At 35.9% G+C, this 288,358-nt stretch overlaps 1 protein-coding gene, 1 non-coding gene and 1 pseudogene across 2 annotated transcripts; 2 read left to right on the top strand and 1 right to left on the bottom strand.

Moving 5' to 3' along the window:
• Positions 1–68,223: 68,223 nt before the first annotated feature.
• On the bottom strand, positions 68,224–252,439 carry FAT4 (FAT atypical cadherin 4). The gene is made up of 17 exons (XM_068543414.1): positions 246,452–252,439; positions 173,580–173,711; positions 154,846–155,107; positions 152,624–152,974; positions 145,577–146,499; positions 144,766–144,940; positions 118,756–118,936; positions 111,244–111,494; positions 104,835–109,184; positions 95,324–95,428; positions 90,894–91,201; positions 84,807–84,892; positions 83,434–83,613; positions 79,772–79,896; positions 77,877–78,094; positions 73,581–73,842; positions 68,224–71,005 (listed from the first exon to the last, which is right to left on the bottom strand). Exons 1-17 carry the CDS (start codon positions 251,624–251,626, stop codon positions 69,141–69,143), a joined length of 14,949 nt encoding a protein of 4,982 aa, XP_068399515.1. The 5' UTR covers positions 251,627–252,439; the 3' UTR covers positions 68,224–69,140.
• On the top strand, positions 157,483–157,587 carry LOC137764519 (U6 spliceosomal RNA). The gene has a single exon (XR_011074020.1). It is a non-coding gene; the product is annotated as a U6 spliceosomal RNA (small nuclear RNA).
• Positions 252,440–275,123: 22,684 nt separating the features above from the next.
• Positions 275,124–275,826, top strand: LOC137763542 (AKT-interacting protein pseudogene; annotated as a pseudogene).
• The last annotated feature ends 12,532 nt before the right edge of the window (positions 275,827–288,358 follow it).

Here is a 288,358-nt window from a genome sequence, read left to right as displayed (position 1 = left end):
ACATGTGTAGTCTCCCCCATTATCAACATCACTCGCCAGAACAGAACGGTACATTCGTTACCAAAGATGAACCTACATTGACACATCATCATCGCCCAAAGTCCATGGTTTACCTTAGGGCTTACTCTCGGTGCAATCTGTGGGCTTGGAAAAATATATAATGACATGTATCCTTCAGTACTATGCTGAAAATGAGTGGTGAGGATACACATTCTTGCCTTGCACCTGATCTTAGTGTGGAAGTTTCGAGTTTCTCACCACTAAGTATGATGTTAGCTGTAGGTCTTTTGTAGATAGACTTTATCAAGTTGAGAAAGATTCCCCCAATTCCTATTTTACTGAGAATCTTTATCATGAAGGGGTGTTGGATTTCTTTTTAATTAATTAATTTTATTTTTGGCTGCGTTGGGTCTTTGCTGCTGCGCGCTGGCTTTCTCTAGTTGCAGCGAGCGGGGACTACTCTTCCTTGCGGTGCGTGGGCTTCTCATTGCAGTGGCTTCTCTTGTTGCAGATCATGGGCTCTAGGCACGCAGGCTTCAGTAGTTGTGGCACGCGGGCTTCAGTAGTTGTGGCTCATGGGCTCTAGAGCACAGGCTCAGTAGTTGTGGCACATGGGTTTAGTTGCTCCGTGGTATGTGCGATCTTCCTGGACCAGGGCTTGAACCCATGTCCCCTGCATTGGCAGGCAGATTCTTAACCACTGCGCCACCAGGGAAGTCCAGGGGTGTTGGATTTTGTCAAATTCTTTCTTGGCATCTATTGGTATAATCATGTGATTTTTCTTTTTTAGTCTGTTGATGTCATAAGTTACATTTATTGATTTTCGAATGTTGAAACAGCCTTGCATACTTGGGATAAATTCCACTTGGTCATGTTATATTTTTAGATTTGATTTACTAATATTTTGTTGAGCATTTTGGGATCCATGTTCATGAGAAATATTGTTCTGTAGTTGTCTTGTGATGTCTTTGTCTGAATTTGGTATTAAGGTAATACTGGCCTCATAGAATGAATTAAGAAGTATTCTCTCTGCTTTTAACCTCTGAAAGAGATTGTAGTGAGCTGGTATACATTTTTCTTAAATATTTGGTAGAATTCACCAGTGAACTCATCTGAATTTGGTGCTTTCTGTTTTAGAAGTTTACTAATTATCAATCTGATTTTTTTAATAGAGAGAGGCCTATTCAGACTATTTTTTTTTCTTTTCTGATGCGAGATTAGGCAGATTGTGTCTTTCAAGGAATTAGTCCATTTCATCTAGATTGTCAAATTTGTGGGCATAGAGTTATTCATAGTATTCCACTTTTATCCTTTTAATGCCCATAGGATCTGTAGTGGTGTCCATTTTTCACTCTGATATTAGTAATTTGTGCCCTCGTTCTTTTTTTCTTAGTCACCCTGGCCAGAGGCTTATTGATTTATTGATTTTTCAAAGAACCACTTTCTGGTTTCATTGATTTTCTCTATGATTTCCTATTCTCAATTTCATTGATTTCTGTTCTAATTATTCTTACTTTTCATTTGCTTAGTTTGGATTTAATTTACTCTTCTGTTCCCAGTTTTCCAAGGTGGAAACTTAGATGATTAATTTTAGACCTTTCTTCTTTTCTAATACTAGCCCCTCCCCTCCTCAATTTCACTTTCCATGGTTTCAGTTACCTGATGTCAACAATGATCAGAAAATATTAAGTGGGAAATTCCAGAAATAGACAATTCAAAAATTTTAAATTCTGAGTAGTGTGGAGAAATCTCGAACTTTTCCACGCTGCCCCGCTCCGTCCCGCCCAGGATGTGAATCACCCCATTGTCCAGCATATCCCACCCCTTAGTCACTTAGTAGCCTTTTCAGCTGTCCAGGTATCACAGTGCTTGTGTTCAAGTAACCTTTGTTTTACTTTCTAAAGGCCCCAAAGTGCAAGAGTAATAATGCTAGCAACTCATATATGCCAAGAGAAGCCATAAAGTGCTTCCTTTAAGTGAAAAGGTGAAAGTTCTCAACTTAATTAGGAGAGGGGAAAAAAAATCATATGCGAAGTTGCTATGATCTCCAGTAAGAACGGATCTTCTGTCCATGAAACTGTGAAGAAGGAGAAAGAAATTTGTGCTAGTATTGCTGTTGCACCTCAAACCCCAAAAATTACAACCACGGTGCATGGTAAGTGCTTAGTTAAAGTGGAAAAAGCATTAAATTTGTACAATAAGATATTTTAAGAGTGAGAGAGAAAGAGAGAGGCCACATTTGCATAACTTTTATCACAGTACATTGTTATAATTGTTCTATTTTATTATTATAATATTATTTATTATTATAGCTGTTGTTAATCTTTTACTGTGCCCAAATTATAAATTAACTTTTGTCATAGACATGTGTATATAGAAAAATTATAGTATGTATAGGATTTGGTACTATACACAGTTTCACACATCCACTGGGGGATCCAAGAGGAACAAATCCCCCACAAACAAGGAGGGACTACCGTGAATGCATTCAGTGCTACAAATTTCCCTCCTAAGCACTGCTTTCATTGCATTCCACAAATTTTGATAAGTAGTATTTTCATTCTCATTTAGTTCAAAATATTTTTATATTTCTCTTGAGATTTCTTCTTTGACCTATGTGTTATTTAGAAGTGTGTTGCTTATTCTCCACATATTTGGGGATTTTCCAGTTATCTTTCTGTCATTGATTTCTACTTTAATTCCATTGTGATCTGAGAGCAGACATTGTCTGATTTCTGTTCCTTTCAATTTGTTAGAGTGTGTTTTATGTCCCAGAATGTGGTCTATCTTGGCAAATATTCCATGTCAACTTGAGAAAAAAGTGTAATTCCCTGTTGTTGGATGAAGTAGTCTATAGATGTTAATTCTATTCAGTTGCTTGATAGTGTTGTTATGTTCAGCTATATCCTTACTGATTTTCTGCCTGCTAGGTATGTCCATTTCTGAGAGAGTGGTGTTGAAGTCTCCAACTATGATAGTGAATTTGTCTATTTCTCCTTGCAAGTCCATCAGTTTTTGCCACATGTAGTTTGATGCTCTGTTGTTAGGTACACACACATTAAGAATTATTATGCCTTCTTGGTGAATTGCACCTTTATCACTATGTAATGCTCTTATTTATCCCTTATAGCTTTCCTAAGTGAAGTCTGCTCTCTCTGCAATTAATTTGGCTACTCTTGGTTTCTTTTTATTAGTGTTAGCGTGGTATATTTTTCTCTATCCATTTACTTTTTTTATAGAAATATAATTTTATGATTATTTGTCAGTTCATAGATCAGATATTAAAACAGTTAGCAGGAAAATATATTATGGCTTCATATAAGAAAGATTTTTAAAGATTGACAAAACTTACTCCACTCAAACAATTTCTATCCATTTACTTTTAATCTATATGTCTTACTATATAAAGTGGGCTTTGTGTAGACAACATGTAGTTGTGCCTTGTTTTTGATCCACTGTGACAATCTCTGCCTTTTAGTTGGTGCATTTAGACCATTGATGTTCAAAGCAGTTATTGATATAATCAGATTAATGGCTATCATATTCATTACTGTTTTCTATTTGTTGCCCTTGTTCTTTGTTCCACTTTTTATTTTTGCCTTCCACTCTTTATCTGCTTTTTATGGTTTTAAATGAGAATTTCATGTTTCCCTTTTTTCTATTTTCTTTGCATATCAATTGTGCTTTTTTTTTAGATAAATTATATGTTTATTCATTCAGATATTAGAAACCATTAAAACTCCTTTACCTCTATTTATCAAAGGATTCTCCCCTCTCTTTTTTTTTTTGTTTTTTTGGGTTTCTTTCCACTCCCTTAATATGTTTAGTATTTATCACTTTAAAATATGGAAATTCTCTTGTATAACCCCAGGACCATCGTCACAACTAACAAAATTATCAAACACAGCCTTCTTGTCACATAATACCCAGTCCATACTCAGATTTCCCCAATTGTTTCAGAAATTCTTTTTACAGTTAGTTTGTTGAATCAGATCCAAACAAGTTCCACACATTGCATTTGGTTGTTACAACTATTAAGTCTCTTTTAATTGACAGCAGTGTCCTAAAAAAAATAAAATAAAATAGAGTATAAGACACACAAAAAAATATCAGTTCTACTTTAAAAAAAAACTTATTTTTAGTAGTTGCCCTGGAGTTTGCAATACACATTTACAGCTAATCCAAGTCCACTTCTAAATAACACTATGCCACTTCACGGGGATTATGAGTACCTTATAACATGAAGCCAATCCTTGGGACTTCCCTGGTGGCGCAGTGGATAAGAATCCGCCTGCCAATGCAGGGGACATGGGTTCGAGCCCTGGTCCTGGAAGATCCCACGTGCCGCGGAGCAACTAAGCCGGTGTGCCAGACCTACCGAGCCTGTGCTCTAGAGCCCGTGAGCCACAACCACTGAGCCTGCGGGCCGCAACTACTGAAGCCTGCATGCCTGGAGCCCATGCTCCGCAACAAGAGAAGCCAACCCAAGGAGAAGCCCGACGAAGAGTGGCCCCCGCTTACCACAAGTAGAGAAAGCCTGCGCAGCAGCAAAGATGCAATGCAGCCAAAATAAATAAATTAATTAGAAAAATTAAATCTTAAAAAAAAAAAGAAAGTAATCCTTATTCCTCCCTCCCATCCCTGGTATCATTGCTGTCATTCATCTCACTTATATATATAAACATAGCTATACCTATGATATATACAAAAGCATGCATAATTGAATAAATTTTTTTACTAGTTGTTAGGACCACGTAGTGACTTCCAACCTCTTTGCAAATAGAACTAGAAACTGAAAGTCTGTCACAAAACAAAAATGTACGTCACAGTTTTGAGGACACACATTTCTATGGCCTAATACTTTGAAAGACAAGAACGGTTATGGCTAACAAATTTCTTCAACTAGTTTTTCTAATATCTTTATCTACCTATCTCTATCATCTATTTATCTATCTAATAATAGACAGAAATAAATAATAATAGAAATAAAGCCATGAGCCTGTAATAAAGTCTCATATTTGATATCTCTTCACAAATGCCACCACATCAGAAAAGCCTCTTCTAACTACCTTATCTAAAAGAATTTGCACCCTGCCCCATAGTTTCTATCCCCTTACTAAACTCTATTCTCAGAACAATTATCACTGACATTATAATTTTTTATTTGCCTACTTATTAGTTACTTATTATCTGTCTCACTGACAAAATATTAAATGCCATGAAAGCAGGAAATTGCTCTAAGTTATCCATCACCATATTTGATCCTCTGGAACTATAGTGGTAAATGGTCCATTCTCAATAAATATCAATCGATAAATATTTTTGTATCAATGAAAGATGAAAATAATTTATTCCCAGAAAACTACCATCCTATTTTATTTCTTCTACTTCTCTTTTTCCTCCTCTACTCATTCTCCGTCTTGTCATTATCATCTGTATAAATTCATGCACTGGCAGCAAGTACTATTAGGGTTTATTGGCCTTTTATATTTTTTTCTAGTCAAAATAAAAATGCTGGCTTTTGCCATGTAGCTCAATTAACTTATTAACACAAAGCAGTTAAAATAACATAAGAATATTGGATAAGTAGGGAGAAATTAATTATTTTACCCACTATCCATTGAAGTGGAAACATGAAAGATGAGATAGGAAATACAGAAGCTAAATTTTCTTTTGCACGATGTAATATAATGTTTTAATTCAAGTTCCTACTGAGGTTCTAAAGGTAAATTCAGACTACTCCAATAAATTATTCAGACCTTTAAACAGCTTGGCTTTTTTGGATATGTATCCAGTCTTTTAAATTTCCTCTCCTCTGTGCTTTTTTCAAATGGTGTCTGAATGGATTGGGGGACAGGTCTACTTTACCTTGTGTGTCTAGGAAGAATTAGGTCCTCAGATCTATGACAATATGATTTTTTTAAAATTTTTTTTTTTGATGTGGACTATTTTTAAAGTCTTTATTGAATTTGTTACAATATTGCTTCTGTTTTATGTTTTGGTTTTTTGGCTGCGAGGCATGTGGGATCTTAGGTCCCCAACCAGGGATCAAACCAGCACCCCTTGCATTGGAATGTGAAGTCTTAACCACTGGACTGCCAGGGAAGTCCCTGACAATATGTTTTTATATATATTCTGACTCCTTTGAACTTCATAGAAATATCCCCGTACACCTGTTAGCTTTGCTTCTTATTGGCATCAAAGGATATGTAGCTACTGATAGAAAATAGTAAACATACATTGGGACTCTTACTTCCCTACCTCCATGCAGATCTTCTCAAAAAAATATTCACATCACAGTCTTTCCCAGTTGCTTGTGTCAAAAATTATGTTTCCTACCACCAGAATCTAAGTTCCATGGTTAGGAGAAGATTGATTTGTTTACTGCTATAGTCCCAATTTTTAGAACAATGAGTGCCATGCAGTGGGTAGCCAATAAATATTTAATGAATGAATTTATCTCCACTCCCAGATTGGTTAGAACTCAGTAGTTACCCCTGTTGACTTTACCGCATCTTGATTCTGGATGGAATTACCTCCTGTTCCTGAGGTTTTGATGTGCTTCAGCTTTGCTGCTTTGTACCTTCATTACAGTATCATTTCACTCCAGATGTTCTATCCTCCCTGGTAGACTCACCAGTCCAGCACTGTCAACTATTACTCCAAGACTTGTGTGGACTTTTGACATTTCCATGCCACTCAAGAGTGTGTGGGCTTCCCTGGTGGCTCAATGGTTATTTATCCGCCTGCCAATGCAGGGGACACAGGTTCGAGCCGTAGTCCAGGAAGATCCCACATGCCGCGGAGCAACGAAGCCTATGCGCTACACCTACTGAACCTGCACTCTAGAGCCCGGGAGCCACAACTACTGAAGCCCACGTGCCTAGAGCCCATGCTCCACAACAAGAGAAGCCACCGCAATGAGAAGCCCGCGCACTGTAATGAAGAGTAACCCCGGCTCACCGCAACTAGAGAAAGCCCACACGCGGCAACGAAGACCCAACATAGCCAAAACTGAATAAATAAAATAAATAAATTAAAACAAGAAAAGAGTGTGTGTATATGTAGGGGTTGGAGTTTGGGAGGTTAGGGAATAATCATATGTTCTCCATCTGCTCAACCTTGTCAACTAATAATTTTACTCAAATTTTCCTATACCAGTTAATAAACAGAGAATCCTGCAAGGCAGACTCCTCCAAGAGTCCCAGATGGGAAACCCTGCTTTTCACTCACTCCTCGGCCTTTCCCAGTCTCAGCTCTAGGACTGCAGACTGCGAATGAGATGCCACACAGGAGTCCAATTCTGTGGTTCACGTTCTTATCCCCTCTCTGCCCTTCCTCCATTTCGGTGCCCTTTTTCTCCCTATAATTCCCTTGGACTGGACATTTGGATTTTTGTGTATTCCTTCATATCAAAATCTGAGTTCTCTCTCATGTAGTAGGATTCTTTCCCTGCTTTTGATATGCTAAATAGAATACAAGTAATATTAAAACACCATTATCTTTTCAATGAAACCTGGAAACTCTTTTCATTTTATGGACTCTAGAAAGTCATTTTGAGACACCAAGCTGATCATTGACACCCTTCTCCCTTCCCACGTGAGACCATTCTACTTTTCTGAGCAAATAAAATGCTTAGATCAGCCTTGATAATCAAAGGTCATGAGAAGATATCAATCAAGAAGAAAAGGAAGTATATTTTTATTCTTAACTGTTATCCCCATTATGTGTATTTAATTGGAGTATAAAAATTCTAACCAATACTCTCTTTTCTTGCTTATTTTATGAAGTTTATGCACCTGACATTCATACAGATTAATGAGCTGAAGAACAATCTCAGATGATGACTGCAAAAATACAATCAGGATGAAAAGTACAAATTTAAATCCTTTGCAAACTAGAAAATTAATATTTATCTAGTATGTCTTTCATTTCAGTAAATGTATATGTGGTATAAAATGCCTAATAAAATGTTCTCACTAACGTGATAGAATAGGATCCTTCAAACTTTGATGTTGTAAGTCTTCTTGCTGTATCACTAAGCAACTTCTTGTAAAACCAACCATCTTTGCTTCTATTGTGTCTTAACAACTGACACACTCGTATTGCCCTTATCTCCCCCAACATCTCAATCTCGCTGTCTTTACTCATCTCCTTTTTGTCTCAAGGGGAGAAAAAATGGCCTTCTGTCTCCAGTTAGTCTTTGCAGTGGAGTTCTGGATTCGATTACCTCTCATCTCTTCTAGCCCTTGGATCCTTCTCTTTCTTGAATACTTCTCCGTCTTTACCGTCTCTTTCCTGACCTTGTACACCCATCTTTGACTGGACTGTTTGGTCATGGCATCATTCCCATCATTCTCCATTTGGCGGGACTACTTTTCCTGACATTATTCCCTTTCTCTCTGAATTTTCACTGACCACCATATCAAAAGAGCTGTCTGCATTGCTGACAGCTCAAACATCAAATCGCTTCTTAGATTTGTGTTGGTGTCTCTGCTCCACCTCTTTACTCAGTGCAGGCATTCAGATGCACTTGTTCTTCAAAGTTGTGTCATAAATTGTTTGGAGAGCCAATAAAGAACACAGGAGCACAGGCTTCTTCAAGAGAACAAGGCTAGGACTTCTGTACTTGTATAAGTCTCCCAGGTGGTTCTAAGACACATCAAAATTTAAGAACCATTGCTCTGGTGATTTTTAGGATCACAACTTCATAGTCTCCAGAGTAAGTCATTTTTTTTTGGCCACTCAACCCTCAGAACTGTCTCTCCCTTCTTCCCTTCTCTTATAGAAGACTATCCTGAATCTGACATCATTTGGGCAGTCTTACCCCCAATAGAATCTCAGGAAATGTTTGTTGAAAGTGTGTAAACAAAGGTTTTATGAAAAACCTGGTCTTTAGTCCGCTTTTTTCTAACTCAAATTCCATTTCCTTTAGAAAGTAGCTTAAAGTTATTACTTTTTCAGACCAACAGCCCAGATTTTGCTTTTCAGCTCTACAAGCAAATCATTTAAAATAAAAATCCAAATACGAATACAGTTCTTTTCCCTACCAGGCCATGTTCATATTGGCATTTAGGAATAGGAACTTAAATGATGACAAATTTGCCTAAGGAAATTTTATTTAATATAATTTTGTAAGGCTTTATTGCTACTTTGCTGGTTACTGGATGGAGAATGCAGCATGTGGCTCTGATTCACAAATTACGTTTCTAATTCAAGGGCACATTCAACCAATGAAGTACAGTTTTTAGTTTAAATTTCAGAACATATTGAAATATTTGATAGAAAATTGAGTTTTGGGGGCCTATGGCTCTGTTCCCCTCAGAGGATCCTAATTGAAGCCAAGTTCTAATGAAGCTAATAAAAATTTAGTAGATTGACAGTTGAATGCAAGAATACATTTGTTGCCAACTTACTAAAGTTAATCTGTTCCATATGTAAAAACAGCATATGAGGCTATTCTTCTCTTTGACTCATGTTATTTTAGCTTTAATACCTACCTTTAGGATCCAAGGAGTCTTACAAGACTATCTTCCCTGCAATTACTGGTGATAATCTACACATGGATTTCCATGGCTGTGCAGGGCTGCCTGTGTGTGTATTTGAGGCTTCCTGTGTATGCGAACACACACCTATATATTCATACACACATACTCCCATTAACAGATCACATGCATGTAAGTCTAAATGTAGCAAAGTTCTATCAGCGTTAGGCTGAGATGTTGAAGCCTACAAAAATCAGAAGATTCAGAAGTTAGGTTCTCACAGCAGCTTGAAACTAGCACTGGTGTCATGTGCTGTGACGGGGTTTTTCCATTACACAATCAGATAACCTTGTATAATGTGACATAAATATTAGGCAGATCTTCACTTTGCAAACACACATTTACTGTGTCATGTTGTATAACAGGCTTCCATAATGTGGACGATACTAAAAATGAAAGTTCTTGTCTTGGTTTTAGACATTATGTGTAAATATTTTGCTTATGAGACATGTATTAATTTTGAAGGTATAACAACATACAGAATTGCTCTTTAAAAGACAGTATTTTGTTTTAACAATGTATTGCTAATATCAACAAAAAGAACAAACATTGAAAGAGTAATTATCACAAATGATAAATGAAGCATACAGTTGGTAGTTATAAGATAAGCAATATCTCTTTGCTCATAAAAAGTGTTATTTTTAGTTTATAATCTTATAAAAAGTTAGATACTTGGTCATACAATAAGGCAAAGGAAAAGATTTTAAAAGGGGATAAAAATGAATGTAAAGTCTTAGACATAAGCTTATTAAAATTCTTATTCTTTATATATCAAAATGCATATTTTAAATAAATGACAAACAACATTTTATTGTTTCACACATATTTTATAATAAAAATACAAATATTCACAAAAATATGAAATACCCGTCGAATCTAACTATTTAAATGTCTTCTAGATTGTCATCAAGTTGCATAAGAAAAAACTGCAGTGAAATGGAGTTTGCATTTTTGGTTGTTTATTGTCTGAAGATTAAATCGTAGTATAGAAAGCTGCTCGAATCATTAACCCTCAATTTAAAGTAATTTAATTAAATATAATAACAATTATACACCAAACAATATACAATATTGGCTACTTGGCTATGGATTCACAGCAAGTAGGAGGGAACTCCATCTTAAGTCCCACCGTCTTCTCATAGTCTAACAAATTTGGTCTTTAAATCATTCATTGACTCAGTGAATGGCCATTAGGAGTTCTCTGTGTCAGATACTCTGCTAGACCAGGAGATTCTGGGATGAGTTAAATAGATGTGGGCACTTCTTCTCAATATTTTCTGCATAGCAAAGAGTACAGACATTCAAAATGTCATTTTGCATGTTTGAAGACATATCTTTTTCTACTGTTCACATTAGAATCTGTAATAACAGCTTATATTTGTTGAAATTTTGTCCCAAGAATCACTTTGAGAATTTTACATGTACTAATTTGTCTATTCCTCACAATGATACAGCGGGGTAGGTAATATCATTCACATATTATAGAGGAAGAAACTGAGGAACAGAGGTCTACTGTAGAATGCATAAGGTCACAAAAAAGTTATATGGGGTTAATTTACATGCAACACATAGAAATAAAATTCTGTGTATAAAGAAACCATAAAGTTGCAAAATAATAATAGCACTAATATTCAAAATATGTATCATAAAACTAGTATTGGCTTTTTGACTGTTAAAGAGTCACAGGGACTTCCCTGGCGGTCCAGTGGACTTGGTGCTTTCACTGCCATGGCCCCGGGTTCAATCTGTGGTCAGGAAATAGGATCCTGCAAGCCACACGGCATGGCTAAAAAAAAAAAAAAAAAGATTCACAAAAAATCATTTTAAAAAAGGGTTAAATGTTCCCATTTAGAATAGTCTCTAAGGTACATAAAATACAATTTTTAAATGAAAACCACAAAAATTATACTCTCTAAATTTGAATGTTTAAGATTTGCATTCTGTAATAACTGAAAACTAGTTTTTACAGCTTTTTTTGTTATAACTAATGGTGTATGATCATCAATCTCCAGATTTATCCTGGTAGATTTAAGGTAAAAATAATAAATTATTCTTTATCAGGCATTATCTGCTGTGAAATATTACACAAGAAAATCATGTTTTAAATGCGACTCGGTTTTCCCCACAACGAATTTCCTTCATATACTCCTGACAGTCACTTAATTACTCTTTGTTATTCAAATTTATATTTCATTTCACAAATAATATGATATTGAATTGTAATTTTTTTCTGGTACTGCACACCATGTAAACAAAAATGCAACAAATTTCTATTCTTGAAAACCATTAGCATAAAAGAAAGACAGTTTTTAATTTTTTAAATTTATTTTTCTAATAATTTTAATTTTTTAATGTGTTTTCCAAATTAATTTATGCATATCAATAAAATTATTTTGTCCATTTCTTCCAGGTTGTCCATTTTATTGACATAGAGTTGCTTGTAGTAATCTCTCATGATCGTTTGTATTTCTGCAGTGTCAGTTGTTACTTCTCCTTTTTCATTTCTAATTCTATTGATTTGAGTCTTCTCCCTTTTTTTCACGATGAGTCTGGCTAATGGCTTGTCAATTTTGTTTATCTTCTCAAAGAACCAGCTTTTAGTTTTGTTGACCTTTGCTATCGTTTCCTTCATTTCTTTTTCATTTATTTCTGATCTGATCTTTGTGATTTCTTTCCTTCTGCTAACTTTGGGTTTTTTTTTTTTTCTTCTTTCTCTAATTGCTTTAGGTGCAAGGTTAGGTTGTTTATTTGAGATGTTTCCTGTTTCTTAAGGTAGGATTGTATTGCTATAAACTTCCCTCTTAGAACTGCTCTTGCTGCATCCCATAGGTTTTGGGTCATCGTGTCTCCATTGTCATTTGTTTCTAGGTACTTTTTGATTTCCCCTTTGATTTCTTCAGTGATCACTTGGTTATTAAGTAGTGTATTGTTTAGCCTCCATGTGTTTGTATTTTTTACAGATCTTTTCCTGTAATTGATATCTAGTCTCATAGTGTTATGGTCAGAAAAGATACTTGATACAATTTCAATTTTCTTAAATTTACCAAGGCTTGATTTGTGACCCAAGATATGATCTATCCTCGAGAATGTTCCATGAGCACTTGAGAAAAATGTGTATTCTGTTGTTTTTGGGTGGAATGTCCTACAAATATCAATTAAGTCCATCATGTTTAATGTATCATTTAAAGCTTGTGTTTCCTTATTTATTTTCATTTTGGATGATCTGTCCATTGGTGAAAGTGGGGTGTTAAAGTCCCCTACTATGATTGTGTTACTGTCGATTTCCCCTTTTATGGCTGTTAGTATTTGCCTTATGTATTGAGGTGCTCCTATGTTGGGTGCATAAATATTTACAATTGTTATATCTTCTTCTTGGATCGATCCTTTGATCATTATGTAGTGTCCTTCTTTGTCTCTTGTAATAGTCTTTATTTTAAAGTCTATTTTGTCTGATATGAGAATTGCTACTCCAGCTTTCTTTTGATTTCCATTTGCATGGAATATCTTTTTCCATCCCCTCACTTTCAGTCTGTATGTGTCCCTAGGTCTGAAGTGTGTCTCTTGTAGACAGCATATATATGGGTCTTGATTTTGTATCCATTCAGCCAGTCTGTGTCTTTTGGTGGGAGCATTTAATCCATTTACATTTAAGGTAATTATCGATATGTATGTTCCTATTCCCATTTTCTTAAATGTTTTGGGTTTGTTATTGTAGGTGTTTTCCTTCTCTTGTGTTTCTTGCCTAGAGAAGTTCCTTTAGCATTTGTTGTAAAGCTGGGTTGGTGGTGCTGAACTCTCTCAGCCTTTGCTTGTCTGTAAAGATTTTAATTTCTCCATCAAATCTGAATGAGATCATTGCTGGGTAGAGTAATCTTGGTTGTAGGTTTTTCTCCTTCATCTCTTTAAATATGTCCTGCCACTCCCTTCTGGCTTGCAGAGTTTCTGCTGAAAGATCAGCTGTTAACCTTATGGGGATTCCCTTGTGTGTTATTTGTTGTTTTTCCCTTGCTGCTTTTAATATTTTTTCTTTGTATTTGATTTTTGATAGTTTGATAAATATGTGTCTTGGCGTCTTTCTCCTTGGATTTATCGTGTATGGGCTCTCTTCACTTCATGGACTTGATTGACTATTTCCTTTCCTATATTAGGGAAGTTTTCAACTACAATATCTCTTTAAATATTTTCTCAGTCCCTTTCTTTTTCTCTTCTTCTTCTGGGACCCCTCTAATTCGAATGTTGATGCCTTTAATGTTGTCTCAGAGGTCTCTGAGATTCTCCTAAATTCTTTTCATTCTTTTTTCTTTATTCTGCTCTGTACTAATTATTTCCACTATTTTATCTTCCAGGTCACTTATCCATTCTCCTGCCTCATTTATTCTGCTATTGATTCCTTCTAGAGAATTTTTAATTTCATTTATTGTGTTGTTCATCATTGTCTGTTTGCCCTTTAGTTCTTCTAGGTTCTTGGTAAACGTTTCTTGTATTTTCTCCATTTTATTTCCAAGTTTTTGGATCATCTTTACTATCATTACTCTGAATTCTTTTTCAGGTAGACTGCCTATTTCCTCTTCATTTGTTTGGTCTGGTGGGTTTTTACCTTGCTCCTTCATCGGCTGTGTGTTTCTCTGTCTTCTCATTTTGCTTAACTTACTGTGTTTGGGGTCTCCTTTTTGCAGGCTGCAGGTTTGTAGTTCCCGTTGTTTTTGGTGTTGGCCCCCAGTGGCTAAGGTTGCTTCAGTGGGTTTTGTAGGCTTCCTAGTGGAGGAGACTTGTGCCTGTGTTCTGGTGGATGAGGCTGGATCTTGTCTCTGTGATGGGCAAGACTGAGTCCGGTGCTGTGTTTTGTGGTGTCTGTGACCTTATTATGATTCTAATGGGTGGTGTTGTGTTCACGTCTTGCTAGTTGTGTGGCATAGGGTGTCCATCACTGTAGCTTGCTGGTCGTTGAGTGGAGCTGGGTCTTAGCGCTGAAATGGAGGTCTCTGGGAGAGCTTTTTCTGTTTGATATGATGTGGAGCTGGGAGGTCTCTGGTGGACCAATGCCCTGAACTCGGCTCTCCTGCCTCAGAGGCACAGGCCTGACACCTGGCTGGAGCACAAAGACCCTGTCAGCCACCCAGCTCAGAAGAAGAAGGCAGAAAAAGAAAGAAAGAAAGAAAGAAAGAAAGAAAGAAAGAAAGAAAGAAAGAAAGAAAGAAAGAAAGAAAGAAAGAAAGAAAGAAAGAAAGAGAGAGAGAGAGAAAGAAAGAAAGAAAGGAAGAAAGGAGGGAGGGAGGGAGGAAGGAAGGAAGGAAGGAAAGAAAGAAAGAGAGAGATAGATAGAAAAAGAGAAAGAGAGAAGAAAGAAAGAAAGAAATAATATATAAAGAAATAAAGTTATTAAAATAAAAATTAAAAATTAAAAAATTAAAAAGTTATGAAAGAAAGAAAAAATGAAAAGAGCAACCAAACCAAAAAACAAATCCACCAATGATAACAAGCGCTAAAAACCATATTTAAAAAAAAAAAAAAAAAGGCTGACAGAACCCCAGGACAAATGGTAAAAGCAACGCTTTATAGACAAAATTATACAAAGAAGCATACACGTACACACTCACAAAAAGAGAAAAAGGAAAAAACGTATATATACCTAGATATAAAAAAAATGGAAGACAGCAACCAAATCAATAAACAAATCTACCAATGATAAAAAACTCTAAATACTAAACTAAGATAAACATAAAACCAAAAGAAATTAGATGCAGAAAGCAAACCCAAGTCTACAGTTCCTCCCAAAGTCCACCACCTCAATTTATTGATGATTCCTTGTCTATTCAGTTATTCCAGAGATGCATGGTACATCAGGTTGATTGTGGAGATTTAATCCGCTGCTCCTGAGGCTGCTGGGAGAAATTTCCTTTTCTCTTCTTTGTTCGCACAGCTCCCGGGGTTCAGCTTTGGATTTGGACCCGCCTCTGCGTGTAGGTCGCTGGAGGGCATCTGTTCCCTGCCCAGACAGGATGGGGTTAAAGGAGAAGCTGATTAGGGGGTTCTGGCTCACTCCGGCCGGGGGGAGGGAGGGGTACGGAATGTGGGGCGAGCCTGTGGCGGCAGAGGCTGGAGTGACGTTGCACCAGCCTGAGGCGTGCCGTGCGTTCTCCCGGGTAAGTTGTCCCTGGATCACGGGACCCTGGCAGTGGTGGGCTACACAGGCTCCCGGGAGGGGAGGTGTGGAGAGTGACCTGTGCTTGCTCACAGGCTTCTTGGTGGCGGCAGCAGCAGCCTTAGCGTCCCATGCCCGTCTCTGGGGTCCGCGCTGGCAGCCGCAGCTCATGCCTGTCTCTGGGGCTCCTTTAAGCTGCGCTCTGAATGCCCTCTCCTCGCACACCAGGAAACAAAGGGGCAAGAAAAAGTATCTTGCCTCTTAGGCAGCTCCAGACTTTTTCCTGGACTCCCTCCCGGCTAGCCGTAGTGCACTAGCCCCCTTCAGGCTGTGTTCACGCAGCCAACCCCAGTCCTCTCCCTGCAATCCGACCAAAGCCCGAGCCTCAGCTCCCAGCCCCCGCCTGCCCCGGCCGGTGAGCAGACAAGCCTCTCGGGCTGGTGAGTGCTGGTCGGCACCGATCCTCTGTGCGGGAATCTCTCCGCTTTGCCCTCCGCACCCCTGTGGCTGCGCTCTCCTCCGTGGCTCCGAAGCTTCCCCCTCCGCCCCCCGCAGTCTCCACCCACGAAGGGGCTTCCTAGTGTGTGGAAACCTTTCCTCCTTCACAGATCCCTCCCACTGGTGCAGGTCCCGTCCCTATTCTTTGTCTCTGTTTTTTCTTTTTTCTTTTGCTCTACCCATGTACGTGGGGAGTTTCTTGCCTTTTGGGAGGTCTGAGGTCTTCTGCCAGTGTTCAGTAGGTGTTCTGTAGGAGTTGTTCCACATGTAGATGTATTTCTGATGTATTTGTGGGGAGGAAGTTGATCTCCACGTCTTACTCCTACACCATCTTGAAGGTCTCCCCCAAAAGACAGTTTTTAAATAGATTTTTATAAACATAACATATAACCAAGTTCTGTGAAACTATGAGTAAAAAAATCTTTTTCATGGATGGAAAATTAAACTGTATGAAACAAGGACTAGAAACAAACAAAACTTGTCTTGAGATGTATTCCTCAAATATCTCCCATACTTGGATACCGAATCTGGTTTTATTTGAGATTTTTATAACTAATCTGGAAGAAAGAGGCCTCCATAAAATCTGCACATCTGTAGAAGGGACATTTCCAAATATTTAAATGCATATCAATGTAAAGAAATTATAGATTTTGACCAATGAGTGATTCCTGTAGCTATGCTCTGCCCTTTCACTTGTCAGTGCATGTTTCTAGCTAACAAAATTGCTATAAAATAAGATGGCAATATGACAAATTATATATTTTAAATATTTATTAAATATTATTATTTAATAACAATTATTAATTATTAAATAATATTTATCAACTGTGTATTGTGTACAACATGCTATTCTACATTACATTAAGATAATACAAAAAAAATGAGACACAATCTTTAACCGTAAGAAGTATGTGATCTAAATGGGTAATATCACTAGAAAAGAGAGGACCGTAATGTTACAAGCAGTTTTAAAACTGTGATCAGGACTTTCAAGACTTCAGAGAAAATGCCTCAATATGTGTCTATTAAAAACTACACATCTATAGTGGCTATTGGAAAAAGTAGGGAGGTGTGAAGGAGAGGAGAGGATGCTATAGGGACACTACCCGTACTTCAACACAAATGATCAGACAGTTAAGTGAAAACTGATGCAGTACTTTGATGGTTGATTAAAAGTAGAAGGCAGATTTGGAACGCTACAGTTGGGTTGTTTGAACCCCAAAATACTACAAATAAAGGGGAGTATAGTGAGTATACTACTACTGCTATTAATAGCAATAATAATAATAATAGTAATTACTATTATTACATAACTAAAAAGTGTCAGTAAATGCTTACATAGTCCTTACTGTAACAGGAAAATAATTGTAAGCTTCTTGAATGTCAGGGCTAGTGGGTTTGTGTTTAAATCAATAAAATTGGCCAGATGTTAGGGCATTTTGAACAGAGAACTATGAGGTTCACTTAAGAAAAGATTGATCTATAAGATTTGAATAACATAAATTAAAATTGGGGCAAAGTAGGAGAGAGACTAGTTAGGCATTTCTTGCGGTAAATAATCATCTGTCTTAAAGAGATTGTTGACTGTCACAATAAAACGATGTAATATATGTGAGAAACACTGGAATTTGTAATATCTGACAGTAAATTAGATGTGGGAACATGTAAGCAAAGAGAGGATTCTTTCCTTACTCTGAGTTTTCTTGCCTGAGATGTGGGAAAGATGGAGTCAGGATAGAGCAGATTCTGGAGGGAACATAATTCTTTTAGGTTCACTTTTGAAAACTAAAATGTTAGTAATGCTTAAAGCTATAGCAGTAGATGGTTCCATGAGGGAGATAATTTAGATAGCAAAACAAGGAAAGATAAAAACTTGACCAATGCCCCGCTTCAGGGTCTAAGAGAGAAACAAAAGACAAGGGTTATGGAGAGCAGATGAGCGCTTAGAAGAATTCAGCTAAGATTGATTTTGACTTTTGAAAGAGCAAATTCATTTGCTAGAGGGAAAAGTCATTATAAGGCAATAGAAATAATATGTGTTTCCCAAACATTCAGAAGTGCCTGTATGCTCTGAAACCCAAACTTCTTCAATATTTTAGGACTTCATTATGTGGACTTAAAAATACATATCTATATTAATCTACAATCAGTCTCAAGTATTACACAAGCATGACGACTTTAAATTTCCTAAAACTGTCTACCTATAAGGTATCTGTGAAATAGCTATCCTCAACATCTTGTTTAAATGAGCTTTATAAAGTTCATTAAAAATATAAAACACTGTCTCTGGTTCATCATCTTTTGTTTCTTCCTTTTAACTTACTTTTAAATTGTACAGTTAACAAGGTCTCCTTCATAACAGTAATTAAAATCTTGTTTATTTCATTGATGTATCTGTTTGCTTGTTTGTCTCTCTCCCCCACTAGAATATAGAACCTGTGAGACAGAGAAATGTGTATGCCTTATTGCAACTCCCAAGCCTAGCTGAGTACATGGCATCTAGTAGGTGCCTATGAATTATCTTTTATTGAAAGAATAAAGTCTCTGAATATGTAAATAAATATGTAAAATAAAATTTCTGCTCTGAAAAATAATCAATTGCTGCTCACAATGTAAAAAACTGAAATAAATGGAATTGTAAAGTCCTTGAAATTGAATTTCTGCTTCTCTTATCTCAAAAGTATCAAACTTGGAATTAACTTTTAACTAAAAGACAAACTTACAATTTCATAAAGGAAAAACAGTAAAGTAAAAAAGAGAGAAAAGTACTAAGTGGTATTATGAGCTCTTGATAAACTGCCGGATTAATCTCTTCTGGTCACACACACAACTTCTGAGGCTTTCTTTTGCTTGGAAAAGGTGATGCATTAGAACAACACACTGATTATAGAGTGGGAAATTCGGGAAGGAAGTCAGTCATATTTTTCAAAGCTGGTGACACTAACTTATTTCCATTTTCAATCAGAGGGTGAGATTTTCACACTCCCATAATCCTGTTCTTTAAAAATGCATTTAGCATTTTGCATTTAGAAGAGTAGAATGTTGGAACCAAGCACCCCTCTGTGCTTTTTTGGTCTTCTAACCAAAGAAGTGGGCAAATTAAGGGTCCAGCTTTTGGTGGTGTACTATGTACTGTTCCATTTCTCTCCTCCCTTTCAGAGAATTATGCTTAAGTGATTTGCTACACTTTGCGATGAACACTAACGCTTACTTTGTTTTATGCATTTATTTAACAAATCTTATCTTCACTATACCTCGAAGGCTAAGAAATAGAAGGCTTGTATTTCTGGCTTTTTACCTTTGCTCTTCATCATCAGATCCCTGAAGCTTGCAAGTCTTTTATTTAGTCCTTTCTTTTATCAGGATATTTGAAAGGGCAGGTGTGTTATACCCCAACACACCCACACTGCTCCGGCTTCCTGTGTGGCTCTGGCAGCCCAGTTTCCTCCTTCAACAAACTTCTTCCATCTCGCCCTGGCAGTGGGTGGCACCATAGCTTAGAAGACTGGACTGTGCCTTCCACCACCTTAATTAATAATCTGCAATAAGTATAATGACTAAGTCTATATGAGGGATTTTTGCCCTCTCTGTCTTATTCATTTATAATTATCTATGTTACTACCAAAATTTCAAACCTAACTCTTCTTTCACCGTTATTTTTAAAAATATAACTTTCCCTCATTCTGTCTTTTTCCTGAAATGACAGGTATAAATTTACTGTTTAATGTAGATAATTTTCTCCAAGTTTCTTACTAGCTTGCGTTTCCTTCCACCAGCAGAGTGGAGTAACCAAGTGCTCAGAAGCATAAAAGTGATCACTGTTGTACACCTGAAACCAATATAACATTGTAAGTCAACCATAATTCAACAAAAAAAATAAAAGTGATCACAGCAGGCAGGAAAGTATGGAAACCAGAGGCTGAAATTTTTCAGATATAGTGTTTTTACAAATTCATGACTCTCAACATTTGAAGTTTCATTGTTTTCATTAAGAACAAATATACACATATCAGATGTAACATGGGTATTTTAAATTATGTGCTAATAGCTGTGATAAATTATCAGAATATATCCATTTATTGACTGGGTGTTTAAAAGAAAAAATATACGAAAACCCACATGTTATTTAAAGGTTTCCTGATCATTCAGTCATAATGAATATGACTGAAGATAAAATGAGAACAATTATCCTTAGTGATGAGGATAATTTTATATTTAATACTGCAGATTTCTGAAGAGTTAACCACAAAACATAACCCTTGCATAGGTTTCTTACCTCTCAGCTCACAGACTCCACAGAAGTAATTTAAATTTTGATGCAGACCTTTTTGCACTGTACAAAATGTCAAAATAAGGAATTAATGTTCCACATTAGCTCTATCAATTGCTTTAGTTTGCTGATAGAATTAAATCCCCAGGCTTGAGCTATACCCATAAACTGGCATATGAGCCAGAACAAATAAAATTAACATATAGATACAGGATCATTCAAATTAAAATTTAAAATCCTGGAATGGAGAAAGAGAATCTTCAAAATTATTAAACAACATTTAGAACTTCCTTATGCTGTAGTAAATTATCAGTGTATAAGTTAGGTTTGTACAAAGTTCCAAGCATTTTATAAATGGATTATAATTATACATCGCTTTATCAACAAAACAATTCCATGAAGTAGGTTTTATGATTAATACCATTTTTCAGAGAATAAAACTGAGGAACAGGGAAGTTCAATAACTTGTCCAATGTTATTAATCCACAAAGCGGTAATCCCAGAAACTGAACATAGAGAACTTGACTCCAAAGCCCCAAATCAACCATGGTGTTCTTCACACTGCCTCTAGGTTATATGTTTCCCTCCCCTGAACCACACACACACACACACACACACACACACACACACTCAGTTTTTTTAAAAAACATTTTTGCCACTATACTTCCTGCTATATTATACATTGTATTTTTATCTTCCCAGTAGCACTATAAAATAAGTATTATTTTCTTCCCATTTTACAATTAAAAACCTAAAATTTAGAAAGATTAATTAATTTGTCTAGAATCACAGAATAGAGAGCCCAGAAATAAACCCATGCATAATATATGGTCAATTAATTTATGACAAAGGAACCAAGAACATACAATGGGGAAAGATAATCTCTTTGATAAACGGTGTTGGGAAAACTGGACAGCCACCTGCAAAAGAATGAAACTGGATCACTATCTCACTCCATACACAAAAATCAACTCAGAATGGATTAAAGACTTGAACGTAAGACCTGAAACCATAAATCTCCTAGATGAAAACAGAGGTGGTACCCTCCTTGGCATAGGTCTTGGCCACGATTTTTTGAATCTGACACCCAAATCAAAGGCAACAAAAGCAAAAATAAACGTGGGAATACATTAAACTAAAAAGCTTCTGCACAACAAAGGAAATTATCCACAAAATAAAAAGGAAACCTACTGAATGGGAAAAAATAATTACAAATCATATGTTTGATAAGGAGTTAATACCCAAAATACATGAAGAAGTCACGTAACTCAACAGCAAAAATCCCACAAACAATCCCATTAAAAAATGGTCAGAAGATCTGAATAGACGTTTTTCCAAAGAAGACATACAGATGGCCAATAGGCACATGAAAAGATGCTCAATATCATCAGTTGTTAGGGAAATGCAAATCAAAACCATAAGGAGAGGGCTTCCCTGGTGGTGCAGTGGTTGAGAATCCGCCTGCCAATGCAGGGGACACGGGTTCGAGCCCTGGTCCGGGAAGATCCCACATGCCGCGGAGCAACTAGGCCCGTGAGCCACAATTACTGAGCCTGCGCATCTGGAGCCTGTGCTCCGCAACAAGAGAGGCCACGGTAGTGAGAGGCCCGCGCACCGCGATGAAGACTGGCCCCCACTTGCCGCAGCTAGAGAAAGCCCTCGCACAGAAACGAAGACCCAACACAGCCATAAATAAATAAACTAATTAAAAAAAAAAAACCATAAGGAGATATCACCTCATACATGTTAAAATGACTATCACCAGAAAGATAAGAAACAACAAGCGTTGGCAAGGATGTGGAGAAAAGGGAACACTTGTGCACTATTGGTGGGAATGTAAATTAGTGCAGCCAAGATGCAAAACAATTTGGAGGTTCCTCAAAAAATTAAAACTAAAACTACCACATGACTCAGCAAATTCCACATCTGGGTATTTATCAGCAAAAAATGAAAGCACTAATTCAAAATGACATTTGCACTCCCATATCCCCATGTTCATTGCAACGTCATTTACAAAATCCAAGATATAGAAACAACCTGAGTTCATCAGCAGATAAATGGATAACAATGGGATTTTATTCAGCCGTAAGAAGGAATGAAATCGTGCCATTTAAGACAACATGAATGGACATCAAGGTCATTATGGTAAGTGAAATAGTCAAACGGGGAAAGGCAAATACCATATGCTCTCTTTTACATGTGAAATCTAAAAACAAAACCAAAAACAAGCTCATAAACACAGAGAACAGATTGGTGGTTGCCAGAGGTGGAGGATGGGGTGGGGAGGTGGGAGAAACTGGTGAAGGGGGTCAAAAGGCACAAAAAAAAGTAAATAAATAAATAGCCCTAACATTTAGAAGGGCCAATTAACTTGTCTACAGTCACTAGGTGAATAAGCAACTGAGTCAGGGTCTGAACCCAGCAATTTCTGACTCCAAAGCCTGGCTTTTTGCTCCATGCCATTGTTTCATTCCTAACCAAACTCTCAGGATGTCTCTGAATATTTGTAAATGAAAGTCTATACAGGACTCTACCTAAGGGATTTCAAAAACGAGAATGCCAAAATATAATTGTATAATTCTAATCCATTCTGTCTCAGTTGCTTGTGACTGTTTTAACAAATTACCAAAAACTTTGAGTCTCAAGACAACATAACTTTGTCCTGTCAGGGTTCTGGAGGCCAGAGAACCAAAATCAAGGTGTTGGCAGGGTTGCATTTCCTCTGAAAGCTCTAGGAGAGAATCCTTTCCTTGCCTCTTCCAGCTTCTGGTGTCCGTCTGCCTTCCTTGACTTCTGGCTTCATTGCTCCAATCTTCAAGGCCAGCATCTTCAAATCTCTCTCTCTCTCTGTTCTGTCTTCATATTGTTTACTCCTCTGGGTATAGTAAAATCACCCTGTATCCTCCTCTTATAAGGATACATTTGATTGCGTTTAGTGCCCACTTGGATAATCAAGGGTAATCTCATCATCTCAAAATCCTTAATCACATCTGCCAAGAGTCTCTTTGGTCACATAAAGCAACATTCACAGGATCCAAGAATTAGGAAGTGAATTCTTTTTCAGCCATCACATATTCCAATTCAAATTTATTAATATTTTAGCCATAGTTACCATATTTTTTGGACTCCAGGAAAAGAGCAAGCTTACTTCTTTGCAAGACTAATCCTAACGTCTGTACTAGTGATCTCATTTCCTCTGGTTTCACCCCAGGACCTTGTCCCATCCATTATGCTTTTATTCATATGTATCAATTTCTCCTTCCACATTGGTGCCTTTCCTTAAAGCCTAATATCATGTGTCAATCTCTCCTGCCTCATTTTCCAAATACATATATGATGGATTAAAGAGGGGTGCTAATTCCTTTACAAATCTCCCACCCCCAACACATACACACACACACACACACAAACATGCACACACACCTTTAATCTGGGTAAGCTCTATGACTACCCTCACCAGTGAAAAATGATGAAATGACACCGTGCCAGAGTCCAGGCTCAGGTCTTTACAGACTGGCAGCTTTTATGTCTGCCTCTGGAAATTTTCCCTCCAGGAGTCCTCATCCACCATGTAAGAAGTCTGACTATCTTGACAACCGTTCTTGGGGTCCACGCATTATAACATGGTTAATAGTCCAAGCTGAGCCTATCTTTCCCGTCCTCTTTGACAAAGCGTGAGGCATGTGAGTGAAGCTGCTCTGATTCCTCTAGACTGGCCCATCCACCAGCTGGATACTATTGAGTGGCCTCAATCAATACCACATGGAGGAGAAGATTTGGCCAGATGATTCCTGCTTGAATTTCTGCCCCACAAAATCATGAGATAAAATAAAATTTTTAGAGTTTTAAGTGTCTAATTTTGGAGGTAATTTGTTGTGCAACAAGAGATGGAATTTGGAATCTGGAAATAACACTGACTTCCGGACCACGTGGTAAGCAAAGTTGGATGGCCCTAGAGGAGATTCTTAATAAAATCTGGAGGCATCTCAATGAGATTTTTGGTGAGGGCTGAGAGAACAGAGAAGAATTTGCAGTCGGTAGTTAGAGAAAATGATACCTTCGTAATGTGTAGCAGAAAATTTGGCAATAATGTGGAAAATAAAAAGGGTACCTAATCAACTTACCGATCTCGCTCTGGAGATTTTCAAGCAGAAGGTAAAAGGTGCCAGTCACTTCTCTTAGTTCCTATAAGAAAATATGAAAGGCAGACATGAACTAAAGAAGGACCTGCTCACTTTTGAGCATAGTATACAGGAAATATAAAGGAGCAAAGTCTTCCTGGGTTGGAAAACCAATCTGTTTCTTATCCACATTCTCTTCCAGCAAAACATTTTTAAAGAAAAAAAAAAATGGCGTCAGGATAAATATCAAATCCAGCATGGAGCTGAAAGATTCTTTGTTAAGACCGCAGAAAGATCTGTGGCAGTGCAACACACTTTCAGCTAGTCAAAAGCCAAAGGGATTATTTTATTAATCTTCTCTTCTAAGACAGAAAGCTTCTAAGAATCCTAAAGACATTGTCTCACAGATACCTTACACAGGGTCTTTCACAAGATTGAAAGGGTCTATCTATCTAATCTAGTGACCTGATAATATTCATTGAAAACCTGTAATGTTTTTAAGAGAATTATATCATCAGAAGCAACAATAGCTTAGACTAAAAGGGACAGAGAAAGTACAAAATGAAAAGAGATCTTATGCCTCCCTAGTTTCCAAACAGGCATAGAAGACCGTGTGGTTGCAAACACGTGCCAAGAAGGATAATTCAGAGGACAAAACCAAGAGCCAATAGGATAGAATTAAGAGCCACAGAAAATATTCCCAGGAAGCAGGATTCAGAACTAATCAAGGATCTGGTGACATTTTCCAGGCTGAATCTCAGAGTTTCTGTGAAACAGTGGCTGCTATGTGCCGAAGGATTTTTTTTTCCCTTTTTGAATAGGAATGCCTATTGTGGTTCTCCTGTCTCGTTCTTATCACTATGTAGTAGGTTTTTTGGTGAGAAGGGGAGAAACGGTGTAGAAAACTTATCAATTGAGTTTACACAATTTTAGAGTGAGAAGAACCATACTCATGAAATGATACCGAAGGAACATCACAACACCTGGATCTAACTTAGGTAATAAGATACAGAACTTTGAGCTAATAATGTTGTATTAGAATGAAACTTTAAGGATGTTGGGATGGAGTGAATGTATATTTTTAGGGGAAGGATGCCAGAATATAATCAACATGTGTCTAGAGAGAGAACCATGGTGAATTAAAGACGGCCAAGCATTCTTTAAGATTTCTGTCATCAAGAGATGGGGCTTACTTCCTCTTCCTTTGACTGTAGGAGGACTCTCTGAGTACTTTGACCAACAGAATAAGCCAGAAGTGAGACTGTGCTAGATTTTTGTCTCAGTCCTTATGACACTAGCAGCATATATTTCCTATCCTTTAAAGGCTTGCCTTTAGATCCCAGTTACCATGCTATGAGAAGGTGAAGCCACACAGAAACACTGAGTAAAGGCACCCCAGTAGACAGCCCTGAGTTCGTCTTGGATATTCAGCCCAGCTGAGCCTTCAGATGATTTCTTCCCCAGCCACTAATTGACTGTAATCCCTTGAGAGACTCCAAGTAAGAACCACCTGTCTGCTCCTAGTCAAACCTCAGTACCATGAGAAATAATTACAAATTCTAGTTTTATGCCACTGTGGTTTGTGAGGTATATAACACAGCAGTAAACAAATGGAAAAATGAACTATCTTCTTTTATTGCTGTCCAACAATTTCCATAGACTCTGCAAAATTGTGTGTCATTTTTGCTAGAAGTAGTTGTGCAGCCATGAGCTGTATTTTGCAGATCTTTTGGGATTCAGGGATGTCCATGATATGATTTTAACTATCTGAATGTGAGCAGAAGCATATTACCTACCCAATCCATGATGTCTCTAAGTTTAATTCTTGCTTGGAATAGCTCAATATCATTTTTTTCCCATAAAACATTCATTTTTTAGGATCAATTGAAATCTCACCCCCTTCTAGAAGACCCATTCTCCCACACATGCAGACTCTTATCACCTCTTCTACTTCATTGGAATCAGTACTTCTATCTCTGTGTTCCCAACACACTTTAAAATCATTATTTTTATTTACCTCATTAAAAATAGTTGAATGAATTTCCTCATTCATTACTGTTTTAGTCTGTTCAGGCTACTGCAACAAAGCACCACCGACTGGCTGGCTTATAAACAACAGAAATTTATTTCTCACAGTTCTGGAGTCTGGAAGACCAAGATGGGCATGCCAGCGTGCTCAGATGAGTGCTTAACTCGTACACTGACATTGCAAAAGGGGCTAGGGAGCTCCGTGAGAGCTCTTCTATGAGATCACTAATCCCACTCCTGACCTACTAACACCTGGAGCCTCACCTACTAACACCATTGCCTTTGGAGGTTAGGATGTCAACATGAATTAGGATTTCACCACTGCCTTTGGAGGTTAGGATTTCAATAGGTTAGGGTGGGGGGACACAAACATTCAGATCATAGCAAACCTGTTAACATCTTGACATGAAGGAACTATAATTCTAGTACTTACCAATGCCAGATACATACTGAATATTTTATGTTGAATAGAAGATGAATACATTAATTAGCTACAGTCTTCATTTAAATTCCTTAGAATCTATTAAGTTTAAAAAGGCAAATTTTGGATACTATATTCTATCTCTTTTGCTCAAATAAGTAAAAACTTTTAAGGACTACCTTGATGTTTCCTTTATAAAATGAGGTCTGAAACAAATTTATACATTATCACTTTGGATAGATTAAGTGAAAGAGATGAAAAAAAAGTATTGAGAAATTTACTTGAAAATAAATTCACTTTATCTCCCTTCTAAAAAATTTTCACCAAAATTGCAAAACATTTAAAACCATACCAAGAAACCTGGTAAATTATTATACTGGAATTCTATTGTTATTTCAGCCATACTGCTATCAGTTTAGGATTTTTTTAAAAATTAAGGTTTTAATACTAACTGTCAGAAAAAAAAAGTATCTCCATCTTATTACTATAACTTTGGCTGAATAAATTTCTTTAAAGCTAGTTATGTCCTCTCTTCATACACTTTGAGAATGATCAGTGTAATTTTAGATAGAAAACAAAGACAGTTTCAAGTCTGAAGGAAATTGTGTATTTTATATTTTATCATAGAGTAATATTCATCAGCATGTGTACTTAAAGTTTCCATAATAGGAAACATACACTAGTTCAAAATGTCTTGTCTTCCTTAAAGCCATACATGAATAGCATATATATGGAGAAAAATCAGTACTGTTAGGATAATAACTTCACATGAGAGACAAAATTTGTTTCATCTCTTTGGTACCTTATGATGCTTTACTATTTGACTGTATCTTGGAATGTGGATACAGATTATCTTTGTTTTGCAGGAAAGTAGACTGCTAGAGCTTTAGACCTTTCAGTTTGAATGTTATCCTGTATTGTTTCAAGTTAACTCTTGGGACCAAAACAAGGAAGGAAGATCTTGTCAGCACTATGAACTTGAAGTTGGATAAGAGAAAACAGTTTCAAAAAACTCTTTGCATTTTCTCTTTACAAAGTTGTAGAAGTTTCTTTACATTCCAACCTTTTTATATTTGAGGAAAACAATATTACACGCTGACCTGTTAAGGATAAAATATTACTCTTTTGACTACCAAAAAAGCAATATTTTCTTAAACAGATAATATTAAAAGAAGCACGCAGAATTGTGAAAGATGAAGTGTATGTGAATATATACCTAATTATTTTTCCACTAGGATGTGAAAGATGCTTTGGCATATGAAAAGATTAAATAGTAAGGTGCTGAGAGATAGAGTTGATCCTTTTATAGTTCTAAGTTTTAGACACTTTTTGTAGATATAACTAATTCTACTTTGAAATTCTCTCCTTCTTATGAGAGTTTAGTTGGGTATTTTATTTGCATACAAAACTAAAGACTCTAAACTCATTTCCTTGTACTTTATCCTATGAAGCATATTTTTCTTTCTTTTCTTCTCAAGTCTTAATGTGTTCTTAATATATAATTCAACACTCAATATTTTTATACACGTCTTATGTACATATTTACATTCATTTATTTGGGAGTAAAAAAGTAATGCTTCCCCTATGGATTATAAGGTATGTATATATGTCCAAATAAAACAGATGCAGTCAAATAATTTCCCAAGTGGTTGTACCAGCTTACACTCCCACTGGCTATGGTGACAAAATTTGGTCATAGGCAAACTTTCTAATTTTCAATATTCTTCTAGGTGTATAATAGTATCTTATTTCGGTTCTTAGTTACATTTCCCTAATTATTAATGAAGTCAAACATCTTTTCTTATATTAATTGTTCAAGTGAATAATTTTAGTGAAGTGCCTATTCAAGTCCAAAGACCATTATTTACTGTTTTTCTCGTTGATTTGTAGATTATATGAGGTTTTGTTGATGTTGTTGTTGTTATATATGTTGCAATTTTTAATTCTATTTTTATTTTTAAATACTATCTTTTGATGTACAGAATCCCTTATCTTTAATGTAATCCATTTTATCAATCTTTTATTTAATGTTAATGCATTTTATATTTGGTTTAAGAAATATTTCCCTACTCAGAGTTTATAAAAATATTCTCCTTTATTAATTTTTAGGAGCTCATTGTTGCACCATCTACATTTATATCTTTAATTCAACTGAAATGATTTTGAGTACAGTGTGAAGGATGTGACTAATTTTTATTTAATTTTTATATCTATACACTTCATTCTGGAAGAATTGATGAAAAGATAATTCTTCTCACTCTTTTTCAGTACAACTTTTGTCAAAATTCAAGCATCCAACTATGAATGGGTCAGTTTCTGGACTCTTTATCCTGATTTATTGGTCTCTTAATCTATCATCACGCCAGTGCTGCACTGTTATAATTCATGTAGACTTACAGAGAAGTGTAATACTCAGTAGAGGAAGCTCTTCCATTTAGCAGTTCTTAAAAATGGTCTCCTGTAATTTTGACTCTTTGAATTTCTATATGCAAATTAGAATTAATTTGTGAATTCATATAAAACCTTTCAGAAATTTTATCGGAATTGCATAGAATCTACACAAAAATTTCTGAAGAACTGACATCTTTAAGATAGGAGTCTTCATATTCCATGAATATGATATACTTTTCCCTTTATTTTTATTTTTAAAATTTCTCTCAGTAATATTTAATAAATTTTTATGTAGATATTTTGTACATCTTTTATTATATTTATTCCTAGTTAATTTGTTTATGATGCTCCTATATAGATTATCATCTTTAAAATTTTATTTTCAAATTATTGTTTGTAAGGATAGTTACAAGGAAATCAAGAAGGAAATAAAATTGCTTTTTTTGTATATTAGTCTCTTATCCAGAAACAGTGCTAAGAACATTTATTTATATTAAAATTTTTTCTGTAGACCTTTTAGATTTGTATGTACTCAATCATATTATCTATAAATAATGGCAACTTTATTCTTTCTTTAAGCAGCCTTAAAGCTTTTATTTCTTATTCCTACATTTTTTCACTGACTAGAGAATATATAATGTTAAATAAAAGAGATAACAGAGTATATCCTTACCTCATACCCATTCTTCATAAGAAAAATGTCACTATATTACCTTTGAGTATGACTTTTAATGTAGTTTTCCTTTATCATATTAGGGAAGTTCTCTTTTATTTCTGGTTTTACCAAATGCTTTATTTATCTAATTATTTAATAATGAATGTATGTTGAATTTGATCAGATGTTTCTCTAGCATCTGTTGGGAAAATCCTATGATTTTTCTCCTTAATTCTATTGAAGTAATTATTTACCCAGATACCTGTATGTTAAATCAGTTCTACATTCCTAGAATATATCCAGCTTTGGATGATAAATTTTCTAGTTATATTTGGTGGAAAACTTGGTATGAAGTGGAATTTCTACATTATTAGTTTTGTTTGTTTTACATCTATATTTGAAAATATGCCTTCAAGAAATTTACTATAGATGAAAACGTTAAATTCTAATGTTATCGCCTAATGAAAGAAAGAAAGAATGGATAGTTGGAGATAATTATTTTTAAAAAGGATTAAGAGTTCCATAATGTTAAGAATGAATCACAAGTTGTTGATGTGTTGATATCTTGCGTATCTTTAGAACTTTGTAGTCACCTAGTTTTCTTCAGATAAACACTTAGGTGATGCCCAGAACCAAGGTTTTTAAGTTCAATGTCCTATATATCATTCTGTCAATTATTACTTCTTCTCTTTATGTTTCAAGACTTTATTTTTAGATCCCACAGTCTGATATTTTTAAATGAACTTAATCTTCTTTCTGTAAAACTAATAGAACATTTTGCTTATGTTTCAATTCCCTCTCCATTCCGGGTTATAAACTTCCAGCCAAGTATCTAAATTCATGTTTTTGAAAATAACTTCATAAATATACACATTTCCTTTCCTGAAATGCACTGATAAGGTAACAATGTGCCTGATACGCTCTATTTATGGATGTTATGGCAAGAGAAAAAACAAAAATGAAGGAAATCTGGAACATAACAGTGATTTGGAAACTTCAATATAATCTATGATGCCAAAGGTACATTTCCCCTTAAAAGTTTTTTTTAATTTAATTTTTATTTTATATTGGAGAATAGTTGATTTACAATGTTGTGTTAGTTTCAGATGTACAGCAAAGTGATTCAGATATATATATATATATATATATATATATATATATACACACACACATATACATATATACATTCTTTTTCAGATTCTTTTCCCATGTAGGTTATTACAGAATATTGAGTAGAGTTCACTGTGCTATACAGTAGGTCCTTGTTCGTTATTTATTTTATATATAGTAGTGTGTGTATGTTAATCCCAAACTCCTAATTTATCTCTCCTCCACACCTTTCCCCTTTGGAAACCATAAGTTTGTTTTCAAAGTCTGTGAGTCTGTTTCTGTTTTATAAATAAGTTCATTTGTATCATTTTTTTTTAGATTCCACATATAAGTGATAACTTATGATATTTGTCTTTCTCTGTCTGATTTACTTCACTTAGTATGATAATCTCTAGGTCCATCCATGTTGCTGCAAATTGCATTATTTTATTCCTTTTTATGGCTGGGTAATATTCCCTTGTATATATGTACCACATTTTCTTTATCCATTCCTCTGTCTATGGAAATTTAGGTTGCTTCCCTGTCTTGGCTATTGCAGATAGTGCTACAATCAACAGTATTGTGCATATATCTTTTCAAATTATGGTTTTCTTTGTATATAAGCCCAGGAGTGGGGTTGCTGGATCATATGATATTTCTATTTTTAGTTTTTTAAGGAACCTCCATACTGTTCTCCACAGTGGTTGGGAGAATGGGAGAAAGTATTTGCAAATGAAGCGAACGACAAGGGATTAATCTCCAAAATATACAAACAGCTCATGCAGCTCAATATCACAAAAGCAAACAGCTAAATCAAAAAATGGGCAGAAGATGTAAATAGACATTTCTCCAAAGAAGACATACAGATGGCCAAAAAGCACATGAAAAAATGCTGAACATTGCTAATTATTAGAGAAATGCAAATCAAAACTACAATGAGGTATCACCTCACACTGGTCAGAATGGCCATCATCAAAATATCTACAAACAATCAATGCTGGAGAGGGTGTGGAGAAAAGGAACACTCCTGCACTGTTGGTGGGAATGTAAATTGGTACAATCCCCTTAAATTTTTAAATAATTAATGTTAAGAATACTTTCATTCCATTGCAGATAGATAAGAAGAGGTAATCTTTAGAGAAAGCAAACTTAATAATACCCAATATCAGGTGAAAATTCTTCAATAAGGAGTAATAATTATATGGCTGTCTTTTCTGACCACATGAGTTTGACTACAATTACTATTTCACGTTCCATTATTGTATTTTTATTAGCAATGATGAAAAGATTCTTTTAAATTATGCTTTTATAAGGACAGCAGATAGAAAGAGAGTGACAAAATACACTTTCTGGAATTATTAAATTTAATGTTCTACAGATTATTTGCTCTGTCCACATTAACTCTTAATTCACTTCTTTTCTTGGTTATATTCTGTTGAAACTTTTAGTTAGGATAGTCTTGTGTCATATAGATCAGAAATAGTTATTTCTTGTGTTAAGATTTCAATACTAATTGCATTTCATTACAGCTTTGTACTCAAAATGCCAGGCATGTTTTGATTATTATCTAGAAATATTATTCCTTATTATTCTTGGTGGTGCCACCTATTCTTTTATTCTCTATTTTCTGAGCCTGTTAAAGTGTTGGAAAGAGGCCTAATATAATATTTCTTTTTATTGGAAGAGCAGTTTCCAGACTGAGCCAGACCCTAAAAGGAAGACTTGTAGCTCCTTCCATAACATTCTTAAATTCCCTTTCTCTTGATGAAGATAATGAAGCCTATGGGCAATGACTTGAATGACAGCTTAAGATGCACGAGGATCATAAATGCAATGAACTCAAGGCTGGAATTATATACCATGTGCTGGATACCAACTGATACAGAAGAAAAGAACATTTCTATGATGTGCTTTAAATGTTTTTAAGAAACGCGGTTTGAGTAGAAAGATTGTACATTCATATATAGATCATTTCTATCATTTTTGGTTTCAAACAAAAAAGTTAATATGCATACAGTTGTTGCTTTGGAAATATCTCAACTTTTACATCTTGCTAGAACTGTGTAGAGCTGTGGAACACTGCCCAGAACCTCAAGCAAAACAAAACAAAACACAACAAAACAAAAGGAAAATAACAAACTAAAAAACCCACCAATGTAATTATGAAGACAGTTGTTGAATATTGGTATTATTTCAGAGTTTAAGAGCAGTTTGATAGAGTATCCAGAATTCTTTTTTTCTGAAAAAAATCAAGTTGCATAAAATTTTAAAATATAAAATGAACACAGGATATTTACTTGTCTCCTAAGCAAATTGTTAGGGTCTTGGATTTTTAATCATAAGTGGATAAACCTTTATCTAGTTGGAATCTTCAGTTGAAAAATTGTCAGGTTTTATTCAACTTACAATCCAAGTGTTCTTTATTATACACTGAGAAATAATATAGTTTGAAACGGTTATTCCCCACAGTATAGTGTTGAATCAGCAGGCCTTGATTACTCACTCAGTAGGATGTCTTTGAATTGGTTAAATCAAATAACTGTCATGTTGGACAATTCATGAAGGACTAATAAAGTAGATGGAAACTGGAAAAAAGCCAAAATAGACTTTTGAAAGGGAAAACGATGACCATGAAAATTATATATCATTCAGTTTAGGTGTAAACATCCATCTGTCCCTATTATGTTATAATAGTTTATTATTCAAATGCATACTTAAAGGAAGATTCTCAACTGATAAGCAATTGGTTTAGATTCTAATAAACACTAAAAAAAAAAAAAGATAAACATTTTAGTTTCGTACAAACCATCTGTGTTTGATTAAACTGAAAATCTGTAGTGAAGAAACTTATAAGTTTCTGTTAAATTTTTCCATTCATAATAAAATATCACCAGTATCCCAAACAAAAGTACATTTTACATTTAATTACTTGCTACTGGCAACAAACATTAATTAAAAGTAAAATTTCAAAATATTTTGAACATCATAAAATTTTTATACACACATAATATTAAGGGATGCAAATTTATACAAAATATTGATGCTATTAAAAAAGGGAGAATACTTTCTTTATGACAGGGAAACCATTTCTGGATTAAATTAGTGAACTCAATAATTCAATTCAGTTTCTCAAAATGAAATTAATGGTTTGATTCAATTGAATACTCCATATAGCATTAATTTTTTAATTATTTTATCTATTTTTTACTTTTCAAATTTACATTGAATTAATGAAATTTTCTGAAAGACCTGTGCGGTTTTTGTTAGGCTTTTGATGATATGCCCTTAATTAAGAAAATGTTGATCTTTCTAATCCCTTCTAGTTAAAGATGACTCAAAGTTTCTGTAAATAGGGAAAAGTTAAAGATGCTGAATGTTTTAAGCTCAGTGATACTGAAATTTAAAAAGTAAAAAAAAATTTACCTCAAATTTTTGTTAATTCTTCTTTTATAATATTTCTTAAAATTTTCTCCTTTAAACATTTTTGTTATCCTTAGCTCAATACCATTTCACTAAATACTTGGACAGTTGGTATAAATTCTTAACAGCCTCTTTGTTCCTTCAGTGTCCCTTTTTTCTAATACAGATTACATAATCCTAGGAGAATAGACCTTTAAAAATTTTTTAATTACTCTATTATCTAGCGGATCAAGACCACAGCTTTTCATCACAATTAAAACTACTCCTCCAATCAGTTTATTTTATGTTACAAAATTCATTTTGAATTTTTTTTTCTGAACAAATTCTCCATTCTTAGCCTTTATCTGACCCCCATATATATGTTCCACAGTTTTAAGTCTCTTGATACCTGTGGCCAAATTTATCCTGAGGTATTGTAACAAATACCATTACCACCAGCAGTGGAGGTGTTTCCATACATCATTGCCCAAACTGCATAACTTTGTGTGTTTTCAGTAAATACCATCTTCTAGTTATGTATTCATATTATAGTTGTTTTCAGAAACTACTTAGTTTGCAGGATTGTTAACTGTAAACTTAAAGAATAGATGTAAAATAATGATTAATATAATTAAAAGCTTCTTATTTTACAACCACTATGCTAAGTAGATTCTATGTATTAATACTTTGTATATGCTCAGTAACTCTGTTTTGTTTTTCAATGAGATAAATGAGATCTAGGAATGTAGATACTATGTCCAAATTCACAAAACTAGAGACAAAACTAGAGGTACATCTCAAGCCTATGCTTTTCAAAGTACATGACACTGTTGCGAATATAATATGAGATTATGTAAGTAACTGAAACAGCTTCATTCTTGGCATGCATGAAATGTTCACAAAATAGCATCTTAAGAAACACAAATTCTGAAACACTTCTGTACAGAAGCATAGTTTATTAATTTTTATATCTGTCACCTCCCAGCAAAAAGACTTGGGGCATATAAGTATTCGATAAATGTTGGCTTCCTTAAATTATTTTTCTGTTGTATATACATATAGATACATGCATGCACACTTTAAAAAAAAAATTCTCATTTATCTCCCCCAAAGTGAAAACAGAATATTTATTTTAATAAGAATTATGATTATATCAATTGTCTGGGTACACACACAAACCACATGCACACACACACACAACCCTCACATCCTCACATTCTCTATATATTAAACAACCAAGCAAAGAAACAAACAAAAAAAAGTGTATGGTTTTATTCTTGGAAGTTGGATCCACTGTGAATAACTTGTTTGTTATTTAACAAATATTTATTAGACATCTAGAATATGCCAGACACTGTTTTAGATGCTGAGGAGACAGCAGTTAAAAAAACAAACAAATTTTTGGCCTGATGGAATCTAGATTTTCACACAGGATACAGACAATAAACAACATGACTAAGCAAAATGCATACTGTAGTAAGTAATGATAAGTGATCAATGCTGAGAAGGAAAGCAGAGAAGGGAGGAAACAGTGTGTGTGTGTGTGTGTGTGTGTGTGTGTAGGTGTGGAACTTTAGATTGGTTTGCCAGGGAAGACTTCATGGAGATGGTTCTGAGTAAGGACCTAAACGATGTGAGAGATCCAGTCATATGAATTTCTTTGGATAGAATATTTTAAGCAGAGCAGAAAGAAATCCCAAAGATGATGGTGGTATGTACCTAGAATATTCAAGAGACAGTGAGTCCAGACTAGTGAAAGTGAGAGGGAGGGGAGACCAGGTACGGGAGATGAGCAGAGCATGTAGGGCCTCGGGGTCCATGAGCAGGACTTTGGCTTCCATTCCCAGTGAGGGGAGAAGCTGATGTAGGGTTTTGACTGATAAAATCTGACGTGTCGGGGCTTCCCTGCTGGCGCAGTGGTTGGGAGTCTGCCTGCCAATGCAGGAGACACGGGTTCGAGCCCTGGTCTGGGAAGATCCCACATGCCGCCGAGCAACTAGGCCCGTGAGCCACAACTACTGAGCCTGCGCATCTGGAGCCTGTGCCCCACAGCAAGAGAGGCCGCGATAGTGAGAGGCCCGCGCACCGCGATGAAGAGTGGCCCCCACTCGCCGCAACTAGAGAAAGTCCACGCACAGAAACGAAGACCCAACACAGCCAAAAATAAATAAAAAGTGTAAAATGTTAAAAAAAAAAAAAATCTGACGTGTCTAAACGGGTTGTCAATCTCTCTCTCCCTCTCCCCCCTCTGCCCATTCTACTGAGAAAATATTTAAGGATGAAAGAAGGGAGAACCATTGAAATGTCATTTTAATGATGTAGGCAAAAACGTAATGGCAGCTTAGACTCCAGAGGTATCAGGAGAGTGGGAGAGAAGGGGATGATTTAAACGTAGACTGATGTGATTCCTCAGTGAGTGTGAAACAAGGTGTTGGAGAAAGAGAAGAAAAAAGGATGATTTCAGGATGTTTGTACTAAACAATTGAAAGAATGGAGTCCTCATTTTCCAGGATGGGGAAGATTAGTAAGGCAGCAATTAGGAGGGCAGCTCAGTGGGAGACATATGAGTTCAGTTTGAGGCATCGAAGTTTAAAGCAGTAAAGTCTGCTCGAATCCAATCACCTCCCACACCCTCCTCCTGTAATATGCTAGTTCAGGCCCACATCACCTCCGCATGGACTACTGCAGTAATTCCTGACTAATGTTTTCCTTCTGTCCTTGCCTCCTACAATCAATTCTGTCAGCTCTTGGTGGCAATTAGTGTGAAAATTATACAGAGTGAGTCAAATTATGTCACTTCTACTGCTCAAAACCTTCCCATGGCCAATAAACTCACTTACCTTAAAAGCAGATTTTACCATGGTCTCTTTTATTTGGCCTGTAACATCTTCTCTGGTCTCATCTGCACCATTCTCTCCCTTCATCCTGGGCTGCGGACATCCTGAATCCAGCCTGCTTCAGCAACCCTTCAACCACAAGTCCAAGGCCTTTGTGTCTGCTATTTCCATAGCCTGGAATGTTCTTCACCAAATACAGCAATTTTTTTTTTTGTCCGATCTCTATTCACATGGAACTTTTATTAGAGATACCTTCCCTGATCACTTTTTCCTAAAATACCAAGTTCCTTCCTCCTTAATTACCCTAACATGTAATTTCTTTACTCTCTCTTATTTTAAAGCATTTAATAACATCCTTTAAAAAAATATTTGGGCTTCCCTGGTAGCGCAGTGGTTGAGAATCTGCCTGCCAATGTAGGGGAAATGGGTTCGAGCCCTGGTCTGGGAAGATCACACATGCCGCGGAGCAACTGGGCCCATGAGCCACAATTACTGAGCCTGCGCATCTGGAGCCTGTGCTCCGCAACAAGAGAGGCCGCGATAGTGAGAGGCCCGCGCACCGCGATGAAGAGTGGCCCTCGCTTGCCGCAACAAGAGAAAGCCCTCGCACAGAAACGAAGACCCAACACAGCCAAAAATAAATATAAAAATAAACAAACAAATTTAAAAAAATATTTAACATACACTTTGGTACTGCTTATTTTGGCACCAGGCACAGTTCTAAGATCTTTATAAACATTCAGTCATTTAGTTTTCATAACATCTCAGGGAGCTATATACTATGATTCTCCACACTTTACAGAACAGGTGAAAGAGGTGAGAGAATTCAAGTAATTTTCCCAAGAAAACACGTTTGGAAAGTGGTAGAGCCAGTACTGTCTACTATATTTGTTTGCTTATTGATCATATATCCACCATGCTGTCTCTTATATTTATTTACTTATGTATTATCTCTCTTATTCTACTAAAATGTAAGCTTCTTGAGAGGAGTAATTTTGTTTTCTTCACTGTCTTATTACCAGGCCCTAGAATAGAGTTCCATACATAGAAGTATTTAAACAGATACACTCTATCACAGGAGAATACATGAGTAATTATCACGCTAGTTAGAAACATGAAAGTTATTCAGAGATATATATTATTTCCACTGAGGTCCCAGTGCCTCCAGGACTCCAGTTAAGGAACCGCTGAATTATAAAATGCAAACGCTTTTTACTGTTTGACACAATATAATATCATCTTTAACAGCCCAGACTTTGAAACATTTAAAACAAATCTGCCTTCAGTCTAACCCCAGCTCTGATACCTAATAGCTTTGTGAACTTGGGTAAGTTACCTAATACTTATTTTTTTTAATTTGTAATTGAAGATAATAATAATAACTTACCTTATGAGCCATTGAGAGGAGCAATGAGTTTATGCTGGTAAAGAACCTGGAATAGTGCATGGCAAAGAATGAGCACTCAGTAATTGCTACTGATAAGATTATTTTTATTGTTTGGTTTTTGTTATTTAAAGAAAATCTATAGTCCCATTTGTTCAGCAGAGGCTTATCATATTAAAAAGTAATGGAGATCCCCCCTCCATTTAATTAATCTGCATCATAATTAGACATTCTTTGAACTATTTCTCATTGCCCACATCATGCTGGCTGTTTGTCACTACATAATGTAAATGAAATGGGAATGCATAAGTAAACCTTTTCTTTTTCATACAGTTAGTTATCTCTGTCTCCAAAAATATCTCCTGGAATTGAATTTTAGTTGTGTTTGTTCTAATAAAAAAAAAAAAAAAAGCAGTTTTAATATGTGTGAGAAAAGACCAAATGTTAAGTATTGATATAAAATACCTTAACTTTCTTTGTAGTTATATGCTTATATACATAGCTATATATGTGCATGTATGTCTATACGTTTGTTAAATATGTCAGAAGGGTCAGTGGCATAATCTTATTGTATTTTTTCAGTTTGCTTTCTGGCTTCAAATATCTTTTATAGCTGTTCTTTTTTTCTTATTGGTATAAATTTATGAAGTTCTAATTTGTATTGACTTTTTATGTTGCAGAAAACTTTAACCCATTTCTGATCTTAAGTAGTACAGAACAATATGAATTCATGTATATGCATATTATCAGCATAGAATTAAGACACAGAAATATATATATATATAGAGAGAGAGAAATGTATATGTATATTTACATGCATATATTTATATTCAAGATACAATTGGAATTTGGAGTCATGTGGAGTGACAAACAGACATATGCTGCCCTGGTGGTGAAAATAAAGGGGATAAGATCAGCAATATATAAAGGAGTCTGGTGATAAAGTCTTATGCTATGGTAATACATTTGAACTTTATTCTAAAGGCTATTATGGGCAAGTTTGATTTCATAAACTGAGCAACATGATCTTAGTTTATGTCAATTATTATGTAAAAATTGGAGAAATGCTGCCATTAAATGGGGAGTTGATTAGGCTGGATAAAACACAAAACCCGACTATGTTCAATGTTTTTATGTCATATATATAAAATCATATGTTTTGTGTTTGTTAATTGCAATCATTGTTGCTTTTGTTGTGGTCATCCATTTACAATGCTTGGTGTCAGTTTATCTCTTGTAAAAATAAAATACAGTGTGTGTGTGTGTGAAAAAAAACAAAAGAAAGAAAGAAAAAAAATCAAATGAACAGAAAGGCTTACAGGTAAAGAATGGAAAAAGACATACCATGAAAATACTAAAAAAGACAGCAATACAAATCAAATTTAATTAATTTTGATTTTAATACAAATTAAAAAGATACACAGTCAAAGCTCATAACTAGAAATAAAGAGGGACACTTCATATTAAAAAAAATTCAGCAGAAAGATATAAAAATTTTAAATTTGTATGTACCTAAAAATATGACTTAAAAACATGTAAAGTCTGGCATAACTAAAAGGGAATGCACAATTTCAGAATAGTGGTTGATTTTGAGATACTTCTATCCATAACCGATTGAAAAAGTAAAAAAAAATAAGTATTACAAACATAGCACATTTGAACAACAGGATTGCAAATCTGAACTAATGAATGTATAAAGAATCATAATCCCCCAAAGTGCAATATGCTTATTATTTTCAAGCACACATAAAACATAAACAAAACAATGAACATATGCCAGGTCTAAAGCTTGTTTCAATAAATATCAAAATTTAAATCACACAGAAAATTTAATCTGACAACAATATAATAAGGCAAGAAATCAATAGAAAAATGTAACTACAGAATATCGTATGTTCTTAAAGAAAACAATACATTCCTAAATAACTCAGAAGTCATAGAGGAAATCATACTGAATATTGGAAATCATGCATAAACAAATAATAATTAATAGTACATAAAATGCTACATATCAATACTTTGTCATGTTTAAAGTGAATTATTGCCTTAAATGAATGTATTAGGAAAGAAAAAAACCCTAAAAATCAATTAGAAATTTAGCAACAAACAGCAATTTGAATCTAAAAAAAATGTAAAAGAAGGAAGATAATGAAAATAAGAACAGGAGTTAGTGAAATAGAAAACAATCATATACTAAATAATCAACAAAGGTGAAGTTGTTTTCAAGAAAAGACTTTAAAAATGTTAAACCCCTAAGACATTACTAGTAGAATAAAAGCAAAAGGCACAAATAATGTCAGTAATGAATGGGAGAGAACACTACAAATCATCCACACAAAAATAATAGCATATTATCATACTAGTTATTATATTATTGCATCATTGACATATACCTTATATATAATACATAATAATAATAATATGGATAATCTTATGTAAGTTAATTTGCAAATTTAGATGAAATTGAACAATTTGAAAACAAAACTAACGAATATTGACAAGGTAAAAAATGAAAATCTGAGCACTTCCATTAAAGTGAAAGTATTTGTAAGCATTATTAACTTTTCACAAAGGAAACCATGTGCTTAGATGATTTCACTCACAATTGCTACTAAAGTCTTAAAAAATAAATAATGTCATCTTCCCAGAAATTCTTCCAGAAAATAGAAGAAAGAACATTTGCCACATTGTTTTTATGAAGTCAGGCTTTGATACCAAAACATGAAAAATATTATAAAAAAATAACATTTACACAGCAATCTTTTCATTAATTGGATGCAAACATTTTAAACAAGCATATTAAATCAGACCCAATAAATATTTTAAAAGGATAATACTGTTTTACTATTTGGAGTTTACTTCATAATTATAAGCTTATTTTAATATTTGAAAAAAATTGGTGAAATTCATCACATTAATATAACAGAAGACAAAATTATGTGACTAACAAAAGATACAGAAAAGCATTTGATAAATTCAACAGCTTCTCACGATAAAGAAAAAGATTATAAAACATTATGCACAGAAACTTTCTTATTATGATAAAGGGTAAAACAACATTTAACAAGCATCATACTTGATAAGTTGATCTAAAATGATATATAGCAAATTACCAACAAAACATTAATTTTTTTAATGGGAAGGACTTACTCCAATCGATTTTGACTTATTATGAAGTTATACTAATTAAGACATTGTACTATAAGAGTAGACAAATAATGCAACAGTATATAAAATAGATTGCCCAAGCACAGATTAAACAGATATAAGGACAGGGCATAAAATAAACTTGGCAATACACGGCAGTGGGGAAAAGATGGACTTTTCAATAAATGGTGATAGCACAATTGGAAATCCACGTGGAAGAAATTTGACCACTGCTTCACACCATACACAAAAACCAAATTGCGGTAAATTATAGATTAGTGTGGTTTAAAAAAACAGTACACTTTCTAAAATATACTATACAAGAATGTCTTCACGCTATCAGAGTAAGGAAGGATATCTCAAACAGGACCCAAAAAGCAGTCGCCATAAAGAAATAGACTGATAAATTGGATTCAAAATCTTAAATTTCTGTTTGTTAAAAGAGAGTATAAAGAGAATAAAAAGGCAAGCAAAGGAGAGGGAGAAGTCATGTGTTATGTGTATGAAAAAGGGGCTTATGTGCATAATATGTAAAGAATTCCTAGAAATAAGCAAAAAGACAAACAAGCCCGTAGAAAATAGAACAAAATATTTGGAGAGTCACTGGGTTTATGAGGTTAAGGTCACGAGGAAAATTCTGGGTTCTGGCCATGTTTGATTTCTTGACCTGAGTGGTGGTTCCGCAGATGTTGGCTTTGTGATATAACTCATGAAGCTGTACAATTTTGTTTTGAACATTTTTCTGTATTATTTTATTTCATGTATTCACTGGAAATGTCTTAAAAGCAAGATTATTTAGGTTTCAGTGTGAAAATAATTATTGAAGGAGAGTCTTCAAAAATGAAGAGGGAACCAGCAATTGAGACCAAATTTCACTAATACCTGGGAAAGGTAATGAGGACCTAACAAAGACAGTGGAAGTAGACACAGAGAGGAAGGAAACCACTATAGAGATAGTTAGGAGGGAGTTATAAATAAGCTTTGATGACTAATTGAAAATGGGAAGATGAGACAGAAGAAAGGATTTATTTAGAGTGATGGGTAGGCCTTGAGTGTATGGCTGGACAATAATTATTAATTGCTAGAAATATTAATAAATAGATTTATGTCCTGGTATGAATACACAGAGAGAACTAGAGATACAGAGAGAAACCCAGTAATCTTACATTTTATTTGCAAACTGTTGAAACTGAACTTAAAGCTGAAGTCATGAGAATAGAATTCCTAAACCCGAAATACCATACAGACTGGCCTCGAGTAAACTAAAGAAATGGTTCCATTATTGTAGAAAGACATTCCCATTCAGCTTGCAACGTGGGTCTTATCAATAATCAAGTTTCTTTACAGTATAAATATAAAGAGAACACAAAAAGAGTAAAGATGATTCTTTTTGGAAGCAATCGTGTTTAATTAGCTCTTTATAAGTGGTGTAATAATTGGCAGCATTCAAACTGCTGACAGCTTCGCTTTCTCACTCCTTTCTTTCCCTCCCTTCTTTTTTCCTCTAGCTTCTTTTAAAGGAGGATCAAAGCCTTTATAGCTGAGTGAATGCTAATGGTGCATACATTTATTTGAAAAGCTTTAAGCCCTTGAAAATCTGCACATAACATTTTTTATTCCCAAATGTCTGTCTGTAAGTGTATTTGATACTATTAGAGGAATTATCTCTACTTCTTTCCACCCCCGTCCTTTTAAAAAGAAAACAAGCCTACTTTAACATTTTGGAAATGTTGATGAAAATGAGAGTTACATAACCTTTTTTGACCCTCCCCCAAATAGATACTCTGAACCACAGACTTGCCATAGAGTTAATGAGTCTCTTCCTCATGCATACGGACTTCCCTCCACATTGTACACGGGATGAGGAGGGGCCCGATCCCACCACACAAGCTTGGGAACATGACTAAATCCTCTTGTTGGTGTGTATATAATTCTGACAGGTGGGAGGTTGCCGTCGCAGTTTGTAAAGAAAGAATGGAATATTTTCAGTTGAACAAAAACTTTTCCTGGATTCTTACAAGAAGAAAATGCCTTCCACTCTTTTTGAAATAATAAGAATTACCCATGGCAACTTTGCAAGACTGGCCCAGAATTCTTTCAGAAAATCTGATAAATACTAGTGCTGATGGAGTGGTTTCAGAGGAATCAGTTTTCTGAAGTACTGGCTAAAATGTTTAATGTTTGATTTTGGGGTTTCACTCTCTGGATATACATTATAAGGGGATATTTCATGTTGTTGAGTATTATACTTAGCCAAATTTCAAGGAATACTATGTGTACCTGGATACTTTGCCTGAGATACAGAAAGTCTTAAGTTACTAGTTGTTCTTGTTATTTTTGTTAAAGAAGGAGAAAGAGAGGGAGGAGGGGGAGGAAGTAGAAGATTTAAAATACTACAGCACTCAGTGATTTAGAGAAGCTGTATTAATTTTCCTAGTGACATCTCACGTTTGCTGGTAACATCACCGAGTGAAGAACGGCTGTGTCATATTAAATGGCACTTTACTAATTAGAAAACACACAAACAAAGCTAGTTTGGCTAAACTGAACACTACAGTAGTTCAAGAACCGGGGGGAAAAAAAGCCTTAAAATAGCTGGCCCTTGTCCTACCTAAGAAGATATACCTTCCAACAAACCAGTTTACACAAAAGAGTATTCAGAAGGAAAGAATTTCAACCAAGGCCTCAAAACATTAAACACCAGCTTCTCCTAAGTTCCAAAAAGACGTTCAAGAACACCTGTGGGTGATGCGCAAAGGAAAGGAGTGAACTCCTTTATGGGTCTTGGCTCTTAATGTCACCTTTCTAGAGTATAACAGAGGATAAAGTGGAAAGGGCAGGAGTGCTGGGAATTGGGAGGATTTCTTTAGAGTAAAATTATCGTGCGCCTCAGACACCCACCCCACCCCCTGCCAAACACACCCAAAGCTAGTAGAGATCAGGACATTTTTCCTTTGAAAGGAGTACAGAATTTTGACAAATTTACAGTACTAAACATATTAACATAATAAAAGTATATTATGAAGTAGGGGGTTAAAGTCACCAAAATGTATTTTATTCTGAGAACATCCAGAAAAATCTCTTCACTGTATTTAGAAAGATGGGCAAGAATTATCCTCATAGAGAATGGCTATGTAGGGGGCATCATTATAGAAGAAAATATAATTTCTGATTATAGCAGTGAGCCCCACTTATTCAATGTACCGGCTATCCTGTATTTCAAGTACCAAAATTTGCTCTATAAGTAAACTTGCAGAATCCTCCATATGTTCCAATCTCCTTCATGCCCATTTTCTGGCAAAAAGAAATCTAATTCAGGAACTTAAACAGGAGTGTCTCATTCTGATTTCTATTCTTGTTGAGCAATGTTTGTTATTTAATATATGAATATCTCTATGGGTCTCTATGGTAACAAAGAAGTGTTTTGGCAGTGATTGGAATGGCTCAGATGATTGAAAGGGTGATAAGAATTATTATTTTTTAAAATTCCAGGCTCCCTGCCAGTATTTTAGAAACTTCTCTCTCTCCAAGCTTATGATTTTACTTAACTGCATAATTTTAAAAAAGAAGAACTCCCTCAGTGAAGAAGACTACTTTGTAATGAGGACAGTTCTGAAGCATTTTGTAATATGTTGGCACAGAATTAATGTCAAGGTGTTTACTCTTTTGTTAAACTTAGATTGTGACTGATTAATTAAGGACATAATAACTAATTGTTATTAAACATTTATAATGTGCCAAGCTCTGAGCTCAGCTTTTTATATGAGTTATCTCATTTAACCCTCACAACAGCCAACACGTTACCATTATCATCCTTTTTACCGGATTGAGGAAAACTAGGGTATAAGAAGTTAGGTAAATTCCTCAAAGGCTTACAGAATTAAAATTTTATTTAATCTGACTCGAGGCCCCATATCCTTAACTATTTTGCTGTCTTATCTCTCTCCCTTTTCTATGTTTCAAACACAGCTTGGTCAGCTTGCTTGGGCCATCCAGGAAGTCTAATAAAATAAATGTGTGCTTGTTCTGTAGTTTTTGCATGCGGGGTGTGTGTTTTGTTGTTGCGTGTGTGTGTTGCCATAAATCCTACGGTATTCTATGTTCTAACCTACTCTTTTCTGTCAAGACCCTGTAGGATCACTTTTCTTCTTTATGAGTTTACCCAGAGCAAAATTAGCCATCCCCAACACCTATCCCTTACACATGAAATTTATTACTCATATGTCAGAGAATAATTATTACAGTGGTATTCCCATACAATGAAGGCTCGGCTTATGCTGCCTAGGAAGACTGGGAGTTTTCTCGAGCTCCTTTCTTTTCTTGCCATGACTGCACAGTTCTTGCTTTTCCTACTCTGGCCTCTGGGGTCCAGTAGAGTATGGCCGCTGAATGGGTGCCCAAGGCCAGGCTGGATCTGTTCTTTGCTTTGAGGCTGTTCCTTCCCCTCTGAGGCAGCCTACAGGTTGGTGAAGGGCACTGCCTCCTAGCTAACCCAATAATCTAATCTCCAACATGAATCTTCCATGTCTTCCAGGTCTGCCACTATCCTGTGCAACACTTTGTATGAATTAGAAAAAGGTCATCCTTCCTCAGGGAGGAAAAGTTCTATTCAGTACATCGGGGAGTTGCCTGAAGAGGGGAAGGAACACAGGCCAGATTTCATCACTGGCTGTCCGTCCCTGCGCAGTAGACACCATGCGCCATACGCAGCAGCTACATCTGCAGACGAAAGCAGCTACACAGCATGAGGACCTCATGTCTCAGAGGCTTTCGTTTCTGGTTAACAATTCAATGGGAATTCTTTATAGTTAGAATCTGAGTCCTAAGTGGAAAATATAAAAGCAGACTGGTCAATGGAATTATTTGAGGGAAAAATAAAATTTGCTTCCTTCTATTCTTCTTGCCCATTTCTTGCAAGGGCATTCCACTTTTCGATCTTTTATTCTTCCTCTAGCTTAATGGTTCTCAACTTTGGCTGGATATTAGAATCACCTGGAGAACTTGGACAACAATTGATCCTCAGGCTTAACTTCAGACCAGTTAGATCAGAAACTGTAAGGGTAGGACCCAGGCATGTATATCTTCTGAGTGCTTCGGGTGATTCCAAGGAGCTAAATTGAGAATCACTGAAGATACAAATAATTGAGCTGTGAGGTAGTGTAAGGATAAAACTGTGCTCTCTGCTCCCTTCCTTCAGACCATACCTCCTTGTAATGTTTGTGTGACTTCAGTTATTTATAACATAAAAGTTGCATTTTATTACTTCAAAATGCTTAACTACAGAATTCAACTCAAGCCTATTAATTGTATTTCTTCAACAAGATTATCAAAATGGCTAAATCTGTGTTGTTGCTAATCAGTTAAAAATGTATTATAGACATTACAATTTTCTTTTCAGAAAGTTCTGGTAGAGTGGTAGCAAATAAACATTACCTGGGTGTAAAAGAGCAGCTTTCTTCAACATGAATGTTCCTGAAAAAATTACTAGGCCTAGAATTGCCTTTTTTTTTTTTAACCTTTAACTGTAATAATCACCAAAAATAAAAAAGAAAGTTTAGCACCAAATCAGTAGTACTCTTTGAGAAATAATTGTTTAAATAATTTATAAATGATCCATCTGTGGAAGACGTAACGGTATGATAACAATGCCATCACTAGGTCTCAGTACTATCACAGGGTATCAGCAAACCACAGTTAACAGAAAAAATATTTTTGGCTGTAGAGAGGTAGGCCCTCCAAACACAAATTAATCTCTTTAATGGATTTTCCTTACCTTCATGAAAAGTGCATTATGGGCTCTTAAGTCACACTCAACACATTGTTAGGGCTTTATATGATGTGAGGTTGGCACAAAGATGATTTTTCTTTCACACTGTGGGTAAAAAAACAATGAGCTGGGTGGTCTGGAGCCAGACTATTTAATCACTAGGTAAAGACTGGTGACCAAGAGAAGCTGCAATATTCTCACCATCCCTCTTTCTGCAAGAGCTCCTTAAATTTTTTTTTTTTTTCCTCGCATATACTTTTTTTTTTTTTTTTAACATCTTTATCGGAGTATAATTGCTTTCCAATGGTGTGTTCGTTTCTGCTTTATAACAAAGTGAATCAGTTATACATATACATATGTTCCCATATCTCTTCCCTCTTGTGTCTCCCTCCCTCAAAATTTTTTGAGAGGTAAAAAGAAATTATATTAATGGGCTTAATATTTGTGAAAATCTAAATGTGTCAAAGAATGCGTCCCAGTTGGCCTCTTTACTAGTTGTTCTGATTTTCTTAAAAGCTGATTAAAGGAAAGTTGTCCTGGCACACTGGAATTCCTCATGTTTATGCCTAGCCTTCCTTTTGTAATTATAATTATTTCTAGGTATCATTTAGATTCGCAGTTATCTATTTACTGACATAGATGTAATACGTAGATGGACAATCACTCAGGACTGAATGCCCACATTAACCAGGTCACGTGCGTCACATGACTAAGTTTCTACTGCTTCAGACACATCAAGAGGCGCAGAGGAACTTCGTTGCCACGCTCCTTCCAGCGTTTAATCAGACACGCGGGCACAGCCAGCCCTGAGCTCAGTAAGAATTTTTAGAGGGCAGATATGTGACACTCGTGAAGCTATACTCCACATTTGAGTTTTCTGGTAGTACTGGCCCTGCCTTTTCTTCAGTTTTTGTTTGTTTGTTTTTTACAGTTTCGGTTGCATAAAGCTGTTTTAAAACCACTACGTTTTTATTTTCTTTTAAGAAAAGGTCAACAATCAGCCTTCATTCACATGGTTCAAATTAGTCAACAGAGATCAGAGCTGAACCCGTGCCCCAGAAGTGAACGCAACTTTTCCTGGGAGAAATCACCTAGTGGCAGAACTGCAAGGTGAGAGAACTGTTACAGCTGTGCAGAGCATGCAGCTTTGAAATGACAGGAGCCACATCAAGTTTGCAACACAGGATCTGCCTAGCAGTGCTATTTCTAAGGATCTGGATTTGACAATCTTTGATAACAATATCGAGGAGTCATAGGATGCCTGAATTTCAGGCAAAGTACCTTCCAAATATATCCCAGGAAGAAATTAATGACCTAGATATTTGGGGTTGTCAACCTGTAGGAAGACTCTATTTCATCACAAAGCCAAGCGAAGAAGAATTCGGAGGCCATTTCAAAATTTTATGAGCATTCAAGTAAGTAGTGGAACTGGAACAATATTCAAATTACAGAGGTAATTTAAATGATGGTGGAGAAGTACTGCTGTGACTATGGTGTCTTAGAGTAATTGGTTTGAGTTACATAATGCTGGAACTATTTTTTTTCTTTTCAATTAACTGTGTGCAGCAACCCATGCATTTCCTGAGCATTTATCACTGAACTCTAAACTCATGTAAAATCTAATGTGTAGTATGGCCTTAATTTCCCAAATTTCAGTTAATAACTTTTCTAGTATAGAGGCTAAAAGTCAATGCTCCTTTTTACAGTGAACTAAGATTGTAAAATAAAGTATTTTACCTCACAAATACCAGCCTAATTGTTACTTATGTCATTTTCCAAAGTAATATATGGAAATATAGAAAACAAGTAAGCATTTATGTTTACTCTTGCTTCACTTCCATCCATTGTTCTCAGATCATGTGACATAAATTAGGCCATATAAACGTCTTCATTAAAAAAAGAAAAAAACTTCAAGGGTTCCTCATGGTATTAATAATAAATCCAAACTTTATACAGGAGTCCAAACAATTTAGAAGACCTGATCCCTGCCTCAGTCATCAACCTCTGCTAGTGTCACAGTTCACTCCTCAATCTCAGGTCGTTGGTCACTGTGGAAGCTGAATAGTGGTCCCCAAAGATGTCCACATCCTAATCTCAGGAACCAGTGAGTACATTACCTTACATACAAAAGGAATTCTACAAATGTGATCAAGTTAAGGATCCTGCGATAGGAGATTATTCTGGATTATTCAGTTGGGTCCAATATAATCACATATATCCTTATAAGAGGGAAGCAGGAGAATCAAGTCAGAGGGAAAAGATGTGCAAGTGGACACAGGGGTCAGAGAGGAGAGAAGATGTCATGATGCTGGCTTTACAGATGGAGGAAGGGGCCACAAGCCAGGGATTCTTAGGCCACTAGATGCTGGAAAAGGCAAGGAAATGAATTCACCCTCAGAACTTCTAGCAGTAACACAGGCCTGCTGACATCTTGATTTTTAGCCCAGGGAAACTGATTTTGGACTTCTGGCCTCTGTAGATGTATGATAATAAACTTATGTTATCTTAGACCCCTACGTTTGTGGTTATTTTTTATAGCAGCAATAGGAAATGAATGCAGACACAGTGCCTTCTTTCATTTTCTCACATATGCAAAACCCTTCCTTGACTCAGGGATTCGCAGTATCTCTGGACTCTAAGATGTATGAAGGAGAATCTCCCTCTCTTCTTCATCCTTGTCTCCTGCATAAACAAGGTGCTGAACTGAAATGTGTTAGATAAATGAATGATTGAAATAGAACGTCAGAAGGTAAATGTATACACTCGGAAACTGGTTCAGGAGTGTGATTTTTCTTGTTCCACACAGGATCCATTAGAAAAGCGTAAGCAGGAAACGACTAAGTAACCGGTGTATACTGGAAACAGTCTCAGCTTTTATTCCCCTCGCTCTGTTCCATACATAGGGCCCTTTACTGAAAGCATATAGAAAGGAAGTGATGAAAGCAATGGGATATGAATCACTCATCTTTCTTCAAAAGTGATAACTGAGCTCCTGATTAGAGTAAGTCCCCTACATATGAACGAGTTCTGTTCCGAGAACACTTTCTTTAGTCCAATTTGTTCGTAAGTCCAACAAAGTTAGCCTAGGGACCCAACTAACACAATCGGCTATGTAGTACTGTACTGTAATAGGTTTATAATACTTTTCACATAGATAATACATAAAAAACACAGTACAGAAAGTACACAGAAGTACAACCACTTGTAGAGGACGCACGTGTGTGACAATGTACGCCAGACACGTGAACTTACGTGACTGGGCATGCGAACACACGTTCGCATCTTTGAAAGTTTGCAACTTGGAGGTTCGTGTGTAGGGGACTTACCGTACTACAAACACAAGCAACCCACCTCTACTACTAACCATGATATCACTAACTGCTGACCTCTCAGAGGACTTGACTGGTCATTATTCTATCAAATATCCCTTTGAGGAGGGAAAATATTACAAGGAGAAATTACTTCACGTTTTTCAGAAATGCTGCAAATTAATCCCCATTGTCTTAGGACCAACTGACCAACTTGTGCCAGGATCTTCTCTTGTACCTCCTCTTACAATCACATTATATCCAATAAAATAAATTCCTGTTGTTCAGTTAGTTCCATCAGACAACATATTGGCCTTCTCTATTATGTTTTTTTTAAAAAATTAATTAATTAATTAATTAATTTATGGCTGTGTTGGGTCTTCGTTTCTGTGCGAGGGCTTTCTCTAGTTGTGGCAAGTGGGGGCCACTCTTCATCGCGGTGTGCGGGCCTCTTACTATCGTGGCCTCTCTTATTGAGGAGCACAGGCTAAAGACGTGCAGGCTCAGTAATCGTGGCTCACGGGCCCAGTTGCTCTGCGGCATGTGGGATCTTCCCAGACCAGGGCTCGAACCCGTGTCCCCTGCATTGGCAGGCAGATTCTCAACCACTGCACCACCAGAGAAGCCCTCTATTATGTTTTTATACAAAATTCTTTCTAGAAACGTTGCTAACCTATACTATCACTATCAGAAGGTGATGAATTTGAGCTGCTCTTATTTTACAAACTATATTTTAACATATCCAAGTATGAGTCCCTATATGAAAATGTATACGCTGTTCTTTTTATGCAATACATTAGGAAGAGACAAACTTTTGGATCTTGACTTTTTTATTAAATATCTTCTCATATAATTTTCATTTGCTGTTGTTTTTTAAACTATGATTTTATAGATTAATTTGGTTATTTAAAAAATGTGAACAATACTTTCTTTGTGCAAAGAAACAATTTTAATAGTTAAATATATTTTCAAGCAAAGTATGAATATAGTGAAGCCACATTATTTTATTTGATGAGTAATACTTATGCCAGGTTTAAAAGCGTTAAGACTTTTTTCTTTCACCATGAAGTATGAAAAATATTTCTTTTTTTGAAAGCAATGCTTTTATATTAAAATTTCACAAAAATACTGTTCATTTTTTGCTAGCTTTAAAATCTTTTACATTTATTAAAGTCACACTATACTATTTCTTATTAATGAACTAAAAGTTAGGAATAGCTTTCTTCAGGATTGTTTATGAAAGCTCATGAAATCATAAAATCTCAGATCCTCTTTTTGCTTGATCTAGTCTTACAAAAATAATATTTTCCCAGAAATTCCCCCATCTAAAAACAAGATACTATAATCTTTTTAAAAATTCTATTAAAAGTTCACGGGGACTTATGATGACTTCTTGATCATGGAAAATGACTATAAAACAGAAAAATATAAACAAACAAACAACAAAAAACTTAAATCCAGACTTTTCTACCTAAGGAGGATAAAGGACAGTGAACAAGTGTTTTCTTTGAGTAGCTTAATGAGAGTCACAGGAACACAGAGAACTATTTTACTATTAAGATAAAATACTGGGCTTCCCTGGTGGCGCAGTGGTTGAGAATCTGCCTGCCAATGCAGGGCACACGGGTTCGAGCCCTGGTCTGGGAGGATCCCACATGCCGCGGAGCAACTGGGCCCGTGAGCCACAACTACTGAGCCTGCGCGTCTGGAGCCTGTGCTCCGCAACGAGAGAGGCCGTGACAGTGAGAGGCCCGCGCACCGCGATGAAGATTGGCCCCACTTGCCTCAACTAGAAAGCCCTCGCACAGAAACGAAGACCCAACACAGCCAAAAATAAATAAATAAATAAATGAATAATAATAATAATAATAAAAAGATAAAATACTCATTCCAAAACAACTGTAATGGAAAAATCTGTTGAGCGTTCAAGACTAGCCATAGTTATCCCCTGGGACACAAATCATTTAATGGATTTTCGGTTCTGTTCTAAACTTTTCTTCTATGCTCCACCAGTGTTGTGCAAAATATCAGGTTTTCTTTAGCTTTATTTTCTTTTTCCTTAGAAACCTTTGGCCTTTGTAAATTGTTTGGAGGAAGAAAGTTTTCATCTCTCTACAGGAAGTCCAGCTGAGTGTAAGATACTAGAATCCAAAACCTTCAAAGGTTATAACAAATGTACAATTATGCATTTAAAATTTATCTAGTTTGCTGCCAAGCTATACAACTTCAGCTGGCAGATTATACTTGTGCCTTGGAAATAAAATAGTCAGAAGGTTAATTTGCTGCTAAATGAGGGGGTAAAAAGATCAGCTGGCAACAGGATTGTGTCTTTTGCTCCATGTATTCTCTTTTATAAAAAGAAGGCAGAGACTAGTTAATCAAAATATTTTGAAGTTACTCTTTTGGAGAAGTTTTGTTCTGAGACTTTTAGTTTTGACACCGTAATGTCCCTGACTTTTAAGTAACAACATTAATTAGCAATTTTAAATTCTGTTTTATTAGAACGGCAATATCTGTTATCAGATTTTCTGGAACATTGCTGATTGTTCTGCCCTCCACTGAGAGCCACTGAGGAAATTTCTATCTCAGCAAAAGAAAATTCCGTAATTTTGATTCTGTTATTAATTAGAAAACTGAGCAATATGAGAGGAGAAAACAAAACGTCTATAGGGGACTGTAAGTCTCTTGGTTTGTCTGAATTAACTGCTAAGACAATCAAGTTTGTTTTGCTCTAGCCTGAGTTTACTTACTAAATTTCGAAGTAGTTTCAGGCATTATTACTGCATATACAACACAGGAGGCTAATTACCCTCTGTTGAATATTTTAATATGTTCCTCTGCAATACAATTGTTAATGATAGAGAATAAATTAAACTTATATTACAGGAAGGAAGAGAATCTACAAACTGGTGCTTCTTACTTGTCATCAAAGGAAAAGTGACAACAACACACGGATTCATTGGGAGTATTAATAATTCAATCAACAGATGGCTGTGTACCTCTGAAAAATGCAGACAAATTAATTCTCACTTGCTCTCATCTATTGGGAGGTAAAAGTAGAAATATGACTTTCTATCAATATATTTACATTACCCATATGCCAAGATATTTCATAATAATAATCTGATATAAGCAATAAAAGAGTATAAAGGGTTATTCTGCAACTTCTATACCACATAATATCCTCATTACAATTAGTTCTAAGAATATCTTACATTATTAAACTTGAAGTTCAGAACTATTCAAGTCTTTGTTTCATGAGCTTGTCTGGATCTGTCAGTTTTCAGTACACTGTGCTACGGTAACAAATCACCCCATCTCAACGGCTTACAGCAAAGAAAGGTTGTTTTAGTTTGTTTGTTTTTCTCCGCACTCTCGTGAATGCTCATTGCAGCTCTGCTTCATATATTCACCATTCTAATACCTGGTGGAAGGTGCATCCTCTATCTCGAATGAGCTGTTCTCATGGCAGAAAGAAAGGAATGATGGTGGATCTAGGGGCTACTTTAAAACATTTGCTGAGAAGTGTCATTACTTCCGTTCACATTTAATCGGCAAAGGGAGCTCACATGACCCAGCCTGATGTCGGTAAGATGAGAAAGTTTTCCCGCAGGGATCGTCCCTGCAAGAAGATGCAACAGAAATTTGGATGATAACACAATCTGTCTTATAATTATTTTTTCTAAAATAAACTTATAACACTTTTCACCAGTCCTGAAACTAAGTTCTTAATTCTGAAAGAAAGACTTTGAGTAGACATGACAGAAAAATGAGGAAATATTATAGCTGATTATAAAATATTCTGCCATTTATTTACGTGTTTCCAAGTCTGGCTAAAATGGAGAAGAACCTGATATTATCACACAAGTATCTTCCATAAAAGGATAGGTATTTTCATTAGACTATTCTGCTTGTAGTTAATCTGATCTATATCAGGTTTATATGGCTATATGAAAAGATTGCAATCAGAATCAGTTCACTTCCTATTCTGAAATTTAATCAGTAACATGGCTTAATGCATGGATAAATACACAAATAAATTTATGTATCCTGTACCAGGGGGTAAAAAGTTTTGGAAATAGGGTCAATGATCTGGCTCTCCCGTTACTGTAAATGAAGAAGTTGTGATAAAAAATCTTTACGTTAAACCCATATTCTAATCCTAGCACTGGGCTTCTTTAGAATCATTGGCAATATTTTAAGAACAGCTCACAGTTTACTAAATACCAAAGCAATGTCAGAGCAGAAAGATACTTCTCCAACTATGAAGTCATTCATAGAGTCTACCGATTCATCACCCAAAGCAATCAAGACTAGCTTTAAGCCAAAGATGTGGGATTGGCAATTGGCTGTTGTTAAAGTCAGAGCATGACCCCAAGAGCTCATTCCCAATGCCTGAGAGCAACGTTTTCTGAGTCTTTAAACTCACAAGAAAAAGAAGAACATTTATTAGTGTCTTAATTAATATCACATCATGTACAACAAAGCTACTTTAATACCCCAGTAAATCTTCTATCCTATCTCCACCTGCTTTATTTCTTGTCTGAGGACACTATACCCTAATCATCTATATTCTTTAGTCAGAACAAAACGAAAAAAATACAGTAACTACATCTCAAAATATCTTCTCCCTCTTGTACGTATGGACCACATATTATGTCATGAAAGGCAGAATTCAGTAAGAATTATATCGTACATTTTCTATATTAGACTCTTCCTTACACACACAAAATTCAAAATAGGAAAGTATAATTTATTACTTTGAAGCAAATTCTAATTAGATATTTTAAATTATTCTCTTTTCCCTTGAGAAATGATTTATCTAGTCTTTAGAAAGATTTAGAAGAAAATAAGTCAGAAAGAGAAAAACAAATACAGTATGCTAACACATATATATGGAATCTAAGGTAAAAAAAAAAAAAGGTCATGAAGAACCTAGTGGCAAGACGGGAATAAAGACACAGACCTACTAGACCTACTAGTATCCACACACGCAAGAATGGTGTGTTGAAAGTATGGTATCTGTGAGGCAACTCTAAATATATTTGTATTTTGCTTTACAGTGTACATTTGTGTTTTAATATATTCTGTTTAATTAAGTCTCTCAGTCATTCAGAGGATTAAAGACACTATCATTCAGAAAACTTGAGCAACTTGGTAGAGTGGCAAAGAGATTTTTAAAGAAGGATGTGAGATGAGAGCAGACATCAAGCCAAGGGTTTGCTCCATAGCCCGGACTCATAAGAGGCTGTGTTGGGTGCGAAAGGGGTCCAATAAGAAGTGTGAAAGGAGTAGCCCTCCCAATTCTCCAGCTTCCCAAGTCTCCTTCTACTGTCACCTACACCCAAGAGAGAAGCTTCATCAAGAGAAGCTGTGGCATTTTTGTTCATGTGTTTTATATACTGTGTTTCAAATATCATTTGAACCAAATGTTTTCTTTCTTCCCCATAGTGGGTTTCTCAGGTGTAGTTGTAGTTACTGTGAAACATCAATTGACTAAACCATGCTCAGGAGGAAATAAGAACAAAATAAATGAAACACTGAGTACACAGGTAATCAAATAAGGGCGAAAGAAATGAGAATTCCGGCACAACATTTTAATAGCGTTATAAGAATTCATGGAAGGTAAATGCTGCTTTGTATTTAGAAACCTCAGTTTCTACTGAAATTAGTATTCAATGACATTTTCAATTTGCAGATATTGGGCACAAGGAAACTCAGGATTTTATAACAATACAGTTCCCTAAATAAGTATGCTCTATAATAAATAAAAGCTTTGTTTATTTGTTTGTTTCTAGGCCACAGTTATTTTCACTGTAACACCCTTTGTCCCTTGAGAGAAAGGAGATTATACAATGTAATTCATAGAACTCAGAGAAACAGAAAAAAATAATTAATTTATATACAATAGCAGTCAGCTAATGCTAATTTAGTATTTAATGCCAGTAATTACAGATAATGTGGCTTTTGAAGAGTAGTTACTCTGGTGGGCTTCATACTATAATTTAGCATTACTGAAGTGAGAACAAAATCAAAATATGCACTTTTGAACAACATGTGAAAAATGTTTAATCCTTATTAATTTTTCTTTTTGTGATATGCCTGAAAATGTTCCTTTTCTTTGTTCAGGATCAACATCTTAAGTAAAGAGAAATAGGAGGAATGTTCAATTGTATTATAAGCCCTGTTGTGGAAAACAGGACAAAGACACACCATGTTAAGAAATGCAGGCAATAGGTCATTGTTTGTTATCTATTTTATACATAGTAGTATGCATATTTTAATCCCAAAGAACCTACTGTATAGCACAGGGAACTATGCTCAATGCCTTGTAATAACCTATAATTGAAAAGAATCTAAAACAGAATTCCAGTTCTACTCTTCATCAGTTATATGACTTTGAACAAAGCCCTAACCCTCTATTTCCTTGTATGTAAATTAGAGAATGAAATTACTACTTCGTATGGTAGTTGTGAGACTTAAGTAAAATCAATTAATTAAATAGAATAGAGTAATGTGCATAGGTGCTTAACATGTTCTGGTGATCTTCTCTATACATGGCTTTGTATTTTTAGCTTTTTGATGTCATATTTTCTTTATAGATTCTTTAATATTGGTTCCTAATTTCCAATAATATTCACTATTGCCAGATTCACACTCCAACACCGTTATTTCTAGTATGATCATTCCTGGCTCAATGTTTCTCAGATAGTTGCAGTTTAATATCAAAGATATCATGCCAGTGTTTCACTCTCTCCACATTTTATCATAATATACTGGAAAAAAATACTCCAGAGGGGGCTAATGTCTATTTTGAGATAAGCATTAATTTTGTCAGTTCGAGATAAGCATTAACTTTGTCAGTTATTAACTATGACTTTTTTTACAAATAAATTTATTTACTTATTTATTTTTGGCTGTGTTGGGTCTTTGTTTCTGTGCGAGGGCTTTCTCTAGTTGCGGCGAGCGGGGGTCACTCTTCATCGTGGTGCGCGGGCCTCTCGCTATTGCGGCCTCTCTTGTTGCAGAGCACAGGCTCCAGACACACAGGCTCAGTAGTTGTGGCTCACGGGCCCAGTTGCTCCGCGGCATGTGGGATCTTCCCAGACCAGGGCTCGAACCCGCGTCCCCTGCGTTGGCAGGCAGATGCTCAACCACTGCACCACCAGGGAAGCCCATTAACTGTAACTTTGAGCAAGTCTCTTTAAGTCTCTGTTTTCCTCTCAGTAAAATGTGATCATTATTTTTGTCTGATCAACCCCACAGGTGTGATATAATGTTCAAATTAATTTGAAAACTCTTTAAAAGCTGAAAAGACATATACAAGTTTTAGGTAGTAGTGGAGAAAGAAGGAACTTTGAAATCTAGTTCAAACCCAGTTCAGATTCTAGCTCTGACCCTTATCAACCTTGTGGAGATTAGAGGTCACTTACCCTCTTTGATACTCAGTATTTGTAAATAAAATTGGGCAGAATAATCTCTACTGTCAAAGGAAAATCCTATTGCTAAATATTGTGGGATTTTTGTAATTTCTGACATAAGTATGTCTTATCAATAAATCACTTTGTCCCTAGGACTTAGACATTATTTTATACCATTCTTACATGCTCCACTATGATCAACACAACATACAGTAAATACAAAACAAAAATAAAAAAACAAACAAACAAAAAACCTGATATCCTGATAGGATAGTGATCATTATTCTCCAAACTTTTAGCCGGAGCTTACCATGATTCTAATAGGTTCCTGATTCCAAAGGAAGGAAATTCACTGGAGTCTTAAATAAAAATGAAAGGGGGATTCTTTTGTAGTCCATGACGATTTAATTATGCAGCACGATTATAAAGAGTGAAATTTGTTTACCATGACATAATTTCATTGCATTCGAATTGTGTAGAGAATGGATGACAGTAAGGCCCAGACAGCTGTCATAAGATGGGATGAAATGGGTTGGCTGCCAGCGGTGAGGGCAAGCATCAAACACTGGCTTAGCCATAGACTTCAGAGAAATAAAAAGAGCTGACAAGCCGGCCTGGTTTGAAGCAGGAAGGCATTAGTTCACCACTTGACACTGAAGAATCCCTAATGACACTGAATGCAAAAGGCAGGGTCACAGATGATGATGGTAATGATTGTAGCAGGACAGGCTTGAAGAGCCGTGGCTCTCAATTGCTTATCAAAGAAACATCTTAAGGTAAATTGTGTGCGAAAGTTATTATTTTTTAAACTGTCACATGGGTACACCTAGGGCAATTACTGAGAAGAGATTTATTTCAACTACTGACAAAACTCAATCACACTGGATAAGACCATGTTTAACAGTAAGAATGTACACAGTGTTATATAGGTATTGGGTTCTTGGTAATTCTATGTTCGTTGTTTTACTGTTTATGCTTATTATTATGTTTTGTCATTAATTCTTTAATAAATTTTTATTTAAAAAAACAAAATACAAAGACAAATTAAGAATTAACTATAATTTAGAGATACATTTTCATTTCATGTGTCTTACAGAGTTTGTAATAGAAATCAAGTGCTGGGTAATCAGCCCTGATTTAGACTGATGGTGTTGTAGCTTACACAAATGAAGCGATCAGTGAATATTCAGTGCGTGGAAGAAAGATACTCGCCGTAAGGGTTCTTAGTGCTCATTCTTCAAAAAAGATATACATAGGTAACTTGGATTCGTGTATTGCCTGCTTGTCCCATTTTTGGTAAGCCAAATGGCAGAAGTCTCTGCTATCAAAATCTTATATGTAGCGTCTAAGATTAAAATAGGACAAAGTTACTTTGAGCAACCAAAGATATAGATGAGATTAACTGGACTGTTTTGTGGGGAACCTTTAAGAGAGTTTAGAATACGACGCAAATGCATCCCCCCAGGATCTGTGTGATTTGAAGGCTGCTTCTCCTCACTCCTCGTTTTGAGACTTCCCTCACCACATGGCAACACCCTGGCCCTTCTCAAGTCCTGGAACACAGCAACTCCTCGCACTGTGATGACTTTGTTCATTCCCTTCCATCTGTGTCAGATGCTCCATCCAGCTCTTCACCCGACAGGCGCCTGTTCTAAACCTTAACTTCAGTAGGTGCTCTGAACCACCCCTGTCTGTAACTTACTAACCACATCACATCCTTTTAGAATTAAGAGAACACTCAGTATACTGGCTGCAAATTCATTCTTCTTAAATCCTTGTTTGAGAAAGTTAGACTATTTCCTCAAGTCTCAACAGTATCAAATTGGCAAAAACACTCAAGAAGCTTTGATTTAAAAAAGGGTCACAATTTTCTTTGTTAAGCTGTGTGTGAACATGTGTCTGTACCAAAGAGTGTAGTCACAAGAAAGTGTATCTCAACTGCTAGATTTATTGCTATCTTTCACTTCCTTTATTAACTAATCTTGTCTGTATGCTGATGTTTTAAAACCAATTTTAATATTAGGGGAAATATTAAAGAGGTCACCTTAGCTTAATGAAACCAGAAATTAATATTCTTGTACTTATCTCTGAAATTGTTCCAAAATTCTCAATTATCCCCAGAATTAAAAGACTTTACTATGAGAGACAATATTTTAAACACCTCAAAAATTTTTTGCCGTGTTTGATACTATAGGCAAAATGTTTTTCTACATCAGGTTGCCCCATTCATTATTCTGATATTGTCTTTGTTACAGAGTGCTACTGTTAAACTATTACAGTATTTTACTTTGTTATTGGCCTTTACTAGTACTTATTAAACAAAATATAACTAAGGTTGGTAGAATCATAAAGTAAAACTAAGTTTTCTGATTAATACTATAAAAAAAAGCAGCAATGAATTGTTATCTAAAATGCATTCAGAGTAGAATTCAGCGTATAAAGATATGTTTCTTTTGTTTTGTGACATTAATGGTGATAGTATCATTTATACTCTGACGATAGTAGATTATATTTTTCAAGTTATCTCATGATGATTACTGAGTCTATAAAACTATTTTTTGCCAGTTATTTCATGCAGTACCTTTTAGGAGATATGTAATCTGCTTAAATGAAAGACTTAAAATGTAACATGAAATTATATTGAATACTCCAGGGGAAATTTAGAAAAAGAAAAAAAAACAGAACAAAACAGGACACATAGAGGTATTTTATTCAGTTTCTCATGAATAATTAGAAAAATATATGGTTGGAAAAACAAAAATGTCAGAAAAAAGCATGAACCATTTGGTTATTCTTTTTTTCTTCACAGTTTTGAATGTTTCCTTTCCACAGAATACAGCCACAAATGGATCCTATAACAATTTGAATGGAGTCCAGAGAAATTAAAATGGAAAATTAAAATCATTGGAATTGGAAGGCAAATGGAACTTTGAGATAGCTAGACAACTTGTCAGAGGTAATTATTCAGTAATTTTACCCAAATTATACTTCAGCTTTATTTCTCACAAACTCAGCAAACCATGATGAATCTGGATAACATATTTTTTTTTGCTGGGGATGGATGACACCAAATTCTGTGAAAAAGTATAATCTTGAAACCAAATGAACCAGTTTCAAAATAAGTAGTAAAGGATAAGACAAAGCTGATAATAGTTAGTTCAGGGCAAAAGCTCTCAAATGCCAGGAATTTTAACTAAGTCTTACATAATTAGACTATGAAGGAACTGCTGAAAATTAGACAATTGTCTTACTTCAAGAACTTGTGTTCTTTAAAACTCACTAACCTACTATTTTGTTACTTTAGAAATGCAGTAGATTACCAAAGTTTAGGGAGTTATTGATTACATCAGTTGTCCAAAAGAATGCATGTGGAGCACACATGAGTACAAATAGAAATGTCTTTGGAAATATTGCAAAAATTCTCCGAAAACAGAGCTATGCAAATTTTAAAGTATGTTGGGAAAGGAAGAGTCTAGTCACCAAAAATCACAAGCCTCTTGAAGGCAAAAGTCATCTTTATTCACCAAGTTCTTCCCAGCACTTGGCAGACAAGGCTGAGCAAATTTTAAAAAGCATGCATAACCAAGATTCACTTACAGACTAATTTATAAGGAATAGTTCAACTTTAATTCAATGTCCCACAAGTATCTATTTAGAAAGGCCCATTAAATGCAGAGTGGCCAGGAATTGTGCTTTAATGTGGATAGAAAGCTCCCTATAAATTATAGATAATTGACTTTGCCACTTCAAAATCTCTTGAATATTTCTTGGTCTCATTCTGTTCTTGATCTGAAGCTGCATAAATTAAGACAATTTCAAATGCGAATGTACTTTTTCTATCTTACAATGCTGACAGCCCAAGCCATCCTCTTTCAGGAAACACTATTCTATAATCACTATCCATAAAACTTAAAAGAAAAAAAAAAAATTCTGGTTTTGATTCACTCTCCAGATCCATGTATCAGTGTGTGCAGCTCGTGCTATCATAAGCTTTTTGCATCAGTTAGAAGAAACATGTTAAAGACATGAATGGTTTCCTGTTAGTAGAGATCATCAAATCAAGTTTCATGATGACAGTTCTCCCAAAGCAAAAGAGGGCAGCCATCTTTTCATTTTCTATTTATCCAAAGCCATTTCTCATATTTATCAGTTTCCCATAAAGAGTCCATCTCACGATCTGACTTTCTGATGAGCATTACCCCTCATTCGGTACAGCGTCTCTTTCTACAGACTCATAGCTGTAAAAGAATTAACACATTTTTGGAGCAGGTTATGCTGCACTTATTGTCTTAATCATACTGTTTTTCTGAAGCGATAATTCCCTAGATGTCTTACTTTTCGACATCAAAGTCAGGTACTTATAACTCTATCCTCCGCAGCATTCTGGCCCAAGACTGTGTGAATACAGTAAGGAAAGGATGACTTAAGTGAGCAGTCAGCTCTGGCAAAACAGAATCTTATTTTGATCAACATCTGTACCAAATACAATATGGTTTAAATTGGAAACGGGGAACTCATTGACATTGCCAAAGATCTTTGTACATTGGTGGTTATTTTATTTGGGCTAGAATGGTACACAGATTAAGATCCCAACTTTCTGCCAGAATACCATGATGACTGCACGTTGTACTTTGCAAACTGATTTGGGTCTTTGGCAAATTGATTCATAAACTAATAAAATTGGAAGTATCCAAATGGGTCACCTGGAAATTTTCTGCCTTTATGCAGTGTGCTTTTAAACATTCTGGGGTCTTTTCATTTTAATTATATATCTTCAGATATGGAGACTCTCTCACAAATATTTTCAGTATTTCTACCTTGAATATATCACATGATATATGAGGATCTGATGAGTCTGTCCATCCATTCAACATATTCTTTTAAGAGATACAAAGAGTCCTTAAGTTACCTATATGATGTCAGTTACACATTTGTCAGAATTGTCTATGTGAATTCTAACATAATTATGGGTCTGACATGTATACATTTTATGTATGTCATATGTACATAAAAAAAAAAAAGACTTCCAAGAGTTTTCCTGGTAAATGCCTAACGTATGTCTTTATATCTATTTTTAAAATTAATTATTTATTTAATTATTATTTTTTAAATTTTTGGCTGTGTTGGGTCTTCGCTGCTGCACGCGGGCTTTCTCTAGTTGCAGCGAGCGGGGGCTACTCTTTGTTGCGGTGCGTGGGCTTCTCATTGCGGTGGCTTCTCTTGTTGCAGAGCACGGACTCTAGGCGCGCGGGCTTCAGTAGTTGTGGCACGTGGGCTCAGTAGTTGTGGCTCGTGTGCTCTAGAGCGCAGGCTTAGTAGTTGTGGCGCACGGGCTTAGTTGCTCTGTGGCATGTGGGATCTTCCCGGACCAGGGCTCAAACCTGTGTTCCCTGCATTGGCAGGCGGATTCTTAACCGCTGTGCCACCAGGGAAGCCCCTGTCTTTATATCTTAATCCTAGTTCACTACACTCAACTTGGATCCTTATTAAAATTCTAACATACTTTGAAAAAGGTTTATTAGTGATGCAAAGATGGAGGTTAACTACACTCATTACAAACAAACACTCATTGTAAGACATTTGGACAAGCTTTAGTTGCCTTAAATTTAGGCATAAATTTATCGTCATGTCTTAGAGATATCTCGTTTGCCGCCATTTCCTACCAATATTAATCTATCTCATTTCCACTTGAAAAAGTTTCCTCGCAAATGATCTACTTCATAAAAATAGAAGTCAAGTTTTAAAATTAAAATTTATGCAACCTTCTAAAAGGTAGGAATTACATACTTTGGATATATCAATGCCTCAGCAGTAAGGAAACAGACTGCTTTACTATTATATATCTTAATATGCTTCCTATTAATACACGTACAGGTTTGGGTTGGTCATGGAGGGTCGCATGAATCAATCAGTGTTAGCACAGACATTCGCCTCAGTTAAAAACATCTCTCCTTTTGTCTTCGGGATCTTAGACATCAATGCAGAGTGAGCGCATATCCACGTTCTCAGGGTATCCTTTGCATTTGGAGATGCACTTATTTGGCAAGAGAATATGCATAAATGAAGGTTTGCTTCAACAATCATTCTGTTTCTGGGCCTGTTCTGAATTACCGTTCTTACTCTTTATCCTCACATCCATTCGACCCGAAGGTTTCTGGGGTGCAGTCTTTGCTGGTGTATTGACAATGATCTGGCCTCCCTGTCTCTCTGGCTGTTCCTCTAACATGGAATGTTCTCCTACTTGGCGATTCCCCATGCCACCGCCTCTGCCTGCAACAGTATCACCCAAGCGTGGCCGTGGCTTGTTTTCCTGCCTCATTCAGCGCTTTACTCAAATGTCGCCTACCCAGAGAGGCCCTCCCTGACCAACCCATCTAAAATAGAATGCAGGAATTCCCTGGTGGTGCAGTGGTTAAGAGTCGGTGCTTTCACTGCTGAGGGCCTGGGTTCGATCCCTGGTCCGGGAACTAAGATCCCACAAGCCGTGCCGTGTGCTGCGTGGCCAAATAAATAAATAAAATAAAGTAGCAGGCACACTCCCAAGTCAACATTTAGCCCTTACACTGCTTTAGTTGGCTTGCAAGCATTTGTCTCCACTAGATATTACACTGCATAGTTATTACTGTATTTGTTACTTATTGATGGCTTGTCTAGCTCCTCTACCAAAATGTAAGTTCCTTTGAGGAAGGTCTTTGTCTATTTTCTTCACTGTTTTATCCCATGATCTAGAAGAGTGCCTGACTTGTAAAGAACATTTGATATTGTTTGTGATTAAATGGATTTACCCAGGACATTGAACTTCTTTATATCTCAGTTTATTTCTCTGTTGATGGAGAATGTTGTACTTCATGGACTTCGGTCTAGAATATATTTGTTTGCAATGATTATCATAGATGCATAGGTTATGTTAGAATTGAATCACTGATATTTATCTGTATGCATGAAAATGGTATGCACCAAAATTTATTAGAACCTAGTGCCTTTTGCCTCATTAACAATAAATGAAAGTACTGAATCATGTATAATACTGATCTATAACTCTTGGACTGATAAACCATTAAAACTGCTGGCTGGCTCAGTAATGGTAACCATATAAATTACTAATAATGTGACATTTCACTCAAAATACCTTTAAGGAATATATACTAGATTAATCACAGACTTTAATATTTTATTTCACACTGAAAGGTCTAATAAATATATCCCAAAATACATTTCATTTCTAGGTTTATTTTTCCTAAGGGGAATGTAAATGTAGTCATTTTAGAATGTTAGTCCTTTTAAAATTGAATCTATGACATAAAATAATGAGAAAAGGAAAAGTGCATTGCTGAGTTATTGATTCAAAAGTTTAAAATCACTTTCACCTTTTACACATTAATTTTATCATAATGTTGAATTCAAGTGACTAAAAATGTATTTGCATGAAAATAGTGATTTCTTAGATGTGTTGTCGGGAAGTAATGAAGTCACAGGGTGATATATTTTATTTTTTTCTTATAAATAAAATATAAAGAACATAGCTTTCAATAGTTTAAGTCAGTTATCATTCTCATCACCCTTTGGGTGGGTAAACATTTTAAGGGCAACATGTGAGGCAGAAGCTGTGCTCCACTCCCTTCTGATGCTCTGTTTTCCTCAAATGATTTTAACATATCTGAACAAGTGGTCAATGAAATCAGCTAACTTAGAAGATTTTGGAAATGGCCTTGAAAGCAACAGCAATGGGCTCCTTACGAGCTGAGTGATTGGAGTCCTGTGCCATGTCGCCAATCTAAGCCCACAGATCTTGTGGCTGAGTGATCACAAGCTGCTTTTCCTGGCAACATGCCCACTAAGGTATTTTCTATGTGTACCTGAAGGAAAGTAACGTTTCCTCCACAACAGACATGCAGGAAGAGCCCCAAAGAGCGACTGCATTCCAGGCAAGCCAATATACCCTTGCAAGGGCTGGATTAAAATTCTGAAGGCATGATTTTATGTGCGAAACTGCAGGTCACCACTAGCAATTAATTTGTGGGGATTGTTACCTTGTCAGTTTGTCTTCAATCCCCATTCCACTACAGTAATGTTATGTCATGTCACTGTTTCGGTAAGGATTAATTTCCATCTTGAGTGAAAATTTCCTTGCATACATTTCTGATTTGTTTTGCTATATAAGTATTGTTCTTGCTTCAATGGAAAAGATTTAAAGAAGAACCAAAGGCTAGAAATTTTCCAATAAAAATTCTATCTTATGCCGAAACTGGGATTGATTAATCAAGGGAATAGTAATTCTCTATCTCACAAAGAATTCCTAGAGAATTAGAATACAGAATCCTGGCATCAGATTCCTTCTCCTTAACCCTTAGCTATAATCATGTCTATCATTTTACTTTTAGCTCTGTTCTCAATTATAGAGTTTATATTCTTGAGGACATTGAGATGCTTCAGAGTTTCTCAGAAAGAAAAATGTATCCTGTTTTGAGTTATGCAAAGCTATCAACATGTTCCCATATTTGGTGCATAGATTCATAATCCTAAAATTCATAGGAAATACTAAAATATGTTGGCTTATTGCAGGTGACCAAAAAAACCCCCCAAATTAGATTAGCAACTTACACTCAGTCCCTAAATTGTGTTATATGAATACTATAATTTAAATTATACCCACATTTTATTTTCTATCAATCATTCTGCCACAGATCTCAATCTGTTGTTACTCATTTAAAATATTTTATTTACTAAAAGCGTTTTCATATTTTATGTACTGAGAACTTTTACATACAGTTAAAACCTTTATTCATTATGGGGCAACTAGTGGTAGAGGATAATATTCTCAGCACAAATTAGGTGTGGGGCAGATATTTAATTACAAAAAGTGCTGAGGTTGTGACATAGTTTGCAGAAGTCCTGTTATTACAGATGTAACTATTTATACACCACTGGATTTCTTCTGGGCTAGTCTCTTCTCCTGGATTGTTTCACTCTTGGGTGACTATGTGACTACAGGGGTTTGTCTTGGCTAAGATAGTATGTAAAATTTGTTTAGAATTTATGCCACAGAGTGATCAATAAATTAAACACAGGTATGCGTTACAGAGCTTTCACTGTCATTCTTCCTACCCACTACTGGACTTAGAAAATTTGGGGCTGCATCCTTGGAGAAAATGAGACCCAGACATTTTCCCATAATTAGCTTTAATTCATTGCTACTCCTATTATTATAAGCCTGGCCCAAAGCTGGCCTTTAGTGAACATATCTAGGGGGAACTTCCAAGCATTTTTTATCAGAATGCTTAAACCAGGCTCATAACAAAGTTAGTCTCCTAAGGTCCAACCTAGTCTAGACTCATTATGCTCTAGGGAAGTCCAAGAATCCTGACAGGTGGGAATGCACTAATGCGACCTTAAAATATCTGTTCTGGCAATTATCCATACTCAAGTTTTTTAAAAGAAAATGATGTTGCCCATTTATCATTCAATTTGTCATACCCTATTGACAAGTAAAGACTTTCCTCAATTGGGCATGGAAAGAGTATGGGAAAATGAAAAATTAATAGTACACTATGAATGCAAAGTATTTTAAATAAATATTTTAATTCTATCGTTGGCATTTAAAAGTAGAAAGCATACAGTATGTTACAAATATCAAACTGCGAAAAATATGAACGTTACATAAGTAACAAATGTAAAAAAGGTATTTTCTTACCTTCCCTGAAAGTAAGAAAACCATTCAGCATAGGAAAATATCAGTATCAAAAACACAGCTTCGGTGTAAAGAAAAGTTTTTACACAGTATTAAAAAAAGGGTCTACAAAATGACAGAAAGTTAAGAAGTGTTGAAATTTGACTTTATATAAATTATAAAAACTGGGTACTTGGGGTAAATGTTAAATGGCTGAAAACTAAGTCCAATCATAGGCTTTCTTTAGGTTGATTCTTTAAAATTTTAAAAGCATAGAACATTTTTCAATAAATAACTTTTAAAAGTGTCTCTGAGAAGTGCTGCTAGGACATCATTCCACAGCAGGAGAGCGGCAGAGTTCTGGGGACAACATTTTGTTCCAAGTGGAAGCCTCATGAAAGTCAGAAGACCAAAATTGTTTACAAAAAAGATTCGGAATTTTTAACAAAACTTTGTAAGAAAGTTCTAAAGTGCTGAACAAAATGACTTAATTTTAGTACCCACTGTCATGACAAACATATTCAAATATTCAGACATTTCCGAGCAACATCGAATGCGGAATCCATAATTCTGAAAAGTGTTAATACTTAGTCGTTCATTCAAGGATAGGAGGGCTCTTTCTACACTTTACAAAGATGGGTTAAACCTCAAGGATCTTGCAATGCAAAACATGACAATAATAATACAATGGAAACAATACACATACCCCACTGTGAAAGCACAAGTTCATTTCGGCAATGGCAACGGTATTAATTTTAAAAGTCACAAATCAAACATTGGTAAGTAAGAAAAACCTTTCCAAACGCTGCATGCCACATGACTAGTTACAAAATACAATGCATGCAGGAAAAGAAATTCAACCAAACATATTTAAATTAAAGAGTTGTTTTGAGTCTGTTTCAGCAGCATTGTGGTTATTATTTTTAAGTTTTCCTCTAACACCAGTTCATACTGGCCTGTTTTGCAAATGTGACCCACCCTATTCGGCAACCTTACAATGGTTTGAGTGTTTCTTGTTTTTTATATTTTTATAATGCCAGCACACAAAGGTCACACATACTGTTCTGCTTCCCCATCTTTGGGGGCTGGCTTAGTTGTCCCACCTTTGCCTTCTTCATTTGCTGCTGCTTTTTCCGGGAGAGACGCCAAATCTTTAAACACATCTACATAATGGCCAAAGCCCGGGCCCCAGTTCAAAAGGTTGTCCCAGTTGAAATTCCCTGCTTGCTGCCCAAGCTTCAAGGGCAGTGTGTTGTCAGCAACCCCGGGCGCTGCTGCCTGTGTGCCCACAGGTCCCCCCTCAGCCCTGCGGCCATGGTATCTTCTAGGCTTCAGTCTGGCTCCATAATTATCTTCATCATCTGCATCAGATTCATTGACTTGAGATAATTTGGGCATCCTGGAAGTATATACCATCGGTTTTTCCCTGTCATATTCCATTTCTGAGCAAGTGAAAGACTCATGAGAGTCACTATCAGAGGAAGATTCTGGAGCCGGAATGCCATCCGCTGGGTTCCTCGTTCTGGACAGTGGCCTTCTGCAGTCCTCTTCTGAAGAAGACCTCCCGTGATCTGCACTGCAGATACTTGGGTTTCTAGGGCGAGGGGTGTTTAGCCTCTCCACCTCCTCAATGGAGAGTCCTACTGGTGGAGAAGATTCCAGAGGAATCTGCCCAATTGGCTGCTTCAGGCGACTCCCCGGTCTAGAGCCATGAGATGCCATGGCCTGAGGACTCTTGCTTCTCCTTCCCAACCTCGCGGCGTAGTTGAAAATGCCGGGTTGGCACACATCGCCGTGCATTTCCAAAGTATTTCCATCCCTTATCGGAAGGTGCAATTCCCTGGCCGGGCTGTTCCTGTAGAAAGTGGAGGACTTGGAGAAAGGGGCGGGGCTGTGTCGAGACAGAGGGTTGGGAGTTGGGCAAGCCGAGTGGCTCAGGGAGCTGGATCTTAAACCTTGACTGTAGGAAGGCTGGTAAGTCAAGCTGCTGGCTCCTAAGGGCATGGGGGACTGCCTGGCGAAGCCTAGCGGACTGTGCCGCTGGATGGAGAATTTCGGGGTGTGGCTGCGGAACTGCTTGTAGTGTTGGATGATGTCTGCGTCCGAAGGGGCGATGCTGCTGGCGTTGTCGATGTCGTAATGCTCGATCTCTTGCTCCGGTGAAGCCAAAGGGGCACTGGGGATGGTTTCTGAGTTGTGGGGGAGATCGGTCTCATCGTAGATGAGGTAGGGGTTCTCCCTTTCAATGATATCAGGCTTCGGGTTCCCTTCGGGCTGTTTCCTCACGGTCATGTCCTCCCCGTAGGGGGGGATGTTGTCTGGATCGTCAAAAGCAACGTTCTCACTTCCCTTTTTCTTCTTCTCCTTCGGTTTCTTCTCCTCTTTGGGATTTTTGGCCTTCTTTCCCCGGCACTGGTTACACAGGATCAGGCTCAGGACCAGGAGGGCCAGGACGGTGGCACAGCTGCCCACGATGGCAGGCACGGCCCACAGGGGCAGGGAGATCTCCTCGGGGCCCTGACTCAGAACACAGACGTGCCCTCCGGGACTTCCAGCCTTGCACACCCTCCCCGGAGGACAGAAGACACCGAGACAGGCCACCACCGTCTCACAGGTCCTGCCTGTGTGTGACTCCGGGCAGCTACAGGTGAAGCCGGAGTGCAGGCCTGGCTCACAGCTGCCCCCGTTCTGGCACGGGTGGGAGGCGCAGTCCCCGGGGGGGACGCACTTGTACGCGTACCACTGATTGATGCACAGCAGATCCCCCCAGCAGGGGTTACTGGCACAAATGTTCGGGCCACGACAGCCCATCTTCACTGAGGGATCCGTCTTCGAAATGGAGGCCAAGCTGTGCTTCCCGCTGAAAGGAAGACTTTCTCCGCCGTACAGCACAGAAGCGATGCAGCCATCAAACCCTGCCCGGGCGAGAAGGGGCAATAAGGCGTTTTAGTGAAAACCAAAGGCTTAACAGGCTGCACAGATCTGCCCAAGAGAAGCTTCGCAATCACATCACAAGAGTTTAGACACCACAGTCCCAGCGCCATCACCCCGTTCGAAGGCAATAAATCTGTGCATCTTACAACAGAAGTTAGCCAGATGAGTAAGATTTCCATAACAAAACGTGGTGAACATTCATGAAGGGCTCTAACAGGCTGCGTCTTCGTTTTATCCCTCCTTTAATTATCTGTTGGTTTTATTTTTATAGTCTATGTACCAAGAATTACATCCATAAAAATAAATTTTACTTTAAAACTACTTAAAAAGAACCAAAATAGGCCAATAGCTTCAAGCGTTAGATCTTGCACTCTCAGTGGAGGTGGTACGGCTCCCAACGGGGGAGTTGAACATAGCGTCTTAAGGAGCAAAAGAAAAATCTTAGCTATGACCATGACTTGTGGGCCTCCAAAGGGCAGATATAGAGTATACTTGTGGCGGGGGCACGGGGGGCGGGGATGTGGATAAATCAGGAGGTTGGGATTAACCGATAAACACTACTATGCATAAAATAGATAACCAACAAGGACCTACTGTATAGCACAGGGAACTCTACTCAATATTTTGTAAGAATTTGTAATAACCTATAAGGGAAAAGAATCTGTATGTGCATATCTGTGTGTATATATATAGATACATATATATGTATAACTGAATCACTTTGCTGTATACCTGAAACTAATAGAACGTTGTAAGTTAATTATACTTCAATAAAAAAAAATGGCGTATACTCATTCAATTAACATTATATGCGGTAGTGATGGCAGGGGTTGGAAAAGAAGATCTAACACAGCTCCTTAGAGGGCGATGATTTTTTAAAAAGTTGAGAAAGTCTTTGTTACACTAATATTTGTGTGCTAGTATTGCTAATGCACCAGTCACAAAGCCCAAGAATATATCTTGACACTAACAAAAGGGCATAATTTACATTGGCTTATTTTCTTACAACATCCAAATGAATTAGCATCCATATTCTAAAACAGGCTAAATATATAAGAACTAATTATTACCTAGGCTTTAACTTTTATGCTTTGCCTCCTTTACTCTGCAACACATTTTTCACTTTTCCTCTTATTTGGTGCATCATTCCACCCTAGTGTCATTTCCATCCCTGATACACTCTTTTTCCATGAGCTCCTGGGACATCTACTTTTGTTCCTCCTCTCCTGGTTTTCTTTCTATGGCTTAGTCCCCTTTCTGTCTCATTCTCCTCTAAACAACCATTGGTTCTTAGAATTACTCAAGGTGAGGCCCTGGGCTTGCTTTTTACTCTACACCCTCATATTTGCTTATCACATCCATGCCCAGTACTTCAGTTACCTGCTCGATACTCATAACTCCTAAATAAGTATTTCCAGCTGGTCTACTCCTGATTTCTAACCCATCTACCCAAAGGTCTTTCTCAAAGGTGCTCCAAACTCAGAAAGCTCCAAACAAAATCTTGATGTTCCCCATAGATTTTTTTTTTTTTTTTTTGCACCCTTCCGCAGTTTCCTCTCTTAGTGGCACTACCCATTAGTTGGAATGTCAGAAACCTTCCTGAATTTTACCAAAAGCATCAACACTCTGGCTCATTTTCATTCCTAAAATATTCTTCCCTACCCACTACTTTTAAACTCCTGTGCCACCAAACTAGTCCAAGCTCACACAATACCTTGCGTAGATCACTGCAATATCTTCCCAGCTAATTTGTGCAAGTCCCCTCTTGTCCTTCTCCAATGTATTTTCCATGGTGTAGCCTGAAAGATCTTTAATGTCACTGTATAGCTGATTTTAATACTTCTGTGATTAATTTTTCAGTAACTTCCCATTGTTCCAAGAATGAGACAAAAATTGCCACATAGTCTAGGAGAACTTTCATTCTCCAACTTCGTGTTTCATCTGTGACATCAGTCCCCAATATTCTGGGTTCTGTGATCCTGACTTAATCTACTTCTTCCCCTTTAGTTCCCATCAATATAAATTAACTTTCATACTTTCCCATCCTCATCTTCACAGTTCAGATTTAAGTACAAATGTCAATTTCCAGAGAAGTTTCCCCTTCTCCACGTTTTTGGCAATCTCTTAGAATTCTATATTCTTTCTCACATCATTTACCATAGGTTAAAATAATATAGTTACTTGTGTAATGATTTGATTGATGTTTGTCTTCCTTACAGGACCATGTATTCTATGGAAAGAGTCCACCATTGTAGTTCATGCCAAGTACCTACAGGGCTCTATAAGTATTGTGTGAATGAACAAACGGATGAGTAAATGAATGAATGTATAAATAAATATTTGGTACACAAGGAAAGGATCAAAACACCCTGGGCTGAGTTATGAACTTGGTAGAAAATGCCTAAAGAAAGTGACGACCAATAATTTATTACCAGCTTTCTAAAGATAGTTATGATAGTCTTAGAATATTCATAATGGACATTATCAGATATCCAACTACTTTTAGAGGAACAATTTTACCTTTCTTTTGTGTCTCTACTCAACACAAGCCTTTACCTGTTTGAGTATCTCGATGAGCTTGATTAGGAGGAATTCCTCCAAGAGATATAGTGAGCACATCGAGGCCACCAAAATCCTGAGTAGGGTGAATGATATCTCTGTTATAAATTCTGTCGATGGACAATACTGTGGCTGTTCCATTTTTTCCAATTAGAAAAGTATGCCAGTGGCCGTCAGCAACGTAGACTTCAGGAATATTTCTCTCCACTTTCCCAGCAATTCCTGCATCTGACGTAAAATGTACTTTGCCATTCTTAATCTGTGAAACATATTAAAAGTAGTGTACAATTAAACTATGATATGCTTGAATAAAAATAAAAGTGTCAAGAAACCTTAAAACATTGATCAGTATAAAGCAGAGAGAACAGTTGAGGAGTCTGGTTGTGCTAGAGTATGCCTTTACAATTTTAGGTAACATATACCTTCACATTTAATAGGTTCAATAGTTTTCAAGATATTCTTATATTTATAACTAATTTTTCAAGATGTATAGATTTATTCTCCAGAACGCAACTGAGATAAATAACAGGGTGAATACTAGTTTTAAGATAGGTAAATCACACCTTTTTATGAGTACTTATATTTTAATGGCAATTGCAAGTTTAAAAAAATTGTTTAATAAGTGGCCCATAGCTAACAAAAAAATTTAAAACTATATCCAAAAAGAGAAATCAATGATTAACTATAAATGAAGCACAGTTGGAAAAGTGAAGACATAAAGAAATTGTTTTACCTGTCATCTATTACACACTGGAATTTTATCATAAAAAATCATGCTTATTATTTATTAAGATGACCACGACGATGAATAAAGGGTGAGTTCTTAATAATGAGGCATCTGGACAAGTCTTTATTTTGGCTGTCTTTTAAAATTTATCTAAGGGATATTTGGTTTCTTTTACTTTGCCCAGTAGAACATCGGGTAACAGGATGCTCTAACTCCAGTTTCCAGCTCCCAAGTTTGCAGTTTTCTAAGTAGACACTTAGAAAATGAAATAATTTATAAGGCAGGATGAAAAGAGCATAATCCCATCACTACTGCCAGACAGAGCTGGTGCCTCGGCCGGCGGATAAAGTGGCACCGCGTATCAAATGACGGGAATGAAAGGATGGATCCGTTTATTTTGTCACTCAGATCAAATGCTTTTTCTGCATGCAACAAACACATCTGGTAGAATTAAAAATGAGTTCATTTTTACTTTATGGAAAATATGCCTAACACATTTACATAAGTTATTCATAATGTAATATTTTATTAAAGCAGTTTCTCCAGATAGTAATATATTCCAGTACTGAACCCAGGGGGGAAAAAAAAAAGAAAATTGTGGTTAAATGACAATAACATTTCATCGAATGGGCAATGTCTCATGAAACAGACAGTGAAAACAGCAACTCCTCTTTGGTTATAGCCAGAGTCTTTTTTGGAAAGAAGCCTTGCGAAGAGCCTTCCACAAGCTTTGTGTTTCTCTCCTAATTGATCACACCATGTCATCCTTTCATTCGACCAATTTCTGATGAAAAGGTCCTTGGAGCATACCATGGAGTAGGATGAATAAGAATATATGTTTCCATTACAACATTCCTCATGTTCTCCTTCTCCCCAATAATACTCCACCTAACTCTTCTACCCACCCTAACTTTTGAAACGTCATGCTCATTTTTTGCTTGGTTTTATTTATTCATAGATTGATTTGCTCATTTATTTATTTTTGACTCTATAGAGCTCGGAATCATCCTAACTCTGTACGGCATACCTGGCCTCACTTCAAAAGAAAAACAAACAAACAAACAATACACCAAAAACCAGAATTGACTTGGAGTAGAAACAAAGCCCATCATCTGGCATTATCACATTTCCAAATATGGAGATACCCAATGTGCCATGAAAGAAGAGAGATTTGTGAAACACTTTAAATACAGTTCAAAAGCCGTTATACATAAGAATGCTTTTCTTTTGTTTTCCTCTCTGAAATTTTCTCTCCTTAGTTTCTTTTTTTATCTGAATTAAAAAAAAAAAGAAAGAAAGAAAAGAAGGGGAAAAAAGAGAGAGAGAGAGAAAAAGCAACTGTCAGAAACTGAGCCAAAAGAAAGACAGAAGAAAACCAGGGGCCTTGGTCACTGATAAGCTAACTGATAAGTAACAGTCCATTCTAACTTGCTTCCTCGCCTGGATAAGCAGATCGGATTCCTGTCATCCAAGTAACTTGCTTACTTACAAAAGTCACTCTCTTCCTGTCTATTCAGTTCTTCTTAATCACTGTTTCATTTTAATCTATTTACTCCACCTGCCAAACCCCTGAATCTCTGAAAAACCGCCTTTCAAAATTTTCATACAAAAGAAATGTGCATTTTGGGTCTGCATTAGTCATTATTTTTACTCATTTTCCCTTCAAGGAAAAAGAAATCTCTTTCTAAGTGCTTGCTACCAATGCAACGAAATCTGGAGAAGTTGCATGCTGCTGTCCTGTTGGAAATGCAAGATTTTATGGTGACAAAAACGGATGTCGACATTCAGCTTCTTCCTTGAGGAAGAAAAATATTCTGTCTCCAATTTCTTCAAGCACATTGTTTTTGTATCTCTTGGTTTAAAGAGATAACATACAGAAATATTTCATATGTCATTTAAATGGCACGAGGACTTGGAAGCAGCCTAACAGATAACGCACAGACCTCAATGTCAAAGCCTCTCAATGCATATAAAAAATGTTTCTGGTAGAATATGGTGATCTACTTCTTTCCTTACTTTCTTTACTTCCAATACACTTTTCAATGAAAACCATAAACACCGAATAATAACGTTATACAGTGACTTGGGTGTTTTCGTTTTGCAGCAGTTACTCTATTAATTCTGGATCTGGGCTCTTTGTTTCAACGATGGAGGTAAAATTATAACCTGAAGATATTCTCCAACTGGATTAGGGCAGAGCTTCTCAACCTCAGCACTGACATTTCAGACTGGATGGTTCTTTCTTGTGGGGTGTTGTGGTGTGCATTGAAGGGCGTTTAGCAGCGTATTTGACTTCTACCCACTAGATGTTGGCAGCAGTACCCTTCTCATTCCCAACAACCAGGACAATAAAAATGTTCCCAGGCTTTGCCAAATATCCCCTGTGGAGGGGTGGTAAAATCACCCCCAGCTGAGAATGGCTGGACTATGGCGATTATGAGAATTTTAAAAAGATTGTTTTTTATACTATTTAAAGCTCTGTACAGGCCACATACCAACTGAGTTGGCATGGACAGAGAGAAATTTTGAGAATAAAGAAGCTGAAGTTCAAAGGTGAATGTCTGTTTTTATTTTTAGTATTTTATGTGAATTAAACCTAGTAATTTTCTATGCATATTGCTCTTTTCTTTATGAACTAAGCTTTCAGTAATTTTCAAAATATTGAGTTATAAGTGAAAATAATTCAGGAAATCTGGATTTGTTTTCTTAAGAATTAACTAAAATTCATATAAAAATTACCAGCAGATTTATAATAGACTGAATGATATTAATAAAAAAGCAGTTGATATAACTAAACTAAAAAAAAATGATGGTCTGAAAGATGAAGTCTTACTTGTGGGAAAGAAAGCAGAATAATCATTTTAGAAATTAAGAAAGCTGAGAGCTGACAGGAAATGCATATGTAATGAAATTATTCACCAGTTTAGCATCTTATTTATAGCTGAGAAAAAAAATGTGTAAAAGCCTAATGATAAATCAATCATGAAATATAATGTTTCAAAAATATTTATTTAGAAATTATTTGGAGGAGTTAACTGAAATTTTACTTACTATAAATTCCAAAGGTGTTTAACTTTACAGGATTTACCTGGATAGTGAATTGAATATATGTTCCAGAATAAAGCCAGAAAATTTCAAAAAGTTTTTTATTCTAGTCATTCCAATTAATATATACATAACAGTGTTTGGAATAATTCTTGGGAAAACACATTTTTCCATTTCAAAGACATATTATCTTTTTGTTTCACTTTGTTTAAAAGTAGGGTAAAAACAATATAAATTTTTATCTGGCAAAATAGATTGCAACAAATTCTTTCTTTGCTGGCCTACACAGCAGTGCTCTCTACTCTAAACAAAAGTGTTTAGAAACCAGACCATTCAGTTCTTTGTTACTCTGGCCAATGCCTGAGGAATAGTTAAGATAGATGATATTGGAATAGTGCCCAGCCTCAGTCGGAACTCTAATGGGTTGTGAAGAAAAGGATAGAAATTATGGGAGAAGTGATTTAAACCATGACACAGCAGGCGGTCTAATCAAATGAAGTCACCATTAGCTTTTATCTTACCTTCACAGTAGTGTAATTGCTGCTTTCTTGGATATGGATTAAAATGCCATTCTCGCTTCTTGTCCTGAATTTTACTTCCAGGCTGTTCACACCAAAAGGTTCCAACATGGCGCCTCGGATGCTCTGTCTCAACAAATACTCTCGCTTCTCATTCTGACTCATGTGGTAGTCCAAGCGCCCTTTGCCTTCTAATGATAAGGCCGTGTCAGGAGTAATAGCTGAAAGCCAATGAAGAAAGGGAAGCATGAATGCATCCAATAGGCATTTCTTAAAGAGTTTCTTTGGTGACAAAAAAATTATAAAAAAAGGACAATGAAAATATTAAGATTTTGGAATTAGCGTCCCTATATCCTCCTCTGAAAAAATAATTCCCACTTGTGAATTATTGTGTAAGTTGATTTCAAATGCTTAAATCCATTTTGGAACCATGAAATAGAAAACATTTTATGATAATTATTCATTTGGAAAATATTCATTAAAATATTTGATACATGCTACATACATTATGAATACCTTGAGAGATAGCCTCATGTTAAAAATATACAGTTGAAGAATCTGATTATAAGTTTCACTGTGTTTCTAAAATTAATAAATCCATATATGTTTTCACAGTTATAATGATTTGTAATCTTTAAAGCCTCTAACATGGAAAATTTGAACAAAGAATGGTACAAACATTCACATTTGTAAGTAACTTTATTAGTAGTAATAATCACGTCGAATTTAATTTGTCATCATGTATAAACATCATATGTAATTATAATTTTTCATAATCTGATAAAATGTTCACACTTCTGAAGTATAAAAGTGTGTGTTATAGTTAATAGAGCTAAAGAAAGGACATAAAGAAAATGAGCTCAAAAGGGCTTCAGCAATGCATGGTACATTTTAAGAGGGTAAACTTTGTAGTATGTGAATTATATCTCAACTAAAAAATAAAACTGCAGGCATTGCTCAAGTGAGTGACATTTTATTTTCCAAATATAGTTGGGTTCCTACCTACTAAATACTCATTACTTTAAAAAATATCATGTGACAATGTACTTTTCCCATGTTTTGATTTTATCCTAAATAAACACAATTATACTCTGCTACTAAGATCTTTTCGATTATAGTATATACGTAATTTAATCATAAATTTCTATTCATTCTCATATTATAATAGAATCAAATGACTACTTAAAAAGTGATCAGATAAGTGCAATGATTTAAGCAGTAACCACTTATCTGAAAATAAAGCGATTTTTATAGAAGAGACTCCATTAGGGCTAGTTAGTGGGATATACAACTTGAAATTAGAGAATGCCATGCTTTAATGATGGCTTGAACATCATTAATGTCTTAATAACAATAAAATTAGGCTTTAGAAACAAATAACTAATAAAAGAATTTAAAAAGTAATATTTGAAGCCAATTCCAATAATTGCAATTTAAAATTTAAGTATCACCTTGAACTATAACAGATTTTATTGCCATTGCATGTTTTGAACTCAGTGTTTAGTGATTTAGTATTATACTTTTCAACCAAATACAACATATTCACCAGAGATATCCCCTAAATGCAGATAATATTAAGCCAAAGCCTGAATATAGCCCCTGACCTTGTAAATTGTCTAGCATTCCAATAGGTAAAACAAAAATAACTAAGTGATATATTTATAAAATGGAAATGAAGGACATATTTAGGAAATAATTCTCAAAGGATTTCACTATTTCTCAGGTGAAAACATGAATTAAAAAAGGTCACTGTGTTTTACCAAGTATTGCCCATTTAATCTTTTCAATATTTAGACTCAAAACATAATTCTTTTACTTCAATTACATATTTAGGTGCATATATTTATACTTTTAATGGTTACTATAATTTCTGGCAGAAGATGAAACAGCTTGCATACATTTTTCACAGTATTTCCCAGTCAGTCCTTCTCTGCAGTGACACTGCTGCCACGACCAGTAATCCGTACACGTGCCACCGTGTTGGCAGGGACTGTGAGTACAGGCACCTTCTAGTCTAGGGCACCTAAAATAAACAGAATAAAGACGCATGAAGCACAAAATCGGGTGGCGGGAATTTGTTAAAATTAGATATAAACTTTTATGAACCTGCTTAGTTTTCATGAACTCAAATCTTTGAAACTCAGGTTACAACTATATTTGGAGCATCTAATCTAACAAGGTGTCCTATAACACATGCCCTGTCTCATTCATAATGGAGAAGATTAAACAAAATAACAACTTACGCAATAAAGAAAAGGGGTGATCATTCCTTTTTTTAAAAATATTTATTTTTATTTATTTGGTTGTGTCAGGTCTTAGTTGCGGCTTGCCGGCTCCTTAGTTGCAGCATGTGGGCTCCTTAGTTGCGGCTTGTGGGCTCCTTAGTTGTGGCATGCGAACTCTTAGTTGCAGCATGCATGTGGGATCTAGTTTCCTGACCAGGGATCGAACCTGGGCCCCTGCATTGGGAGCACAGAGTCTTATCCACTGCGCCACCAGGGAAGTCCCCCTTTTTTTAATTAATTCTTAATTGAGCCTCTTGGTCAAATAAACACTTTGGTTCATGTGCTCTAGGGGCCACATGTTTATCTGAATACCCATCTCCTCTACCAGACAACTCACGCACCTAATGTTTACTGAATGGCTACTACCTGCCAAGCGTGGTTCTAAGCATGGAGATAAAGTGATGAAAAAAATCCATGTGTTCATGGAATATTTCTTTTTCCTTGTGGGGGACACAGACAAAAAGCAAAAAAATTAGATAATTGTGTAGTATGTTAGAAAGAAGGAAGTTCTATGGGAAAATTAATCAGAGAAAGGGGATTGGGAGTTTTGAGGGGATTGCTGGATCTCTAGGTTAGGCAGTGAAGGAAGGATCTGTTTTCGTAAAGTCCTAAACAAAGGGAGAGAGAGCAAAGTATATCTGATAGAAGATCATTCCAGGGAGAGGAAAGAGCCGAGTGAGGAAGTCCTGAAGTGAAAGTGTCCTTTGCATGTTTCAGGAACATCAAGTGGCCAATATCGTCAGAACAGCATGAGCAAGGAGAAGAATAGGTAGATAATGGTGAGGAAGTAAAGGGTGTGGAAAGAACTATCTCAGAAATGGCTGGGACTTGGGCTTCCCTGGTGGCAACAGTGGTTAAGAATCTGCCTGCCATTGCAGGGGACACGGGTTCGAGCCCTGGTCCGGGAAGATCCCACATGCTGCAGAGCAACTAAGCCCGTGCACCACAACTACTGAGCCTGCGTTCTAGAGCCCACAAGCCACAACTACTGAGCCCACGTGCCACAACTACTGAAGCCCACACGCCTAGAGCCCATTCTCCGCAACAAGAGAAGCCACCGCAATGAGAAGCCCACGCACCACAACGAAGAGTAGCCCCTGCTCGCCTCAACTAGAGAAAGCCCACGCGCAGCAATGAAGACTCAATGCAGCCAAAAATAAACAAATAAATAAATAAAAGAAATGGCTGGGACATGACCTAAGGACCTCCACGTTTGCCACCCATGCTGGATGTCTGCTGAACGCACTAAATTAAAACCGCTGAATAGTTGCTAAGTTGCAAAAAGGAAAGAATAATGCTGAGAACTGGACTTTTTCTGGACTAAAGAAAACATACCTTTCCCCAGTAACAAATGAGATGTGCTCCATAAGCCAATCACATGTACAGAATAATTTTACCCTCCAACCCAAATTCTGCATTAATTTCCCTCTTTTCCCTATAAAAAACCCCTGCCCATTTTCTTCTGGTGGGACATTACTTTGGTTTCTGCTGGAATCTGTGATCCCTGAGTTGCAATTCTAAGACCCCAAATAAACTGCCTTTATGCCTCTTTACAGTTCCTGGTCCATTTGGTTGACAAGAGGGAGGTCAGCCTTATAAGTCAGGGTAAGAACTGACCTCTGTTTTTATTTTATTTCTTTTTTCTTTTTAAAAGGTTTTGATTTTATATTAGAGTATAGTTGATTAACAGTGTTGTGTTGGTTTCAGGTGTACAGCAAAGTGATTCCGTTACACATATACATGTATCTATTCTTTTTCAAATTCATTTCCCGTTTAGGTTATTACAGAGTATTGAGCAGAGTTCCCTGTGCTACAATAGGTCCTTGTTGGTTATCCATTTTAAATATGGCAGATTGACATGACTTCTGTTTGTTGGTGGATTGAATGTGGTTTGTCAGAAAGAAAGGAGTCAAAGGTGGTCTACAAATTGTGGCTGACCAGGTGGGTAGACTGAGTTATTATTACCTGAGATGGGAAAACCTGGAAGGAGTGGGTTTGGGAGAAGTCAGGAAGGAAGGCCACAAGTTCAGTTTCAAACTTAAGTTTTAAATACTTGTTAGAAGTACACGCAGGATATTCCGTATGCTGTTGGATATGAGGGTCTAAAGTTCAGAGGAGAGGTCAAGTTTAAGATAAACATTTCAAAGTCATCAGCTTTAGCGATAGTACTTAAAAGCAAGGACTATAAAAAATGACTTAAAAAATGAGTATAGATACAAAAGAGAAGAGGTTAAGGAGATGAGAAGAAGAATCAGAGTAGAAAACCGGGGGCGTACCGTGTGCTGGTGGACAAACTAATAACGTTGTTCTCAATGTTGCTGAAGTTCAAATAAGATGAGACTTGACCATTGATTTTAGCAACACAGTGGTTATTGATCACTTGACAAAGACAGAACGATGTGAAAATGGGATTAACCAAGTTTAAAATAAAAGGGTGGGGGGGGAGAGAAATAGCAGCCTGAATTGAAATGAGAAAAGAAACACTTTAGAAAGCTGGAGTACTGTTTTAAGAAGGTTTGGGGGGATGGAGTCTATCACATAAAAAGGGGTTGGTCTTCGTGGGAAGAAGAACAGTTCATTCAATGATAGGATACAGGGTAGACTCTAGGCTGCATGGGCAGATGTGGAGGAATGAGCTTTGGGGAGTTTTGTTTCGATTGCCCCAATTTTCTGAGCAAGTTAGGAAGCAAATTCATTAGCTGGGAAAAGGATGCAGGAGATGATGTTTGAGGTTTATGGAAAGAACAGGCATGAAATAGTTACTGAGGAAGTGAAAAGTGACTAAACTAGGGGAATATAATATATTGCCAGGCAATAATTATGGCTGCACTAGAGGCCAACAATCAGGGATTTAAAGAGACTATGAACCCCTCAAGAGCAAGGATCTGCCGTGTCTGTTTAGTTGAGCCTAGGGCCAGGCCAAGGGAATACGTACATTTATATGTAAAACTATTTAATTTCAAATAGTTTTTGTACATATTATTGCTAACACTTATATATTACTATGTGCCAGGTTCCTTTCAATGTGATTTACTTACTTAACTCATATATTCTTCACAACTATGTAAGGTAAAAGGTATATGCATACATATATGCACACATCCATTTGTTTTTTCCCAAATTTCACAGCTATAAGTAAAAAATTAAAATTCAAAACAGCATAATACATTTGGTATTTTTAGGGCTTTGGGCACAAGAATTTCATCTTTTGATGCTCAATCATCATACACTTTTGGTGTCTTTCTTTAAAATGGTAAGAAATAAGGTTGCCATACTGATCTAGGATGCCTTGCGCTGCCAGAGCTTGGCTTGGTTCCAGAGGCCTTCCATTGACGGCAAACTCCATTACACACCCGACAAAATCGTGGCTTTCCACGTGTCCTCTCCTCTGAAGGATTGGTTCTAGCACTCTGATACCTCCAACTGTGACTCGATTTGGCTGAACGTCAAGAGTCCTGCATAAGAAAGGAAAGATACGTGTATTAATACCAAAGCAATAGATTTCAGTACAATGTTTAGCTTAAGAAGAGGTGACTAGGGACTTCACTGGTGGTCCAGTGGTAAAGAATCCACCTTCCAGTGCAGGGGACATGGGTTCAATCCCTGGTCAGGGAACTAAGATCCCTCATGCCGCAGGGCAAGTAAGCCCCGTGCCACAACTACTGAGCCCACGCGCGCCTCAACTACAGAGCCTGCGTGCTACAAACTACAGAGCCCACGTGCTCTGGAGCCCGCTTGTCACAACTAGAGAGAAGCCCGTGCGCCACAGCGAAGAGTCTGCTCGCCACAACGAAAGATCCTGCGTGCCTCAACTAAGACCTAATGCAGCCAAAAAAATAATAAACAAACAAACAAATAAATAAAAGAAGAGGTGACTATAACTTTTTCTGGCATGTATTAAAGCATGGTATATTTGAATGGCAAACATTACCTATGGATGCATGTGATTGTTAGATTTTCAGGGTATGAAAAATAACAAAACTAATGGAAATAATATGTTCACTTAGTCACATGTGATGTATATAACAATGTTGAGTCTTAGAGAAGGAGCATATTATCGGAAAGAAAATAAAATGCAGTACAAGTGACAACTCTCATATTAACGTCAGATTACATTTTCCTTCACTACAGAGATGATAAGGAATGCCAATAAGTTGATTAAAGCAAATGAATGATGTGTCACTATTTCTTTTTCTCTGTTTGTTACTATTTCTAACAAAATCACTTATGTTTTAGGTGAGGTAATGTTGTATTTCACCTTCAGGTGCTATTGAAAAATATCTGCCAATCACTGTCACATACAACTTTCAGAAAATACATTTAAAAGAGGTGGGATCCTTATCCTAACCTTTTTGCAGGACCCAGGTCACGTGCAACTATTTCATGAAGCTTCTCAAAGAGGATAGGCTATGTTCATCTTCCCTTTCTCTAACTTTATCCTCATCTGTACCACTTCATTTTTACACCCTTTTTACACATTTTGTAGACTAATTATTAACTTTTCATTTTACAGTACGAAAATCCCTTTGGAGAAGACAAAATATCTTAAACTTTTATATAATACTGAGCATGATAAAATGATTGTTAAGGTATAATTTCATTTTGAATGTCAAGTAATAATAAAGATCAAACTAAAAATTGTACTTACCAGTCATCTGAAACTGCCACATTACTGACAGTGCAGTACCCTGGTTCTTGGTTCTCAGAACAAGAGTCCACAGTTAAGGAAGCTGCCTATAAAGCAAAAGAAAGAAATGTTCAGTTTGGATTCTACTGACCCTGTTGTCCTTTTCAGCCAACACTACCCAGGACTTGTTTCTATATGGACATGATTTTAAAGTTGAAATACATTTTTGATGTAGTATATTATAATATTATATAATTATAATGCATGCTCAAATTAGGGGTACATATTTCTTTGATATATCTAAAGGTAAAATTGTGAAATTATTGCATGTAAGAAGTGGGAGGGTACTTTTAAAAATCTCCGGCCCCTTTGTTTTATAGATGAAAGAATAAAAATGTTATTAATGTCTCTTAGGATATCATACATTAAGTCTGGGACAGCTTCCTGGGATTACAATCTTAAGAAAAATGTTTATCCGACTATCCAACTATTCCAACAAATAAAAAAAAATTAGTTTCCTAATTTTCAAATGTCTATTTCCAATAATATTTCAGTCATATTCACAAAAAGATTTTGGAAGTATAATATAAATACTATTACTGCAAACTATGAAGATCGTAATACTTGTATAAAAGATAAAGTTTGAGATAATTTAAACAAGTCGATTAGATTCTCTTTTCATTTATAAGAATCATTGTTTATAAATGGCATATGACAGCATATTTATGTATAATCTGAATGCATTATTATATATTGCTATACAGTAGAAACTCACCAATAATATTTAAACCACAACTAACAGTAATTATTTTTGTATCCTAAGGGGTGCATATTCCCCTGAGACAAAAGTCTTCTGTTTAGTAGGACAGATTAACACTCCATTTGATCAATAAACAAAGTCATCAAGTCAGGGTCACCAGGACCAAGAATATGATGAAGTCAGGGCTCTCTATATTGGGCAATGGCCATTGGGGATGGCTGTGGTCCAGTTTAAGACCATGGCTGTTGCATAACCAAGTTACTCTGTGCTCTACAAGGCTGTAATGATGCCCCCCCCCCTTTGTTTCCCAAACTGCAGTGAAATTCCGCAAAACTTTGGATATCTTAATTGGTGAGATTATAAAGTTGATATTCAGAATGTGGTATTTCAGAACATGGCCAGTAATTCATAGGAAGAGGCCTAACCCTGAATCCAGAAACACAGAAGGACTAAGGGTTTCTCCTAATGCAGAAAATCAAAGGTTCTACGTAAATTTACTTGAATACCACAGGACAAGACTAATCCAACTTTGTCCATTTGTATAGCAGAAAAATAAATACTATGAAAGCATTTATAAGAATAATTGTCTTGAGGACAATTGTCTTCCCACTTACCAGGTTGAAGGAAAAAAATTAATGCTATTAAGTCTAATGTGGTTTAGAACTTGGTAGGATCCAGTAATTGTAAAGTCCCTTTAGGGTGTGATCAGTCTTTGAGGGATAATTGCACAGTCTCTTCTATTGCCATACCCCCTCCTTCATTTTTCCTGATCTTCTCCAATTTAGTATCAGAGTTTATGGGCGGGGGGTGGGGGGGCTCATGAGATCTCATGGTGCCTGGAAAATTCTTTCAGAAGCTCAGGGGCCACTGCTGGGTAGAACTGCCATCCTATGATTTTCAACCTAGACTGGCCCAGCAATATATATTTTTTGTTTACATATTTGGGTTCCATGTAAAATTTTGAGAAAAGGGCTGTTCTGCTAAAAAAAAAAAAAAAAATTAAAAACCTCTGACCCAAAACACCTTTGAGGCCATCTGCACTGGAATGTGAATTAAAGGCTTAGATTGGTGTCCTGTGACACATCAAGGCATTTTTATGGGTATCATGACATTTGTTTCTAGGTTTTGTTCCTGAGAATTGGGCTGCCCAAACCTTTTAGTCATGTCCAATTTTGTCATCATCGTGTAGATGTGGATAAAATCTTTTCATCACGGTCAATATGTTCTTTACAAATGTAGCAATTTCTCATTGAAAACTGCCCTCCTGCGGGAACATAATAGATTTCATGGTTGCCCGAAGAAGAGGGAAGGTGCTAACTAGCCGTGTGGCTCCAAGTACATCATTATAGTAACTGCTTCCCTTTAAGGAATAAAGAGCTGGTATTACAGCCTTAAAATTCCCTTTTAGTACCAATAAAAAGACATTTTCACACTTGTTCTGGGAATAAAGTTTCTTCAGTAACAAAAAAAAAAAAAAGAGAATAATTGTCATTTGAGGTTAATTTTAATGAAAGCAAAGCAAATGTAGGAAACACAGCACAGAGAAGTTAAGCAAGTTAACATTACCTTTGACTTAAATGCAAAAGTATCAGGTTTTCTATCTTCTTTCATTATGTATGGAAATGATTGGTTTCCTTAATATCACCTTTTTATTGATATTGCATATGACTTTAAGGGATTGTCCATAAAAGTATATATTTAGGATTTGTAAAAGTATATCTTAAATATCTCACATCTCAGAAATAATAAATAGGGCCAATTTATACTTACTGTGCCTCAAATATTAGTGTCTAAACTATTTAAAAATATTTCTATAAGTTAATTATTCTAACTGATTATAAACTCCATACCACAAACTCTCATAAGCCATGTAATTTTTTTTTACCACCTTCTCAAAGAAATTATAATAAATACTAACATTTTTAGGGAACATTTACCTTCCAATTCTATATCAAGACTTTCATGTCCTATTTAGTTAACTCTTTCAGAAGTTAATTTTTTCCAGTGATCTATAAATTTGAGGGACATTCAATCTCAAAAGAGGTATTAGGTTTCCATAATACAGTGTATGTTTATGTTGACTATTAATTTAAGCACAATTCCTTTCAATTTACTTCTAAAACAAAATGTTAACACATCTTTATGTATACTATGTAAGCTATCCATCCATTCTAGAGATCCTTAAAGTTATTACAAGCTAGAGAGTATCACATGGATATTTATGAATGCTTTAATTAGGGAAAAAACCTTGCATAATGGTATCATATTTTCATGAATGTTAATACTTAATATATTTTTTCTTATTTTCTAAAAGCTTAGTGATACAACTCAAAGGAAAAAATACCTGAGGGAAAGTTTTATTTGAATAATAGCTCATTCAATTTAATCTTCAGAGTTAAATGTACCTTCTTTTACTGTTGAATTTTTCTACCACTACCACTGTAAATTGAGATATTTTTATCCTGTCTATGCAATGATTCAAAGCTGAGAAGTTAATGATTTTGCCAGTTTCCAAAAAAATCCTTTTGAACCGTAGAAAACAACAGATTCAAAATCCAGTAGGGCCTTATTTTGGATGTTTTCTGAAATAGGGAGAGATTTTTCCTCTGACTGAAGTAATAATGACAAGGGCATTTTTCCCACATTTAGTATTATTCAAAACCTCATGACTATGGTGACATATTACAAATGAACTGAAATACTTCTTTCTCTTTCCCTTTGGGCATATTTCATGGTGCCTCTTTCTCTGTTCTCCCTCTTGCTCCCAAGCCCTTCTTTGATAAAATCAAATGTTCATGAAGTTTAAGGGGACCTTAGAGGTCACCACGTAAAATCCTCTATTCTATATAAGAGCCCATTGACAACATCTTAGCAATATGGTTACCTTACACATGCTTGGAGGGTTGTGGTGAGTGGTATCTACCAACCCCATTAGGTTTCCCTTTCAGTATTAGAAAATCATTATGGCTAACATAAGCACCAATCTACATATATACACCAGACTCCACGTTTGTCCTAATTTAGTCAGATTCAATATGACTGGGTACATCAATAATCAGGGACACTGGAATTTTCTAAATCCCTATTCTCCTAGAGATCGTCCTCTAAGCACACTGGTTTCATATTATGTTGGTGTAAAAAATCTCAGGCAGAACTGAGTGTAGTTACCTATTACTAATCTGAAAAATTATTTCCAAGATGTATTTGTTATACCTCTATTAAATTTATTAAGCACCTTTTCATACAAAATGTATGCAATTTTACATATAATTTATATTACTATTTGTGATAATGCTAAAAATGTGGAGATACTATCTTCACATTTTGATTTTCTGTCCAATTAACAAAGCCATCTGAATTACTATCAAATCAGACCTCCAATGAGTGCTTTTCAATAGATTTTTTAAATAGATTATTTTTAGAATCTAAATGATCTTAATTATAATTATTCTTACTAAATTTTATTTTTGTTTCATTCCCATTTTCAAAATGTTGGGGTAATTTTATAAACACTTTATAAATTAAATGTATTAGAAAAAAGTTATAGCTACAGATATTAACACCAAGTTCAGAAGGAAATGGAAGACAATATAGAATTAAAATAATTCATAAATTTGTACTCCTTTTTCTGTTTTCTCACCTCTCATTATATTCAAATGGCATACATCTAATAATCTAGTAGGGTTCTGAAAGCAACACAATGGATGTGGTGAATGTACCTGATGAAATATCTGAACAGCTAACCTTGACCATGCTGACAAAATCATTTGGTCACTTTAGGGTTAATCACTATTCTCTTTTTTCCATAATTGCAAATAGTTCTGTATTTTAAAGCTGTTTAGATCTTCTTTAATGTAATAAATTAGAGTGGAGGAGAGAAAAGCCATTGTATCTGATGCCAATTCAACATAGATTTATAGTATTCCTGGAAGCAAATGGAGAATTTTGTCCTTTGATAAGGACAACTTGTTATTCATATTTGTCAGAAAAAAAATTAATGTTATAAGGTAGCTTCTGTCTTATAGCTTTACGAAGTTGGTAATTATAGAGCGCACAAAATTTTTGCTTGTAAAGTTAATTATGGATCACAGAAAAAGCTAGCAAAAACATGGTAAAAACATTTTCAATATCGTTTCTGCAAGTTGCTTACGTGTAGTACAACAATAAAAAGTATTCCTGAAGTTTAGTGGCAAAAATACTTCTCTCATATGATTCATTTCATCCATCTCAGAACTATATAATTACCATATTTTTCATATTTTTCTAGCTTGTCATAGAGCCAAGAGGTAAAATTATAATCATTTAGATCCCAGTTTCTTCATTTAAAAAAAATTTCAGAGTATTTATTTTGTTCTTTTGGCTAATTTTTCTTTTAATAGTTGGTTTAATACTTTAACCATTCTATTCCATTTTTAGGGTGAAATAAAAATTTTAAAGAGCAGTTATGGTTTTAAAAGGTCAGCGTTAAAATCCAAAAATATTTAAAAATAGTTTTTGTTACAAATTACTTTTTCCAAAATCTTTGATTGTTGTTGAAGACTGGGGGAACTATGGAGAGAGAGTTGGAATAAAAAAATGAATAAATAAATAAATCCTTCCATTCTATTATTCTGTGTCAAATGTTTTCAAACATTAACTTGGAAAAGATATGACGCATTTCCCTTTATAAAGAAAAATACTTGTTTAATGAACACAAGTGCTAAATATGTACCCTGCTTGTTATGAGAGCCATATAATGAAATGGAATATAATATGGAAATCTTGGATATTACTGAGTTATAATTTTGAGAATACTTTAATAGTCAAAAACCAATATTTCATCCTAACACAATTTCATGTCATAGACCTCACAGATGACAGTATACTGAAGTGCTGGTATAATAAGGATTATTACCTACTATATGGAAATCTGTGTTAAGTATCATCTTTTACCAGTAATTTATTTGTAGAAAAGTTTTCCCTGTTTGTTTTCAAGTCGTTTCTTCAATTTGGTCAAGGATACTTAGAAAAGCAAAGGAGCCATTTTAAATACTGTTCTGACACAACCTTAAAAATGTGTTCAATATAAGAAATGTATAAAATGGAATGTTTATGCACTAGGGTATTTTCTTTCCTTTGTTCCCTTTTTGTTTTTGAGGTGAGTTGTTTTTGAGACAAACAACGCTGTCATGAGCAAAAGAAGAATGTTACCCATTTGCTGCTGTAGTTCATAACAAAATTGGACAAATAATGAATACATATAACTGAGCTCAATTTGCACCACAATTCATGCTTTAACTTTTCAAGTTTCCAGCCTGATTGACTGGATATCCAATAAAACAAGTTTTAATGTGGAATGAATATCTTACCATTCCTGCCCTCCGGGCAATCACAGTATGAAAATGTCCATCTGACACCTTCTTCATGGTGGTGAGTTTATAGGTACCACTGCCTAAGTTATAAGAGAACCTTAGTCTTTCTTCAGCAATTTCAAGGGCCAAAAACTCAGCCCGGTCCCCTGTCTGGTTGTCATAGTTGTAAAGCAATAAAGCATGACTTTTAATAGTTGCAAATTTGACATAAATATAGTTGTTATTGGGGTCCAAGCTGGGAAATTCCATGTATGATAACTCCTCAAATCCATAACTGTTCAGCTCGCAGTGTTTTCCAAAGACACCTGTAAATGAGAAAATTGACAAACTGACACATCACGTTCAAGTAAAGTTTTATTAAATGACTTTGATTAAAATATTTTTAAGTTACAATAATGTCACGTTTTAAACAACTTTTTATTACTCTCCAAAGAATACTGTCTAAATTTATTTGAAATAGAAAAAAAAGTGATGATCTCTAAAGCATATAAGAAATGATAAACTGGTGTAATTATTTTTCTTTGGCCAATATGGAAACATACCTAACTATGCCTCATTTTAAAAAATTAGAATTAGTAGAATGGAGTAGGTCTTAAGAGGTTTCTTTTCTGGAAAGCTTTCAACGTGAGTTTGTCAATCTTTTTAAAGTTTAATATGCTGTAGTTTTCAACCAAGTTATTTCCTTCATAATAAACAATTCCTGAAAACAATTTTAATTCAATTAAGGATGGTAAATTTTGTTTTGACCTAAAAAAATCAGTCCCTGTGCTTGTGGTATTTTTAAGTCACAAAATTAAGGAAAGGAATATACTGCCTTTAGCGAAGAAAATAACTGTCTTAAGTTTTCATCTCTTTCTTGTTTTATACCCTCTTTGGGTATGATTTACAGCAGCTACTTTGAAACTGCTTTCTGTTTTTCTGAAATCTAGCATTCCCACTTGTTTGTGCTGGTTCTTTTTCAAACTTGAAAAGTGAGTTTTACTGATGTTACAATTCTATGCCAAAATTCTTTTCCCACAAATATTAGTAGGCTGTAGCAAATAATCAGAAAATTAACCCATGCCAACACATCATAATTCTTATTAACTTGCAAAGGTTTCATTCCTTCATTTTGGCTGTACATCTCATGTAAATGCATTAAATTTAGATGCAGGGAATTGTTCTGCTAGAAGAAACCAATGTCATCATTTTACAGAATACTTAAAACTTGTCCAATGTCATAGAACCATGGGAGACAGAGCCAAAATTTGAGGCCAGATCTACTGATTGTCTAGTTGTTTTGACTACACCACATTTTATATCCAAATGTTCTTTAAATTAAAATGGCCTAGAATTTCCTTGTGTCATTTATCTTTCCTTTTTCTGTAAAGTCTTAGATAATATTCATTATAACTGAGTAGGAAATCTATATGATTTCTTTTTAATCATTAAATAAAGTTAACAAAAAGATAAAGAAATTATAGGAATTATATGTATTATATATCATATATATTATATACAGCATATGTTTATATATCATAAATATATCTATCATATAGTATTTATATTTTATATAAAACATATTTATATATAATAAATTTTCAAGTTTATATTAAACATATTTTATTATATATATTATTTATATATGCAGAAAGAGTAATCAAAGTTAAATAGAAAGGAAAAATAAAGCATACAAATGAAACACATTATTAGAGAGAAATTTTTACTGTGTGTTCCCTCAGGTCTCTTATGATTAAATTTTAATAAATCTATGAAAATATATTTAAAATTTGAATATAAATATATGTAGAAAGTATATACTGGAAATATGTTCTACATTTTATTTAAATTGACACTGTACTTTCAAAAATGATAATATTTTTATAGAATATATTATCTTTCTAAGGGTTTTTGTTATTGTTTCTAGAGAAATATAAATTTTTGTCTTTGAAATAATTTTAATGAGGATTTCAAAACTGTCTTCCAAATAGAATGCCATGAAATAAATCTACATAAAGGTTAAAAGAAATTATTTAAATTACTTTAATAAGAAATATTTTGTGTGTGTGTATGAAGTTATACACATATATAAAGTTATAGCTATACAGGTTTTTCTTTATAAAGTCTTAAGCACTTTATGTTTTTTATAAAACATAAGCTGAAAAATATCTAAAAATTAAAAAAAAAATTAGTCCAAAACAGCAAATCTTTCACTGATGAGAAGGGAAATGGTGTAAAAGTTTTTCCAACTTCAGAATTATAGCTAAGATGTTCTGTTATAGGATGCATGTGTAACTACCTCCAGCTATTTGCCTGAGGCATTCCATCTGCCATTTATTTGTATGTTTCACCCACATTCAATTTGTAAAGGACAATACTTTTTCCTTTTAATTCTATCTCTCTTTTCTCATATCTGTATTGTTTCAAGGTTTTTTGTTCTGTTTTGTTTTCTTTTTAAGGCTTCTGTTCCCAACTAACAATGTCTAAGTTTAAATAATGTTTTTTTGCCTTTGCCACTGGAAAGAATAGGGGGGTAAATGCGCTCCGCCGGCTACATGTGATCTGTCTCTATTTTAATTTATGTTATTGTGCTAGTCCCCCACCCCTGAGGATCTCTGGTATGGTGAGGAGAAGGTTTATTTGGACACCAAAACACTTCCATCCAACAGGCAATCACTGTTGTATCACCTACAATGCTGCAACAATTTGCTCTTATTTGTTATCAATTATCTATCTTAAATCCTCATATGTACAAATGGAATGCAAAAGAATCTCTAAAAATGTAAAAACTTTTGGTTCATTCACTTGAAAATAATTTTTCCACTTTCCACTCCAATCCCCTTATCTTTCCTTCCAAAACACAAGTTAAAACCATGAAACTTGATTGTGGTTATCGGTCGAAAGCAGCACCCTTTATTTAAAATGGATAACCAAGGACCTACTGTATAGCACAGGGAACTCTGCTCAATATAATGTAACAACCTAAATGGGAAAGGAATTTGAAAAAAGAGTAGATACATGTATATGTATAACTGAATCACTTTGCTGTACACCTGAAACTAACACCACATTGTTAATCAACTATACTCCAATATAAAATAAAAAGTTAAAAAAAACAGAGATAATTGAAAGAAAGACGTTTTAGGAGATCTAACATTGTGGTTATTTCGACCTTGATCTACCTTTTACTGCTTCGAGGGTATTGTTGGTGAGAATCTGAAGAAGTTTTAAAAAAGAGAGGTACTGTGAATATCATCCTGGACTGAAAATAAAATTGTGTTTTAGTCAATATATCATTTTGGGGTTGTTTTGTTTTGTTTTCTCTGTTTGACTGTAGACAAAGCCCTCAATTTCTGGGCCTCAGAACCATTGCTAAAATACAAGGCTCACAATTAGATATTTTTACATTCTGTTTTTCTTTATCATTCTTTTGATATTGTGCTTTAGAAAAACAAAACTAGATAGTCATAGAATTACTTGAAAATGAATTAATGTTACATTTACTGGTTACTAGAAACCTGAAATTCTTTTTAAGTTCTATTCTCTACTATACATTGAGATTCACTTTTCAGGTCCATGTAGCACTGTAATAAATATATTCAAGGAAAGACTAGAAAAAAATCCTTCTCCTCTCTTGCTTATGGAGAATGACAGAGTCTCTAACTACTGCAGGGCCTCTGGAGACGAATACTATATGGTGGAGTAAAGCAGCTTTTAAATAAATGGAATAATCACCAACCTATGAAACAAACCAAGTTAAAATAAAAGCTTCCTGCAAAGCTGTTCTCATAGTTCTTGGCTGTCCCAGTGTAGGGTAACATTTGGGTGAGACCTGGAAGGAATCTTTTAATTCATTCCACTATGATGAATAAATATGCATGCATATGAAAAAATTCTTTTAACAATTTTCTTCCTTAACAGAACACATCATTCTGAATTTTGATTATTTTAATTTTGACACTATCTACAAAGCCTATATGAAAACTGCACGTCAAGTTACCAAATCCTTCTAACGGAAGTGGTTGAATTAATGCAAAAAAAACAAAAGTAAAGAAGCAAAAGCAAAACAAAACAAAAACGCTTTGACTAGTCTTAAAGATTTTAGTAGAAAGTGATGTCAAATAGCTCTTAAAGGATTTTTCATTTGATAGGTTCTAGGTTAAAAAAAGGCATACGCAAGTTTTTGAGAGGAAATGTCCTGAGGAGACAACATCAAATTTAATTATCTTTGGTTGATTATTTTCTAGTAATGATCAAAACAATATATTCAAAGGAATTTCCATAATTAACTTAGAAAATATTAAGCCTTTGAGATTTTATTTTGCTAAAATCTCTTGTGTAAAATGACTAACATTTTCTTAGTCACTCCAAGATACAATAAAACAAAATTGCTAAACTGTGCACCAAAATAGATTGATATTTTATATCAACCACTAAGTTTTGCTCACCAAATGGACAATGGCAGTAGTATGACTCCACACCACTTTGACAGGAACCACCATTAAAGCAGGGGTTGCATTCACAGTAATTGACTGGAGATTCACACATTTTCCCTGAAAAGCATCAAACTCATTAAAAAAACCCTTACATAAATATATTAACACCATTACTGCATGACCATATGTAATAGTCTATCCTGAGAGAGCCTATCTTTGTAGAAAAGAAGTACAAGAACATTTTACTTGACATGAGGACGTAGGAATATTATATCCGAGTTCAAAGTCTTATTCAGTTGTCCTATTGTGAAGTTATGCATTATAATATTTAGGAAGTAATTTACATAATCATCTTGGAAGGAACTACTGTTTTCAGGGAAATCACAAATGGTGAACATATTTAAATGTTTTCACTGAATTTATTTTCTCTTGTCGATGCCAATTTTTTCATGTATTATAACTGGAGAGTTGAAACTTCTGCAGTATAATTTTCGCCATCGAGATTTCCTTAGCTCAGATTTCTCAAAGGTAATAATGAATCTCATTTAGCTTATTTGCCAAATTACAATCCTTTCACTCTCAAGAAATATTCCTTAACTTTGACTTACCTGTTGTAAAGTAGAATAGGAAATAAAAAGACACATCAAACACATTTTCAAATACTTATGAAAATTTATTCTTGACTACAGATTATGTATTCTCTGTCTTTCTTCTAAACCAATAATACCTACCCTGCCTATATTTCAGTGTATAAAGACTTCTCATACATCATCTTGTTCATTGAATCTGTTAATATTGACTGAGTGCCTATTATGGGCCAGGCATGCTAGAAGATGAAGGTCTGACAGTTAAAAAGCAGACAAGTGTCTTTACATGGTGTCTCCACTTTAGTGGGGGAAATTGATCCACACAACAGAAAACATATTTCACAGATGGCGGAGAAGAAGCCTTTGGAGGGTAATCTCTTGCCTAAGAAATTATAAAACTATGGTACAGACCATTGTAACTCTGTTCCCATATCCAGGTTTCAGACAGCTATAATTGAATAATTAATCACTTAGTAGGCAAAACTTAGGGTATAAGGCCAGTCTCATCTGTGTTTTGTTATCGTTGTGATGTTGTGTGGTTTTTATGCAAATGTAACTTTGTTCTAATATCACTGTTCTATAATAAATAGTGTAATAATTTAACATATTTGTTAGAATAGTTTTTAGTTTTCTAATTTGAGGAAATAATGATATTTCTTAATTTCCTAAGAAATTAAGACATTTCTTAGAGTTCTTAATTTCCATTCATTGACAGGAGGGAGAGTTTATTTCTGTAAAGCTATTACCTACTTCCCAGCATGACTGCACTAATGCCTTTATTCAATGTCTCATGAAAGGGCGTAAGTTTTATCTGCACAACTAGACCATGTTGTGCATAGATAACCCATTTCATCATAATAACTATGCTTGAAACACAGTCAAAGTTTTTGTTTAATTTAGTTCTGCTTTTGTGGCTTGATGTTGTAGCCACTCTTGCTGGTTTGTTTGAAATTATAAGTGTGAGTCAGATCTCATGACTCTGCTAACTGAACATGATTCTCTACATCATAGGGTCATAAACACAAAATTTTTTTCCTTTATAAATAAAATTGGGAATCTCCTTACAAGGCAAAACAGTACAATTTCAGAATACCTTTCTATTCTAAGGGGAAATAGTGAAAATAAACAAGTTAACAATCTAGAAGCACAGAAATTAAGTTTTAAGTACTTTAGCAATGAGTCATACTGGAGAAACACGCAGGACAAATTTATTCTAAGCCCATACAAACTATCACACCAGAGAGATGCTGTGCCATGGAGAGCTCTCTTGTCTGGTGTTTTCTAACTGGATTTGTGACAGGTTGTTCTAGAGAAGTGTACTTTTCCCCCCTTAATACAATACTGATACCGCTCAATAGAGAATGAAATAAGACCTATTGACTATACTATTGATTATTTACCTAGTATCAGGAAAGTCACATCCCAGTCCTTCCATTTTTTCCACTGTAAGATTATGCATAATTTTCACATGTGCCGTTGTACTAAGTAAGGTTTTATTTTCTTCTTTTCCTTTCTTTTTTTGAAAATTTCTTTTAGAGTTGTGTTAAAAGTAGCATGCATTAAGGATATAGACTAATATTCTTTACAGGTATGGTCAGTATAACCTTCATGTTGTGAACACATCATATACGTAGGTTACAAAATCACAAACTTCACTTCTTGAAGACTGGAAATGGGGAACAAAGGCTAATCAGCTTAGCGGGTGTGGTCATGTACACTTACTCAACTTTTTGGACATATGTGCTCTCCAAGAACAATGTATGACTATAAAAACCCCAATCACTGATCCTGTAAATCTCCACTCTCTACTTTTTTGAATCTTGTTGGAAAAGACCACCTTGAGTCTTGGTTTCTACAGCAATAACAACAAAGAAATTTAGGATTTTTTTAAAAATAATTATATAAAATGGTTATTTTATTTACCCCTTACAAAATAAGATTTTAACACAGACATCTGAATTTAATTCAAACACAAACTATGAGCTATTTCAGTTAGTCCAAAGCAAGAGGTGGAAAGAAATCCAAAAAGAAATACGACTTACTCATGTGTTAAAACATACACTGACTACATAAATAGAAGCAGCTACAAACTGAGAAAATATTAGTTTGAGAATGAACTTCTTTTAAGGAGAAAGAAAATTCAATCTTTCATTTGACATTCTATTTTAAGCCTGAGTTTTATCTTCATATTTGTCAAAAATTTAAGAAATGAATTTTCTAGGGGTTACGCAAATGAATTTACTGTTGAGTTTGGGTAAAATAGTCTTATTTGTTGTTGTTAGAGTATGTAAATTATTTACCATTCAAAACTTTAGTTTGCGTACTCCATTTGTTGAGTAATATTTTTATTTTACAATTAGTAAATTTCAAAGAGGTTGCCGTACTAGATTCCAAGATACAGTTTGAAAACTCAATGTTGCAATTTAAGTTATTATTAAAAGAACATTTTTTCTTACATGTGAGGGAAAGATGTCATAATTTTACTTAGAATCAAAAAGCCTTTAAATGCGTGTTTCTAGGGTTTGGAAAGTTTATGCTCTATTACCCAGTTAGAAGTCAGCAACAAATTCTGTATTGTTCTGCATACATCTATGTTAATGGCATAATGATTATCAGAGAATGCAGCAGTTTGAATTACTCTAACATGCTTCTGCTACAAACAATCTGATGTGTTGGAGCACCGTGAAACAAAATTTTGCATCATTAACTTAATTAATGCTGCAAGTCAATTAACAATATTTGTCAGTGCCTTGAGGCTTGGAAGTATGCTGATAGGGCTTGCACACAGAAAGGCATTTATGTTTCCTGAACTCAAGGAGCCTTTTTCTATTAAGATATGTTAACTGTCAGAGCAGCTGTTTAGAGGAATAAAGTGATCTCATTGCTTTGACATTCATCAATTAATGGTGTTGATATACATTATTTATTATAAATAGAAAGAGATGTGCTTTTGGAAGTGTAAGCTCCTAGCACATGGAGAATGGGAATTCTTAAAGATGAAAGTGAATGCATAATAGGAGGCCAAGGTAAATCCAGACTTTTCAAGATTACAGTTTAAACTTACAGGAGAAATTTAGCATGTGTCTTCATGTTCTGGGGCAGAAGGTGTGATGAAGTGTTGAACATAAATTGAATCTGATGTGATCATCTATGATCTTTTCGACAAGGATATATATTCAAGTTTCACTCATTGCAATAGCACATTTTAATGTTAAGTTAGGTATAATTGTGCTAAATTTATTCTTGCCTGTTAAATTCAGCCACCCTATGGGGATATGATGATTTCTGATATCCCATAGTTTGTGTAGGCTTCAATTTAATATCTTAGATCATATATATGTTAGATCACCACAAGTAATACTTTTGAATCTCTTGTGTTTTTACACAGAGGAGAAGGAAGACCATGTGGAACTAACAAAGTTCATTTGATATCTAAATTGATTATTTTATTAGCAAATATAATTCCATAATACATACACGCTATATATTCTGAATGTTTATGCTTATAGGCTTTTTTATTATTTTAATAGAAAGTAGCTGTTTTTTGCATGCTATGTAAATGAAAGGCACTATGAAGATAGCTCATCTAAATATCCTGATCAATTAGCATTATGGTTTTTCACATGGAAACAAAGCAAAAATATTATGCTTAAATAAGGGTTGCTAGTAATAAAACCAAAAAGAAAAAAAAAAAAAAAAAACGGTCTTACCTTCGTATTTTAAAACACACACAAATACGATCTCAATGAGACTACAAATGATTATATATAACGATACACATAATAGCTACGATAAGCTTACAAATACACGCTTATTTTCCACAGAAATAAGAAGCTTTTAAGCTACTAGAACCTGTTATTAATGCTTTAATAAGTTAATGTATCATTTGAGGCAAACTGTGTAATTCCACTCTTGGAAATAAAATTTGTTTATATTCTTTGGTTTCCTGGTCACATGATCATTGACAACATTAATATATGACTGCTGTGATTTTAAAAGAATGACTCTTAGTTACAACTCCCATCTTCGTGAAAGCAAATGTTTGCCAAGTTTCTTGGTAAAATTACTATGCACAACCTGTAAATAACTTTACGGGCCTTTTTATACTGTCAAGTGACATAAAAGTGATGAATGGACAAATCTCATCCTCCCCTGAAATACTGGGACTTACTAGAGAGCACAGGAAAACTTCTCCTTGTGGGAATACACTCCTGGCGTTACTACAAATAGCACACCTAAAATGCATCCAGATGTGTGAAAGTGAACAGGCAAGGTTAAAGGTGCTATGAACTAATTCTGTTATGAGAGACCAGGATTTAGAAATAAGTTCCATATACATGCTGCCCTTTATAACACCATTCATTACTCTGAAGGATTTAATGCAGGGTGTACTGCAAACAGAAAACCTGGGAGCAGGAAGACAGATGCTGTGTGGTTACTGACTATATAATTGTGCTTTCTAATTAGTGTTCTATTAAACGCAAGGAATTTTCATTCGTATAGGAAAAGAAATATTAGATTTGTAGTTGTTAGGCTGATGTTTTCCTCCAGGGTTCCCTGAACTTCTGAGGCACGAATAATATGGAAGATATTTTCTTTCAGTTTACTGGGGCACATTGACAGTTGATGCAATTTCTTATACTACTAAACTTTGTGAAAATCTAGACATTAATTTTTCACATGTTCTAGACTATATTAAAATTTATTCATCTTTTCTAATATACTCTACATATAGCTAATCAAAGCTTCATTTAGTGCTATTAATATAAAATTAAATTATAGGAAAATGTTCTTAACAGTGAAACATGAAGTGATTATAAAGGAAAATGAAGTCTCAGTATTTTCTTTCTCAATCTCTTTTTGGTTCTTTTTCTAGTAACTAAGAAAAACCCACCCAAAATACAAGTTATACAAGCAAATTAGTTTTCTCTAAAGTCATTAAATAAAAAATATTCTTATTCCATATTTATTATGTGACCCTATAGCCACAAACTTGAAAATAAACTTAAAAAAATAAATATATCAGGAATATGGTAGCAATATGATAATAACTATATCTCTTCATATCTTTTTGTTGTAATCATTCCATAATTTTCATTTTTCTACTTGCATCCTTACAGGATGTTCTCCACAAAGATTCCCTGTTGAGCTAATATTTAACCACTCTCTGTGGGGTATTCTTAGGATAAAGCCTCTCAACTTGCATCAATTCATAAACACTCATCTAATCTTTAGCACAATCTCTAGCTTCACATGAAATATTCAGTAGTGTGTGTGTGTGTGCATGTGTGTGTGTGTGTGTGTGTGTGTGTGATGGGGGGGCAGCGGCTGAGAATTATTTTAATCAGAAAGTTTATATACTTTCACAGCTCCAATTTGTAATGCCACCGACTTTAAAAATCACTGAAAAAAAATGCAGTGAAAGTCCACAATAGTAAATAGAGTATAAAATATAGGTGCTTTGAAATAATTCTGATGATCCAAAAAAATCTGAATACAATACATACAGACTTTGAAGAAGGCTTCACTAAGGAACTAATACTTAATGTTAACAGAAGTAAAATCTAGCCAGAATGAATATTTAAAAATTCATTCTGTGAGGCACACTTGTGATTAACTATGAATTTTGTCTTATGACTTATTAGCTCTGATTGGTTCTTTAAGATGTTTTGGTGCATTAGCTCCACCTTCCTGAGTCAGGTTACCTGGTAAAGACTAGCTGGAAAAAAGTAACTCAAAATGATACTTGAGGGATTACCTTTCCAAAGAACATTAAACATTTACAGACATTTAAACAATGCATTCCTAATTTAGTGTGTGGGTTAACAATTTGTCAGCATGGTTTTTCATATACTGTTTTCTGCAAAACAAAGCAAAGAAATAAAACTATCAGAATTTAATTATCTGCTAGTTTTACTGGATGGACTTTGCATATAGAGTTTGGAAACAAAGAATAACATTAATTTAAAAATGTAAGATTTATATGAAGCATTCAGTTATATGTTTGCTTATATCATTCCTGATCAATTGGATTATCTCTACTTATGCAAACAGGGACTAAAGTGAGCTCTGAGGAGGGACCGCATGTAAAATTAATACATTACTTCAAATGATGTTCCTTAGAGAAAGAGGTTATGATCTCGTTTTTGGCAGCTCTGGGCCTAGAGTCACCAGAGTGTAGGCTCAGCTTCCTACAACATAAAATAGAAGTAATAGGAGGATCTTTCTACGTCAGATATTCTCTGCTGACGCTCAGCTCCATTCCATCTTACTGTATTGCAGGGACTGCAAGTTGGAAAACTATCACATTTCCAGACTCCCTCCCAGCAGGACTCAGGTTTAGCTTCTGCCAGTGGGTGAGAGTTGAATGATATCTGAAGGGTGAAAGCAAAGCAGGGACTGTTCTCCTGGGAATCACTCACTGCAACACTGCAGTGATGATTAGCAGTGGTTTCTGGAAATACCTGCAATGTCTTTATTGCTGAGGTTATGGGTGAATTTTCCTGACCTTCACTCTTATCCAGTTTGAGCATTCCAATACCTGTCTCGTAGGCTTTTTGTGCGGTTTAAGTAGAATCATGGAAAAAAATTCTTAGAAGATATCACAGGCCCACTAGCAATACTCTCTAGCAAGTGCAGATCAAAGTGTGATGAGACGTGACAGGCATATAAACAGCAGAGGCTCCGGAGTAAAGCTTAGAGTCAAAACTCAGATCACTTTCTGTGCCATGCTGGAGGCAAGTTATTTCATCTCCAATCCCTCTCAGATCCAAATTGTTTTGTTTTTAAATGGGAATGATAAAAATATTCATTTAATAGAGCTGTGAGAAGAACTGAATAAATAAGTGAATAACAATGTCTGTGATGCAAGGAGCTTTAAGCAGTGTTTTAAACAGTCACCCGATAAATGTTATTAATATTTCATGATGAAAGAAGAGTATGCTTAAAAGTTTCAACAACTACATTTAGAAAAGGATGCTGTGTATGTTTAAATAAAATGAAACAAATAAAGAAACAAACTACAGAGAAGTGAAGTGAAAGGGCTAGCTCTGTGTCCCTTCATGCAGTAACATTTATGCTGAGATCAGCATAGGGTGCCTTGCTAACACACTTTCCCTCTTCCCCATCTACTACCCAAAGCAGTCACACTTTCTTCATTCCAGAACTAAGCGTAAACTCACTCTAAGTGTGAATCAGTGTATTATACTAAAATCGGACAAATAAGTAATCTTTATTGTTGAATTCCCAACAGAGGAAGTAATGGGGGGGGGGCGTTGGGGGGGTGAGAAGGGTGCGAAAGAGTGAGGAAGGTTTTCTCGAAACCCTGAACTCATAACATGTATGTAAGCCTGTTATTCATGATCCTACGAGTACAACTCTGGTAAGACTCAGACTTGCCTTTTGCCACTGAGGCTTGTCTTTATAGAAATCCTATGGCATACCTCTACATCTACCATTATACTAACACTACTACTAACACTACTAATCAGCATTGCTACTTATTGAAAGCTGGGCTCTGTTCTAGGTGTTTTAAAAACATTATTTTTACTCATTATAACAACCCTAAAAGATAAGTAAGTATGATTATTCGCATTGTACAGATGGGGGAGTTGAAGGTCAGCAAGCTAAGGTGACTTCTCAAAAGCTATAGCTAAATCAAGTTCTGTCAAATCCCTTGATTCTTTCATTCATATGTTTGCTGCCCCTTTTTTCTTTACATTTCAAGGACAGTATTTTGTAGAAGGCAAAGGTTATGAGATCTGCTTTGGCTTATTCAAACTTGCTTTATATCATCACCAAGCAATTCAATTCTCCAAATATAAAACTATAAGTATACACATGATGGGCATCATTTTAAAATATGATATCCAAATACATTTTCTGAAAAACTTCTTTTAAAATAGTATTCTGCAAAACATCTACCACATCTTTAAAAATATATCCTGGTTTTACCTATTTCACTACACTTTAAATTGTGTTCATAAACACTACAGGGCAACCCAATGTAATATATATGCTCTAAAAATGTATACTGTGCAAATTACAGCAGAGAAATTGTCTCTCCTCAGACTTATCAATAGCACAAATTTATACACATTTGAAGGTGTACTAACTACAGATCAGCTAATAAATAAATAGGTGATAGATAGATAGATAGGGATAGAAACAGAGATATATTTATAAACATACATCATGTCCTATTAGGATGCCAAAGACTAGTCAAACAAATTTGCTCAATATGTTTCTAAAATGTCAAGGTACATTGTGGCTCAGTTACCTTAGAAATAGGCCTATGATGTTTTCTAAGCGACTACTACAAATAACAAGGCATTTTAATCTCAATCTAAATCACAGCTCTTGCTTCATTCTCCTCACAGTGTGGGTCAAATTTCAATAATCCTAATGATAATTATGATAAACAATCATAAAAATGATCATGATAAAATGAAGGAACCAACAACAATAATTGAGAACTATATTTAGAACATAAAAGAGTCCAGGTCTTATACTTTAACTATACCATGTCCTTTAACTTTAGAACACTTTTTTGAAGCTAAGATGCTCTTTTTGCTCTTGTCCAAGACAAGAACTTAACCTCTGGAATGAACTGTGTAAGCTCACATCCCGACTCTACAACAAATCAACCGGGTCACCTTAGAAAACCAACTCAACTTCTCTCTACATCATCTTCCTCCTCTGTAAAACCTGGAAAATCATTATCCCTATCTCGTAGGTTTCTTGTGAGAAGTAAGTGAAATAAATACAGATAAAGTGCTTAGAACAGTGTCTGGCCAATAGTAAATGCTTAAAGCATTTGCTGTGATTCTGCCTATTCTTCAGGGAAAATCATTTGAAAATGACAAAGTTCATGACTTTCTATTATACTTGATATGGCTAAAGTCTTGGTGGGAAAAAAAAGCCAAACATTGTCATACCTGTGTATCCAGTTTTGCAAACACAGTTGAAGCCTCCTGGAAAGTTCTGGCAGACGGCACTGTTCTTGCAGGGACTAGGCAGGCACTCGTTGATATCTCTCTCACAGGCCCTGCCAGTGAAGCCATCTGGGCAGCTGCATGAAAATCCCCCCACTAAATTGTGACAGGTCCCACCATTGTGGCAAGGGGACGGAAGGCATTCGTCTATGTCTATTTCACACCAGCTGCCAGCATAGCCTGGCAGACACTTGCATAAGAAAGGCTGCAAAGGTTCATTTGCCACGATGATGACCGGAAGGCTCTCATGGCTCTTTAATTCGAAGCTCACGGCCAGTCTCCTTACACAGCTGCCTCCGTTCTGACATGGGCCGGGAGCACAGGAGTCGTGATCTACAGATTCTACCTTCACTCCACTCTGCCGGAAGAGGATCTCTTTGATGCTTTCAAAGAAGGTGGCTACACCACTGGGATTCACATACTGATTATGGCTTCGCTTCACAGCTGCCAAAAGAAATGTTCTATTGTTCCCTTCATAGGCCCCATACAGCTGCACAGCGGTCCCGAGGCCAGTCAGCTGTGAACTGGCAATGCGTAAGAAATGAAGGTAGTGGTTCGTCAAGAAGTCCTTTACACTTGGTACGCTGAGACGCAGCAGGATGCTGTTATCCACTGTCGTGTTGGAAAATCCAGTGAAGAAAACTCGGATATTGCTCGTGACCGTGCTGTGGACGCCATCGTTGCTGAGGACAGTCAGGTCAAACGTGCCGTCTGTGGACCTTGGCTGGGAACTCAGATTGCAAGTGCCCCTCGGAATACTGAAGAGGCTCGTAACTCCCGAAGTCAGGGAGCAGTGGAAGGTGTCTAACACATCGGGATCCTGTGGCTTCACGGAGCCTAAAATCCCACCAGGAAACAAGTTGCCATAATAATTAACAAATATCTCCACCGTCCGAGACTGTGAAGGGTTGTCATTTTGGTCTATCACTGTGATATGCACGGTTCCTGTGGAAGACATCTGAGGAACACCGGAGTCCCTAGTGACCACAGACAGATAGAAGTCTGCAATTTGCTCTCTGTCAATCTCTCTAGTCGTGCTCAGAACTCCAGCAGTGTTCAGACTAAAATAGCTGGTGGCAGGACCCGTGCTCAGCAAGTAATAGGTAAAGGGGCCTTGATTTGGAGGGAGGTCAGGATCCGTGGACTGAAGGGTCATCACCAGAGTTCCTGGGCGTTTGTTTTCCATAACTTCTCCCTCACTGATGGTCAGCATAGGCCCGTTATCATTTATATCTTCCAGGGTGACTAATAAGGAGGCACTTCCTGTAGCTGAGGGGGTCCCTGAATCCACAGCTAAAACCGTGAGATTATACATGGGTAGGGTTTCTCGATCTAATTCTGCAGTAACGGTGATCTGTCCTGTCTGTGGATTAATGGAAAAGGCACCATTTTCATTCCCTGATCCAATAAAATAGGAAAACCTACTCCAGCTGGGAACAGAGTCTGAGTCGAAGGCACTGACAAAGGTCACATGTGTTCCCGTTGGGACCCCTTCACTGATCTGAACACTGTAGATGTTTAGACTAAAAACGGGTGGGTCATTGGCATCAAGCACAGTGACATTTACAGTGACCTCGTCGATGTCTGCACCCCTAATGCTGCCAAAATTCTTGGCCAGTACCTTCAAAGACACCCTTTCTTCTTTTTCCCTATCAAGAAGTCCAGAAACATAAATTTGTCCAGTCTTCTTGTTGATCTGGAAACCCTTCTTTCTACTGTCACCAAAAATCAAATAGTGTACTTCCCCATCAGTGCCCAAATCACGGTCACTGGCAAACACTTCTCCAACAATAGTACCTTCAGGAGCTGCTTCTGAGATTTCAAAATAGTAAAGTTTGGAAACAAAACGAGGCACATATTCATTTGTCCCTTTTAACTGTATATTAACAGTGGCAAAACTGCACCTTTCTTCATCGGGGACATTGAAAGCTTTCACAGTAAGGTGGTAGCTCTGCTTGGTTTCAAAATCCAAGAAGCCTTGAGTGGTGATGACCCCCGTGTTGGGGTCAATGACAAAGAGGTCACTGTCAGATGACTGTACAGTATACGCAGTCACAGCATTGGTTCCAGAGTCGGCATCCGTTGCATTTAGGTGGATAACTGTCGTCCCACTGGGGGCATTTTCCAAAACAGCGGGGAAATATTCATCAGGGAGGAACACTGGAGAATTGTCATTCACGTCAATCACATCTACAGTCACACTGCAGTAACCAGTCCTTGCAACCCAGCCTCCATCTGTAGCACTAATAGTCATTCCGTGTTTCTGGCATAGCTCATAATCAAGAGCTTTGGCTAGTGTTAATACACCTGTGGAGGAATTGATTGCAAAGATGCCTTCTTCATTTCCTGAGGAAATACTGTACTTAATCAAGCCATTCATAGCCGTGTCTCTATCTCTTGCAGAAACGGTTCTGACAATGGCCCCAATACTATGGCTTTCAGGGATGGTTGCACTCATGTGGCTTTGAGAGAATTCAGGGGTGTGGTAGTTTTCCTCGGTGACAATTATGTGAACAGTGGCTTGGGATGAAAGTGGAGGGTTTCCCTTATCCTTCGCGGTGACAGTGATCAAAAAGTTTTGATTCAAGTCAGATATCAGGGGAGCTGCTACTGAAATCCACCCCGTATTATTGTCTAACTTAAATTTTCCCAAATGATGTTCATTCGAAATGAAATACTCCACTTCAGAATTCAATCCAAAATCTTTCTCATCTACTGCAGTAACTTTGATTAACTTTGTACCAATTTTAACATGTTTGGTGACTGGAGTAAAATATGCAGGTTTAAGAAATCGTGGTGCGTTGTCATTACTGTCCACCGTGTTGATGGTAACTGTCGTCTCACTAAGTAATGCAGGATTACCTCGATCTGAAGACGTCACTATAAAACTATGTCTGTTGATGTTCACGTTACTGAAGCCACTGACGTTTTGGTATATTAAGACCTGTTTATTGAAAATCTCTCCTGTGGTGGCATTAATCCTGAAGTACTCTGACTGAGATTTTATAAAATAGAACACTTGTCCGTTTGATCCCTCATCAGGGTCTGTTGCAGATACCTGAGTCACTCTGGAGCCAATTTCAGTAAGTTCAGGAAAATCTAAGTAATAGGATGGTCTGCTAAATCTTGGAGCGTTGTCATTGACATCTGTCACAAATATCGTGACATCTGTACTTACAGTCCATCCAGAATCGTGGGCAGAAACTCGGATTCTGTAACGGTCTGTGTCTTCTCTATTTAAAGGTCTACTAATTACGATATCCCCAGTGCTGGGATTAATCGTAAATGGAAGACTTGTGTCCATTATAGAATATCTACTAATTGCATTTACACCAATATCTTCATCAGAAGTTGTGACACGTGTAACTGTGTACCCTAATGGGGAATTTTCAGGAACGTGGGCACTGAATATTTGGGAAAACCTAGGGGCATTATCATTTTCATCTAAAATGTTAATGATGACTTTTACTGAGGTACTCTGAGAAGGGGAGCCTTTGTCTGAGGACTTTATGGTAAGCACATACTGAGATATTTTTTCCCGGTCTAAAGGTCGAATGCTTCTAATTTCACCAGTAGCATGATTGATACTGAAACTATGTTCTCTGTTGCCATTAACAATTTCATAGTCTAACTGTCCATTGGGTCCACTATCCTTGTCCACTGCAGAAACAGTAAGTATTTTTCGAGGAGAAAGATTTTCCAATATTTCAGATACAAATGGATCTTCCTTAAAAACTGGGGAATTATCATTGACATCTAATACTGTTATGTCAAGTTTCTCATAAGAGGAGAAAGGAGGGAAACCTCCATCTCTGGCTTCTATCCATACAACATATTTTTGTATCTTTTCAAAATCCAGAGGTTGACTAATGGACACCTGCCCTGATAACTGATCAGTCTGAAATGTGTTGCCAAGATTCCCACTTGCAATATAATAGGACAAAGGTTCTCCTCTCAAGGAGGACCCCGTTATGGTAGTGACAAGAGTGCCTACTGGTTGGTTTTCAGGAAACACGAAAGTTTGTTCTTTGGCTCTGACTTTAGGGAAATCTACTTTGTTCACAAATCGAACAGTCACTGTTGTAGAATCTGTCTTTGGAAATGAGCCACCATCTTTTACATGTACAGAAAACGTCACTTCTGAAGTGCCATTTAGTGGTCCAGCTGCCATAATAGCTCCTCTCAGTGGGTCAATGTGAAATTTTTCAGAGTTTCTACCCGAAAGAGAATAATGTAGTTCAGAATTGGGTCCAAAATCAGCATCTGTGACAGTAACCGCAAAGACGAAGGAACCTATAAAAGAGGGAGTGTGCAGTTATAATCTCATGGAACCCCAATAAAACATTTGATAGTAAGTTAAAACACTATATTAAAACTATATATAAAACACTATATTGCTACCTGACATAACTTTATTTCCCCATGATTACTAGGGGAGAACAGTACCTCTTATATTGTCTCTGAAGTTCCCCAGTCAAATCGAACAGTAGTCTTCAGGAACTGACCTGCCATTATCTACCTAAAACCCATACAGTCTATTGAATTTAATAATTTTCAGTGTGCCTCTGCTAGAAGCACAGGGAAGAGCAACAGCTAATCCTTCCAAATTATAGTTCCTAGGAGAAAAATCTGTAAACAACAGAACTTCCAACAAACACAATAATACAGGAGTTCTGCTAAGAACTATTTTTATGCCCAATGGGGAAAAAAAATAATTGCTCTATTATGTCTTAAAATATTGTTGAATTACCTTTTATGTAATCATGTCAACAAAAATAATATGTTTAAAAAATTACTGTTGATTCCTTATACCCACTGTTTTACAGCAAAATTCTTTTATCTGTGAACCATTCTCATACGGAGATGAAGTGTATATATGTATGTGTGCATACATTATATGTATAACAATTATAAATTACACACACACACACGTATATGAACAATTATAAATTACACACACACACATATATGAACAATTATAAAGTACACACACACACACACACATATATATAAACAATTATAAAGTAGTAAGAAATAAGAACTGAGGGAGAATGGACTCAATTTGGATTCCAAAAGTCAATGCTTGGGATGAGGGCCAGTTGGACAGATTGTAGAGGAGATACGCTGAAAAGCTGCCGTAAGGACATGTTTTCGATAATCTTATTCAGAAACCTTTCCCAAACCTGCACTCCTACCCGTAACAGAAGAGTTTGTGACACAAGTGAAAAGTCTCTAATTTAAAAAAGGCCAGTGATTCTGATTAATTATAATATGTCTAATGAGGAAAAAAATGCTTAAGCCTTACTCACTTTGTACAGGAGATGTTATATTGCATCACCACACATTGGGTGTGATTAGAATCATGCCTGCCAGCATCATTTCAGCTGAAGGCCGTCATCAGGGATTTATGACTTCACTATTGACATTTCCTTTTGATAGAAATTTGGCACAATAATTTATGGATTTTATACTTGCAATTGGTATCAATTATACCTTCTCAAGTGAATAGAAGCTCAAAGATCACTAGAGGAGAAATCCTGCATCCGTTTTTTTGTTTTTCTAATTAAAAATATCTTAAAGCAAGGAAAATTAATTATGGCCTTTATTTGTATACTTTCCTGTTTCAAAATTCATTTCAAAAATTACCAATGGCAGATGATTTGTGTAGTGCCTAAGAGAGTAGGCCATTCCTTGCAAAGAAACAAACAAAACCAAACTAAATGTAAAAGAGATGCAGAAAGATAAATACATATTGTCAATACGAAAGTGGTTCATTAACGGCTTCATACTCATACTAACAGAAGAAAAACTTCACTCATCAAAACTAGAGTAAAATATTTACAGTAATAATTAACTAGAAGGATTCCTTCATTAAACCTTTTGAAAACTTATCTATGAAGCACTGAATAAAATATTTATTTTCTACTAAGAAATACAGTTGAAGGCCTGTTACTTCCCAGATAATGTTTCAGGTGCTCGGATATGGCATGGTAAAAGAGATAATGTCCCTGCAATCAAGGAACACACAAATTACATCTCAGGACAGAACCCTCCTTGACTACAAGGTGAAATCTATTCTAATCTTTAACAATATTCAAGTAAAATTAAGAAACAGCACTAGGAAAGGTGTGGCAATTATAAAACCTTAAATACAATTGGTCTGGGAAGAAAGAATTACTGTGCAAGATTCGACGTTCCTTCCATGTATTTAGGCAAGAGTTGAATTTTAGAGGATTTGCCAACTTTGGCTATATCAGAAATATACACGTAAAAATAACAGCAATGTAATTATAGGAAGTGTCCAATGTATAGTTTTTATTTATCTATGAGACCTCCCAGTTGGTTTGGTTACCTGGAAGAGTAGGCGACGGGATGTGTGTGACATACGGGTGATGCTGAAACCTTGGTGGGTTGTCGTTGACGTCAGTCACCGTGACGAGCACACTGGTGGAACTGGAAAGAGGCTCCGGGGATCCAGTATCACTGGCAACGACCACTAAAGTGTAATTCTCTTTTGTTTCCCTGTCTAGCAACGCACTGGTGATGATTTGTCCTGTGGAGGGGTTGATGGTGAACTGAGAATTTCCACCAATGATCCTATAACTAAAGCAGAGAGCAGACATGGGCATATTTCTTCCAGTTTTAATGCTGCAACATCTATGTGCTATAATTTAATGACCGAGGCAGAAATGTCAAGAAAAACATCACACAACAACGAAAGGATATGGCGAGTTCAAATTTTATGTGAACATCACATTAACAATCTTTATTGTGAGATATCCCATGACCTCAAGCAGGTCCTCACAAGGTTTGTGGGTTTCTTAAATCATGCAAGTCCCCAGAATATACCCAGAAGACTATCGTGTTTTAAATAAACCAGCCTGAGAGCATAAATCAGGGCCTTGCTCTAATATAGTGGTCAGTGGCCAGGATCACAAATGAACATCTGTTAAATGAATCTAAAAATTATTTTTTCTGCAGTGCGCCATAATATACCAGAAAGGTCAGTGGAAGATCTTTGTCTTTAAAGACCAAACACTGTATCTGACACATATTGACTATCCAGAACAACTCAAGAACTGATTATTTATACAGAGACATTCCTAGTTACTAATTCTCTCATTTGCTATTCCTCATATGGCCATGCTGCTTTGCTTTCTTGTTGTAAGGAGAGGTATGACATCTTCATGGATATTTTGACGCTAACCAGATTGGTTAGCGGGGAGGAGTTTCCACTGAGAATAGCTTCTCTCTTCTTTCTGAAGAAAAAAGCTGTCTGTATATATTCCTGAGAGGTCAGCTAGGAAAGAAGTAGCTAAGCTTGAAGGTTCAGAAGCTGGCTGTGGTCCATAATTTTTTAAGTTGGAGGGTAGTGAGCTAATAGACATCTTTCAAAGTTTTCTCCTTTATGCCAACAAAGAAATGCCCTTGTTGGAACTAACTGGTGTCTCTATGGTTTGTGTCCATAAAAACATAGCAACAGCAAGTGCCTAATAGAAACAGCAGGAAAAATCCTTGCATTGCAGCCAGTGCACATTTCTCCTATGAAGTTCATCGGTTAAAGCAAACATTTCAGCATCTTCATCCTTTTTAGAGACATAATGAAAAATTGGGAGCTATTTTTTTAAAAAAATAGAGGTTCTATAAAATGAGAGCTAAATAGAAAAAGAATAGAGAAGGAATTTGGTTGAGAAATGATTTTAGTATTGATAAAGTACTTGGTATCACTCAGATTTGAACACCCTTTGACACACCCACATGCCACGATCAGGAGTGAGAAAAGCACTGACTATATTTCCTAGACCAGAAATGACTCTTTACAAAGTGTAATTAATTACTATGCTTACACAGTAGAAGATATCTATTCCCTTTATCAAAATAAAAATATCAAAGATTTGTAAATGATTTCTCAAAGTTAGAAATTCAGGACTCATGAAATAATCATATTGCCTTACCGTTTGGAGAAAGTCTGTAGACACCTGGATTATGAGAATTATGTGATTTTACTTTGGGAAACTTTGCTTCTATCAGTAGATGTAGAAATGACCAAATAAGTTAATAGGGGTTGGAACAAGTGCTTCATAGTGCCACAAGCTTTCTTACAGCTTTATGGCAGCAAAGGACAAGGTTCACTCAAATATTTGTTCCCTTAAGCATTCACAAATAAAAATAAGAAGGATGCAAAATGCATGTAAATTTGATTTGGATGCTTTGTATGTGAGAAGACCATGGTATATTAGAATGAACAATGTGTTGAAAGGCAAATGATGTGAGTTCTGGCCCAGGTTGAACTAAATAATCCATAGAGGAACTTTGTACTGTAAATTCTTATTCTTTATTTTATGCTATTGCACATAAGATTGTCTGTTTAAAAGTAGGTAATATATTTATTATTTTTTTAAAATTAAAGAATAAAAGTGTATCAATAGTGTATTTTAAATATGAGATATTCTTTAATATCTCACAATATCTATAATACCAGTTTCAATCAAATTTATTCTTGTAAGTTACAAAAAAAGAAAGAGATAAAAGAAACATAGGGGACAATATAAATGGATAGACTGCTGAGATCACATGCCCAGGTTTTCCCCACTTGTATTATTTGAGTCTTGTTTCACTTCTCATCCTTTCATACATCTCTCTCCTGCTTCTCTGGTCCACATTAATTTCTTTTAAGGTTATGAACTTAGATCAAGTCTTGTGCTACCTTCTTAACAGCTAAACACCTACGCTGTTCTTTACAACTTTGCAGCATCTTACTGTGTTCTTCGTGTGTACCCAGCAGACTACAAGGCATTTTATATACGCTCTCATTTAAGCCTCAGAACAATCCTAACAGTTTGGTTTTGTACTACATTTTTTATCGATGAGGAATCTGAGTCTAAGGGAGTTGCACAGAGAAACATGTAATCTATAAATGGTACATGGAGACTTTGAACTTCTGTCTTTATGACTTCAATATGCACTTTTTCCATTATCCTACAGTAGATGGAAGGTGAGACACAGCCTGGGGGGATGTGGGTGAGACAAGGCACACTGTAGCTCTTGCTAAGGCCAAAAGGGACTCTTGCTCAGGTTTGTACACGTAGAATCAGTTTACAATGATTTAGTTCAATGCAAATCAACAAGGTGTTAATTTTTTTTCTGACTCAAGAAATTACTGTTTCAAATTACTGACATAAACTGATCATTATTATCTAAAATCTAAATCAACTGTCTTTGCATTTGTAAAGCTGAAATATCCCCATTTGATTTTTTGAAACTTTTTTACCTCTTCCTGAGATTTGCTACGGTCATAAGGCACTGCACGGTGGGCTGCTAGAATACAGTGATTTAGTAATAGTTTAGAAACTGGACTTTGGAACACAGTTCCCTTGGACATGAATTTTGATCTCATTCAAGTAATTAAATTCATAAAGTTTCTTAGCCTTTCTAAGTCTTCTCTATCTATGAAGTATTATACATATATGTGTTCCCTTCATTTGGTAGTTTTGAGCATCAGATGTAATTTCTTTTGAAAAGCACTTGGCATCGTAATTAGTATGTGACAGGAATTCAAAGTTTAGGTTTACACACATAACAGTATATATAGGTACATAATTATAATAATCTATTATATATAATTCTTATAATCCATCTTTAGGTAAATGGATGAACTAATAGAGACATGGATAAGTAGGTAAACAAATTCTGTGCTCAAGCTTATACCCTAGATAGAAGAAAGACACATGGAAAAGTAAATACAAAACCAGGCGTTATGTTTAAGTGCTATGAAATTGCTCAGAAGCATTGTTTTGGGAATTCAGAAGACAAAGAGATCACTTTTGATAGAAAAGCCTTTCTTGGAGAAATGTAAATTTAGGCTAAGTCTTAAAGAGGTTACCCACCTTACAATAGTATTGTAAAGGGAGAATGAAGGTATTTTAGGCTAGGAGTCAACAAATTTTTTTTCTGTAAAGGACCAGTTAGTAAATATTTTCAGCTCTTTAGGCCATCAGATCTCTGTTGCAACACTCAAATTGCTGTTTTAATGCAAAAGCAGCTGCAGACAATACGTACATGAATGGGCATGGCTATTTTCCAGGAACACTTTATTTACAAAACTAGGCACTGGGCCGAATTTGGCTTGCAGGCTGCTGTTTGCAGAACCCTGGTCTAGGATATAGAAGGATTTGAACAGAGCCATAGTGCTTGGAAAAGCACAGGTCCTTTTCCCAGGAGCAGAAAGTGATCCAGTGAGGCTGAAAGTTTGGCTATACATTTGTCCAGAATAAGCTTGGAAAGATGCTGGAGCTGTTTACGGAGGGGCTGGAATATGCAGACTGGGCGTTATGCCCTAGGCAAACTGGAAGTTGAAAGATTTTGAGGAGGGGGGAGTATCATTGTTAAAGCTGAGCCACTGAGCTAGCTGTTTCATGTTACTGTCATTTTCCCTTCATTCACAGACTGAGGCTTTGCTTTATCCAAATCACTTTCTACAACACTGAGAGAGGAATCATCATAAAATGTAAACTAATCATGTTATTGCCCACCTTAAAACATTTCAGTTGTTTCTCCCACTAGACACAGAAAGAAATGTGAATTTTCTCCTATGGTATACAAGGCCCATTCCTAACCCACACCAACCATACTGAACAGCTTTGTTTTTCTGATGCTATGTTTTTGCATAGCTTTGGCTTTGCACCTGTTACTGTCTTTGCCTAGAATGCCTTTCATCCCTTGTTTGTCCATAAGCAACTCCTCTGTTTTTCCAAAATTCATCAATTACTTGAAGCTTATACTTATTTCCTCAGGTATCACTGAGTATGCTGTTCTTTCCACACATTCTGTGTTTAAACTATACTTGTTACAAGGCACTATCATTGTAATATTGCAAAACTACCTTCTATATTAAAGTGTTGTTATTAGAACTGAAGTGCTTAACTCCTCAGAACTTAACAAAGTATCTGGGACATCGTAAGGGCTCCAAGATTATACAGGATCGTGTAGTATATAGATTGGAAGGATTAGAAACCAGAGTCAGGAAAGTAAGTTAATTTTTATTATAATAGTCCAGGCATGATGTAATTATGGACTGAACTAGGATCTTGGCAGGAGGGATGCACAGAAAAGAATGAGTGCCAGAGGCATTAGGAAAGAAGAAACATGAAAACTTGTCCACTGAATGAGCGTAGGGGGAGAGGATGATTGTTAGCCATCAAGATGGGAGGATGAAGAAAGCAAAGCAACATCATTAAAAGAGAGCAGTACACCAAGAGGAGAAACAGAAAAGGTTAGGAGCTTCTGATACGTTGTCTTATGACAACAGAACCTCTACGTAGAAGTGCCTCCTAGAGAGTTTTAAAGACGGGTGGGAATCTCCAGGATGGAGTCAGAGTTGGTACAACAGGTTTAGAGGTTTTCTGTCTAGTTTTCTGGGTAAGTTTTCTCATGGCTGCAGCCATGGAAATGGATGATTCTCTACTCTCTCTCTCTTTTACTCTTTCTCTCTCTCTCTCTCTCACACACACACACACACACATACACACACGTGCGGGAAAACAAAGAAAGGAAAGAAAAGGACTGAGAAAAATTGCTGTGGGGAATGTCCAAATTTCTTTGGAGAGAGAGAAAGAGGGGACACAGAAGGCAAATTAGAAGGTGTGGTCAGAGACACAGGATGAGAAATAAGAAATAACATTTACACAGACACTGAGGAGAAAAAAGATGCCAATAAGAAAGGCTGACCTGTGGTGCAAATATTGCAAAAGGCAAAGGAAAATAAAGACTCAGAAATCACTGGACTTGATAAATTTCAGTAGAATCTTCGAATAGTCTTTTTTGGTAAAGCAATGGAGGAGAAAGACTGAGAGATTTTCAAGAATAAATGGCCAGAGAAAACTCTGAGGCAGTAACCCACCCTCTCAAAAATGTGGTGTGAAAAACGTGAGGAAAAGCAGCAGTCGTAAAGAATACTAGAATCATTCATTTAATGCATTTATTTAGGTGCCAGTCACTATTATGTTGTAGACATTTTTCAAGGAAGAATATATTAGGAATAAAATAGATATTAGAATGATGAAAAGAAAAAAAATACTAGTATAAATTTAGCGACTTTCATGTCCCAATAATGTGTTAGAGACATTTGCACATATTAACTGATTCCATATATGATACTTGGCACCTAGTAATTGGTCAATATATATTTAATTCTCACAAATTTCGAAAGTAGCAATTCTTATCTCCACTTTTACTGACGGATACACTGAGCCTTAGAGACACTAAAATGACTTTCCTAAGTCATGTAAGTAAATAAAGGAACCAGAACTCAATACCAGATATTCTGAGCATTTCTATAGGGATAAAGATATGATCAAGGAAAGAAGGATTACTTGAAGATGCAGAGCAAAATGTAGTAACTGCTGAATTAATGATTTGAGGGAAATCGAATGGGATGGGATTAAGAGCACAGAGAAAGGGATTTGCCTTTGAATGTCAACCCTATTGATACAGTTTTGTGACTTTCTCCAATGTATGACATAAAAGAATTAAAAGTGAGCTTTTGAATGGAGATTTGGTCAGTTGGGAAAAAAAAGGAATATATTTCTATAAGAGCTAAATTCTGGAATGGGTGTCTGGGAAACAAAGATATAAACTAGATAAGCTAGTAATTAATGCAGGCTGGTTTACTAGAAGGGAAAATATTAAAAGTTATGTAAAGTGTTTAACTCAAAATAAGTATACCATCCATTAAAATGCATAACTTGATCAAACTGGTAGAAAGAAGAATATAAATAAATATTTTTTGGGTAGCTGCTGTGTAAAAGATCATGTTAGACCATATGGGAAAATTAACATCACACATAAAAGGTTGTGCTTTTAGAGAGTCCATCAGTAGTTAGGTAAATGACTTAAATATGTAATACTTAAATAGTCAATATAAAAATTAATACATAAAAGCTCTGTTAACCAGAGGAAAAAGTGGATTTTCTCCAGGATTCCATGAATAGCAAGGAGTGATTAACATCCAAAATATATATTCCATTAAAAACATATCAAGCCAGAGTAAATAAGATTTAGGTTGGCATAACAACTTACTATTCTGTGAAAATATTTTTCATTTAAGTTGTAATAATTGTCTGTCAATTTAAAGTGAACATAATAGTTTTTTGCAAGATAAAAATGGCACGGATTTTTATTATATCTGACTATATGAAGGCACAGTCATTTGAAGACTTTTCACTGATGGGTTTTAGCCCAGGGACTCTTGGCTGGCCATGGCTGCTTTGACAAAGAAAGTATTATGGAAGTGATTCTACGCCGTTTCAAGGCCTGGCCTGTAAGAGCATTAGCAGCTTTCACCTGAGGTCCTTGTAACCCAGAGGTTCTTCTACCATATAAAGAAGTCCAACTACCCTGCTGAAGAACCACACTGAGAAGCTCTGAGACCACAAGATCAGAGAAGGGGCCCAACTGAGCCTAAAGTTCCAGCCATCCCTGCCAAGCCACCAGGCATGCGCGTGAAGCCATCTTGGACCCTCTAGGACACAGTCACCAGGTAAATACCATAAGTGACACTAGTCAACCACAAGAAGCAGAAGAATCTCCCACTGACCCATGCCCTAATTCCTCAACTACAAAATAATGAGATACAATAAAAATATAAATAAAATTAATAAGATAAAATTTTAGAACAATACATAAAATCATTATTGTTTTAATCCTCATTTTAGGCATAGTTGGTTATTCAGCAATAGATAACCACAATTGGGCTATGAGTTAATGCTACGGAATTTCAGCAAAACGAAGCATTGTATGCATTTAGTCCAAAGACTAATGTTTAATGAGAAAAATAATTAAAATTTACAAAGGAAAATGTACTGACCTGATTACTGCATTTGTTGAAGCATCAGCATCTGAGGCATTTACCAATAAAACATCTGTCCCAGTTGGGGCATCTTCAGGAATTGTTGTGAAATACATTTTACTGGCAAAAGTGGGGACATTGTCATTGACGTCATCCACTATGACATTGATAGTTCCAGTTCCGGTCAGGGCAGGGGATCCTAGAAGGAAAAGAAAATCTAGTCTTAATGTTCCTAAATAACAAAAATAATAGCAAACTTAACAATTAGCTGTAGACAGAACTACGGAAGAGAATTTAGAAAACATCCCAAAGTAAAATTTGGGAACACATAGGCAAGTGATTGAGTGATTTTTAGTGTTGTTACAAGAAAAAAATATTTTTATTTAGGGAATAGTATTCCAACTCTTTCCTAGTGATACTGCACGAAAGGAATACGTCAACCTCTTATTCTATTTTAAAGGTGCTGATTCAGCAATGCAGAACACAACAATATCATTTAAATGCCACAAAAGAGGCACTTACAGTAAAATAGCTCAAGCCAGATTTGGAGAATACCCCTGGGCCTGGAATAGCTGGCCAGCTGACAAGGCAGAGTTAAAAACTGTATTCCTAGATGTGACTCTCAATGCTATTGTCAACAAAATCCAACTGGGCTTCTGAGGCCTTTAAATCCCCTTTTCTGTACGAAACAATATTTGTTTGCAGAAAACTTAAAGAAGAAAGCTTCAAGTTAACATCAAAACTCTAATCTTCCACTTGCTGGAAATAACACTATGTCAATGAGCTGACTTGAAATCATTTTTGTTGCATGTATTTAATATTTAAGGTAAATGTGAAACAATTCATTTTTATTTCCTGTTCCAGTTCTGTTATCAGCATATAGTGAAAACCCAGCATTTAACAAAATCTTGGAGTACACGGTCTGTACTACACAAGGTTAGCAGACTCTTTGTGGTGAAGGTCAGATGACATATTTGGTTAGACTCTGCGGGTTGTCCCACAGGTAAATGGCAAATCATCTGCCCTTAGTTGTGTTTTCAAAATCAGTTTTCAAACTTTAATTTCTCTAAATAGAAATAATGAAAGTCTGTTTAACTGTAAAATAAAATAAAGCCCTGGATACTCTCACTTTCTGTTTAAGATACTATTCTTTCTCCCATAAAATTATCTCCCGTTAAACGAAGTTTAAATTCTACTTATTTCTAGTACTCAACATTTTGTTAATAAAGCCATTCATTCACTCGCTCATTTGTTTCTCTGTAAAATGTTTATGGAGTAACTATTTAGTATCAGAATGGTGTTGAGATTCACAGCCTTCCAATATTATTTTTTCGTAATAATATTCTTGTGATTTGCTAGTGTTTCCTTACTACTATTCAAACTTTTTCCTATTAGATTGTTATTACTGATGGCGTAGTACCAATCAGCTTTTATGCTCAAATGTATAGGAACCAAAATCAACAGACTAGAAAATTACGGAATGCAGTGGTTTTGGTGATCTGGTATTTTTGTGCCCTATGTAAGGAAGCTCAAATTCTACGTTAGATAAAAAATGTGTAAGACAACTTGAACTGGGCAGTGTAATGAGGCATGATACCTCCCGGAAACCTATGCAATTAAATTTAGGCTGCAAGCTGATCTTTGTTGCCATATATATCCTTCTCCGTGACGTAATTTATATTAAGCATTCCATTTACATTAACATATTTTTAAATTCATGACTGCAGAAATCCTACTTTTTAGGTGTTTGATTTTACATTAAAGGAAAGAAAACTAGTTCTCACTTTTTGCTTTTTTTGTATAATCGACTACAAATACTAAAATACTGTAATTGCCTTTTTACTAGTCACTTAAACAATGGTAGGCTGATGTCACAAACATTTCACACCCAGAATAGATCTGGAAGTATTATAAACACTGAAGAAGCACATTAAAATAATACTTTTAAAATCTCACTCAACATACTAATAATGATAATTGTAAATATTTACTGAGTCTTTAGGTATTCAAGTACTGGTTGAAGAAGTTTACTTGCATTGTCTCATCTTCATAAGTTAGTACAACTGTTATCTCCATTTTATATATAAGTAAACTGAGAGAAAGGCTGAGCAACTATTTTAGGGCCACAGACTTAGTGAGGAATGGAGCTGGGATTTGACTTGAATGCGGTGCTGCTGACCACTGGCAAAAAGCCATAAGGTGTTAGCAGCTGGACAGGTACTGCTCAGTGAGATGCTCTGGGACTCTGGACAAGCCGATCCCCAGCACGAGGCACAAGCTAGAGAAAAAGGTCCATCTGTGAGGGACCCTAGCTATTGTCGAGGTTGTTTGTGGAGCATTTGGAGACATCAGTCTGGTCACGAATTCTGAATTTTTCATAGCACGTGTTAAAACCAAAATCAATTTTTCTGCGGTATTATTTTTGGCCAATGTTTGGCCTAAAGCTCTTGAATGTGTTTAATTACATACAGTTTGATGAAATGGAAGTTAATGATGTGAATGATGTTAGTATTTCTCCCACTGGTTGCGTTAAAAAAATTAACTAGAGGATATCTGTGCTTTTGTGTGGACAGAAGGGGATATCATGGGAAGGAGGCTGTACATCTGATGAATTGAGAGAGGGGATAACTAAATCAATGCCCCAGAGGACGTGAAGGGCTCTTTTATCTCTTTTATTGACATTGTACTCCACTCACTAAATCTGTCTCCTTACATGCAAAATGGGAATAATGAAAATAGAACCTACCTCAAAAGAGGTGTTGAGGGGAATGTAACATGCTTAAGATAGTGCCTGGTACATAGTTAAAACGTATTCTATAGTACTCTTTGTTGTTGTACTTGTTTTAGAAACAAAAAAAAAAATGGAATATTGACTTTTAAAAGGTCCATTTTTAATCCTACAGATTTCTGTGTCATAGTTCTCAGGATTTTTGTTCCTCCACAAAACTTTCAAGTCAATCCTATGATAATATTATTCAGGAAAAGATTTTGAATCATTCTTTTCTTTTAATGATTTTTTTGTAGTTATAAGTATATGAGATACTTAGCTTTCAAAACTTTCACAGCTTTGTGGCAGACGTTGAATTGAAAGTTTAAAAATGCAAAATCTAAAAATTTACAGTGAGAGTTTAAAGAAGACCTGAATATGTCTGATATGCTCTCTAATCAACAGTGCTTAAACTTGTTAAGAAATAACACAGTACTGCCAAACAAAGGTTTCATCTTTGGTATTCTAAAGTGTCTGATGACACACATATGGAAAACCTCATAAAATGATGACTAACTCATTTGGTCAGGAACATGTGATTTCTTTCCTTGTCTATAAACTACATAAATATTGTTGTTGATGTGTTTTCTGAATTAGTAAGCAAAAAGAACAAAACATTGTTTACCCAGGAAAATATTCAGCAAGTTCAATCTCACGGTCTCCATACCAGAGAATAATTTTTTCACAAGATCTCAAAAGCGCACCAGCAACAACAGATGGGCCTGGCTTGAGAAATGGCCCCATAGGTAATCCCATATCCACATGGGACATCTTCTTAAGCCAAGAACCATGCCCAGAGTCCCCTTTTCTCTTTCAGCCCACTTTCAAAGCACTTGGGGTTCTTCTCTTCCTATTTTCTTCAAGAATTGATAGAGTGAAGCACAATCTCTACAGCGGCCTCACTTTCTTGTTGCCCCAGGGAATGTGCACGAGGGTCTTATTTACTTTTTAAAGTTTTACAAGGAAACTTCACAAAGACAACGTTCTACATTTCTAAGTCTTTTGCTGAGATTTTACTTACTCCAAACTCTGCCTCCAATATTTTTCATTTATTCTTGGGGTGGGGCTTTCCACCGCACACCTCACTCCAGCCTCAGACTTGTCCACTATAGCAGGAGGTCCACAAGGCCCTCCCTCTCAGCTTTAGGCAGGGAGATGAAATCAAGGGACAAAAAAGCAGCAATGCCCCTGGATTCCAAGTGAGTAAGCCTCATCTCTACACACTCTTCTCGGATGAAGGACACAAGTTCCCTAGTCCTTGGCCCACACAGATTTTAGTGCTTCCTCATTTCCTAATGGAATGATGAAGTCTTGTTTTTGTTGTTGTTCTTGTTGCTTTTCTGTGTTTGTTTGCTTGTTTTTGAACCCTTCCTCTTAACTATGTGAAAAAGTGGTCCTGGAACTTATGTTCCTGTTTCCCAACATCTTTGTGGTTATAGCCAGTGTGAAGTGATGCATGATGTTCACTATTACTTTATCTTTGGTCCAGAACTTTCTGCTGGTTCCAGAGCCTCAATATTAGTATGTCAAAAACTCAAGTCTTAATTATTCTGTGTAAACTTAGTCCACATATTTATATATAAATTGAAAAACATATGTGCAAATACATATATGCATATATATTTATAGATGCCTATTATTGAACACTTATTTGATAACAGATATATGTATGAGTATCTTATATATGTATTACTCATTTAATATACAGATTCATGAAGTAAGTATTACAATTTAATTTTTTAAATAAAGAACTTTAGACCCAAAGAATTTGAGCAACTTATTTACATTCAGCCATAGTGGCAGAAGGAAATCAATTTTGAACTCTTAAAAAAAATATCTTTTCTCAGTTCATTAGGCTCAGATAAAAGTATGTCACTCTTATTGCACATTTTCACTCTATATTATTATTATCATCAATGTACTTCTGCCATATTCTCTATTAAGTTACAAATTAATTGAGAGCAGAAATAATTGTTTAATTCATCTTTATATAAAACCATAATGCATACCAATAGACCTTGTCCTCAATGTTTATTAACTTCTCCTTTGACTCGATATCTGGAAATCTGATCTAGTGACTACATGGCTGAAAGTTCAAAAAGCTGAACACTTCTAGAAATATACATCTGGGAATATAGGTTTTAGCCTACAGCCAGGGTCAGAGAACAAGACTGTCGACAAAGGTCAAAGTTTTGGAGATAGTCTACTACTTATAACAGAGGGTCCCAATTAATCCTGAATCTCATGAGAAGAATCAGAATACCAGGGGCCAATGTTTAGCTTGGATAGATCTGATAAGGATGAATTATATAGGTAGTGGTGTACTAGGGCAAGATTACTTGATTTCATCTGGAATTGATTTATGAGAACCAGATGCAAACAGAAAGAAGAGGTAGGATGTAATGACACAGGCTGCTGGTAGAAGACAGTGAGCCAGTGAAAGGGGTTGAAGATACAAATGAAATAAAAGGACAAGATCTCAGAAATTTATAATTGTAGATATTAGGAGGGTACAGTGGATATTTGAAATACAATTAGAGGTCAGATGATAAAATGAACCTCAAATTTCATTTTGTAAAAATTATATGTATTGTATACATCATAATCTGTATAAATATGTATATATGTATATACATATATAAAAATAAAATAAATATAGGTAAATTGATAGGAACCTTCTGAAATTTTTAGAGCAAATAGAAAAAAATACATATGATTCTGAAAAGCATTTTATAAAATTTGCAAAAACATATCTCACACACAAACACATACACACACACACACACACACACACAGATTATTCACAGCTTAATCTTCTGATAGTCCCTTATAATTGGGAAGTTCCAAGCTTTGTCTGAATCATATTTTATACTCTTATTTGAGAAATGATTAAACTGGTATTGCCGTTTAACACTAGTGGCCTAAAAAGATCAAATATATCAAAATAAAGTTCAAGGAAACTTAAAATAAGATTTTAAAAAGAGGAGACCTTCAAGATGGAGGAGGAGTCAGATGTGGAGCTCACCTTCCTCCCCACAAGTACATCAGAAATACATCTACATGTGGAACAACTCCTACAGAACACCTACTGAACGCTGGCAGAAGACCTCAGACTTCCCAAAAGGCAAGAAACTCCCCATGTACCTGGGGAGGGCAAAAGAAAAAAGAAAAAACAGAGACAAAAGAATAGGGACAGGACCTGCACCTCTGGGAGGGACCTGTGAAGGAGGAAAAGTCTCCACACACTAGGAAGCCCCTTCACTGGCAGAGACGGGGGTGGTGGGGGGGAAGCTTCGGAGCCATGGAGGAGAGCACAGCAACAGGGGTGCGGAGGGCAAAGCAGAGAGATTCCCGCACAGAGGATCAGTGCCCACCAGCACTCACCAGCCTGAGAGGCTTGTCTGCTCACCCGCCGGGGCGTGCGGGGGCTGGGAGCTGAGGCTTGGGCTTCAGATGTCAGATCCCAGGGAGAGGACTGGGGTTGGCTGCATGAACACAGCTTGAAGGGGGCTAGTGCACCATAGCTAGATGGGAGAGCATCCAGGAAAAAGTCTAGAACTGCCTAGGAGGCAAGAGACCATTGTTTCGGGGTGGGCGAGGAGAGAGGATTCAGAGCACCACCTAAACGAGCTCCAGAGACGGGCATGAGATGCAGTTATCAGCGCGGACCCCAGAGACGGGCATGAGATGCTCAGGCTGCTGCTGCAGCCACAGAGAAGCCTGTGTGCAAGCACAGGTCACTATCTACACCTCCCCTCCCAGGAACTTATGGAGCCCACCACTGCCAGGGTTCCGTGATCCAGGGACAACTTCCCCAGGAGAACAAACAGCGTGGCTCAGGCTGTTGCAATGTCACACCAGCCTCTGCGGCCGCAGGCTCACCCCGCATTCCGTACCCCTCCCTCTCCCCGGCCTGAGTGAGCCAGAGCCCCCTAATCAGCTGCTACTTTAACTCTGTCCTGTCTGGGCAGGGAAGAGATGCCCTCCGGCGACCTACACGCAGAGACGGGGCCAAATCCAAAGCTGAACCCCAGGAGCTGTGCAAACAAAGAAGAGAAAGGGAAATCTCTCCCATCAGCCTCAGGGGCAGCGGATTAAATCTCCACAATCAACTTGATGTACCCTGCATCTCTGGAATACCTGAATAGACAACGAATCATCCCAAAATAGAGGCGGTGGATTTTGGGAGCCACTGTAGACTTGGGGTTTGCTGTATGCAACTGACTGGTTTCTGATTTTATGTTTGTCTTCGTTTAGTATTTAGAGCTTATTATCATTGGTCAATTTGTTTATTGATTTGGTGGCTCTCTTCCTCCTTTTTTTTTATATATATATAGATATATATATTTTTTTCCTTTTTCTCTTTTTGTGAATGTGTATGTGTGTGCCTCTGTCTGTGATTTTGTCGTATAGCTTTGTTTTTACCATTTCTCCTACGGTTCTGTCTGTCCATTTTTGTTTTTTGTTTTTTTTGTGTGTGTGTATAGTTTTTAGCGCTTGTTATCATTGGTAGATTTCTTTTTTGGCTTGGTTACTCTTGTCTTTATTTCTTTCTTTTTTTTTCTTTTTCTTTATTACTTTTTAATTTTTTTATTTTTAATAATTATTTTTTAATTTCAAAAACTTTATTTTATCTTATTTTCCTTCCTTCCTTCCTTCCTTCCTTCCTTCCTTCCTTCCTTCCTTCCTTCCTTCCTCTCTCTCTCTCTCCCTCCCTCCCTCCCTCTGTCTCTCCCTCTCTCTCTCTCTGTCTCTCTCTCTCTCCCTTTTCTTCTGAGCCATGTGGCTGACAGAGTCATGGTACTCCAGCCAGGTGTTAGGCCTGTGCCTCTGAGGTGGGAGAGCCAACTTCAATGCATTGGTTCACCAGAGGCCTCCAGGCACCACGTAATATCAAACAGTGAAAGCTGTCCCAGAGCTCTCCATCTTAATGAGACCCAGCTCCACTCAAAGACCAGCAAGCTACAGTGCTGGACACCCCATGCCAAACAACTAGCAGGACAGGAACACAACGCCACCCATTAGCAGAGAGGCTGCCTAAAATTATAATAAGGTCACAGACACTCCAGAACACACCACCAGACGCAGTCCTGCCCACCAGAAAGACAAGATCCAGCCTCATCCACCAGAACACAGTCACTAGACCCCTGCACCAGGAAGCCTACACAACCCACTGAACCAAGCTTAACCACTGGGGGCAGACACCAAAAACAACAGGAATTACAAACCTGCAGCCTGCGAAAAGGAGACCCCAAACACGGCAAGTTAAGCAAAATGAGAAGACAGAGAAACACATAGCAGATGAAGGATCAAGGTAAAAACCCACCAGACCAAATAAATAAAGAGGAAATAGGCAGTCTACTTGAAATAGAATTCAGAATAATGATAGTAAAGATGATCCAAAATCTTGGAAACAGAATGGGGAAAATACAAGAAATGTTTAACAAGGACCTAGAAGAACTAAAGAGCAAACCAACAATGATGAACAACACAATAAATGAAATTAAAAATTCTCCAGAAGGAATCAATACCAGAATAACTGAGACAGGAGAATGGATAAGTGACCCAGAAGATAAAATAGTGTAAATAACTACTGCAGAGCAGAATAAAGAAAAAAGAATGAAAAGAATTGAGGACAGTCTCAGAGACGTCTGGGCCAACATTAAATGCACCAACATTCGAGTTATAGAGGTCCCGGAAGAAAAAGAGAAAAATAAACGGACTGAGAAAATATTTGAAGAGATTATAGTTGAAAATTTCCCTAATATGGGAAAAGAAATAGTCAATCAAGTCCAGGAAACGTAGAGTCCCATACAGGATAAATCCACGGAGAAACACACGAAGACACATATTAATCAAACTATCAAAAATAAAATACAAAGAAAAATATTAAAAGCAGTGAGGGAAAAGCAACAAATAATACACAAGGGAATCCCCATAAGGTTAACAGCTGATCTTTCAGCAGAAACTCTACAAGCCAGAAAGGAGTGGCAGGACATATTTAAAGTGATGAAAGGGAAAAACCTACAACCAAGATTACTCTACCCAGCAAGGATCTCACTCACATTCGATGGAGAAATTAAAACATTTACAGAGAAGCAAAAGCTAAGAGAATTCAGTACCACCAAAGCAGCTTTACAACAAATGCTAAAGGAACTTCTCTAGGCAAGAAACAAAAGACAAGGAAAAGACCTACAAAAACAAACCCAAAACAATTAAGAAAATGGTAATAGGAACATACATATCGATAATTACCTTCAATGTAAATGGATTAAATGCTCGAACCAAAAGACATAGACTGGATGAATGGATCCAAAAACAAGACCCATACATATGCTGTCTACAAGAGACCCACTTCAGACCTAGAGACACATACAGACTGAAAGTGAGGGGATGGAAAAAGATATTCCATGCGAATGGAAATCAAAAGAAAGCTGGAGTAACAATTCTCATATCAGACAAAATAGACTTTAAAATAAAGACTATTACAAGAGACAAAGAAGGACACTACATAATGATCAAGGGATCAATCCAAGAAGAAGACACAACATTTGTCAACATTTATGCACCTAACATAGGAGCATACATAAGGCAAATGTTAACAGCCATAAAAGGGGAAATTGACAGTAACACAATCATAATAGGGGACTTTAACACCCCACTTTAACCAATGGACAGATCATCCAAAATGAAAATAAATAAGGAAACACAAGCTTTAAATGATACATTAAACAAGATGGACTTGATATTTATAGGGCATTCCATCCAAAAACAACAGAATACACTTTCTTCTCAAGTGCTCATGGAACATTCTCCAGGATAGATCATATCTTGGGTCACAAATCAAGCCTTGGTAAATTTAAGAAAATTGAAATTATATCAAGTATCTTTTCTAACCACAATGCTATGAGACTAGATGATAATTACAGGAAAAAATCTTTAAAAAATACAAACACATGGAGGCTAAACAATACACTACTTAATAACCCAGAGATCATTGAAGAAATCAAAGAGGAAATCAAATAATACCTAGAAACAAATGACAATGAAAACATGACGACCCAAGACCTATGGGATGCAGCAAAAGCAGTTCTAAGAGGGAAGTTTATAGCAATACAATGCTACCTCAAGAAACAAGACACATCTCAAATAAACAACCTAACCTTACACCTAGAGCAATTAGAGAAAGAAGAACAAAAAACCCAAAGTTAGCAGAAGGAATGAAATCATAAAAATCAGATCACAAACAAATGAAAAAGAAATGAAGGAAACAAAAGCAAAGATCAATAAAACTAAAAGCTGGTTCTTTGAGAAGATAAACAAAATTGATAAACCATTAGCCAGACTCATCAAGAAAAAAAGGAAGGAGATTCAAATCAATAGAATTAGAAATAAAAAAGGAGAAGTAACAACTGACACTGCAGAAATAAAGGATCATGAGAGATTACTACAAGCAACTACATGCCAATAAAATGGACAACCTGGAAGAAATGGACAAATTCTTAGAAAAGCACAACCTTCTGAGACTGAACCAGGAAGAAATAGAAAATATAAACAGATGAATCACAAGCACTGAAATTGAGACTGTGATTAAAAATATTTTGACAAACAAAAGCCCAGGACCGGCTGTCTTCACAGGCAAATTCTATCAAACATTTAGAGAAGAGCTAATACCTCTCCTTCTCAAACTCTTCCAAAATATAGCAGAGGGAGGAACACTCCCAAACTCATTCTACGAGGCCACCATCACCCTGATACCAAAACCAGACAAAGATGTCACAAAGAAAGAAAACTACAGGCCAATATCATTGATGAACATAGATGCAAAAATCCTCAACAAAATACTAGCAAACGGAATCCAACAGCACGATCAAGTGGGGTTTATCCCAGGAATGCAACGATTCTTCAATATATGCAAATCAATCAGTGTGATAAACCATATTAACCAATTGAAGGATAAAAACCATATGATCATCTCAATAGATGCAGAAAAAGCTTTTGACAAAATTCAATACCCATTTATGATAAAAACTCTCCAGAAAGTAGACATGGAGGGAACTTACTTCAACATAATAAAGGCCATATATGACAAACCCAGGCCAACATCATTCTCAACGGTGAAAAAATGAAACCATTTCCACTAAGGTCAGGAACAAGACAAGTTTGCCCACTCTCACCAGTATTATTCAACATAGCTTTGGAAGTTCTAGCCATAGTTATCAGAGAAAAAGGAAAAAAAAAGGAATCCAAATCGGAGAAGAAGTAGTAAAGTTGTCACTGTTTGCAGAAGACATGATACCATACATAGAGAATCCTAAAGATGCTACCAGAAAACTACTAGAACTAATCAACGAATTTGGTAAAGTACCAGGATACAAAATTAATGCACAGAAATCTCTTGCTTTCCTATAAACTAATGATGAAAACTCTGAAAGAGAAATTAAGGAAACACTCCCATTTACCACTGAAAGAAAAAGAATAAAATACCTAGGAATAAACCTACCTAAGGAGACAAAAGAGCTGTACGCAGAAATCTATAAGACACTGATGAAAGAAATTAAAGATCACACAAAGAGATGGAGAGATATACCATGTTCTTGGATTGGAAGAATCAACATTGTGAAAATGACTATACTACCCAAAGCAATCTACAGATTCAGTGCAATCCCTATAAAGCTACCAATGGCATTTTTAACAGAACTAGAACAAAAAATTTCACAATTTGTATGGAAGCACAAAAGACCCTGAACAGCCAAAGCAATCTTGAGAAAGAAAAACAGAGCTGGAGGAATCCGGCTCCCAGACTTCAGACTATACTACAAAGCGACAGTAATCAAGACAGTATGGTACTGGCACAAAAACAGAAATATAGATCAATGGAACAGGATAGAAAGCCCAGAGATAAACCCACGCACATATGGTCACCTTATCTTTGATAAAGGAGGCAAGAATATACAGTGGAGAAAAGACAGCCTCTTCAATAAGTGGTGCTGGGAAAACTGGACAGCTACATGTAAAAGAATGAAATTAGAACACTTCCTAACACCATACACAAAAATAAACTCAAAATGGATTAAAGACCTAAATATAATGCCAGACACTATAAAACTCTTAGAGGAAAACATAGGCAGAACACTCTATGACATAAATCACAGCAAGATCCTTTTTGACCCACCTCCTAGAGAAATGGAAATAAAAACAAAAACAAACAAATGGGAACTAATGAAACTTAAAAGCTTTTGTACAGCAAAGGAAACCATAAACAAGACGAAAAGACAACCCTCAGAATGGGAGGAAATATTTGCAAATGAAGCAAGTGACAAAGGATTAATCTCCAAAATTTACAAGCAGCTCATGCAGCTCAATATCCGAAAAACAAACAACCCAATCCAAAGATGGGCAGAAGATCTAAATAGACATTTCTCCATAGAAGATATACAGATTGCCAACAAACACATGAAAGGATGCTCGACATCACTAATCATTAGAGAAATGCAAATCAAAACTACAATGAGGTATCACCTCACACCAGTCAGAATGGCCATCATCAAAAAATCTACAAACAATAAATGCTGGAGAGGGTGTGGAGGAAAGGGAACCCTCTTGCACCGTTGGCGGGAATGTCAATTGATACAGCCACTATGGAGAAGTGTATGGAGGTTCCTTAAAAAACTAAAAATAGAACTACTATACAACCCAGCAATGCCACTACTAGGCATATACCCTGAGAAAACCATAATTGAAAAAGAGTCATGTACCGCAATGTTCACTGCAGCGCTATTTACAATAGCCAGGACATGGAAGCAACCTAAGTGTCCATCGACAGATGAATGGATAAAGAAGATATGGCACATATATACAATGGAATATTACTCAGCCATAAAAGGAAACGAAATTGAGTTATTTGTAGTGAGGTGGATGGACCTAGAGACTGTCATACAAAGTGAAGTAAGTCAGAAAGAGACAAACATATACCATATGCTAACACATATATATGGAATCTAAAAAAAAAAAAAAAGATAGAAAGAAAGATGGTTGAAGAACTTAGGGGCAGGACAGGAATAAAGCCGCAGATGTAGAGAATGGACTTGAGGACATGGAGAGGGGGAAGGGTAAGCTGGGACGAAGTGAGAGAGTGGCATGGACTTATATATACTACCAAATGTTAAATAGATAGCCAGTGGGAAGCAGCCGCATAGCACAGGGAGATCAGCTCGGTGCTTTTTGACCACCTAGAGCGGTGGGATAGGGAGGGTGGCAGGGAGACGCAAGAGGGAGGAGATATGGGGATATATCTATATGTATAGCTGATTCACTTTGTTTTAAAGAAGAAACTAACACACCATTGTAAAGCAATTATACTCCAATAAAGATGTTAAAAAAAAAGATTTTTAAAAGAAAAGTGTTTCAGGCAAATGCTCTATCAGAAAATACATCTTTAATACGTGTAATGAATGAGCCTAACCGTCTAATTAAAGTTCAAACTGCAGACATTTTACATTTTTTGTTAGCCCCTATAAATTAAACATTCTTTCTTGAAACTTGAACAACTATTCAGCCGAAATAGTATTTTTGCTTAACTGAAATATGTTGCTTTGCAACAAAGCCGATTTGTTCTTGACATCAAACATTTGGTGAAAGGGTCCCGAGTGGGTGTTTTTTTGTTGTAATAAAGTATTAGCTTTTTTTTTTACCCAGGCAGTAAATGCATATTTCTCACATTAAGTAAGCCGTCCCCTGAAAATGTATTGAAAGCAGCCATTCAATATTAACATTAAATTATATGGTTAGATTTGAATCCAGAAAATACATGAAGCAAGTAAGTATGTAACGTTTTAAATATGACCATCAGCTTTTATCTTAAAAATTTCATTTTATAATATATTACCACTAATTAGTTTTGCAACTATGTTTATATAAATTAGGTATATAAACATTAGGTAACCTTTTATTTTTAATCATTTCTCAGGAATCTTTATCAAAAACACTGTATTTCCTTAATATAAATTCCTATACTAAATAGAGGTGACAAGTAAAACTAAAGAAAGAACTTAGTAATGTTATGAAAATGAGACTGAAAAGTGGCCCACAATGTGAATGTACTTAATGCCGCTGAACTGTACATTTAAAAATGGTAAAAAAGGTAAATTTTATGTTATATGAATATATAAATTTGGGCATATACCCTGAGAAAACCATAATTCAAAAAGAGTCATATACCACAATGTTCATTGCAGCACTATTTACAATAGCCAGGACATGGAACCAACCTAAGTGTCCATCGACAGGTGAATGGATAAAGAAGATGTGGCACATATATACAATGGAATATTACTCAGGCATAAAAAGAAACGAAATTGAGTTATTTGTAGTGAGGTGGATGGACCTAGAGTCTGTCATACAGAGTGAAGTAAGTCAGAAAGAGAAAAACAAATACCGTATGCTAACACATATATATGGAATCTAAAAAAAAAAAAAAGAAAAATGGTACTGAGGAACCTAGTGGCAGGGCAGGAGTAAAGATGTAGACATAGAGAATGGACTTGAGGACACGGGGTGGGAGGGGTAAGCTGGGGCAAAATGAGAGTAGCATGGACATATATACACTACCAAATGTAAAATCGATAGCTAGTGGGAAGCAGCAGCATAGCACAGGGAGATCAGCTCGGTGCTTTGTGACGACCTAGAGGGGAGGGATAGGGAGGGTGGGAGGGAGATGCAAGAGGGAGGAGATATGGGGACATGTGTATGCATATGGCTGATTCACTTTGTTGTACAACAGAAACTAACACAGTATTGTGAAACAATTATACTCCAATAAAGATCTATTTATACAAAGAGTTTATAAAGTAATAAAATGTAATGGAAACTAAATATTTTATCCCCCACACAAAGCATGTCATGAGGAGTTACTTTTTGTAGAACACTTTTTAAAAAAACCTCTCAACACATGTTGAAACTCTGAAATACGAGAGGCTACCACCAAATTTGAAATACAACCTGCTTCCTGCCTACTTGCCTACTGAAAATATCAAATTAATATATTTATGGAATAATTATCAAAATAGGCCACAAAATAAGATCACGTTTTAACAAGATGAAATTTAGAAGATTTTTGAAAAGAAAAAATTTCCTCATAATAATAATAATAAGCTGACATTATTTTCTATTATATTTAATATTTATCCTTTAGGTAATATAAACATTCTCTTTAATATTTCAAATTGTTTGTTTCCATTTCAAACTTGGGTTTCCTTTGTCTACTCAGATTTACAGCTTAAATTGAGTAAATGAAAAGTAGACTGAAATTATCAAATTTTAATTCTATGTAACATGATGGCAATTCTAGATCTTGTTTAGTGGAGTTTTGGAAGTTAGATCATCTTTCTTTTTGTATTTTTATCTTATGAATATACAAATGAAATTCTACGTAGGAAGAACTGTTCCTACTAAAGAGTAGCTGATTTAAAGAAAATTATTTAAATAAATGATTTATGATAATACTTAGTTGCTAACAGATTTTATACAAAAACTTACTAGAAATAAGAGGAAGTAAAACAATAACCAGTTATCAACCTTGGAAACAAAATGGAAATAACCAAAACTTCCTTCAACTCAAATGTATAATTAAGTGAAATGCAAGTGATTTCTGGTAATTGAAGATTACGCTAGCACAATCTGATTTATGAAATCATTGGTGCCTTTTGGAAAGTTCTCAAGCAATTTTCATTGTTAAAAGTGTTCTTCATAACAGACAAGGCAAGCTCTTCTTCAACATCTTCCCACAAATAACACTGACAAAATGCAATCTTCCTGGAACAGTTATAAAACAACTCTCTTCATATCTAAAATATGATATGCCACATTTCTGACCTCTCTTTTGATTATAGAGACATTTGCAATGCTGCGGCACTCTCAGCTGAACAATGTGACAGATAGTATTAATTTAAATGTCACCATATCCTCACCAAGAAAATAAAGCATAGATTAGCCCTTTTAGATTTTAGGATTAACTTTTGCAAAAGCATCATGTATCCCCTCCATCAAAAAGTAATTTCCAATCCCTGCATAAGAATGAAGTTTATTCCCTCTTTCAGTCAGATGATAAATGCCCTTAATTAGGAATGTTAATAACTGAACTTTTCCCCTCAGACCTATTAATTATGCTAACACATAGACAGTTCATTACCAGACTTTTTGGCCACATCTATAGCCAGAATATCTCTATATTCCTTTAGTATATTAGACTGAGAACAGATAAATAAAGGTAATGTATTTAATTGGTACACAGATTAATCTCCCACCCCCAAATTAAATGCAAATACACATACAACCCAATTGACTTATTGTATGTGCATGTATGTGTATATTGTACATACTGTATATTCTTAGTATAATATTTAACATTTGCTTTGCACTCTATAAAACCCTTGGATATGCATTTCCTGATCTGATGAGAACAGCAATCCTTTGATTTTGAATTCATGAATAGTCTTATTTTACTTGCTGTCTTATTGGCAGAGAGCCAAAAGTTGTTTCTTTCCTTTTTTTTTTCCTTTGCTGCAAAAACCAGTGCTCTTTTTAATGTAAAAATAATATTTAACCCAAAGAGAATAAACTCTTTAAACATGTTTTACATAAAACATAATATGGTAGATGAGCTAATCTGTGGGAAACTGAGTAATGGTTAAAAAATGGTCTCCTTGATCAGGTTTAGTGGCTTCAAATCCTATTTCCACTGATTAACAGCTGCAGACCTAAATCAAGTTGCTTACCTTCTCTAATACTCAGTTTTGCTTTTGTTTTACTTTTAATCCCTAATATTGGAATCCAATTTACAAGGCAGTTATCAGATTAAATGAGATACTATAGTACAAACTCTGGTATATACAAGCCCTCAGCATGCACAGAATGAATATCCTCTAAAGTTTGACTGCCCAAGTTGTATCTCTACTCAAACGTCTTTTCTGGGAACTAAACTTTTATATCTATCTACCTGACATCTCCACTGGAGATCTCATAATGTCTAAAATACAGTATATCCAAAAAATAATTAAGGATAATCCACCCTAAAAATCTTTCGTGGGACTTCCCTGGTGGCCCAGTGGTTAAGACTCTGTGTTTCCAATGCAGAGGACGTGGGTCCCATCCCTGGTTGTCAGGGAACTAAGATCCCACACGCCGCGTGGCGCGGAGGAAAAAAAAAAAAAAAAAACTTTTGTTTTTGCATCCCCAAATTTCTCTGGCCAATATTCTAGGACTCATGCTTGATTTGTCTCTTTTCCTAACTTCCTGTACCTCCAGTTCCATCATCAAGTCCTATTGGCTCAACCTTCAAAAGGGATAAAATATTTAGCTCATTCACACCACCTCCACACTGTCTCTAATTTCAAACACTCTCAGGGATTGCTGTCATGGCCTTTAAATCACCATCTCTATTCCCACTGCTGTCTTCACCACTGCCACAAAACCAGATCTCTTCTCCACAAAGCCAGATCTCTCCAAAATCCTCTGTTGCTCCCCTGTCCAAAGCTTTAATGAGACTTGGCCTCACTCTGAATAAAATTAAAGCTCCTTACCCTGGCCTAAAAAGTTTAGATGATCCAGCCTCTGCCTACCTCATCTTCCAAGACTCTTCCTCTCTTTTACTCTGGTGCAGCCATCTACGCCCTCTTGCTCTTCTTTAGATATAGCCAACTTGATCTCTGCCTCCGGGCTGTTTCATCTGCAAGTTTACCCAGTTCTTCACCTTTCACTGTCCTGACTGTGCTATCAAAAATAATACCTCCAATTCCTATTTTGCTACCACTTAACCTGCTTCATTTAACTTCATAGCATTTCATATAACTCTAGGCCTACATATTATATTTTGTCTATCTTTCTGACTAGAATGTAACCTCTGTGAAGACAGAGACTGTCATTTTTTCCACCACTGTATCTGCAGTTCCTAGAAGAATACCTGGGAGAGACTGCTTCATAAATATTTTCTGACAAAACACTGTCAAGATGCTTTTTACACATCAGTACAGCCCATAGAAGCATATGAGTCTCACTGACTCTAATCATAATTCACTCATAAGGTCTATTAAATTACCATCATAGTTTGGTTTTAATACATACAAAATGACAATTGGCAGGGATATCTGGCAATATTATCATCTTCTACCCATAAAGTCTAATGAATTTTTTATATCTTCTCCTACTTAGCAATTTAATTTGAACAGTGCCTAAATTGAAGCTCATTTCCAAACAATCACTATTGAAATTACTGATTCCAATTGATTTGACTTCACTTAAAATATTTTGAAACATTTATTTGTGTACTTGCAAAAAGAAAAATAACAGTAGAACGTTCTGTGCATTAGAGTACAGTGAATAGCATAGAAGATGCAAAGAAGAAAAGCTTTCTTAAAATCACGTTTTTGGAAATCCACGTTTTGCAGACAGTCATAAGATCCTGATTTTTTGGATACAGTATAAGTGAGCAGGAACTCGGTGGAAAGGCAGAAGTCCTGGATATTGCGCCCGACTCTGCCACTCTCTGGGTGTGCAAAGCTCTGGCAAACTGCTGAATTATCGCAGGCCTCAGTTCTGTTTCTCAAAAATAAAGGAAATGGACTGGCTCATCTCCAAGAAGTCTACTGGCTATGAAATTATCATTTTAAGTCAGATTTTTCTAGCTTAGAATTTTTTCATTTCTAGTTCTATTTTAAAATCCTTCCATATTACACACTGTGTTACAACTGCAATAACCCCTTATTGTCACATCATTTTGTTTTACGGCTTTCTTGTATATAATTCAGTTCCTTGCAAGAGTACTAGCAGATTTTAATGGCTCACAGACTCTGAATTTACTGGTGAGGGCAGAAGATCATCGAAGGTTAAAAAAAATTCTAAGAGACCTGGAAAATTACATATATAGATATGTATCTGTTAGAATAGCTTGTCTAAATACCAAAATCTTCATAACAAAACTCAAAACAAGCAAAAGTTTTCATATTACATTAATGTGAAGAATCATAGGCCTTTAGTATTAAGCTATGCGAAGCCAAATACCACATATAGGATATATTTTTTTGTAGCTAAAAAGGTGTTGGGTATTTAGGAGATATGGAAGGCTCACACTTTTTTGCTTTGGGAAGCCCAGATATAAGAGAATCGCCAAATGCTGAAACTTTTCAACAGCACAGTGTCTGTTTATGCAGATTTTGAGTTAGTGAACCAGATTAAGAAAAGGTAGGCAGCACAGCACAAAGTAGAGATAAGACCTACCTAGAAACATCTACAAGATAACAGAATTGAATAAGAGCCAGAAGGTTCAGGGGAGAGTCATGAGAATATAGCTCAAGCAGTATTTTAAGCATTTGAAAGTGAATTAAAGCCATAAAATGCTTCAGTGGGTCCTTACATATGACTGCAATTTATCACATCACACTAAACACCACACAGCCTTAAAACACTTGCACTGCTTTTCAAAGCAGGGGTCAATTTGAATGACCACAACCAATGTAGCAAAAACTTCTGGAATTTCAGCCGTGAGTTAAAAAATATTGGCACTTTTCCTTTTGGTAGGTCCTTTGAAAAATCTGCAAGCGATTAAATACATAATAATAAAATAAATATATGTATGGTAAATAAATATGAATTAATATTTACATATTAAAATAACAGGATGGTGATTAATTGATAACTAATTATCATCACTTTTCACTCATTAGATCATTCATTCATTCAATAAATGTTATCAAGCAAGTGCTATGTTACAGGTTCTGTTCGGAGTGTTTCTGGGAATTCAGTTTTGAACAAGACTTAGGAAGCTTACATGCTACTGGAAGGATGGCAGCTATTGATGGGGTAAACAAACTATACATACTCAGATACATTATATTTTATATGCGCATATAATTTCAGATAGTAACTAGTGTTAAGAAGAAATCACAACAAGCTAAAGTGATAGAGACACTGGAGAGATGGGAAGTGGGACCATAGATTGGTAGTCAGATAAGTCCTTTCTGAGAAGTTGACATTTTACCTAGAGGTAATGACAAAATGACCAAGACATGAATGGAAAACAAGTGCAAATGCAAAGGGCCAAGGGCAGGAAAAGGTTAGCATTTATAAAGGGGCCAGGTTACCTGGCACTGGCAATTTGCAATAAATGTTTAGCAACTGCTCTCCAGAAGCAAGTCACCTGATTCGTAAGTTTGCTGACTTCTGTGGTGTAAATACTCCTGCATTGGCCAATTTCAGCCAAACCAACATGAAGATACTGAACACTGAGTCGGGAGGTGACAATGGCCAATGGTGGCACATGATAAAGGCAGCCAGGAGTTGGTGACAGAAGGGGTCAGATAGGTGGACAGAGGTCAGGTCATTTAATGCCATGTGGTCAATGGTAAGAAATATAGTTTTTCTTCTTGGAAATCACTGAAGGGTTTTTAAGTAAGCAACAGGGCGTGACGATTTAAGTTATGGTTTTAAGGTTCATTAGTTGCTTGTTGGAGAAGGTACTGTGGGGAGAAAGGCAGTTAGGAAGCTCTCACATTAGCCCTGGCTTAGACTAAAGTGGTGGTAGTGGAAATGAAGAAAAGTGGATAAATTCAGGACATTTTTTGAGGCAGAGTCTACTTGTCAATGGACCTGTTGAATGTGGAGTACAGAGAAAGAGGAATGAAGAGTGATAACAAGGTTTGCCTTTAGCAACTGTGAAATCAGGGACAGAGAATAATTTACGGAGATTAGGGTGGACACAAGTCAACAAATTTTACTTGGCCTTACGAAGCTTAAGATGTCCAGCAAGTATGTTGACTAATATTAATAGCTAAAATAAGTCATTTCCGTATTTATTCCTGCCGATATGTTTTTCACATAAGAATTACTGTCTCCATTCTATAGACATGAACACAATGGTAACTTCTTCAAGGTCATGTACCTAGAAAGTGGCGGAGGTGGGATTTGAGCCTCTTTTTAACTATAAAGTTATGTATTTACCTTTAGGATATACTTCCATTTTGTAATTAATTCTTAGGATTAATTTTTGAAAGTATACTGCTCTGGGTTCCCTGATAATTCCCTGCTACTTACCATATTTAAAACATATTCTTTTATTTATTGCACTTATGAGAAAATGGTAAGGAAAACTTTTGTAAGGAAGGGTCCTTGGGAACAGAATGCCAAACCATGTTAAGGACATTAACAGCTTTAGGGCCAGCTCCCCTCTTAGAAGGAGCCACGGAGAGCTGGGCTCTCTGCAGGTCCTGCATGACTACACCTAGGTGAAGCCTCAACCTCCTAGGAGTTTCTACTTGGTACACATTTCTAGAAGAAGTAGCAATGAGTAATACAGACTGAAGGCAGAATGTCCATACTTTTCATTACACCAGTTAAACAAAATATCACCAAACAAAATATCATCTTTGAGTTGTAGTCATTAAGTTAATCTTTAGTAAGTAAATCCTATAGGAAAAAAATGAGGTAGAATTATTATACTCTGTCCTGGTATTGTTACTTAACATTGTAACAGTCAGTCCCACACACATAGGATAGTGTGGGTGCAGCTCATTTTAAGCAGTAGACAGGAGTAGTCAGAGAGTTTCCAGATGTCCTCCTCTATAGCCATGCAGTCAGTAAATAAAAATATGATGATAGTGGAATGCTAGTATTTTCTCCAAAAATATTCAAAGATTTAGAGATATGCTGATAAAAGTAAGCTGCTGCTTCAATCGCTGCCATATTGCCAAAGTTGACCCATCTTTGGGCTGCCATCGGGTAAGAATTTTAAAAGAGCAAAGCAAAAGTGATTTGTGAGCTAAGGAATAAAACTGTCAATTTTTTTTCCTTCTTTAGAGCACTGATATTTCCCTGGTTCTTAGAACACTGCAAATTTGAGAATAACATCGCATCTGGGACCTAAAAGCTGCCATATTTTTCTGAATTTTCTCATGTCATCTACCAATTTGACTTTTAAATCATAGCAGTGAATAAGTATTCTAAATCCTGTGTTAGAGACTTCATTCCTGGAGTATAGGATTAAACTGCAGATTCTGAAGCCCGATATCTGAAACTCTCACATTCTTCCATACTAGTGGATATCGATGATACCAAAAGTATACAAAGGAATTGACTATAAAATTATGGTCACATATGAGTTTTAATAATCTTAAAAGCATCTAGTCAACTTACTTCACAATTTCTGATTGCTTTACATGTGATCTGTATGAAATGACCTTCAGACACCTAATTGAATACTTACACTCCCGTGGCCTCATAGACACCAGTCCATTTCAAGGCAACCCCCAAAAAAGAATTCATAAAAATCTGTGCTTTGGGGCAAAATTCAAGCAATTCTCTAATTTCCAAGACTGCCAAAATACTGTGACCAAGGCACCAGTGTCCCTGAATCTCATTTATGTCTCCCACCATGCTAATTAGCCTAAATGACAAACTTCCAGATACTTTCATTTTACTGATGATATGAATTTTCACTCTCTATAACTAACTCTCCTATCTCAATATTGGGTAGAATATACACACACTTGGTCTTCACATGTTTCATTTAATGGCAACAGTCCTTCATAGAAATTAGAGTTGCACTTGCATTATTTGTCCTTATATTAAGAATTCTAGATCCCCAATTTTCCCCAGCATCAAGACTGATGGCATCAGGAATGCACACAGTTCAGCTCCCTGGAACCAGGACTTGGTTCTTGCGCAGTCTGCTCACTTAGACCAAGGCTCTATTGAACCTCCTACTTGCGAAAGTTCCTCCCAACAGGCTGACTCACCCATGAGCATTAGAAGAGAATAATTTTAACTCTATCATTTCAAGTTTTCTTTTTCTTTCTTCCTCCCTCCCTCCCTCCCTTCCTTCTTTCTTTTTCTTTCATTCTTTCTTTTTTTCCTAATGAAATGTCCCTTTTGTGCTGTCATATTGATGGAGAAACGGCATTACAAGTGGTGGTTAAGCTTGCTGGCTAGCCCACAAAGGCTTCCTTAACCATAATTTGGCTGAACTACAGTTTTTAAATGGTTAAGCACTCACTTACTAAGCAATATATTCTTTGGAAGTTTGAAAAAAACTCTGATACCACAATAAAAGTTTTTAATGTAATAATGTATAAAATGTAAAAATATGAACTGCAATTTTTAAAAATGCTTTTTAACACCAATTCACATATTTTCTAATAAGAATACTTATGTAGTAAAGAACAGGGCAAATATTTCTAAGAATTTTAAAATGTTTAAAGTGCATGGATCACAATTCTTTTTTGAATTATTATATACGTGATGTGGTAGGCATATTTAGCAATTTAACATATGTTGTATCAATTAAACCTTGTAATAAAATATTTTGTAATTACTATTATCCCCATGTTACTGAGAAAGATACTGAGATTGAGAGAGATGATACTTTTTGCCTGAATCATGGAGAAAATTATGACAGAACCAGAATTCAAATCAAGATCAATTCATATTCAAAGCTTTTATCATTATATTATATTATATAGAATAGTATTGGGTTTAATTTGCAAATAAAATAATTTTGAAAATGAATATATTTTTCAAAATTTACTTTACCTCCACACTAAAACCTTCATATACACTAAACTTGGAAATCAGATATGTTAGGGTCTGAATCCTGCTCTTCTACTTCTTGGAGGTGTAATCCTGGGCAAATTATTTAACCACTGTGAGCTGGGGTTTACTGTAAGTAGGGTGGAAATAAAAGCACCAAAGTCTTTGAAATAATAAAGAAAAGTAATGTATAGAAATGGGCTAATATCTGTAAAACCTGACAAACTGCAAGACTTAGATTGCCAAATGTCAAAAAAACAAGCATTCCCTTCCCCTTCACAATATCCCCCCTTGGCTTTGTAGGCACACAAAAAGATTTTTAAATTCTCAGAATGATTTGATTGAAAACAGGCACTCTTGTCTAGATGATTACATTCTTTCTCTACCATGGCTTTTGACTTTAGAGTGTTCCAAAGTACAAATCCTCTGATGGGGAACTTCTGTGGGTTGTGCCCTGCCACGCACTGCATTCTCACAATCACAATCTGCTCCTCACCCTGGGGTGACCTACTTGTGACACACCATCTTGTGCAACAAGTTTTATAGTGACTGATGCCTTAGCGACCAGATTCCTGGTTCTGGTTTCTCCTCCCCCACTTGACCTCCACAAAGGCTGTTATTGTGCATGCCTAGAATTGACTGCACACATCCAGGAACTGGAGAGGAGAGCTGAGACTAGGGTGTTTTCGCAATAAAACCTTGGTTCTAAATATCTGACCCTCTACCAGTTTCTACTCCATTTCATCCTCTCTTCCCTCCAGGTGACTCTTGAATACTGGATTGATTTGAGCAATGTGGCAGTGACTGCATTTTTCACATGAAAATGCTTACCTACTGACCAAGAAGCACTGCCTACACATATAATGAAACATGTTTCAGATCAACTTGTTTAAGTTTTATGTGGTTAGCACACTACATTCTGTTCATCATTCTCTGGGATTTTATAGTTTGCATGAAATGTAACATGGTCATTCACACCCATTAAAAAATATAGAGAATAGTTCTTTCTTTCATAAAATAATAGTCTCAGATGATTACACTTCCAAAAGCAAATGGCAAATAATATATAGACAGAGCCACCTTGATTAATAAGCAATGGCACTATCATTTGAATACTTAACATAAATTTATTATTACTCAATCTTAAAATCTTTTTTAATGAGAAGTGGTAACATGAAATTGTATACTTCGAAACTGGATATATATATAAAAAAAATTGATATATTATATTCATCAAAAACGTTTCAACCACAGTAAAAACAGCTCATTTGAAAATTCAGAATTGTTCTTCTATAGCAGGAGCCACATATTTACATGAATATACATATACAAAAAATGTCAGTCCTTTGAGGTTCAAACAAAATCTGCCTTGGCTTAAAACAATTTCAACAAAATTTTAAAATGTCAACATTACTAAATTCCTCAATACTTAAAATACTAAGTTGTGACAATTTTTATAAATGAGTGTTACATAAAGACAATGTTTCATAATTCCCTGATACTTTTGTAGATCAATGATTCATTCATTCATTCATTCATTCAAAGAATATTTAAGCAATACCTATTTTCTTCAAGGCATAATGGTTCTTTAACAAACTTTTAGTTGTTTCAGTTTTTAATTAGAAGTGATCAACACTAATGAATAGAGTCAATATATGCAAAATAATGTAGCAGTAAACAGTAATGTTCCTTTTTTAATAGATTGTATTTTATGCTACTTGCTATACAATTTTATGTAATGACTATTTCCAAACACTGAAAGCTAACGTATACTGCTTCTCTTTCTCTCCATGGTAGTCCATTACACTGCTATCTCAGTGAGAACCCGGGGCTCTCACTGCTCTTTTTGGAGCTCTGTGAGGCTTCATCAAATGCTTATTATGGGGCTTCCCTGGTGGCGCAGTGGTTGAGAATCTGCCTGCCAATGCAGGGGACACAGTTTCGATCCCTGGTCCGGAAAGATCCCACATGCCGCGGAGCAACTGGGCCCGTGAGCCACAACTACTGAGCCTGTGCGTCTGGAGCCTGTGCTCCACAACAAGAGAGGCCACGATAGTGAGAGGCCCGCGCACTGCGATGAAGAGTGGCCCCCGCTTGCCGCAACTAGAGAAAGCCCTCGCACAGAAACGAAGACCCAACATAGCAATCAATCAATCAATAAATCTTTAAAAAAAAAAAAAAAAAAAGCTTATTATGGCTACTTACAATTTTGCAGAACCTAAAGGACTAATGAAGTAAAACTCTGGACCCACTCTCTTATCTGCATGACCAGTTAGAACAATTTGGATGTTTTCAAAGCTAAAGTATTGGGTTGGCCAAAAAGTTCGTTTGGGTTTTGTTCTGCAAAAACCTAAAAGAATTTTTTGGCCAACCCAATATTTGCAATGCCCCGCAGATCAAGTGGTAGAGCATCAAGTCACCCCCAGAGGTACTGGGGCATCCTTCCAGGCAAGGACACATTTTGTTTTACAGGAATAGAGCTTTGCTTGTAATGTGCTTAAGCTCTTACAACTTACATATAAATTTCATAAAGTGATATATGTTCTATAAATGATGTAAATACAACTGGAGTTCCAAGCATTAGTAAATTTCAACAAATATTTAAATTAATGATAGACAAAAATACTTCCATTTATTTATATTATGAAGAAATTCTTCACAGTTGAACAAGATTATTACAGACTTACCTGAATCTGTAGCTGTGATCAACAAAACAAAATGCTCCTTTGTTTCACGGTCCAAACTCTGTGTCACTCGAAGTTCTCCACTAGATGAGAGAGTAAAAGCATTGTCTTCATTACCACCAAATATAACATATGAGAGTTTGCTGTTAGAACCTTGATCGTCATCTCTTGCCACGACCTATAGGAGAGAATAATACACACCATGAATGAGAGTAAAACCAACAAAATGTATATCATGAAATAAAGTGTATCATTAAAAATAATGAGGTAGAGCCATATGTCCCAATATTAAAAGGTTTCAAAGACATGTTTGTAAGTTTCAAGCAAAAAATTAAAATGGTACAGAGTACTATGCATTATTTGTGCAAAACTAGGCATAAAAGCCATACATTGCATTTTTGGAAGGCTTCACAAAAAATTTTAACAGCAGTTTCATCCAAGTAGTTGGATTTGTAAAGACGGAAGGGAGAACAACATTTGTAACAGTTTTCAAACTTTTACATCATTTTATTTTCTTACCATGTGCAGATATTACTGTTATAGTGAAACAAAATTCAAAAATACACAAATGCATAAATATGTGCAACATGAGTAAACACAAAAGAATATAACTGAAATGCAATATTTAATCTACAAGGAAATCAACAAGTCCTTAGGTATAATTTTCATAAAACTGTCCTTTTCAAGATTTGCTATACCTGCAAGTAAGCATTTTTGGATGAGAAAGAGGAAGAGAGTGGGGGAAGCATGTACATTATAATTAAATGAGAGTCTTATAATGAACACAATATTTGTTTTATTTAAATATACTGACCTGAAGAATTGTTCTGGGTAGTGTCCCCAAATTCTCAGGGACATTTACAGAATAGGGAGATAGCTCAAATATGGGAACAAAATCATTAATATCCTGTAGAACAACGCTGACAGTGGAGGTATCGGTTCTGGGGGTGCTGCCCCGATCTGTTGCCTGAACAGTTAAAAAGTAAGTAGGGGTCTTCTCTCTATCCAAGGGCTTAGCCACGGTGATTGCACCTGTGACTGAGTCGATCCGAAATTCCTGATTGGCATTACCATCAATAATGCCGTAGCGGACCTGTCCATTTGTACCTCCATCTCCATCTGCTGCGGATACTTGTATTATATCCGTTCCAGTAAGTGTATTTTCATCAATCTCCACTTTATACATGGCCTGTGCAAAAACAGGGTTATTATCGTTGATGTCAAGTACCATAACTACAACCTCTGTAGATGAAGAGAGAGATGGTTGACCTTTGTCTGTAGCCACCACTGTTAGAGTATAATTAGAAACCTCTTCTCGATCCAGTTCTCCAGTGAGTCTCACTTCTCCATCAATGGTCCCAATACTGAACTTGTTTCCCGAAGGGTTCAGTAGGGTGTACTCAATATAGCTATTTGGGCCACTGTCTGGGTCAGTTGCTTGCGCTTTGAAAACAATGGTATCAATAGGTGTGTTTTCTGGAATGTATGTCAATTTAGGGGAAAGAAATGTTGGTGGGTTATCATTTACATCCAACAAAATAATGGAGACTTGAGCAGTGCTTGTGAATCTGGAGGCTGGAAGCTGTGGCAGGTCGTGCACTTGAACGACCAGATTGTAGAAGGACTGACTTTCCCGATCCAAAGCTTTCTGGACTTTCAGTATCCCATTCTTGTCAACTGTAAACTGCCCAAGGCTATCACCAGAAGCAATGCTGTAAGCCAACTGGGAGTTGATGCCTGAAATGGAAGGGAAAAATTAAATTTTCTGAAATATGTGCTGATTGCAAACTAAACTGCACCAAAATTTTCATGATATGAAACTGCACATTTGATATATGATGCCTCCAAACACACCTTACAGATGATTTAGCCACAGTTAATTTTCTTTATAAGTAATACATAACCCATAATCCTTTTCTTGTCAACGTCTGATCTGAAAAGATGTTTACAATCTGGTGAACAAATGATCTATACACTGTGGGCTATTTACCATGGTGTTGAAATGCTAAATTACAAAAATAAAGAGGAAAAAAATATTCCAGAGAGCGGATATTTTTCTATGCATTTACTTATTTCTGTCACATAATTCCTGAGAGTTCAACATTAACAGTGCCACACTATACTACTAGCCAAACATTTATCACTTTAGTAATTTATTGAGGCCGACACCAATTTTCAGAGAAGGGTAATAAAATTTTCTGATGTATGGCATTAGTCATGGATGCTTTAAGTCTACTTTTACATTTCTTGTCAGAACCAATAAATACTTTTTAATTCCTATTAAGCATCTGGCTAATGGCCTTTGAGAAAATAATTCTCTTTCAAATTTTATTATGTATATGTACAGTGTTTTAAAAGTAATTTTTGAAAGAAATATTAGCAGTAAAAGTCTCCAAATATAAAGGTTCACACTATTTTGGGGCTATTTTTAGATAATATTTTATCTATTTTTCCCAGGAACATGTGTCAAGGACCTGCTGTATAGCACAGGGAACTCTGCTCAATATTATGTAACAACCTAAATGGGAAAAGAATTTGAAAACGAATAGATACATGTATATGTATAACTGAATCACTTTTCTGTACACCTGAAACTAACACAACATTGTTAATCAACTATAGTCCCATATAAAATAAAAAGTAAAAAATAATTATATAAAAATCCTCATTTCATAAAATGATTGCAGAGATTCTTCTAACAAAGATGATATGAAGAATGGATCAACCTATTAGTTTAGTAAATAATTTAAAGGTAAACAACAGATAAGCAGTGCAAACAGAAAGAAAAATCATATTTTCTGCCCCAGAATAGCATTTTCTTCACTGGTGCACAATGTCATGTGTACTTTTATATTTTATCATAAAGCTGTTGGGCAACCATAGGATAAGAATTTCTAAGAAACATATTGTATATCTAGATAATTCATCCTTAATAAAGATACTGTACTCTGGGATCTTCTGCTAGGGAAAGTCTGTTGAGTTACATAAACTGCTTACAAACAGCTCCTATATTTCTGAAGTTAATTTTAACTATTCAGGTGTCAGAAATGATGTCCACTCTTTGCCAAAAGTCTTCTAGAACAATTTGATCGCCTTTTTCCTCTTTTATTTCTTGAAAAATACTCTTTCTCAAGATTCTGCGAATATTTGAGTTTGCTTTCGCCTTTTCTTTAAACTCATTACAATCGTTATAAAGGTCAGTTTAGTTGAGTAGCAGGATTTTTTTTCTACCAGGTAAAGTCTGCTTGTTCTTTTTTTTTAAAAATGCTAGACTTACTGTTTTCTTGTGATTTAATAGTCTCTTATCTAATGTCTTTTGTCAATATGTTGATGCAGAGAAAAATATTTATGGAGATAACTTTCGGGAACTGGCTTATTCACAAAAATTTCTAGGATAAACAAGGATTGAGTAGATCTTTGAAAAGGTAGGATTTTTCTCCTCATTAAGAGTTGTGGCTTTTAATCTTTGTAGTTTATTTAAGACTATTCACAAGAGAACAAAGCAGAGGTTATAAAGTTCAAAATACTTAGGACTCTGAGGATCAGGAAAAATATGAATAAATAAAGCTAACGGAGGCCACAGCTCAATTCACCAGCAGGAGATAAAGAGAATTTTAAGATCTGGATAGAACAAGGTCAACAGCCTACTTCAACTCTTTGACTTAAAATTCCACAGGTTTGGGGGGAAGAACAGTTCTATCAACTGATGCAAAGAAAAAAAGTTTCATCAACTGGTGCAATATATGTATATATTACTTAGAAAGTAATTTGATTTTAAAGATATATACACCCATATATATTATATATATATATATTTAATATATTTTTAAATAGAATTACTCTCTAAGGAAATTTTTTGCATTTCCTATGGCTAACTCCATCAGTAAATATTTAATTCCTATTCTTTGAGGCACAAATTCATACACAATTATTATTGAGAAAAAAGTTATGAAGACATCTGGATAAAAATAATACCAACAAGCAGAGATATAGTTCCCTGTAAGCATATAAAACCTTTCATGCCCAAGACCAAAAGAAATTTAAAATACTTACAAAATTACAGATGGCTACAAAGTGATGGCCTAACATTTCTACATAAATCAACTGGAATGCAAGTAATTAAATCAAGGATCTGAACACCCTTGGTCCACTGTGTATGCTACTTCCTGGAGTAAACAATTAACTTGCAGAGGCAAAAAGAGAACATGATACCAAGATTTTATAGCCTTGTAAACAGCAGGACAGCCTCCTTTTTAGGGAAAACATTTAGTGGAGTAGGTGGATGGTGGAAGTAATAAATATTAAACTTTAGAATTATGAAAAAAGAAAAATTTGGTTTTATATTCAAATTTATAATGACAAATGTATCAGGTGATAACATTAAAAATGAACTGATGATAACAATCATTATCTTTGAAAAAATAAACATAGAAATACAACTAGTTTTGCACAAAATATTGCAGCATCATCTAAGAAACAGCTGTCATCTCAGGAACTGAGACCTTATGGTTGCAATTACAGGCCATGGAAGCCATCTATATGGACTTTACTGTAAGGAAAAGGACTTTTCATTCCTGTCAAGTCTAAGCGACTCTGGGCATGTGCTCTACATCTAGAAAATACATGTAGACATACTGAAACTCAAAATTCTCCCTGAACTTTTGTACTATCCTGAAAAATAGAGAGCTCAGGCCATTCTTCTCTCTCTGCTCCTTGCATCAAATATCCCAATCATGAATCACTAAATATATTATTTTAGCATTCTATAATTTATTCATATGTGTTGGGACTTGAATTTAGTGGGCTTTCATAGCACCAGATTTTTAAGCTTAGAAAAGTTCATATTTCTAACCATTTGTGTTCAATGTTCTGAAAGCAGTTTATTTACATGACTATTTCTTTCTTTCTGGCAGCTTTATTGTGTGTGTGTGGTTGTGTTAGGGTTTTTTTTTTTTTTTTGGTTGATTTTTATTTCAATCTTAAGAATAATTTAGTTCCAGGAAATATAGCATATAACTATAGGTATGTAGCTCTGCTATGAAATGTGTATATTTATTCACAATCCATAAATATTGTCTATTTCTATGATGAATTAGTATTTGTCAACTTTTCATACAGCTATAACACATGGAACTCTTGCAAATAGCATTCACTTTTATGAAGCAGTTCCAACAAGGTCATCAGGTCACTGGAATATGAAACCCATTTACAGGTCAAATGATCTGCATTGTGTACCAAGCATATATCAGTAAATTTATTCAGCAATAATTACAATTGCTTTATGACTCTACAACTCCCCAATATTTTGAAGAGTTTATGGATTTATTTCTAGGATAATGTAATAATTATCAAAGCCAGAATATTTCCATGAAACTTCCATTTTATAATACTTTGCCTCAATATAATACTTTCTTAACTGTATGCATCAAAGCCTTGAGATTAATACATGTGCTACTTATCTTGTGAACACATTAAAATATTTGCTTTATTTTTAGATATAAAATATTTGCTTTATTTTTAGAGAATTTAGATATAAGTAATAGAAAATGTTAAATTTATTTCCATATAAAATGTCTTCATTTAAGATGACAATATTCTCTCATCTGAAAACTCTTGATCAGAGATTAAAATGAATTTGCTAATTAGAAAAGTCTAAATAATATTGTTTGTAAAATATGTTGAGGACTATTTAGTATAACTGAGTTGGCAGTTTTAAACAAAGAAGGTTACCCTTGTACAGTCTTATCATGATCCTTGTAATTCAGAGAGATTAGAAACTGTGTCCTATATTTTAGGTCAAAGTACAGGAAATTACACTGATAAAAGTATTCTAAACTAAAACAATGGAAAAATGTAGCTTGAAACTTTTACCTAACACAATTAAAGGCAAAAAAAAAAATCCATAAAAAGTAACTTGAAGTCAATGGTTAACACATTTCTGTGCATATACTTGCATGGATTATTCCAGCAGCTTTCACAAAAAAAGTGTCTTATTTGCTATTTTCCCAGTTCCCTACAATCAAGGTGTGAGGATAAATGAAATTTACTTTAGAGCTGCACACAATCCTATGATACAATGGACTCTCTCTAATACATAATAAATAAGTCACAATGAAACCTGGCAGATAATTCTTCACTACAGAAAAGTTGGAACCAATAAAAAAAGTTCATATCCAGAGACCAGGTAAATTAAGTTTATATCAATAATAATAGAGAAATCAACATCCAAAATAAAGATTAACCTCAGTTGTGTATAAAGCCTAATGGTAGACAATTACAGAGCTGGGCTGATGTACATGAAATAGACTGAGCAATGTTCTTAGGCCAGGACTGGGTACATACTAAGGACAGGTGGCCCATCATATTTGCTGGTTGGTTCCCCATCCACAGATTCAACCACCATGGATCAAAAATATTTGGGAAAGAAAGAGTCCAAAAATTTCCAAAAAGCAAAACTTGAATTTTCCATGCACTGGCAACTATTTACATAGCATTTATATTGTATTAGGTATTATAACTAATCTAGTGATCTATATGGGAGGATGTGCATAGATTATATGCAAATACTACACCATTTTACATAAAGGATTTGAGCATCTTGGATCTTGGTACCAGTAGGGGTCCTGGAACCAATCCCCTGCAGATACCAAGGGACGACCTGTATTTGACAATTGTCGGTTATTGTTATTAATATTATTAGCAATTTCTAGAACTAACATTATAGGCACTTCTATTTTAGGTATATTTATGTGTCCAATATTAACTGTGCTTAAATAAGAGGGGAAAACTTCAAAATGTACTTAATGAATTCTAAAGAAAGCATTTTCATGTATTAAAATACCGTGCTCTTTGCCTCTCATATCTTTCTAAGTGGCAATTCTGGACACTCCTGAAAGGAAACTAAGTATAGAGCAGAATGTTGAGATAGAATGGTACTCTGAGATTACATAAATCATTTAAGTCAGCAAGAACCAGGAAATTCTAAATTAAGGTTGATATGCCTATGTCACGAGGCATATCCTTGGGCTAGAGACCCATTTCCTCTTAAAATAATGTCCCTTGTTTTCTCAACTGATTGAACGTTTGGCTGCATCCAGTGGAAAGGAAAACAAGGTATTAACTTTCCAAACAGTTTAGTTAAAGACTGATAATCTATACAATGTTATCTCTGAGCCTATATTATCTGATATTTGTATATACAAGTTAGTCTTAGAAGAAAGACCAAGGGAGTCCTATTTTAAAATAAAGTTTTTCAAATAAATAAATAAAAATCAAGCAAAAATCAAACATCGTAAAGTCTAGAGTTAATGTAAAATCCCAACTGGATTATATAGCATAAATTAAAGAGATCTGAACCTGTCCTTTGAGACAAAGCATGAAAGCTTGCTAAAATACTCTGAGGAGTTTTCAGTCAGAAATATAAAACTAATCATGCATTCTTAAGTATTTTTTGAGACTTTGGTTTTCCTTTTGCATCCATATTTTATCCTTTTCATGTTAAAAGAATATATGTAAGCAAGTAGTTATTTATCTGACATAAACCTACCAAAAAGCTGTTTTATGACTTCTACATTGCTAACCTGCAAAAGTGTCATACAGTTAGGGAGAAAAAAAGAAAGATAAAGTTTAAAAAGCTTATAAGATGATAACAATGCATGCTGTGTAACTGTTATAAATAAGAAATTAACTAATAAAATACTTAATCTTTTCATCCTCTATAGTTAAATTATAATCTATTCCTCAACTTTGGACCTATACTTACAAAATGCAATTTTGTGACAGCTGCACCCAGTAAAGAAATACGAGATAAAGCTGATGATATTTTTAAATAAAGTTTAAGTATATAAAATAAAGTACATACCATCATCTGCGTCAGTAACATTAAACACAAGAACAGTAGATCCTAGAGGTAGATTCTCCATTAAAGATGTGCTGTATGAATCCAAGCTGAAAATGGGTGGGTTATCATTTACATCTAGTATATTGAAATAAACCCTAATGGTAGTAAATTGTCCCCCACCATCTTCAGCTCGAACAGTGAGAATATAATATTGCTGTGCTTCATAATCTAATATTCGAGTCAAATTAAAGACTCCAGTAACTGGATTCAGGAAAAATGTGCCATCTTCATCGTCTTCATTTACAATATATGTAATTTCTCCATTCACACCAGAGTCATCATCTGTAGCTAAAATAGCTGCTACCAAAGAACCTATCAGAAAAATAAGAGTCTAAAATTAATGGGACAGGGTATTGCTAAGAGAATACTTATGATATCAAAAACTTTATTTCTACAGTAAAGTATCTTAACTAGAGAATTACTATGAAAATATAATGAACACAACATTCTGTAGATTTCTACATTAACACCGATACCAACATTCCCAAATAGTATCAAAATGTATAGCATATTAGATATCCAGTAGATCTTATGTTGCAATGTAAATGTTCTGGGGAATGAACACTACTTCGGACATTATTTTTCTACCTGGCACTACCAAATCATAAACATATTGATGAATTCAATGAGCATATATTGGGGCCCATTTCTAGTGTCAGGAACTGGGGATTCCAAGGAATAACACAAACTTCTGCTGAGGGGATACCACTTGACAGCTCATATGACCGAGACAGGCTGGGACCTGGGGCCCTTTGCTGCAGTGCTGCAGTGCTTACACCTGCACACACCTCTCCTCAAGCAAAACAAATACAGAGAAACTATATGGGACTAAAAATAACTGTGTGCATGCCCAGTTGGGACAAATTCTGGACCAAGAGATAAAAAGAAGACCAAAAAAACCAACTGCCACTTCTGAAGAGCCAGGAACAAAAACTGGGTGTTGGGAGCAAAAGCAGGGTACTGTGCATGCCCCCTGCACTCAGCACCACAAACGGGTGGGCAGAACACCTAAGCCACCCCTCTGGCCCGACCCCTGGGCACACCCCTACCCTGACCCCACATAAGGAACCAGCTTGCCCCCCCTCAGGGAGCGAGCAAGGGAACCTGTTACTTGTTTTTGCTCCTTCCTGCGGGGGCAGGGGCCCCAATAAAGCCTTGCCTGAATTTCTTGTCTGGCCTCTAGTCAATTTCTATTGCCTGGGGAAGGCCATGAACCCTGGTCAGTATCATGACCATTGCTAGAATTAAGGCGAGAAAGAAATGTAATGGGAATTACATGAAGGACATGCATAACTCATCTTGGGGACTAGTGAAAAGTAGGCTTCTATAAATGTTTCAGTCCTCTGTCAAATGAGTTTCTAAAACATATGCCTTATTCCAAACTCACTCCAAATGTAATTCAGAATACAATTTCAGTTTTAGATAAGAATTTCCAATAGTGGGAAGGAAGCATACCCACACCAATTACATGGATTTTGGGTACTCAAACTCAACAGTCACAGCATAATATGTTCAAAAAGACAAGGTGGGAATTCAGGATTCCTATTCTACTAACATTTATTGAGCATCTGCTAATCCTCAAACCCCATGTTAGCAAACTCATATATGTTTTACCCTAACTCTAACAGGAATGATTGTTTCCATATACAGAAGAAGGAACTGAAGCTAAGAGAAATGAATACACTGCCCTGGTTCACACAGCTAGTAAGTATTAGAACCAGTAATGAAAGGTTTTCATGTGCTTTTCTTTGCTCTTTCTATGCACAGCAACATAATCATATCAGACTTTTTTTTTTTAATCTTTATTGGAATATAATTGCTTTACAATGGTGTGTTAGTTTCTGCTTTATAACAAAGTGAACATCAGACATTTTTAAAGTGGAAAAATGCTATCAAAACTATGGTTGCCAGAAAAACCCACAATGCATGTCACAAATACTTTCAGAAACAGAAATATCTGTAATTAGTAATCAGATGATTGGCTAACTTCATTTGCTCTCAAAAGTCTAGAAATTTGTTTGTGAATTGTAGTGAAGATGGTTAATTAAAATATTTCAAAATCCAGCATTTATACCTAGTAGCATATGGTAAAAACTAGTCACAATTTAAGAGTAGCCAAAACATAGTCCATAATTATAGTCAAAGGTGATCCTTGCCAATACACTTACGGGCGTGCCACCTACCTGGGGTAGTGTCTTCTGGGATGTCAAAAGAGTACACAGGCCTGGAGAACTTGGGTGTGTGGTCGTTCACATCGCTGACAGTGATATTTATTCTCATATCTGAGGACTGAAGACCATCATCTGCACGAACCAGCAAGGAATATTTGGAACGGCGTTCCCTGTCCAACCTCTTGGTAGCTATCAGATCTCCAGATTCAGGGTCAATTCGGAAACTGTCATCGGCTCCACTAATGATTGTGTATGTGACAAGAGCATTTGCACCCTAGGAAAAAAAGATGAGTATCTGAACTGCTAGAAATAGAACAGTAAGAGTACCACTCCTTGTGCTGACTATGTATTTGACAAAGTGAAGCTTTGGGGCTTAATTTCACATGATACTGTAAGATTTCAAAAGGTAACAAGCCAGAGTAGTATATTACATAGTCTTTCACCATTCACTCCATTAAATAACAACAAATCTCAGCCTTCAGTATTTATATGTATATTTCAGTGTTTATATAACACAATGAATCTCAACCTTCAGTATTTATATATACCATTCACTCCATTAAATAACACAACAAATCTCAACCTTCAGTATTTATGTTTTTTAATTCTTAAAATATACTCATGGAAAATACGAATGATGCTAATACTATTAACCACATAACCAGAGGTTTGCTAAAGGCTTGCTCTGTGCCAGGCCTAGTGACAGCACTAAGTATGCATTATCTCGCTTCAATTCACAGCTCCGTGACATACTATTTCTCAAATGAAGACACGGGGTTCCAAGATGCTAGTTAACTTATGCAGAGTCACGCTGTAAGTGTGAGCGTGGATTTCAAACCCTAGTCTGCCTGACTCTGAGCTCATGAAAAGGTAATTAAACAAATCGAGCACTAAATGGAGGCTTGCAATAAGCAGTGTAAGAACCAAAGACAGGGATTATTTTGACCAATTTGGTAGTGTGGAGAGTTTAAATCTAAAATAAAAGAAGAAAAATCAAGCTAAAGTATTAGATTATGGGTATATGTTGGAGAATCTCAGTTGTAACACACATTGAATTGTATGGCCAAGAAACCACTAATCTTGTTTTAATTGAAAACAATCTTTTAAGGCTCTCGATAGTGTAGGACGGACTAGAATGAGGAGAGGCCAGAGAAGGGAGACAGTGAGTAAGGTTTGGTCCCAAGAGACTGGGGCTTTATTTCCTCAAGATGAAACTCTATACAATCTGTATTATTTTCTGGTTCCAAGTCCCTGTTCTGTAATATGAAAGCAGGGATCCATTCTTGTTTTCTCTCAGATCTTAGAGCTGTAGCACTCAAAATCTGAGGTATGAACTAGGAATCTGGCAGAAGGAATGGAAAAGTTGAGAAAAATAGAACATTTATTAAGTGTTTATTAAGTGCTAAGCACTGCTCTGAGCACATCACTTCATGGGCACTAACTGTTTAGGTACTTAAAGGTAATCCAGTTGGGTACGTACTATTATTACCCCAATTTTGAAGATAAAGAAACTGAGACAAAGAAATATGAACCCTGGCTATCTTGCTCTAGAAATGAGACTCTCAATTATTATGTACCAAACATAATACACAGGACAAATTAGTAAGATCTGATAGGTTACTGGATATAGAAGTAACAGTAACAATATCTCTCATTTGTTCAACATTCCCCTATATTCTCATTTCTTTCTTTATTTTTTAATTGCAGGTGATTTACAATGTTGTGTTAGTTTCAGGTGTACAGTAAAGTGAATCAGTTATATATATATATATCTCCACTCTTTTTTTAGATTATTTTCTCATATAGGCCATTGCAGAATATTGAGTAGAGTTCCCTGTGCTATACAGTAGGTTCTTATTAGTTATCTATTTTATGTATAGTAATGTGTATATGTCAATCCCAAACTCCCAGTTTATCCCTCCCCCCTGCCCTTATCCCCTGGTAACCATAAGTTTGTTTTCTACATCTGTGACTCTACTTCGGTATTGTAAGTAAATTCATTTGTACCCTTTCTTTAATTTCCAAATATAAAAAATATCATATGATATTTGTTTTTCTGTGTCTGACTTACTTCACTCAGTCTCATTTCTTTCTTTTAACAACTCTAGGCAATGGGTGTAAAAGTGAAACAGAAGGAAAAAACTTTAATTGCAAATTACTTTGGCTGTGAATTAGGAGAATACTCTTGCTGAAGACATCTCAGGATAGGATCTGCTTTGACACCGGAGAAAGTATGCAGTGAAATTTTATAATTTTATGTATAGTATGTTAAGCGATTGAAGGATAGTTTCATAGAAATGGTTATGTGGCAATGGTCATAACCATAGAAATGGTTGTGTGGTCAGAGATTTGAAAAGGGGTTTCATAAAACTATCTGAAGGTCGATATATGTAGGTCACAGTTGAGGCCACAAGATTTGTTGAGGATTTAAATTAGAATAGATCAAGAAAGGAACAGCAGCATAAAGATTGAATACTACATTTAGAGAGTGGGAAAAAGGGGCAGGGACTAAGGGAGGAAGAGGGGGAGGGACCTAGGAGACCCAGAGGACAGCCTGCCACAGAGGTTAAAGGGAAGGTTTCAAGAAAGAACAGATTTTAGCAGAGTCAAAAATAAAGAAATTAAAGCAAATTAAAATTAAAGCACCCAGTGCTCGCTTCGGCAGCACATATACTAAAATTGGAACGATAGAGAGGAGATTAGCATGGCCCCTGCGCAAGGATGACACAAATTCGTGAAGTGTTCCATATTTTTCTAATGAGAATCTACTGTATAGCTCAGGGAACTCAGTGCTCTGTGGTAACCTAACTGGGAAGGAAATCCAAAAAAAGAGGGGGTATATGTATACGTATAGCTGATTCACTTTGCTGTACAGCAGAAACTAACACAACATTGTAAAGCAACTGTACTCAAATAAAAATTAATGAAAAGAAATGAAGCACCCATCTGGATTTGATGATGGGGTATGCTAACTTTACAGTATTTAAAAATCTCTTATAAACTTACCTATATATTGTTTCAATTATGAGCAGTTTGATTTAGATATGTTTACTTATATGTATATTATAATTGAAATATTGAGTTAAATATTATACACTGTACTGGTTGAGATCTGATGCTCTGGGGTCATAGTTTTGGGCTTGAATATTTGCTCTACTACTTATTAATTGTGTGTCATTGGGCCACTACCTAACCTCTTTGAGCCAGTGTTTCCTTACCTGGACAATCGGGTTGGTAATAATACCTACCACATAGGGCTGCTCTGAGGATTAAAGGCGCTTATACGTGTAAAGGACCTAGAACAATCCTTGAGAAGCTTTAAGTGTATGACAATGCTAATTGTTACTTTTAGTCCTATTTTAATTATTTTCTTATAAAGGAAATACAACCAGTTAAATGTATTTGATGACTGAGTTGTTTGCAAATAAATAATTTAAGTAAAAATTTGATTAGAGATCGAGGGGCAAGATGGCAGAAGAGTAAGACGCGGAGATCACCTTCCTTCCCACAGATACAGTAGAAATACATCTACACGTGGAACTGCTCCTACAGAACACCCACTGAACGCTGGCAGAAGACGTCAGACCTCCCAAAAGGCAAGAAAATCCCCACGTACTTGGGTAGGGCAAAAGAAAAAAAAAAATAACACAGACAAAAGAATAGGGATGGGACCTGCACCAGTGGGAGGGAGCTGTGAAGCAGGAAAGGTTTCCAGGCACTAGGAAGCCCCTTCGCGGGCAGACACTGCGGGTGGCAGAGGGGGGAAGCTTTGGAGCCACGGAGGAGAGCGCAGCAACAGGGGTGAGGAGGGCAAAGCGAAGAGATTCCCACACGGAGGATCAGTGCCGAGCAGCACTCACCAGCCTGAGAGACTTGTCTGCTCACCCGCCGGGGCGGGTGGGGACTGGGAGCTGAGGCTCGGGCTTCGGTGCTAGCCCGGAGGGAGTCCAGGAAAAAGTCTGCAGCTGCCAAAGAGGCAAGAGACTTTTTCTTGCCGCTTTGTTTCGCGGCGCGCAAGGAGAGGGGATTCAGAGTGCCGCCTAAACGAGCTCCAGAGACGGGCGCGAGCCGTGGCTATCAGCGCGGACCCCAGAGGCAGGCACGAGCCGGGGTTATCAGCGCGGACCCCAGAGACGGGCAGGAGACGCTAAGGCTGCTGCTGCCGCCAACAAGAAGCCTGTGTGCGAGCACAGGTCACTCTCCACACCGCCCCTCCAGGGAGCCTGTGCAGCCCACCACTGCCAGGGTCCTGTGATCCAGGGACAACTTCGCCAGGAGAACGCACGGCGCACCTCAGGCTGCTGCAACGTCACGCCGGACTCTGCCACCGCAGTCTCGCCCCGCCTCCTCCGTACCACTCCCTCCCCCCGCCTGAGTGAGCCAGAGGCCCCGAAGCAGCTGCTCCTTTAACCCCCTTCTGTCTGGGCAGGGAACAGACGCCCTCAGGCGACCTACATGCAGAGGCGGGTCCAAATCCAAAGCTGAACCCTGGGAGCTGTACGAACAAAGAAGAGAAAGGGAAATCTCTCCCAGCAGCCTCAGAAGCAGCGGATTAAAGCTCCACAAACAACTTGATGTGCCTGCATCTGTTGAATACCTGAATAGACAACGAATCATCCCAAATTCAAGAGGTGGACTTTGGGAGCAGGATATATTAATTTTTCCCCTTTTCCTTTTTTTGTGAGTGTATAGGTGTATGCTTCTGGGTGAGATTTTGGCTGTATAGCTTTGCTTTCACCATTAGTCCTAGGGTTAGGTCCGTCCGTTTTTTTTTTTTTTTTTTTAACTTAAAAAAAATTTTTTTTCCTAATAAATGTTTTCTTAATAATTTTTTCCTTATTTTCTATTTTTAGAAATTAAAAAAAAATTTTAATAAGTTTTTTCATATTTTTTATTTTAAAAAATTTAAAAAAAATTTTTTTCTTAATAAATTTTTTCTTAATAATTTTTTTCTTATTTTTTACTATAAAAAATTAATGAATCTATTTTTAAAAATTAAAAAAAATTTTTTTTGTGAATACATTTATTCTGAATAATTTTTTTCTTATTTTTTATTATAATAGCTTTATTTTATTTTATTTTATCCTCTTTCTTTCTTTCTTTCTATTTTTTTCTCCCTTTTATTCTGAGCCGTGTGGATGAAAGGCTGTTGGTGCTCCAGCCAGGCATCAGGGCTGTGCCTCTGAGGTGGGAGAGCCAACTTCAGGACACTGGTCCACAAGAGACCTCCCAGCTCCACGTAATACCAAACGGCAAAAATCTCTCAGAGATCTCCACCTCAACATCAAGACCCAGCTTCACTCAACGACCAGCAAGCTACAGTGCTGGACACCCTATGCCAAACAACTAGCAAGACAGGAACACAGCCCCATCCATTAGCAGAGAGGCAGCCTAAAATCATAATAAGGCCACAGACACCCCAAAACACACCACCAGACGTGGACATGCCCACCAGAAAGAAAAGATCCAACCTCATCCACCAGAACACAGGCACTAGTCCCCTCCACCAGGAAGCCTACACAACCCACTGAACCAACCTTAGCCACTGGGGACAGATACCAAAAACAACGGGAACTATGAACCTGCAGCCTGTGAAAAGGAGACCCCAAACACAGTAAGATAAGCAAAATGAGAAGACAAAAAACCACATAGCAGGTGAAGTAGCAGGGTCAAAACACACCAGACCTAACAAAGGAAGAGGAAATAGGCAGTCTATCTGAAAAAGAATTCAGAATAAGGATAGTAAAGATGATCCAAAATCTTAGAAATAGAATAGACAAAATGCAAGAAACATTTAACAAGGATGTAGAAGAACTAAAGAGGAACCAAGCAACGATGAAAAACACAATAAATGAAATTAAAAATACTCTAGACGGGATCAATAGCAGAATAACTGAGGCAGAAGAACGGATAAGTGACCTGGAAGATAAAATAGTGGAAGTAACTACTGCAGAGCAGAATAAAGAAAAAAGAATGAAAAGAACTGAGAACAGTCTCAGAGACCTCTGGGACAACATTAAACGCACCAACATTCGAATTATAGGGGTCCCAGAAGAAGAAGAGAACAAGAAAGGGACTGAGAAAATATTTGAAGAGATTATAGTTGAAAACTTCCCTAATATGGGAAAGGAAAGACTTAATCAAGTCCTGGAAGCACAGGGAGTCCCATACAGGATAAATCCAAGGAGAAACACGCCAAGACACATATTTATCAAACTATCAAAAATTAAATATAAAGAAAACATATTAAAAGCAGCAAGGGAAAAACAACAAATAACACACAAGGGAATCCCCATAAGGTTAACAGCTGATCTTTCAGCAGAAACTCTGCAAGCCAGAAGGGAGTGGCAGGATATACTTAAAGTCATGAAGGAGAAAAACCTACAACCAAGGTTACTCTACCCAGCAAGGATCTCATTCAGATTTGATGGAGAAATTAAAACCTTTACAGACAAGCAAAAGCTGAGAGAGTTCAGCACCACCAAACCAGCTTTACAACAAATGCTAAAGGAACTTCTCTAGGCAAGAAACACAAGAGAAGGAAAACACCTACAATAACAAACACAAAATATCTAAGAAAATGGGAATAGGAACATACATATCGATAATTACCTTAAATGTAAATGGATTAAATGCTCCCACCAAAAGACACAGACTGGCTGAATGGATACAAAAGCAAGACCCATATATATGCTGTCTACAAGAGACCCACTTCAGACCTAGAGACACATACAGACTGAAAGTGAGGGGATGGAAAAAGATATTCCATGCAAATGGAAATCAAAAGAAAGCTGGAGTAGCAATTCTCATATCAGACAAAATAGACTTTAAAATAAAGACTATTACAAGAGACAAAGAAGGACACTATATAATGATCAAGGGATTGATCCAAGAGGAAAGTATAACAATTGTAAATATTTATGCACCCAACATAGGAGCACCTCAATACATAAGGCAAATACTAAAAGCCATAAAAGGGGAAATAGACAGTAACACAATCATAGTAGGGGACTTTAACACCCTACTTTCACCAATGGACAGATCATCCAAAATGAAAATAAATAAGGAAACACAAGCTTTAAATGATACATTAAACAAGATGGGCTTAATTGATATTTATAGGGCATTCCACCCAAAAACAACAGAATACACATTTTTCTCAAGTGCTCATGGAACATTCTCCAGGATAGATCATATCGTGGGTCACAAATCAAGCCTTGGTAAATTTAAGAAAATTGAAATCGTATCAAGTATCTTTTCTGACCACAACGCTATGAGACTAGATATCAATTACAGGAAAAGACCTGTAAAAAATACAAACACATGGAGGCTACACAATACACTACTTAATAACGAAGTGATCACTGAAGAAATCAAAGGGGAAATCAAAAAATACCTAGAAACAAATGACAATGGAGACACGACGACCCAAAACCTATGGGATGCAGCAAAAGCAGTGCTAAGAGGGAAGTTTATAGCAATACAAGCCTACCTCAAGAAACAGGAAACATCTCGAATAAACAACCTAACCTTGCACCTAAAGCAATTAGAGAAAGAAGAGCAAAAAAAACCCCAAAGCTAGCAGAAGGAAAGAAATCATAAAGATCAGATCAGAAATAAATGAAAAAAAAATGAAGGAAACAATAGCAAAAATCAATGAAACTAAAAGCTGGTTCTTTGAGAAGATAAACAAAATTGATAAACCATTAGCCAGACTCATCAAGAGAAAAAGGGAGAAGACTCAAATCAATAGAATTAGAAATGAAAAAGGAGAAGTAACCACTGACACTGCAGAAATACAAACGATTATGAGAGATTACTACAAGCAACTATATGCCAATAAAATGGACAACCTGGAAGAAATGGACAGATTCTTAGAAATGCACAACCTACCGAGACTGAACCAGGAAGAAATAGAAAATATGAACAGACCAATCACAAGCACTGAAATTGAAACTGTGATTAAAAATCTTCCAAAAAACAAAAGCCCAGGACCAGATGGCTTCACAGGCGAATTCTATCAAACATTTAGAGAAGAGCTAACACCTGTCCTTCTCAAACTCTTCCAAAATATTGCAGAGGGAGGAACACTCCCAAACTCATTCTACGAGGCCACCATCACCCTGATACCAAAACCAGACAAAGATGTCACAAAGAAAGAAAACTACAGGCCAATATCACTGATGAACATAGATGCAAAAATCCTCAACAAAATACTAGCAAACAGAATCCAACAGCACATTAAAAGGATTATACACCATGATCAAGTGGGGTTTATTCCAGGAATGCAAGGATTCTTCAATATACGCAAATCAATCAACGTGATACATCATATTAACAAACTGAAGGAGAAAAACCATATGATCATCTCAATAGATGCAGAGAAAGCTTTCGACAAAATACAACACCCATTTATGATAAAAGCCCTGCAGAAAGTAGGCATAGAGGGAACTTTCCTCAACATAATAAAGGCCATATATGACAAACCCACAGCCAACATTGTCCTCAATGGTGAAAAAGTGAAACCATTTCCACTAAGATCAGGAACAAGACAAGGTTGCCCACTCTCACCACTATTATTCAACATAGTTTTGGAAGTGTTAGCCACAGCAATCAGAGAGGAAAAAGAAATAAAAGGAATCCAAATCGGAAAAGAAGAAGTAAAGCTGTCACTGTTTGCAGATGACATGATACTACACATAGAGAATCCTAAAACTGCCACCAGAAAACTACTAGAGCTAATCAATGAATTTGGTAAAGTGGCAGGATACAAAATTAATGCACAGAAATCTCTTGCATTCCTATATACTAATGATGAAAAATCTGAAAGTGAAATTAAGAAAACACTCCCATTTACTATTGCAACAAAAAGAATAAAATATCTAGGAATAAACCTACCTAAGGAGACAAAAGACCTGTATGCAGAAAATTATAGGACACTGATGAAAGAAATTAAAGATGATACAAATAGATGGAGAGATATACCATGTTCTTGGATTGGAAGAATCAACATTGTGAAAATGACTCTACTACCCAAAGCAATCTATAGATTCAATGCAATCCCTATCAAACTACCACTGGCATTTTTCACAGAACTAGAACAAAAAATTTCACAACTTGTCTGGAGACACAAAAGACCCCGAATAGCCAAAGCAACCTTGAGAACGAAAAATGGAGCTGGAGGAATTAGGCTCCCTGACTTCAGACTATACTACAAAGCGACAGTAATCAAGACAGTTTGGTACTGGCACAAAAACAGAAATATAGATCAATGGAACAGGATAGAAAGCCCAGAGGTAAACCCACGCTTATATGGTCACCTTATCTTTGATAAAGGAGGCAAGCATATACAGTGGAGAAAAGACAGCCTCTTCAATAAGTGGTGCTGGGAAAATTGGACAGGTACATGTAAAAGTATGAAATTAGAACACTCCCTGACACCATACACAAAAATAAACTCAAAATGGATTAAAGACCTAAGTGTAAAGCCAGACACTATCAAACTCTTAGAGGAAAACATAGGCAGAACACTCTATGACATAAATCACAGCAAGATCCTTTTTGACCCAGCTCCTAGAGAAATGGAAATAAAAACACAAATAAACAAATGGGACCTAATGAAACTTAAAAGCTTTTGCACAGCAAAGGAAACCATAAACAAGACCAAAAGACAACCCTCAGAATGGGAGAAAATATTTGCAAATGAAGCAACTGACAAAGGATTAATCTCCAAGATTTACAAGCAGCTCATGCAGCTCAATAACAAAAAAACAAACAACCCAATCCAAAAATGGGCAGAAGACCTAAATAGACATTTCTCCAAAGAAGATATACAGATGGCCAACAGACACATGAAAGGATGCTCGACATCACTAATCATTAGAGAAATGCAAATCAAAACTACAATGAGGTATCACCTCACACCAGTCAGAATGGCCATCATCAAAAAATCTACAAACAATAAATGCTGGAGAGGGTGTGGAGAAAAGGGAACACTCTTGCACTGTTGGTGGGCATGTAAACTGATACAGCCACTATGGAGAACAGTATGGAGGTTCCTTAAAAAACTAAAAATAGAACTACCATACGACCGAGCAATCCCACTACTGGGCATATACCCTGAGAAAACCATAATTCAAAAAGAGTCATGTACCAAAATGTTCATTGCAGCTCTATTTACAATAGCCAGGACATGGAAGCAACCTAAGTGTCCATCATCGGATGAATGGATAAAGAAGATGTGGCACATATATACAATGGAATATTACTCAGCCATAAAAAGAAATGAAATGGAGGTATTTGTAATGAGGTGGATGGAGTTAGAGTCTGTCATACAGAGTGAAGTAAGTCAGAAAGAGAAAAACAAATACAGTATGCTAACACATATATATGGAATCTAAGGAAAAAAAAAAAAAAGGTCATAAAGAACCTAGTGGCAAGATGGGAATAAAGACACAGACCTACTAAAGAATGGACTTGAGGATATGGGGAGGGGGAGGTAGAAGATGTGACAGGGTGAGAGAGTGTCATGGACATATATACACTACCAAATGTAAAATAGATAGCTAGTGGGAAGCAGCTGCATAGCACAGGGAGATCAGCTCAGTGCTTTGTGACCGCCTGGGGGGGTGGGATGGGGAGGGTGGGAGGGAGGGAGATGCAGGAGGGAGGAGATATGGGAACGTGTGTATATGTGTAGCTGATTCACTTTGTTTTACCGCAGAAACTAACACACCATTGTGAAGCAATTATACTTGAATAAAGATGTTTAAAAAAAAAATAAAATAAAATAAAATAAAATAAAATAAATTTTAAATCTATAAAAAAAAAATTTGATTAGAGTTGCTATATATCCCAAGAAAAATAGTTTCTGATTTCCTGTTAATATGTAATATTGAGTCTTGACACTGAGGTATAAGTAGTGTTGTAATTGTTAACTTCAAAAATTGCTTTTTGATTTAAATATACTCACAAAAAGCAAATATACTTTTTTTACCATATTAAGCTATAGCAAGGTATTTATTAAAATATACAGGCTAAGAACTCTCCAGAAGATATTAGGAAGAATATAAATTTAGGGTGTTTAGACTATAAAGCTGACATGCTGGGAAATTTCAGCAGCTGAAGTTTCCATACATCTTTTCCATCACAGATTAAATATATTTTATCTTCATGACCAAACATATAAGGGGATGATTTCTAACAGTCGAAGGCAAAAATACTCTTTCAAAATTTACGTTTAGTGGCATTTGCTATATTTGTACTGCATTCCCTAAGCCAACCTTAAAATTTAGTAACGTGAATACCTCAAAGAACATTTCAATTTAGTAATGGAACAGATGGGTTTAACATACTATGCACATATATCTTGTATATTCAGGTGTACATAGAGTATCTAACATATTTATTGTAACTGTATGGTTTAACGAAAACATTCAATAAGAATTTTAGACTTCTAATCTGACCACGTTCTGTACCATTTGTTCTATTTCACAAGGAATTCGATTATTCTGGTAAAACAGTCCAGGGAAAAACAGCTACAACTCAATTCTGACCTATTAAAATGGAATTTGGAAACTAGGGGAAAGCCAAGATACAAAAACATATTTCAAGCTATTGTACAAATGGTTTGAAATTTAGAAATGTCCTGTCTGTAAAATGACTATAATAATTAATACTCCTAAACTTATGATAATTCTTCTGAACAGAAGCAAAGGCATCAGACTAAGTCGATAAACCATCTTTTTCACTTTCAAAATCAGCTGATGTGGTGCATTAGTAGTTCTAGTGAATGTCTGAAAATGCGTAGCCAAGAGTAATGATTTAATTAGGTCTTTTGAAAAGTCTATTTATTTAATATTCCAAATATGCAGTATCAGCAATGCTACAAGAAACAAATATCATATTTCAGCTGTAGCCCAGTGGAAATAATGCTGTTTAAAAATATTCCACTCTCCTGAGGAATCACAGAGACAAAAGTAAGTGGAAGGAATTCTAAAAGTAAATAGCTATAAATGCAAATGCATTTTATGAACTTAAGTAGTATTTTCAAAAACACGTATGGTACCATGGAACAATGCTTGAGTATCCTGGCCAATTACAAGCATAATAATTCTGTTTATTGAAGGAAACAAGAGACTGACAATGTCACATGCTTCTGAGAGATGTGTATCTTGATCCAACACATGTTTCAAAAGATATTTAAATTACGTTCAATGTGTATATATTGCTTTCTAAAACTGATGCCTTTACCCAGGCATTACTCTTCAGTGACCTACTAGTTTCTCTAACATACTAATATTTTTATGTTCAATTTAGTAATTAAGGACAAGTGTATAAACTAAAGAATATATGGACATAATTTGCTGATTACCTACATAATCTTAGCATTTTCAAGAATTCTATTAATCTTGCAAAATCAATCTACTGGATAGTTGTGTGACAATTTAATGCTGGCCACAAAGTAAAAGTAAAAGCAACTCCTTGCTTTCAATATTGATTCCTACTCAAAACTAGATGAAGAAAGAAAACAGAGCCATGATTTGGTAAGAGAGAAAACATTTCAAACATATATATATATATATATATATATATATATATATATATATATATATATATATATATATATATATATATATATATATATATATTTTCAAATTTAACTAAGAGGTAAGGAGCCGACAATAGAGAAGAAGATAGAAGGTTTACCTAAAAGCATTAATATTAATTTATTATAAACCACTCAAAAAAGGAAACAGCCAATAATTCTGAATGCCATAGGAAGCCTAGGTATCCATTATGCATGGCATACAGCCAAAGAAATTGGTTTCTAAAGCCAGTATTGGAAATAGTCAGTAGTCATTAAAATGCTACTAAAAAATTTAAGAGAAAACATATCCAAGAAGGAAAACAACCTCAGGAGCTTAATCTTTTAAACATAAGAGTCCAAATGCAGTTTTCCAAAAATGTCCTCCTTTTCTTTTTCTTTTTTTTTAAAACATCTTTATTGGAGTACAATTGCTTTACAATGCTGTGTTAGTTCTGCTTTATAAAATAATGAATCAGCTATACATATACATATATCCCCATATCTCCTCCCTCTTGCATCTCCCTCCCACCCTCCCTATCCCACCCCTCTAGGTGGTCACAAAGCACTGAGCTGATCTCCCTGTACTATGCGGCTGCTTCCCACTAGCTATTTTACATTTGGTAGTATAAATAAGTCCGTGCCACTCTCTCACTTCGTCCCAGATTACCCTTCCCCCTCCCCGTGTCCTCAAGTCCATTCTCTACATCTGCGTATTTATTCCTGTCCGGCCCCTAGGTTCTTAATAACCATTTTTTTTTTTTTTTTTTAGATTACATATATATGTGTTATCATACGGTATATGTTTTTCTCTTTCTGACTTACTTCACTCTGTATGACAGTCTCTAGGTCTATCCACCTCACTACAAATAACTCAATTTCGTTTCCTTTTACGGCTGAGTAATATTCCATTGTATATATGTGCCACATCTTTATCCATTCATCTGTTGATGGACACTTAGGTTGCTTCCACGTCCTGGCTATTGTAAATAGCGCTGCAGTGAACAATGTGGTACATGACTCTTTTTGAATTATGGTTTTCTCAGGGAATATGCCCAGTAGTGGCATTGCTGGGTTGTATGGTAGTTCTATTTTTAGTTTTCTAAGGAACCTCCATACACTTCTCCATAGTGGCTGTATCAATTTACATTCCCGCCCACAGTGCAAGAGAGTTCCCTTTCCTCCACACCCTCTCCAGCATTTATTGTTTCTAGATTTTTTGATGATGGCCATTCTGACTGGTGTGAGGTGATACCTCATTGTAGTTTTGATTTGCATTTCTCTAATGATTAGTGATGTCGAGCATCCTTTCATGTGTCTGTTGGCAATCTGTATATCTTCTATGGAGAAATGTCTATTTAGGTCTTCTGCCCATCTTTGGATTGGGTTGTTTGTTTTTTGGATATTGAGCTGCATGAGCTGCTTATAAATTTTGGAGATTAATCCTTTGTCACTTGCTTCATTTGCAAATATTTCCTCCCATTCTGAGGGTTGTCTTTTCGTCTTGTTTATGGTTTCCTTTGCAGTAGAAAAGCTTTTAAGTTTCATTAGTTCCCATTTGTTTGTTTTTGTTTTTATTTCCATTTCTCTAGGAGGTGGGTCAAAAAGGATCTTGCTGTGATTTATGTCATAGAGTGTTCTGCCTATGTTTTCCTCTAAGAGTTTTATAGTGTCTGGCATTACATTTAGGTCTTTAATCCATTTTGAGTTTATTTTTGTGTATGGTGTTAGGAAGTGTTCTAATTTCATTCTTTTACATGTAGCTGTCCAGTTTTCCCAGCACCACTTATTGAAGAGGCTGTCTCTTCTCCATTGTATATTCTTGCCTCCTTTATCAAAGATAAGGTGACCATATGTGCGTGGGTTTATCTCTGGGCTTTCTATCCTGTTCCATTGATCTATATTTCTGTTTTTGTGCCAGTACCATACTGTCTTGATTACTGTAGCTTTGTCATATAGTCTGAAGGCAGGGAGCCGGATTCCTCCAGCTCTGTTTTTCTTTCTCAAGATTGCTTTGGCTATTCGGAGTCTTTTGTGTTTCCATACAAACTGTGAAATTTTTTGTTCTAGTTCTGTGAAAATTGCCAGTGGTAGTTTGATAGGGATTGCATTGAATCTGTAGATTGCTTTGGGTAGTATAGTCATTTTCACAATGTTGATTCTTCCAGTCCAAGAACACGGAATATCTCTCTACCTGTTTGTATCATGTTTAATTTCTTTCATCAGTGTCTTATTATTTTCCTATAATCTCTGGGAGAGCTTCCACCATTTGATATTACATGGAGCTGGGAGGTCTCTGGTGGACCAATGTCCTGAACTCGGCTCTCCCACTTCAGAGGCACAGTGCTGACACCCAGCCAGAGCAACAAGACCCTGTCAGTCACATGGCTCAGAAGAAAAGGGAGAAAAAAAGAAAGAAAGAAAGAAAAAATGAAATAAAATAAAATAAAGTTATTAAAATAAAAAATAATTATTAAAAATAATAATAATAAAAAAACAAAGAAAGAAAGAGGAGAGCAACCAAAGCAAAAAAATCCACCAATGATAACAAACGCTAAAAACTATACTAAAAAAAAAAAAAAGCAACAACAACAAAGAAATGGACAGACAGAAGAACCCTAGGGCAAATGGTAAAAGCAAAGCTATACAGTCAAAATTACACAAAGAAGCATACACATACACACTCACAAAAAGAGAAAAAGGAAAAAAATATATATATATATCGTTGCTCCCAAAGTCCACCGCCTAAATTTTGGTATGATTCCTTGTCTATTCAGGTATTCCACAGATGCAGGGTACATCAAGTTGATTGTGAAGATTTAATCCGCTGCTCCTGAGGCTGCTGGGAGAAATTTCCCTTTCTCTTCTTTGTTCCCACAGCTCCCAGGGTTCAGCTTTGGATTTGGCCCCGCCTCTGCGTGTAGGTCGCCTGAGGGCATCTGTTCTTTGCTCAGACAGGACGGGGTTAAAGGAGCAGCTGCTTCGGGGTCTCTGGCTCACTCAGGCCGGGGGGAGGGAGGGGTACGGATGTGGGGTGAGCCTGCGGCGGCAGAGGCCGGCGTGACGTTGCAGCAGCCTGAGGCGCGCCGTGCATTCTCCCGGGGAAGTTGTCCCCGGATCACGGGACCCTGGCCGTGGCAGGCTGCACAGGCTCCCAGGAGGGGAGGTGTGGAGAGTGACCTGTGCTCGCACACAGGCTCCTTGGTGGCGGCAGCAGCAGCCTTAGCGTCTCATGCTCGTCTCTGGGGTCGGCGCTGATCGCCGCGGCTCGCGCCCGTCTCTGGAGCTCCTTTAAGAGGCGCTCTTAATCCCCTCTCCTCACGCACCAGAAAACAAAGAGGCAAGAAAAAGTCTCTTGCCTCTTAGGCAGGTCCAGACCTTTTTCCGGACTCCCTCCTGGCTAGCTGTGGTGCACTAGCCCCCTTCAGGCTGTGTTCACGCAGCCAACACCAGTCCTCTCCCTGCGATCTGACCGCAGCCCGAGCCTCAGCTCCCAGCCCCGCCCACCCCGGCGGCTGAGCAGACAAGCCTCTCAGGCTGGTGAGTGCTGGTCGGCACTGATCCTCCGTGCGGGAATCTCTCCGCTTTGCCCTCCGCACCCCTGTGGCTGCGCTCTCCTCCGTGGCTCCGAAGCTTCCCCCCTCCGCCACCCGCAGTCTCCGCCTGCGAAGGGGCTTCCTAGTGTGTGGAAACCTTTCCTCCTTCACAGCTCCCTCCCACTGGTGCATGTCCCGTCTCTAGTCTTTGTCTCTGTTTTTTCTTTTTTCTTTTGACCTACTCAGGTAGGTGAGGAGTTTCTTGCCTTTTGGGAGGTCTGAGGTCTTCTGCCAGCGTTCAGTGGGTGTTCTGTAGGAGCAGTTCCACGTGTAGATGTATTTCTGATGTATCTGTGGGGAGGAAGGTGATCTCCACCTCTTCCTCCTCCGCCATCTTGAAGGTCTCCTCCCCTTCTTTTCTTTAAAGTTGCAGGTGAAACTACTTCCTCCCATCCTCTGCTGCCTTTTCCTCCTTCCACCTCCCCGCTCCTTGCCCCCGCACACAGGTCCTATTACAAAATACTCAGTGGTGATTTTTATGTCTTCAGGGGCAGTCACATCCTGCACAAATTGTCAACATCCCTACAGCCCCCTGAATTGCAAACAATTCTCCTTTCTTTTCCCTAGCTATTCCTGCTTTATAACTTTACCCCTTTCTGTCCCTTTAACTCCCCACTCTCTCTCACCTCAAATGCACTTCTTGCATATCCTAGCTATCATCACCTTACATTTAGTAATTAAAAAAAAAAAAAAACCTGGAACACCTAAGGATAACACCAGCATGGTTACTTACATTTTTTTAACTTAAAAAACAAAGCTCAATGAAATAAAACAAAGTACACTAAAACCGTGTTGATGTAAATACCTAGAGACATAGGACTTTCCCAGCCTTCTTCAAATTTCATCATAAATATAAACACATCTCAAAAGATGAACTTGAAGACAATGCAAGTGTGTGCGGGCATACACACACACAGAAAAGTTAAAGAGAGAAAAAAAAGCATGCAGGCAGCATTGCATTTGCATTAACCCTTCTTTGTCATATCTTGAAAAGAAAAAGTAGAGAGGAAAATAAAATTTTAACAGTATCAACATAATAGTATTAAAAGGGTTGAATGTTGGCATCTCTTTCAAACAATCAGGTCTTAAGAGACTAGTGTATCCCATCAGAATATATATATATATATATATATATATATATATATATATATATATATATATATATATATATTATAATTAACATATTATTGCTTCCTGCCTTGGATAAATCACTTGAAATAAATGAGGTTTATTTGTTCTGTTTCTACAGAGAGTATAGCTAACAGAGCAGTTGTTACAATTACAATTATTTCATGTATCGATTGCGTAGGCTTATAGCAATTGCATGAGCTTCCTTTTTGTTGTTGTTTTTTACCTATTTTGCTAAATAAGAGATAATGAAATTTTATGAATTGAGCTATCCAAATATATATTATCAATGATGAGCTTTAAGGAAATGCAGTATTTACTAAATTATAGTTGATGATATTTCATATCTATCAATAATAATAGAAATATTCTGCACACAACTCTTAATGGTAGCTGGAGTTGGGAATAAACTTTTCTCTACATAAAATTGAGGAGGAGGTACTAAACTTGAAACACCAAATCTTTTTCAGTAGAAAACTACAATTACCTAAATGCCCTTGCTTTATTTTGTTTCCTTTTCCTTAGGAAAAGGAAATTTGGCAAAATGTATAAATGACTAAGTCATTACATTTCTGTACTGGCTGTTAAAAATTAGTCTGCTATTGAATTATTTACCTTTTTAAAGTCAAAGAAATAAGCCAAAAATCAAGTTTTCAGATACTTCTGGATTTTAATTGAGGGTAAGGATATTAAATTATCTGACCTGTTTGGGGCTTAGCTTAAAGGGAAAGGGTATACTAGTGTAGGGGAACATTATTCCTCTTTCCAAAACTCTAGAACATTAATTAAACCCTTTACCTAGCAAGAAGGAGAAAACAAGTGATACTATTTTTTTAATGGGAAAAATGTAAATTACAAATTATATAAGCTGCCATGCCATTTGGAGCATTAGCTAACTTAAAATATAAATACAGAAGATAGAAATCTAGATTGTGCCCCCAAATTTCAATTTACCACTAGGAAAGAAATTTCTGTTTATTAATGGAATTGAAAACTCATTAGCTACCTAGATAATTTCCTTAAAATATATAAGGCTATAATTAAATTATATATATTTATATTTGCATATATGTATATATGCAAATTAAATGAAAAGTTGCAAGGTAGCCTTAATTTTTTTAAATTTTAAATAATTTGCTTTTTTCAATTACAAATAAAAAATAAATTCTTAGCTATATATGCTATAGGATAGAAATCCAAAATGTAGCCAGCAATGAACTGAGCTGTTAACTGCTGATCAAAGGAAAATTACGACTAGACAGTCTTTATTTTAACATTCCTATATCACATTTCAAGAATTACTTAATTTCTTTGGAAAAGAGCACACAACGCTTAACCTTAGTTATTAGGAAACAAATGTTGTCAACATACAATAGAAATTTGATAGATCACTGGAATACTAGGTTTCAAAAATTCAGAGAGAGTGTCTAAACTACCTCGTCAGCATCCATGGCTGTTAGTTGCATAATCTTAGAGCCATCTCCAGTGTTCTCCTCCACTGTGAGATCCAGCATGTCGGTTGGGAACACTGGTGGATTGTCATTGATATCCTGAAGTGTTATTTCTACCTACAAGGAGAGAAAGAAACAATGTATGAATATTGCATATGTCTGCAAGATACCAATTAAATTGTATACCAAGAGTCTATTCAAATAGTCCTTCCAAAAAGAATCAGAACCTTCATATACAACATCAAAAACAGAAAATACCCTAGAGAACGTTGTGAAATATTTATAGGAAAATATAAAAGGCAAATAAAGATCATTTGACTTGTTGATCGTAACTGATTTTAAATGATCAACTTGGAGTTTATAATAGAATAGGTCCACGATCAACTGTCATTTTAATCCCCAGATTTGTGCACCAGTGAAGAATTGTTCAGACTTAGGACTGTCTGTCTTTCAACCATTAAATGTTGCCTGACACACAGATGAGGTTGTATAAAATTTCTTCCTGAAATGTTTACATATTGGCAACTAATGTCCAAAGGAAATAAAGAAGTTCACATTTTGTTTTAAGAAACACTCAGCATTTTTCCCTTTAAAGTCAACTCTCAATCTTTGGGGGAAGAAAACTACACACACCTTTTCTTTCTATTTCCACTCCTTTCAACACTTCTTAATGTGACTAAAGCTAAACAATCATTCCATTCAGATGTAGCATTCATATAAATTGCAAATATTAACAGCTTTGTTTGAAAGATCCTTGTCAGAGTTATTTGTTTCCCTACCTAAGAAAAATTGTTTAGAAATAACAATTTGTGAAGTTTAAATAATAACTTTAAACCATGTGTTTTCTCTTTCGAGCTAGGTGCTAAAAGCTGAATATCTGATAAGAAAAGGGGAGACAGCTGCTAATAAAACTGAAAGTTTCCCCAGTTGGGTCACAAAATCAAGTCATGGAGAAAAATCCATCCATCCATTTAGCTCAGATATAACCAGGACATTTTTCTCCTAGGATGAAATGTCATCTTTTATAGTTATACTGTAAAAATTCCATCAGATCCAAGAGTGATGAGTATGAATATTAGGAGAGAGCAAAAGAATTCTGGTTTCTTCTTTTCCAGGAAGAGAGGAGGGTGGGCTTGGGTGGAGGGAGAAGTAATAGGTAGGACTGTCATTATTCTCTGGCAAGGAATGAGTGGGAAATACAGGAAAGCTAGGCAAGTAAACAGATGAGCAATTGATAAAAAAGAAAAACCCAGAAAACAATATACAAAATTCAGTACTAAATAATTATTATAGTTCCACCATTTAACAGGACAGTTTTGATCATAGCTAGTGGTTCAAATTAGTCTAGGAAATGGTTAAGACAGCCTCAGTAGTTAGAAATCTGCCACTTCTTTTTTGGCTGACATCATTCTCTACACCACTTCCTTTAGAAAAGATCCACAATGGCTAAAACTGCAGTCTATAAGGAGCATTTCCAACTTCCTTGCAAGGTTGTAAACAATATGAGTTTTCGAATCAGAAAGACCAGAGTTCAGATTCTGTCTCTGCAACTTATTAACTGGGGAAACTGGAACACTTAATTTCTCTGAGCCTCTGTCTCCTTATCTTAAAATTAGGATAATAACATTTATCTTGGACCATTTTATGAAGACTAAACCTTGATGATGCCAGCAAAATGCCTAGCACAGAGGGAAGCATTCAATAAAAAGTAGATCTTGGTTTTCAAACTACCAGGACAGAACTAGGTGTTCCTCAGAACAAGAGAGAGACTGCATATGTGACAGAATATGCATATATGAGTGTGTGTTTATGTAAGTATATGTGCATATCTGTGGGGGGGAGGAAGAACACTAAATTGAGGGTAAAGAGAATCCAGATTGGCACCAATTAAACATGACATCAAAGATACATCAGGACCTGTACCACACACTAGAAGCGTGTTGGGTATAATAGAAAGAGTCTTCATTATGAGTGCATGAATTGAACAAGACCCTTCTATATTTTAATAGTTATAACTAACATGCACATGCCAAACACTGTTTTAAGTTATATGTATGTGTACACACATATACACATGCATCCACACACACACACATATATACATATAAAATCCTCAAAAGAGCCCTATGAGGCAGGTACTATTATCTTCCATTAGAGAAATGAGTTAACCAAAGGTACATAGTTTAAGAGCTAGTAAGTCAGTAAGTTTTCTTCACTACAACGCAAATCTGTCTTTCTCTGTCTCCACACATACCTCCCTCGCTTGTGTGTGTGTTCAATAAACATAATGAATCATATCTGAAAAGTATGTCACAGCTATATAAATATATTTTTACAAATATGCATATTATTCCTGTCTGGAATTTGGAACACTTACATATGAACTAACTAGCCATATAATCTTGGGTCAGCCTATAAATCTTTGTCAGAATTAAAAAATTAAAATGAACTAGGTGATTCCTAGATACAGCTCTAAAAGTCTGTGAGCATGTGTTCTCTATGAAATTTTGGCCAACTCCATCACTTCAGGTACAGAAAAGTATCTCCTTTTTTATTAGCAAGAATAAATTTAGTTAAATATTAATGAGTTCAAAACTACACATTTCTGAATGTATCTAGAATCAACCAGCTATAGACACAGATCTAGAACATCTCATCGTTGGATCTGATATATTCAAAGGTTATATTTTTGGTTAAGGATACAATAGGGCATCCATTTAATAAGCCAGACTATGTTTTTTCCAAATCAGTGTCCACTTGCCAATCAAAAAGTTGAAACTTTATATTCCTTTTTAAAGAAAAATCTGGATATTTTCTCTAACTGTCCAGTCTCTCTTCTCCACTTCACACTTCCTCAAGTATTCCTGAAAAGCTTTCAGCATGACTCCTCTAGATTCCCTCAATTGCCTGGGGTATGAATTACCTAGGAGAGGAGATTTGAACTCATTGGTGTAAGTAGGTGTCATCCTGCAATCCCTTCACTTCTGATTCAGTCTGCCATGTTTCTACTACCAAGAATTCCAAGATCATGGACCCTGTTTGCCTGTTAGGTGGTCACTGATTCCAATATTTATTCATGTAATATTTTAGGATCTATCACATAAGGGGTATATGTTAGTCATTAAAAATACAGATGAAAATAAGGCCACCATCCCTTGCAGGGAAGAAATGAAGTTTGATCATGGAAATATGTATGAATAGAAACATTTACAACTACCTCCGGGAAAACACATTGTTGACATCTTGATTCCAAGAAGTTAGTCCCCCACACCATGGATAATTCTTTGAACTGCCCTGCATCTTGTCCTTGGCAGTTACCATCTTTCTTGATGACTCCAGATCCTAACATGCACTTGGCTCACTCTCTTGGATCTGCCACCAACCTGAGAGTCTTATTCCATTACTACCCCTTCTTTGGACTAAGATTTGGTATGATTTGTTTTGAAATATTATCATATAAAACACAGGAGTCAAACATTAAAAGTTTAGAGAAGATATCTGGAAGTAAGTATTAAGACATTATAATTTTTAAAGAGTCCTTCCTTTCTGTACAAATTAGATAACTTTAAATAATACAGATAATGGCTATTAGTGGTTTATTTTAAAATTCTGCGATTTAAAACCTGTCTAAAATATAATTCCTAAACTAAAAAATGTATGTTGATAAATACATTCCATTCTTTTAAAAGACATACCAAAAACTACAGCATAGCTAAGCTTTTAGTGCCAGCATTGCCCCTTTAGTGTTTTACATCTATTTTTATATTTGTTTGGACCTGAAATAAGCAAAATAATTGCATTTAAATATTATTTTGTAAAAACTATCACATTTTAAAATATTTTTTTATTTTTTAGGCCAAGCTGTGCACATGTGGGATCTTAGTTCCCCGACCAGGGATCAAACCCATGACCTCTGCATTGGAAGCGCAGAGTCTTAACCACTAGACCACCAGGAAAGTCCAAAAAATATCACATTTTGAACTCAGAAGCTTCCCTTCACAAGTGGCTGTATTTTAAATGAAAACAAAACAAATACAAACTGCCAGTAGCTTCCATAACTTAAGTCTGGGGACATTTTAAGGTGTCAATTCTGTAAGTTGGTGAAAATTGACCCTCAAAGATGAAAGAAACATTACACCATTAAGATAAGGTACTTGCATATTTTATGCCTGCCTATCAAATGTTGACCTTTGTGCTTAGATACTTGACCCTTAAGGAACATATGTGGTTTCACCTGCTACAATTACAAAGGCAGTTGGAAGCTTTTTGGTTGACTTATTCATAGCAAAAACATCAGCTACAGCTAACAGCTGAACCATAGGTATTGGCTACGGCCATCACTCCATTACCATTTAGGTACCCTCAGAATAATGACTTTCTAAGCTGAGGCACCTGATCCTTAGGCAGTGAAACCTTGGTAAATGATGATATTTAAAGACAAAAACATGACTGAGATTAAGGAGTTAATGATCAATTCATTAAAAATTGGTCTGTCTTTTGGTAGTTTTGTAAAGGTAAAAGTTAATTAAAAATATGGCTTTAAATATTGTCACCAAACTTATTTATGCTGAAGGAATAGAATCCTTGATATTCCACTTGCTGAATAGCCAAATGGATACTTAAAAACTAAAACTCTTACTGTGCAAATAGTTGCTATGAAATGAGTACAATGCTTTTCTCTTTAAAATTTTTTTCCTGTTATATGCAATTTATCGTTTTATTCTGCACTGCATCAGGAATGATGTTATATCTTGGGGATTTACTTTTAATTTTTTAAGTCAATAAATCAGAATACAGCTACATAATAAATGAGCAATTGCTAGTTAGCAATAGCAATTATCAAATCATTACATATGTGTAAGTATAAAATATGGTATTTCACTAAATTAAGTTGATATTACAGAAGTAATACACTATATTCAAGGCTAAGGAATTGACTAAAATATCAAGGTCCATTATGAGCTCATTCTCCAGTTAATGAACTGATAATTGCATTGTGGTCACTATCTCAACCACAATTAAAAACATATTCTTAAATACACAATCTCTCTGCAAGCTAAATAAAGTGGTTCTTAGTGAATCAGGATGAAAAATGCCCCAAAACATATTTTTAATTCACAATCTTCCTGCAACCTACATAACATGTTCTGAAAAATAATCTTTCTTTTTTCTTTTGTAAGATTGTAGAATTTATAATACAACAAAGGTTTAGAAATCCATTCATTTGCAAGAAGAAATATTAAAATTCTTAGAAGGAATCTTAGATTTCATCAAGTTCATCTCCTAATCAAAAGCAAGGCATTGAAATGTCAAGTGATTTATCTAAGAAAAACTATTGTCAGCCTCTTAACTCTAGTCCACTGATTTTTGCAGAGATCTGTGGAAAGAATCACGCTAGGGAGCAAGCAGCATAATATGCCTTAGACCACTGTCTCTAATCTTTGCACGAAGACAGAGATCATTCAAACGAAATATGCATTTGATGTGTACGGGAAAATAATGTTTGAAGAAATTAATGTTTGATTATCTACCCTACAAATACTATTTTATCCACATTCTTGCTCATTTTTAAATTCCTTTATATATATTTACATTAAGGGAAAATAATCTGTGAAGGTTTGCCTTATCGATGTCACTGGAAGACTATTAAACCTTCAGCAAAAAGGTGGTGGATATACATTACAAGTAAAGAAACTATAGCTAAATTCTCTGTAGGTACCAGTAAAAGTTACTGCTTTTAAAATGTCTACAAAGAAGCTATTTCTTTTTCTCAAAAGATGCAGTAATATTCATTTTCAGAAATGACTAAAGTCTAAATGGTTGGTGGGACAGACATAAAGTATATAAACTATAAAACAGTAAAAGAAGACATATCACAGCAAATAGTGCTTGATTAGTTGCTTTTTTAAGTGCCAGACGTAATTATTTACATTACTGCCTTTTTATTTTTTTGTGAAATTGACACTCCAAGTTTCTCAAATACTACTATTGCCACATAAATTGTGACAAAGCATTGCACCAAAAATAATGCTTAGGGTTCACATGTATTACCTCCAAAGATATTGTGATAATGCCACCAGATTGTATTTAAACACACCTTTTTAATTAATAGTTCTGCCCAAAAATATTTGTTTCAAGGGAAGTATTTTTTGCTCTGATTTCTTTAACACATTTATATATCATAGAAATTGGTCGCTGCAAAGGTTAACAGATCATTTATACTGCTCAAATTTGTAACTTCTAGAATTTTGAGGGCAAAAATTATCTTGCTCATTTTTGCATTCTCACAACTTATCCATCTCTAGCATGTAACTTTCTCTCCAAAGATATTTGTTTTAAAAGAAAACCCAGGTTATTTTTACATTTTTATTAAGTCACATGTTCAGCAAATTTAATAAATTAGATATGTTACTGGTATATAAGGAATGTATTCATCAAATTTGCCCTATATTACAATAATATTTAGAACCAATCCAATTCCACTGATTTCCTAGTTCTTGTGTGTCCATGATGCCATCATGTATAATTTTTATAATATGACATTATATCTGATGATAATTCAATAACTTTATACTCAGAAGAATGATTTAAAAGAGCTTCAGGAAAAACATCTTGTGTATAAACATATACAATAACAATTCAGGAAATCTCCCAGTTGGGAGATTGGAATATAAGATACTATGAAATGCCCATCACTGCTTCAGAAACAACTACACTAAATGCCACAAAAGTCATGAATAAACCTGAAAAAATAACTGAGGTCATTCAAATGTGCATTACCCTTAATAGGTCATTATGATGTCACTCCAATAACACTTTGCTAAACGATGCCCTAGTTTATACTGTGTAGGTGCTACTGAAATTCAGTGAGGATAAAGTCTAATCTTACACTCAAAACAATTTTTATTTCATCAGCATGAAACAAAATGCTGAAATCTAGCATTTAATTTTCGGTATGGAGGTTCAAGTGAGAAGTTGAAGCTGAAAGCAAAGTAACCAAACTGAAATCCACACCAGGATCAGTACAACTATCAAGCCTGAGCTGTCACTTCCTTTGGCTCTGAAAAGGAAAACTCCACCTTTCCTGTCTGAGATGAGGCTGTGTGTGAAGTATGAGTCTGCCTGCAATTCAGTGAGAGGCTTCGTGCTGGGGGACATCAGGGTGGTGTGTGCAAAGAAACATTCTATGACTTGACATTAAACTTGGGAATCAAGAGCAACATTCATTAAACAAAGACATCAAGATAGAAATATCAAAACCATGGCTCTAGTAAATAATCAAATTTAGATTTTAAATGTTTGGCAATAACTTCCCATTCCCTCTCTTCAAATGAAGCCAAATACTATGTGATTCACCCAATTCAGTGGGATTGACACATTTTGCACGCTATGTTGGCTTCCAATAACAAGGCTTTATTTAGTAAATTTACGTCAAAGCCTATATATATTGAGAATACATAGCAGAAGGTCTAATTACATTTCTGCAGAAAGTTTGACATTCTATATTAGCCTTTTGGTAGAAGAACTAACCAAATAATTTCATTTGGTAGGGCATATATCTTACCCCTTTTTAAAATTTCAAGTATGAGGTTAAGTTCAGTCATTAGGAACAAGAAAATTCAACACCTACTTGTACTATCATTTATGGGTTTAAACTCCAAGTACTTCCATCTCTTAACAACAAGAATAAAGAGCTGTATTTCCATGAAGGGATGGTGCCAGGGTTTGCATATTTCCTTTAATTTTGTTCTTCATTTCTTTCCCTATTTTGGGTGACCACTGGGAATTCTGCTGCCATAAGTCTGGGTGAAGTGTTTCACTACATCCAGAACACTTCATCATATTGCAGAGCCAAAATCTATTATGGTTTGCAAGTGACTCATACTTTAGTTATGAGAGAGCCCTAGCAAAGAACAGTTTCCATCTAAAAGTCCCTAAATGTCAGGAATGTCTTGTTTGGACTGCATAGGTATGGAAGGTCCAATCATACTCTGTGAACAATGCTTTGAGGTATTTATTTATTTATGAGGTATAACCACCCTTATACACAAGAGTCTGTGGTAGCTGTAATCATAGTGTACTGTCTCATCTTGATGGTATTTCTGAACTTTTGAAACTGAAATCTTGAAGAAAATGGGGGAAATCAAACTATGGAAAGATGACCTATGATCCCATACAATGGAAGACCAGTAGGGGTTAGATGTGACCTATTAGAGAAAATTAATAGCACCACTACTGCATGTATACATGAACTAGAAATTCTTGAGAACACAGGTCTGTTGCAGGCTCCAGCTTTACTGAAGCTTCAGGGATCATCGGAAAGGAAATCTTTGCATTTAGGTACAGTGTTTCTTCAGAATGACAAGAAAAAATAGAAAAATCATGTATTTCACAGAAATTTAGCACTAACATATTACCTTATATACTAAACATTATTTTACTATATTTTTGAAGAGAAAACACTTTAATAAGAGAAACATGATATAATGATAATATTTGAGGAAGCAACATTTAATTTGGGAATTAGAATACTCTTTTTGGAATTTTAGGCTAACAAATACTTTGTCATTTCAAACTTTACACCTGAAATTTAAATTAAGTTTTGTGTATATTTAGATATCTGTGCATTTATTTACATAAGTTTGTACTTTTTTCCCTTCCAACTATTCTGGAATAAGAGGAAAGAAGGAAGCATATCCATTTTAGATTCCTTTCAGCGTCATTTTTAAAAGCAAAATAAAAATGACTGTCTTGAGTTTTAAAATAGAACATATTTTACATATAAGCTACATGTATGTGACTGTGACCAATTATATTTCTCAAACAAAAGCAATTACATTAATCTCTCACCACTAAAACTCTTCTAGCAGTCAGCAGCATATGTTCCCGGGATTTCAATGCATTTCTTACCAGGAAAGAAGTATGTATGAGTCACAGGCAGGCTTGGACAGTAGCCAGAAATGACAAGAATGGCTAGAAGTGCGGACAAGACACAGTTAACTCCATTCCTGAAATAAAATGCTTTCCATAACTCACCAAATGTGTGGTGACATAATAAAAAGCTAGTTTTGTTGTGCTTTCAATATTGTTCAAATTAGAACCAAATAAGGATTTCTTTTAAGGCAAAGGCAATCATGTGTAACCACTTCAACTTTTCCTGAAATCAATACCGCATAATTTCTGCATTTTAACAGATTCTTAAGGACGCCTAAAAGTAAATGCAGAATAAAGTATCAAGTTAAAATATCTGTGGTTGCATATGAAACTTTATGGAAATTTTTATACTAGTCTTCAAAACAAACACCCTGCAAAAGCATCCTGGAGTACACTTTTCAACAGTTGTTCATCTGAATGTGGTAAACACACATCAAAAGGAAAATGTAGTATAAGAAAAACAAATTAAAATATTCCACCAAATTTTTCTTCACTTTTTTTTTTGACTTAATAGATCCTGGATTTTTTTTAAAAGAAAAGGCTTCTATTAAGACTGCTGAAGATTAACCAAGATGGCGGAGTAGAAGGACGTGCTCTCACTCCCTCTTGCGAGAGCACCAGAATCACAACTGGCTGCTGGACAATCATTGACAGGAAGACCCCGACTTCACCAAGGAGGATACCCCACGTCCAAGGACAGAGGAGAAGCCACAGCGAGACGGTAGGAGGGGCGCAATCAGAGTAAAATCAAATCCCATAACTGCTGGGTGGGTGGCTCACAGACTGGCGAACACTTATACCACAGAAGTCCACCCACTGGAGTGAAGGTTCTGAGCCCCACGTCAGGCTTCCCAACCTGGGGGTCCGGCTACGGGAGGAGGAATTCCTAGAGAATCAGACTTTGAAGCCTAGTGGGAATTGATTGCAGGACTTTGACAGGACTGGGGGAAACAGAGACCCCACTCTTGGAGGGCACACACAAAGTAATGTGTGCATCGGGACCCAGGGGAAGGAGCAGTGACCCTGGGGGAGACTGAACCAGACCCACCTGCTGGTGTTGGGGGGGTCTCCTGCAGAGGCGAGTGGTGGCTCTGTTTCACCGTGGGGATAAGGACACTAGCAGCAGAGGTTCTGGGAAGTTCTCCTTGGCGTGAGCCCTCCCAGAGTCTGCCATTAACCCCACCAAAGAGCACGGGTAGGCTCCAGTGTTGGGTTGCCTCAGGCAAAACAACCAACAGGGAGGGAACCCAGCCCCACCCATCAACAGTCAAGTGGATTAAGGTTTTACTGAGCTCTGACCGCCACAGCAACAGGGAGGGAACCCAGCCCCACCCATCAACAGCCAAGTGGATTAAGGTTTTACTGAGCTCTGACCGCCACAGCAACAGTCAGCTCTACCCACCACCAGAGCCTCCCATCAAGCCTCTTAGATAGCCTCAACCACCAGAGGGCAGACAGCAGAAGCAAGAAAAACTACAATCCTGCAGCCTGTGGACCAAAAACCACAGTTACAGAAAGATAGAGAAGATGAAAAGGCAGAGGGCTATGTACCAGATGAAGGAACAAGAAAAAACCCCAGAAAAACAACTAAATGAAGTGGAGATAGGCAACCTTCCAGAAAAAGAATTCAGAATAATGATAGTGAAGATGATCCAGGACCTCGGAATAAGAATGGAGGCAAAGATTGAGAAGATGCAAGAAATGATTAACAAAGACCTAGAAGAATTAAAGAACAAACAAACAGAGATGACCAATACAATAACTGAAATGAAAACTACACTAGAAGGAATCAATAGCAGAATAACTGAGTCAGAAGAACGGATAAGTGACCTGGAAGACAGAATGGTGGAATTCACTGCTGCGGAACAGACTAAAGAAAAAAGAATGAAAAGAAATGAAGACAGCCTAAGAGACCTCTGGGACAACATTAAACGCAACAACATTCGCATTATAGGGGTCCCAGAAGGAGAAGAGAGAGAGAAAGGACCAGAGAAAATATTTGAAGAGATTATAGTCGAAAACTTCCCTAACATGGGAAAGGAAATAGCCACCCAAGTCCAGGAAGCGCAGAGAGTCCCATACAGAATAAACCCAAGGAGAAACACGCCGAGACACATAGTAATCAAAGTGGCAAAAATTAAAGACAAAGAAAAATTATTGAAAGCAGCAAGGGAAAAACGACAAATAACATACAAGGGAACTCCCATAAGGTTAACAGCTGATTTCTCAGCAGAAACTCTGCAAGCCAGAAGGGAGTGGCATGATATACTTAAAGTGATGAAAGGGAAGAACCTACAACCAAGATTACTCTACCCGGCAAGGATCTCATTTAGATTTGATGGAGAAATCAAAAGCTTTACAGACAAGCAAAAGCTAAGAGAATTCAGCACCACCAAACCAGCTCTACAACAAATGCTAAAGGAACTTCTCTAAGTGGGAAACACAAGAGAAGAAAAGGACCTACAAAAACAAACCCAAAACAATTAAGAAAATGGTCATAGGAACATACATATCGATAATTACCTTAAACGTGAATGGATTAAATGCCCCAACCAAAAGACATAGACTGGCTGAATGGATACAGAAACAAGACCCATATATATGCTGTCTACAAGAGACCCACTTTAGACCTAGGGACACATACAGACTGAAAGTGAGGGGATGGAAAAAGATATTCCATGCAAATGGAAATCAAAAGAAAGCTGGAGTAGCTATACTCATATCAGATAAAATAGACTTTAAAATAAAGAATGTTACAAGAGACAAGGAAGGACACTACATAATGATCCAGGGATCAATCCAAGAAGAAGATATAACAATTATAAATATATATGCACCCAACATAGGAGCACCTCAATACATAAGGCAACTGCTAACAGCTATAAAAGAGGAAATCGACAGTAACACAATAATAGTGGGGGACTTTAACACTTCACTTACACCAATGGACAGATCATCCAAAATGAAAATAAATAAGGAAACAGAAGCTTTAAATGACACAATAGACCAGATAGATTTAATTGATATATATAGGACATTCCATCCAAAAACAGCAGATTACACGTTCTTCTCAAGTGCGCACGGAACATTCTCCAGGATAGATCACATCTTGGGTCACAAATCAAGCCTTGGTAAATTTAAGAAAATTGAAATCATATCAAGCATCTTTTCTGACCACAACGCTATGAGATTATAAATGAATTACAGGGAAAAAAACGTAAAAAAGACAAACACATGGAGGCTAAACAATACGTTACTAAATAACCAAGAGATCACTGAAGAAATCAAAGAGGAAATAAAAAAATACCTAGAGACAAATGACAATGAAAACACGACGACCCAAAACCTATGGGATGCAGCAAAAGCGGTTCTAAGAGGGAAGTTTATAGCTATACAAGCCTACCTAAAGAAACAAGAAAAATCTCAAGTAAACAATCTAACCTTACACCTAAAGAAACTAGAGAAAGAAGAACAAACAAAACCCAAAGTTAGCAGAAGGAAAGAAATCATAAAGATCAGAGCAGAAATAAATGAAATAGAAACAAAGAAAACAATAGCAAAGATCAATAAAACTAAAAGTTGGTTCTTTGAGAAGATAAACAAAATTGATAAGCCATTAGCCAGACTCATCAAGAAAAAGAGGGAGAGGACTCAAATCAATAAAATCAGAAATGAAAAAGGAGAAGTTACAACAGACACCGCAGAAATACAAAGCATCCTAAGAGACTACTACAAGCAACTTTATGCCAATAAAATGGACAACCTGGAAGAAATGGACAAATTCTTAGAAAGGTATAACCTTCCAAGACTGAATCAGGAAGAAATAGAAAATATGAATAGACCAATCACAAGTAATGAAATTGAAACTGTGATTAAAAATCTTCCAACAAACAAAAGTCCAGGACCAGATGGCTTCACAGGTGAATTCTATCAAACATTTAGAGAAGAGCTAACACCCATCCTTCTCAAACTCTTCCAAAAAATTGCAGAGGAAGGAACACTCCCAAACTCATTCTATGAGGCCACCATCACCCTGATACCAAAACCAGACAAAGACACTACAAAAAAAGAAAATTACAGACCAATATCACTGATGAATATAGATGCAAAAATCCTCAACAAAATACTAGCAAACAGAATCCAACAACACATTAAAAGGATCATACACCACGATCAAGTGGGATTTATCCCAGGGATGCAAGGATTCTTCAATATACGCAAATCAATCAATGTGATACACCATATTAACAAATTGAAGAATAAAAACCATATGATCATCTCAATAGATGCAGAAAAAGCTTTTGACAAAATTCAACACCCATTTATGATAAAAACTCTCCAGAAAGTGGGCATAGAGGGAACCTACCTCAACATAATAAAGGCCATATATGACAAACCCACAGCAAACATCATTCTCAATGGTGAAAAACTGAAAGCATTTCCTCTAAGATCAGGAACGAGACAAGGATGTCCACTCTCACCACTATTATTCAACATAGTTCTGGAAGTCCTAGCCACGGCAATCAGAGAAGAAAAAGAAATAAAAGGAATACAAATTGGAAAAGAAGAAGTAAAACTGTCACTGTTTGCAGATGACATGATACTATACATAGAGAATCCTAAAACTGCCACCAGAAAACTGCTAGAGCTAATTAATGACTATGGTAAAGTTGCAGGATACAAAATTAATGCACAGAAATCTCTTGCATTCCTATACACTAATGATGAAAAATCTGAAAGAGAAATTATGGAAACACTTCCATTTACCATTGCAACAAAAAGAATAAAATACCTAGGAATAAACCAACCTAGGGAGACAAAAGACCTGTATGCAGAAAACTATAAGACACTGATGAAAGAAATTAAAGATGATACCAACAGATGGAGAGATATACCATGTTCTTGGATTGGAAGAATCAACATTGTGAAAATGAGTATACTACCCAAAGCAATCTACAGATTCAATGCAATCCCTATCAAATTACCAATGGCATTTTTTACGGAGCTAGAACAAATCATCTTAAAATTTGTATGGAGACACAAAAGACCCCGAATAGCCAAAGCAGTCTTGAGGCAAAAAAATGGAGCTGGAGGAATCAGACTCCCTGACTTCAGACTCTACTACAAAGCTACAGTAATCAAGACAATATGGTACTGGCACAAAAACAGAAACATAGATCAATGGAACAAGATAGAAAGCCCAGAGGTTAACCCATGCACCTATGGTCAACTAATCTATGACAAAGGAGGCAAAGGTATACAATGGAGAAAAGACAGTCTCTTCAATAAGTGGTGCTGGGAAAACTGGACAGCTACATGTAAAAGAATGAAATTAGAATACTCCCTAACACCATACACAAAAATAAACTCAAAATGGATTAGAGACCTAAATATAAGACTGGACACTATAAAACTCTTAGAGGAAAACATAGGAAGAACACTCTTTGACGTAAATCACAGCAAGATCTTTTTTGATCCACCTCCTAGAGTAATGGAAATAAAAACAAAAATAAACAAGTGGGACCTAATGAAACTTCAAAGCTTTTGCACAGCAAAGGAAACCATAAACAAGACGAAAAGACAACCCTCAGAATGGGAGAAAATATTTGCAAATGAATCAACGGACAAAGGATTAATCTCCAAAATATATAAACAGCTCATTCAGCTCAATATCAAAGAAACAAACACCCCAATCCAAAAATGGGCAGAAGACCTAAATAGACATTTCTCCAAAGAAGACATACAGACGGCCACGAAGCACATGAAAAGATGCTCAACATCACTAATTATTAGAGAAATGCAAATCAAAACTACAATGAGGTATCACCTCACTCCTGTTAGAATGGGCATCATCAGAAAATCTACAAACAACAAATGCTGGAGAGGGTGTGGAGAAAAGGGAACCCTCTTGCACTGTTGGTGGGAATGTAAATTGATACAGCCACTATGGAGAACAATATGGAGGTTCCTTAAAAAACTAAAAATAGAATTACCATATGACCCAGCAATCCCACTACTGAGCATATACCCAGAGAAAACCGTAATTCAAAAAGACACATGCACCCGAATGTTCATTGCAGCACTATTTACAATAGCCAGGTCATGGAAGCAACCTAAGTGCCCATCAGCAGACGAATGGATAAAGAAGTTGTGGTACATATATACAATGGAATATTACTCAGCCATAAAAAGGAATGAAATTGAGTCATTTGTTGAGACGTGGATGGATCTAGAGACTGTCATACAGAGTGAAGTAAGTCAGAAAGAGAAAAACAAATATCGTATATTAATGCATGTATGTGGAACCTAGAAAAATGGTACAGATGAGCCAGTTTGCAGGGCAGAAATTGAGACACAGATGTAGAGAATGGACATATGGACACCAAAGGGGGAAAACTGCGGTGAGGTGGGGATGGTGGTGTGCTGAATTGGGCGATTGGGATTGACATGTATACACTGATGTGTATAAAATTGATGCCTAATAAGAACCTGCAGTATAAAAAAACAAACAAACAAAACAACTAATACTAAACTTTCATTGGGTTATTTGTATGGAAATATGTTAATATAAATGTTTCAGACATTACATGAAATTTCTAAAAATCTTGTATTTGTATTTGTATGGAAATATGTATGGAAATATGTTAATATAAATGTTTCAGACATTACATGAAATTTCTAAAAATCTTATATGTTCTGGTATAATGTTATAAGTAATAATCCTAGTTATTACTTTAAAATGTATATCTCAGAAATAACTAATTTTCTTGTCAACTGCATTATTATGAACTTTCATCAAATCTTTAACCGTGGTCATTTTTAAGTCTTTTGTCATTTACAGACAGTTCTGGGTGTACTCTGATGATTTTGCAAATATGTTCCTATAAAAGGGTTTCATCTTCAAGAAATTCATGGAAAAGACTCTGACAAGTACAGGTTTCTGGTAACTGACTGTACTGCTGAACTGAACGAATAAGCATTTTCAGAACTCTAATGAAAAACTGATGAACTCATAAAAGTGCTAACAAAAGATCAAGATAAAAAAAAAAAAAATTAATTACATGGGACTGAGTGAACTGATGAGGATGAGTATAATTTTTGTGACTTTCTGTCTGAATTTAAAAAAAAAAAAAATCCCACAAGGACTCAGAGGCAAAGAATATACAAATCAATTTTCACTGCAAAGTAAAGGAGCTGTTACAGTGGAGGATTACTGGACTGAATGTCAATATTATGACATAGTATGAGTGTGTTTCATGTTTGGTAATTGCAATCATTGTTGCTTTTGTTGTGGTCATCCATGTACAATGCTTGGTGTCAGTCTATTTATCCCTTGTAAAAATAAAATACAGTGTGTGTGTGTGAAAAAAAAAAAAAAAAAAGACTGCTGAAAAATAGAAAAGCAGTTTGATTTATATTAAAGATACAAGCTGTGGTAGATTGAATTATTGATCCCAATTCTTCACCCATCCCTATAAGCAACTTCACAGTCTCTCCCACCTTTAGGTGGAGTTTCTCTGCCTCTTGACTTTGGGCTCATCCATGATACTGTTTCAGTCAATGGGATATTTACAAATATGACCCAAGTGCAGATTTGAAATGTATTTGCTTTCTTGTACATCTGCCATGGTTACTAGAATACTATGTCCCTGCTAGTTCACTAGTACCAGACAACAGACATTGAATAGAGGAGACATTGACACGGAGAGACTTGTAGCCTGAAGCAGAGCTTTCCAGGTGAGCCCAGCCTAGATCAACGCAACTGCCTACACAAAGATGCATGAGAATAAATGTGTATTGCTGTAGGGCTTTGAGATTGTGTGGCTCTATATTATGCAACATTATTGTGGCAATAGCTGACAGATACGTTAAGGCAAAAAAAAAATGGATTCATTTATTGAATATGTTAATTATTATGTTTTAAATAATGGGTTACTGTTCTGTTTAAAATGAGGGGCAAAAAGAAGAAAAAAAAAGTTAACGTATACTGATAGCTGTAGTATACCTTATACTATGAGGTAATTTTTAATGCTATGAACTTACTAACATCTTCCTACCCTGTATAACTTCCCATCCTTAACACACCATGCCCCTTTAGAAGGACAACGCAAAACAAGATATGATCAAGTTCTGATCAAGCTCCCCCGCCCCTCCCACAATCCAAAAATTAGAGCAAGAGGGTGGGAATACTTGACCCAAGAGGAACAAATTATGACTGGGTTGAGTCAATGAAATCGTCTTTCTTAAGAGTGAAATTTATGAAAAAAATAGGAAACACTACAAGAAAATAATAATGGCACAACTACAATGCAGCTCCTATGAATAAGTGGTCCCGCCTTTAGTGGTTTTCTAGTACCCACATGAGGCCTGGCTAGACTTTTCTTATGGAATTGCTACAATGCCAAAATGATCCCTCTGCCCCATTTCACCTTTGCACATTAGCTTTCACCTTTAAAGAAATTTCTATTACTCAATACCAAAGACATCATGTTTTGACTTATAGCTATTCTATCTTATTTTAGTTGGTTATTAGTTTATACTGCTTATATTTCTTTATATATTTTAAACAACTATTTCACACTGTAAAATTGAAGTCCCATTTATAGTTTTGTGTTTTTTTAACTTCAAAAATGTAACAATTCTATTCATATGAAACAGCATTAGCTCATCAATAATCAGGAGTGAATATAACTTTAATCTAAAATATAAAATATATCTTCTGAAAACTTTGAATTCACTGTCAAAGCATAAATTTTTTGCAATGCGCTGTGCTTAATTATATTTAGAAAGCCTATTTCAATGAATTAAGAAGGACAGTTTCTCTTCTAAGCTTCAGTGGAACATGGAACATTTAGTTTCTGGCATAGTGTTTAGCGTACAGTAGGCACTTAATTTACATTTATTCTATGATTTAAAAGCCAGTATGCTTATTGCAGTAGAACATCTTGTAGTTATATACATAAAAATGAAAAGAATGGTATTTTATATGCAAAATTAAGAGCAGAGGACACCAGCTGGGGTGAACCATCAACTGTAACAATTACATTGAGTAGCGAAAGTCCTAAGAATGATTCCCTGATGTTTATCAAAGTAAAAACTAATTAATAGGAAAGAATATTTTTAAATGTAAAAAATAAAGAAATAAATGGTAAAATACATTTTCTTTAAAAAGATATTTCAGTGTGGAAGGTTGTCTTCTATTTCTCATTGTCAAAGCCAAAGTACCAACTTTTTTAGTGTGATAACAGTATCACAAGAAGATTAATACATTTTTTTAAAAGTATTTCACTTTAAAGAAATCATTGAACTGCTACAGAAGTGTACTCTCTCGAAAAGAGAAAAAAATGAGCAGAATACAATAAAACATCTCTATACTTTAAGAGATTAGACTCAAGAGTAATGAAAAAGAGATGCCAATCATAAATACTTACTGACTACAAGTAATCATCTCCATGAAATAACATGGTTTGATTATTTTGTCCAAATATACTCTCACTCTTTCTCAATTTATGACTCTATAACCATGAGAAGGATGACATCAATAGATGCTTTGATTTTATTTTTCAAAGGCATATTCTTTTCACTAAAACCAAAACAAAAGAAAAATGTTTCATGTAATCTTCCATTACTAATTAGCTTTTTCTGCACTCATATTTAAGTAACTTTTTAAAAACCATTTTAAAGCATTTTTTAAACCCATGGTAAGTATGCAAAAATTATACTATATCAGAGTAGGGGATTCATGGAAACCTGGTAGTGCAGAATTGCAAGCACTTCAAGTCTGTCAAAATTAATAAGAAAAACAAAAGAAACATTGCAGTTCTCCTGTCTAGACTAATAGAATTCTCACAGTCTGCTTATGTTAATAAATGTTACAGGAAATCTATCCCTTTCCTCTAGTGATTGTATTTAGATATTAGAGCCTATGAGTGTTTTTTCAGTTAATCAGAGAATACTTTTTAATAAGAGAATAAATTACAGTTTTAATAGTCTTTATTAACTTTTTTATTAATACTAAAGTGTGATTAAGCATTGTCATGTTTTTATTGACAATTTTTAATATTCTATTTATATATATGAAAAATCATTGTGCAAATTTTCGTATAAAATTCCCCTTTACCAAAAACATTTGTCCATTACACTGCATAGTCTTTCTTTGTAAAGTATTTTCTAAAAAAAAAAACAAAACCCTCAAATTAGACTATTGATTGTGACAAAAAAAGACCCTTGCAAGTTAATATTGTTATTTGAATGTAGTAATAGTATTTACAACAGCTAAGTTTACCTCTTTCAATTTGTGTCTTTGTAGTAGAAAACCACCTTCACCCACCTAATTTCCCTAAGAATAAACTCCATAAAAGCATAGGAAATACAAGTTGGAAATTTCCTTCTTTAAAATATAACAAGTATGAATTAAATTCAAAATTCAGTGAAGAGAAAGATTAAATACATAAAATTTATTTACTAGAAAATATCGATGTGTTTGTTTTAGAGCTCTACAATCTATTAATTCACTTTTTAAAAGTTGATTTAATATGTTAACATTTTTCATTCTCTTTGACATGTTTTTAATCACGGCAATAAAATAAAATTTGTTCTCACTTTTTTAAAAAAGTATATTCCGTGTCAAAACTAAGGCACGACAAACTTTATGCTTCCAAGTAACTGCAAACTCAAAGATATTGGAATGAGCCTGTAACCATTTTCCACACTTCATTTAATCAAGGGCTTTTCTGTTGATCCTTGTGTAGATACAGTTCTTATTCACAAAGCACATCTATTTTTTTTTTTTTGTACATCATGAGCTTTCAATAAAACCAATGAAATTGCAAACCAAGCAGTTTTCATAAACATTCTACAATAGAGAACATAGTTCCCAGTTACTACATTGCCAATGAAACCACCTTTAGGAAAACTTAATCTTCTCAGTGCAGTTTACTTCCTACATTTAAAGTTTTCATAGTAGCAATTGAGAAAGTAATCTAAGTTATATTACAATGGTGAACACTGAGCATGAAATTTTTTCTCTTATTTTATTGCATAGTGTTTTGAATGTTGTTAAATTTAAAGGATATGCTCATATCTATTTGAAAAATTGCACTGCAATATTTGGTGAGCAGGAATAATGATAAATATTTTTTTAGTCACATGAAAAAATAAATTTGCAAAACCAAAGATTAGAAGATATGTATAAAATTCCTGGAGCCAAGAATCTGTAACACAAATATTACCTCCTTAAAAGAAGATACTTTACAATTAATAATTGTCTATTCAGGGACCTAATTTGAGATTCTCTGTGATTTTCAAATTAGTTTTATGACTCATCAGTGATAAGGAAAAAAAGTTTCTGACCCAATACCCATCTCAAGAAATAATATTAAATTACAGCTTATTTTTATATTAAAAATGACTGATGTGTCATGTATTACCTTTCTGAGCAACAACTATACTTCTCTAGTTGTTTTTCATTAATTTATCCAATAAATATTTACTTAAGGCTTACTATGTGCTATTTTAAGTGGTAGATGTGTAACAATGATCAAAACCATCTTTTCTGACCTCATCGACCTAATGACATTCTTAAAGTTATCCTTTATCTTGGGCTCTTACAATGACATTTTGCTGCAAACAGCTTAGGTTTTAAAGATTATATTCCTAAATTCATTGGTCTTTATATCCAAGTCAATACAATATATGCAACCAGAAATATATCTGTAAGTGTGGAACAGAGTAGGTATACTTTTTGTCTGGCAATGGCTATTCTCACATCTATGAATTTTTTAAAATTGTGTTTGAGGAGAGGAGTGCTCATGTCTTATGCTCTAGGTCTCAATAAGCTGTCACAACCCTGTGTGTAATATTCTTTCAGGTTTTCTGCTTGAGCAAACTGTTCATTAAAGGAAACCACAAATTATAATTCATACTCGATTGCCTACTAGAGACAATAGTTGTGTGAATAAATGAACAAGGTTTTCTCTACTTTTAATGAATATTTTTAAAACATCTAACTTCTTATTTCTATTTGCTAAGGTAATATTAAAATCAACTAAAATGTTCTAATTTTGCCTTGGTTTGCAAGGCTTTGCCAACATTTTTTAATCTGTTTATTCATAATTAGAGTATATTTTAATTCTTAGAAGTTCAGTGCTCAGGAAAAGCAAATGTTACCTATAAAAATCTAAAATTTAAAAGTTTAATTTGATTAATAACTTGTCTTTTAAAATGTGCAGGATCTATATTTCTGTTTTTGTGCCAGTACCATACTGTCTTGATTATTGTAGCCCTGTAGTATAGTCTGAAGTCAGGGAGCCTGATTCCTCCAGCTCTGTTTTTTTGTTTGTTTTTGTTTTTTTTCCTCAAGATTGCTTTTGCTATTCAATGTCTTCTGTGTTTCCATACAAATTGTAAAATTTTTTGTTCTAGTTCTGTGAAAAATGCCGTTGGTAATTTGATAGGGATTGCATTGAATCTGTAGATTGCTTTCAGTAGTATAGTCATTTTCACAATATTGATTCTTTCAATCCAAGAACATAGTATATCTCTCCATCTGTTTGTGTCGTCTTTGATTTCTTTCATCAGTGTCTTATAGTTTTCTGTGTGCTGGTCTTTTGCCTCCTTAGGTAGGTTTATTACTAGGTATTTTATTCTTTTTGTAACAATGGCAACCTAAATGCCCATCAACAGAGGAATGGATAAAGAAGATGTGGTACATATATACAATGGAATATTACTTAGCCATAAAGAGGACAAAATTGGGTCATTTGTAGAGACATGGATGGACCTAGAGACTGTCATACAGAGTGCAGTAAGTCAGAAAGAGAAAAACAAATATCGTATATTAATGCATACATGTGGAATCTGAAAAAATTGGTATAGACAATCTTATTCACAAAGAAGACATAGAGAATTAATGCATGGATACCAAGGGGGGAGGCGGGATAAATTGGGGGATTGGGATTGACAAATATACACTATTGATACTATGTATAAAATAGATAACTAATGAGAACCTACTGTATAGCACAGCGAACTCTACTCAGTGCTCTGTGGTGACCTAAATGGGAAGGAAATCCAAAAAAGAGGGGATATATGTATACATATAGCTGATTCACTTTGCTGGACAGTAGAAACTAACACAACACTGTAAAGCAACTATACTCCAATAAAAATTTTAAAAAAAGGAAACCAGCTCAAAAAAATAAAATAAAATAAAATGTGCATGATTACTCAGAACATATGTAACAAAAGAATGAATAACCACTCAAGTATGTATTAGTTAATAGTCATAAAATAACATATTTAAGACTTACTAGTGGTTTATATTTAAGAAAATCTTAGCGAAACCAAAATTAGCTTATTTGGGGTCTACTTTCAGAAATAACATTAAGTGTAAGGCAAGAAAACATAAGCGTAGGAAGAATAGCATAATCTGGAGTGGAAACAGTACATTCTTAAATACGTAAAAGTATAAACTTGGTAAAAACTTTGTAAATGTATTTACAAATCAGAAACCAATAAAAATTTTCAAATTAAATGTATACTCAATAAAATTCAAATTAATAGCAATAATTGTATATGTTGTTTTGCTGAAAATAAGGTCTCTGTTAATCAGCAGGGTGAGATTTAGCAAAGTTACCTCTACATTCCTCGGTTTTAATCTTGATGCTATTATCCAGGCACCTGTCACCTTTTCTAAGCCTCAGCTTCTTCACATATAACATGAAGCTTCCAAGTGCAAAAATAATGAAGTTTTGCAGAATGTCAGACAAATATAAAGTCATCATATAATGATGGTGACTATCAACATAGTCATCACATAGTGCCAGTGACTATAAATCTTAGTAATTTCTTATTAAAATGAAAAACTTACTAGTAATTATCACACATTAAAATGTTTTTTAATAAAATCTTAGAATCAGTTAAAAATAGTGATTAAGTAGTTCCTTAAAATGCTTTTGTGGACGGCATCAAAAGTCAGGAAAATCTCTTGAGGTAAGTTACAAAGACATCTACTGGATAATGAAAACTACTGAACCCAGGGCAGAGATAAAAAAGAGCTTACTTACTTTCAATGCAGTGGTTTCTAACGAGGTTTACAAATTAGAATCACCAGACAGAATTTTCATAATACACAGTTCCAGGCCCAAACTCCAGGGAACCCACTCATTAGGGCACCCAAGCGGGTGACCAAGGACTGAGTAAACATAAAGAATAATCATTCAGTGAAATGAAGAGGAACACTCAGGCAAATGCTCATTGGAGCTACGGGTGAAACAAGATAGGGGATAAAATCTCATTTTTTTTTCATCTTTTCTATAGTAATAACTGCCTCAACCAAGTGTACACATGAGAAATAATTTAGCTGCTTTTGACAAATATGTTGTGCCATTAAATTTTAAGATAAAGGAGACTGCCAGTGAAAACGTTCTTGCTATGCTTTCAACTTAGAATCAACAAGAAGGAACCTAAAATAAGGATCAAACTTTCTTTTTGTTGGTTTTATGAGCTGTTAAATCACTAGGGCCCATAGAAAAATTTCAACTTTTGCCACTAAATGTTATGATGTTGCCCTTTCTCAAGTGACAATCTATTAAAAAAAAAAAAAAAAACTACTCTTGAGTGTTAATTCATTTTGCTCTGAAGATGTTAAGATGTGTCTATGAATTTAAGCCCCACATAAAGTGATTCCAAATATATGAGACAAATGTCATACTTGGCAACTTATCTGATGCTAACAAGCCCACACTGTTTCTCTAGGTGCTAAAATTACAAATAAACATGTTATTTTAATCATCTATTTGCATGCCTCCGGGAATCTATATCTGAATACTTAATTACTCCTTGTGTTTTTACAAGCTATTTCATCTGCATTTAGCTAGGATTATCTGGCTCCCTCTGGTATACCCTTATATCCATGAAGTGGTTTATTCAGCAAGTACTGGTAGAATGCCACTACCGAACACCTTGTGGGGATAGATGCTCTTCAACAAGCAAAGAGAGAAAATACGGGTCAATCTGGACAGGTCTGTGAATGTACTAAAAACCAGGGAATTTACCCCTTAAAGGGATGAACTTTATGAAGAGTGAATTATATCTTGCTAAAGTTCTTAAAAAGTAGGTAAGAGGCCTTTGAAATCAGTAAATCTACAGAATAAGGAAGTGATGCCTATTTTATATAATTTATTTGTACTGAAGCCAACAAAGACGGCTGTTTATAGACAGCATCTTCCTTTCTGAGTTTTTCTAAAGAATAGTTTTAGTTATGTGTCATGGAATACTATCAAGCTTGTTAAATTACACTGATGCTTCATAGTTTTGAAAATAGGGGCTTGTGTGACTAGGTTTATCATTCTTTCATTACACTCAGTTTCACTTTACAAGTAAGGATGCAAGAGAAACATGTGGAGAAGGTTGAAGCCATGACTACATTCACTGACTCACAGACAATCAAATGATAACATAGAAGGTGGGTTAATAGAATTTTAGAATTGGAAAACACTTTAGAAATCATCTCCTTTGATTCTTTTGAATAAAGAATTCCAGGTCAAAGGGTTAAAGTGGTATCCCTAATTTCAGGGTTAGTAGAGATCTATGACTAGAACTGAGATTTTTTCCTAACATTTCACACTTTAACAAATATGCCATTTATCTTAATTTATTTAAAGTGGAAAAATAGCCTGAAATAGAATGCATATAATTCCCATTATTTTCTAATACATTTGTTACCTTCATCTAGAGGCTATTTAAAATTAGATATTAAACATGGGTTGTTCCTTGCCTACAACTTATTTCTAAAGGTAGACAAGCATGCTATTAGTGGGTTTAAATCCTGGATATGTCATTTTTATCTATATGACCTTAGAAAATTATTTAACCTGCATGTGCCCCTGTTTCTTCATCAGTAACTTTGAGATAATAAAAGTACCACATTCAGTGGGTTGTTGTGATGATTAAATGAGATAAAGGGTGTAGAGCACATAGAATAGTGTCTGGCACACATTTAGTGCTCATTAAGAAAAGGGATGTTAGTACTAGTATTGAATAGTGCACTGATGAAGTGTTGTTTGTAATCAACAGAACACAAACATTCAATGCACACACACAGAAATGTAGATTCTAGTTAAAGAAATAAAGCTTCAGTTATTAGAAGGAACATATTTTAGGTTCACAGTAACAAACGTCAACATTTTTTAGAGATCTGACCCTTATTCAGATCTCTTTTTAGATAAAACATGCTTTTGTTAGTTAGCACAATTAAGATAAAATCAGGATAAATAAAGGAAACTATAAGCAAAATATTCCTCATGTTGACTTACTTCATATATGTGAGGCCACATCACTATAATTCTGATTTGAATAACTCATAAAATTACCGTTACTTCACTAAATTAAACTTAAATAATAGATTTAAATCAAATAATACTCTAGCTTTTACACAAATTTCAAAACACATTTCACATTTGTAATTTTTTTTTAGGATAAAAGGAGTTCAATTACTCATACCAGATTATTAATGGTGGTTATTTCTGTTTTGTTCTTTAGGATATTTTCTAAATTCAATACAATGAAGAGCTAACATTTGGTAAAAAGGGAAAAATATATACTATTTAAAAAGTAAAGATGTTAGATTTAGAATTTAAAATAAAAATATTTTAAATACATAAAGAAATCCATAAAAGCAAAGATTCCTCCTATTCGATCTTAAATTAAAAGCATGGGTTTTCCACTTGCTAGTGTATGTGATATTGATCAAGACAACTTTTCTCAACTACTATTTCTGTGTCTATAATCATGAATATGATAATACTGTCTTTCTTATTGGACTATTGTAAGGGTGCAAGCATATCAAAACTGATTTGAAATCAGTCCACTATTATTATGTAAATAAATGTGATTTTCACTCATAAAAATTCCATACTCAATATTAACAACACAATTAATCATGAATCATTGTGACATATATTTAAGAAGAGGACTGTTTGAAAAGCTCCCTCTGTACCTTTTATTTTTTTTTTGGTCAGTTCTGCCATTTACTAGTTGTGTGATCTAAGTATCTCAAACTCATCAAATGTAGTTAATAATTCTTGGCACACTACCTCAGGTCATTCTAAAAATTAAGTAACATGACATCTATTAAAATATTTTTAAAAAGTAATTTACACTTATAGAGCATTATCATAATATGTTTACCAAGGACCAGGCTCTGTACTAGGCACTTTGGATGTACTAGCCAACAAGGAAAACATGATTCTCATCCTGATGGAGCAGACTAGTTGAATGATTGACATTTATGATGCCCCGTTCTCAGGAGGCAGTTCTCTAAATGACCTTATATTGATATAACGGGTATTCTCCACATACCTCCATCATTCTCCAGTACATCACTATATTTAGTTTTATTCATAAAACAGGTCACTATCCATAATTATCCAACTTATATATTTGTAGAATCATCCTACAACTCTCCCACAATTGATCCTCCCCCCAGAAGAGACATCTTTCATCTTATTCACTTCTATGTTCCCAGCCTCTGGGACTAAGTCTAGCAAATACTAGAGGCTCTCTCATTATTCACTGAATAAATGAAATTGTGAGCCAACTATTTCTGTATTATTACTTATGGTACTTACAGCAGACAGCAGGAAATCAAGTCAGTTTCTCAGTTGGATGCACTCTGCTAAGTATACCCCATCCCACAAGGCTCTAGCCCTCAGTCTCCTGCCATCCTTCACAACAGCTATCCTGGGAGATTTCATGGCTCTCCATACTCTCCATTGTTGGTTTTTGGAAGGAGGTCTCTTAAAAGGCATGTGCAGTATTTTTAAAAAGATTTATTAATATAATGAATATGCATCACATGACCCAGTATTTGTGTTACATATTTGATATGTAGAAAAAAAGTAAGTTCCTATAAAACAACTCAAAAACATATCAGTAGGTTTTTCAACTGCTGATTAATAAAGAGACTCGTAATGATTTCTATAAAATTGTGACATTAGAAAGATGATACCCATCCTCCCCCCAACCCCCTTAGCCCCACCATCACCATTAAAAATTTGATTGTATTGGGAAATAAGATTCACCTTACACAATTTTAGTATTATAAACATTTTGAATATTTTCTCTATATATGCTTTGTAGTTTTTGCTTTAATTTACTCTTTAGTCATGGTGATTATCTATATTAATCCAAATGCAATAATCTCTTATCAAGGCACACCTTTTTCCAATGCCTGCCAAGTGTGCCACCTATGGCTATGAAACAGAACAGTTTTTATTCTCCAGTAGTATATCTCGTATTTTTATGTATGCCAGGCATTGCGTAGAATAGCCTATTGCATGGTTTAGTGCTTTACAGTTTAATAGGAAGTTTCTCACATATGTCACAATTTCACAACTCTGGGAAATGGAACTGTCCCCGCTTTATACGGTTTCTGTCAGAATACATTAAAAAAAAAAACATGAAAGTTTAACAATTATTAGCTATAACAATAAGACTATAATACTATAAAATACAATTGTATCCCTATTTTACAGATGAGAAAACTAAGTCAGAGAGAAATTACCTAATTTACCTAATTGAGGCATAACTAAGTCTAGCTTTTCTGTTTCCAAACTACTATGGATTTTATTGCCCCATACCTGTCTTCTTTAAGGATCACATAATATTAAAGCTCAATGCATACAATAACAAAAGATAAAAGCAATCCAAGTGTCCATCGATAGATGAATGGATAAACAAAATGTGATATATACATACAATAGAATATTATCCAGCTTTAAAAAGGAAGTTCTGACACATTCCACAACATGGATGAAACTTGAAGACATTACATTCAGTGAAATAAGTCAACCACAGAAAGACATATATTGTATGATTCTACTTATATAAATTACCTAAAGTGGTCAGATTCACGGAGACAGAAAACAAAAAGGTGGTTGCCAGGAGTTAGGAGTTGGAAGAAATGGGGAGTGAAGATTTAACGTATACAGAGTTTTAGTTTGGGAAGATGAACGAGTTCTGGAGGTGGATGATGGTAACAGACATGTACACTTAAAAACAGTTACAGATAAATTTTATGTTATGTACATTTTATCAGAATTAAAAAAAAAGACCCTCAATGGTATGGCCACAGTTTCACCATTTATATCATACAACAGAATGAATTAATTAATACAGGTGATAGTAATCTCCCAAATTGTTTCAGGAAAGTTAGGCATTTTTCTTCTTGGTCATTTTTCATTGTAGATAGTTGTTCCCGATTCCTTAAAAAACTATGTTGATAAGATTTAAAACATTACGTTTAGATAAGAGTTCTGCTGATTTTACGTTATTTACTTGAAATCATATCTCACTTATGCCCTCCAACCATAGCATGTGTATATCAGATATTTGATGTGCATTTATTTTAATGGAAAAGCAAAAGGCTGATATCGATTTATCTAACACAAGAAGACATACATATCATACGTGAAAAATATAATTCAAGCTACATAATATGATTCTCTCTTGGCATATTTATTCTTAAAGTATTCTAAGATGGTGTAGTGCCAAACACAATATTTTTTTTCATCCTTTCGCCAAAGTGAAACTTGACCACTGAAGTCTAAAAGATGTACAACAAAAAGGCACAAATAGATGAGACTTTAAATTCATTCAAGGAACATTTGGGGCTATGCAAGCATGGAGAATATGATTACCTTAAACAGTACAGTTTCCAGAAATTCTCATAAGAATTCCTCAGCAGGCATTTGGCTAGAATCCAAGTTTCTCTTTCTCCAAAAAAAAAAAAAAAAAAAAGCGCTTTTGGATATTTTCCTATCTTGACATTTTAGAGAGATCTAAGGCATTGTCAAATGTCATGTGTGCATGTGGTATTTTTTTTAATCATACTTTTAAAAACATCTTAATTTGCCTCAAGTTTTCAGTTTCAGAATCAGGAGTCTCAAATTCCATGGAAAGAGTTAACATTTTTTAGCCAATACCACATATATATATCCTAACTAGAGAAATATCACAGACTTCCTGGCTTCCCTCCAAAGACTCTACCAGTCGGCTCATTGGCTCAATTCCCATTCTACTCTAAAACGTCTTTTTAGTTTGCTTTTCTTTGTCTTTTTCATATTTTAACTGCATAAATTGTTTACTACGAATGCTATGGGGCTTCCCTCCAAGAGACTCAGATAAAAAACAAGCTTTTTAATGATCAGTCAGTCATACTGGCTAAGCCGACTTTCTCAGTCATATACTTTATTTCCACAAACCTACACTTTCTACAAATCAGGATTTGCGCTTGAATATGTTCAAGCTCTTCTGCCACAGTGAAAGGCCATTTTGAGATTCTCTTATAGTCTTTGCCAAAGTTTCTGTCTATAAATACTTAACACTTCATACTGGCTCCAGAAAACTCATTTCCAAACTAGTGACAAATACTAAATTGACTATTCAGAAAGCCCTATGAAACCTAAAACAGAAGGGGGAAAAAAACTGCACTGGCAGATTTAGAGAGTTCTACACCCTCAGATAGGAAATTGCCTTTTCCTCTTTTGTTCATAATATCTACCTACCTGAGACGGGGTGGAATTTCCACACACAGGTACCCTTTCTCCTGTTTAAAACTGTGGTAGATTTGTTGGCAAAAGTCTCCAAACCCATTTCTGTATATATTGTTTGCAGCTGTTCCTTATGTGTTACTTAAGGAAAGGTGAATGCTGTGAATGTTTGGGTATAAATGGTAACGGTCACCCTTGAATTTCCCAACAGGAAACCTTTTTCATTTCAACCATCTTCCATTGAACTCTACTCACTTTGAACAACTAAATAACTTCTTAATTTTCTATGATATACGTTTTAAAACTAGTTACAGAATGTTCTTTTTTTCCCAACCTGATATTTAAGCTGAGTATATTTTTAATTTCAGCTTTACTGAGGTATAATTGACATAAAATTGTAAGATATTTAAAGGATAAATTGTGGTGATTTGAGATACGTATACATGGTGAAAGGATTCCCCTCATGTAGTTAATTAACACATCCATCAGCTCACGTGTTTATCTTTTTGTTTTTGATAAGAACATTTAGGTTTTACGCTGTTAGCAAATTTCAATTATACAATACAGTGTTATCAACTATAGTCAGCATGTTTTAAATTGGATCCTCAGAGCTTATTCATCTTATAGCTGAGAGTTTGTATGATTTTACCAACCTCTCCTTATTCTCCCCACACTCCAGCCCCTGGAAACCACTTTTCTGCTCTCTGTTTCTGAGTTTTTAAATATTACGCGTATTTCAATAGGTATTTAAAATATCTATTAGATATCTATGTATAATTAAATATTAAGTTACGCATTTTTTATATACCCCACTCTTCCTTAGCACATTAGCAGGTTCTTTAACCATATGACATCTTTTATTCTGCTGGATAAGAATACAGACTTTGGAACCAGAACACCTGGGTTTAAATCTATTTCTGACAGTTACAAATTGTATGACCTTGGGATAGAAACACCATAATCTTGCTGTTCCTCAATTTCCTCATCTGTTAAATGTGTACTATAAGTAAGCATCTCATAGAATTTGTATAAATATTAAATGCTTTAATATATGCAAAGTGTTTAGAAAAAAATGTCTGGTAAGTACTTACTCCTAGCTCTGTCAAAAATTGCTTCAAATCAATTTTACCTGAAAGAATTGTTATTGCTAGATAAGGCTTGTGTAGAGCAGTGTGGTAAAATAAATTGATATCACTTGATGCATATTTGCTATGTTAAAAATGAAAGGGAAAAAAGTTCTTGTATACATACATGTTGAGGCATTTCAAATGTCTCCCCTACTAGTTTTAATCAAACATTCATTTTCCATTCTTCCATGCCATATTCTATATTTATTAACTCTATCCTTTTTCCTCCTTCCCCACAGCTAATATCCTTGTTCAAAGGACGGTCATAACTCTCCTAGCCTAGTCTCCTAACTCTCCTGCACTAGTCTGTTAATCTGGCAACCAGTCTTGCTACCCTCAAATATGTAATAGTTCTGGTGAGAAATAAAAATAACCTAATTAGACTATTAGAAATAGAAATGGTGGTATGAACAAGAAAGAAAATGGAGAGCTAAACTGATGACTTGACAATTGATTTCATACAGGAAGCAAGAAAGAAAGAGGAAGAGGAGTTACAGGACACAGTTGAGGTTTTGAACTTGCAGTGATGGTGTTTAATATCAAAAGAGAGTCTACTTTCCTCTGGATAACACATCTGCTGTCATCGGCTACTTTCATGAATACTGAACTCCAGATCTAAATTTTAACCCAGACCGTTCTGTTGCGTTCCAGATGCAAATATCCACCTAACTGATATTTCCATTGGGTGTCTCAGAGTAACCTCACTTTTGCATTCATCACCTTCCAGGTATTGCCCCTCCTCCCATGTTCCCTAACTCACCACTTAGCTGTTCACGGCAGAAACCTAGCCAGCATCTTGCCACTCCCAACATCTTGCCACCATCTTCCACGTTCACATCCAATTCATCACCGAGAAACACTAGCACCACCACGTCAACGCATCTCAAACCAATGCCCGATCTCCAACATCTCTGTCACCTCCTAGTCCATGGCTCCATGTTCTCTATGCTGAACTACTAAGACCACAGCGCCCCTGACCTCTAACTGGTCTCTTTACATCCATTCAGGTAGAAGACTTTTTATGAAACACAGATATGATCAAATCAATAACTGGATGAAAACTCTTCAATGGCTTCTCCTTTCGACATGAAAAATACCAAACATTTAACCTGACTTCTGGAGTTCTTTACGCTCATACCCAGGCTAATTCCCCAGGGTCATCTCTCACGTCTTTCCTTTCAGCTCTGTCAGTTCAATAAACTTCTCTTTTTTCGGTTACTCAGAGTTGTACTCTCTCAGGTCATTTATGCATGGTATTCCTTTTGCTTGGAACACTGCCTCCTAACCACTGAACTTGGCCTCATTAATTTCAAGTGATCCTTCAAGCTACAGTGTAAATATCACTTCCATAGTGACTCTTTCAGTGATCCATAGTCGTTTCAGTTCCCTTCCAATAGTTTCTTAAAGTGCCCTGTTTTTCTATCACACACTCATCATAATTTATTAAACTACCTTATTAATAACTATTTTTCTCAATGAGCAGAGTGAATTTGAAGTGGATTGGTGGCTAAATTTCCAGGTAGAAATCCAGCAAATATTCAGAATGTGATGCTCTTGAAATAAAGAGAGAGAGGTAAATAGTGACCAGCATAAATGTGACAGCTGACACTATGAGACTTCTAAGGAGACACTGTAGAGAGAGAGGAGGGGAAGTCCAAGGAAAAGTCTTTGAGAAAACCTCCATTGAATTTGTAGCAGGAGGGAGGTTAGGGGAGAAAGGGAAAGAGAGAGAGAATATAAATGAAAACATTCAGAGAAGTAACCAAAGAAAAAGCAAGTCTCAATTTAACTGGGTAAAGTAATAGGATAACCCTAAAACTGACAGACCCCGTTCCCAGGACATCACTCTAAAACAAGGAACAAATTAGAAGAAATTATAGTTGAATATGAATATTGCAAAAGTACTTACATGGGTGCTTCTATTTTATTCTTTCAAACTAAGGTATGTATAATAATAAGTATCCAATTTTATTAATATATTGCTTTAGTGCAGCCGAGACATAACTAATACATGTAAATTAAATTTCTTTAAAAGTATTCATTTATTCCTGTCTATCTAAATGTGTGTGTGTATATATATATATATATATATATATATATATATATATATATATATATATATATATATATATAGTTTGCATTGTCCAGCATTTCAATTACTGCGAAATTTAGTTTGATAATTGGTCTTATTTATTCTTAACTGAAGGAGAAATTTATTTTTGTTTAATTGAAGCATTTTTTCTAATGAGTGCTAAGAGGTTTACAACCTTTATATAAACCATCCAATTAATGTTAAGCTAGAAAAAAATTATCTTCTCTTTTGACTTGGTCGTAATAGCTAGATCCATTCACACAGGCTTAGAATGTTATATGTTTAATAGAAGTTTTGCTGTACTTTTTCTTCTTTCACTTGACAGAGTTTTCTGCTCAAAGAATATGTAGTTCAATAAATTATCATCTATCAATAGTAATTTTGGATATTCTACTAATAAATTCACATTGTATTCAACCATGTAATAAAGATCAAATAGTAAGTCTATTCATTTCCACATATGCTCATAAACTGAAGGGTTCTGCTTACAGATTCTTCACTTTCATATTTTGGAAAACTTTATCCCTTTTTTACTTCTTATCAAAAGAGAGGAATCATTTCTCTTCACCGAACTTCATAAAATATTCCTTACTTTTGTCATAATGATATCTCTACTTACTCTTTCAACTAATGTCTTTCAATATATACCTGAGGTTCTCAGACTAGTACGCTGGAAAGAATCCAATGCTTGCCTTCAAAGAGTTTGACTCTTGTCTTCTTGAAAGGAAATATAGAGACTGCATTTCCCTACAGAGTTGAGAAAGGGGGAAAATGCATACGTGTGCATACTCACACAAACACACACATATACACACTCTTAATCAGTAACCTTGGTAATAGAGGGGGTAGTATTATGGAATAACATTGGAAAGAATGTAAATGGTATTGTCTGCAGGTCATGAATCCAGTGAGGGGCAACAACCAAGAGCTTCCAGTGAGAGACAGGACTTTGCCAGCAACTGAATGTCAGAAAACTGCAAAGTTCACCCATGCTTAGTGAGGAATAAAATAGAATGTAAAACTCAAAATAAACAGGGCAACATTTTACCCTCGCAATCGAAGTCTGGTTTGAACCCAACAGTCCTTTTCTCCCATTTCTTGTGGGAGTCCCTGTGATTCATGGGTAACTGAAGCTCATCCCAGTGAGTCTGGGACGTGCACATGAGGATAAATTAATTGAGCTCATGACTGATGTATGGCGGAGAAGGACGGGCGACCAGCAACAATTAAAAGGAAGAAAATGATCGCTCGTCTGTATGGATGTTCTTGCTTCCCACAACATCTCCCCTACTTTACGTCCCTATTCTTATCACAAAATCCAGGTTAGACAGAGTCATCCTTGTCAGATCCTGTTCTACCAACGAAGTGAATAACCCCTTCTCTGTGTGGCTTTGTGGCTTACAATTTCCCACAGTTTGTAAGTATCACAGCTTTAAAATCAATTGTTTATTTGTCTGTCCTCCCTCTTAAGGCAAAATTAATGTCTTTTTATATCCTCTAACACGGTCCCTTGTTCAAGGTGGCAGGTTTTGAATGAGCATTTGTTAGATCACCTCTCAGCATCAGTGCCTGCACACCATCCTAGGTTTAAAACAAAGACAATGACTAGATTTTCCAAACCTCTCTGGGGCATGCAGGTCCCTACTCCATCACTAACTATTGAAAATGCAACATCCTTTGTTTACTCTGTCAAATGCCATCTCCCTCACAACGCCTTCCAGATTACCACAATTTGATGGATCTCATTCCCTTTATTCCCACTGCACCTTGTTATATTTCATTCATTGTACATGTTATACTGACCTGCTTCATATGTGTAACTGCTTTATATGCTTAGCTAATAATTGACTGAAACCCCAAAGAACAGAGACAGTTTTTTCTTCATTATCTTTGAATTCCCTCCAACATCTAACACAGTACCTCTGTGAGAGAGTTGAGATCTAATGTATATTCATTTCAGCTAATTGATTTGAACTTGGCCCCAAAGGGAAAAAATGCAGTATTTAGCCTCACAGTAACTAGCAATTTGATACTGAATGTAAGGAAAAGTATTTGAAGTAATACACATTATTATATTTATATCCACAAATATTTACCCCAGAATTAAGCAAAACCGTACTTTACCTGTTCCTCATCTTTAGTAAGTTCAAATTTTAATGAAATAAAGATGGCTATGCCTCCCACATCATATCTGTGATCCATCCTCTGCCTCTAAAGGTATGCTGAGTTTTGTAAGTATATTCAGAGGTATGACTACAATTGAGTGTGCATGTACTGCAGTTCAGTGTAAAAAGTATAGGTGCATTACAATTATCCCTGAGCTGGTCAGCCTCTCCTACCAGACTGTGAGCTCCTTGAGGGCAGTACCTGTTTACTCAGGTCCTTGGACATAATAGACTTGATTAAATAGTTCCTGAATTAGTTAATTATTTTAGAAATAACAACTTAACAGAGGGGTTGTACTGTGGGAGCAATAATGATAGCGGCTAACATGTGAATCTATGCACCACCTTGTATTCATTACATAATTTTATCCTCCTTACAAGTCTAGGAGGGAAATGTTGTGATCCATGTCTTCAAGATGAAGAGATGGAAGCTTAATGAAGTTAGTTAACTTGCCAAGGTCACAAAGCCAATAAATTTTGAAAGTGGGATATGAAACCAGACATTGTGACTCCATATCTCTGAACTGCTTAGGAAAGAGGGAAGGAGGTGGTTTGAATTACCACCTGGGAATTACCCAATTCCCAGGGAATTGGGAATTACCCAATTACCACCTGGGAATTACCCAATTCCCAGGGTGAAAGAAGTGCTGATACTGGTAATTCGTACAGGGGAAACATTGTAAAGGAATAGGAGAGCTTTGTGAATGTCAGAGGGTTCCTAGAAAAGAATAAAAGATAAGTTGAATTGGAGTGGCAAAACTGAGGGAAAGCCCATGGCAAGAGGGAGAGAAAGAGAGAGCTTTAAGACACTCAAATTTAGGTTATTGTGTTCCAAGGGAAAATCCATCTAGGAATACACAGGTGAGTGGATTCCAGGGGAGAGTCAATACATAGTGTTTCCACAGTAAGGTTAAGAAGCACAAACTTTGGATTATTTCTCCGCAGAGATTCAGGCTAGGGCCCATGAGTAAAAAAAAAAACATAAACAGATGAGAAAATAAAATAATACACAAAACTAGGTAAAACATAATGGCTTTCATTCCCTGTATGCTAATATCACAGTTATGTTTCAATATTAACTTACATGCAATTATTATTTTCTTCTGACAATTACTCTCCACTATTTCAGTTTTTCCTTTGAAGCCTCTATTTCCTTTTGCATTACTATACTTATACCAACAAAAAGGCACATATTTTTGATTTAAAAGGAAAATTAGACAACAATAGAATTATAAATAATGATCTCATAAATAATTATATTTTCAGAACTGATAAATCTTACACTACTCATTAGTTGATTCACTGAGGAATAATATGACAAGCCACAGTGAAATAAATTATTTGCACTGAAAAATAAACAGTGTATTGTCTTAAAATATCCCGTTTAGCAAAGATGTATGAATGCAGTATATTTGGGGGATATATTGGTCTTCAGCATGTATTGCCAGTTTAGCGTTTTAATACAGATAACTAACTTATTAGGAAAACAGTAATATCCCTAAAATCAAGGATATTTAACAAATAACCTAAGTCACTACAGTAAGAAGAATTTTCATTTGGCCTTAACAACCTTGGGTGAGTTATCTCCACCTGTCTCTGATGGTTTTCTCATCAGGAAAATGGAGAGAATAGTGGTACCTACCTCACAGGACTGTTGGGGGCATTAAATGTGCTAGTATGTGTCAACATGTGGGAGCAGAACCTGGTAAATGCTGTACGTATAGATATTTGTGCCGCTGCTTCTATTATTTGTTGAACATTTAACTTCTGTTTGATCATAAACGTAATATAGACCAATCAACAATGGTGATTATTACTCATGCACAATTAACTACCTTCTAAATAAAACAATGGTAAAATAATCACGTTTTGTATAGTGAACAAGTTTGTATGATTTATAATACCTAGAATGTGGGTTCTAAACAAAGGGCGATGTACATGGCCTTACTTTCCACTTTGAGTTGACTTCCTTTTTGTAATTTTTGGCTCCTAAATCCATAGCCCACACCAAATCCTCACAAAAGACAGAACATGTGGATGTAAATGGTAACAGAAAATCATATATCTCACAACATAACAGGTGATTTCTTTATAATAACAAGTCCAAATTATTTCAAAATAAAGATGTAAAATTAAACACAATTATCCTAAAGAAAACAACATGGCTAATGTCAGTCAACAGAAATTCCATTTACTTTTTCCTAACTACACACTCATAATAATAGTGGGGCTTTTTCCCCATTGCTGGCTCACTTAAAAGAACTCTAGTTGGATTTATGTATTTCAAGCTTAAATAACTACAAAAGAAACTAATACCAAAGGGCAAAAGGAAATAATCTTACAGCTCTACGAAGCAGTTAGCTATTCCCTTCATAAGTGAAGGGGAAGGGATATATGGCCTAGTTCATTAGTCTGTAGGATTTGACAAACAATGTTGAGAGGTTTTCTGAGGCTATGCCCCATAATGAACAAGAGCATCTGTGGTAAATGACAGCCCCCTAGGAGGAAGGTCTGAGCCCTTTGTAAACTCCCTTGATTCAAACATACCCACAGAGCACATGCCAGCCGTGTCCAACAATTTATGCTTTAGCTGTTACACTTCAGATCTGAGCTGCAACAAGGAGATAAAATATTTTGCTTTTCTTCAGTGAGAGGAGTAAAATCCACCAGAATGAGCAGTAAAATAACACCTACTATGTCTTTGTGTGAAAACCTAATGTGATCAAATACAGCTGGAATGTTTGATATATTTCACTTAGTTAAATGCCAGTGGGCATATTGGTAAAATAATTTCTATTAAAATTCCATTTGATTCCTTGGTTTGGTTATTATTACTTAAAGGTCCAAAATTGTCTGAGTTAAAATATATATCTATCCCAGATCTTGTTTTATAGGTCTTTTTTGCTCTGTAGGAATCTGTATCAATTTCAGTGAGCAACTGACTATTTTTATTATAGAGCAAAAGATTGTACATCTGCCTAAATTCATAAAAACTGGAATCAAGAACATCTTATTCAGACATACTTATTCACTAGAAGCAAATTTAGTGTTTTGCTCTATGATCACCTGTCACACCTGAGAGGTTTTAATGTCTCTTTTTGTTTACAGATGCTCAAAAACAGCAACTTTTACACTTGAGCACACTGATGATCAATTATTACATTTATTTGAATATGGCCTTAAACTGCATTTTATATAGCACATCATATGGTGTATTTACTTTTTATTTTAGTCATTCATCATTAGTGCCATGCACTTTGTATAACAGTGGCCAACGGGATATGTTGCTGTGGGGGGTGAGTGGTTAGGGTGAGAAGACAAAATAGAAGAAATGCAAAAACATAGCCACACCCTCAGGAAACTTAATTTTCATATTTCTAGATTCATGAATGTTCAAAATGGAACTATTAAAGATTGAATGCAATGTCCCACCATCTATCTTTGGTGAATGACTTTCATTTGTATGTGTGTTATTAGGCTAAATTTATTAAATATTCTCTAACTCAACTATATCTTACTTTACTATCTGGTCTTATCACTTGTATTATACAGTCACTTTTAAAAATAATTCTCACATAGGACCTTTCCAAATATGTAAACATGGCTCGTGATCTAGAAAATGGCAAAAAAAATATAGATCTACAATTTTAGAGCAGAATATTATTACTATAATGATCTTCTACATAGGTAGAAGACTTCTTTTCATATCCCTTTAATGAATCAAATAAAACAAAAACCTTCAGATTGTGTGTGTACATACCAATCTGTTACATATTAGTTCAAGTATCTGTTTAAAATAAATATTGATTCAGACGTGCAATAAATTCATAAACAGCACTTCTCTGCATTTACTTTGAAGACAAATTACCCAGGGAGGTAAAGATGTCAGTTCCTTTATCACAGATCCAATTTTAAGACATGTCAAGGAATAAAAATGTATGACTCTTAGGCGACTTTGCTCTTCTCAAGCTGAGGAATGCAAACCAGGGTGTATTATTATTGTTAGACTACAAAGATAAGACCACCCTGAGTGGCTCGTGTGAACACTGTCACAGCTGCTTCTTTTCTCTTTGAAATCATTCAAAGTGATGCATGAGGACGAGGCTGCTTTTATCAGCCTCCCACTCGGGGTCTGTTTAGCCCACTGAGGAAAATACTTGTGATACACTGCTGACAGAAAACAAAACATGATCCAAACAGCAGGGCTGCTACCCACAGGATATTATTATGTCAATCAAGGGATGCAGCTGTGATAGAGAAAATCCTCTAACGCAAATATATTTGGGGGTAGGAAGAGACTATTTGTGCTTCTATATATCTGTGTTAGGCAAATTGTCAATGGCCCTGTAGCAAGATGATCTGTATTTTAAAAATCCTGGAAATCGCTTTCATCATCATCACCATCATTATCACATATTTTTCTCTCTCTTACAAAGGAAAGCACCATGCATCCCAATGCACTTGAGTCCATTGATTGTGGAGGAAAAAAAGATTGAACCACACCATCTCCACATCACCAGAAACAAGTGAGATAAAGCTGTAAAATATTTTAACATATAACGTAAAGGGCATTGTTATATGTGCAATACATAAGTTAAATCCTTTAATCCTTATAAAAACCCTAAATGTAGGTGTCTTCCTCATTTCACAGATAAGAAAATTGTTCACAAAATTAAGTAACTTGACCAAGAGTGTAGAGCTGGTAAAAAGCTGAGATTCAAAACATATCTATAATAATTTTCCCATCATACCATCACCACACCAGGATCAAATTTTTGTTTTAATTTACCCAAATGCATCTGGGGTCAGATCTGGAATGTATCTTGTAAAAAGATGGATCAAAGGAATTTTTATTTTTGTTATATTTTGTTATATTAAAATATATGGAGGCTGTCAATTTACTGAGAGTACCTTCCAAGTATTCTGTTAAAGCTAGCCAACTCTAATAGATACTTCAGAAGCTATTTAACTTTACTGTAAATAAGTATGTTTTAGGATTAGAGGGAATTAATAAATGCATTTATAGATCATTTGCTTGGAAATCAATATTTCTTTAAAAAGGTCTTTAACTTTCTTATCATATGAAGGTCCTCTATAACTTAGTGGGATAAAAAATATAAATTGTTGATGATATGCAGGAAATCATTTGGAAAAAGTGAAGTATCAACATTATTAATAAGTAGAGGTTATACGAAATTTCTTTATATGCATATCTGAATGGAAAAATATGTGGATCATAGGAAAGGCTGCCATGATGTAAGTGTACATTGAAGCTAAACTATTATGATTTTCTCCCCAGTTCTTGAATGCAAGAATTCAGAAAGTCTCAGAAACCACTCTAAGAATACTGCTTTGACCAGTTCCTTTAGGATACCATGTTTGATCCAGGACCCTGATCAAGTTAAAAACTAAACTTTAAATTTATTTTCCCTCTTACCCAATTGTTCCAATAAGTTATTTTCATTAAACCCTGAATGGCTTGTTCACTATTCTCCCATCTACCAATCTTTCTTTTGTTCTTTGATTTGCATTTTCCTGTTGGATTTGAGACGACACTAATTTCCCAGCTACAGCCTTTGACCCTCCAGACTGTGGTTTCACTTCTCTCCCTGAACTGGCTTCTTAGGACTAAGAATGGTAAATTCCATCACTCTTTAAATTGGCCTGAGACTCTCTTTTCTTATTTGTCATATGCTATTACTGCACATTGGAGAAGAAAAAAGAGTGAGAATTTGCTCTGTATTCCGTCAGCAAAGAAATAATCACAATTAATTTATAGATAACCACAATAAAAAGAGTCTATGTGTAGGATTTTGAAAGTTAATTCTGTCTACGTATAACCCCAAAGTATCTTGGTTATTCCTTTCTGCATTTAAATCAAAAACTATAGCTAAAAGCAAATAAAATATATGTTGAGGGTTACAAACAGAAGTGTTCATTAAATAAAAATCCTTTATAAATTAAAATTTTCTGTTAATTTTAACACCAGCTGATTACAGAAAATGATGATTTATTTGCTCATTTAAAACCTGTGAAAATATGGTGCAAAATCTTTTAAAACCACTTTAGTTACAGTGATTTATAGGATTTTTCTAAAGTATTGTAAGATGCAACTAATCTCCTATCTTTGTCTTTGAAACACAGACATGCCTTTTTTTTTAAATAGCATATTTTCAGTATTTAGTTTTTCACCTTATGAATTATTTGTTGAGTAACAGCACAGATATCTATCTGACTATGATAATTAAAATTGAATTCAGTCTGAAGAAAGGATGACTGATTATATAACATTTCTGAGACCTTTGGGTCAATTCGAACATGATGGCTTTGCAAATTCTCAGACACCAGTTCAACCAAAGCATATTTTACTTAGCTTTCATTTGGAGTTTTGCAGTCATTAAATATTTTGCTCTAAAGAATAAAATGTATCAAGTGTTCCTTTATAAGTAAAGATGTGTGAGTGCAACTCACATTACAGAAACAACAGACCGCCTTTATAACACAATACCAGCCCTGAGACTTCTTATTTAGTGATATATATAATTTGACTCATGGTCCTCCCAAATCTATGTAACCATAAGCTGTGTTACAGCACTGTTGTATTCTAAAGACATATTAATTTCTGTTTTTAAAGATAATATCAAGTCCTTGATCAACTAACAGATTGACGAAGGACAGTAAACATATTATGAAAAGGATTACTTTAAAACATATTTATCTCATTTCTGGGCCAATTCCAATGGGGCAAAATACAATTTTAAACTAAAAAAGAAAACAATGAAATTTTTAATTGACATCATATTCACAAACAATATAAATGGACAAGTCAATAGTGGACAGATGTTGAGATGATGCCTAACAGGCAATGACTAGTTTCTTTGTTTGTGATGAAATAAGGTTTTGGTGAAACTTCTGTAGACTATCATCACTAAATACTGGTTGGTTTTCATTCTCAAATTATCGTAAAACTGCTTGAATAAATAAGTCATTCTAACTGAATGCCAACCTTTCTATAGAACTGAACATTTCTTGAAAAATGAGGTCTGATTTGCATCATTTAAAACCTTTATTAGTCATTAAGAATGCACCTTTTGCATCCTTCTCAATTTTGCATCCTTCTAAAATTTTAGAAGGATTTGAAACATCTTCAAATTAGAGTGGAATCATATTTTAACATTACCATACAGAAGAGGGCTAATTATGAATTAAAAATACATTCATCAAAGGCCCATTATGTGCAAAGCACTCTGCTGGGGACAGGGAAATACAGAAATAAATCATTTTTCTAATACCACCATTGTATCTTATAGAACTTATTATAGGCTTATGGCCTATATAGTTGATGCTAGCTTTTTTTTTCCTTTAGTGTCAAGGTTGCAGTATATTGGAGAAGCATAAGAGAGCCCCAGTTTTGTTTCACAGGAGGACAATTTATACATGTTGAACATGCAAAGGAGAAGACTGGCAGAGCTCACAGAAGAAAGCACCCCTGTCATTAGTTACCTATATGGGGAAGTGATCTGAAAAGCCACTCTTTGAAATCAGGGACCTCAAAATCCCACTTTAAAAATGTCCTTACTGTAACAAATGGAATACTTGAAAATACTGACAGATAGACATAAAACGCAACAATTGAAAGAGAATGCTTTATTTAAGAGGAACAGTCAAGCAGAGGAGATGTATTTCCCAAATCTGCTGGCAACCTGTGTGCTGCTACATTTTCAAACCAAACACTTAGTGATTACGTATTCTGTTCAGACTTTTTTTGGTCATGAAAAATGAATTGTAATATTAAAAATAAATGGTAGGTGGAAGAAAACATTTGAAACAGTTAAACTTGGAGCTACTCTGGTTGAAATAATGAAGAGCAAGAGAAATGTTGGTGACAAAGTTCTGCCCGGCCCGTGAGGCTTCTTCAGCTCTAGTTTGGAAATCACTGCATTAGGCAATCAAAAATGCTTCCAGAATATTTTAATTTCCCTTCATATAATCAGTTAGAATTATACTATATTTAAGAGCAGCACTTCAATGTATGAATCAACATCATGACTATTCTATATGTTATACAAATCCTGAAAATTAAAGTAACAACTTTCTGCAACAATCTAAATTCCTTTATTAAAAGGCTTTGTTAGAGAAAATAAGAGTTACACTATAATAAAGTTAAAAGCTTAATATAGCTACTGTTTGCTGAAATTCCAATATGAAATGTTTGAACAGGTAGAATCTATCTTTCTGAAATGGTTTGAATTGTTGCACAAAATCCAGTGTCCAAAGTGAGGTATCCTTCAAAAACAAGTTTATCCTGAGTTGGGAAGAGTCTAGAATTCTGTAGGAAGTGGAGGAATTCCAAAGAATTCTGAAGAGCCCATCTTTCTCAGAATGAAGAATAATATCTCATGGTAGGGAGAATTGTGAATACAAAAATTTAGTTATCAGTCATGATCAAAAGGAAATTTGAACGAATATTTCTGATGTTCACTGACCAGTGTTGAAAAATCATAACAAAATTGTGTCCCTTCACTCATTATGCACTTGCTAACTTTACATGCAGTTCAGGTCTATATATTAGCACAATCAAGTTGTCACCTGAAACGGCTAAAAAGCTGCGGCACGAACAAGAGCTCTTGTACACACAATAAAATTGAAGTTTTTCTGATAAAAAAGTGAAGTGTGAAGATTCATCATATTGCAGACTGGCTGATACAAATAACATGACTAGAAAAAATAGTCAAGAAAGTAGAAGATAACAGAAGAAAATGAATCACATTATTCATGGTTTCTCAAAGATGTAAAATACTGTTTTGCTCATTTATTTACGACCAATACTGCTAGAACTAAAAGTTGCCAAACTAAATGTGGAAAAAAAAAAAAAAAAAAGCACATGGACCAAAATCAACAGGAAATGAAAGTTATGAAGCCTTCAAAATTAGTCACTGTATCAGCAACAGTTCCTATGTTTCATCTGTACATTTAAATTCCAAATTAATGGCACCAAGCGTATTTTATAAATATTTTAATCTTAAAGTTAGAAATTTATGATTCATCGCCTTTGAGTTTAAGTTAATTAAATAAAAATGATGTAAAACAGAATTTAAAATTGGAATTGGTACCATCTGACCAATCAACCACATCACATGACCATATGAAAATCCACTGAGTATTGGCTGTGGTTGGCTACCATGTGATGCAAGGCCTGGAGTAAGGAATCTTCCACTGAGAAACCTCAGTCACCATCCCCATGCCCTAATACGAAAACACTAATACTAATACCAGTAATCATTTAAGGGTCTTTTCATTCCAAATGGTCAGAGAGGGAAACATGATGAACCACCCTGCCTTAAGGGACAGGCATTCTTCTTCAAGTTTAATGGACTGCCTAGCTGGGAAGGATGAATAGATACCTCAGAAAGCTCTGCTTAGTGTCTGTCCCTAGTAACATTAAATGGCTTACTGCAGTGCATGAGGAGAGAGAACTTTCAAGGAAGTCAGCAGGAGCTCTGTAAACTTGTTCTGTTTTCCTGTGGATGACAGCCAGTACCCATTTCTCCAAACTTGTAAGGATCCAAGCCTTCCTGGAGGCCAGCTCTGGGGACAAAGGTGCTTCTCCAAAGCTGTTACAGATAGGGACATTCAGACTGAATGAGAAACACAGTAAACAAAAGCAAAAACTACCAACTCGAAACACTGGCTATACAACACATACTTCCTTCCTACTCTTGAACTGCTTACAAAGACCAAACTGGATTCTTTCCGTTGTACACAAGAAACTAAGTCATTGAACTGATAGATATATATATATATATAGATAGATATAGATATAGATATATATATATATTTTTTTTTTTTTTTTAAGCAGCATTAAGGAACAGAACTTGGGAAGATCATCTAAATAAAGTAGGATGAAGTTTTGATTTTTGTACTTGGAAAATAAAGATAAAATTAAAGAGATTATAGGGCCAACTCAAAATCTATAGTTTTCTCAGGTTTTTTTGAATTTACATGGCCCAAATACAGAAAAAGCTTCAATTATCCCATCTCGTTGAGGAGGAAGAAAGAAAACACTGAGTGTGACCAAAGATAAGCACAACCACGTTACTTAGGCATTCAACTGGTTCTAAAGTGTGTGAACTGTGGGAGTCGAAATTTACAATTCCTTTGTGTTCTTTCAAAAAAGCTGTCCTATCCAAAAGAGATCATAATGGAAATTATTCACTTATTATGTGAAATGTGAATTTTTATGAAGTGCCAAACAACCAGAAATTTACTAAATCCAAATTTAATTGAAATTAATGGATTCACACATGAAAACTTGACCATACTTGCAAAATAAATGCAATGTAGTCAGTAATTGTAAATTCAATACACACGCCTGAAATTTCACATTGAGCTTAGGGTCCTGTGAAAGCACTCTGAATTGAATTAAGGTGGATTTTAATCAGTTTTCATTGTCCTTCGCCTTTGTAAAAATTAATGTTATTTGTTATTTTATTTCTGAAATGAGCCTTTGTACATCTTCATATGATTTGAACCCAGCTTATGTGACATATGAATGTCAAACTAAATGACAATATTCTAAATGAATTCATTATTATATTACAAAATGCACTGCTGGTATATTTAAAAGTTTAAAAGTGGGCATATATATTAAATTGAGCCATTGCATATATTACATATATAATTTTATTTGTGTCATTTGCCTGCTTAAGTTCCCATAAACCTCTCTAAGTATGACGTTAACCTAGCATATCAGATCTTCAGTGCACTAGACCCAATATTCTACCTCTGGCTATGGGAGCACTGGGTCATTTGTGAAAGAGTGTGAAAGCCGTTCACAAACTAATTTAAACCTCTTTTAAACTTATACAATACTTTCAACCCATTTCATCTCATGATATTGGTATAATTCAATCTATAACACATGTTAATACAGTATATATAATAGAATACTGTGTATTATATTACTTTTCCTCAATACAACTCTGTCAAGCTACAAGGGTTAGCCATTATCTTTAATATACTGGGAAATTCTTAACAAATGCCAGTTTCAGCAATACTTTACATCATTTTATAAATTTCAACAAAAATGCCTTTTATTTTCTTCCCTAGACTTAAGAGCCCTAATTTTTATATTTTTATTATACTTTTCTAAACCCGCTTAGATAATTTATGTCCCTTTTTCAGTATCATTGTATCTTTCTCAATTATAGCAACCAAAACTATATCCAGTATTCCTAATGCACAGATTCATTATTACTTATATGATGATATATTTAGTTTCTAATCTTCTTCCTGAATTTAGCTGGAATTTTGGAAAATAACTACTATTTTCAGATCAGAGAATTATCTATATAGAACTCCCAGATTCTCTCATATTCTTTAACGTCATAAAATACAAATGCAGTTTTCTCTTGGATGTGATAATTTTAAGGTAAATTATCCTCAGTTTTCAAATAAACAGCACACTCTTTTAGGGGAAAAAAATGCCTTCAATCACAAGTAAAATATAGTATTATCAATGTCATTTTGGCTGAGATTATCCATGTAGACAGCTCTATATGGTTCCAAGTTTGAATATTTACTTAGATCATATACACATATTCTCCAGAATTAGTACTTTACATAATTACACGATAAAAATACAGCCCTTCCAGTGTGCAATCTAGGCTAAGAATATAATTTTCACATTATTGAATTTTCTCCTGCTCTAATCCTGTGCTCTTTATGCACTTCCTCAATATGTCATTGTTGATTGCCCTCTAGCTGTCAGGCATTGGACTCTGCAGGGGATACAGTGATGAGAGGACAAATGAGGACAGAAAGAATCCCCCCACGTTTCCGAAGCATGTACCCTAGATATTGCAAACGTGCAAACGTTACTAAACTGGCATTTCTTATCTTTCTTCTTTTACCTTTTGCTGTATCACTTTTAATTAGTACCATTAATTGGTAGGTCGTCCCATCTATATGTCTATATCTCTCTATATAAAATAACTCATATGATTGAAATATATAGAGACAGAGAATATATGTTGTATATTATGTATGTATAGGGTATAAACTATATATTATATAAAGTTGGTAATATATATCTATAGCTGATGTTCATTAATTGAAGTTATAGGAACCAAAAGTAAAGCATTTCTTATCAGTTATTCTCACAAGATATCAATTCAAAGAACACCTCTGTTCTTCTATCAGTTTTCAGAAGACTGCTTCATTCTAAATAAATATTCATTTTCATCATTGCACAATATACTTTATTACTCATTAAAAATGCAACAAATTTCTATGTTCACTGTTAGCCACTACTTTCTCCATTACCTTGTCATAATTTATTGATGTTCTCACTTATTAAGCACAAACATGGATTAAGTCCCTAGTGAATATATTGATATTGTTGGTAGTAGATCCCACCTACATAATAACACTTCTGTTGAGTTCCCATAAAATTAATTCATAGAAAATATCCATAGATTAAGTTGGTGTAAAAGAAAAAAATGCCTGTTAAAATTCACTAAGGCAATAACGAAATGCTGAGCCATATTTCCTGTACAGTTGAATATATAATACAAATATTCACATTTGTTAATGTCAAGATTTAGAAATCCCCCCAAAAATATGCAAGGCTACAAATTCTTTTGGTTTGGAAAAATTAACCTCTTTGTATTAGTATTTTTATATATTCCTTGACCAGCCCTTAGCCTACCTCTCAGGTTCATGCTTTTTTATAGCATTTGCAATTAATTTCTCCCATCTTATTTCCTTCAAAGAGTGTAAGTGCTTCCACTTCCTTAGAGTCACTGAATTATAACTTAAGTATTCCTCTTAGCACAGTATAGACCTTATTTAGAGAAAAGGGTAACACTTTCATGAAGCACTACAGAGGAAAATCAGTCAGCTTCAGGACACAAGGACTACTGTTCCTATTCACAGCTTTGTTTTAAATCTACCCTTGTTTTTCCTCAACAAACCATGGCACAATGCTTGCTGCATGTTCCCCTCCCAAACCGCGGCTGTCAATACCAGGTTGTTCAGGCCCTGAATATGCGAGCTGGCAAGAATCAGTCTTCCCATGAAAATCAAGTCAATGACCTGCCTCCTTGGCTTCTTGTGAACCAAAAGACAACCATAATTTTTCATCCTTTCCATTCTCACGTGTTGTAAATGTTCACTCAAGTCCACAATCCAATACAAAATGCATTAATTCCTCCAAAGTGAGTTCACCGTGCATGATTTAATTATAGCCAATTGGACATACTTTTCCTTTATTTTTTCTAAAAAAATAATTCAAGGCTCTAGCTCTAAGAGATTTTTCATTCAATAGTTTTGCATTATCCTTATTATCTAATCATGTGGGAAAGAAATAAGGTTTTGTCCTACTGGTTTGTCAAGAACAAAAGTATAGCCATAAAAGTTTTACCTACAAACTTTATATCCACAAAGACCTAAGTTTAGTCAAGTGACAACCTCTCTATTTCCCACCACTTACTGTACCCCAACTTTAAAAAAAAAAGAAGGAAAACACTGCAATCGCTTTTATTTTAATTCCTCACATTTTGCAGTCACCGTTGAAGTCAGATATACAAGATTATGCACAGTTTTCCAAGATTTGCATTTAAAAGATTGTATACAAGCTTCAATACAGGTTGCTTTTCTGTGACCATAGAAACATCAGAAAAGTTGGAAAATTCAGCTCACTGAACTTCAAATGACTTTATTAAAGTGCCACTAATCAGAGTTAAAAGACGGAAGGTTTTAGTGTTTGGCCTAAAAGTGAATAACTCTCAAAGTCTAATGACCTACCAAGAGCATTTCTTAAAATTAAAAAAAAAAGAAGAAGGTCTGGTTGAAAGCAAATTAAACAAGAAAAAAAACCTTCATCGCCTTCTCCAAAAGATTGATTTCATACAGATAACGACAGCTCAGCTGAACGGTGACACTGAGCACTGTGCCCCTTGTCTGGGCAGCTGGGAAAATCTGCCTGGTTAACTTTTAACGCACTCTATGTATAGATTTAGTTAAAATATAGCTGTCAGTAAGACTTCGTTTCAAGAATAAATCTGGAACTTCATTTGTAGCTAATAATGTAAGTTATGTAAACTACAACACTTTGAAACTCTAAGTGCATTCTAATTTAATTATAAGCCACAAAGAAATTCCAACATGCAAATGCAAATCAAAGTCCATTAACAATGCATGCTAGAATAATATTCAGGAGTGCTACCAAAAGTCTACACCCTAGCTATTGGCTTGAGAGATAAGGAATTTTTTAAAAGCTAGGCTTTCTCCTACAAATAGGAAAGTGAAGAAAAAAAGAAGTGATATATAATTTTTCTTTTGGTGGCATCAAAGGTTATCTCTAATATTAGCTATATTTAAATGGTTATAATAACAACATCAAAAAGGACCAGAAAAAAAGGAAACGAAAAGAATTCACTAAAAGGGAAACAATATGTATCATTGTAATCACTTTTCCCTTTCTTTTCCAATGGTTCCTAAGAGGTTCTTAGATATTTCTCTTTGGCCTTAAGCAGAAGGTTGACAGCGAAGAAACTGGAAGTGTACTGTGTCATGTCAAATATACAGCCTTCAAATCAAAAACGCAGAAGGGTCAAACTTAGCAGCACCTTCACTGCCCAGTATTTTTCTTTTACAGAGATTCTTCTCAGAGTCCTACTCCAGTGGAAAAAAATACATTGAGGTGAGTAAGCAGGACAATGACCTGCTCCATTCACTCTCTCCTCTGGGGGCACCTGGACATTCACCTAGTTCACCAATTTCACAAACACTTGTTGATCACTTATACTGTGTAAAAGAAAGGGTCAGCTGCTGTAGGACTTTAAATAAAGGAGAGTCCTTTTTTTTTTCTATTAACAATTTACATATGACCAAATTACAAATGTACCTGTCAAAGTAAAAGGGAAATAATCTGAAAATAATAGCTACCACAGTACCAAGAGAACTAAAGCCAGTTATTCATACAACTCACTTCCATGAATTCATTCTCTCGGCATTTATCGATCACGGCCATGTGCTAGGTACCACTATAGACATGAAGATCCAGGGATGGGTGAGGAATGGACCAGGCACAGAGAGACCTCATAATCTGGAAAGGGAGGCAGTTGGGAATGCTAGTCATTGTAATTCAATATGGTAAGCATTACAGGTGTAGCGTGACTAAAATGTTAAGGAATTTAGGAGAAGGGAATAATTAATTCTACCTGGAGGGCAACTGAGGATTTTTTTTTTCATAGAGGTGTTCTTGACCTAAACAGTGAATGATGAGAAGGAATCTTCCGAACAGGAAAGGTAAGTCATGTCCATCAGCTAGAGCACGCAAAGAAACAACAGCAGCAATTAGGTATTCCTGAACTGAGGACTGGTGTTTGGGGTATGCTCTTGAACTTTCCAGGGTGAAACCTTTGGTTTTAGGGGAGCATCTCCACTTGGGTAAGCTCACAAGGAAAAGTAAATTAAATTGGTACCAGGCCTCCTATTCTTGCTATGCACATGCTACTTGTTCAGTTACAACAAAGATGAAATAATTTACCTAATAAATTTGCTTCTGAATTTTTCAAGGTGATTGGGAATTTCACTCATCACAGGAAGGGTAAAATACATTAAAATAATAAATTTATAAAGCAAGTAATCTTTCTAAAAGTCCACATACGATATGTCTTGGATATGCTCTGGCAAAATTTATAGAACTGTTCAACGTTCATCAGAAACTTTCTGCACTGTAGTAACTAAGTTATGAGAAATCCCTCCAACTTTAAAAAGTATAAATTGCTTAACTTAGCAAGAAAATCTCTCGGTCCTAATGCACTCCTCCAGCTCACTTTGCCTAACTCACATCACAAACCAAACCTGTATCAGTTCCTCCATTACGACACTATATGGTCCTGTGACCAGCTCAGTTAACTGTTCTTGGTCCTCATTTTACACAGTCCTGGGTTCAGTTACCCCTTGGAAAATTCCTGGTGTTTCCTCCATGCACATTTATGTTTAGCAGTCCATGTAAGTCCAAGATCAAACTTCTCTTCAGGAAGCCCTTTCAAATTAACCCGGTTAATAATATGGTTAACACATTTATTCTGTCTACTCACACAATTTTCGCTACATTTCTTTTTTTTCTATCGTGTGGCTTCTCAATTTTTGTCAGATCAAGGCCAATATTTATTTTCAACTTATTTTCTTGAGCAGTGAAGTTCTTCACATATTAGATAGTCAATACTTAAAAATCAGTTCAGAAGTCTGAGATAAAACTATGAAGAACTGCTATTAAAACAATATCAAGAAATAAAATGAAAGTTTCATCCATTTTTTTTAAACAATTGGAATTGTAAATGAGATGAAAATTCTTGACTGATTTAGGGGTCAAAATAGAACAGTAAGTAGATGGTCACATTCTAGAGGTGAAGCAGGGGGGTCTGCAGCCCTGGCAGCCGGAAAGTAACCAGGTCCATGAACTGAAGGTGCTTCATTCATCATTGTCTTTAAACCAGTAAAGATAGTTCAACACAACTGGGATAAAACACTGATTTGTTTCTGAAAATGTCTGCACTGACAAAGGAGAGTATATTCTCAGTATGCAGAAGAGTAGACACAGAGAATTTAATGACATATGTCAGCTTACACAGGAAAATATGGAGGCCCGATTATAAAAACCACGCGTTTCTTTACAAAGAGTCCACTGGATGGGATTGAAAATTGCAAAATGATGGATTACCTAAAGCTTATGTATGTTCTACTTAACTTATGTTAAAGTCTGGCAGAAATTTTGCTATCTAGTAAATAAAACACTCATACAACTAATATTGGCCTGTATTGTTAATTACAACCCATTGTGCAGTTTCAAAATCATAGAGTATTGATTTATTTACTTCAGAATACTTATTTAAAAGAACTGCACACAGATAAAACATTTCTCTGTTTAAAAACCCTGATTTAATATAATAATATGGTCGTTCTACTTTTTATTCAGAATATATAAATGTCAGTCAGTGAAAGGGAGCTCTGATCAGCCAAGAAAGAATTGATAAAATTCATTCACTTTCAAGTAGGTTTTCAGGTTTTTGTTATGGTCCTAAATTTTTTTTTTTCCTGTTTTTCTTGGCTTAATCCTTTTGCCCAACCCTATGTATATGTAGTTACATAAAACTATATAATTTAACTATGGAGATTTGCATATTTCCTAGACAAGAAATAACAAAAATCTATCTCGTTGGTGACCACTCCACATAAACATTTTACATTAATATAGGTCACTGAAGAAGCAGCTCAGTTCTAATTTGGACTGTAAATAATAAATGAATAACATCAGTTATGTAATCTCAATAAAAATTTTAAATTTTCAAAAATCAAAATACCAAGAGCTATTATAATAAAAACCATAGCAACTTCAATTTCGTAATATAAAAGGTATTTTAATCACTTGAACTATAAGATTTAGAATTATTTGAACTTAATAAATATTTTACTCTTAAAAATTCCTTTATAGAAGTAAACTACTTCATATTGGTAAGACCAGATCTGTCTGATGCCTTAAGTTTATCAACACCAATCACCGCATGCTGCTATTTTAGAAATTTTTAGCTCAAAATTTGACTTATTTTACAGTATCTTTAATGTGTTTCATAAAAATCACTTACATATTATGCAATATGGATATAATCATATATTTACTCATTCATTCATTCAATCAACATTCAGTAATGCCAAGCTCATTTTTTTTTACTTTGGGAAAATTTATATTTTGTATCCGTTGATAAATTGTTGAAACAAAACACTTTGCAATATTTCTGTCACCTTTGTGCATACAACCTCAAAGATGTCATTTTGCTTAACTGTATGTATTCATTTTATAAAAAGAAGGAATGAAAGAACATTTAGGAAATCATTAATCTTTTGGATATGAGGGAAAGCCACACATAGTCTCAATAAATCAATGTCTTTGGAAGACACAAAAGATTTCTGGCTTAATTCAAAATCCTTTATTTAGCATGCCAAATGTCTTTATTTTATGCAGAAGTCCTCCAGATGGCTAGGCACATGTTTCAATTACGCTGAATTGCAGTTTTTTTTCAAGTGTCCTCTTACTCTTTTACATCTAGAATGTTATTGATTGTATCTTGAGTGGGCAGGTAAAAATACTCTTATTTGTAAATGTAAATGCTTTTTGGATAAGGGAAAATATACATGAATTAAAAGACACTGTGCAGTATACTGTCAAAAGTTAGAAAATATAACTGAGCAAATGAGGGATCCTAAAATGTTGTTAAAGTTTTATTAATTATTAATCAATTTTCTCATAAGTGGATATTACTATACCTTGCGTTTCAGTGTCTCAGAAGACTTCAGAAAAAAGAAATACTTTGGGCCTCTATGCTAATAGTAATTCCACAGTTATAGAACCATAATATGAAAACTAAGAGGTCTTTCTTAAATAAGTCAGTAAAGTACATAATATATTATTTGTTATTAAATGTAAATCTTTAATATTAGCATAAATTGCCATATACCTACTGTCTCAGGCCACCTCATGTATTTTTAAAAACACCCCATAGATTCTGTTCAAAGCAAAATGTCCTTATTTCAAGTCCTTTTAAATATACTCTCCCAGGGTTGACGCATAGAGCCATCCCCTTGTACTTGGAACACTACTTAGTTCTTTCATATTGTTCTTTTTTCCTGTATCTCTCTGGGAAATATTGCTTTCCATAAGAAGATTTAATCTCTGAAAGTTTGGCTTATGCCAACAAAAATCTATTACTCTCATCTTCTTTCTAAATGTATAATAAATGTATAAATTAAATAAAATAAATAAATAAAAGCTATCTTGTGTAAGGTAATTTCTGAGAAGGCAGGGAGGGGATTCTGAATGCTACATAGCTATTTATAACACATTTACACGAGCTTAATTAATCAATAACTAGGACGGTGTACATTTTTATTTATTCAATTTACATTTTAGTACTTCATTAGTTGCCGCAGATATTTGTCGTCAACTAAAGCCAAAGTGTTCTGGTATTTTTGAGTCGCTATCAAAGGGGAAAAGGTAATTATCCACTGGGGCTCCCTGTGTTGAGCTTACTACTATTACCACCACTACTATTACTTCATAGAAGTTTCCAAATTTGCAAAAGTATAATTAATCTCATAAAAATCCTAACCAATTAAAGAAGAAAGGTTTCTTACAACAAGGTCAGGGGGCCATTTGCATCAGAATCACTTGTGCAACTTGTTAAAATGACATGATTCAAGGATGTTCCTTGAATCTTCTGAAAAATAATCTGCATTTTAAATAAGCATCCACGTAAGGAATCCTCACATGCATTGTTTTGAGAACTAATCAAACTAAAACATATCACCATATGAAAATGGAATATTTTCAAAAGTTTGAATTTTGCTTATTGGATATACAAAACAGAAACAATAAAAGCCTTTGAAAAACTATGTTGAAGAAAATGTTTTCATACATTCTCATATTTTGTATGAGTCAGTGATATTTTAAAGAATGTTTTTCCAGATTCATTTGATGAAAATTCTGCTTCCACATTCAATCTATTTTTAAATTTATGATTCATTCCAAAAGAGACTTAAAGTGATCTTAAAAGCCATCTATGCTATACACATATAAAATTATACAAATAATATACCATGTACAGTGAAAACAAGAATTACTTATTTAAATTTCCCATACTGATATCTTTGTCAGAAACTTTGTCAGAATGTGCTATTGGTAGGGATGAGTTTTGGAGTTAGTGCCTGGGCTTCAGTCCTGGATCTATGCCTTGCTAACTGTATGACCCAAAGGAAGTAAATTTATCTTTCCCTAGGCCTGAGTTTTCTCATCTGTAAAATGACAGTAACAGCATTTATTTCACAGCATTATTTTGAGATCTGAATTAAAAAGCACAGATAGCCATCTTTTCTTAATAAACAGTTTGTATTGTTTTAGGGGTGGTTGCCATTGTTGTTCAATAATTATTATTTAATAACCATGCTGTTATTGTTTAATAACCATTATCAGAGATAAAGAATAATGTTGAAGACAGATGAATAAATATAGTTCCTGACCAAGATACACACGTTCGTCAAATGTAAGCATGCATAGAGGCATCTAAGGGCAAAGGTAGCTCCTAAGGGCAGAGAGGCAGCCCAGAATGGACCAGTGTCCTAGCAGGAAAGGAGGAAAGGCACGGTAGGACTGAGTGGCAGCCTCAAACTATCTAAGAGTATCTTAGATACTAGAGCATCTCTGGGATGAGGCCCAAGATGGATATATTGTAAGTCAAACTCTATTTAGTTACACAATGATATCTCATATCAAATATTTTAAAAACAGGAAAATATGAAAAATAGGTATTGTTTTACAGCTGTCTTCTCCGACTGTAGACCAAGAAAATGATTGCACTTCAAATAACTTAAAACATGCAGACAACCCCTTATGAAGTACAATAACGCAGACAACCCCTTATGAAGTACAATAACTGAATTCTTTTTTTTTTTTTTGAATTCTTAAGTAAGATAAATCATCTCAATTGTGTGAAACCAGTTACTATAATCAATTGGTAAAACTTAATTTCATCATAGCAATCTTCTACATTTTCTGATAATGGTTTATGTGATGTTTGTTTTCCTGTTGGACTGTTTGTCCCTCGAAGCCACAGATCTGTAAAACGCAAATTTGAATCTCCAGTACGAAACACCCTGTCTGGCATATTGAATACTGGGATGAACGTTAAGGATGGGAATCAATATAAAGGCAAATAAATTGTTCACAATAAAACATAAGAAAAAAGTCCTAGTACTTATCCCTTCTAATTTAGAAGTCCTTGATTATTGCCTATGTGACAATGTGGAGAAACAAGACTTTAGCAAGGTGAACATATACATCTGGGCAAATGGCCAGGAAAAAGATTAACAACTCTTTTGTTTCTGTGTCCATCTACCACCTCAGAAGAAAACTGGAAATCCTAAGTTGCTTGAATTCTCCATTGAGAAACACTGCAAGAAAGCTCTCAAACTTGGTCTCATTTAAAAGCAGGTATGAAAAACTGAGGTGTCGTTTATGCATCTCTCAATGCTGTAACCTTGCTATCTTGCCTGATTAAAGACAAAATTAGCATCTATCCAAATGAAAAAGTGAGAAGGAAGTGAACTAATACTTATTTGGGGTGAACATCCTGGGTACGCTTATTTATTTTATTTCTCAAAACAGCTCTGTGAAATAGACTTCACAAGGAGGTAGCTGGCACACTAGTGTATTAAACAGCTCCCCTAAGATCATGAATTGTACTACTGTGTCTATACCAAAAGTCCTTGCTCTTCCCACTGTTTCCTAAATTTGAATTCAACAGTCTTTTCCTGTTCACCTGCTCTTATAAGGAAAACTTTACACATGAAATAGCACTAATCTTCAATGCAACCCGCGTATAAATATACCTGGTTATATGTACATAGGTGTTTTATAATATATAAATGTATTTATAAGTGCAGGCTCCATATTACCCCTTCTTCCATGACTAAATCCATATTAATTATCAGTTACTAAATTGACGTTAATTATCTTATTTTTTCTTTCTTCTAGAGCCATTATTAAAAGCAAAAATGGATTCATTCATTTTTAAGTATTTAATTAGGAGATCGGTTTAGGTATATCAAAGATAGTCAACATCTAATTTAATTCAGTTAATCATAAGTTCAACCATTAGCAAACAGAAATTTTCTGTGATTCCTCAGCATGTCTTGCCTTTTAATGAGATTCATGGTTAATCTTTGAAGCAAGTAACGATCTTTGAAGCAAGATTATTAACTCTTTAAAAAATATTATTTGATTGTATTGTTCAGTTTTTAAAAAGTGAATATTCAGTTTATAAATATTCCAAACAAAAAAGTAAGATCTGGTTATGATATAGGCCAGGATTCAAACCAATGCTTTCTTTTACATTTATGGGTTTTTTTCTTTTAATCCCATTCTTTCTATTACATTAACAGACAACAATTTGTAATAATTAAAGAGCTGTAGAGTGTGGTGGAAAGAACAAAAGCTTTGAAACCAAATGAACTCAAATCCAGCTGTACCACAAAACAATTTACTCAAATTGTCGTGGTCCTTGATACTCCATCTGTGAAATGGAGATACTATTATGTGCCTCAAAGAATTTTCAAGAGGAGTAAATGATATATTTGCAAAGCATATGATACAGTGTATGAGACAAGTTGGAAATCAACAAAAACTGGAATCTTCCTATCACTCCAGGTCTGCTTAAATTTATTTGCCTTCGTAATCAGAGTACGCTTAAAATTGTTCCAATAAAAGTGCCTTGACATCAGAACAAACACATTAAGAGAGCAGTACCATGTTTCATTTCCTCTTTTAAAACAGAAAGACTCCTTATTCAGAAAAGCACACGTAAAATGAACAGTTTTCAACATAATTTTTCTTAGAAATAGAACTTGTAAAGTTGCAGTGCTTACAATGCACTGTTGGAATATTTAAAATTGTCTCTTCTAGATGTTTCAAATATGGTATTAAATTGAAATAAAGGTGTTTTAGAGCTGTCTCTGAAGTCCAATTTCTAACAGGCTGTCTTTCAACAAAGTTTTTATTTTAATTGTTTTCCCCAGGTAGGCTGCCTGTGTTTTAAAATGACTTCAAAATTTGATACTTTTAAAAGAACACAGTCCATAAACTGGAATGATGCTTATCTGGTTGTACATTATATTAAAATTAAAAGAAGAATCCTGAAATTTACTTAAATTAAATTATATGCAAATAAACAATTTAAACACTACACCCATTTCCTTATCTTAGGTAATAACCTTTCTTTTCTGAGTTATGTCTTTCAGCTTACTAGTCACCATCATTTAAAAGTTATTTTTCTACCTGATATAGTAGAATGAGAAAATAACCAAAGAAGTATTTTTCAATGTGCTTCCTGAGTAATTTCCCTAAAATTAGGAAATGTAATTTGTAAGTTTGGTTTTGTTTCCCATCTACATGGTATCATTAGAAATGTCATCACAGTTCCTACATGAACAGTAGCTATTTACATGCCCAGTAGCTGTTTACATTTTTTTTCTTTTTAATCATTGCCTTCTTGACCACACAAGGAGTAAATAACTGAATGCAGCATCAATAAAAGTAAACCAAACAGACTTTTAGGAAAATATGCACTGCTATGTTCAGTGGTTAAGATAAATGGTTAGAATTCTCTCCCTTTAACAGATGAAGGCGCTGTAGCTCAGAGAAGTTTAACTTCTGCTTCAAGGTCACACAGCATGAAAGGGTAAAGCCAGGATTTGAATAAAATTAGTCTAACTTTCAAATTTATGTTTATCTCAGTATTTAATCATGCAGTGCACAACTACACTCAATATTAAGAATAACACAGAACTCCTTCAGAAATTGAAGTACATATTAAATCTTTTAATTGAGGATTTAAAATAATTCATTTTAGAAAAAAATAAAGTCAGAAAATAAAATTTCAATTAGAGTTTCACTTCATCAAATGTTTACCCTGTGCACTATAAGAAGTTAGATTAACTAACATAATGCATTTACTTAGGCCATTATTTTTTCAAATAGTATTTGAGGTAGAAGGTAGAGACAAGCTAAGAAGTAAATGTACAATGTGAATTATTTAATTTTAGACATATATAACAAACACCTTTCTCCTGGAAAATTGCCTTTGCTTAATGTTAATATTGCTCAAAGCAACACCTCCCTACACTCCGCTATCCAGTATCTAAAACTACCAATTTCTTTTTCCTTAGCAAAAATGTATTCTCTTGGTTGCCAAGCAACAAAAATTCTTCATTTAAGTATAAACACACTGACACACAGGCAGAAAAGTGCCTAGAAGAAAATACAATAATAGACACCTCTATCAGCTATGGCCATCTGTGCTCAGTTTGACCCAAAGTTTTGGCAAGCTTATGTGGTCCCTCCTATCCCAAAGCATCATGTCCTATAAAGAAAATTTTTACTCCCACTTTCTTCATTTTCCAGCAAGTCTGGGGTCAAGTGTGTTCTAAATCTGCCAGGCTGTGGATGTGAAATACTAAGGATTCATTACTTACTTGTAATTAATGACAACCTCAATGGATAAATAAATAACTTTACCTATTTTATTATGCAAAGTAATAAAATACTAAGCTGTAGTTGCAACACAGGCAGTTCTGTCCCATTTAGTCATATACATGAATTAGTATTTTAATCTTTTTATTGGAGAACTGAAGTTACCATCTTAAAAAAAGAGACTGAGTCAACTTTTTGTAGCAATTAAAGGACTGCCATACAGCTACGGGTGAGGAAAAAATGCTACAATAAAGCAATATAATTAATTCAAGCAGAATTTAGTAACTCAATTATGTTTCTAAGAAATGGCCACAATCTAAGACACAGGTTGCTTGATGTGGGCCAACTATTTTAACCAATTGCTTTAAATGAACTTCTAAAAAAATACAAGTAAAGCTAAAATCTTACCAAAGGATTAAGCTGTAATCTTACCGAAACCCCTATCATCTGGTTACCCCTGTGATGTGCTGCAGATATGCTAATGTGAAAACCTCAGCAGGAATGTTCATCATGTGATTATAAAATATTAATCCACTACGTGAAATAAAGCCAAACAAGAGCACTTTACCAACAGGGGAATCTCTTTTGATCCATAAATAAATTATTTGTTAGAATCACAGTTTTACAATTTGTCATAAGTACATTCTAAAAGACATCACAATTAATCTCCAAAACATAAAGCAACTCATGCAGCTCAATATCAAAAAAACAAACAACCCAATCCAAAAATGGGCAGAAGACCTAAATAGACATTTCTCCAAAGAAGATATACAGATTGCCAACAAACACATGAAAGAATGCTCAACATCGTTAATCATTAGAGAAATTCAAATCAAAACTACAATGAGATATCATCTCACACGGGTCAGAATAGCCATCATCAAAGAATCTACAAACAATAAATGCTGGAGAGGGTGTGGAGAAAGGGAACCCTCTTGTACTGTTGGTGGGAATGTAAATTGATACAGTCACTATGGAGAACAGTATGGAGGTTCCTTAAAAAATGAAAAATAGAACTACCACACGACCCAGCAATCCCACTACTGGGCATATACCCTGAGAAAACCATAATTCAAAAAGAGTCATGTACCACAATGTTCATTGCAGCTCTATTTACAATAGCCAGGACATGGAAGCAACCTAAGTGTCCATCGACAGATGAATGGATAAAGAAGATGTGGCACACATATACAATGGAATATTACTCAGCCATAAAAAGGAACGAAAATGAGTTATTTGTAGTGAGGTGGATGGACCTAGAGACTGTCATACAGAGTGAAGTAACTCAGAAAGAGAAAAACATATACCGTATGCTAACACATATATATAGAATCTAAAAAGAAAAAAAAAGAAAAAAAAAAAAAGGTCAGAAGAACCTAGAGGCAAGACGGGAATAAAGATGCAGACCTACTAGAGAATGGACTTGAGGATACGGGGAGGGGGAAGGGTAAGCTGGGACAAAGTGAGAGAGTGGCATGGACACATATACACTACCAAACGTAAAATAGATAGCTAGTGGGAAGCAGCCGCATAGCACAGGGAGATCAGCTTGGTGCTTTGTGACCACCTAGAGGGATGGGATAGGGAGGGTGGGAGGGAGGGAGATGCAAGAGGGAAGAGATGTGGGGACATATGTATATGTATAACTGATTCACTTTGTTATAAAGCAGAAACTAACACACCATTGTAAAGCAATTATACTCCAATAAAGATGTTAAAAAAAAAAAAAGAGAACTGGGTGGAAAAATAGATAAATAAAAGACATCACAATAGGAGATATTGAAAATCTGTCATTGTACTAGTAAAAGTACCATTGAGAAAATCATCACTTAAAAATAGATCTCTTTTGAGCATCTGTAAGATAAATTCCTCTTAGGTCCTTAAGGTTTAGAAAATCTATATTTCTTTTGTTAACTGTCTTATGTATGTGCTTGTTTAGTCTAGGACACCATTACTTATCTACCTGATCTTATTTCTCTGTTTGATTTGGCATTTAGAAAATTAAACTTAGTGGACTACCTAAGTCATACATTTCTGTATGCTAATCTTACATATTCCAGGATTACTTTTTAGCTACACTTATTTTTACTTCCTAGAGGTTAATTTAACGATTTTATCTTCCTTTCATTGTATATATACTTTTGTAACCTGCTTCAAACCCACTGTAGCATGGAGTGGCTTCATATATATATGTACACACGCATATATATATATATATAGAGAGAGAGAGAGAGAGAGAGAGAGGGAAAGAGAGAGTAAATATCTTGACTAAAAAGCAAAGTTACATACTATAGAACACTATGTCAAGCAGAAGGGAAGCACATCTTCTTTGGGTATTTGCTTTTTTTGAACAATTTCAGAAAGTAATAAAACATTTTTCTTTTCAGGGAAATATTTTAATTATGAATTAGAAAATTCTCACTTAAGAAGTTACCAGAATTTATATGTTTTGTAAAAAACAAAGTAGTTTTGAAGAAAAGATAGTTTTACCTATATTTGATGGGACCAGCCAATTTGACTTCAATTAATAGAATTGCATTAAGTAATTGACAAAAAATAGTTTTTCAAATTAGGTTCTCAGATAAACACACATGATTTCATGGTAGTCAATATCTGACAATTGAGAGATGCACATTTCTCATCTAAATGAGAGAGAAGGCTTTAAAATGAAACAGACACTGAATAATCTATTTTAATTTGCTTGTTTCATAAGCAACTAAGCCTCTCAACAAAGCTTCTGGATTAGTAAATTAATTCCCTTAAGAGACTATAACTATTATTTAATTATGTCAACAATAATAAAATGATGGATGGGTAAATAGCATCAATTTAACCACAGACAGGCAGTGTGGTTTAGTTCCAAGCATGTGGACCAAAGTCAGAAAAAACCTACATGTTACTCTAGATTTGTGATCACATGCAAACCATGAAATTCTCTGTGTCTTTTCCTTAAAATGAAGCAAAAAACACCTGATATGCCTCTGTACAGACTTGTTAGGGAAATTTTAAAAAATAATAATAAAAAGGAGGGATAGAGTTCTAAAACACTTTGGAAATAGAAAGCGTTTTTTTAAATGTTAATAGTTCTGTGCATATCTGCATTTTGGAAAAAAAGGAAGGAAACTAACAAACTTTAGTGAGCACCTTGTTTTACCACCCTCACAAGAAGCCATGAAACAGGTAATCATTTCCATTTTACAGATGAGAAAAATGAAATTCAGAGAGTAACCATGAAAACGTTTGAATCAAGCTTCTTCCCAATCAAAAGCATGCACTATTTCACATAAACTTCAGTCAGAATGAAATGTTAAACAATATTTTATTTGCTGCGTTTTATTAATCAAGTTTACTAATACTATTGATGTTAAATATTGAGCAACGGTGTAAATTTGAAAAAGGAATGACAGTACTTAAACATATCAATATCCGAAGTAGAGTATTGTTATCCTGCTTTTTTGCAGAAAGAAAAACATGGTTTACAGTAAGTTAAGATTTGCTCTCTAAAGCAAAATTTGATAAGTTCTAAGGAAATGAGAAGACATGGTAATAGAGTAGCATACATTGTTATATATACTCTAAAATGTTCTACTTTACCAAACTGTCTATAAAATAAGCATTAGTGATCTCACTGTACTTTAGACAATACCGATTTCTGGATATTGAGTTACAGGCTCTTAGCCAGTCAAGTCACGCAGCCACGGTCATTCTACCCAGGAAAATCAGTCCTGGCCAATTAGCTAGCTTCACTAATTTCAGGAGAAGCTCCATGGCTTGGCTTGAGATATGAAAAATGACTCCTTTCCTTCAGCACGCATCACTGACTGAGCTTCTGGCCCTTAAGCAGCATATTTGCAGCATGTTCAACAGTAATTCCTCACTTTATCAAAGATTTACTGAGCAGCTGCATTGATCCAGCCCTATTGAAGGTGATGGGAATACAGCAATAATAAACAGATGAAAACCTTTCCCCTGGTGGAACATATATCTTAGAGGGAAGACATACCATAAACAAAATAAAGAAGTAACATATGTGTTATGTTGGGTGATGATAAGGACTAAGAAGAAACAAAAAGAAGAAAAGAGAAGAGGGAAGGTTGAGCGAATGAGAACTTTGCAGGGTGACTTTGAGAAAAGATGTGAGAGAAGCACAAAGCCAGCAGTCCAGGCTGAGAGCCCAGGCAGCCCAAGGCTGTGAGGCAGGAGCACCCGAGGCTGGGCCACAGCCCACAGTGAAGCTGCTGAGCGAGCTTAGGGAGGGAGAGCCAAGAAGAAGAGAAGTCAGGAAATGACTGACTGATGAGAGCAGGCCACATAGGGCCTTGGGGCTCTCTGTAAGGATCTGGCTCTTACTACGAGTGAAATGGAAAGCTTTGGGTGTCGAGCAAAGGAGTGACATGATCTGACCTACATTTTAAAGGATCACTCCACCTGCTAGACTAAATCAAAGAGATGAAGGACAGAAGCAGGGAAATCAATTCATCCATTCATTAGTTATTCATTCATTTATTCATTCATTCATCCAACAAAAATTCACTTTGTGCCTACTATGTTCCAACTGATGATCTAGGCTCTTGAGGTACATCAGTGAACATAGCAGATAAATACACCTGCCCTTGTGGAACTTCATTCTAGCAGGAGGAAGACAGATAAAACATAAGCAAAATTACAGATCAGCAAATTATATCACACATGCACTTATACCTGTACAGTGTATATATATTATTCAAAGTAATGAGATTGGTTGGGCTCCTCACCTCAGTGGAATAGAGTAGATTAGAAAGAGAAGAATTTCAAGAATTGATTCCAGGGGCATCCCAGTATTCAGCATTTCGGGAGATGAGAAGAAGCTGGTGAAGGAGGCTGATCAATTCTACGGGGGAGGAATATGAAACACTATAATAGAGAAATGGAGATCAGGCAGGATGAGGGGGTGGGGAGCTACAGTAATAAGTCAGTAAAGGAAGGTTAGTTCTCACTTAGAATGTGAGATATGAGCAAATCCTTGAAGCGTGGGAGGAAATTATCCAAGTAGATGCCCTGGAGGAAAGAGCATTCTATGCAGGGTGAGGAGCCAGGAGCAAGAGCTTTGAGGCAGGTGTATTCCTAGCAAGTTCTGGGACTCGCAAGAAGCCAGTATGAGTAAAGAAGATGAGCAAGGAAAGAGAAGAGTGGGAAAGAACAATGGAGATCAGTAAGAAGATGTCTGTCTTCAATAATCCAAGGGAAGGATGATGGCGTCTTAGACAAAGGGAGTAACAGTATAAGTGATGAGAAAAGATCAGTTTCTGGATATATTATATATTTTTGCTGTTGTTGTTGTTTTTGTTTGGCTGCGTTGGGTCTTTGTTGCTGTGTGCGGGCCCTCTCTAGTTGCAGACAGCAGGGGCCACTCTTCGCTGCGGTGGGTGGGCCTCTCATTGCGGTGGCCTCTCCTGCTGTGGGGCATGGGCTCCAGGCACACGGGCTTCAGTAGCTGTGGCTCGCGGGCTCAGCAGTTGTGGTTCGCGGGCTCTAGAGCGCAGGCTCAGTAGTTGTGGCACACGGGCTCAGTTACTATGTGGCACGTGGGATCCTCCCGGACCAGGGCTCGAACCCGTGCCCCTGCATTGGCAGATGGATTCCCAACCACTGCGCCAGCAGGGAAGTCCTAGATATATTTTTAAGGGAGAGCCAAGATTAACTGACAGATTGCACATAGGGTGTGAAAGCGAGAAGTCAAAGAACACCAAGTTTTTTGACCCGAGCAGTTAGAAGATTGGGGTTGCCATCAATTGAAAAGGAGATGGCTGAGGGTTGTTGAGTCGGTTTTTATTGGGGAAGATATCAAGAGCTCAGATTTGGAAATGTTAATTTTAAATATCTATTAAGACACTAATCAAATGTAATGAGTAAGTGGTTGCTTATACGAATATGGAATTCAGGAGAGATATACAGGGTGGAGACAAAATTTTGGACTCATCTGTTCATATGTTATTTAAAATCATGAGCTTGATTGAGATCTTCAAGGGAATAAGTGTAGATTAAAAAGGAAGAGTTTTTCAAGAACTGATTCTAGGGATATTCCAACAGTTAAAATTTGAGGGCATGGAGAGAAGCTGGTGAAGGAGGCTGAAAAGGAACTGGTCCAAGAAACAGAATAACAATCCTGAGAGTTTGATTACTTAGAAGTATATATACAATGGGCACTGAGACCTGCCCAATGGATGTAAACATGTGGCTATCATGGTGGCTTTGGTAAGAGCAATTTTACTAGAGTGGCAGAAGCCAAGCCTGATGGGGGTGGATTTAAGAGATAATGAGAAGAAAGAAGACAGGTATAGGCAACTCTTTCAAAAATTTTGCCGAAAAGGGAAGAAAGAAAATGAGGCAGTAACTGGAAGAATGGAAACATATTCTCACTGCACATCGAAAAATAAAATGAAGAACTGACATTATAGGCCCATTTATTCAAGCCTAACCTAAATAAAGATTAATAGGGACCTAAAGTAACCCTACTATTGGGTCATTAACTAAACTTCACTTTACCCTATATTTCTTCAGTCACCAGTATGAAGAAATATAAAAATATGAAAACAACTTTTTACACAGTAAAACTTGTATGCCTATGAGAGTATAGAAAGTATCAACCATTCTTATAACATGTTGTGTTGGGATTAAACATACATACTCAAGTCAGACTGCTGGGTTCAAATTCGATTCCACCATAAACCAGCTCCATAAACTTGACCTCCATTAGCCTCGGTATCCTCATTTGTCAAATGGTGAGATGTCGTGGATTATGGTGAAGGCAAGACAATGCCCAGTGCTCACCAGTGTCTGACATAATGTAAACACTTTATATATGTTAGAATCTATAGATGATAAAACATTTCAGAAAAATGTCAATAATCCTAAACAAATCATCCATAACAATGCCATTGGCTCCCAGTTGCCAGTTGTCAAACAGGGTTTATAAATGTCTCTCAACATTTCCTCAATACCTTAAAACTTGGTTTTCATTCCCTAATTGTTTCCTAAATATGCATACATGTCTGGAAACTGCACCCCTATAGTCAATTCTTGACTGCCACATGTAAATTATCTTCCAGTTAGATTCTGTCATCTTCATGACTTTATTGTCCCATTTTGTCTCAGGATTTTAACACCAGGGAAAATCCAGTAATCTCTGTACAATGGTTGCATACATGTTAGTACATGGTATTTTATATATATATATATATATATTTTATAAATGATATTTGTCTAACAGAATTTTTAAAAATTTTCACTTCTCTGCCTTCTTCATACTCTCTCCTCCTTATTTATTGTACTACTAAAATTGGCTGCTGTCGTCACAGACTACTTAAAGTCTGAAAGCATTAGAATATATTTACCATATTCCACATCTAGGAGACTTTAAGAAACGCTTTAATTCATTTTGGCCATGTCACTTGCCAGTTACTCTTCTTCAATTTCCACTCCCAAGCTCCTTCTTCTGAATACTAATTTCATGGGTATTCATCAAGAGCTGAACCTTAGCTATATTAATTCTTGGAAGAGAGGACATACCTCAGGGCCTGTGGAATCCTTTATAGTCACTAACTCAACAGTCCCTCACAGCTAATGAGGTTCTTTGGCAGTTCTTCATTGTAATGATGCCAAAGTGCAAGCTGTAGACAGTGCAATGAAAAATTGATTCCACAAAATATGAAGTACATAAACATCTTTTCAAAACTATTCCTAGAGTAGTTGCCTCAAAATCTAATGGAACAATAAAGGATTAAAATAATTTGGGTTTTAATAAAGGCAAAAAAAGAAATAAACAATAACTTTGTCAGAAAATAAACTGTATCTATGGAAATATATCAACAAAAGAAGAGACCAAATCAAGCATCCTGAAGCCATATATGAAAATATGCAGCATGAGCTTAATTGCCCATCAATATTCCTGTCTGTGATACACATTTGTACATGTCTTGAAAACGTACAGAGGCCTTTAAGTCACAGTTTAATAAATTTAATAAATTTAAACACATACCAACAGGGAAAAAATAGAATCAGAAAGTAATCATCGATTGTTTAAAAAAAACCAAAACACTGTGGAAGTCAAAAGTCGAGGAAGTAAGAAAATGTTTTCCTCCTTTTAATATAATCTTCACACTCCACCCACACAATTTCAACATTATTCCTTAGGAGAGTAAGATTTATCATCTGAAAAATCCAAAAATGGATTCTCCACCTTCATAAAGTACAGCAACTGTTCCCAACCTGTACAGTACTGTAAATTAGGAAAGTCACTGCATATACGTGTGCCCTTCCTTTGTCTCCAGTGCCCCTCTCTCATATTCTCACCCTTCTTCCCTGCTCCAAAAACACCTCCACAGGTCCTCAACTTGGAATCCTTGCTGCTACCAGTAACTGACCCATAGGAATGTACAGCATCTGCTGATGGCTTTGATTGAGGCGGCAAAAATCATGCTTCTCTTGGTTCAGACAATACATAATACCACTTTTCAAAGAGTTTTTAACACCAATAAGGGTGTGAAAACAAGATTATCAAAAGCATACATCTATACTTTTATCTATGGAGTAAAAAAGCCCCTCTCTTAATGAAGGCCACAGATTGCCCTGTCTTTATAGGACAGTAGCTATGAACACAAATAATGGATTTTGCAAGTCTGGTTGTGATTTTTCTTTCTATCAATCTGAACTTAAGCAAATCACTTAACTTTTCTGAGACTGTTTCCACAACTACGAAGTGGGAGTGATATGACTAATGTTGTTGTGAGGCTCAAATGATAAAAATCCCTAAAGAAGCACTTAGCACTCAGGTCAATGACTGAACATAGTGATATGCAATAAATTTTATAATAATAATTATTATTATCATTATTATTAAATATTCAGTTCTGTTGCTTATATTTTGCCCGTGAGGAATGACACACAAGATATACAGACATTTAATATAAGGTGCACTAACTCTTCTTCTAAACCCTCTGGAAGAAAATCATTTCTAAACTTGATATTCAGTATTGATATTACAAATGTCTCCATCATTTCTCCTGGAACTCTTGATGGTTTCACTCTAAAAATAAATTTATTTATTATCAATTGTTAAAACTCATTTCTAATCTAAATGCAATCATAATTTGTTCACTTAACATTCTAAACACACTTTTAATAGAATATTTCTAGTTGCTTTTTTTGTTGTTTTTTTTACTGAATTGCAAAAATCTCAGTGCCTAGGCCAATGGTTCTCCCACTGTGGAACATGGGGCCCTAGGCATACCAGAGACCCATTAAAGATGCCTGGGAAATAAAAACTGTGTTCATAATTATACAAAACATTGTTTGCCTTTTCACTATGTTGACATTTACACTAGAGGTTCAAAAGCAAAGGGCAGGTAAAACTGCTGGTGCCTTAGCACAAAGCAAAGCAGTAGTTCCAAAGTATTCAGCTCTAATTGTATTCTTCACTTACTAGTCACAGTAAAAATAAAATGCCAGTTTCACTTAAAAACTGAAGAACTCTCCTTGAAGAAACAGTAAAATGATTAATATTATTACATCTAGACCATTAAATCCTGATGTCTTTTCAATATTTGGTTGACAAATAGTGAAACGTGCATAAAGAACCATTAATCTGTACCACTGTAAGTAGTCTCAAAGAAAAGCATGTGTGTGATGGATTGAGTTAAAGGCTGAACTAGGTGCTCTATTTACAGAATACAATTTTTACTTGAAAGAACAACTGACAGAGAAACTACGCTTTTTTTAGATTTGGTATGTGACAGACATTTTTTGTTTGTTAGTTTGAAATGAACAAAGGGAGCCTAATACATCAGGACAACAGCTAACAATATATGTTACAAATGATAAAATTTGAGCTTTCCAGTGAAAATTCAAATTTGGAAAACTTCGAACCATCACCATGAGGTTGTGAGTCAATATATTTAACGACTCTTTTGATAAGATCCTTATCAGTTATAACCAATATTTTCCAAATGATCAATGCCTGATATTTCTAAGTCACACATAGGTAAAATATCCATTCAGAATGCAAGATAGATCAGTATTTTCATGCAACAAAGTATGAAAAGTTCACTGGTAGGGTTTCAGATTCCTAACTGCAAGTAAGTTTTAAGAAACAACCAGTTGTGGAATTCTGGTGTAGTTATCAAAAGAAAATCATCAGTTATCGGAAAAGGATATCAAAATATCTTTCCCTTATCCAGCTTTGTCTATCTGAGTGAGAACGGATAATTTTCATATACTTTAACCAAAAGAACATACTGCAATAGATGGAATAAGAAGATTTGAGAATCCAGCTGTCTTCTCTTAGGCCAGATATTAAAGGGATTTATTAAAATGTAAAATAATGTCTCTCCTTTCATTATTTTTTATGTTTGGCAAAATTAAGTTCTTTTAATAAAATAAAATATGTTATGTGGTTAATGTGATTTTAAAGAAATTAATAAACATTTTTAAATTTTCTCAGTTTTAATGTTCAAAATATAAATATTAACAGATAAGACACACCTAAGCAAAAGCTCTTTGGGGTCCTGCAACCAACAAATTGGAGAACTGCAACCTAGAAGCATATACAGTATTTCTCTCCATTTAAACCCTAAGTTCCATGTGAGACCATCCACCTAAATTCCTCTTTCCTCTTTGAGTCTTCTGACAATTCTCAGTTCATTTGTAGAACAGACATAATTGGTTATGTCTTTATGTCCTTAGTTCAAATAATGACCGAGATCAAATTTACTAACCTCCTTTATTCTCCCGGCTTCTCTCTGCTGATTATTGCTGAAGCACAAGAATGCACACACCAGTCTTAGCTCTTCTACCATCTCATTCAGCAAACATGTACTGAGCACCTACTATACACCAGGCTCTAGGAGATATTATTATCAAGGAGATATTATACTAGGAAATAATAAAGACCAATGAGATGGGATAGGGAGGGTGGGAGGGAGGTTCAAGAGGGAGGGGATATGGGGATATATGTATACACATAGCTGATTCACTTTGTTGTACAGCAGGAACTAACACAACATTGTAAAGCAATTATACTCCAATAAAGATGCAAAAAATAAAAATAAAAGAAATAAAGACCAATGAGACAAAGCCTTTGACCTTCAAGAAGTCCAACCCAGTCCCGAAGTTGCATGTTCCCATAAAACACATATTAAAAGAGAAATGCTTATGGATGTGCTACATCTCCAATTTTTTTTGTTGAACCTAAAAAAGTGGTACAAAATGTATATGAGCTATTCTAACATACTCAAGACTCTTCTTAGAATACAAAGATATAAAATAAAAGGATAATAAACCTTGTGTCTGCAACACAAAAGCCATCCTTCAAAGACACTCTCATCCATGCCAAAGTTTTAGCTATGACAGGTAGGGGCAGTGAAGGTGTACAACTGGACACAGCTCTGGAATGAGAAGTATCAGAGCCAAGTCCCCAGCACCGCCCCCTTCCCACAAACACACACACACAAGTGTCAGAGCTTGAAAAAGAATGCAGATTAAATCATTTCTCTTTTACCCACTGACCCTCTGCTTGCCCATGGAACGTAGTTAGCCATGACTCTAGCCAGAAACCTGAGTAAGCAACCCAGACTCCTCTCAGTGTACATGAATAAATTGTTAAAAAATGCATTGGAGCAAAGTTTACACTTAGAAACAAACAACTGAAAAATCACCTCTGACAACCAGAGGTAATTTACAGCTTCTTTTTGCAGAATCATGGTAAATTAACTGTTTGAGTAGAAGGAAAAAAACTTTATTGTATACACTTGAAAGATACAACCAATAATAATATGAAATTCTAGCTCCCAACTACTGCTTTCAATATTCTTTGGAGAAACACATTTGCTTTTAATTTTAGGAGTGGTTGGAGCTTGGGAACTCAAACTCGGTTTACAATTTCAGCACTTCAGTTCACAGAAGGTACCCTGACAAACAATTTTTTTCTCATAAAAAAATCATCATGATGAATTCTCTCCAGATTTTTAAATAGGCTACAGTAAATATGAATAACTTTTCATATTGGTGCTATTGGAGGTTAAAAAAGGTAACAGACATATGATCCCCTATTACTAACAAAACGGTTTATAATCATTATTTTTTAGTCCTCATGCCTAATGCAGAAACAGCACTATTTAACAAATTTAAGCTAGGCTAATCTTTGCATATCTCATGGATAAATAATAAGACTAAATAAATCTTCTAATGAAAACAATGGACATTTATTCTCATTGCAGAGCAAATGTAATGCATTGAACCAAACAACCAATAACATAATTTGTTTTACAGTTTAACAAATTTAAAGTCTAGAATGACTTAATTGCCTGTCTTTAATAGCTACTTAAATCTCTTCATCTAAGAAATAATTCCAGAGAAGGAAGGTAGAGCCAGGGAGTGGGTTTAGGGGAGGAATAACCCCAAATCAAAATAAAATTACATGTAAATCATAGCCTGAGTTAAACCAAATAGCTCAATAAGTAAGACCTATGTTAAGATCTTTAAAACACTAATTAGGTAAAAGAGGACATATGGGTTAGAAGTTTCTTCAGGGCTATGTGTATAAGATAAAACTGAATTCCACTTAAAATTTTATCTCTAAGAATTATCTCTCTATTAAGAATTATATCTCGAATTATATCTCTAACATCCTCTAGGCCATGAATATACTGTTCCATCCATAGAATAGACATAGCTAGCTAACATGAAAAAAAAAATCACAGGGGATTCAGAAAGATAATAATAATAAATGAACATTTTAAATGAAGAAAACCCCTCACCTCTGTAAAAAAAAGAAAAGAACGCAAGAAAACAAACACATGAGCCTCAGTTTCACCAGCATGTCATGCCTGGGTTACTGCCGAGTATCACAAACTACATTTGATATTTTGTGTTTCTGGATGAGTGACACCAGAATCTCTTTGAAGGGCGTGAGGAGAGAGAACTTAGGAAATGGCAAACGAGCTTTCCAGAGCATAGCTATATCATTTCTAGTTGATTATCAAAACAACATTGGAAGTAGTTCAACTAAAAAGCAAATCAATGAAACACTGAGGTAGTAACAGCCAAAAATATACCCCGGGAAAGGCCAAGCTTGAAATCTGTTGGCTTATGCTTTGAAACACTAGCTTCTCGCCCATCAGCAGACAGAACAACTTGTACCTATACCATGGCATTGAACAACACAGTTTTGTCTCAAGAAACAGCTTCTAATCTCTGATCATTCACAGCACATTACATGCTTTAGTTCAAGAGGGAAGAGAGAGGATTACTCTAAATCAGAAGATAGTGCCTAAACTGTGAAGGCAGATGATATCAGGAATCTCCCCAAACTTGGCCCAGCACATTGAAATTAGTCACTGTCTATAAAGAAACTGCCAAGACTGCTGAGGATGTGAAAGTTAATACCGTCCTGATGTAAACTGTCAGTCCACAGCCACTCCCCCTTGAAAGCCATGCTATAATGCTGATTTCTACCAAAGTTATTCATTTTGGAATAAGGATTTCTTAAGTCTGAAATTGCTCATTCTCTGGTAGACTTCCTTACTGTGAGGTGTTTAGTTTAGCGTGGTGATGTAACTTAGATAACTGAATTCTTTTTTTTTTTTTTTTGCACTTCTGAAATGGCTAAAGAGTTCTCATTAGCCTTACACATATGATGGTGTGAGATGAAATATAAGGTAAAAACTGTTCATTGTTTGGTTTTGATCAGGATTAAAGCTAAATTGCATGTAATTCTTGTTAGTCTGTGTGACAGAACATTTTTATATGCTCCTGTCAGTAAAATGAACAATCAACAGTAAATTACTCTAGAAAGTAAATATAAAGAGAACGATCTTCCTAAAAAACACATCAACAAATAATCATAAGGGATGACAAAATCATTACCTCTGCTCTCTGTGTTCTGGGAAAAGCAGTTGATTTTTCTATGGCATAAACATCCACCAGGTAAAGACAGGCTCCTTGTTCGCGGTCCAGAATGGCTGCAGTCTGAATTATGCCAGTTTGTCGTCCAATAGTAAAGAGACGTCCCACAGTTTTTTCTTCACAACGGACTGAAACAATATAATACTCCACTGGGGCTTCAGATCCTCTAGGGCTAGCTGCTTCTATTGATATCACATTGGTGCCAATGGGTTCTCCTTCCTTCAAAATAGTTATATATTTGGGTTGTGTAAAAACAGGTCCATCAAGGCCCTGAAGAATGACGGTCAATTCAGTGGTTGATTTCCTCCTTTCAGGGCCAAGGTCTGTTGCTGAAACTATGAGATTATAGATCAGCTGAGAAGGCACCAGCGCTGAAGCCACTCTCAAGTCTCCACTATAACGATCCACAATGAAGGTGTCTGTGTCCCCATTGATGATCTCATACTCCACCTCTCCATTCGCCCCTTCATCTGGGTCGGCAGCCATAATTGTTGTCAGAACAGAACCAATCACAGCTGAAGGGTCGGCAGCCAGGGCATTTTGTGATATAAACATTGGAACATTGTCATTGAGGTCTGTAACCAAAATGGTCACGTTTTTCAAAGCATACCGTCTAGTTTCAATGGGCACAGCTTGATCATTGGCTTTTACAGTTAACTCAAAGAGATTAGCAAATTCCCGATCTATTTCAGCATTTGTATAGATAGTGCCTTTGACTTCATCTATGCCAAAGTGGTTGCCCCTTGGCATCTGTTGGATAATCGTATAGCAGAGTTGCCCATTAATGTCTGCATCGGGGTCATGTGCAGTCACTGAAATGACAGACGTTCCAATGGGAATGTTCTCAACAATAGACTTGAAAATATCCCCAGGAGGGAAGCTAGGAGGATTGTCATTAAAGTCTCTCACATGTATAACCACTGACATTGTAGATGAACGAGGAGGCCTTCCTTGGTCTTTTGCTGTTATATTTAATTTGTACAAAGACTGTGTCTCAAAGTCCAATTTTTTGGCAAGAAAAATACTCCCAGTGTTTGGGCTAATGCTGAAAGTTCCATGATTGTTAGTCCCAGTAATACGGTAATGTAAGTCAGCATTGTCACCTGAATCTGAATCAGTTGCAGTAACAGAGGACACGAGTTCACCAATTCTCATGTTTTCCAAAACATCAACAAATAGTGTTGATTTAGGGAAAGAAGGGGTATTGTCATTTTCATCTAAAATATCAATATTTAAGGTACAAGTCGAATTGAGGGAAACTGCCCCTGAATCCACTGCTTGAATGACAAGGGAATAGGCAGGTGTTGCTTCGTAGTCTAATTTGCCAATAAGTGTCACCTGACCAGAGGTACTGTCTATAGAAAACTGCCTTTCTTCATTTCCTTTTATTACAGAATAATGAATAAGTCCATTATTACCTTCATCAACATCTGAGGCAGATACTCTCAAAACTTGTGTCAGGTTGGCTGCTGACTCTGATATTGTCGCTTGGTAAAAGTCTTTTAAAAATTTGGGAGAATTATCGTTTATGTCCTTCATGTAAACATGTACTGTGGCCTGATCCTTGAGAGGCTGAGGGAGCCCCTGATCTGTTGCAGTGACTGTAAAGCTAAATACTGCAGTCCCTCTCCGCCTCATAAGAGACTCCCTGTCAAACTGATGAGTATTTGTAATTTCCCCACTAATTGCATGCAGCTCAAAATCTGGCTGCACCATTTCAAAAGAATACCTTACTTCTCCATTTGGCCCAAAGTCTTTATCTATAGCATTTACTTTGCCCACAAACGACCCAGCTCTCTGTTCTTCTTCAAAGTAAAATGTGTAATTGGTACTGTTAAAAAGAGGTCTGTTATCATTTACATCTTCTAAAACTACAGTAACATTCACAGTAGCACTAAGGGGTTCCACTGCTCTGTCAGAAGCAACAACCAGTAAAACATATCTGTCTTGAAGTTCACGGTCCAGTTCACTTTTTATATACAATTGACCATCTGGGAATATGCCAAAAGCATCCCCTGTGTTGCCTTCAGCAATGCTGTATGCAATTTCACCATTTGCTCCTGAATCCTTATCAAAAGCTTGCACTTTAAAGAATCGAGAATTCACAGGTTCTGACTCAGAAAGGGTGACCTCATAAGAAAGCTGGTCAAACACTGGTGCGTTGTCATTTACATCATGGACGTAAACTGTTAAGATGAAACTAGAGGAGAGCTGGGGAACACCCACGTCAGATGCCAAGATCTCTATCTGGTAGGAACCAGCGTGAACATCCAGGGGTCCTAGCAGACTAATATTACCATTCCTTTCATTGATAGTAAAGAGGTTCTTGGGGTTTTGCTTCAGGCTATAGAGTACCATGCCATTGACACCTTCATCAGGGTCCACAGCTTTGGCTTGGAAAATGCTGTGACCTGCCTGCCAATTCTCTACCACATTCACACTCTCTACTGCCTGAAGGAAATGGGGAGAGTTGTCATTTAAATCCTTAACTGTGATGTTAACCATCGTGTCTCCAGTCACTGTGCCCCCACTGGCTACTACTTTCAGCTGATAAAAGGATTGCTCTTCTCTGTCAATCACACTTGCTGTGGTAAGCTGCCCAGTGACCTGGTTGATAGCAAACATACCTTTCTGATCCCCAGTAGTAATGAGATAACTGATGTTGGAATTGAGATCCATGGTGGATGCAGACACACTACCCACATGGTATCCCAGAGCCACATTCTCAAAGACCACGAAGCTGTAGGCAGCCTGGCTGAATACAGGTGGATTGTCTTGAGTGTCCAATACAGTGATGGTTACTATTGCCTGGTTTGGAGATTGTAAATTGCCACCATCAGTAGCCACTATTTGCAACTGGTAAGCAGTTTTTTCTTCTCTGTCTAGGGCCATTCTTGTAGAAATAACCCCACTCTGAGCATTGACCTGAAACCGAGACCTGTCCCCAGCTGATATACTATATTTGACAGTTCCATTGAGACCCAAGTCTGGGTCAGTGGCAGACACTGTGGTGATGTAGCTACCTCCAGGCTCATTCTCCTGAATATGAGCAAAGTACTGGACTGGGTAGAACACAGGGCTGTTGTCATTAATATCCAGGAGGCTCACATTTATTCGAGCCACTGATGACTGGGGAGGGGAGCCCAGATCTGTGGCCAGAACCAACAGGGAGTAGAAAGCTTGCACCTCCCTGTCCAAGGAGGAGATAGTACTCAACCTCCCCGACACAGGATGCAGGCGGAAGGACCTCTGGTCAGTCTCAGACTCTTGTAGGGAGAAACGCACTGTCCCATTGTCACCCAGGTCCCCATCAGTTGCCCCAAGTACCAGTAGTTCAGTCCCTGTTGGGGCATTCTCAACCACAGACACATCATATCCTTCCAGCTGGGTAAATACTGGCTTTTCATCATTCACATCCAGGAGGGTGACTTCAAGCTGGGCATAGGAAACCTTGGGGTGAACCCCCTGGTCCCGAGCACTGATATTCAGCACAATCTGGGAAGCGAGTTCACGGTCCAAGCCCCCAGCAAGCCCAGTGGTCACCAGGCCGCTGTGTTCACTGATGTGGAACCAACCGAGTCCATTCCCAGAGACAATGCTGTAACGCAGATTAGCATTGAGACCAGAGTCGCCGTCAGTGGCAGACACTCCACTCACATAGCTTCCCGGGGGCGCCTCCTCGCTCAGGTTCACTCGGTACACTTGTTGGGCAAAGACGGGAGGGTGGTCATTGATGTCATTGACGAAAATCACCAAGCTCGCCACAGAAGAGCGCGCCTGAACCGCCGCGCCAGGGGGCGCCCCGTAGTTATCAGAGACAGAAACTGTTAGGTTGTAAGAAGGGATGCGCTCCCGGTCCAGGGCGCTGGCTACTTTGATGAGGCTCAGGTTCGGCACTTTGCTGCTCTGCACCTCGAAGTGGCGCTGCTCGTTGCCCCCAAGGATCTGCACGGAGATGTTCCCGTTGGCCGCGGGGGAGTCTGCGTCCGTCACGGTGAGCAGAGCCACCACAGTGCCCACCTGAGCGTTCTCATCTACCGAGGCGTAGCGTGAGGTGGCAGGGAAGTAGCGGAATTTCACCACGGGGTCGTTGTCGTTGACGTCCAGCAGCTGAATCAGCGCCTCGGCGCGCCCGGTGAGGGAAGGCACGCCTCGGTCCAGAGCCTGCACGGTAAGCGAGTACTGGCGCCGGGCCTCGAAGTCCAGGGGCTCCCGCACCGTGATAAGCCCAGTTTCGGGGTCCATTTGGAAGGGGGTCCCCTCGTCCTGCAGCCGGTAGCGGATATCCGCGTTGGTGCCCTCGTCCGCGTCCGCTGCCGCCACCTGGAGGACGCTGGAGCCCACCGCCGCGTCCTCAGGCACCCCCGCCTGGTAGTGGGAACTACCAAAAACTGGGGGGTTGTCATTAATGTCCTGCACAGTTACGTTTACCTGAAGGTAGCCCCGCCGCTTCGGCTCTCCCTTGTCCTCCACTTCCACCAATAGTTGGTACTGCGGCGTGACCTCGCGGTCCAGCCCGCCCTTGGACACCAGATGCAGGAACGCGCCCTCGCCACTCGGGTTCAGGGTGATGTCCAGGCGGAAGCGACCCGCCTCGTTGCCCTGGATGATGCGATAGGACCGGTGGTCCACACCATTGGAGCCGATGTCTGAGTCGGTGGCCGTATCCAAGATGACTTGCCGCCCGCTGCTACTGTCCTCCTTGAAAGTGACCACAATCGAGGGTTCAGGGAAGACCGGGGCGTTGTCATTGAGGTCCCGCACCAACACTCGCACTTCGGTGGGGTAGGTGGGTGAGCTGGAAAGAACCACCAGGTTGATCACGTCGCTGTGTAGACTCTCGCGGTCGATGGTGGCAGTGGTGTACAGGGCCCCGGTGCTACTGTTTATGGCAAACAGGGCGTGGCTTTCGCTGAGTCGGTAGGTGAAGCCTGGGCGCGTCTGGATGGTACCCACCAGCGTGCCGGGAGGTTGCTCCTCCAGCACCTGAAACACCTGGCGCTGCTCGGCCCCGCTGACCCGGGCCGGCCGCGGTAGCAGTGACAGCAGCCAACAGACGCGAAGGAGCTGAAATAATGATAAAGTGGGCAGCGGGAGCCACGGGCGGCCAGGAGCCCTGTCTGCTGCCAAGTCCATGGTCCTGGCTCCCTGGAACGGTGTGATAAAGAGAAGGAAGAGGTGAGGCAAAAAAGAGTGATAATGACAGGGATCAAGTAGGCACCAGCAAACATGCAGCCGATGTATCTGTCTGAGAGCTCTGCTATTTCAAAGAACCTCCAGTCCAGCAGAAGCAAGTCGCATCAGCAAAAGGCTCCAGGTAGCCATTTGGACGCGTAGCGCGGGAGAGATGAGGAAAAAGGAAAAAGCGGCAGGGCATTCCTCGGGGCACTCCTGTTTGTTGACGAGTCCCCAGAAAAGTTTCTCAAACCTCCTAGATTTTCCCCCTTCACTTTGTTTTCGAATCCAGAAAGCCTGAGCGTTTTCGGCTGGGTGGATGTGAGTTGGGAGAGGTTGCCTGTATTTAAGGTATATGAGGAATCATTGCAAACAATTGTCTTCAGAAACTTTAGAACTTACCCAAGGCGAAGAAACTGAAGAGGGAAGGACAAACGTCCGTAGCGGTGTGTGGAAAGAACTGCACACTGGGGAGGGGGCGATGGGGAACCTGGAGATTATCAAATTGCTTTCCCAAAAGCTGGAGACGAGGGATTTCCTCGAGTCCCCTCTCCTCAAGAACAAGCCTGCAACGCCCCTCCAACAGGGCTGCAGAAGTGGCCGCTGAGGCCCAGGCGGCGGCGTCTGAGCGCGGGCAGCTAGCAAACTGCGTTCCAAGCGCTCGCTTTGGCGCTAGGGTTCCGGTACCCGGGAGCGCTCAGCTCCGTCCCTTCTCCTCCAGCAGGAGCCGCCGCCGCCCCAGCTGCGGCTTCGAGCCCTTAGTCGGGCACAGGCAAAATCCAGCGCTCCTCAGCATTTTTTTTTTTTTTTTTTTTTTTTTTTTTTTTACCTCTGCCGGGACGCCTGCCGACCCATTATTTGTACATCCAAATCGAGCGCAGGTCCCGCTTTCTTCTCGGCCTCGCCGGGGTCGGGCAGGAGCAGCGCGCTGTCCCCGAGTCCCCTCCCCTCACCATGCCAGGGGGCTCCTTCTCCGGCGGCCCCAGTCAGAAGCCCACTCTAGTGCGCCTCGCCCCTGACCTCGTGCCCTTTGCTTTTATTGTCCCGTGTCAGTTTCACTTTGTAATCCACAAGGCTTTTTGTTTGGGGCGGGGGGATGGTGGGTCCCTCTTTCTCCTTCACCGTTGGCGGTGGAGGCGGGGAAGTCGGCGCTGGGCTCTGGCGGCGCCCGCGGCAGCTCGGGACGGCGGCTGTCAGCGCTCTCCCTCTCGCCTGCCCGGGCTGAAGGTTGTACCGCTGTGGAGCTGGAGCTCCGCGAGCCCCTCTCAACCTCCGGCTGCTCCCTCACACTCTCCCCGCCCCTTCCCCGCCGCACGCGCGCGCGCACACACGCGCACACGCGCGCACACACACACACACACCGCGTTGTCGAAACACAAACAGAGGGGGAGGGAAGACCGCGAGCTGGAGCAGGACTCAGAAACTTTGCTCGCCACTCATTGATCCCCGCACTTTAGTTTGCCCGGACTCCCCCTAGCTCCCCGTGCTGTCACCTACTGCCCCTCCCTCGCCCCAGCCCCATTGGGCCGGAGCTAAAGCAGCCCCGCCTGGCACTCCTACCGCGAGCGCTCTCCGACTTCTTCCGCCTCCGACTGGCTTCTCGGGATGCTAATCACTCCAGCCTCCCGGAGGACTGTAGGCTGTAGGGTGTGGGAGCTCGGCGAGTAGGAGGCGCTGAGAAGGGGGTGGGGTGAGGTTCCCCCCCTCCTTTTGTTTTCTTTTTGGTCACATCTTGGCCGGCATCTGAGCAATAACAGCAAAAAGCTGCCGCCGAATAGATGGGGGTGGGGTCAGGTTTGCAGATAAATAACTTTAGTGATGGGTTCTGGGGGAAGACCGTTAGGTTGTTATGCTAGTAATAACTCAGGGGTAAGGGGGGGGGTCGAGGGAAATAAAAGAAAGTCAGGGGGTGAAGGTCTATTAGAGCGGGAAGAAGGATTAAGCAAAGCCTGTCTGGGAATGCAGAGCGCAGATTTGCTTTAACCGTTTCCTGCCCCTTCTCTTTCGATGGGAGAGGAGGGAGTTGCTCTACAGTATGATCCGGCAGCATCCAAACCAAATCTTCCCCATTCCTCCTCTGTCTACAGAGCGAGCTAATTGCAGTCCAGATCTAACCCTAAGCCTGTCTCCACTTCCAGGTGAGTAGGGGCACCAAGGCCTCGGTACCGACCGCACTTTGGATTTCCTATAGGAAAAGCCAGGGGAACTCTGTTTTTTCCTTTCCCAAATGGATCCCAGGTGCCAGTAGCCAAACCTTAGAGTTTCAACAATAACAAATGGTAGCCCTTTTGAAAGATGGAGGTCTCTTCCTATAGCAAAGTTTGGAATTTTGATCTCCGTTGGAGTATTTCCCCCTAGACATTTTAAAGCCAAAGGAATCCTGATGAAGGTTTGTTTCTTTTTGCTTTGGTTTGGTTTTTATCTGGGGAAAAGACAGATATGAGGAAATAGAAATAAATAGAATGAAATTTAAATTTTAAAATTACCCACGTGCCACGCAAGTCACTCAGATTACTGTAGCTAATTTTTGTGGTATTCTTCAAAGGAAAAAAAAAAAAAAAAAAGGACTAGGAATCAGGTCAGTATTATTTCCCCTTTAAGGACAACCGTTTCGAAAATAAGAATTTAAACCAAGTAATGCAAATATAGGGCATGTGTCATACGTTTCAGCCACAGTGACCCCTCCAAATTTAAAACTTCTGAGTTCGGAGATGATTCAGCCATGAGTAAATACTGCCCTCTGCTGTTCGCTGTCCGTCTTACATTTTTAGCAGTCTGGTTTCTTGCTTAAAATTAAATGCAGAGACTAGAAGGATCTGGTTACAAGGCTAATTCCTCCTTCTTGCCTAGGGATAGTAGCAAAGAAAAAAGATCTTTAGGAATCTCCTAGTGCCTTTCTTTACTTACGGTTAAAAAAAAAAAAACAAAACTTTTTTTAAGCAATAAGGCAGAGAGCAAATTCAAGTCCTCTGATCCAGACAGCCTGTAGCCCAAAACTGATATACGGAAAAATGAATGGTAAAATCTCTATCACCAATTCCTTTGTTTAGGTTAGAATATTTACTTCTGCATTTCCCTCTACTGTAGATACTGATATATACGGTACATATAATGGGTGAATTGGAAACAGACAAGAAAGTTAAATTTCACCATTTTTGTATTTTTAGGCCTTGAAAACTTGTGAAAGCATTGGAAGCTATTCTTTTAAGAGAGATATTTTTAAGCATTTTCTCAACACTCATATCTCTGCCAATAAATTACAGTCTTTATTTTGATGTAATTTAACACACAAAGATTTGTTGATTAACTAAAGTGAAAGCAGAAATTTTTACAAACCATGGCTATGATGTGTGATTTTAAGAGGGTTTTCTTACTTGTATGATATTGTTTACTGATGTGTCACAGTTCAGTCATTCAGGTAGGAAAGAGTAGAAAGAAAACATTTAGATACTTGTAGGGGATCAGGTACTTTTTTTTGTTTTCTTGTTTGTTTGGAAAGCCTGTGGGATCATCTTCATATTTAGTCTCAATAGTATTAAATTTGCATCACTTATGAGTGAATTTAATATTGGGGAAATGGGTAAAAATCATTCATTTTGTGGAATAGGAAGTGTAATATATATTCTTAAGTAAAAAAACAAGATATGACAAAATTAAGTAATATAAAAAATGTACATATATTCAGTACATAAAATAATTTTTTGAACATTCTGAATGAAGACTATCAAAAATGATTTAGACAATGGCATGGTTATTCAAATAAATGGAAACTTTCCATGATAACTGCATTAAAGTAACACATTCGTTTACAGATAAAACCTACACATAAAATTACAATCTATGTACACATAGGTACATAATTTAAGGTATAATACAGAGAATGGTTTTAATAAAAGACAAAGAATAAAGCTTTTATTATATTTAATTTTTCTCCCTTGGATTTCAGAAATTCTAGTAATATAATGTATGATAAAAAGTAAGGATGCCCCCAACAAAATCAAATCAAATCAAACAAAGACACATTGTAATTATACGTGTGAAAAAGCAAAGTTTATTTTTGCTCTTCCACCAAAAGCTTAATTCTTTTAAGAAAAGGGTTATTTAGTGAAAACTTTCAATAAACATAAAATTACATGCTTCTAAGAGAGAAGATATTCATCAATTTTAGTAAACTGTAGGGGAAAATTGTATTTTTTTATGTCCAAGCATGAAAGAAACTAGAGAACACAACTCATCTGAAGTTTAGAGCATACATTAAAACAAACAGTTTTTGTAATAATTTGTTATCCTGGTCTGTACACAATTACCATCATTACTTCATTAAATGTCTGAAATTACTTTCATGTTTTAGACCCTAGGTAAAGAAGCTTAGGTTAATCATACTCTACAATTCATATCACATCAGCAACATTGTCCCAGAAAAGGATTCTCCCCGCTGCTTCTTCCTTTCCATTCCTCTCTTCTCCCCTTCCCTCCCTTCCTCTTCCTTCCTTTCTCCCTTCTTCCTTTCTTCTCCCTTCTCTCCCTGTTCTTCTCTTCCCCTTCCTTTCCCTCTCTTCCTTCTTCCCCTCTCCTCTCCTTCTTCTCTTTTCCCTTCCCTTCCAATTCCTGCCTTCCCTTCCCTCCACTCCCCTCCTCTCCCTTTCTCTCCCATCCTTCCCCTCCCGTCCCTCACTTTACTCTTTATTATACTTTGCTCACCTTACCTTATTCTGCTTTACTCTTTTCTCCTTATCATTCTTCAGTCCTCTTACAGGACTCCCAGAGACAAACATTCTAATAAGTGGAATATGTACTTTTTGGTTCCATGCTTTTGCAAAATATGTATTATTTAGTTGTCCTGTATTTTTAGTTGAGATAAATGGTTTGGGTTATATTGTGTATGTGTCTGATCCTCTTCTTTATCTTTCTACCAAGCGCTATTTTTAAGGTTTACCCATGTTGTTATTTGTTCCTCTAAATTATTGTTTCTGACTTTTGCCTTTTACTGTAAGGCATGTATTCATAACTCTTAACCTGTCTATTTACATGGTTATAGGCATCAAGGTTGCCTCTAACTCCCTGACATCAAAGATTAGTCTGCAATGAACATCCTTGTAATTGTCCTCAAAAGGAAATGAATAGTTTAAGGATATGTAGTGGGGAATAGAAGAGGCCTCCATTCCATATCTGAAATGAAGAGCTGATTGTTTGCTAAACAAGAGAGAGTTGTGTTTGTGGGATACAGTGTTTCTGAGCAAGAAGACTGATCCTAAGATCGGGAAGCATGGAGTTCAGAGATGGCAAATTTTCAGAAGTAGGAAGGGTTAGATATTGGTTAACTTTTGAGTGTGGAATTGAAATTAGTAGACTGTAGTTTTTGCAGATTGGCTAAATTTCATATTTATGATTACCAATGTGAATTTAACATGATTTGGGATGGGTTTAACACTGGTTCTTATCATTGGCTCTTGGTATCATTGACACAGGTGGATAGGATTTTTGTCCTTATTTATGTTATTTCTCTTACTCTTATATCTGGCTCTGTTGCTTTCCAACCTCTTTTGCTAAATGTTTAACTCAGTATTTTAGACTTTCTTATTTCCTGATAAATATATTTAAAGCTATAAATTTCCCTCAAAGTATTGTATGAGCCTTACTCCACAAAACATTAATTACAAAATGCTACGTGTAATGATCTCATTTTTATTTAACTTTAAATATTTAGAAACTTATTTTATGGTTTCCTCTGTAGCACAAGATTGTATTTAATATATAAATACATTTCTAAATATGTGTTGAGTAATAAAGAGCCCTCTCCTTCAGCAATCCTGCTGCCTTTCACCACCTTCCCTTTGTTACTATTTTCTTCATTGTTATATTCAAAGTGTCTGTGATACAAAGGGAAGGTGCCTGCCATCTGGTGGCATTTCTTCAAAGAATTCTATCATTCAAACGGCACAGAATACTCATGTGAAGGAATATATGATAGCAATGAAAAGTGCTCAGTTTTAATTTGTAAGTGGTTTCCACTTACTTCTGCTTCTCATTCTTCTGGATCTCCTCCTTCTTAAAGGTTGACTGTGAAACATTTTTTAATTGCAAGGTTGCTGAACACATCCCAGATGAAACAGTAACTATGCACGTCTAAGAATTCAGCATGCCGGTGTACCACAGTCATTTTTAACACAAATTCAAAACAACAACAAAAAAAGTGTTAAATATCAAAAAAACAGAACAAAACAAAGTATCTGTGATAAAAAAAAAAAAAAAACTCTCCAGTTTCTGTCCTCTCTTCTTATCTTAACCCACTCCAATCAGTTTTACCCAAAGCGATCCTCCGAAATTTTTCGTATCAAGGTCTCAGTTGATCACTTCCTTCTCCTTGATTAACTTTATTCATTTCCCTTCCAGGATGCCATCCTGCCTCATCTTTTCAGTCTCAGATATTTTACTATGTAGCACCTCAGGGCTCATGGGACAAACTGCCACCGTCCATTCTCTAAAGCTCTGCCTCTTGGTGATCTCATCTTGTAACAAGTCTTCAAATAAGTTGATTACACTCAGAAAAGAATGTGAACTGTGCAGTTCATGGGTTCAGTGTTCTGTCCACATCCATTAAGCTGTTTGTTAATTATGCTATTCAGATCTTATATATCATTACTGATTTTCTGTTGGCTTCCTGTATTGATACTAAAAGAAGCATGGAGGCATGTTAAATCTGCATTATGATTGCAAATTTAAATCTCCTTATAGTTATGTAGCTATTCTTGTTTTGCATATTAAGGCATTTTACTATATATATTTTATATTTTATTTATTCCTCATTTTATATGTTTATATATTTATAAGTACATATATATAATTTAATATATTCATCATGAATTAAACCTTTTCTAATTAAGATGTGACTCTCTTTATCCCAAATAATATATTTTCCTTAAAGTCTATTTTTGTCTGATACAAGTACAGGTAACCAGCATTCTTTGGTACTATCATGACAGATTTTTTCCCTATCCTTTCACCTTGTATTCTCTGTACCCTAATGTTTTAAAAGTCTTTTTGACACAACATTATATTTGAAAATGCATTCACTGATTTTTTTTTTATCATCATTGCTTCTTAACTGGAGCGTTTAGTCTATTTACATTTAGTATAACTACTCACATTCCTGTTTAAATCTCCTATCTATCTTTGTGTGTTGCTATTTTTCTCTAGTTTTATCTTTTTGTTTATTTCTGTGCTTCTTACCTGTTTTTAATTAATTAGATATTTCTTTCACTTTCTGCTACTACTTTGGGTGATATATGCTCTGTTTTGGCTATTTTCATTTTACTTCAAGAAATTGCAAAAATATTCTTCTCAAAGTCAATGCCTTAAGGAAAAAGGACACTTCTTGAACAATACATTTTTAAATACATTCATTTACTTCTCAATTTACCTCTTAATTTGGTGTTGCTTTTTAATGCTTTATTTAAATTTTAATCTTGCATAACATTTTTATTTTTAAAAAGGCAACAATGTATTTAACACAGTTTGTTGTGTTTTGATCTTTCCTCTATCACAAACATTCTATCCTGGATCTCTTGCATTCTGCCCAAAATATGTTTTTCTGAATTTCCTTTGGAATGGAAGCTGTTGGTAGAAACACTTTATAGTGCCCCATTCTTGAAATATTTTTTCTTTAAGAATAAAATTATAAATTCAAAATTAATGAGTCGTTTAGATTTAAATTTTTTGTCATATGCCATTCTAGTGCAAATATGAAAAAAGGTATTTAAAGGAAATAAATAAGGGTATTTCTAATACTACACATTGATAGTTTAATTCACATCATTCAGAATCAGCACTATATTTATCAGCACAATTTAATTATATAGAAGTTTGACTTTCATTTTGCTGTCAATCTAATTATTTCTTTTTAATCTCTTGCTCAAGGTAATCTGTCACTTTTCACTGATTCTTCCTGAAATGCCTCTGTATTTTTGATGTTTTGCAGTTTTGCTTTGGTATATGTGTAGGTGTGAAATGTTTTTGTAATCATGCCTGGAAATTGAAGTCTTCATGATGCAAATCATTCTTTCATTATTTCTGAAAAATGTTCAGCCTTTATATTTGTATTTGCAGATATTACTCCTGGTTTCCTTCTCCTTGCTCTTCCTTCTGGAACTTTACTTAGACACATATTAGGACTTCTCACGATATCTTGTATATCTCAATTATCAGTTTAATATCTTCTCTTTTCTTTTCTCTATGCTTAATTTTGAATAATTTTTTCTGACTTGTCTTCCAGTTCACTAATTCTGTCTTTAGCTGTGTCTAACCTACTTTTAAATTCATCTATTTAATTATAAGTTTAATTACTGAATTCTTATACCTTAACATCTTGATGTGTTTTGAAGTTAACTATCCCCTTCAGATATTTTCAAGCTTGTTTTTCATTCCTTTGAGCATGTTAAACCTAGTTTTAGATGTTATTTAGATAGGTATCTGAAGATTCCAGTATCAGACATATTTAATCATGTTTATGCTTTCCATTTTTATTGCTAGTTTTAGGTCATAGTAAATTGTTTCCTTGTGTGAGTATTTACGTTTGAATAAGAACTGGTCTTTTTAAAAAAAAATAAATTTATTTATTTATTTATTTTTGGCTGCATTGGGTCTTCGTTGCTGTGCGTGGGCTTTCTCTAGTTGCAGCGAGTGGGGGCTACTCTTCGCTGCAGTGTGCGGGCTTCTCGTTGTGGTGGCTTCTCCTGTTGCGGAACATGGGATCTAGGCATGCGGGCTTCAGTAGTTGTGGCACACAGGGTCAGTAGTTGTGGCTCGCAGGCTCTAGAGTGAAGGCTCAATTGTTGTGGTGCACAGGCTTAGTTGCTCCGCAACATGTGGGATCTTCCCAGACTAGAGACTGAACCCATGCCCCCTGCTTTGGCAGGTGGATTCTTAACCACTTTGCCACCAGGGAAGTCCCTGAACTGGTCATTTTAATTGGTAAATTATTTATGCTATTCCTTGAGGCTTGGGGTTGGTGTGCTCTTGTAAAGAAGAGCTGAGTATGCTTCCATTAGGTTCTTGTGGGTTACTACTTGTCTGCAACAACTACTGTTTTCATTGAAGCTAAGATGGCAACAGCAAAAGAGCAATAACACTTTATGAATCACAAGGTAACACTGCCAAGTAAACCATAAAAAATGCTTTCTCATCACTTTGGAGTTTTATTTAAAGACAGTTTTACCCTCATTTAGATTGTTGTCATGTCATTCTTCTATATGTATGAGAAGGAAACTATAAGCAAAATAAATTGAACAAGGCAATCTTAGATCTTTTTCACATTGAAAATCCAGCTCAAAGTGGTATAGCATTTATTGAAAAAGTGTTCCATTTTGTCTGTGATTTTTTTCTAACCTTCTAACACTGCATGTTTGCTGTATAGTCAATGATAATTAAGTCACAATTGCTGCCAGGCCTTTAGCAGATATAATACACATCCTAACTGCTAAATATTAAAATAGGACCAAAAAAAAGTTGAATCTTAGAATAATTAAATATGGTGAATTTACAACTTGAGGGTTTTTTTCTGTACCTCCTCAGTAATGTGATTTTGAGTGCTGCCTTGGGGCTTCAACTTCTTAGGGATGGTTTCCCCCTTCTCCACACCTCAGTCTAATGATTGCCAAGGCAGTATTATTTTCAATATTTTGGAGAAGGCAGGGTGACTAGGTATATCTGCATAGATAACTAGTTATCTTAGGACTAGTTTACTTAGGACTTATGATTTAGGAGCTCCAGCTTTAATAAGAAAAATTTCCTATTAAACTCCACACCTTAAGAGAAGCCTGGGCTTTTTCTCTTAGCTCTCACACTTTACCACACCTTAAAAGTCAAAGCTCATATTTGTGAAGTTTGGCAAATGTCCTTAAGGCAAAAACTATTTCAATGTTGAGCTTACCTCTACGGGTTCTCATCTAGACTAGATATGGTAATTCCTAACTCTCATATCATGTCAGCTTTTTGATCTTTTAAGAAAATATTTTAAAATTTAGTAATTTTAGTCATTTTTAGTGGCAAATAATAGCCTGGCATATTACCAGAATAGGAAGTCTATCTTCCTTATTTCTTCAAATAGTTTCCTTTTTTCATTTGTTTTTTCTCCTTTGGGAAATCTTATTATTTGGTACTTATCCGTAAGTCAGGTCTCTTTAGCTTTTCTTGCTGTTTTCTGGGAAAATTCCTCAATCTGATGTCCCAACTCACTAATTCGGTCTTCAGGTATATCCAATCTACCACTGTTTAATCTTTTGTTCTCTTTATATCAACTCAAAATTTTTCGTACTGACCAAATATTTATACTTCACTCATTTTTAAATGAAATTTAATTCTTGTTTTATATTGACGATTACTGTCTATCCATTAATTGTCTATCTGTGCTGAGGAGGAATCAAAGGCCAGATCTCAGCGTGTGAGTTTAAGGTAGGGGTTGACAAATTTTTTCTGTGAAAGAGAAGATAGTAAATATTTTAGGTTTTGAAAATCAGACAGTCTCTGTCATACCATTTAAACTTCCCCTTATAATGTGACAACAGCTATAGATATTACAGAAATTATTGGGTATGGCTGCGTTCCAATAAAAATTTATTTACAAAAACAGGAACCAGGCCCAATTTGGCCTGCAGGCTGTCTTTTGCTGACCACTGTTTTAGAGCATAGGAGATAAGCCTTGTGCTGAAAACTCCACCAGATGACCATTGCTGATCATTCCCATTTGTAATCTTATTTTTACATATATATGTACACGTATATAGAGTCAGTATTTTGAATATGATTCAAAATTTCTGTCTGTTTTACAAACAGTGCATTTCTTTTCTTTTTACCATCTGACCTTTTGTAATCTTAAATTTTAAACTTTGAGGTATAGTATGATTGGGAAGTGACAGTCTCCCTAAATTGTAATCCATGGTCTTAGGGATTTTTAGAGAGTAAGATGGAATATTCAATACCTAAGGGCAACTCTTCAGAATGCACTTATTTCATGTGAACACTGATGTCTTTGCTACTGCTGCCAGTTTCTGCAGTGAAGCAGGCAATAATAGCCTCAAGGCAACATACAGTAGAGGCAAAAAGTATTTTTTTCTAAACACTTATCTTTTCTAGTCTCTATAAAAATTTTCTGGCCCTTATTACTTGGTGCTTAGCTTTCTCCTTCCATTTTCCATATCCCCTTTTTATAATTTATATATATATATATATATATATATATAATTATACAATATATATGTTTACCCATCTTTTTCTGGCCAGTGTTCAATTTCCAAAGATTGTGGAACCACCAGTGTATGTAAATAAATCTGAAACTACATCATGGAAACTAAAATCATATTTTTTAACATCACACTTATGGGAGAAACAAAATGAAGGGTTAGCTTTAAAATCCTTCATAATATACTACATGTGAATATGTGAGCAAACCCACTGGAATGGAAATTGCTTACACTAAATGTGAGAGTAGGTTTCTGAATACTGTGGCATTTGCCACAAACTAGTAATTACCTACCATAATTTGGAGAAACTGCTCGGTCCAACAACTGTTTGTGACAAGCTACTCTTTTGTTGAAATATGCATATCATAGGTTGGTTATATTTTAATCTTTATTAGGTATAGGTATACAATTTATCTCAAACAAAAATATATTAATATGGGTAATAGTTAATGGCTGCATTAACATTAAAATGACTCTGATGTTGAATTTCATGCTAGAATATAAAGAGAATTAAGAAAATAGTTACCTCTAATATATATATATTTGTCATGGAGAAGAGATAAGTGAAATGATATGATATTCACTCTAGGTTTACTAGACTTTTAACATGTGAAAACATTTGAAAATACAGAACAATTTGAACTGTAACTTCCATCAACAATGGGTGTATGGAGAATTAGAAGAGTCCTGCCAGAAGAGTTGATTCTAAGAAAACAAATAATTTTTTTTTTGCATTTTTGAATTTTATTTAATTTATATTTTTATACAGTAGGTTCTTATTAGTTATCCACTTTATACATATTAGTGTATATATGTCAATCTCAATCTCCCAATTCATCACACCACCACCACCCCACTGCCACTTTCCCCCCATGGTGTCCATACATTTGTTCTCTACATCTGTGTCTCTATTTCTACCCTGCAAACTGGTTCATCTGTACCATTTTTCTAGGTTCCACATATATGCGTTAATATATGATATTTGTTTTTCTCTTTCTGACTTATTTCACTCTGTATGACAGTCTCTAGATCCATCCACGTCTCTACAAATGACCCAATTTCGTTCCTTTTTATGGCTGAGTAATATTCCATTGTATATATGTACCACAACTTCTTTATCCATTCCTCTGTCAATGGACATTTAGGTTGCTTCCATGACCTGGCTATTGTAAATAGTGCTACGATGAACATTGGGGTGCATGTGTCTTTTTGAAATGTGGTTTTCTCTGGGTATATGCTCAGTAGTGGGATTGTTGGGTCATATGGCAATTCTATTTTTAGGTTTTTAAGGAACCTCCATACTCTTCTCCATAGTGGCTGTATCAATTTACATTCCCACCAAAAGTGCAAGAGGGTTCTCTTTTCTCCACACCCTATCCAGCATTTTTTGTTTGTAGATTTTCTGATGATGCCCATTCTAACTGGTGTGAAGTGATACCTCACTGTAGTTTTGATTTGCATTTCTCTAATAATTAGTGATGTTGAACAGATTTTCATGTGCTTCTTGGCCATCTGTATGTCTTCTTTGGAGAAATGTCTATTTAGGTCTTCTGCCCATTTTTGGATTGGGTTGTTTGTTTGTTTAATATTGAGCTGCATGAGCTGTTTATATATTATGGAGGTTAATACTTTGTGTGTTGATTCATTTGCAAACATTTTCTCCCATTCTGAGGGTTGTCTTTTCGTCTTGTTTGTAGTTTCCTTTGCTTTGCAAAAGCTTTTAAGTTTCATTAGGTCCCATTTGTTTATTTTTGTTTTTATTTCCATTACTCTAGGAGGTGGATCAAAAAAGATCTTGCTGTGATTTATGTCAAAGAGTGTTCTTCCTATGTTTTCCTCCAAGAATTTTATAGTGTCCAGGCTTACATTTAGGTCTCTAATCCATTTTGAGTTTATTTTTGTGTATGGTGTTAGGGAGTGTTCTCATTTCATTCTTTTACAGGTAGCTGTCCAGTTTTCCCAGCACCACTTATTGAAGAGGCTGTCTTTTCTCCATTGTATGTCCTTGCCTACTTTATCATAGATTAGTTGACCATAGGTGCATGGGTTTATCTCTGGGCTTTCTATCCGGTTCCATTGATCTATATTTCTGTTTTTGTGCCAGTACCATATTGTTTGATTACTGTAGCTTTGTAGTATAGTCTGAAGTCAGGGAGTCTGATTCCTCCAGCTCCGTTTTTTTCCCTCAAGACTGCTTTGGCTATTTGGGGTCTTTTGTGTCTCCATACAAATTTTAAGATTTTTTGTTCTAGTTCTGTAAAAAATGCCATCGGTAATTTGATAGGGATTGCATTGAATCTGTAGATTGCTTCGGCTAATATAGTCATTTTCACAATGTTGATTCTTCCCATCCAAGAACATGGTATATCTCTCCATCTGTTGGTATCATCTTTAATTTCTTTCATCAGTGTCTTATAGTTTTCTGCATACAGGTCTTTTGTCTCCCTAGGTAGGTTTATTCCTAGGTATTTTATTCTTTTTGTTGCAATGGTAAATGGGAATTTTTCCTTAATTTCTCTTTCAGGTTTTTCACCATTAGTGTATAGGAACGCAAGAGATTTCTGTGCATTAATTTTGTATCCTGCAACTTTACCAAATTCATTGATTAGCTCTAGTAATTTTCTGGTGGCATCTTTAGGAGTCTCTACGTATAGTATCATGTCATCCACAAACAGTGACAGTTTTACTTCTTCTTTTCCAATTTTTATTCCTTTTATTTCTTTTTCTCTGATTGCCATGGCTAGGACTTCCAAAACTGTGTTGAATAATAGTGGCGAGAGTGGACATCCTTGTCTTGCTCCTGATTTTAGAGGAAAGGCTTTCAGTTTTTCACCATTGAGAATGATATTTGCTGTGGGTTTGTCATATGTGGCCTTTATTTTGTTGAGGTAGGTTCCCTCTATGCCAACTTTCTGGAGAGTTTTTATCATAAATCAGTGTTGAATTTTGTCAAAAGCTTTTTCTGCATCTATTGAGATGATCATATGGTTTTTATTCTTCAATTTGTTAATATGGTGTATCACATTGATTGATTTGCATATATTGAAGAATCCTTGCATCCCTGGGATAAATCCCACTTGGTCATGGTGTATGATCCTTTTAATGTGTTGTTGGATTCTGTTCGCTACTGTTTTGCTGAGGATTTTTGCATCTATATTCATCAGTGATATTGGTCTGTAATTTTCTTTTTTTGTAATATCTTTGTATGGTTTTGGTATCAGGGTGATGGTGGCCTCATAGAATGAATTTGGGAGTGCTCCTTCCTCTGCAATTTTTTGGAAGAGTTTGAGAAGGATGGGTGTTAACTCTTCTCTAAATGTTTGATAGATTTCACCTGTGATGCTATCTGTTCCTGGACTTTTGTTTGTTGAAAGATTTTTAATCACAGTTTCAATTTCATTACTTGTGATTGGTCTGTTCATATTTTCTATTTCTTCCTGGTTCAGTCTTGGAAAGTTATACCTTTCTAAGAATTTCTTGAAAATTTCTTCCAGGTTCTCCATTTTATTGGCATAAAGTTGCTTGTAGTAGTCTCTTATGCTGCTTTGTATTTCTGTGGTGTCTGTTGTAACTTCTCCTTTTTCATTTCTAACTTTATTGATTTGAGTTCTCTCCCTTTTTTTCTTGATGAGTCTGGCTAATGGTTTATCAATTTTGTTTATCTTCTCAAAGAACCAGCTTTTAGTTTTATTGATCTTTGCTATTGTTTTCTTAGTTTCTATTTCATTTATTTCTGCTTTGATCTTTATGATTTCTTTCCTTCTGCTAACTTTGGGCGTTGTTTGTTCTTCTTTCTCTAGTTCCTTTAGATGTAAGGTTAGATTGTTTATTTGAGATTTTTCTTGTTTCTTGAAGTAGGCTTGTAGTGCTATAAACTTCCCTCTTAGAACCGCTTTTGCTGCATCCCATAGGTTTTGGATCATCGTGATTTCATTGTCATTTGTCTCTAGGTATTTTTTGAGTTCCTCTTTGATTTCTTCAGTGATCCCTTGGATATTTAGTAATGTATTCTTTAGTCTCCATGCGTTTGTGTTTTTTACAGTTTTTTCCCTGTAATTTATTTCTAATCTCATAGTATTCTGGTCGGAAAAGATGCTTGATATGATTTCAATTTTCTTAAATTTACTGAGGCTTGATTGTGACCCAAGATGTGATCTATCCTGGAGAATGTTCCATGCGCACTTGAGAAGAAAGTGTAATCTGTTGTTTTTGGATGGAATGTCCTATGAATATCAATTAAATCTATCTGGTCTATTGTGTCATTTAAAACTTGTGTTTCCTTATTAATTTTCTGTTTGGATGATCTGTCCATTGGTGCAAGTGAGGTGTTAAAGTCCCCCACTATTATTGTGTTACTGTCGATTTCCTCTTTTATAGCTGTTAACAGTTGCCTTATGTATTGAGGTGCTCCTATGTTGGGTGCATATATATTTATAATTGTTATATCTTCTTCTTGGATTGATCCCTTGATTGTTATGTAGTGTCCTTCCTTGTCTTTGTAACATTCTTTGTTTTAAGGTCTATTTTGTCTGATATGAAAATTGCTACTCCAGCTTTCTTTTGATTTCCATTTGCATGGGATATCTTTTTCCATACCCTCACTTTCAGTCTGTATGTGACCCTAGGTCTGAAGTGGGTCTCTTGTAGACAGCATATATACGGGTCTTGTTATTGTATCCATTCAGTGAGCCTGTGTCTTTTGGTTGGAGCATTTAATCCACTTGTGTTTAAGGTAATTATAGATATGTATTTTCCTTTTACCATTTTCTTAATTGTTATATGTTTGTTTTTGTAGGTCATTTTCTTCTCTTATGTTTCCCACTTAGAGAAGTTCTTTTAACATTTGTTGTAGAGCTGTTCTGGTGGTGCTGAATTCTCTTAGCTTTTGCTTGTCTGTAAAGCTTTTGATTTCTCCCTCGAATCTGAATGAGATCCTTGCCAGGTAGAGTAATCTTGGTTGTAGGTTCTTCTCTTTCATCACTTTAAGTATATCATGCCACTCCCTGCTGGCTTGTACAGTTTCTGCTTAGAAATCAGTTGTTAACCTTATGGGAGCTCCCTTGTATATTATTTGTCGTTTTTCCCTTGATACTTTCAATAATTTTTCATTGTCTTTAATTTTTGTTAATTTGATTACTATGTGTCTCGGCGTGTTTCTCCTTGGGTTTATCCTGCCTGGGACTCTGTGCTTCCTGGCCTTGGGTGGCTATTTCCTTTCCCATGTTAGGGAATTTTTCGACTATAATCTCTTCAAATATTTTCTCGAGTCCTTCCTCTCTCTTTTCTCCCTCTGGGACCCCTATAATGTGAATGTTGTTGCATTTAATGTTGTCCCATAGGTCTCTTAAGCTGTCTTCATTTCTTTTCATTCTTTTTTCTTTATTCTGTTCTATGGCAGGGAATTCCACCACTCTGTCTTACAGGTCACTTATCCGTTCTTCTGCCTCAGTTTTTCTGCTATTGATTCCTTCTAGTGTATTTTTCATTTCAGTTATTGTATTGTTCATCTCTTTGTTTGTTCTTTAATTCTTCTAGGTGTTTGCTCTTTAATTCTTCTAGGTCTTTGTTAAACATTTCTTGCCTCTTCTCGATCTTTGCTTCCATTCTTTTTCCAAGGTCCTGGATCATCTTCACTATCATTATTGTGAATTCTTTTTCTGGAAGGTTGCCTGTCTCCACTTCATTTAGTTGTTTTTCTGGAGTTTTATCTTGTTCCTTCATCTGGTACATAGCCCTCTGCCTTTTCATATTGTCTCTCTGTGAATGTGGTTTTTGTTCCACAGGCTACAGGATTATAGTTCTTCTTGCTTCTGCTGTCTGCCCTCTGGTGGATGAGGCTATCTAAGAGGCTTGTGCAAGTTTCCTGATGGGAGGGACTGGTGGTGGGTAGAGCTGACTGTTGCTATGGTGGGCAGAGCTCAGTAAAACTTTAATCTGCTTGTCTGCTGATGGGTGTGGCTGGATTCCCTCCCTGTTGGTTGTTTGGCCTGAGGCGACCCAACACTGGAGCCTACCCTGGCTCTTTGGTAGGGCTAATGGCAGACTCTGGGAGCTCTCATGCCTAGGAGTACTTCCCAGAACTTCTGCTGCCAATGTCTTTGTCCTCACAGTGAGCCCCAGCCACCCCCTGCCTCTGCAGGAGACCCTCCAACACTAGCAGGTAGGTCTGGTTCAGTGTCCTATGGGGTCACTGCTCCTTCCCCTGGGTCCTGATGCACACACCACTTTGTGTGTGCCCTCAAAGAGTGGAGTCTCTGTTTCCCCCAGTCCTGTTGAAGTCTTGCAATCAAATTCCACTAGTCTTCAAAGTCTGATTCTCTAGAAATTTCTCCTCCCGTTGCCAGACTCCCAGGTTGGGAAGCCTGACGTGGGGCTCAGAACCTTCACTCCAGTGGGTGGACTTCTGTGGTATAAGTGTTCTCCAGTTTGTGAGTCACCCACCCAGCAGTTATGGGATTTGATTTTATTTTGATTGTGCCCCTCCTACCGTCTCATTGTGGCTTCTCCTTTGTCTTTGGATGTGAGGTATCTTTTTTGGTGAGTTCCAGTGTCTTCCTGTCGATGATTGTTCAGCAGTTAGTTGTGATTCTGGTGCTCTTGCAAAAGGGAGTCGAAAACAAATAATCTTGACCCACAGCTAACATTTTATCTTTTTTCTATTTTAACTTTATTTGAGATGATGAAATATAGACTACTATAAGATACCTTTATTTTGTGTTATTGCCTAATGAGCATTTCCTTGCCATTGTAATAATTTTTTGTAAATATTGTTTTATTGGATGGATACTATTTGTAATATGAATAGGCCAATAATTATTAATTGTTCCTTCAATGTTGACCTTTAGGGTTTTTCCAGCTTATTTTGCTATTAAATGCATGCTTTGATAATTATCCCTCACTCCTCCAAATAAAATTTATTGAAAAGTAACTGTGTCAGGTGCTTTAAAAGCTACAGAGGGAAGACAACAGTGAATAAAACAGACACAGCTTCTGCCATGTTTAGTCAAATTGCAGAAATTTTTAAAAGAATTTAAACTGTTAAGGACCTTTATTACTTATTGCCAAGTCACCTTCCATAAATAATGTATCAATTTATAATTGAAACCAAAGTATATCAGAGTTCTCCTCCCAGCAAAACGAAGAAACAAATACATTTGAATATAACATGTCTTAAATCCTGGTCTATTTACGGGGGATTAAAAAGGTGTCTTCTTTCAACATGTATTTCTATTATATTTTTCACATATTAGCTATTTATTTTCCTTTTTTTAAAAGAAATTATTCATGTTTGTTGTCGATTTAATCAATTGGGGTCTCAGATCTATTTTTTTTGGTTGTTGCTGCTAATGTTAATCAATTTGTTCTCCTTTATAAACACCTACCTTTGTTTTAAATTTGTAATTCTTTCCTTTATCCAGCGACTATTTATAAAACTTTAATTCTAGTTTCCTCTTTCTGCTCTTCCTTCTACTTCTTTGTCCTAATTATGTTGTATCAATTGGCATAATGCCACCAGAGCAGGACAGATAAATAATTTTCTTTTCTCTGAATCTAGCATCATGTCTGAAATTCAGAAAGTATTCAACAGAAGTCTGCTCAATTTCATCCCAGATAGGATGCCTAAAATTTTTTAAATATATATAATTTTAAAAAGCAGTAATAAGTGTTTTGAACTCTACAGTCTAAAACATTGTTTTCTAAAATGTGGTAAAGGGTGGTACTCACAGATTTTTCCAGGGGGCTCAGAAGAAGGTGCTGAAAAGAGTAAAAAACATGAGACATTAAAAAAAAAAGAAAATCAAAACACTATGGTGAATGTTGTGGCTTGACATTCACCTTCCATTCAAACCTTCCAGCCTACCTCTAGTGTGCATTTCTAGAGGCTTTTCTTCAGACACCCTCTCATCCATGGTTCTTCATGCAATGGTCCTCTATTTGAATGCAAGCACTTGGAATTTGTTAGGCAAACAAGGGCAGAGGCCGTCTTCATTTTACTTTAGCCCTTTCTCTGCCAGCCAGCACAGTCGTGGATGCAGTTCCACAGTGGTGTGCAAGTGTCCAGTCTATGTGTGTAGAGAACCAACAATTGTATCATTTGCTGTTGCCACAAATTCCTAACCCCTGAATCGCAGCTACTATGGTGTGTTGGTGAAGTTAATTATTCCAATGGTGACCTCCTGTTTTTCTACCTTGCTGATTGTGGCAGAAGTCACAGTGCCCACAGTGGGGCTTTTCTGTTTCTATCACCATGCCCCCAACAATTCTGAAAGCACCTAAATCCCTAAATGTTCTTCTTGAAACAGCTGGACTGCCTAACAGTTCCTGCAACTGGATGTTGACTGATACAATCACAAGTGATAAAAATTATTCCACTTTCATTTCTCTTTCAAGTAAAGGAGAAATTCTATGGTTAGAATCAGAATGTTTACCTCCTCTTTAACATCACATATCTTCCTTTTTGATAGAGAGTGTTCTAAGTGAATAGACACATATGACAAGCATAATTGATGGAGATTTGATTAACATGGTACTGTTTGAACACAATATAGAGTCTCCTTAATTAAAGAAGATTAAAATCTAAAATGAGTCAGAAGTAGTGCGCACTATATAATTGGAATAAAGAAAAATCTCAGGACTTGGCATATACTAGAAGACAAAGGAAAAATAACAGAGGATCTCAGTAGTACTTAAGCATTTTGATATTTTATGGTACTCAAAGCCCTTATTAAAAGAAAGAGTGCATTATCTGTACTATTTAGTTGGAATATTCCAGATGTCTCTAGTCTTTATAAACATATCACAACATCTTAATCTTTGTTTATTTGAATTGCTCCTTGGTCATGTCTCTTTTTCATTCCATTCTTAATCACTGAGTCTGTGATTAAAAATGGCAAACATGTGTTTTGAGAGAAACTAAGCTGTGATTTCGGTTGTGGGTAGTAATTTCAGAGTGGCAGACATATTAACCCCTTCCTTTCCAGCCTACTCATGAACTTATAACAAGACTCAAGGTAATAGTAAACACAAAAGAAGCAAGCAAAGCATAGAAAAATGAACTACTTTTCAGTTCAAATACTTTGTATGGTTATACCAAGGAGAGGTTTCTGAAAGAACAAACAAAAGTGACAGTTTAATATTTACAAAACAATGTTCAGCTAAAATAAAACAGACAATCATAGATAGGATATTATTGTGGTTAAGACTCTTAATTTTTGCTCTTAAAGAAAGATCAGTTTTAGAATCTGACAATCACTGGATCCAATCCTACTGACTCTGCTTCTTCCTCTCTACAGGGTCAACTGTAAGTCATTTCAGCATTCCACAATTGACTTCTCCATTTGTAAAATGAGAGAAATCAGCTCACATGGTAACTGTAAGTTGATCATCGTCTATCAGAGCAAGAGACATACCTCAATTTAATTAGAAAAAGTTCTAGATAAAAGTTAAATACCGTTCATCATACCTATACTGAGGGAAAATTGAAAATATAATTTTAATTTTCATGGAAAAGAAACAGTTTTATTCATTTCAAAACAGCATTGCATTGTTATATGTATAGAATTTCAAGAATTATCATAAATTTCGAAAAACCTTGGAACAAAAAATAAAAATGATATAAAATAAATATATTGAAATATTTATGGGTAAAGTCAAATATTATAATATGGTTGTGTGAAAGACAATATTAATAGTGTGTTTATTTTTAAATGAATTTGAATAAGTTCAATGGAGTAGACTCAGACAGAACAATTTGTTCAAAAATTTAGTTCAAAGAAAACAATAACCCATATAAAGTTGAAACAGAGCCTATATAAGTAGTCATAGTAACACAAAGACAAATATTTCAGAAAATCTAAAAGTTTTGTTGGCTCCAAATTTTAAAAAATACATTTAAAGAAATTCCACTGTCATGTTAATACTTTTGGTAAAACCACATACGTCCTGAATTACTACACTGCAACCAAAATACTACTCTATAGTCCTATCACTAGGTTTTTTGGGGAATCTATATATTGAATTTGAACCATATTTTATAAAAAATGTTTTGTTGCTTTTGAGTCAGGAGATTGGTAGTAAGAAGTTTACATCAATCATGTTAAGGCGATAGTCCAAACTCTTTCTGATCCCCAGTGGGTCTGTGACATGTTATTTTTTCTTTTTTAAAGAATTTTCTTTTAAAAAAATACTATGATTTGAAATAAGCATCTTTGCTTTGATAACTTGTGTTTCATCTTTGCCTGTTGAAAGGTGCATTATGATTACTGCCTCATTGAAGACTACTGCTTGCAAATGGTAAATTTGTCTCTGTTTTTCAGCCCTTTTTGATGATTGCATTTATCATATAATTTCATAACTCAAGACATTAAATTGATGCTATTAAGAAGATTGAATAAGATGATCTAAATGCCATACCAATTCATTGCCAATTGTTTATTTCTTTAATAATTCTGGCAAAGTTTGAGATAATTTTGCTTGTTTGCAACGTTCTGTATTATTAATAGTTCAGTTTTGTTCTCAGTGAATTCTAATCCTTAGAGCCCACCAGATATCTCTTAGAATTAAGTGCTTTCTTTTCTATCTGTCCTGGAGGTACATTGTGATTTTCAGATTGACTGATTGATTTAATGAATGATGATAGAGAGCTGTATCTTCCATGCTGGAAAATATTGAAAATAGAATCAATGAGATAATGTCTGTAAAGTACTAAGTGCAAGGAAGAGTTCAATAAATGTTAGCTATTTTTCCTATTCATGTGGCAAAATTCAACAGGAGTGCTCATTTAGAGCAAATGAATAAAATCAATTACAGGAGTTATGTTCAGTCTTTAAAAAGAACATGGTAAAACTCAGTGTATTAGTTATCTATTGCTGCTTAACAATGATACTATAAACTTAGTGGCTTAAAACAGCACACATGTATTTCCTCACGGTTTTTCTGGGTCAGGAGTCTGGGCACAGTTTAGCTGAGTCCTCTGCTTCAGGGTCTTTCAAAGTTGCAATCAAGGTGTTGGCCAAGTGATGGCCATCGGAGGCTCAACTGGGGAGGAATCAGCTTCCTAACTCACAGTGTTATTGGCAGAATTCAGTTCCTTTCAGTTTGCCAGACTGAGGACCTCAGTTTCCTGCTTGCTCTGAGCTGGAGCCTACCCTCGGCTCCTTGCCACATGCTGTTCTCCACATGGCAGCTCACAACATGGCAGCTTGCATCTTCAAATCCCGCAAAAGAAAGAGTCTCTTAGCAAGATGAGTTACAATCTTTTGTAATATATACACATAATCTAGTACATCATGTCACCTTTGGCATATTCTGTTGGTTAGAAGCAACTCATAAGTCCCACCTACACTGGAGGGGAGGGTGTCAGACAAGGCATGAATACCAGGAGCATGATGAGGGGGGCCACCTTAGAGTCTGCTGACCGCACTCCATGAGAACAAAAATTACAAAGTAGTGGCTATATTTCATGGTTTAAATTCATTAAAATCCTTCTTGCTGCCCTTATATTAGGAAAAATATTTTTTTCTAATTAAAACATTTGAGGAAAAAGAACTCTTTTGTAATTTTTAAGTATTATAACACTGGAAGGAGATAATATCTTGGGTTTGCATAGCACTTTAGAGTTCACAGTGTATTGATATTTATAACTATTATTATTTCAGACTAGAAAATGGACGGTAGAACTGATATTGATTTCAAGATTACAACACAGAGTTTAGGCTCCAAGTGAAGCCTTAATTACAGCATCCTGCCATGTATCTGTTGATGAATTCAATATGCGCCTCTCTTGATTTGGGCCATTCTTCTTAATAACTTTCTTAGTTAAAAATAATTCATAGTGGATGGAATGGTGGGTAGGGGAGTGGGCAGAGACAGGCTTGCACTGTGGCCAGATAAGCTGTTGGGCCGGGAGAGTCAAGTGCAGAGAGCACTGTATTGAAGTCATCAAGATGAAGGGCGCCACAGGTCAACTAGAAAATGTATGCCAAGCATGAATTAAACTGGTGACACAGATCTTTTCATTTCTTTGTTTGAAATACATGTTATGAACCATTTTCTGGAGCATGTCTACAAGCACTGTGTGCAAAAGATCTGGTGGTCAAGAGAATATTTTCACGGGACCTACAAACCAGAACACCATGCACAGCTCGAAAATACAGCTGCCTTCTAATCTCAAATTGTTTCCCTCATAACTAAGACTGTATCTCCTGCCCCAGCAGTAAACAAATGGCAACCATGTTTCTTACAGACCCTTCCCTCTGGAATACTCTCTTCTTGAAGTATTCTCTTCTTGGTTGTAAAGCAGAAGTTACTTGCTGTCTATGAGTAGCCATCTTGTAGCTCTTCATTAATGTGGTTCAGAGTAGCATTCATATGGCAATGACTTTATCAAGATGACACATTTAAGTCTATAGTGATTATCAGTGATAATTCTCCAGATGGTGACTGTCCACAGGGGGTTTGATATTTCTATCTTTCACCCACTAGCTGATCCCAACTTAGGTCAACTAGATATTCAGAGAGCATTTGCAAAATGCAGGTGGAACCATAAACATAGTTGTTAAGTATTTATGTATCCATGGAGAGTTGAAACAGCAAGCCTCCTAAAACCAAAGGCTGCAGTACTGTATAAAAAGATAGTTAGCTTTATGAAAGAAAAATGCTCAACAGTATTAGAGTGTACACTGTGTGTTTGTTTGATAAACATAAATTAGAAGACCCTGTGTAATTAGTTTTCCTCCATGAAATCCATCTGTATGTGATGAACTCATAGAGAAGATGCTACCTCATAAAAAGAAACTTGATGAACACCACGATAAAAGTCTTCAGGTTACAGAATTCCAATGTTTAAACTCCAATGTGCAAAGAACTTGTAAACTGTCATTCCTGTGCCTGCAAGAAAAGGAAGAAGAAGCAGAAAATCAGTGACTTTTCTTGGACTCATCAGAGACCTGAGATTATAAGGAAACTTGTTACCCTGAAATCTGTAGAGACAAGCAAATTCAGAGAGTCACAGATGAGATCTGCTTACCTGGAGCAGAAACTGTTGGAGCCATAAACTGGTAGCGACACTTAAACAATCATTTTGATGAATTGCTGGAGGCTGAGTGTGGGCTAGCATGAGAGGGAAAAGCCCATGGGGGCTGTGGTCTTGGACGACCCCCATACCTTCACAGGTTTTAGCTCCAGGAGCACCCCCCTGGGTTTTCCTAGTGCACATGCAAATTCTCTAACCTTGTGATTCTGGCTGGAGGAGGAGATATGAGTAATCATTGTGTAATATGTCCAGAGGATTCTCCATAACAAGGGCCTACTTTTCAAGGGGAAAAATTTTACCCAGAGCCTTATCCTAGGCAGCAGAAGGGAATGCTGACTGACCCAGATCACTCTCGCCTTCCTGCCTAGCCTAGACGGTGGAGGGAAGCTAAACAGTTACTGTGGAAATACCAGTCAGTGTTTTAGCCCAGAGTTTCAGGCACACTAAAAGACTGAGACTGAGTCATAAGATGACAGTATTGGTCTTCTGCCCCACACACTGGATTCCAGGAAAATGACAGTGTAATACAGCTGACAGAGCTGCAAGATGCAGACCTACCCTGAGGAGGGAGTACTGAGGGAAGCCCACAATGAGGAAGAGGGACAAAAATCAGGACCCCAGAGGAATATGAAGCCACTGGCAACAACAGCTACGGCAAACATTAATTAGGCCCAACTCCTATTCAGATTCGCATAAATCCTCACACTGAAAGCCTATTTCCCTCAATACTTATTCACCAATACAGCATCACTGGCATTCAACAAAAAACTACAAAGCATACCAAAAGGCAAGAAAAAAAATATCTGAAGAGACAAAGCAAGCATCAGTACCAGACTTGGACATGACACAAATTTTGGAATTATTAAAAAAAGAATTTAAAATAACTGTGAATTATATAAGTGCTTCAATTGAAAAAAGAAGACAATATCCAAGGATAGATAGCTAATGTAAGCAGGCAGGTGGAAACTCTAAGAAAGTATGAAAAGGAAATGCTAAGTATTGAAAACACTGCAACAGAAATGGAGAATGCCTTTAAACGTCTCATCAGTATAGACACAGCTGAGGCAGGATTCAGTGAGTTTGAAGGTAGACCAATAGAAACTTCCCAAAATGGAATGCAAAGGGTAAAGAGAATTTTTTTTTAAAAAAAAGAATAGAAACTCCATGAATTTGGGACATTTCGAAAAGTAACATATATGTATTAGGATTGCCAGAACAAGAAGAAAGAGAATATGGAGCAGAAGAAATATTAAGTAATAATGGACAAAATGTTTCCAAAATTAATAGCAAACACCAAACTACAGATCCAGGGAGCTCAGAGAATAACACGGGATAAATGCAAAACAAACAAACTCATAAAAACTACACCTGGACATATCATATTCACACTACAGAAGACCAAAGACAAAGACAAAAATTTGTGAAGAAGTCAAAGGGAGGGAAGGGAAACACCTTACCTATAGAGGAAAAAAAATAAGAATTACAGTGGACTTCACATCAGAAATTATGCAAACAAGAAGAGCAGAGTGAGATATTTAAAGTATTGAAAGAAAAAAAAGCACCTAGAATTCTACGCCCAGTGAAATTACCCTTCAGAAGAATGTCCTTCAAAAGGATATTAAGACTGTTTATCTCTCTCTTGTGCATAGACACACACACACACACACACACACACACACACACACACACAAACTTAGAGAATTCATCCCCAGCAGACCCGTCCCAAAGGAAATATTAAAAGAAGTGAATTGGAGAGAAAGGAAATGATGTAAGTCAGAAAACTCAGATCTACATAAATAAGGAAGAAGGTTGGAGAAGGAACAAATGAATAAAAATAAAATATTTTAATTTTCTTATTTTAATAGATATAAAATATAACTGTTAAGAATAATAACAATGTATTGGGTGATTATGGCATATGGATAAGTGAAATGAGTGACAGAAATGTTATAAGGAAAGGACAGAGGGATGGGGAATACTCTCTAAGACACCTGTGTTACACATGAAGTGGTACAGTGTTACTTGACAGTGACTTGGATTAATTTAAAATGTTTATTTCAAGCTCTGAAGGAACCATTAAACAATTTTATAGTAGTATAATTGATATGCTAAGAGAGGAGACAAAATTCAAATTATATAAAATGCTCAATGAAAGCCATAGAAAGCAGGAAAAAAAAGGGGGAAATGGAGAAAAAGTATAAGTACAAGAAATATTAAAAAGTTACATATATGGGAGATATTAGTCCAACTATATCAATGATCATTTAAATGATAATGGTCTAAATGCACCAATTAAGAGAGAGATTGACAGAGAGAATAAACCATATTTTGTCTATAGGAAACCCATTGTAAATATAAAGACTCAGAAAAGTTAAAATTAAAGGATGGAGAAAGTATAACATTTTTAACACTAATTAAAAGAAAACCAGAGTAGCTACATTAATTTCAGAGACAATGGACCTCAGGACAAGGAAGATTATCAGGGATAATGAGGGGCATTACATAATAATAAGGGGATTGATTCTCCAAGAAGATATAACAATCCTAAACATGTGTGTACTTACCAACAAAGCATCCAAATACGTGAAGAAACAAATGATAGACCTGAAAGGAACAATAGACAGACAACTATTGTAGCTAGAGACTTCAACTCTCCTCTTTTAGTAATCGATAGACAAAGGAAGCATAAAACCATTAAGGATATAATTGACCTGAACAACACTATCAATCAGCTTGATCTAATTTTCTCCAATGACTTCTTCTCAAGATCAAATGGCATTTGCTAAAGTAGACCATATAAGTGGTCATAAAATACACCTTAATGAATTTAAAAGAATGGGAGTCATGCAAAATATGTTCTCATACCATAATGGAATTAAACTTGAAATAAAAAATAGGAAGATAGCTGGAAAATCCTAAAATATTTGAAAATTAAACAACACACTTTGAAATAGCTTGGGTGAAAGCAGTGTTTCAAGAGAAATTGAAAATATTTTGAAATGAATGAAAATGAAAATACAACATCAAAATCTGTGGGCTGCAATAAAACCAGTGCTTAGAGGAAAATTTATATAGCATTATACAACAAATAATGTAACATTAAATGCATGTACTAGAAAAGAAGATATAAAATCAATAACCTAAGTTTCCATCTTAAGAAACCTTATGAAAAGGGGTTAATATTCAGAATATACAAAGAACCCCATAAACTCAACATCAAAAAAAGAAAAAAACCCAAATAACTCAATTTAAAAATGGGCAGGACTTCCCTGGTGGTGCAGTGGTTAAGCATCCACCTGCCAATGCAGGGGACACGGGTTCGAGCCCTGGTCCGGGAAGATCCCACATGCCGCGGAGCAACTAAGCCCGTGCGCCACAACTACTGAGCCTGTGCTCTAGAGCCCACGAGCCACAACTACTGAGCCTGTGTGCTGCAACTACTGGAGCCCGTGCGCCTAGATCCCGTGCTCCACAACAGGAGAAGGCACCGCAATGAAAAGCCCGCGCACCGCAACGAAGAGTAGCCCCCGCTCACCGCAACTAGAGAAAGCCTGCACGCAGCAACGAAGACCCAACACAGCCAAAAATAAATAAATGAATAAATAAATAAATAAATAAAATATATTAAAAAAATAAAAATGGGCAGAGCACCTTAATAGACATTTTTCTAAAGACATATGGAGGGCCAACAGACACATGAAAAGATGCTCAACATCACTATTCATCAGGGAAATACAAATCAAAACCACAATGAGATATCACCTCATACCTGTCAGAATGGCTACCATCAAAAAGACAAGAAATAAGTGTTGGCAAGTATGTGGAGAAAAGGGAACCCTGTGCACTCTTGTGGAGTATGTAAATTGGTACAGCTACTATGGAAAACAGAATAGAGGTTCCTCAAAAGATTAAAAATAGAGCTACCATGTGATCCAACAATTGCACTTATTGATATTTACCAGAAGAAAATAAAAACACTAATTCAATATGCACTCCAAAGCTCACTGCAGCATTATTTACAAAAACCATAATATGGAAGCAAAGTGTCCATCTATAGACAAATTAATAAAGAAAATGTGGTATATATATATATATATATATATATATACAATGAAATATTACTCAGCCATATAAAAATAAAATCTTCCCATTTGTGACAACATATAGATGGATGTAGAGGGTATTATGCTAAGTGATATAAATCAAACAGAAGAGGACAAATACTGCATGATTTCACTTTTATATGGAATCTAAAAAACAAAACAAAGGAATATACAAAACAATGAAAACAGACCCATAGATACAGAGAACAAAAGGGTGATTGCCAGAAGGGAGGGGTTAGGGAGGTAGAATGATAATGGTGATTAAGATGTACCAACCTCCAATTAGATAATAAATGTCACAGGGGTGTAATTTAAGCTAATATTAAACTGTTCATTTTTGAACTTTATCTCCTGTCTTACAGAGATTTCAATTCTGCTCTTACCCTCCTTAAAAGTGAATGAGTATTGGAATTATTGTGCTCAACTTTAGCTTGCAGAATATATTTTTCTTAATTTTAATGGAAATTTTAAAACATACTCAAAAATACAGATAATATTACCTATCTCCCAGCTTCAAAATAAATCATTGACATTGTGCTAATCTTATTTCATCTATCTCTTCAAAAATATTTTTAAAAGTTTTATCAGGTACAGATGTCAGAAAATATGTCATTTCATTGATAAGAATTTAATACATATCTCTAATTCTTAAGGGCTATTCATTTTTACATATCCAGTTGCCATTACCACACTTAAAATAAATTTTAAATGTTTCTTTAATATCTTCAGATACCCAAAACCCAATGGTCCAATACTATTTCTGTACTTACTTTATGCTAAACATGATACTGATCATTTATTTAGATCATGTCACTTAATCCTTACATAAGATTCATAGAGTATTGATACTCTATTTTTTTAAATTAAAGTATAGTTGAGTTACAATGTTGTGTTAGTTTCGGTGTACAGCAAAGTGATTCAGTTCTACATATATATATTTTTTTTTTCATTATAAATTATTACAAGATAGTGAATATTGTTCCCTGTGCTATACAGTAGGACCTTGTTATTTATCTATTTTATATATAGTAGTTTGTATTTGCTTATCCCAAACTCCTAATTTATCCCTCCCCCCTTCCCCCTTTGGTAACCATAAGCTATGTCTGTGATTCTGTTTCTGTTTTGTAAATAAGTTCATTTGCATCACATTTAGATTCCACATATAAGTGATATCATATGATATTTGTCTGTCTTACTTCACTTAGTATGATAATCTCTAGGTTCATCCATGTTGCTGCAAATAGTATTATTTCATTCCTTTTTATGGCTGAGTAGTATTCCATTGTATATATGTACCACATCTTCTTTATCCATTCATCTGTCCGTGGACATTTAGGTTGCTTCCATGTCTTGGCTATTGAAAATAGTGCTTCTATGAACATTGGGGTGCATACATCTTTTCAAATTAGAGTTTTCTCCAGATACATGCCCAGAGGTGGGATTGCTGGATCATACAGTAAATCTATTTTTAGTTTTTTAAGGAACCTCCATACTGTTTTCCATAACGGCTGTACCAATTTAAATTCCCACCAACACTGTAGGAGGGTTCCATTTTCTCCACACCCTCTCTAACATTTGTTATTTGTAGACTTTTTAATGATGGCTATTCTGACTGGTGTGAGGTGATACCTTACTGTAGTTTTGAATTTGCACTTCTCTGATAATTAGCAATGTTGAGCATCTTTTCATGTGCCTATTGACTATCTGAATGCCTTCTTTGGAGAAATGACTATTTAGGCCTTCTGCCCATTTTTTAATTGGGTTGTTTGTTTTTTTTTTGTTGTTGAGTTGTATGAGCTATTTGTATATTTCAGAAATTAAGCCCTTGTTTGTCACATCATTTGCAAACATTTTCTCCCAGTCCAGATGTTGTCTTTTCATTTTGCTTATGGTTTCCTTGGCTGTGCAAAAGCTTGTAAGTTTGATTAAGTCCCATTTATTTACTTTTGCTTTTTGTTCTATTGCCTTGGGATACTGACCTAAGAAAACATTGGTACAATTTATGTCAGAGAATGTTTTGCCTATGTTCTCTTCAAGGAGTTTCATGGTGTCCTGTTTTATATTTAAGACTTTAAGCCATTTTGAGTTTATTTTTGTGTATGGTGTAAGGGAATGTTCTAACTTCATTTATTTACATATGGCTGTCCAGCTTTCCCAATACCACTTAATGAAGAGACTGCCTTTTCTGCACTGTGTATCCTTATCCCCTTTGTTGAAGATTAATTGACCATAGGTGTGTGGGCTTATATCTGGGCTCTCTATTCTGATCCATAGATCCACGTGTCTGTTTTTGTGTCAGTACCACACTGTTTTGATTACTGTAGCTTGGTAGTATTGTCTGAAGTCTGGGAGGCTTATGTCTCCAGCTTTGTTCTTTTTCCTCAGGATTGCTTTGGCAACTGATGTCTCTAGTGCCAAATCAACTTCAATCCTGAGATAGCAAATATTAACAGTAACAGAGTTGTACCTTAACTTTTCAAGTGTATATTTTAGGCTTAAAAAAGTGGAGAAAGATCAAATCAGAACAGTAAGTCTTAGATTTGGTGATTTTTCATTGTGACTTACAAAACAATGTATTCAAATGTTTTCAGATATTTTTTTCTGGAGTCCACCGTTCTTGTCAATGATTTTTTTGGGGAAAGAGGTCAACAAAAAACTCTAAACCCTTATGTAAGACGTTTTGGACTTTCCTCAACCCATAATTTTTTTAAAGTTTTATTGATTATTTATTATGTATTTATTTATTTTTGGCTGCATCAGGTCTTAGTTGCGGCACACGGGATCTTCGTTGAGGCATGCGGGATCTTTCGTTGCGGTGTGTGGGCTTCTCTCTAGTTGTGCATGCGGGTTTTCTCTTCTCTAGTTGTGGCACGCAGGTTCCAGAGCACGTGGGCTCTGTAGTTTGTGGCACGCGGGCTCTTTAGTTGAGGTGCACGAGCTCTTTAGTTGAGGCTTAGTTGCCCCGCGGCACATGGGATCCTAGTTCCCCGACCAGGGATCGAACCTGCGTTCCCTGCATTGTAAGGTGGATTCTTTACCCCTGGACCACAAGGGAAGTCCCTCAACCTGTAACTTTTAAGAGGGAGTGAAACAGAGTGGTAACCGTTCTCTATGTCTTTCTGCTATTACATTATAAAGAAGAAGAAAGAAAAAGCATTTGGAATTGTAAATTATCTTTTCCTTGACTGATCCTTTACCTAAATTATACAACAACTGAAATAATTTTGCAATGAAATGTAAAGCATATACAATTAGTTTGTATAGAAATAGATTCTTTTTTTCCATGTGATTCTACAAGAGGAGAGGCACCACTGTGGTACGAATAATTATGAGGATAAGAAGTAGGTGACCTTGCCTTTACAAAATTTGTTTTTATGTCCAGAACATAAATCTCAACAATTAGCAAGAATCCTTAATCAAAGTATATTGTTATAGATTGCTCTTATGTAAAATTAGTTACACTTCTTCACATAGTGATAATAATTTTTCATCTCATTTCCGTAAGATCACAAAACAAGCATTCTGTGTGTATTTATAGAAACCATTTTTATTTAGCTTATGAGTGTTATTTTTATTTTTCCCTTGTGGTTTGTTTGCCATAACGTGAAAAAAATTGAAATACTTAGGCACTAATTCTTAATAAGATGATAATTTTTTCCTTTCACTGTTAGTGCTACACTATACTAATACTAGTAGTATTATTAATTTTGTCATCCTAGTACAAAGTAAAGCTTAGATATTTTTGTTATTTGAAAAATGTAATTAATATTCTAAAAAACAGCTAGAAACTTCAAGACATGGGGAAAAAATAGTTTAGGTCCTGATATATATAGTTCCAGTGTCAGACGGTAGTGGGTTAAAATCCAGTTCTGCCACATACAGTCAAGTGATGCTATAGATACAGTTCATTGACATTAGAGACCAATCTAGAATGTGAGGATTCTGTTCTGGGCTTGTGTCAGGACTCTACGAGAGGTGACAGAAATAATACTTGCAGACTATAGAGATGTCATGTGTATCTACCTCAAAGGCTGGTAGTGAGGAAGAAATAAATAACTTATGTGGAATGCTTTGCATGGTAATAATATTACCACAAACAGATGTTGTATGTTGATTAAATTAGATTAACAAAGACAGAAGCGCACACAGTGTATTGCATACCCTCCTATTTTCCCTTCTAGATCTAAATGCTTAAGAAAAATCACTTCTGAAAATGTTGTTTTTTAAATTAGCCACTTGGTGGCAGCCTTTAACCAAAAAGGGGCAAATGTTCCTTAAAAATCATTTGCAATATATTTTGCTTTAAACAATTTGTAAAAGACAAAAGTTTACAAAATTAAACGTAGGAAGGCACTATATCTTATTCATCTTTATAGTCTAAAAACCTAGAAATAGAATTTCATGTATCAGAGAGTTCTGTTTTGGTATCAGATAGGGGGCCTCTTTCTCTCCCCAAAGGCTGTCCTGTAGAGTGGAAGAGATGGGTCTTTCCTTTCACTGGATAGTTTTTCTCCTTTGAATCTCTTCTTTTGACCAGGTAGAGACAGGTTATGCCTAAGATGAAAGATCAATTGTAATATGAGTTTAAAAACACGAATATTGGGGTTAAAATCACAAAGACTAGTAGGTTATTAATCTGTTTTTGCTACTTATACTCTCTAATGTCTCATTTTCATTAAAAAGTTTTTTAAATGCTCAACACACATGTGATATATATCACAATATGTTCTAGTAGTAATCTACTACTCGTCTAGATTTTTGCCTTTTGCCACATCAAAGTAATTTTCCCTAACCGTCAGTATTTTCTTTCATATGCATGTAACAACCATATCTTTCTCTCTCATTGCACATCACCGCCTGCATATATACAATATCCTTGTCTTATATGAGGATTATTACAACATATTATACATACTTCAGTATATACAAGGATTATTACAACTGACTGACTTTCAAAGTGGAATTACAATGTTAGAATTTCTACTACTTTTAGTCTTATCTTTAATATATTGAAGACATATATTATTTATGTTTAATATGTTAGTTGGTTTTAAAAGTACTAGAGAAGTAACTGCAGTATAAGTGAATAAACATCTTAGCCAGTAACTGAAAACACTGGTCTCTGAGGGGCTCTAGCAGAAGGCAACTTTATTCTTTTTCATGTCTGCTCACACCATGGACCCCATCTGCAGTCTACTATTTCCTCAGTCATCTGGATAGAATCTTGATGAGTTGCAGAGGTGTGGATATTTCAAGTTCAATCCGATCTAATATAAAATCTTCAGACTCTCTACCAATTTAAAGCCCTTTTGTTGCCCCACCTTGGGCCTGCCTCAACGGTGCTTGCAGTGCAGTGAGAGGGTCGTCGTTGACAACTTCTTTGTTTCTTTATTCAACTCTATTTGTGCTTCTTCATCTCCAGGTTTGGAGAGTGGGGAGGAGTAGCAGTGAAGGACAGAAAAAGTCTTCTTGAGGGGCAGAGCTGTAATCAGAGGTGACAGAGGTCCACAGCTGACCCTTTCTCAGGGCTCCTTAGGGCCTCCCTGCTGTGGCCTCCAGGTGAAGCTCTCTTGTGGGTGCTGCCTTTTCTGGCCTCTCACTTACAACTCCCTGCCCCATTATCTCAATGTGCATGCCCTCTCTGCTGAGGCCACCTCCCTCGCATCAGGAAAACCTTCTTCATGCATCCTATTCAAGCACACTTGCTACATCCAGATGTCCACGATGTCCAAGGAGAACATGCCTCTGGCTCTCTGTCAGTGGAAGTATAGCTCACTCCCACAGAAAGCTCTCCTGAAACACTCACTCCAGAAACAACCCTTTGATTTCAGACTTTCCAGATCTGTCTCTTTCCTACTCAAATTCCAGAGCACACATGTCAAGCTCTCCCTCTGGCTTAGCCTAGGGTAAAATGCATACTGCCCTTCTCTTCACGGGTGGGTAGGGGACTGGGGAGAGCAAGACACAAAGGGCTTTTTCAAATGAACTTCACATTCACTCTTGATCTTCTCTTGTGTAGGCTAGGTGTGGGTAATGGGCTGATGTGACAAAAATAAATTCACAATGTTCTGAGTAGGTGGTTTATGATCTCACTTTAGAATATGATGGTTTTGAGGATTTGTTTTATTGATCTCAGTATTTGGGACTTTGATGAAATTATAATACAATGGAAATTTCGTATTTAAACTCTATGTATACATGTTAGGATTTTACTAAGTTAAAAATGATTGCAATAAAAAAAAAATTTTTAGACCATTAATGTAGTAGCAAAAATATAAATTTTGTAGTTGGTCTAGGTTTGAATGCAGAGTGAGATTATTAGCTGTGTGACCTTGCGCAAGTTGCTTAATTGTTCAGAAGCTCATTTTCCTCATCTGTAAGAGGGAATTGCCTCACATGTTTGTTGTATAGAATTAAATGAGATAATGCATAATAGTACTTAACATGTATCTAGCACATTAAGCACATTTAATAAATGATGGTTTTAAAAATATTTCCATTTCATTGTTCTTCGGCAACTATGCTCTCACTCCTCAAACTGGTCCTATATGCTATTTCAAATTGATGCTCTAAACATCCCACATGCTTAGCTTAGCTTAGCTTACTTAGGAATTAGTGGCGTCTTCCTGGCCTGAGTCAAATTTAAGTGTTTTAGCTTAACACGCAATACTGTCCAAACTCTACCAAACACCCCGTCCAGTCATATCTTTATCCAAAACTCTCTCTCTACCATACTCAGTGTGTTTATAATGTTCCACGTGTGCATTCTTTTCTTTCCTACTTTGCTTGTACTATTTTCCCTACTAAACACATTCTCTCTTTTCCTTAATTATCCAAATTTCTCTCATCTGAAAGCTCATATTTAAGCCCATAAATTTTCCCTGACCTTTCAAACCTGTTGTATTCTCAGGCTTATCTCCTTAATGTCTTCCTTTTTCTCTCTTAGTCGGCACACCATCCAAGCTGAGTCACTCCTCTTGTAGATGTGAAGGAAATATACCCCTAGGAGCTTGGGATACTGGTTGCTGAGCAAGGCAGACATGTAGGGAGTGGCTCCCCATGGGTTGAACCTTGACCGGTGAAAATAGGAGATAAATTCCTCTTCCTTTCTCTCTCCTGTGGACCCGTCTGAGGAGTAGTTGCATTTTACGGTTCTTTTACCAGTGTCACATGTGCTGTGTGAACATGCCTGCCAGCAGCTGCTGTGTCCCAGAGATTGTCCTAAAGATGGGGCCGGTACTGTAATGCTTCTTATCATACTATACAGCTTTTCATCTTTCCCTGTCTTGTTTTTTTGTTTTTGTTTTTTTTCCATCAGCCTCATTTGTCTGGGCTTACACCTCCCAAATAAGTAAGGAGTCAACACTTCATCTAAGCTTCAGGGTCTACTTTGTAAAGGACCGAGGTCAAGACAACTGTGAAAAGTCTCTTTCCCAATGCTTAACATTATATCGTATCTACAATACTCATTTGTACTTAATACTTATTTGCTGTTCTAAGATTGTGCAGGTATTGTTACTTACCTTTTTAATGTTCCATCAACCAGTCAGACTATGTTTTCTTTATGGGAAGAGTTCATATCTTTTTTTTTTTTGTTCTTTAATACATTGTCAAGTAACGTTATTCCCAAGAAAGAAGCTCACTATACATTTTTAATAAGGATTATATGAATGATGGACCCTGTTTATAGCCATTTGGTTATACCAGTTAGACCAGTATTTTCTATTAGAAATAGAAATTTCCTGTAAAAAATTCACTGCCTTGAAAAGGACTTATTTCTCTTTGTAAATACCCACAGTATTTACAGATTTTTAAGGTTCAAATATTCTTTAAGACAAAGGCAAACATCTTTATTTGAACCATACTTGTAGTTCTCTAATTCTTACTACCTTAGGGCCCCAAAAATAATCCAGCAAAAATTTTAAAAAGCAACATTTAGCAAGTAATGATAGTAAACCAGGAATAGAGGGCATAGGGTTTGTAGGTAATAAAATAGAAAAATGAGGCTCTTAGCAAGACAAATAAAGAAGACAAACATGCCAAGGAAGAAAATTGCTCAATTACAAGGCACTTTTAAAATTTCTCTGGCACTGTTTTTACATTGCTATAGGCCGAATTTGTAAATCCTGGAAAGTTACAAAAGACAAGAAAATGACTTTTGTAAAAACTTGGGGATGTTTAAACCTAGTGAATACATGTTATTACGTTGGGTTGATGGTATTTTAACATAGTTTGCAGGCTAGTACCTAGAAATGTCCATTCTCTTAAGCTGGAATAATTGAGCATTAGCATTTGAGGAACTTTAGAAATAATTTGTTCC

This window comes from Eschrichtius robustus, chromosome 4 (genome assembly GCF_028021215.1).
Source record: "Eschrichtius robustus isolate mEscRob2 chromosome 4, mEscRob2.pri, whole genome shotgun sequence".
NCBI classification, from domain to species: Eukaryota; Metazoa; Chordata; class Mammalia; order Artiodactyla; family Eschrichtiidae; genus Eschrichtius; species Eschrichtius robustus.
Note: the sequence above shows the minus strand (reverse complement) of the source record. Positions and strands in the feature narration are given on the sequence as shown.

Bases quoted from the DNA above. Each gene is read 5' to 3' on its own strand.
- FAT4 (XM_068543414.1), bottom strand. From the start codon at position 251,626: ATGGACTTGGCAGCAGACAGGGCTCCTGGCCGCCCGTGGCTCCCGCTG. The intron at 173,712-246,451 runs GTAATGATTTTG...CTCTCCTTGTAG, and splicing joins CCAGAACACAGAGAGCAGAG to GTAGAAATAACACTTCAGGA. The intron at 152,975-154,845 runs GTAGGTGGCACG...TTTTTCTGATAG, and splicing joins CCCAGAAGACACTACCCCAG to GTTCTTTGGTAGCAGCTATT.